This window comes from Convolutriloba macropyga, chromosome 6, assembly GCF_964194025.1.
Source record: "Convolutriloba macropyga chromosome 6, txConMacr16.3, whole genome shotgun sequence".
Taxonomy (NCBI): domain Eukaryota; kingdom Metazoa; phylum Xenacoelomorpha; order Acoela; family Convolutidae; genus Convolutriloba; species Convolutriloba macropyga.
In genome coordinates, this window is record NC_134473.1 from 68,008,908 (window position 1) to 68,252,700 (window position 243,793).

Here is a 243,793-nt window from a genome sequence, read left to right on the forward strand (position 1 = left end):
ACTTGTTGGTCAAGACGCAGTACCAGTTGTACTGTGCGGTTAACAGTTTAACATAAATGTCAATCACAATCATCAATCTATGTACAATGCGTTGTCACCAATTGGTGAGGTGTTAACATGTAGAGAAGTAAGTACGACAACAAATGAGTTTGTTCTCCGGATGGAGATTATACTATAAGATAAATATGTATATAGTTTAAGAGTATTTATATTAATACTTGGTATACTTGGTTGCGTTTTGTGGATTCCTCCACCACAAAATTAATGTTTGATTAGCAAGATCTCAACTTACTGCTTTTTTACATTTAATAAAAAGACTTTGACAGCGTTTGTATACAAATCAAAGGACTATTACTGCGTATTTATACAAAAGGTAATAAACAACCTATATTTTCACCTATCACACAGATGATCTCTATTTAATTGTTGTTTATATATATATATATATATATATATATATATATATATATATATACATAATTTTGTACATAAAATATTATATATATATATATATATATATATATATTTGTAATATAAAAATGCATGTATGTATACAATAAAAAAGTGGGTCCTGAAAAAAAATGGGCCACTAAATCTCAAAAAACTTTCTGAGTCAACCACATGTGTTCTCAAAAAAAATTGATACTGTAATTTTAACAATTTTGTTAACAAATTGAAAACAAAATTAAGCTTTTTTCTTTTTTTGAGCTCTGCGCAATTAAAATGCCCAAGATTCTGGAAGCAATTGTCAAAGCACCAGTCTTTTCAGAACTTCATTTGATTATTACTATCCCAGCTTAATTGATTCTTTTTTAAATTTAATAAAAGGAAAATGCTTTAGTTGGACAAGGAGCTGGGAGGACCCGAACCCGCCACTATTAATCAGGAAATGTGTGGTAAACGTACTCTCCAATGCCACCTGTTCTACTCTATATTGCACCAAGAGAAGAGCAGCTTCCACTATTTTTTAAAAATGAAAGTGATGAATTTGTTAATGAGTCGTCGATCCACTTGGCCACATAATAACATACAATTAACTATATTAATCAGAAAATGTTTGCCTATTTTTGCACATGAATTCAATAAAAATGTGGTTCAACATATACCACCTTTAGTGTAGTTCTCGGTCTGGCTTGCTTCACCATTTTGCTTGGACTGTCACCTTATTCTTTTAAATTTTGTTTAATTATTTACGAGACTTCCATTGTTGGCCAGACCGATTAAAAACGTTCAAATTAGTGTGGGAAGTGACCGTTTTTGATCGGTAATTTTAGGAAATGATTGTTTTTTATTGTTTTCGATCGCTTTTGATCGGTAAGTTAAGGAAATGAATGTTTTTGATTGTTTTCCATCGTTTTTGATCAGTAATTTTTGGAAATGATTGTTTTTGATGGTTTTCGATCGTTTTTGGTCAGTAATTTTAGGAAATTATTGTTTTTGATGGTTTTCGATCGTTTTTGGTCAGTAATTTAGGAAATGATTGTTTTTGATGGTTTTCGATCGTTTTTGGTCAGTAATTTAGGAAATTATTGTTTTTGATTGCTCTCGATCGTTCTTGATCGGTAGTTTTGAGAAATGATTGTTTCTCAAAACTATGGTGGTTGATGGTTTTCGATCGTTTTCGATCGGTAAATCCAGGAAAAGATTTTTTGTCCGTTTGTTTAGGATATTGATATTATGGTTTCTGATAGTTTGCTAAAGAAAATACCGTTTTTGACTGATTTTATGATTGATATCAATGCACGCAAAAGTGCGCGTACAAAATCACCACTAGGGATTATGTAACCCTAGTTAATGTGGGTCAATCAAGGTTAACCCGATTCTTTGTTTAATTGATCTGAAACGAAGTTTGTAGCAATTATATAAGTCCTTTGGTCTTTTCTTTATTAATCAATTTTTCGCTTAACTAATTTTGCGTCTAATTTTGCGACCGCTTTAAATACCGCTTAAGAACGATCACTTCCTTTGTCGAGAAAACGATCAAAACCGTTCAAGACGTACAAGAAACCATAAAAGTTTTGAACGTTTTTCCCTAATAATACCGATCAAAAACTATCATTTCTTGTGTTTTTGGGCTAAATTTCAACAAGAGTCAAGACACTTACATTGATATACATTATTGTGGTTGAAAAAAAATAAAATAGATCGCAATGAAAATTACGAATTAAAGATACCGAGTATTTGTAGTTTTTCGTTTTGGACAATCAAGTGCGTTTCAAGAGGACCTATTATCTAAGGAAATCAGTATGCAATTATTCCAATTCTGTTTGCTTTTCGAGCAGAATATTTATTTTCCCTTTTCCCATTAATGTTTTCACTAGTTTTTTCCTCGACTGAGGTAAAAAAACATTCAATCAACTATTTTCAACAACAGCTTTGTCAGCAAGATTTTTAAAAATAGGCCCTTGACAACCACTAGATTAACAAATTGACAACTAAAGTGTATATTTTTGCTACAAGCCAAGCAGATTTTATCTTTTTCTTCTTGTATTGGACTGGATGAGATAGATTAACAAACACCAGTAGCTCCCACTTCTAGATTCAAGTAAAAATTAAGTCTATGAGATTTTGTGCTCGATGTAGCTCGCAAGAATTTCATTTAAAAATGGAGTTAACACAATTTATGGGTGAATCTCAATATTGTTTTGAATTGTTAGTTATTCCTGCGCATGTATTTTTATTAGTTGTAACCTTGTCTTTTCTGCAGGCAAAGATTTGCTCTCACAGGCTAAATCTACTACAGCTTTAAAAAAAACGACAAAAAACTGATATCAAAACAAGAGTAATGTGCTGTTGAGAGTCCTAATTTTATCTGATAACTCTTCGCCAAAATTTTTACAGAAATTTTCTGCTAGCTAATTTTTTAATAGGATACTGAAAAATGTATTGGGAAATAGGATGTTGATGGCATAGCAAAAAAACAAATAATATTATCTCCAGCACAAATTTTGATAGGATAATGACGATGCAATGGCACTACAAATTGCTTCAAGGGAGTAAAAATTCAAATCAATTTGAGAACAAGACATACATATTGCTCGCAAGATGGATGCCTAAGAGAAGACAAAATAAGCTGATCTATTAGCATAGTATTGCGGTTCAATCTGAAAATTTTTCAATGCAGCGATTAACTTCATGATTAGTACACATAACTCTCTTGGAGATAAAATTTCTTGTGAGAGATCAACTACTAAGATTTTCTTGAAAGAGGGGTTTCAGCTTGTTGAGACCTATGAATTGAAAATGGTTGCTCTACAATTTGTAGTTCTTAGAGATATTCGGCAAGTTTTTTTCGTCAATTCTTTTGAGAGGAGTCAATGGCAAATTTACAAGAAAACAAAACTTACAAGAGCCAATGGCCATAAAAAAGTTAGGAAAAGATTCTGAGCTCATTAGGAAACCTGACTGCATAAGATGACAAGAGGTTAGCGTCCTCAAGGACGGAGGTAAAATGGTAATTTTTGATAAAACTCTTTATCGCAACGCACACACACACACACACACACACACACACACAAACACACAAACACACACACACACAAACACACAAACACACACACACATGCACACACACACACAAACACACAAGCACACACACACACACACACACATGCACACACACACACACAGAGAGAGAGAGAGAGAGAGAGAGAGAGAGAGAGAGAGAGAAGAGAGAGAGAGAGAGAGAGAGAGGCAGAGAGATAAGCGCATTTCAGCTAGTGTGATGCATGATTACTCCTAGAAGGGCATAATTTTAGGCTCAAATGGGAACTAATCATAAACCACAGGATCTCAAACCACAGGATCTCATTAAAATTTTAAATAAAACAGATGATTTGAGTTTACAAACACGTGAAAATTGGTTGCATCATGTTAGCTGATAAGTGCTAGAAAAACCACATTTTGCGACACAGTTTTTTGTTCTAATTAATTCAACTGCAATGGAGCAGTGAGCAGGAAGACGAAAATTGCAAGAAGAAAGAAGGAAACTGCATGAAGTTACGCGGGGAGCAAAAAATAACTAGGAAAAAGTCTATCTTATTTCAGTAGCGTTTTACAAATCAATTTAGTACAAAACGCGGTTGAAAAGAACACAAAAAGATGACGCAAACGATTGATAAACTTTATGCGGACAAATTTTGAAACCTAGCAAATAGGCACTAGTCAGGGCAGAGCTGGAATTATTGACCTTTTTGGGGCAATCAGGACTCAATGTAGGTACGCTCAGGATGCTGACATCAGTAGAAGAAATATTTCTCCCAAAAGATTTCACGAAGTACTCTTTAGACGCGAGTAATCTACTCCATGTGATCATACACGGGCCATAAAAAAATGAGTGAGCTAGGAGAGCTTGAAAAGAAGGCTGCTGTTGTTTGTACATTGACTCGGGAACCCAACGGGCCTTTGTGGTCTTGAAGGTAGCAAATTTAATTCATGCAGAGAAATCTAATAAACTGGTTGTGAGACGTTTTCAAGAATAATGATTAATAGAGTGATAATCGGGTGCTTGGAATTATTAAAATAAGGAGAAAAATTGTCGTTTTTGCTTGTGCAGTCATAGTGAAGACCATCACAGACGTCAACAAAATTGAGATTGAAGCACTTCAAGGAAACATTTACTGTTAAACTACTGGTTACAGTCGGAATCTGTTGTACATCGTAAGCTCACAAAAGATGATAGCCGTGCGGTATAAAATGCACTTTACCTTCGTTTAATATTTGACAAGATACAGATGCTCGGCAAAAGGAAGAAAGTCATCGTATCTCACAAAAAAAAACATTTAAATGAGAGGACCCCTGCAGCTAGACAACCCCAAATATTTTTTCGTTCAGAAAAAGCACGTCTCTACATAGCATCTTAATAGTTTTTCTATTACTGAAGTCTTTTTTCGATTCAAAGTGAATTATGATCATCAGCATTTCACCAGACATGTCAAGATAATCAAAACATAGGTGAGAACTTTAGTCTGGACAATGGTGGGGAATGAGTCTGAGCAGAGGTCACTCCGGTCTCGGACTGTTTGGCCAGAGGCGGGTTCCAGCACGCACAAGTCTTATCCCACGCAGATTCGGGTGTACACTAGTCTGATGAGAAGTGGTTTCCAACGTAGGTTAGCCAGAAAGGAGGACGTTTCGTACAACCATAGTTTGACTAGAAGCTGAGTTTTAAGATCAGTTAGCGTGATCAGAAATGGTCTCGAACGCAATATAAACTGATCGGAAGACGTTTTGAACGCACCATGGTCTGATCAAAGTTGTTTTTTGAGCCAAAGATTATGAATAATAATAGCTAAAACAGGGTTGGAATAATTCCATAATTGAACTATTGTGCAATTTTTCGAGCTTTTAAATTATGCTTTAACGGTGCTCCCCTTCTGCTGCTATTTTCCCATCTGAGGTGGGGATTGAAAAGATCTGATTTAAATTATCAGAGGAGTAATAGCGTGAGATAACGGTGAAACCGCACCCTATAACTTGCCCCAAACACAGTCAAAGCCGATACGTAATCAAAAATCAATTGTAAACCGTACAATCAATTAAAAACACAATAAAAAATTAAGAAAAAAACAAAACTGCAGAGTTAAATAAAAAAGTAAGAAACATCTCTAATTATTCATTTCGTAAACCCAGGCAACTATTGATAACTAGATTGTAAATCATCAAGAAGTGTGATTATAGCCGATTAGGAAAAATGTGTGTCTCATGTTCTTTATCTTTGCTTATTTCATTTGCAAAAACAAAGGATTTTCATCATTCAAAAATTTTTGATAATTGAACCGTTTTTTTACCCCAAACTACCACTAGTAACTTGAATATAAAATATAAATAAGTATAGCTTTATTGGGAAAAAGTTGGTTCTTCTCCTGTTTCAATCTTGCTTTTGGTCATTGTAATTACAAAGAAAAGAGAAATATTATCAACAATGGATTGCTCAATATACACATTTGTTGCTGTTATACCCTTGCAACTTGTATTTCATTATTTTGCAATCTATCAACAACTTTTAAGTAAATTACCCGGGCCGAGGATTTTCCCCAAAAATAACGGGGAAAAGAGTGTAAAGAGTGTAAAAAAATATTTTTACACCGTTACTGCTACCCTTAATAAGGGTGGAAAAAATGTTAATTAAGAGTGTAAAAAAAGATTTAACGGTGGAATAAAAGTGTAATTTCTTCCAGTTACACTCTTTTTAATTACACCATTAACTTATTTTTACACCCTTATTTACACCATTAAATCTTTTTATTACACTCTTCACTTTTTTTCTTATAATTACACTCTTGCATTACACTTTTTCCACCCTTATTAAGGGTAGCACTAACGGTGTAAAAATATTTTTTTACACTCTTTACACTCTTTTTCCCCCGTTATTTTTCGTTAAAATGCTCGGCCTGTAAACCGTCTCGAAAGCACGCGGTAATCTGATCAGATGCACTAAATGAGTCTATAAATATATTTAGCTACAGTAGTGTCGGAAATATCTCAATTTGATTTAAGAAAATCAACTCTTGAGATTTTTCCATTATGATTTGGGTGTGTTTCCCTCCTCCTTATCTCATCCGGGCTGGGGACCGGCTACAGCGGAGTTATGAACATTCAATTATAGGAGATTTTTGTGCAAAGCACTGGCCGAAAAACCAGGTCTAAACTCTATCTCCAAAACAAAATAAAAGCAAACAATAAAATTAGAATTTTACTGTTTGCTTGTAAGACCAATGCTAAAATTAGAATGTTTTTGTCTGAATGGCAGTCGTGAGTCAACTTTGTTATAGTAAGCTGAAGACAAAAATCATACTTGATGTAGTTTAAATGGATGTCTCGCTAAATCCCATGTTCTGGAAAGAGATTCGTTCCGATGCAAGAAGCTTATTAGGTTAGGCTGCTTATATCAAAACTTTTTTCTCTTCCAAACTTTTTATTCTTCGAGACAAAGTTGTGAATTGTTGTCTGCTACCAGATTGTTTGTAAATTTGTAGATGCAAGTAAGAGTCTGCAAACTGAAGTCAGCTCTGCTTCAAAACAACATAAATTTCTCTTCTATGGAGAAGTTGAGCAGATGATATTATTTTTTTGCTCAGATCTCAAAATAGAGTCAACAGGAAAACATTAATGATGAAATATGCAAACAACAATACTGAAAAACGAAAAAATACCAAAATAGAAATGATAATGTGTTTCACTAAGTTGACTATAAAATTCTGCCACATTTTAGACTTGTAGAAGTGACTAAGGTTTGCTCTAAAAAATACTTGCTGTGCTGGTTTCGATTATTTTGGGAGATTTGACAAATAATAGATCGCCATATGACAAAAATCGTTACCATCTAATATTTGAAATATTTGAAAAAACCATATTTTCATTGATTGTCAGTTAGTTTTTCTGTGCAGTAAAAGAAATCTTTCTCTACCTGAAAAAGTACACGGACTGAATGTCATTTGCCTATATGGCATAATGAAGCGCTTGAGCCAAAATTTCAAAAAAAATCTTGTTATAAAACTCGAATTATTAAATCTCAAAGGTTTCAATTTTCCTAGAGAGTTTTTGATTATAAGTTCAATCGACTGGTTTCAAAATGTCAGCAAAAACATTACGGCTGACCGCTTTTTAAATTGCCAAGGGCTCTCATGCAAAAAAAAACACAATCAATATATTAAGAAAACCTAATATAAATTGCAAGTCGGGAACTACAATTTATTTGAAGTACTTAGAGGGATTTGTAAAATTTTTTTTGAGTACTAAATTCAAAAAATTGTAAATTTTTCTGATAAACGTTGGGGGTAAATGTTGTTCCATTAAAACTGATTTTACGAGGACGCATGATTTAGTTGATTAATTAAGCAGAAGATAATTATTTTTTGTGTTTCAATTTAAAATATGAAGTTGGTTATGTTAAAGACCAGTGGTAAACATTGTCAGAATAAATTGTTCGTTCTTTTCAAATGTTTTTCTGCTGACATTATTGTAAAAATGTCACCAAAAGGCGTTTTTTCTGTGCGCTATATTTTGATAGAATAAAAAATATTTTTAATTCGACAATGTGGGAAAAAATGCTGAATTGGAGCTAATAAAAAGTCTAATTGATCCAAAAAGTCAAACTTTTGCAGCAAATGTCAGAAAAATATTTCTGCATCCCTATGCTATTTGAACCCCGACACCAATTACCCAATGAATCTAAACTCGTGAAAATTTTTCTAGCAGGATTTAAGGCAATTTGAACTTTGAGGTACACAAATGAAGTTAAAGAAAATTGGTTTCCAGTAGAAATTAAACCTCCTTTACTTCTAGGAAAAGAGGCAGTTAAATTATTCTACAGATGAAGAGTTTTATAATGGTTCCAGCCACCTTTTCTACATGAAAAATACCATTCTGTTAAAATTGACTGAACGATAAAAAATTTGAGCGTACTATACCCCAGTAGTTTGATTGTGAAACGCGAATTAGGTTAATTGTAAAAAGACTGGTGTGGAGTACGTCAAAAAATTTTCAAGGTTCCACTGTGTTTAGGGTAAAATGTGTACTCATAAATTTTGGGAATCAGTTTATTTATTGAATTTCAACCACAATATTAAACACTTGAACAATCTTGGAGTGGTTTGAGTGCTGAACAAAATTGCAGCGTGGAGCATAAAGATAGTAGTTTTTGTTCATACCATTTGGAAGGAGCGAAAATGAGCACTAAATATTTCTTGTGAGCGAGCAAAGTTTTTATTTTACGTTCTGTTTTTTCAAGCAATTGTTTTCGGATTTAGCTATTGTTTGCTGCCTTGAAGTTTTTTGTAGACTATTAGACTATCGTGATAATTGTAGGGTTGCTTTAACCATTTTTTGAAGTTATTTGGAGTTATCAGCAAATTTATAATTTTTTCAACTATTTTAGAAACTTTTAGTTTTTTAGCAATTTTTTCGGTCCGTTTTGTGCTATCTGTTGAGAACTGAATAGACACTTTTTGCTTGCAGTCAATTCCATTTACCAGCTGATTAGAGTTTTGCGGTTATAAATCAATTTTTTCCGAGAAAGATTTGTATGCTTTCTTAGTCGTCATGCAATGATAACAAAAATTAAACTTACTCCCAAAATTATTTAATTGTTATGCCTAAAGTTACTGATATCAAATAAAACAGTTCTCGAGCTATTTTTTCAATATCAATTTTTCGGCTATCAAATCTTTTATTAATGAAATCCAATTGTTATGGTTATGTAAGTTTTTAATTTTTTCATCGAAGTTCGGATTTTTGATAAGTCCGTGACTCATAAAATTATAAAACACACGTTAAGCTATTCAATAAACTTTATTTTAAACTGCATGACAAGAAACATTCTTGAAATCTTATTAAAAGGTAGAACAAAAACAGAGGCTACAAATGATTGAACAGAGAATACATAAAAACTATTCACTCAGAAAGCAGTCTCGAAAAGTAACAATAAAATGAAAGCTTCAGAATTGAATAAAGGCTCTTGATTAACTGTTCAGTCATTTTAGCCGCAGGCCAGTTGTCCAAAAAGACAATAAAGACAGCAATTACTTACTGTGTTGTGTACGTGCTTCTCATTGTGTTTAACAGAAGGTACTCTTGAACCCGTAATTTGGTAACACAAAAAATTGATCGTTACCATTTACCTATTCGTTGGAGAAAAATATTGTTCGTGTTCCAGAACTCACTAAATTGCACTTGTTTATCATTGTAAAATGGAATTTGTTAATTCTTGCAAAGTTTCATTTTTACTATAAGTTTTTTAGAAGCTAAAAACAGTATTTTGGAGACATTGCATTTCACAGGGACTCTTTGAAGATAAACAATTTGCAAGAATCTTGTACGATCTTACAACATCACGGTTGGTTACTTGGTTACATAATTGTTATAATATATAAGCTTTGTTATTAAAAAAATAGTTTTGCAAATTATAAATAACGTAAAAAACGTCATCAGAACTTTTTCAGTTTGGTGAATTTGAGCACTGTTTTATGTAAGTCGGAGAAAACAACTGCATTGAAGTCTCGACTCATTGGGTTCGACAACATTGAAAAATCTTTACTATTAATAGAATTGTCTGTCATTACTACAGTTTAATAAACAATGGAAGCATTGGGACGTGAGATAACTGTAATCCAAAGGGAGGTTGCAACATTCAAGAAACAGGCAAGATATCTTATCATTACGGGTCACCAACCCTACCTGATAAAGTTGACCATTTGCTCCATTTTAACTACTTAATTCCACAAAACGTACCTTAATACATGCAAGATTTTGCAAACTAAATGACATGTCTCCCTGGGTAATCAATGGTCTAGTTTTTTGATACAGCGCTTGTTTGCATTTTCAACTGCCTGTCAAAGTTCTACTTCAAATTTTGCTTCAAGAGCCTTTTAATTTGTGTTAGATGCAATTCATTTCTAACTTGTTCAGCTTGAACTCCAAATAAAATGCGGAATCAAATTTTGTCTTCTGTCCTCTTGTTTGCCTTCGTAATATGGAAAGAGTTTTAACAACCTATGTAGTAGTGGCTTGTATCTTTCATTGTATCTTTCTAAACTGGTTTACTTCTATTTATTTTAATTTGCAGTACCCTATGAAAATGTTTTTTTCTTCAAGAAGTTTTTTTTCTTCAAGAAACTAAAGGTTAGTTTTTTATACAAATTCGACTGTGAAAGCTGAAAAACCTGTTACAATCTATATCTGTGAAGGAGGCTAACGAACGCTTTAGGAAAATAAGGTTATAAATACCATATGATATCATGTCTAAAGCAGAGCAGCTACTGCTAAGATTAAATCTGTTCTGATTCCATTGTAGTTGCACCCCATTGTAGAGGTGGTAGAAATATGACTCGACAAAACGTCGTCTGGGGGTGTCATTCCGGGTCGTTAAATACACGATCCCCGATGAAGTTAATGACCCGCTAATTCGAATCAAAAATCTGGTATTTCGGAACAATGACCCGGACTTTCGATTCATAAATATGGTATTTCGGAACAATGACACGGTCTTTCGAGTCATAATCCTACCGTTTCGAATCATAAATCACCGTAATTCGATTCATGCGGCCCGTACTTCGAATTATAAATACACATAATTCGAGTCATGCATCTCGTATTTCGAATCATAAATCTGGTATTTCGGAACAATGACCCGGTCTTTCGAGTCATAATCCTACAGTTTTGAATCTTAAATCACCGTAATTCGATTCATGCGGACCTTACTTCGAATCATAAATCCACTTAAGTCGAGTCATGCATCTCGTATTTGGCATCCTGACAATACCAGATTTTTGAATCGAATTACCCGCGTTGAGAATTTCGTCGGAATCAAACATAGGCATTTTCCGGTTTTAATTGTCAGAAAAAAATCTACAGTTGAATTAACGAACAACTCTTTGAGATTTTCCAGTATGTTTTAGGTGTCTTCCCCTCCTCCTTCTCAAAACCTTCGTACGTCGTTTTCGTGGGTATATCTCAACGCGGGGAGACAACATAAACAATTCTGTTATTTTATGGTCTATTGACTCATCGTCGCACAATTTCGCGTTGTCTGGTTTGTCGAATCACTGTCGAACAATTTCTGGTTCATCGCGCTATTTCGAACAAATTCGCACAGTTTCGCACAATTTCCCTGAATTTCGATTCATACTCCAATTATTGTCTGGAGTGTCGAGTCATGGGTGTTTTGCGTCTGGATCTTCTGGTTCATACTTCAACGACCTCAACCCGGGACCATTCGAGCGCCCTTTATTGATTCCGACTTAACTTTGATCGCAATTTAAATGTTTTTCTTGGTGGAGCTAATTGTAACCTTCAAGAGTGTGGGGTGATCACTAAAAATTGGATTCTATAAATGTCTTATACTTGTCTTATGTGATAAATGTTCTGGTGTCTTTGTTCATAGAATACGAACATACCTTTTAGGAATACGAAAATTGTTTTAATTGTCAGATAAAAGCTGGCGGAGCTCCAAAAAGATCTAGCTATAAAAAATTGGTTGACTGAAAAAAATGACAACAAAGCTAACGGTAAAACAGCCTATTGCTGTAGCAGTAGAAATACTGGATGTACACCTCCATACAATCAGATACTGAGAAGACTCTATTCCCTTTTATATAGTGTGAACTCTAGTAACTATATTCAGTCTATTAGTTATATGCACCATGTGTATACTCTTGACTACAGTGATGTACTTTATTACCACCGTAATAATAAAAGTTTATCTTCAGCGTTTAACAGAGTCGGTTAGTCTGAGAGATGTAGGTAAGCCTACTTCTCGCGCAGAAATAAGTAGCCCTAGCTCTTTATACTTTAAGGCTGTAAAAAGAGCCCACCTTGGGTCTGCCTTAACTGGTGTGACCAGCAAGTTAACAAACTCTAACCGTAAAAAGAACTCGCACAAAACACACTATTCTCTTTTGAGAAAAAACTTAGAAGTAGTTTATATAGTCTGGTAGTTTTCCTCCATTTAAAACACAGAAAAAAAGGAACGCAACGTCAACAAAAACAAAGTTCAAACTAGGAGGATGAACCATTATACTGGTCAGACTTCTTTTAATACAAACACACACTCGGATGAAATACAATCAGCTGTTCCTACACAACAGAACACGCGCCTCTAACGTGATATTTTACAATTTGAAGCAAAACACTATCAATACCAAGATGAGTTAAATCTACTTCTCAATGTAGCAAAACAACTCAAATACCACCATTATTTTCAGCAGAGCAACAGCCTCTCCTCTATTTACCAGACAAAGCATCACAAGTCTCACGTACTGCTGTTTTCTCTTACCTAATTGAAATTTATGGATCTCAACTCAAAAAGGGTTCTATTCTTTTTGTTTTTGATCTTCTCACAGACACATAAGTTTATCTTATATATGACACACTTTTTAATCCACTATCAGACACACTCCTTGAATTCCTTAATGGAGTATGATCAGAAATACAACCCTTATTTAGAACCGGAGTATTTCGAAAATCTTCTTTTGAATTTCCTAAACGTCTCGCTTCCACACTTAATATTAACGCTCAAAAATCAGAAAAAGAAAGCGTACACAATATCGCTCGACAAGAAATAGAAGGTTTCACTCATCTTCTTGAAACGTTTATAAGTTTTGTAGAAGACGCAGACTTACCAGAAGAAGATATTAGAAATAGAAATAGAAGGCTTCACTCATCTTCTTAAAACATTTATAAGTTCTGTAGAAGACGCAGACTTACCAGAAGAAGATATTCCCGATTCTCTTACGCTTCTATCTTGGTATATACACACATTCTGGAAACATCTTGTTAGACACATTTTTCCAGCTACAAAATTAATAACTGAGACCTATCCACAGTTAATATCTAAACTACCAGAAACTCTAAATTACATTTATGATCCAAACTGGTTCCGACAAATTTTTGTAAACAGCACAGAAGTACCATCGGAAATCATACAAAAATTATCCTTTAACCTTAAAACTATTGAATTTAAAAACTATAATGCAGAGAATCAACCGTTTACATGTACAAACCCTCCAGAAAATACTCAAATACTTCTGTCGAAGCATCACCAATATAAAATTTGGATACAATAATCAACTCAAAACCTACGGACACTTGTACTAACGGAACTGCGAAAACGGATTTTAATTCTACATTGCTATATGATGGAACACTTTTTTCATCACAAACAGTAAACACACTAATTGACCTTGACAATAATGGCCCAAATAACAACCACGGTAGTAATAACAATAACGTCACACGAGACCACTAACAACACAAATATCTATCAGAATCACCAACACAGACAACCTGTGAATTCGAATAAATTGGCACATAATTCAGATCCACTAAATTCAACCCCACCTACGTTACCTAATACAAACACACCTTTACCACATCGACAAAGACAAAAATTGGTACAATTTAACACTGAACATGTTTTATTAAATAATTCAACACAATCAACACCAACAACTGGCCATAATATCCAAATTACTCCAAAAAAATTAGTCAATTTAGTTAGACAACTTAACTCACAAAACAATCAACAATCAACAAAAGCTCACACTCCTTATTATCTACAGGCGGCGTCTACAAAAACACTGTCACCAGTAGTCCGCCGAAATACACAATTAATGTATCCTTATTTAGGAGGCTCAGTACCCATTCAACACTCCTTGAGACCGTGTGATGGAACTGATCCCACTTACACGACAGAGGATTTCTTAAATGCTATCACAGCAAACATGGTAATGACTGCAGGACCAGAGCAGACCGATTCACCATATCATGAAGCTTGGATTTTGAAACGAATTGCCATGATTCAAACGGCTCTAATCGGCACAACAATGGTAATCACACCTTCCACTCGCGATAAAAAAAGAACTGGCAAGCGTTTTGCCGCGAATTTCAAAAAACGTTTGAAAACCAACAATCGCAAACACAAGCAAAACTATTATTAGAAAGCATAACACTCGGGTGAACAAATTAAAACATTAGCCCTTAGAATCGAGCAGATGACTCGAAAAGTATTGTTAACAACGCTCCAGATATGCGAAGTGCACAAATGAATGATGCGTTTGTCTACAGTTAGCATGCACGCGTAGATGTAGATGCGCTTGATCTACAATTAGCCAGAATAGCACTCAAAAAGATTGAAAATCACAAATCAACTCCACTCGAATCACAATTTTCATTTGCACAATGGTAGAAAAAATACACCAAGAAAATATCACAAGAACACACATAGATAGACACAACTTCTACTCTTTCCTCCTCAATTAAAAACCTTTCCTATGACATTGATCATTTCACAGCCGATGATATCCATGCAATGGAACAAGATATTGCACATGGGATCAACGTAGTACGTCACAAGTACTCAAATGATCCACATTTTAAAGGAAAACTAGTATTTCTAAAGTTTTGCAAAAAATTCTAATGCTCAGGACACAGCATTTCCTTTTGCCCTCATAAAATATATACGAAACCACTTGATAAACATAATTTCCAGAAATAAACTTTTAATCAAGCATTGAAAGGAAACCAAAACCTCCCAAATATACAAATTAAATCAAACAATATGTCTGGTAAACAGTTACCATTTTCCTATCGATCTCAAAGCAATAGTAGAGATCGCCGCGATAATTCAAGACGCAGAAGACCAAATAAATCCACACTTAAACTAAAAATCTTACTATGGCAGTAGTAATTTTAAACCAACGAGTAGAAACGGTTCACCAGACCCAAGATTTTCAAATAATCAATACATGCCTAATTATAACACAAATTAAGCATACTCAAATAACTCTAGACCACAATCATTTTCTTATAATAGAGATGGAAATCGTTCACGAAAACCGTTCTCGCGTAATTGACTCCGCATCGTACGAAACTACACTAATTCATTTTTAGAGCAAGAACAAACAAACGACACAACGTCTAACACAGACAATGCGGAAACAAAAAATGTTTCGGAGGAAAAACTTTAGAACAACAATTCAATGACTTACCCTTAGATGTAAAGCAAGATACCCAAGATGATTATTTTAACCGTCTAGAAGAATGTAACCCACTCAGAGAAGAATACATTATCTCTATATCAAGTAAAATAATATCTGGGTACTAGCACTCACCATTAATACACAACAAACACTTGATTATAAGAAAACAGTTTCCCCACCACATTTAGAAATTGATTTTCTTCTAGATTCAGGCGCTACGCTGAGTGTACGAAATAATGATAATTGGAATGAAATTAACGAATAGCACAAATTACAACTAAAAGCATCAACATTTGTTCTCTCAGCAGCAAATAACTCTAAATTACAATCTAATGGTACAGTAAAATTTACTCTCTATCCAGATGTAACAGAAAATAGAACCCTTTGGAATACTTCTTTCATACTTACTTTTCACGTATCAAACATAAAATTCAACATGATATAAACACAATCGACATAAAATATGTCGATTCAATTAAATGTTCATCTCATACACTAGAGCTTAAAAACCCTCAATGGTTTACGACTCCTCAACAAAATCACCCCCATACAATTCACGACTATTTCCTGTCATTGGTGATCAACCACTCTATTTCCAACCATTCGAACTCAGAAATCTCACTTAATCCTTGACCGCATATAAATGTGAAAAAAAGTTCGCAACAGGCACTATTCTTTTTGCATCTGATTTCTTATTTATACCACTCCGTAAAAAAATTTTCTTCTCTATAATGGATATTAACAATCTCGAATACCCTTATCGTTCGTTTATCCAAATATTAATACAAAATCCTTTAAATCATCCACTAACATTAGTGAGAGGACTAATTGTATATGCACAACAAGATATTTCACTAAATGACTTACAAACAACAAAATAGCGCATTAATGAGCTCACAGAAATCATGGATGCTTCTAATTCCAATTATCTTACTCATGGCACATCGGACACACTGGAAAAACTTTATTGCCTAAATCTCACAAGACTAAACAACGAGAACGTGAATATAAATCACAACAAAAAGGTTTCACATACAATTTGACGTTTCAAAACTCACAGAATCGAATCGAGATTTTATTACAATGTTCAATTTTGAACACACGAAATTAACACAAGCACAGTTCAAAAAATTAGCACAACTTCTCGCACAATTTAAACAATGTTATGCTACATCTACTTTCGATGTAATGTAAAATCAAAGTAGAATTAAATCTACCTATGAAAGCAACAGCGTTACTTAAAAAACAAAGAGCAACACACATCCCTCTACAACTGCATGATTGAGTATAACATTTACTTGATATCCTAACTAAGTTTGGTATCATAACACAAATAAAAACAGACTCACTAACTACAAGAAACTACTTTATTAATCCCGTCATAATACTCAAAAAAGGAGAATCATTGAATATCGTTTTAGATAATCGTCAATTAAAAACAATGATTGATGAAACAAAATGTAGTTGGCCTAACGAACCAATCCAAATAATACTAACACGTATTAAAGGACCAATTTTTTCTATGGCAGATATGAATAGCGCATACAATCAGATGCCACTGGACAAAACGTCACAAAGACTCACAAATTTTGTTATAGCAGGACAACAATACTGCGTTCAACACTTATTTTTTAGCTTTTCAATTAGCCCAGCAGCCTTTTTATCTTTTATGAGTAGTGTTTTCAAACCACTGGTCCGAGAAAACAGAGTAAACAGGTATCTCGATCATGTTTTTATGCAAGATACTGCAACAGACACAATGTTACAAACATTTAATCAATATCACAAAATCCTCAAAAAAGAAAACCTCAAAGCCGCTCCCGTCAAATCTTTCTTAGACTCAGTTAAATTTTTAGGACATCAAACTCAAAACAATCACATAAATCAACTAAAATCTAAAATTGATAGATTTTTAAAATTACAACCAACCAAAAATAAAAAAGAAATACAAAATTATGCTGGATTTCTCATTTTATTTCAAAATATATCTAGAATTTACAAGTCAACCTAAGACCTTTTATCTGCAACTCGGGGATACAACAGACTTTAAATGTGCCCCCGAACTACAACAAACATTTGACAGAGTAAAAAGGGAACTTATAGATGCAACACTCCGTCTAGCAATTCCTAACTCCAAAAATACTTTTTTATTTTATGTGATGCCCCTAACTATGGCATTGGAGTTGCACTCATTCAAATAATTCAATTTTGGTAATTGGAGCTAGTGTCAGCAAACTCGCGTTTATTTTCCACCACTGAACTCAGACTCTCAACCAATCTTCGAGAATGCTCAGCAAAAATTTATGCACTCTCAGAATATGAATTTTTTGTTCAAAGGTCACAACACCATATTATTCTCTATACTGATCACAAACAATTTTTTTTGTTTATACAAAGAAAAGAACAAACCAAATCACCGAGTGTATAAGTTTAAATTAATTCTAATGAAGTTCCCGATCTTACAAATAGTTTGGACAGAAGGGAAAAACCTTTCACTTCCCGCTCTACTAAGTCACTTGCTAACGACAATAAAACAAGACGAACACCGTCTTAGAGCTTTTGAAATTCCTGATTCTACTAAAATCTTTATGACACATAACTAAAATACTCAACCCATACAGTGTCACTATGCTGTATCAAAAGAATATATTGACACACTTACTACCAACACTACTGTAGAATCACCACTTTTCCAATATACTTACAGACTAAAGATGACTATTTTAAAGGATAATTTGAAAATGATATTTATCTTCCCGTATTGTATCACAAATTTAAAACCAAAACACAACCTTTAGAACAATTACAACAAAACAAAACACTACAACTTAAACAAAAACGCTCATTTTTTAAACTTATCCTATTGTGCAACACACGGATGTCACCTTAAATACAAATAAAACAGAACCATTTACACAATTCAATCAAAATGCAAATATTGCAGATTTAACAAATTGTAGAAAATTTTCACTTCCAGCATTAGATGATCTTGTATCTAAATTTTTAATTACTTCTACAAGGAACAGACAGGAGTAAATGATACAATTCTATTCGAAGCCCAACAAAAGGATCCGGTTTTAAGACAACTGCTCACTCGAAAAAACAAATACCATCCCCCATACCCTCATTAACGATCCGAGCAAATAAAGGATTATTACACAACTATCGACGTTTCTAAGACCTAAGTATAAATGAAACAAGTCCTCTTCTATATTTTATACAAACAACTACCTCGCCGAAAATCTGATCACCACTCTCTGTCTCTCTCTCTCTCTTTAACAGCATTTTATATAGCACACGCTCACGTTCTTTAAGTTCATCCTGGTCGTGAAAAAACCTATGGCACAATAACAGAAACTTGTTATTTCCCAGACATTGAAACATGGATAGCAATACCTACACAGGATTGCTTAAATTGTTAGACAAACAAATCAACGCCAAACTTCATGGCTCCATAACAGCCATTTTTAGAAGTTTCACCATTCTTTAATCACCGAATATCAATGGACACAAAAGGCCCCATCTCTCCTTCATCGGATGGAAATTCTATGTCTATGTTATCGTAGACGCCTCCACACACTATGTGTTTCTTCCCTCTTCTCCCAAAAACTATGCAAGAAATGCACTCATTGTAATATTTGATCACTGGATTGTTAAATTTCAAATACCTGATATTTTGGTAATAGATAATTGAAATGAATATATTAATGGAGAATTCAAACGTTTTTGCCGTACATACAATGTACATTTTAAACCACGAACGCCATACGCACAATGGTCAAATGGATTAGTAATAGTCAAATAAATACATTTCTCCGCTCAGATTTAGACCCACAATACAATACATGATCACAAAATCATTTCCTTTTGCATTCAATTCACAAGTTAGAACCAATATGAATTCATCACAATATGAACTTGTATTTGTCAAAAAACCAAACAGTCAATAATGTTCAATCTATCTTCCACTACAGACAACTTTGGAAAATGTAAACCCTCACCAGCTTCACACTGTAATTCTTTCCCCAAACATACACACACACTGATCATCTTGGTCATCATCCTCAAATTAAAAGATTACAGAAAGGAATCTTTGCACATTGGTTTCTGAATTGTGAAAGGATACACTCAGAAGTTTGTAATAAAATTCACATTTATTTAATCCACTGTAAACCTTTACGTGCATTTGTAAATCGCCGTTTGGAACGGCACAGCCACTTTAAATTAATAATTATGTCTTTATCGTAAATAAAACCACATAATTAGGAATATCAGAAAAGAACCAAAACCAAAAAAATCGGACCATATAAAATAATTGATACCCCCACACTGGTTACTTATTAACTAGAAGATTTCTCGGGTAAACAAATAACTCGTCACAGAAGTGATATTGTATCATATTATCCGAAAAAAAAACTTCGTTCAAATACAAATGGAGAAACATTTTTTGGACAATTCCTTGTTACGACTCAATTCAAAAAACCGACTATCATCGAGTCAAGATCTGTCTCGTTTAGTCCAGACAACCCAGACATACTATCCGACAACGAACTTCCCCCTTCCACCTTGTACTTTGTCTGAAATACCCGAACGTCACTCGGATAACTACAACACAAGAGACACTCGCCCTCGACGAATACCGATAAAAGATTATAGGGTATTCAAACCACAATAAAAAAAATTGGCCTCACGAATGACGCAACTTTAGCATATATTTTAACCACTCTTCTTAGATTAACACAAAAATCTCGCATTAACTAGCACACACTTTCTCGCATTAACTAGCCGAACACAACTTAGCATAACACACTAAATACCTAGTAAAAACAAATCAAACAAAAATACAATTGCCTCATTCTCCTAGACGAGAGGGATAATTCAGATAGTTCCTTCACCATTTCCCCCTTAATTCAATTACTTTACGGGGAAGTTTAATCAAAACGCTTCTGTACAGTAAACAAAGAACACGGACTATCTTTCCGCCTGCTACCCTAGCAGAACCACAAAAACCACTGCATCAGGAATTGAAAAAAAGGGATTACAGGCCATTCCCCTCGAAAAAAATAAAAAGGAAATAAACTAAAACCTTAGTTAACAGCCGACCCATAGCTCGGTCTAGGAAGAATTCCCTAATCTTATTTATTTGCCAAGATATGATTCAGTAACTTTTTCCCCCGAACAAAAAGTCGTGGTCGGGCTAGTTCATATCGTCTTATATCACTTCTCAGTCCGCCGCTCTCTAAACCCAGTGGCTTATCTCACTTCAAATTTATTTCAATATTTCTCTTTAATACTTAATAAAAAACTCTCTCTTCACTCTCTCCTACACTCTCTTCAAATTTAAACAGTTTTCGAAGCTTTTTCTCTATTCATACACTTTTCTTTTTCTAAGCTTCTTTTTTCAATCTCCACCTCTTCTCTTTAATTTCAACAAAAACTGTCACACAGTAGACTTCTTTCTCAACAATTGTCACTCAACGAAAAACCTTTGCTTCAAGCAGCACTTCAACTGAAACAGAAACACCATATCCGCTTCAATGCTCCCCTTTTCAGTGTCACAGCAATGAAAGCAAATCTATCGTCTAAACTAAACAGGTGTGCACATTACTTCACAGCACAGACTGGAAGTATTATTTAAAAGAACACCATTCAAAGATACTTTTGGTTATATTCAGAATTTCAAACCTGAACAAATTCGTTTTCAAGATGTTTTTTTTTACAATTTAGACTCTATATTATACTCACACACTTATTGTGAATGGGTTTTTTATACAAGAGACTTCAACAACGAACACATAGCTCTTTTCTATCTATCAATTTTCCCACCACAAGCAACACCGAAACTCTCTGGATTTCTTTATTCGGACCTTGAATACACGGTTAATCTTGACGCTATTCCAGCGTCGTTTTATATAAAAAATTTTAAAAAACTTTTCAGGTGGGAAGAACAATATCAACAACTTGCAAAAAAACGACAGTAACAACTCTCAAAGTGAAACTACATATCCACATACTATCTTTTCGTTTGAATGAAAAGACTATACGATTGCCGAATTGTTAACAGTTTTCTCTGCTGATTTTTGAGATCTCATCTATCTGCATGTTGTTATCCTACCAGAGTCACCCTTCGCAGCAATCAGAGTTATTGCCACTAATTTAAATCTTTTAATAATTGTTATTCGCACCTCTACTGACTATAAAATCTATTATTGCGATAATTGCCCCACTCTCGGCTAGAGATTAATGTCACAATTGTGACCTCTAATCAACAATCCAACACTTACCCAAGTGCTCCCCAGTCTCACCTCACCTACTCCGTCACAAAATGCGAGGAACCCCTTTAATCCGCCACAAGGACCAATCTCTAATATTGAGCGCTTATTCTCACAAGTACACTAGAATCACTCTTTTAATATAGTCAGCCCCACTCATTTTAGGAGTGAAAACAAATCCATCACCCTTTATCTGCCGAAAAAATTCACTATAAAATTGAGAGTATACAAAGAACACAGCAGGATATTTTGTTTTCTACAACCCACACTCTGGACTCTCTTACACATGTCCATTACAAATTTAATTCTCGTATTGCTTAACTTATTCCTTTCAGACCCACTCCCAATTAAACAACCAATTAAACTAGATCAACTTAACATTTCCACACCTAATTCAGGCGTACTAGACCTTATAGTCACACTTTATGATTGATCCCCAAAGCATATCACCAATATGCAGTTTGATAATCTCAATAAAATTGGCGAATGTAAAATCAAACCAGCAGATTTTCAAATAGTCCTCGCCCAAGTGCAAATATTTTCACAAATCCAAACAATCCAAGTACGAGTTTATGCCATACACGCTAAACTTAGTGACAAAGAAAGCTTTTGCCACAAAAATCGCTTTTAAAAAAGGCTTCAGGTTTGATCACGATAATTGCTATGTTAGCAATATGGAGAGATCTTTCTTCCCCACAGAAATGGAAGCTCGTGGAGAACTTGATAGCGTTGGTCTAATAATTAAACACCACTATCACCCATAAATAATACAATTCGATGTACTCGATGACCCACGCTGGCAAGTGAATTTAGAAGCCAAACAAGGCCGTTTTCAACTTGATCGCTAACGACCCTTCGCATTCCAACACGGAAGCATGGTCTAAAACTTATGGGACCATGAATGGATCCCGAACGCCACTGATAACCCCTGGGCTAATTGTCCAGGTAAAAATCCTGAACACGAATATCATTTCATCCACACACTAGGTTGGTCACTTCAGTTAACAAACATCACACTCACTTTTGATGTAAAATCAGAAAGCATTTACTATGGTAAAATTCGTATTGGATGTGATCTTGAAAGAAACTACTGCCCCCCAACCACGCTATTAAAGCCACAGTCATCTGGGAACCCAAAAATCACTGCCGTATTTTTGATTTTGGAAGATTTTATGCACGAATGATCAAATTTCAAAAACGCTACTATTAGTAGTTTTTGTTGAAACAATAAGTAGTTTTATTATTATTGAAACACTCGAAAAAAAATAAAACTACTTTTGGTCACAAACACAATGCACACATGTACTCTAGCCGTTTTCAAAAGCACCTTCATTATGAATCTGCACTTTCCCGTTTTGAAGGTCTCACAAAACCACTCTATAAATGCAATGAAGATCGCCCGTATTATGCAACACAATACCAAGACAATTTTGTTCAATATAAAGAAGGCTTTAACCTCATAACAGGTAAGGCATCAATTAAAGCCGAATATAAAGACAAACACAAAACTGTTCCTAAAAAAGCACCCTCTATCACGCCATACACCAAAGCAGATATTTGCAATGAGTACGTTATTCCACAAGAATCACCTAATTATTGTAAATCTTAAAAATATGAACTTTTTAGAAAACAAAACTGGTTTGGATCTGTACATCCAAACGTACAGATTGACGCAAAACTCGACTATACGGTTAGCCTGGTTTTATTAGAAATGGACCACACGATTCTTTATATTTATAAAAAACATTGCGTTCTCGACTCGTAGGATATTTTATCACAGGACAGCGTCACACACTCACTGCACTGAAAAATTTAACGTAACTTTACTCTTCCAATGTAAAAATGTTGTAGAGTAAATGTTGAAGGAGTATGAGGATGAAGTGGAAGATGGAACTAGGGAAAGGGTGTGTAATTCAGATGAAGATGACTACGTTCTCAGACCTAAAGGTCTACGAAGTAGCTTTGCTAATAATACTAAGGATATTAATAAAACTAAAACTGAAATTGAAACTAAAGCTAAAACTAAAGCTAAAACTAAAACAAATTTTGATGATAATATCTACACCAGAATTAAGTTTGAATGTAAAGAATGTCATGAAGAATTTAGGAATAAAACAGCTCTAACTACTAACTCATATAGTCACAATCGCATGTATTTAGAAATTACAGAAGACTTTGATATAAACTCCAGTCAGAACATGAGAGAATTTTATATTACTGATAAAGGTGGGAATTACATTGAAGACATAGACGAAGCAACTAATTACTCTTTAGAAGAAATTAAAAACTGTTACCAGTTCAGAAAAGTTAAGACTTTTAAAAAAGAACCAAAGAAGAAGCTAAAACTACTACAATATTTTTCAATACTGACTATATTAATGATAACGCAATATATGAAAATATTGTCTCAATTGCGTCCTCTAATCAACAACCCAACACTAACCCAAGTGCTCTCCAGTCTCAGAATCACCTAGTTGCTAATACAGTGAAGCAACTAAGCAATCCATCCCCAAAAAGTCATCATTTAAACTCTTTAATAAAAAATCACAAGCACAAGAAACAGAGGAACGCCCATCCTCAGTCATTAATAATGTCAAATCTGCAGATAGGCCTCGTCCTACTGGACACTCCCCCATTTTATTCCGTAATCAGTAATCCCGTATCCCCCATCAAAGTCAAACGCAAACACACCAAACGCAAACACAACAACCCCACCAAATAAATCCACAAACTTTGCTACCATATGCCGGTTTTTTATCTAATACAAGACTTCAACCGCCCACAACTATACCAGCTCCACCACGAGCACCACAACCTGAATTAATAACTTATTCAATTACTCAACAATTTTCCACTCAACCTATAAATTTTGCAAACACCGATGAAACTCAGCTTTGCAAACACCGATGAAACTCAGCTGATATCAGCTTTTTTTCCGATACTTCTATATCGGACCCACTTAGTTGTCAGTTTTCGTCACCTACTCCGTCAAAAAATGCGATTAACCCCTTTAATCCGCCACAAGGACCAATCTCTAATATTGAGCGCTTACTCTCACAAGTACACTAGAATCACTCTTTTAATATAGTCAGCCCCACCCATTTCAGGAGTAAAAACAAATCCATCACCCTTTATCTGCCGAAAAAATTCACTATTAAATTGAGAGTATACAAAGGACACAGCAGGATATTTTGTTTTCTACAACCCACACTCTGGACTCTCTTACACATGTCCATTACAAATTTAATTCTCGTATTGCTTAACTTATTCCTTTCACACCCACTCCCAATAAAACAACCAATTAAACTAGATCAACTTAACATTTCCACACTTAATTCAGGCGTACTAGACCTTATAGTCACACTTTATGATTGTTCCCCAAAGCATATCACAAATATGCAGTTTTATAATCTCAATACAATTGGCGAATGTAAAATCAAACCAGCAGATTTTCAAATAGTCCTCGCCCAAGTGCAAATATTTTCACAAATCCAAACAATCCAAGTACGAGTTTATGCCATACACGCTAAACTTAGTGACAAAGAAAGCTTTTGCCACAAAAATCGCACTTAAAAAAAGCTTCAGGTTTGATCACGATAATTGCTATGTTAGCAATATGGAGAAACCTTTCCTCCCCACAGAAATGGAAGCTCGTAGAAAACTTGATAGCGTTGGTCTAATACATAAACACCACTATCACCCATAAATAATACAATTCGATGTACTCGATGACCCACGCTGGCAAGTGAATTTAGAAGCCAAACAAGGCCTTTTTCAAATTGATCGCTAACGCCCTTCGCATTCCAACACGGAAGCATGGTCTAAATCTCATGGGACCATGAATGGACTATCGACTATACGGTTAGCCTAGTTTTATTAGAAATGGACCACACTAGTCTTTATATTTATAAAAAACATTGCGTTCTCGACCGTGATCTTAAACAGACCGCTTTTAGCTTATTAACACAAAAATTTCGACTCGTGGGATATTTTATCACAGGACAGCCACACACCCACTGCACTGAACAATATAACGTAATTTCACTCTTCCAATGTAAAAATGTTTCATCACCCTTGTATGTATTAGAGAACCAATGTTTTGAACGTTTTCCTATCTACTACCAAAATAAACTACAACTCGTCGATCAAGTCACTTGTTTCACTTGGTCTATTAAAGCACCATGTAAATCTGATAATTTTGATCAACAAGTTTCACTAGACTCAAACGGCGATGACACATATTGCTTAACAACCTATCCAATTAAAGCGCGAGATCCCGTTAGAACATTCACGCCTGACGAGATCGACAACCGCTTCAACCACGCAGATTTTTCCGCAAAACAACTGGCATTTACAGTCAACATGACTGGACTAAATCTATAGAAAGGATGAAATTTATCCAATTAGTTGATGACCCGGCCGAATAATACGAAGTAGCACAAGCTCTAATTATTGCATATCTTTCAAAAAAGCACAATTAAAAGCACAATTCTCACAATTACAAAAAGAATATAATAATTAATTCAACAAATTCTTTATTAACGGAAAAGAATTCATCCTCCGCCGTCTTGACTGGCGTGATTTAATTAATGGCAACTATTTAAAAGAATCCCTCATAAGAATCTTTGGATACCCTTGGTACGTATTAAAAGAAATAGACATAATAAGGACTGTTTTTAATCTTTTACAGTGCCTACTTGGCCTATTTCGTAGTGCATTTAACACATAAAATCTTAAACAATTCATAGGTCCCAAAATCACATTGGCTAAAAATATTACCTCTGGATTCTTCGGAGTATTCGTACAAACAATATTCCATGTATTAAAAACTGATTCTAAACAATATATACCACCATCACCTAAGAAACGTCGACTTTCTATCGACAGTTGCACTCCACACTCTCTTAATGAATTGAATCTGTTACGCAAAAAAAAATTGAAAAACTCTATAGGAAATTTTCTTCTCCAGTACACAATAAATCAAACACCCCACTTCTAAGCTATCATTTTCTATTTACCAATGCTATGAAGTACCAATGGATTCACATAAGAAACTTGATTTTCAGTTCCTACAATAACACAATTTTCACCTCAACAAACGTAAACGTTCACATGGTATCTCACTCTCTAGAGACTCTCTTGATGATAATCCTGATTACCAGGAAATTCCTGAAGAGCTCAATCTAAATCTACCTAGGGTCCGTTTTTAACGATTTTTGTTTTAGCAACTCTCCAACATAGGAAGGAACTTCCCCAGTTCCCCCAAATGTTGACCCAACGACGTACAACCTCATCATGCTGGAGGTTGAGGACATTCTCCCTCACCCCTCACCCCGTTGGTGCTGCCACCTCCAGTACCCGAGCCAGTTTGCGAAATGCAAACACCAGCCTTCTTCGCGATGGCGCAGTCTTCCCTACAGCCACAGTCTGTAGACACAGCTAATTATGTGCGGGTAAACCCATTGCCTTCACCCGCTACCTCCTCCTCTAGCTCATGTGAACCGCACCTGTATATTGACAATGACGCGAGCTCACCCTCATTTCCTTTAGGACCGCAAAGCTCGTCACAAAGCTGCTCCTCCAGGGAGACAACCAGGTGCCACAGCCACCACCACTCTTCTCTACTGCCCACACAGCAGTCTATACATCACAACCACCACTCCAGCATACGAGTATTCCCTCTTGGGCTGATGAAGTGGCCACAGCGGAGCAGTTTGGCCGCTCCACAACAGAGACCGTCGTCCGCAATGGGGCTCATTCTGGACGAATCCGTGGATCACGACCACGATCGCCGCCACTGGTTTATCCACCTCCAGTGATGCCAACACCCCACACACAGCGTCCACCAGTACCCTCATCGCAGTACGGCCCGGCAATACCGCCTCTCAGGCCACAACCGTCCTTCCCGCAACCTCTCACTTTTGATCGACCAACATTGACGGACACTTATCCTTGTACCGACCCCTCACCAAGGCGGCGACAACGAATGACTGCACATGAGATATATCCAGCCCACTCTTCCCCGATACAGGCTTAACAGTTGCCTGCTTGTCATACTGCGAGCCCTTCACGAGGCCCAAAGCCCTCATGCTCTCGTGGCAGAGGAAATCTCTTTGCCCTACACAAGGGATCATCTACCGGTCACAAGGATCAAACCTCCATTTCCACGAATTCACCAATCACCTCGGTATTAATAGCCTTCGAGGAATTCACATGCTGGAGCGAATCAGCTATACCTCCACTCCACCTCAGCACACATTAAAACCCACAGCAAGTTCTTGTTCTCTTGGACAATTAGAAAATGAGTACGTTCAAGAGGGACGGGACAGGGACCTCCCACTGGAATGCCTCCACTTCCCTATTAACCAACGTTTCACAGAACGATTTTGGCATCAGTCAAAAAATTTCTTGGCTCTTGTAGATCGCCTGATTGACTATCTCAATAATTTCTTCACTCGAAACACCGCCCCCTACCAAATCTACCAAAAGTGCGGTCCATTTTACGTAAAATTTGCCTTCCTACATCTCACCTAGATGTATATCGACAACACCACACATAAATTCAATCGAGTGAAGAGGCTCCACACAGTGCACAATTATCTATTTGAGCAACACCATTTCCACAGAACCAACCCAATTATTCACATGAATTCGCGTCTACAGTACGCAAGCACCAAATTGACTTCGCTCTACTATATGAATTATAATTACATAATTCAGCCCAATTATTGTGCGGGCACCCTGCAAAACTTTGACCCCATCAAGAATTACTTTATAGTTTTCACCTTTATGCGCCAAGACAAATCGCCCCATCCTCGTCCCAATCAAATACCTGCAATGTGTAGAAGGAGGAGCCTCGAAGTGTATGCATGGACACATTTTTAACCTCCTCTACAATGACTGGATGGTGGATAAACTCGACAATCGTGAGCCCTCACAAGAAGAGACCTAGATGTTCAACAATCTTCTCGCGTTGCAGCCCCACAGCAACGTCGACCTCTACCCCGGTGCTCTCGCTGCTTCTTTGGCGCGTGATGCAGAATTGCATTCTTCCGCGATCCAGACAATCGAGCTCCGGACGTTGAGTTCGAGTACCGGACGTAGGCCACAGCCCTACACCACACATCGGGCTCACAGACCCTTTAATCCAAGACCCCTGTTCGTGAAAAACTCACTGAAAACCTTTATTTTTTTCTTTTTCTTTTTATATATCTTTTTTAAATATATTAATCACTTATTTTTTTCTCTATAAATACCGTTCTCTTTTTCATAGATGAAGATTAAGATAAGTTCTTTCTTCTTCTTCACTGTCGGGGCTTACTAAAAGAGGCATTAAATTTGACTAATAAATTTACTAAGAAAAGTAGCTCTCACAGTGGTTAAATGATGGATTTCCACCAGAAGGTAAGCTGGTATTTCCCACTGGTTCAAACCTTGTAACGGATTGAGAAAAACAGAAATCTCCTTGTACAAACCAGACAGAGACTACGACTACAAGAGATCCTCCAACTGGGAATAAATCCTCGCCACATGGCAGTGTGAGCTGTTGATTACTCGGACAGGAATGACGTTACTGGTCAGCACACCCTGTAATTGGCAACCTCACTGGTTCTACAATCAGACGAACCCTTCACTGACGACACTAGTCACTACTTCACTGACAGGAATTCCATACGAAAGCACAAGTCACAACCCCACTTCGAAGAGAACAGAACTCCTCACTCCATCACTCAACGAGGATGGCACATCCAACGTATTTCTGCTACAGTTCACAAATTCGGATCTAAAACTCTAAACTCCGGATGGATGTAGCAGTAGAAATACTGGATGTACGCCTCCATCCAATCAGAGACTGAGAAGACTCTATTCTCTTTTATATAAAGTGAACTCTAGTAACTATATTCAGTCTATTAGTTAGATACACCATGTGTATACTCTTGACTCCGTTGCTGTACTTTATTACCACCGTAATAATAGAAGTTTATCTTCAGTGTTTAACAGAGTCGGTTAGTCTGAGAGATGTAGGTAAGCCTACTTCGCGCGCAGAAATAAGTACCCCTAGCTCTTTATGCTTTAAGGCTGTAAAAGGAGCCCACCTTGGGTCTGCCTTAATACTATCGTGTTTGCATATGGAACATGTTTCATTTCGGATAAGGACAACACTGACTATATGATTATTGTTTCCTGGCCCTAATTGCACAAAAAATGAATGAAATTTGGGTAAAGCTACAGCAGAGTTTTTTGAGGCAACGATTAAAGTTCCAAAGCATTTTTTTTCTAGTCCGATTGTCAGACGGCCAGATAGTATGTTTTATTTGGGGAGAAACTCAACAATAACTAAAAATTTCTAGCGTTTTAGCGTTTTTGAAAAGTTTTGCAGCTTTTAAAGATTTTAGGCAAATTATTTGAACTGGGTGTCTAGACTATTCCAAACGGAAAAGTACAATCATCAGTAAGACTGATCAGACATGGATCGTCAATGGCCAGACTGAACAGACCCAGACCCTGAGTCAGACCAAATAGGCCAATATCAAGTATGGGCCAGACAGAATGCGCGACCGAGACTTTTTCAGACAATGAGCCTGGTTTGCACAAACCAAGTCCGCCTAGCTCATTTTCCTGCCTTGTGCAGCAGACCTCATCCTGAGCGCGCTATATTAGCATGAATTTAAAAGAACGAGGTTTCCTAAATGAAACAGCGTTTGCTTTGAGTAGTGGATAAAACAAGGAAACCAACCACCAGTAAAATTTGACCCTTTCTCCAAACGCTAATCGCGCATGTCGAATCGGGCCAAACTTTACTGCTTGTTGGTTTCCTTGTTTTATCCACTACTACATATTCACTCTAAGTCTAACATTAAATTAAGAAATGGCTTAATTCTGGAAAAAAATAATAAGCTCGTTTGCAAATTCACCACTTTTTCGTTTTTTCACACTTATGTTAAATCTTTCAGCATATTCCTCGAATCTATCTTTGGTATGAGTATATCTATATCTATGTAAATAAATACAATCTACACTTAAAATTTTTGAATCTAAATCCGCTGATGTGTTTCATAACACATAATACAAGTTATATATAGACTAGGATCATTATAATGTATATTCATATGATTAATATAATCTCTATTCTTAAAGTAACCCTTACAGATATAGCATTCAAATAAACTATCTAAACATTTATCACAACATTTTCTCCATGATTTATCTTTACAACCTCCATATTTTACTGATGTAGACATTTTTAATTTGTATGTATTCAAAAATGAATTTTTTGTCTATAAAAATCAAAATGTTTGAAGTAGAAAACGTAAACTGTTTTTATATTTGTGATTTGGCCTTTGAAACAAGGAAACAATTTGTCAAACACAATTTAAGTGATGAACACTTAAACAGGGCGAGAAAGGAGTATGAGGATGAAGTGGAAGATAAAACTAGGGAAAGGGTGTGTAATTCAGATGAAGATGACTACGTTCTCAGACCTAAAGATCTACGAAGTAGCTTTGCTAATAATACTACGGACAATAATAAAACTAAAACTGAAACTGAAACTAAAGCTGAAACTAAAACAGATACTGATGATAATATCTACACCAGAATTAAGTTTGAATGTAAAGAATGTCATGAAGAATTTAGGAAAAAAATAGCTCTAACTACTCACTCATATAGTCACAATCGCATGTATTTAAAAACAAAGAAGACTTTGATATAAACTCCAGTCAGAATATGAGAGAATTTTATGTTACTGATGAAGCTGGAAATTACATCGAAGACATAGACGAAGCCATTAATAAAAATAAAATCACAGCTGAGAGTGAGTATAAAAAGAGAACCAAAGATGAAGTTAAAACTACTAAAATATTTTTCAATACTGACTATATTAATAATAACGCAATATATGAAAATGGAGACTTCACACAATGGTTAAACTTTCAAAAAGGAAATATGAGGGTTATGGCTATGACTTTGAGTTTCTCGGATTAAGAAGTATTCAGATAAATATTGAACCAACTAAAGCATCTATTGGTAGTTATATAGATTTACCTCCCGATCTCGAAAACTCTAAATCAATATTGAATATACGTAGTTATAAATACCACTGCTTCCAACTGAATATTACTGCTTGGCTATATCCTGCCAGGCACCACGCAACACGTGAAAGTAAATACCAGAATAAACTAATTGAACTAAGACAACAACATGAAGATGACTTCGGATATATATTAAGAATACAGAAATTGTACAATATTAAAATTTGGGTATATACATCTTGTGGTGGGGGTAAAGTAGAATTGTTTAAACCAGTGAATGATTTTGATAAAAATAGAAAAGAAGTCAGAATAATGTTTTGGGGAGATGGTACTACAGAACACTGTGCTCTAATTAAAAACATAGAAACCTTGTTAGATCGACCAAGTAAAAATAACATTAAATATTATTATTGTGATAGATGTTCATATTGGTTTGATTCACAAATTAAATACGACAAACATGAATGCAGCCACTCTTTCAAACCCGAGGTTGTTTGTCCTAAGAAGAATAAATTATTTTTATAAATGAACACAAACGTCAGAATATAAAAAATATTATAACTGCTGATATAAAATGTTGTGTCACCAACGTCTCGACCTCAACTAGAAAATATGTAATAGCTGAGCACATACCAATAAGTGTGGGTTACATCTGGCAGGGTAATTTCAAATACTACTTCGGTCTTGATTGTATCCAAAGATTTGCTAGTGATCTTTTAGAAATAGAAACTGAGAATAACTTCAAGCGCAACAAACAAATGATATTTAATGAAGAAGAAGATCAATTATATCAAGAAACTAATAACACTTGTCGTATCTGCAGTAAAACTTGTATTAATAAAGTAAGAGATCATTGTCATGAAACTGGTAAATATAGAGGACCAGCATGTAGAATATGTAATCTGAGGTACAAACAACAAAACTTCATTCCTGTAATATTCCGCAATGGCTCTGGCTTTGACTTCAACCTACTATACAGTGAACTCTTTAAGCAGAATAATGATAAAAGAAAAGTAGATAACATACCACTAGCTGCCTGTAAGTCTAAGATGTTTAGCATTGGTTGTCTGAATTTCTTAGGTAGTTATAACTTCTTAGCTACGCCTCTAGATCAAATGGCAAAGATATACGGGTGTAAAACTAAAACATTATATCCATCTGAATACTTTGGTTTAGACACCTATGACAGCGAAGCTGCAAGTGGTAGCAAAGCTACCAACCAAGAAGTTATAGGTAAACTAAAAATAGAAGACTTCAAATCCTCTCTCTCGAAAAAATTACCAACACAAGAAGAAGTAGATATCTTTAATAAAGACAACAGTCTTAAAACTGGTAAAGATCTAACTATAGAGTATTTACAAAATGATGAGAAGATATTAGACTACTGCATGAATGAATATGTTAAACTAAGTATGAGAGAATTCAAGCTCAATCCCCTACACTATGTATGTCTGCCAGGCTATAGTTTTGATTGTTGGTTAATGTCAAGCGGTGTAACATTAGATACATTACAAGATAAACAAACGCTGGATGATTTTGTGAAGCAAAGAAAGTGGGCATATGCGGTATAATGGGAGATAGAATAGTCAACAATGGTGAAACAAGTATAGATAGAACAGAGCAATTAGCATTAATGCCCGATAAGAGAAAAATAAATGGTAATGAACTGGGATACCGAGAAAGAGAGAAAGGCAAAACAAAAACAGAGAAATTAATCTTTGACCAAATTAACAAAACAGAATACATGGTTCTTTATAGGATGTTAAAGTTCTATGTTAAGATGGGTGTAAAAGTAAATAAAATACATAGAGTAATTAAATTTAAACAAGACTATATATGTAGAGAGTATAAACAAAACAATACAATTAAAAGAGCAACAGTTAAAACTGAAGCAGAAAAGGATGTAAGGAAATTAATGAACAATTCACTATATGGAAGAATGTGCATTAATCCCCTACACTTCCTTCAAAGTAACTTTTCACATGATGAGGAAAAAATAATGAAAAGTATAAGTAAACCAACTTTTAAGAATATAATTAGATATAAGGATTATAGCCAAATTGAATATTTTTAAAAAATAGAATATGATTCTCCAGTATATGTAGGTGTTACTATCTTAGAATTAGGTAAATTACACATGTATGTTGTAATCTATAACATTCTTTAGCCATCTCTCAAAGATCTACAACTCCATTATATGGATACTGATAGTTTTGTATTAAGTTTTAGCGAGGGTAATGTCGACATTGAACAAATGGACCTATCCAATCTCGAACCTCCAATTAAAACTAATAATAAAGATCCAGGCAAATTCAAACATGAAATAGAATAATAGAAAGTAGAATAATAGGAAGTAGAATAATAGAAGAGTTTGTGGCACTAACACCAAAGACATATAGCTTTAAAGATTACCCCAATAAAACTAAAGAGAAAGGAATAAAGAATTTTAACAATGCTAAACATGAAGAATATTATAATGCACTAATTTATAACACACAGAGAAGTGTAGATGAATGTAGAATACAAAAAATTGGTGATAACATGACAACAACAAAAACAAGTAAGTTTAGTCTAAACACATTTGATGATAAAAGATTTTATGTAAATAATATTAAAAGCTATCATCATCATGAGAATCTATATCTATTCAAAAGAGATCTAGTAAAAAAAAAATCTGAGAGGCAGGTTGGAGAAGGGCAAGCCTTGTTACACCAACCAAGGCGAAAGGGCCTTCCCTGATTAAGAATGCATCCGTGAAACTGCTTCGCAGATCATTAGATGGTAACAAAGACCTATTGGTTAATAATATTCTAGAACTAACCATTAATGATGATAGAAAGTTAATTGAAGCTGCTATTACACTATATAATGATTTACTATAACCATACAAAATGACTAAACTAGAAACACTTATAAAATTAAACAATCTAGAAAAACAAAACAGAACAAATAGATTAGAAGATAAATTAAAATACAAAGAATATTATGGTGAGATAAAAGAGCTATTTGATCCAGTAACTAAAACTTTAAATGTAAACAATGAAGCAATGCAGGCTTTTCAAAACTAAACATTAGCAGCACTCGAGGACAATACTAATACTTTAGAGAATGTGGAGCACCAAAGACAAAGACAAAGTAGCTTTCTTGATGATAGAGCTACTCTTATATCACCCTCATCTATTTCACTTGTAAAATTAAAAGATGATAGAGGTAAAACATTTACTGTAGACAATGATATGATTGCTGTTTTGATAGAAATGGGTAAACAAACAACTAAACAATTCGAATTAGTATCAGTTGATCCAAATTCAAACAAATTTAAAATAAATGGTGTAGATGTATTCCTAGTCTCTGATGGTATAAAAATGAAAGGTAAAGTCTACGATTTTTCTAAGGGTTTTGCTTTATTTTTTACTAATAAAGATGTAAACGAAAGAGATGTAAAAGATGATGAAAACAGAATAAAACAATTTCTAAGGGATATCGGTTATAAACAAAGAGAAGATACTAAAAGTAATAGATCGAAAGTTATAAGAAGAATGCTTGCTAATATAGGCAAAGCCACTTCTCTTGTTATATCAATACCAACCTCCAGTGAAGATGAAATATATCGACGTGATACTAATGATTATGAACAAGGATAGTAGTAGAAGAGGAAGAAACTGATTATGAGACTGATAAACAAACAGAAGCTAGTGGTCTTACCAAAACCGACCCAAATAACTTAATAGAAAGATTAGAATTATTAATACTGGAAAAAAACGCTGGTCATGATGTATTATATGATGAAATGCTAGATATATCTAAGCAACTATTATTTATGAATATTATTAATCATTATTACATACTAACTGTTATAGATTTATTCGCAAAATATGCATGGGCTATTTCAAGCATGAATCTGGTTAATTTATAACTAATGGTTTTAAAACAACCCTATCAGAAGGTCCACAGGGTGGTTATGAAAGTCGAAAACCAGAAAAGTTATGGGTAGATAGAGGTAGTGATTTTTACAATAAAACATTTAAATCTTTTCTTAAGAATATGAAACAAAACTATATTCTATTTATATAGTGATTTAAAGGCTGTGTTTATAGAGAGATTTAATAGAACATTATTACACATAATTAATAAACCAATGTTCATCAATGGTGATGGTAATTGGGTAAATATATTAAATGATGCGGTCATAACATGTAACAATAACATTCATTCAACAATTAATATGACACCAGTTGATGCTTCTAATAATCCTGATAAAGTTAAATACTATGTTAAATCTAACAAAGCGACACCAAAATTTAAAGTTGGTGATTATGTTAGAAATGCATATAAACGTAATATCTTTTCTAAAGGTTACACTTCTAATTGGAACAGAGAGCTATTTAAAATTAATGAAGTTTTGAACACAAAACCACCAACATATAAAATAGAAGAAAATAATGGTGAGATAATAGAAGGTAAATATTAAGAGCACGAATTTTTAAAGTCCGAGCTTGACTTGGAATCTAATAATAAAATTTTAGAATCCTTAGACATATTTCTTACTGTAAACAAATACAATGATGACAAGAAATAGATTTAACCAAGCAAAACATCAATCGGAGAACCCCTTTCTCGGATAAACATCAGCCAACAACTTAACACTAACCAAGGCTCGTGGGTTATACCTAGAAGATAATGATAACATTGATATGAAGGATACCTATAAAATTACAAATGTACATCCTCCGATAGATGAAAAAGATGTTGTTAATAAAGAGTATTGTGACAATAGCTTATTATCTTCTTATAATAAAATAGACATTTTACGTAAAAACTTAACTGAGCTAAGAAAAGGTGAATTTGATAAAGTCACAACTAAAACATTACAACTAAGTGAAACACGAGTTAATGATGAACTAATTAAAGAGTTTATTGAATCAGCTAATGAAGTCACAAATACTGTTAAGTTTTGTAACAAAGTTGCTGCTGATACTATCTCTAAATATAATCAATTAAAACAAAAATTTGATAAAAATAAGTTTAATCAAAATATTACTAACATATATTTAGATGATATGTTTACTAACGGTCTAAGAGAAATGAAAGAATACAATAAATATACTTAGAAATGTTATAGTACAATATATAATTGCTTTACTTTTACAAAGTACGTTAGTTGATAATGAAGAGAAAGCAAGACTTGAGATGCATTATGGTTTTAAACAAGAAGATATAATGAAAGAAATAGAAAGAATTTTTGCTAATGAAAATAAGCAAAGCTAGGACGGAGTCCATGACCAGTCCAACAGCACCGAGTGAGAGATTACCATATCCAGATTTGTCATCAGTATCAGAACGAAAAATAAACGAAAAGATGCAAGCTAATAATAAATTTAATAATAATATTAACATTATAAAAGGTATTAGAAATTATTATGAAACTGAAACTAATAACTGTAATAAGAAGTTAACTAGATATAAAAATTGTATTAACGTAGCTGAGATAACAGAAATACTATTATCATCAATAGCAACAACGGCAACAACAACATCATTTGCATAAACAGGTATGAGTTACCTTATTCTATACCAACAGCTTTGCTACAGCAACTGTTTGTGGTTCATTATCAAAAACAGTTAATACTAAAACCAGAAATAAAATTATATTTCACAAATGTATATTTTAAGTAAACAGTTTAGCGACAAGTTTAATAAACTATATACTAAATCAATGAAAGATAATAAAATTGATAATGATGAATATAATGAATTAGTCAAGGTATATGAAGAATATAAGAAGAACAAGAAAAATAAGTTAAGTGTTTTTTTTAAATTAAAGATATTAGTGCTTAGTAATAACAATGTTCTTAGTAAAAATAATATTAGTATTAATATTTATCCGCCAAGCGGTTACACCAATCAGGGAAACTGCGTCACAGATCGGTAAGATTAAAGCTATAAATGAAACTATAGTCTTAATCTTAACCTTAGCCTTAGCCATAACTAAATTATCTTTTCTTTGTACCTAAGTTTAACCCTCTTCCTTTTTGTACTACCTTTATACCTTCATCAGTAGTTGCAAATTTAATTAAATCAGGTGTGGCTGATAAAGCAGCTCTAGGGTTTCTAGATGCAGCTGCACTTCCTAATTTACTTGCTATTTCTAATGCTCTTACTGGATTATTAGCAACTGTAGCTTTACCAACACTTTTTGCGAAGTTAACTGTAGCTTTACTAACACTTTTAAAGAAATCTTTTAATCCCTCAGCTTCTATTGTTGCATCAGATACTGTCATTGATATATTCCTTCTACATTTAGTGCAGGATCTTCTTAAGATTTTATTACCTTTTGAAGTAAAAGCCCCACTTATATTATTAGTACCACTATAATGTCTGCCACCAACACAATAAGAATTAGTTTGATCATTTTTAAAAGACTCATTTCTTTATATGAAAAATAATGGAAGTTAAAAAGTATAATCCTTTTGTTGTTATTAAATCTAAGCCTAAGGCCAAACGATTACCTAAGACTAAGATTAAGCCAAAGCCTAAAACTGAACTTGAAGCTAAGGAATTGACTCTAGATAATAAAAAAAACTGGATACTAGTTATGCTAAAGGTTTTGTTAAGACTAGTAGGAAATTATTTGATTATCTTTGATTTAGTCATTGATTTAGTCCTTTATTTGGTCATTGATTTAGTCATTGATTCAGTCATTGATTAAGTCATTAACTATAATTATAATTACGATACAATATCAACCATCTTTTTACCATCACTATTAACACTAATAACCTTTCTAGCCAATACTAATGCATGACATATAACATCTGCATCTGCAGCGCTAAATTTAAAACTAAGTTGTATTGGTTATGGACCTATATGATTACTTTGATATCTAGTACCGAATACATATATTCTATAACTGCTTTTGAATGTTCTATGATTCATATATGGTTTTATATTATGTGGTACCCCATTAAATCTAGTATTAGCATCATTCGCAAATACACCACCAGCATCACCTGATACAACAAACTCTATCTCTAGATACGAATCATGCAAATTTAAATGATTCTCTTCACTATTGAGAATGATATTAATATTAATATTAACCGTATTCATTGTTGATAGATTATTAGGTTTATATTTTATAATCTTACTTTTGTGTATATCATTATTATAACCATAAGTTGTATCCAAATTAAACTTCACTTTTATAATCCAAAAATTTAACTTTAACTATAACTATAACTATAATTATAACTATATCTATGACTATAACCAAAGCTATAATTATAACTATGGGGCTTCGCCATAGTTATAATCTAATATATGAATTTAAAAAATGACTGACAACTTAATTCTATATGAACTACAAAAGATTCAGGAAACTCTCTCTAAAACTAAAGAAGAGCATACACTTAACTTTAGAATGATAAAGCCAACAGAAAAGTTTAACTTTAGTGAACATATACTTAACTCATCAAAATTAGGTTTAATTATCTGTTTATAGTTCGGTGTTTAATGTGAATAGAAGGAACAATCAATTCTTATATGATACCCAAGGTGAAACATGGTCAGATACCCGTATTTTAGCTGTTATAACAGGTGCATATGAATTAACCGAAATAGCAGAATTAATAAAAGAAGAAACTAATGGTAATGTTATAATAGAACGTGATAAAAATACAATGAAAAGTTTAATGAAAATAAAACAAGGTGCAATTAACTTTGACATACAAAATTCTATAGCCTCATTACTAGGATTTAGAAAATAGTTTATAAAAAGGTAAATATACATCTCAGAAAATTGTTGATATTATGGGTTTTAGTACTATTAACATTCATTGTAATGTGATATCTGGTGTTAAAGATAATGGGAATAACACAGATATAATATATACTTTTACTCTAACAGAACCACCAGGTTAATTGATAAATAATATACCAACTAATATCTTGTATCAAAGTGTAACTAAAGATGGAATAGAATATATAGAGTTTCATAATAAAGATGAGCATGGAAGACCTATAGATTTTAATGATGATGTATTAAGTTTTACTTTACATCTGTGTTAACACAGCAACTTCGTTGATCTGATGTAGTCAGCTGGGCGAAGACCCATCTATGTTATCACAGCTGGTCGAAGACCCATCAGTGAAGCTGCTTAAACTCAAACTTAAACTCAGACTAAACTACAAAACTCTCCGATCCCAATTAATTATTAGTTTACCATTAATATTTTTATTTTTAGTTATATCAATGACAATATAATTATAAGGCTCTTTCCAAACCTTATTACATATATTAGCAAAATCACAAATAACTAAGTTCAACAATATTAAAGAAATCTTGATATATAGATATGAGGACTTTACCTGTTTGTTCAAATAAAATAATAAGATTACATTTCTCTCTAACACTCTGTCTATCTTTTGTGAATAGATTTTGATTAAGATATATCATATTACAATTATTATGTCTACCCCTACAAAAGTATTCATTAATAACTGATTGTTTGGCTCTAACATCATCGAATATCATTAGTTTCTTTCAGTCTTTTGTTAGTTGATCGGTAGAGGGTAAATCATTTTATCTTTAACAATCTCAACATCTGCTTTATTGTCAACAGAGTTGCGACTTCGTCGATTATAACTCTCTACACCTTCATTTTGGTCACCAATAGGACCCATGACGTATAGCTTATCAAACTATATTCTAGCCAAAACTAGTTTTTTTAAAAAGAATGTCTTCACTAGGACCAGATTCACCAGAACCGCATTTACTAGGACCAGATATTATACATCTAAAGTTCTCTGGGTGTATAGCTTCTGTAATTATATTATCTAGATCTATATTATCTAAGTATATAGATCTTCATTTATGTTTACAGAGATATTGTTACTAAGACATTCTTTGGTGTTAGGTTTACCCTTTTGATGTTTTTCTTCAAATAGATATATAAAATTATCATTAACATTATCATTAACATTATCATTATCATTAACATTATTAGCAAAGCTACTTCGTAGATCATTGTCATTATCATCATCATTATTAGCAAAGTTACTTCGTATATCATTATCATTATCATTAACATTATTAGCAAAGCTACTTCGTAGATCATTAGCATTATCATTATCATTAACATTATCATTATCATTATTATTATTAGTAAAGCAACTACTTCGTAGATCATTATCTTTATCTTTAGCACTATCATTATCTTTTTCATTATCATTATCATAAACATTATCATTAACATCATCATTAACATTAACATTATCATTAACATTATCATTATTAGCAAAGCTACTTCGTAGATCTTTCCTGCAACCTAAACAAAAACACTCATTATATGTTCCTGGATATTTATATTGATTAACTAGAATATTCAAAGCATTAATAATTCTAAATCCTCTATCAATAAGAAAGATCAAATATAAACATTAAGCCCCACAATAAGATTCATCATATTGCGGCATTCTTTCATTGGAGCCTAGATCAACATATTCTTCCAAAAATATTGGTCGGGTCTCAACACCAAAACTACCAAAGTAATACACAAGACCACCTTCTCTTCTTATAACTAAAACCCAATGTGTACCATCAGTTGGATGTAGATTCACAATAATGTTGACGTTAGGTTCACTTGTGTTAACTGTAGTTCGATCTCTCATTGCAATTTCAATCGGTGTTAGACTTGTATCTTTTCCTATATCTTTTATTCTGATATCACTCATAGCATTACTATCCATATTAAATTTATTATTTAATTCCTCAAAAGTTAGGATAAGCGTTTTTAATTGGTATAAAAATAGATAGGTAGCGCAGTTATAATTTTTATTTTCTTAATTGGAACTTTTTATATAATATATGACTCAATACCAAGTAAATATACAAAACTAGAAGAAAGCTTTGGTGGATTTATGAATAGGAGCCTAGTTAGATTTGAATATGAAAAGTCTTTATTACATACAATTGTTTATGGTAGAACTGGTACAGGCAAAACATATTTTTATTAGATAATACTTAAAGTTATACTTAAATCCAAACCAAAACCAAAACCAAGACCAAAACCAAAAAACCAAGACCAAGATCAGGGAAGTAATTTGGTAAACCACGAACAAAGTTCATTCACTGATCTGCGAAGCAGTCTCACCGATCAAGCTTAAAATATAATCATAGAATGTAAAGATGATAGAGATTGGATAGATCCTGAGACTGGTGAGTTTTCTATTGGATTTAATACATGTGATATAAATATGATCACATCAAAAAATAAGTCTAAATTCAAAGATAGTGTAATAGTACTTCATGATATGGGTGATAAGTTAAATAAGGATATAGCTTATTATTTCACGGAAAGCAGACATTATAATATTCAATTGATTGTAATGTGTCATAAACCAACTCAAATAAATATTACAGCAAGAATGAGTTGTGATACTATTTATTTAACAACTTATAATGGAGCTGATCTATTTAAAAGTTTAATGAAATATATAAATGTGAACATAACTTCAATAAAATAATTAGTGAGTTAAATAGTATCTATTATAATTGTACAGATGGAATGTCAGATGAACTTCGTTATGGTATAATTAAATATAATAGGAAAGAGAATACTTTTATTATTATTGATAAGAATAAAACTATGATATATGACTTGAGAGTTGGTTTCCTTGATTTAAAAGCTCTTAGTTTAAAAGATAAATTAGAAAGTGAAGATAAAAATAAACTTATAGCATATATGAAACCACTCATGATAAATGCTACAGATAGAAATACTATTAATCATGATAATTATCAGTTCTACTTTAATAAACTTCTTACATTAGAAGGTATTAAAAAACAGAATGATGTTTTAACACTAGAAAAAATTAAAGCAGATGGTTTTAGATTAATATGAACTATATTAGGAAATATAAGTCCGGTTTTTATGATATATAATTATATATATCCTGATACAACAGTAAAAAGTGCTGGAGTTGTAGCAATGGGTGCAAGTAGTATTTTAAATAGAGCAAGTACATTAGTTAATTATGGTTACGGAGAAGATCTGCAAAGCATGTCGGAGAACCATGAGCAAATACAATAGAAAAACTACAAGAAGAATATATAGATGAAGAGATGGGAACTTTAAAAAGAAGGATTTCACTCTTAATTTGAAATTTTATAAATTTTTTGTTTTTGGAAAAAAATTAATTTTTTAAAATGAAAAAAAATATGTAAAATTAGCTTTCTTTCATATCTAGCAACCACTTATAGTACATGAAGTCAGATTATAACTGAAATGTGAATTAGTTAGACTATAACTCAAATATGTTGCAAATTATGCACAAAAAATTAACTGAAAGAAATTTGTGAGAAATGCTTAAAATAGCTTTAGTTTTTCTCCAAGAATCTGGTGAATAATCAAAGGGGGATATTCGAGTTCACCATTCAGTCATTTATGTTAATGACCATAACGCTGGAGTCGTAGAACTTCTATTTGAAGGTTTATTTGGAAGAGAAGATAACATTCGTTAATAAATTTTGTTGCAATCTGAACTTTAAATCTCATTACCTCGAAAAGTATCCGTCCGATTTAGTTCCCTCCTCTTGCATGTCTTATAATATAGACCTGTGGTAGTCACTGCCAAGTTTGCTCAATTTTGGTCCAACAGTTTTGGAGCTTTTTACATTTGAAAATTCCCCCCCCCCATATTAAGATTGGTTATAAAATTAAAAAGGTAGCCCCACTCCACCTCTTTGGCGTACAGACCTCATTCTCATACAGAGTGTGTATCCGCCTAATAGTTATCCATTCACAAAGTTTGAATTTGATACCTTTTTAGTTCTCGAGATATTGCTAAAAATCTGTATATTTTATGTCCAAGTTTTGCTATTTAGTTCGTATGCCTTAATGATGCTTGTTTAATAAATGTTTTTGTTCAAAAGAGCTATATTTCGTGTAGCCAGGCAAAAACCATGGTGAATGGCCAAAAAGTGCCGTGGAGAATAAAGGTCCCCAAATGGAGAATTATTCTAGAACATTTTTTGTCAAGTATTTTGTTACGTGTTACTGACTAGCCAATCAGAGTGAAGATTAGTTACTGGAGTTACAAGCTAGTGGTTGTTTCTATGCTTTATTTTTGTTACGAGCTATTGGTTGTTACAAGCTACTGGTTGTTACCATGCTACTGGTTGTTACAAGTTACAGGTTGTTACAAGCTACTGGCTGTTACAAGCATAGTTTGCTCGATTCTAAGTGAGACAGAAAAGGATAGATTTTGAGTGAATATGTATCGGCGAATTTACAAACGAGCTTATTATTATTTTCCAGAATTAAGCCATTTCTTAATTTAATGTTAGACTTAGAGTGAATATGTAGTAGTGGATAAAACAAGGAAACCAACAAGCAGTAAAGGTTGGCCCGATTCGACATGCTTGATTAGCGTTTGGAGAAAGGGTCAAATTTTACTGGTGGTTGGTTTCCTTGTTTTAACCACTACTGCTTTGATCTTCAATTTTTGATTTCTAATGGTCAAAATGTGTATTCTATATATCCCATTTTGGGACTATGGATGGGCCTTTTCAAGTAAATTTTTAACGAGCACATGAGCCCATTGAAACTGTGAACGAGCCAAAGTGTGGTTCATAGTGAAATTTGGTCTGCCTAGGGTATTTTTAAATGCAAAAATGGCATGGATTTGTCTTTTCATAAGTTATTTTGAACGAGGACCTTAAACTGGGCTTTTTATAGACTCTAGCAACATGTGAACAAGTGATGGATGATTTTGCCAAAATGGGAAGTGAGAGAATAGAAGATGTGGGGGACTTTCAGAGGCATTGGGACACTCTAGTTAATCTACTAAGAGAGCATGAACAAAGGTACTGGCTCATTTTATTCGAAACTTTGATAAAAAATATTCCTAAAACGTCATTTCTCAATGACCTTTGACTGACATTGACCCAACAAATACTTGGAGGTGCAATTAGTTTTGCCCCAACTTTTGAAGCTGTTACTCTGTGAAATGCAGTACAAATTTTGATTTTTCAAAAATTCTCCACAATATTCTACCTACAAAACATATTTCTTGAGACTAAGAAAACATTTTTTAAGAAAATTATAATGGATTTTTCTTGATAATATTGGACAACAATTAATAACCAATCGCATGGCTCCTATTTTCTTATTCGTTTTCCCCGTAACGAATTTTTACCCCCAAAAAGATGTAAGATCAGGGGGGTAATCGGGGCAATTCTTAGGAAATTCCCCTAAAAACTCATATTGGGGTGGGTATTGGGGGTAATTCGATGCAAGAGTGAGGTATGATGGGGGTAATTTTGTGGTGCAGGAGGGAAAACTGGTGTAACAGCAAGGGGCAAATTGTGGTAAAACGACTTAAGTGTAGAAGTTAATGTGGGGTAAAAAGACGCAGAAATAGGGGGTAATGGGGGGGGGGTAAAACGACGCGAGAGTAGGGGTTAATGGGTAGCAAAAGGATGCGAGAGTAGGTAAGTAAGGTCTCCATTACCCCCTCACTCTTACATCATGTTACCATCCACTGGCAGCCCCACTCTTACATCGTTTTACTTCCACAGTCGCACATTGACAGCCTTGAACCCACAAACACTGTCCCTTGAGCCAGTTCTATTATCTATATTTCTAACAAACCCACTCTCATTTTCATCATCAGTACTAGTTATTAACTTATACATCAATAGACTAGGATGACAATGATCTATATATTCAATAGTCCTACCACCACTAGTTTCAAGCTTAACTGAACTAAACAATGCCATAATACCATAATTAATAAATCTAGTATTAGCATCATTCGCAAATACACCACCAGCATCATCTGATACAACAAACTCTATCTCTAGATACGAATCATGCAAATTTAAATGATTCTCTTCACTATTGAGAATGATATTAATATTAATATTAACCGTATTCATTGTTGATAGATTATTAGGTTTATATTTTATAATCTTACTTTTGTGTATATCATTATTATAACCATAAGTTGTATCCAAATTAAACTTCATTTTTATAATCCAAAAATTTAACTTTAACTATAACTATAACTATAATTATAACTATATCTATGACTATAACCAAAGCTATAATTATAACTATGGGGCTTCGCCATAGTTATAATCTAATATATGAATTTAAAAAATGACTGACAACTTAATTCTATATGAACTACAAAAGATTCAGGAAACTCTCTCTAAAACTAAAGAAGAGCATACACTTAACTTTAGAATGATAAAGCCAACAGAAAAGTTTAACTTTAGTGAACATATACTTAACTCATCAAAATTAGGTTTAATTATATTATCTGTTTATAGTTCGGTGTTTAATGTGAATAGAAGGAACAATCAATTCTTATATGATACCCAAGGTGAAACATGGTCAGATACCCGTATTTTAGCTGTTATAACAGGTGCATGTGAATTAACCGAAATAGCAGAATTAATAAAAGAAGAAACTAATGGTAATGTTATAATAGAACGTGATAAAAATACAATGAAAAGTTTAATGAAAATAAAACAAGGTGCAATTAACTTTGACATAGAAAATTCTATAGCCTCATTACTAGGATTTAGAAAATAGTTTTTAAAAAGGTAAATATACATCTCAGAAAATTGTTGATAATATGGGTTTTAGTACTATTAACATTCATTGTAATGTGATATCTGGTGCTAAAGATAATGGGAATAACACAGATATAATATATACTTTTACTCTAACAGAACCACCAGGTTACTTGATAAATAATATACCAACTAATATCTTGTATCAAAGTGTAACTAAAGATGGAATAGAATATATAGAGTTTCATAATAAAGATGAGCATGGAAGACCTATTGATTTTAATGATGATGTATTAAGTTTTACTTTACATCTGTGTTAACACAGCAACTTCGTTGATCTGATGTAGTCAGCTGGGCGAAGATCCATCTATGTTATCACAGCTGGTCGAAGACCCATCAGTGAAGCTGCTTCACAGATCTGGTGTAACCAGCAACTTCGTTGATCTAGTCTGGATATAAACTTAAACTTAAACTCAGACTAAACTACAAAACTCTCCGATCCCAATTAATTATTAGTTTACCATTTATATTTTTATTTTTAGTTATATCAATGACAATATAATTATAAGGCTCTTTCCAAACCTTATTACATATATTAGCAAAATCACAAATAACTAAGTTCAACATTATTAAACAAATCTTGATATATAGATATGAGGACTTTACCTGTTTGTTCAAATAAAATAATAAGATTACATTTCTCTCTAACACTCTGTCTATCTTTTGTGAATAGATTTTGATTAAGATATATCATATTACAATTATTATGTCTACCCCTACAAACGTATTCATTAATAACTGATTGTTTGGCTCTAACATCATCGAATATCATTAGTTTCTTTCAGTCTTTTGTTAGTTGATCGGTAGAGGGTAAATCATTATATCTTTAACAATCTCAACATCTGCTTTATTGTCAACAGAGTTGCGACTTCGTCGATTATTACTCTCTACACCTTCATTTTGGTCACCAATAGGACCCATGACGTATAGCTTATCAAACTATATTCTAGCCAAAACTAGTTTTTTTTAATAAGAATGTCTTCACTAGGACCAGATTCACTAGAACCGCATTTACTAGGACCAGATATTATACATCTAAAGTTCTCTGGGTGTATAGCTTCTGTAATTATATTATCTAGATCTATTTTATCTAATTATATAGATCTTCATTTATGTTTACAGAGATATTGTTACTAAGACATTCTTTGGTGTTAGGTTTACCCTTTTGATGTTTTTCTTCAAATAGATATATAAAATTATCATTAACATTATCATTAACATTATCATTATCATTAACATTATTAGCAAAGCTACTTCGTAGATCATTTTCATTATCATCATCATTATTAGCAAAGTTACTTCGTATATCATTATCATTATCATTAACATTATTAGCAAAGCTACTTCGTAGATCATTAGCATTATCATTATCATTAACATTATCATTATCATTATCATTATTAGTAAAGCAACTACTTCGTAGATCATTATCTTTATCTTTAGCACTATCATTATCTTTTTCATTATCATTATCATAAATTTTATCATTAACATCATCATTAACATTAACATTATCATTAACATTATCATTATTAGCAAAGCTACTTCGTAGATCTTTCCTGCAACATAAACAAAAACACTCATTATATGTTCCTGGATATTTATATTGATTAACTAGAATATTCAAAGCATTAATAAGTCTAAATCCTCTATCAATAAGAAAGATCAAATATAAACATTAAGCCCCACAATAAGATTCATCATATTGCTGCATTCTTTCATTAGAGCCTAGATCAACATACTCTTCCAAAAATATTGGTCGGGTCTCAACACCAAAACTATCAAAGTAATACACAGGACCACCTTCTCTTCTTATAACTAAAACCCAATGTGTACCATCAGTTGGATGTAGATTCACAATAATGTTGACGTTAGGTTCACTTGTGTTAACTGTAGTTCGATCTCTCATTACAATTTCAATTGGTGTTAGACTTATATCTTTTCCTATATCTTTTATTCTGATATCACTCATAGCATTACTATCCATATTAAATTTATTATTTAATTCCTCAAAAGTTAGGATAATCATTTTTAATTGGTATAAAAATGGAGATAGGTAGCGCAGTTATAATTTTTATTTTCTTAATTGGAACTTTTTATATAATATATGACCCAATACCAAGTAAATATACAAAACTAGAAGAAAGCTTTGGTGGATTTATGAATAGGAGCCTAGTTAGATTTGAATATGAAAAGTCTTCATTACATACAATTGTTTATGGTAGAACTGGTACAGGCAAAACATATTTTTATTAGATAATACTAAAAGTTATACTTAAATCTAAACCAAAACCAAAACCAAGACCAAAACCAAATACCAAGACCAAGATCAGGGAAGTAATTTGGTAAACCACGAAAAAAGTTCATTCACTGATCTGCGAAGCAGTTTCACCGATCAAGCTTAAAATATAATCATAGTATGTAAAGATGATAGAGATTGGATAGATCCTGAGACTGGTGAGTTTTCTATTGGATTTAATACATGTGATATAAATATGATCACATCAAAAAATAAGTCTAAATTCAAAGATAGTGTAATAGTACTTCATGATATGAGTGATAAGTTAAATAAGGATATAGCTTATTATTTCACGGAAAGCAGACATTATAATATTCAATTGATTGTAATGTGTCATAAACCAACTCAAATAAATATTACAGCAAGAATGAGTTGTGATACTATTTATTTAACAACTTATAATGGAGCTGATCTATTTAAAAGTTTAATGAAATATATAAATGTGAACATAACTTCAATAAAATAATTAGTGAGTTAAATAGTATCTATTATAATTGTACAGATGGAATGTCAGATGAACTTCGTCATGGTATAATTAAATATAATAGGAAAGAGAATACTTTTATTATTATTGATAAGAATAAAACTATGATATATGACTTGAGAGTTGGTTTCCTTGATTTAAAAGCTCTTAGTTTAAAAGATAAATTAGAAAGTGAAGATAGAAATAAACTTATAGCATATATGAAACCACTCATGATAAATGCTACAGATAGAAATACTATTAATCATGATAATTATCAGTTCTACTTTAATAAACTTCTTACATTAGAAGTTATTAAAAAACAGAATGATGTTTTAACACTAGAAAAAATTAAAGCAGATGGTTTTAGGTTAATATGAACTATTTTAGGAATTATAAGTCCGGTTTTTATGATATATAATTATATATATCCTGATACAACAGTAAAAAGTGCTGGAGTTGTAGCAATGGGTGCAAGTAGTATATTAAATAGAGCAAGTACATTAGTTAATTATGGTTACGGAGAAGATCTGCAAAGCATGTCGGAGAACCATCAGCAAATACAATAGAAAAACTACAAGAAGAATATATAGATGAAGAGATGGGAACTTTAAAAAGAAGGATTTCACTTTTAATTTGAAATTTTATAAATTTTTTGTTTTTGGAAAAAAATTAATTTTTTAAAATGAAAAAAATATGTAAAATTAGCTTTCTTTCATATCTAGCAACCACTTATAGTACATGAAGTCAGATTATAACTGAAAGGTGAATTAGTTAGACTATAACTCAAATATGTTGCAAATTATGCACAAAAAATTAACTGAAAGAAATTTGTGAGAAATGCTTAAAATAGCTTTAGTTTTTCTCCTAGAATCTGGTGAATAATCAAAGGGGGATATTCGAGTTCACCATTCAGGCATTTATGTTAATGACCATAACGCTGGAGTCGTAGAACTTCTATTTGAAGATTTATTTGGAAGAGAAGATAACATTCGTTAATAAATTTTGTTGCAATCTGAACTTTAAATCTCATTACCTCGAAAAGTATCCGTCCGATTTAGTTCTCTCCTCTTGCATGTCTTATAATATAGACCTGTGGTAGTCACTGCCAAGTTTGCTCAATTTTGGTCCAACAGTTTTGGAGCTTTTTACATTTGAAAATCCCCCCGCCCCATATTAAGATTGGTTATAGAATTAAAAAGGTAGCCCCACTCCACCACTTTGGCGTACAGACCTCATTCTCATACAGAGTGTGTATCCACCTAATAGTTATCCATTCACAAAGTTTGAATTTGATACCTTTTTAGTTCTCGAGATATTGCTAAAAATCTGTATATTTTATGTCCAAGTTTTGCTATTTAAATCGTATGCCTTAATGATGCTTGTTTAATAAATGTTTTTGTTCAAAAGAGCTATATTTCGTGTAGCCAGGCAAAAACCATGGTGAATGGCCAAAAAGTGCCGTGGAGAATAAAGGTCCCCAAATGGAGAATTATTCTAGAACATTTTTTGTGAAGTATTTTGTTACGTGTTACTGACTAGCCAATCAGAATGAAGATTAGTTACTGGAGTTACAAGCTAGTGGTTGTTTCAATGCTTTATTTTTGTTACGAGCTATTGGTTGTTACAAGCTACTGGTTGTTACCATGCTACTGGTTGTTACAAGTTACAGGTTGTTACAAGCTACTGGCTGTTACAAGCATAGTTTGCTCGATTCTAAGTGAGACAGAAAAGGATAGATTTTGAGTGAATATGTATCGGCGAATTTACAAACGAGCTTATTATTATTTTCCAGAATTAAGCCATTTCTTAATTTAATGTTAGACTTAGAGTGAATATGTAGTAGTGGATAAAACAAGGAAACCAACAAGCAGTAAAGTTTGGCCCGATTCGACATGCTTGATTAGCGTTTGGAGAAAGGGTCAAATTTTACTGGTGGTTGTTTTCCTTGTTTTAACCACTACTGCTTTGATCTTCAATTTTTGATTTCTAATGGTCAAAATGTGTACTCTATATATCCCATTTTGGGACTATGGATGGGCCTTTTCAAGTAAATTTTTAACGAGCACATGAGCCCATTGAAACTGTGAACGAGCCAAAGTGTGGTTCATAGTGAAATTTGGTCTGCCTAGGGTATTTTTAAATGCAAAAATGGCATGGATTTGTCTTTTCATAAGTTATTTTGAACGAGGACCTTAAACTGGGCTTTTTATAGACTCTAGCAACATGTGAACAAGTGATGGATGATTTTGCCAAAATGGGAAGTGAGAGAATAGAAGATGTGGGGGACTTTCAGAGGCATTGGGACACTCTAGTTAATCTACTAAGAGAGCATGAACAAAGGTACTGGCTCATTTTATTCGAAACTTTGATAAAAAATATTCCTAAAACGTCATTTCTCAATGACCTTTGACTGACATTGACCCAACAAATACTTGGAGGTGCAATTAGTTTTGCCCCAACTTTTGAAGCTGTTACTCTGTGAAATGCAGTACAAATTTTGATTTTTCAAAAATTCTCCACAATATTCTACCTACAAAACATATTTCTTGAGACTAAGAAAACATTTTTTAAGAAAATTATAATGGATTTTTCTTGATAATATTGGACAACAATTAATAACCAATCGCATGGCTCCTATTTTCTTATTCGTTTTCCCCGTAACGAATTTTACCCCCAAAAAGATGTAAGATCAGGGGGGTAATCGGGGCAATTCTTAGGAAATTCCCCTAAAAACTCATATTGGGGGGGGGGGGGTATTGGGGGTAATTCGATGCAAGAGTGAGGTATGATGGGGGTAATTTTGTGGTGCAGGAGGGAAAACTGGTGTAACAGCAAGGGGCAAATTGTGGTAAAACGACTTAAGTGTAGAAGTTAATGTGGGGTAAAAAGACGCAGAAATAGGGGGTAATGGGGGGGGGGTAAAACGACGCGAGAGTAGGGGTTAATGGGTAGCAAAAGGATGCGAGAGTAGGTAAGTAAGGTCTCCATTACCCCCTCACTCTTACATCATGTTACCATCCACTGGCAGCCCCACTCTTACATCGTTTTACCTCCACAGTCGCACATTGACAGCCTTGAACCCACAAACACTGTCCCTTGAGCCAGTTCGCCTTAGCCCTCAGACCACCGATGCTTGCCTAATACTAGCCATCCCAGGTACATGAATTAACCATTTTACGCCCTCCCTTTTACATCAGTGTACCCCTCTAAAATTACCCTCTAAACTTATACCTTTGAAAAGGGGATAATTCTTGGGGATACAGTCTAAAAACTCCCCCTTACTCCCCATTACCCCGTAATATTATATCGTTTTACCCCCATCGACATTTACCCCATACTCTTACGTCAGTTTATGGTTAGGTAGTCACGGGGTAATTTCGACACGGTTCATTCTACTATAGTTCTTTAACTCCCCTTTCCTCTGGCGAGTTTTAAGCTAAATAATTTTGCGAAGCAGTCCTGTTTTCTTAGGCGACAAATATTCAGGAGTTTTTATATTTCTACCAAAAATATAGTCTATCATTAGTGTCTGATCTCCTTTTTAATCAGTGAACCAAAAAAGCAAACTCCAAAAAATTTGACATTTCTTTCCAAATCTTTTGCATTGTTATTTTTGCAAATGATGATACAATAACAAAAAAACCGAAATTCATCTTTAACGTTTAAGGAGGATATATTTTCTACTGGTGACCAGACAATAGATTGGAAACCGAAAAATTGGGACATTCGATCGAAAAATATGCTGTATTCTCATTGGTTAAAATAAAATGTTTTTTGCCAGCTAGGGCAAAGTTACCACATCTGGCCTTGCCTCGCGGTCCATGGCCGCGCTTTAGTGGTCCGTGCTGCTTGATATGGATACAAAACAACCGAACAAAATATCACAACCAATCATGTTATGTGTTGTATAATAATTGAGCGCTTAAATCTGATTGGCGAATGTATAACTTGAATAGTTTTTTTTCAATCTACTGTCCCGATTTTATTTTTCGATCTGTTGTCTTTCAATTTAATGTCATAGCAACGCATTTACTGTTCATTTATCTTTTTTTTTAAAAAAAAAACAGAGTAAAGAGCGCCGTTCCCCAGTAAATTAGGCCGTTCCCCTTTGTGAGTTTATTTTTTGTGTATGCACTTGAAATCTTACGTATTAATACATATGAATAAGCCTTTAAAAAATACTAATAGAGCGGAGGTTGTAAGTTATTTTTGTTTAGCCATACATTTTTGCATATAACGTAAATAATAACCAAACCAGAGACTGGTACATATTACATTTTTAGGCATAACGTTTTTTATGAAAAGGTCAACCACAATGATTTCCTTGAAAAATGGGGCACAAATGGTAGACTTATTATACTTTATTAGACCAGGCACATAATTGTGAAATAAATTCACCTTTTCAGAAGAGAGCAAAACATTAATATTTGGGGGGTACCTAAATTTCGATTATATGGGACTGAAGGGATCGCTAACGGAAAAAATCCGGTTCTCTGTCAGATTGAAGATAACGTTTTTTAGGATAACGTCTTTCTCCAGTTCAAGATGAAGTTTCATATTTTCTCAGCTGCATGTTGTAAGATTCGTTTTTGGTTAACTGTTAACAAGACTGTGAGCACTATACGTACGTTTAGTAAGTTTTTAATATTTATGGCTGCTAAATTCAACTAATTACAATCGATTTGTTTTATTTTAGGATTGCTTTCAGTAAAAGAACTTTCTACTTTTTTGAGCTTTCTGAGATCAGTTTTCGACTGCAGTACAAGCTAATTTTTGACATTTTAAATCTCAATAGGACAGTCAGATTATGTTACTTCACAAACTCAATAATTTATCAATTCGAACTGCACTCAGCTTATATACAAAGACCATTGACTGAAACTATGCACCAAAAATCTCAAACACGCATTATCAGCTATTGTTAACATAACTCTCGAATACTTTTGATAACTAATTACATATTACTAGTTATTCTGCACGTTTTTACTAGTTAATCTCTTAATATTTGCACTTTTTACCAGCTACGAAGACGCGTGTTGTGCGAACAGAAAACTCTCGGGGAGAATGGAGAATTTAGATATAGAGTTGAGATGGTATAAAGAGAAATGTCGCACCTTAGAATTGGACATTGAGAGATGTCTGTACATGGTACAAGAAGAAATCTACAGACGCGACCAACTTCAAAAGGTCAGCAAATCTCTGAAAAATGTTACTGTTCTTTCCTTCCTAGCGGAATATGACGCAATTAATGATATTTCTACACCTTAATTTTAAAAAGACTTTAATCATTTTCTTTGACTGCGTACTATTACCATTGAAAGACGGTCACAAGATTTCGAAAAACGGTCAAAAACGAACTTATTTTTTGAAAGGTAAATCGTTGATGAAACAAAAAAAGATTCGACTTTTTCATTTCGTGTTCTCTTTTTTTTGTTTTATCCAACTGCTATTATTGATTTTTTAGTTTTTCATGAGCACAAATTGATCACACGAGAAAAACTGTGAGATCACATGAGAGAGTTATAGAGTGTTGATAATTAATTGTTTCGTTTGCAATGAATTGTAACACCTCTCACCAATTTGGCTAAACAAATTATTAATCTGTAATGCCTCCTCTCCCCTCCAGCTTAGTCAGATTTAGATAAATATCTCCCAAGAATGCTGTTTTTTACATGGTAGCGTTCTATATACACAACTGTGTAACCTGTGTGCTATTGGGAACGGGGTAATGGGGGAGGGGCAGAATAGCCAAACCATCATCAATGAAAACATAAAACAAGTAATACTTCGTCGTTCACCCAGTTATGCCAAAAAATTAAATGGAACAATGATTTGCTCTGATTTATCATTCAGTTCTGTGCAAATTTTTGTTATCAACTGCTGCTCGATATTCTTACTGATGGTGCTGCTGTACAGTTAGGCAGCCAGTTAAATTGATAAATCACGCATTTCTGTGGTGTGGCAACTTTCAATCGTCGAAGTTTTCAAAATATACCAAGAAATTGTAACTTTACAACCCGAAAAGATAATTTTCAAGAAACTGTTGCAAAACCTATGAACTTGCCTCTTGGCAGTTATCAAGGAAGCGTAAACTTTCCAAATTAATACAATTCTATATTCCGTAATTTTATTTTAAGCTAAATAGTGAAAAGTTTCAGAACAGCGAGCCTCTTTGGAACGGGCCAAAGTTTTGCGAAGTTTTTGACTCCTGAGCTCAATTTGAAGTGTTCAGATGAGAGCGTTATCAATTTGATCTATCTCTGTTTCAGCACATTTCGGAGTGGGGTTCGTCACATGAGACTACAAAGTTCAAACTCTTCGAAAACTTCAAACATGTTCAGACTGCATTTCAACAACTCAAAATAACAACTGAAAGGTTTGTATCAATACTCTATTAGCTTAGCTGTCACTTTTTAGTTATGATGACGTGGTCTTTCGTAGCCCCGTAGATTTCCAGAGACGTTTCTTTTCAAGTAAAATTATTGACATTCATTAGTCAATTTGGAACTTTTCCGTTTGTGCCCCCCCCCCCCCCCAAGTACGTTGTGTAAAAACATGACACGTGCGTCGGGGGCGGGGGGGGGGGGGTGCAAATAATATGCAACCACTAAGCTGGGGTGGCACAAACGGAAAAGATTCGTCAATTTTGCCTGTCATCAGCTAGTACAAGATTAATGTCTCCACAATAAGAAATAATAAGTCCCCCCTCCCCACAAAGAAATGACAGAGAAAAAATATATAGTCACGGCACGAGGAATTTCCGAAATTGAAAAAAATGCACTGAAGCTCAGCTAAAAAATTCAGCTCAAAAACTTTCGTAATTTCAGCACGTGTACTTCTTTCGCAGAAATGGGATGAAACGTCTCTGAAACCTCGAAGGGTAAATATAAGATGGTGACTAGGGCCTATAATAGGAAAGACCCAAGCTATTAATTAAACCAAAAACAGTTTGATTTAATCACCAGTCAGATGCAAATGTAGCAATTTTTATTAAACAAATTTGTGACTCAAAATAGACAAAGTCCTCAATAAATCATGATTCGCAAACTGTATTTCAAGAAAATTTCCAGTCATGCCAAGACAGATATAGTTAGTTTTATATTGTTTTAGAGAGCTGACCAATCAAAAAAGCGATTTGAAGTATCTCAATTTTAAAATAGCAGATGCGATAGAGAAGTACGCGACCAATTTGGATAGAGAGAAGAAAGAACTGCAGGGCAAGTTAGACTCAGTGACTGAAGAAAAAGAGCAGTTAGAGCGGGAACTGAAAAAGACACGTGATCAGTTGGCTGAAATGAAATCTAGGGAGTATGAAATTAAAGAGACAGTGATAGCTAAAGAGGAAACTTCAAGAGAAAAGTACGTTTTTTTGGGTTTTCGTCATTATAGCCCATCGCATCACATGTTGGACATATATCTTATAGCCCCAAAAGTTGCCTTAAATATAACATAATGATGAGGCTGTACCATAATTACGAGAGGGTTGCACTTGCGGGTTAGAATCAAAATGGCAATTTTTCGCCTTCAGATTTTTTAAATTTCTATATCAATGTACAAAAGCCAATATTTTTAAAAAGTTTTTTCCATCGTTGTTTGCTCTAACTTCTAGACCATAAAAATGCGTACACAAAGTTTAAACTCATAAATGTTAATTCTTATGAATCGATCAAATCACATAGTATCATTTGTAAATTACAATTATAAGATAATTCACATTTGGCTGTACTTTTGTTCGTAAAGATAGGAGGACAATTTTCTCAACTTTCAGTTGAATGCAATTTTTTCATGATGTATTTCTAAAAAAAACTGTTAATCAATATTTGCAACTTATTAACACGGTGGTTTTTCGATTTCCACGATAGCAAAAAAAGGTTGCCATGTTTTATTTGTATGCTCGACAAAATTTGTTGTTTCCTTTTTTGTTCCGTCTGATTTGCAAGAGTTTAATAAATGCTTTAAATGCATTTAATGCTCCACAGTGCATCAAATATACGTTAAATAAACATTGAAATGATTATTTCAGCTGCTTAATTGTCAACTTTGAGCAAAAGATCTTACCAGTGGACAGATTTTTTCGCACAGCAAATCTCTGTACTCAAATTGATTTTTTCTTTACTCGCTGTATGTGTTTAGCTGACAATTTGCGAAAAAACCACTGAAGAAAGATAGGGGAAAGCGATCTGTTTTTTTACGGCTGAATGTCTAATTTTAAAATTGTTTCGTAATGAAAACCGAAGTCAAATTACCATCACATAAAACCTCAGGTAAACAAAATCACTCGTGCTTAACCAGAAAGCAGATGTAACTTGTCCTTGATAAGACTTAAAAACAAGTTGACAAAAACAAAAAAAAAATGAACTCCAAAAATCCATCGAATTTTCCGAAAACAAAATCTTTCGAAAGTAAAAAAGAATCATTTGCTTTACGCTTACAAATTCCTGATAGAATTGATATAACACCTTAAGAAAACAATGACACCCATACGTGGTGAGACTAGGTCATGGGGCAAGACTACCAAAATAACTGAGGAAACAGAAATACTCAAAAAATTACAATTAACTTATTGTTGAAAGCACTAAGTATTGAATCTATGAAAATCTTAGGAATCATTTGAAAATTATATATAATTAACTCAAATGTTTAATATGTTTCATTTCAGTTAGTATACATTTGGCTATTATTTATGTTTCATTTCGGCTAATATGAAACTGAAGATTCAATGGGACTTTTTCAGGGTATGCGTTAGAAGACAAATAAAAAATATATATTTTGAGCATCCACCACATCAAATTTCGGTTAAAACTTAAAAGCCACAGAGAGTTTACTGAAACTTGTCATCAATTCGAATACTACTTATGACCAAAACAAGAACTACATGTACCGTGAAAAACTTGAAACTCAGATAAAAAAGATAAAATTATCGAAGTCATTCAAACAAATTTAAAAAAAAATGGATATCATCTATTGAGCCTCGTTTCAAAACCTCAAAACCAATTGCATATGTCTTTATTGTGGTAATATGACAAGACTTCCAAAAGAATCAAAATTATGAGGAAATATCAACTTTTCTAAGAGAACTCGTTGTGTTAAAGCCATTAAAACTATCAATTTTCAAAAAATGAGCATATACGATCATTTATAGCACAACAGAATGCTATTGAGTATTTTGAATAATCAGATTAAACTCTGTGACCTGATAAAAAACAACAGACAAACAAAAACATTAAAAAAATAGATGTCAGAAGATAGTGTCGAAGACATTAAACCCATATGTTAATGGCTGAAATCTTTGTATCTGCTTAATTAAACGTTCTTTTTTTAGTGCTGTGATAATGTTGAACGACTTCACAGAAAACCAAAGCTTTAAGCAAACAGCGAAAAATCAAAAAAAAATTATGAGAACTCTTAGCATCAACGTCATAAAGATAATACAAAACAGCATAAAGAAAACATAAAACTAAAAGAACAGATTGCTACCAGTTTGGCAAAGATATGGGAGCTGTATATAGCGGGACTGACTATTAAAATCATAAAAATAAGTTTAAAAACGTAGTAATTTTCAAAATCTCTTACATATTTTTCAAAAAAATATATTAATAGTCATAACAACCATTAGTTATCCAGTCGAAGCATTAGATTTACCAATTTATTTCTTTGGATACCAACAGCGCTTTCAATTAGTGAGATTCAGTCAAAGTTATGCAGAAAGCGCAAAAAAGCAGGTAAATCTGTCGAAGCCGTAAAGCCATAGGCTATTCTCTGAAAACAAAATACTGTTCATTGGATCTCATCTGAATGTAATTGAGATTCAGTAATTGAAACGTGATCTAAAAATTGACTGTCTGTAACTAACATAAAAAAGTAATAACTGTGATACAATTTTTTAAAAATGCAATTTGAGCACTTTTGGTTGAAAACAAAAAAAAATAATTTTACCACTGATCATCTGTTAAGAACACGTAATTGTCCGATGTGTTAGCGAAAAAATAATTTTGAAAAAAGTCATTTGAAGCAAAATTATACCAAATCTATACAAAAATTTGAGCACAATGATGCTATAAGTGCACAAAATCACGTAAAACATCATATGTTCACAAAAATTTTGAGCCTCCACAACTCGAAAAAAAAAACGAAATTGAGAAAAAATCTTTATAATTCCCAATTCTACGCTTAAAGGGCTTGCTTATGATACCACACATAATTCTCTACTATGAATATATCGATCAACGAAAATTGACTGAGTGGGATCGGAACAATAATATGCAATGTTGGTTTTTTTATACCTGTGAACAGTCTGCACAAAACTTATATAATCAACTCTCGTTGTGTAACAGCAGTTAAATAACTTACCGATTAAATAACTTGCTAGCTCCCAATGACTACGAAAGATATCTGAAACACGGGCTTTGGCATAACACTACTTTTTTCGGCGCTCTTTTTTTGCCATTGTTGCTACGTGAACAATTGTATTAAATAATCTAATCGTCTATACAGTGATATGAGTTAAGCAACTTTTTTTAAATCCCAACGAGAGTTGATGAAAAACAGTAACACACGGCTGTTATCATTCTTTTGAAGTTACTCAACAATTGGCCTTGAAATCGGGTTGGCCTTGGAGTTTGATAACCTGGTGATGGCCTCAACAACCGTGTAGTAATGTTAGTTCCATTTTTCTAGAGTCCTTCTTTCGACTGAAAAAACATCGGACAGTATGCAAGATAGCGTGCATGCAAAGATGTTAGCAAAGAGCAACAGAACCATACGACAGATAGCCAGTATAATCTCGTCTAAAACGAGCACTCCAATTGGGCTACCAAGTCCGGAATCAACCAATCAGAGTGCAGAGAATAGTTTTCACGATGCAGTAGTTGATGCAGTTGATAAATTGGCGTGCGAGAAGAACAGTTCTGCTCAGGTAAGCACTATCGAGATTTTATATGGAAATAGTCAAAGTTGCATATGGTTCTAAATTAGCTCCCCAAATTAGGGACAATTCCTCAAAAAAGTTCACTTCTCAATATTTATCAACGATTTATACTTAGAATTATGAAAAGTTGAAACACATTGAGAAGCAAATTTAGCTTTTGAGGAAATTTACTAATTGTTTTGCAGAAATGTCATCTAAGAAAAAGGCGCATTTCATTGAATGTTTACGAAAAGCAACCATTTTCTTGAAATGGATGTAAATAGCAGGGAAGGTGAACTTTTCTTTCCTAGTTTGAAAACTTCGTTGTTTGTTGAATTGCTAATTAAAATTGGAAATTTAATCGGTTTTTTTGTGGACCATTTTTTGGCTTTTGTCAGCATAGCCACCACTCGGATAAATCTCAATAATAATCAAGCTGGCTCGGAGAACTTTTCAAGCTGGAATAATATAAGAACTTTTTCAACTTTTTACCTAATTTAAAATCATCCAATATACAAGCCTCGATACGAGGAATCATGACTCAATGAAAGTGCAGGTACATTGGACTTGGCTAGAAAGTATCTTTATCATTACAGTTCTTCGAATCGAGCATCAAAGACTTAGAGACAAAAGTGGATCACCTGGACGCGGAATTGACCCGAGAATTGAAATCAAAACAGTCGATAGAGAGCGATGTTCACCTTCTTAAGAACAGCTCAGAAAAAGCCAAGCAGAGCAGTGAACAACTGTCACAGGAATTGAACAAACTGAAGAAACAGTTGAACAAACTTAACACGTAAGAAATAAAGGTCGCAATTGACATCTTTCTGGCAATAATAGCAAAGTGAAATCGGAAACGAAAATTCGAAAATTATCAAAACACGGGTCACAAACCACCCCCCCCCCCCCCCACTACCCAAAAACTAAACAATGCGTATTTTAAAATATAGTTTAATAAAATTTATAATTAGTGTTTGATTAAAGGTTTCTGTTTTAGTGAAAATCAAATCATCTTGGACAAAAACGCAAAGCTGACAGCCAAAGAGAAAAGGCTAGAGTCTGAAACTGCTCAACTCAAATCAAAACTTCACGATGTCACAACGGAGAACAACTTGCTTGAGAATAACAACGCGAGCTTGACGCAAGAAACTGACATACTGAAGAAAAATCTTCAAATGACGTTAGTTTGGACTACTTTTAAACAGTTTTAACTAAAGGAAAAACCGATATATCAAGTTACAGCGTCTAAAATCCTAGTGGTTCAATTTCATTCTAGTAATCATCTCTACTGATAGCTCAAGCACAATTTAGTTTAACTTTGACCGTGAAAGTTTAGTAAGAATCAACCCTAAACTCATAAATCAGTGTGGTGAAAAAAAGATACGTTAACAGCAGATTGGTGTTAAAATTTTAAAAATATAAAAAATCAAACATCTATCTTGAATGAAACCGTTGACAAAAACAACCTCTGCTAAAATAGGCTTTGAGATAGCCTACTAAAATTTTGTGCACACCAATTAGCATGAATGAAAACCTTGAAAAAACTTTTAAAAAAACCTTGAAAACCGCGTAGAAAATTTTTAGAATGAACAAAACTGTAGTTTGGCAAATTTTGTTCACAATTCATCCACAAGAGTAAAGACTACAGGGTTCAAATAAAGTTTACAGTATTCATTTTTAAATCTTCGCAGTTGCAATCTTGAAGCTATAACGATCAGAAAATAGTTAAGATGGAGGACTGCTGGTCGCAAGTCATAACGAGAGATTAATGATTGACGCAAATGGGCTATTATGTACATGGATTACAAGATATAGACCACAGTTGGTTACAATATAACTTGCTCCTCTAGATTGTTATATCAGCTTGAAAGAACTTAACATGTGGGGCAGTGATGGAGAATTGTGCCACGTTGTCTAGAATTTGTATACTGAGGTTTGGCTACTCAGTATTAAGTTCATTTGTCCAAAGGAGTTCTTTGAATTTGACTGGTGGAAGTTCCTTTGCACCGATAGATTAATCACAAAACTTGAATTATATGAGATGCACGCACCCTGATTATTCATTATACTGAATGAAATACCCCTAAATTTACATGCAGTCGATGTTCCCATCTTTTTTAAATTAATTTCTCTGTTGATTTTTTTTAATTATTAAAATAATTGGTCAGCAAAATAAAATTTGGTTAACCGATAAGTTGAAATCAGATTGTATTTTTTCAGCAATCCCTCCACCCCTTCGATACCTAGTGGAGAATCTCCCCACTTCTTTGCTATACTACACCATAGTATTATTTGGCCTCCAGTTTAGATAGTCGAAAATTGAAGTGCAATTGCGGACCGCTGTTCACGGCGCTGCCTATCATGCACTCTGGCTTGTAATCCCAAAGTCGCTTGTCAGTTACAGCGGCAAAGCCTCGACACACCCACCACCCCGCTAAATGCAATTTATTTTCGCTTTGTATTCCAATTCGGCTAATTGCCATAGCATGGCGTATTTTATTCTATTCAGTGTAACATAGTAAGCTCATACGCCGAAAGTTATTAGACGTCTCTGGTTGGTCAATCAATTGGTCGCCTAAATTCTACTTAAAGATAGCCTTCCCTTTTGCAAAAGGTGGGGCAATTTTTGAAAAGATTCATCAGAACAACTGATTTCGTTTTAATTTCATTGCATTCGAGTTCAGATATTCATTGCTGAAGATCCGCCAAGATTGGCCATACCAAGTTTGCTTAAGTTTTGACATTTTATAAAAAATCCCGAAATTTGAATGAAAACTACTTTTATGTAAGCAAGTGAGACTAAAGCCTCATTTTATTTTAGACTCCAGTTCTGTCCTTTCACGCCATCTGTCCTGTCATCGTTCCTAATTTGATCATAAGATAGTTAAGTACTGCTTAGATAAGCTTACATCTCTTCGAGTGCATTGGGTATATTGGTGCATTTTGTATTTCGGCCTGGGTATTTTGTCATGTAAATAACTAGCCGCTTGTTGTAGAGATTCTTTTTCCATTTTTATCTAGAGTTATCAAAGAACTAATTACTTACCACATAAAGCTGTAAATTGGGTGTAAATAAGAAGAACCGTATTTACCTGGAATACTTTATCATAAAAAGAGATGCTAGGAGTAGATGAGTCAAACAGGCGCAGAGCCGTATCAGAAAAAATGAGAATCAGATTCATTACTTAAATTTGATCGGCCAAATGATCTGATTGGTTTAAATTAAAGTACAACAAATGTAAGTACACAGCTTTATTATCATTGTGTGCGGGTGGGTTGCATTGCACTGGCTTATCCGTGGCCGCAACTCCTCTGACGGGGGAGGGGGTCCGATTACGGACAAACCTTCGTTATGCTTTTTTGCAAGTATTCTTTTAGAAAAAAATGTCTCTAAATTAATGAGTTTGAGACCAACCAATCAAAGCACTGGAAATATCCGGCTTTAAATCTCACTTTATGGCATTTGCTCAGCGCCCGTTCGGCTCTACCGGCGTCCCTACAAATAGAATACCCAAGATTGTATTTGTAAAAGTGGTGTGATTTTTATTTACTGCTGCAGGGAAGAAAAGCTGGAACTGCAATTGGATGAGATCAGCCGACTGAAGAGCCAATCAGCGTTGAGAGACGTGACCATATTCAACTACGAGCACAAAGCAGAAAAAACAGACCTGTTCAGGAATGAAAAGACGTTGAAACAGAAACAGAGACTAGGCTGTGTAGATCCTGAACTCCCCTTAGATGTTCAATTGCTGTTCTACAAATAGAAAACATTTATCAAATGTCATTTAATGTCCTAATTTGTACCTAGTAAATGAATTTAATTAAATAATCTTTCTAGTTTGGAAAGTTTTCTTTGCACGGTTCGAGGCAGGGAATAATTTTGTAAGGAATCTGCTGACTGAGTGGGTTGAGAAATGTGCTGATTGAATTGGTTGGATGTTTACTACTTTGCAGCTCCTTCTGGATCTACCCCCCCCCCCCCCCCAGCTTAATGGGCATATAACTTTTACGCACCCAGGTGCACTTGCTGTCTTTTTTAGCTGTCTCATAGTAGCGTTCTATATAACTTAACAACCCGGGCTGAGGTGCCAGACACTAGGTAGATATGTCCAGACATATCTACCTCGTGTGTGTTCTTCGTGCGTTTCTTCGTGCATTTATTCGTGCGGACCACCCCAGACCAAAAGCTTATATTTCCAGACTTTTGTACGTTCTTATCAAGACCATCGTGCGCTCCAAAAAAATCTTGCGTTTCAACACAAAAGTTTTATTGTGTTCATGACCAGACTTTCCTGTGTTCACCAGACTGAAATCTATTAATTTTTAGCTCTTGTTGTGCAGTTATGATCCTCAAAGACGGAGAAGCCAGAAGGTTTCATAAAAATATTTATTTTCATCGGGTCAAGGAATTTTTTAAATCAAACCAAACAAGGCACAGGGCATCCCTAGTAACGTAATTTGTAAGGGAAATTATAAAAAAAGCCCTCGGATGCCGCAACTGAATAGACCCAGCGTTCCTATTAAATTCCAGTGATACGAACCTCATCTGGCTGTTTCAGCTTAATTTTTACAAAAAGTCTGAAACTAATTTTAAAAACAAAAATTTATTTCCCAGAAGAATTTTGTAGATTATTAGTTCGAGCGGTTACTATTAACGATGATTTTTAGCAAGGAGTGAATTTTTATTGCTCTAAAGACTAAATGTACGTTTTCAAAAAGTTATGTAAGAGGTGACGGTTTTGCAAAACATGACGGAAGTTTCTTTAATCGTCGGATGACGATTAAAAATTTTCCTGTACAGTAGAAGGAGACGTTGTAAAAACTATACAAAATTTTTCAATATGTTTTCAGGCTGCGTTCAAGTTGTACATCTTGTACCCGAGTTTGAAAGCATAGAATTATTTTAGTTAAAATTAAAATTTTTTAGTTATAATGTATGTGTGCGTTCCTCTCGAAAATTTTTAATAAACCATAAGTTCCATCGTAACATACAAGCATAAATAGCAACATTTTGCAGGTGTCTCAAAAACTTTGCGATGACCAAATTTACTTGATGTAAAAAGGTATCCGAAAAAAAACTGCACACTTGAAAAAAATATAGATTACGATTTAAGTTTGGAAGCCAGTTTATGACTTCATTTTTGGTTTTCCTATGACTTTTTTGTACCTATTTATACCTATTTATACCTATTTTTATATTTATTATTTTTTTTCACTGAACAAATTATTAAGAATAGAAAAATTAATTCGAAACGTTAAAAAAGTTCATAGTTCTACTGAGTTTGTATTTATAATCAACCATCAGTGATAATTAGGGCAGCAATTGTCAAATAAAGTAATGTAAATTTCTGAAAATGGGAACATAATAGTATCAATACATCTACGGTTAAATCGACCATTATACCTTCAGTATTAAAAATAGCAATTGAGTGCTCTCACTATTAAACCTCTTGACAAAAATCAACAGAAAATAGTTACCCTTTGAAAACCGATAATACCCTTCAATCACACTTCTGTGCGAATCAATTGTAAAATAAAACAGCAACTTTAAATAGCAGTGAATTTTGGCAGAAAAGCATAAAAGAAATTTGCTATGAACGAAAAACTTTGCTCTATCATTTGACTGAAAAAAATCAACAATTTTATTCATTTTAATTAACTGTCTAACTTGCCCACAAACTTTGCGTGTAATTCTATTTTCCACTGGTTAGTGGCTTTCCAATTGCGCAAAATGTGAAGCAAACAATAAACAGCTAACAAACGATAGGACACAAATGTTTGAAAAAATTAAAAAGTTTATGCTTATCAATATTAGAAATTTCGCAGAATCACGTTACATTTTCCTACTTTTTCGTTTCATAAAACCATCGTTTTTCATTTTGTTTCAAAAGTTAATTTTCAATTGATTTAAAACTTACAAGTACAGATATATATCAACGCCAATGTTGGAATAACTATTAGTTGTTTTTGGTTAAAAAAATTTAGATTTCATTTTGTGACTGTAACATGACAAAGATAACTTGTCTCGTAGAATTTTGCCATCTTTGTTAGTTAACAGTTAATTTATGAAACCCTGCAATTCAGTGTAGACATTTTGCGACATGTTTTGTGACGTGATTTACAAAACCATTTAAAACCCTCGTAATTCGTACGTTTGGCTAGTAAAAAAGTACTGAACAACGTAATTGTTCTTTAAAACTTCTATTTCAATTCTCAGATTTCTTCTTCTGTATTTAATTAAAAAGACACCATAAAGGTGTCTCCAATGCAGTTGAGTTTTAAAGCAACACATATAAGTCAGAAGTGATTTCTTATAGATCAATATTATAGCATTTTCTTTTAACGACTAATTACCAGGCGGCCGCACATCGGGCCCAATAATTTTTAAGTTTAAAACTGATGCTCCGCAATGTTCGTTTACACATAAGTTCCCGTTGCCCGCTCATCCGCGTTTATTACTTAGAGGTCCCTCAAATAAGGAAGAGATAGGAATTTTTCAAACATTCGAATATTGTTCAACAAACCGTTAAATGAATAAAATAAAGCTGCATTAGAGAATTGACGCTACCCGCCAATAACGAGGCTAGGAGATCTAATAAACCTAAACGTCAAGTAAGAAAAAAAAACAATTACAGTCAAAACCCGATGTCCATCTTCAGAAAAAAAACACAATAACAAAATTAAAATATCATCAGATAACACTTAAACTGAACAGATTGACATGTACATTACAAGAAAACTAGAAGACCTGTCCTCAACGAGACTCCTAAAAAATTGTAAAAAGACTCAAGAAGGGGAAAGCTTAAAAATAAATTTCCATTTTTGAAAACTATTATTTCTTAAGTGATTAAAACCATTAGGTATCTACCGAAATCGCATAGAAGGTTCAGTTGTATCCCTTGATGTATCATAGGAAAAGCAATTGAAAACTGTCAAAAAACTCTTAAGAAACCAACTAAGACCTATCATTATCCAGATTATGTCACTCGAATACATAATGAAAGACACGACGAATTCTTTAAAAAATCAAATAATTTATTAGCAAAACGGCATCACAACCATAAAATCACTGGGAACAGTATATAGGTTCAATCTTTGAACAACAAAGTGACCTCTCATTGAAGTGTTGTTCTGGCAAGCAAAAAGAGATTAACCTCAATTACTTTGCTTTGCAGATGTCCAACTTTGCATTTTCGAGTAGCATAAAAGCCAACAAAAATCAGTTGAAACACAACACCCACTCTAAAGAGGGTACGGACTGTGTTTTTAGATATTACGGTACATATTCACAGAAATCCATTGATCTGTTTTAAAAAAAGTAATTTCAAAAGCCAAAAAAACCAAAATCTTTCTACCCTAAACAAAAATCATAATTCTTTGAAAATCCAATTGGCGTGGTATTAGTGATACTAAGTAATAAGACTGCAAGAAACTCTAAACAGAGACAGATTTTAAAATTTATTAGAAAATTTGACGCTTGAGTGAATGAATGATCTATTTCAACACCAGTATTGATGTCACTAGTTGATTTTATTTAAACAATTAACTTCAAAAGCCAAAAAAAGTAAGCTTCCTACACAAAACAAAGTATCATAATTGTATTGAAATTAAATTGCGTTTTGTTTTAGCGATATTTAGTCACAAGACTACAGGAAACACTAAACAGGGACAAAACTCAATTTTTAACAAATTTTTTGACAATTGATTGCTTGATGGATTGATTTCAGCAACAGTATTGACGCCACAAAAACTATGAGTTTTTAAAAAGCATTAAAACTGAATTAACAACTGGAAGTATTATATTTCGTCACTTGGTTATGTCAATTGAGTCCTCGTTGTAAAGGGTCTATTAGCAAAAAAAAAACAAAAAAACGATATACTTGATCAGTATAGAAAACTTTAAAAAATTCTTATGAAAACAAATTGTCTAAGCCAAAAAGACGTTAATCAAAATGTATAACCAAAAACAAGGCATTTGTTTCAGCAAAATAGTTGATGTTACCTATCGGTAATGAGACTCAGTCAGATGACGTCAAAATCAAGCACAGAAAAAGGGAAAACTCAAAAATCTTGTTTTTTGAATTTTTTTTCTGTAATCCATTAAAACCATTAACTAAAAATTGAAATTTCAAAAATTAGTTCATATATGCAACCAGAGGAAGCTCTAGGTATGTTCATGATCTAAAATTTTTCACCGACTGCAAAAAAGAACAACAAACACAGGTAAAAGATAAAATTTCGATTAGGTTTTGCAAGAGAACGGTTTCGCAGCCGTCAAAATCATAAGAAGATCGCCAAAAACGTCGAAAAATAATGAACAGCCCTTTAGATGTCAATCGAACCTGTGGTTAACGTGATGAATTGTCAAGCAAACAAAACTGGCTCTCAAATATGGGCAAATATGCAAAAATCACAACCTTTTTCTAAGAAACTCAAATTACCAAACAAATAAAATTTGTTAAAATTAAAACCATCAAAGAAAGAAATAATTGTTTTCACATGGAAGAGCGGTTGAGCTGTCTTTACTAAGATTAAGCTACAAATCGACGGAAGTATTATATAAGAGATTCATATTTCAAAAGTTCACTAAAATTTTGTTTAAAAAAATGTTTTCAAATTCATTCCACCCATTGGATATCAACCAAAAACACATTATAGCGTTCTTTGTGCCAATGAAAAAAAGAAGTTAGATTTTTTGATTTGTCAAACAGAAACAAGAAACGACAAAAAGAACAAAAACTGCTGGCAAAACACAAGAATTCATTTTAGTTTTTTATGAATAATACTATCAAAGCCTTGAAAACCATGAGCTTATTCTTAAAACCTAATATGTAAACTTCGATGGAAGTCAACTTCATGTAAGCATGTCTTGTATTGAATGAGCAATTGATTTCAAATCGTTTTTGACAGTAATTGTCCAGAAATAAAAAAGGCAAAAAAGGCAAAAAGGCAACAATATTTGATTATCACAGTCCAGGACATTGAGAAAACTACCCTATTATGGCTGCGCGTCAAACTAAATACCTTAATGTTCCAAATATTTAACAAATAGGAATTTTGACAAATGAAAAACCTCAATCTAACAAAAAGAAATCATGAATTTTTAATACAAATAGAGCCAAATTATCAAAATACTGGGAAAATTTTATTTCAAGAAGACCCTTTTGGAAGCGGAAACTGAGAAAGCCCTCCTTCTGAGTTTGAAAAGATTGTTTTAGCAATTTTCATGTCTCTGTTTCCGGCGACCTGTAACAAATTGTGCTAAAAAATTTTTTTGGCACCAATTTGGATGAGAAAGTCTGAAGTTGCAACTATTTCAGCACAAAACTCAGATCAAACTCTTCAGCAACCTTCTTCTTTCTTAAGGATTAAAATACTAACACTTTAGTATGCAATTTTTAAAATTTTAGCCAATTAAACAAAAATTTGAGCTAAAAGTACGGAAAAGGTAAACAAATAAACTTCAAACCATAAAGCAAAAGGTTGAAATGTTTGCAATAACTATGGTAATGAATCTCTCAGTTCATTTGCGTTCATTCCATGATGTAGAATGAACAGTGAAAAAAGCTTGAAGTCAAGAATTTTGCCAGACAAATATTTAAAAAAGCAAAAGGTAACTTTCCACTAGTTTTGATTTGATTGGTTATACAGCAATCCCCTATTTCTTTTCAAGGAAAATTAGCCCTCAACTTAATCTTAACATACACTATAGTACAGCTACGTACAGCTACGTAAGCTACGTACAGCATGATTTCTGCTTTTAAAGCATGATTCGAGTTCCATCAGCATGATTTGCGCTAAGGCGTGAAAAAATGTGTGAAATTTAGAAGTTTTAAGAGAAATTTCATTTTCGCTTTCTCCGCTTAAACAGAAAAGATGGTTAAACCGCTTGGCTCATTTGCCATTTGCCAAGTTGTTACGCTACGAGATGTCAGATTTTCATAGTCTAAAATACGAAAACAACTCAACTTGAAATCAAGATCCACTGCATAGTGTGCATACAAACGTTACCTGAAAAACAACAGTTTTCGGGCCCATAAATCGAGTGGAAGACATCACAAATTGTCAAAAAAAATCAGAAAAAATGTTAGTTACCGATGTTTTGAAAGATCCCAAAACCTCACTGGAGCATATTCGAGTGCCTCATAACGCTTTCTCTTGCAACGATACAATTTCCAGAGGTACAGTTAGACGAATTCTTCAAAAATATGGCGTTTCAAGAAATGCAGCAAAAAGTCAGTTTGAAGAAGAAAAGCAAGTGTTTTCGTTCAAAATGGTGTTTCAATATGCTCAACAAGCCGTTCTCGTTCGGGCAGAATGTTGTTTTTACTGATGAAACAAGGGTGCGCATCTCCAGCGACGGAATTGTTAGAGTTTTTCGAAGAAATGGAACGAGATTTCTTGAAAAAGTACAAAAAATTTGAGTTCGGGCAAACGATCACTTATGCTTGGGGTGCAATACGATCAGATGGTCGGAAATTGCTTGTTAAGTGTCCAAACAGGCTAAACGCTGGGGGTTATTTGGAAATTTTGAAAATTTACGAAGACAAAAATCCATTTGCTGGACATTATTTTTCAACAAGATAATCCTCCTGTGCATAAATCGAAGATTATCGGCATTTTTCCCGAGGAAAACGAGTGTACGGTACTAGAATGGCCAGCATACAGTCCAAATCTGAGTCTTACTGAAAATTTATGGGCGATTTTGAAGCAACGATTACGAAAACATACAGTTTTTTGGCAAAATTTAGAAGAAAAAGTATGAAATTTGGAATGAAATTGACGCAGACGTCGTGAGAAACCTGTATGAAAATTATACAAACCGTCTACTAGACTTTAAAAAGCTAAAGGTGTACTGACGCGTTATTAGAGAACAAATTTGAACTCAAAATGTTATATTATTTGATATTTGTATTGCTTTTTAAAAAATCTTTAGGTGTACGTAGCTTTTTGGTACCATAGTGTAGTTGACATTATAATGAGCTCAGCCAAAATACCTGTTCATTTTCATATTACCGCTCCTTTTGAAATATTGAATTTTTCCTAGTCTTTAATCGATATTTTTCAGACCCATCACTTTCGCAGCCCTCAACCGGCTGCATAATTAATGCCTAGGTTCCGGAATTCATTTAGCTTGCACTACTCCCGACAAAAAAACCACAAAATTACACAATTTTCAAAAGAAATAGAGTTCGCCTAGCCAAATAAATATCTAACTTCGTCGAGCAAAAAATGCGCAATAAGCAAGCAACAACTAAAAGAAAGCTCTCTAATTTTAAGAATCTTTCAGGAACAACGTTTTTAGGGTCAAGGTGTTTTTGGGATCCCTTCAATAGATAAGAGATATATAGAACAATTCAAATTCCTTTTGCTTGCTAAGAAATAGATTGCATTTGACCGCCTCCTCACATCACCTGGCTGTCCATGGAGAACGGAGACTTGATTTGGTGATTTGGGCAATCTTTTAGTGTGATTACTATTTCTAAAATGAAAGGTCAGAATCATTGAAAAAAAGAACTCAGCCATTATCTGAATATCTCAGTACCTGTGTCGACGGGCAAACGTGGCATGAACACACAAAACGTCACTCAAAATGGACACATCACAGTTCATTGGATCGTTCCGACACAAATGGAAGCATCCATAAGACGTCGAATTATTTCACTTCTGACAGATTTATTTTCATAACCAAAATTAATTGACCTTTTCTTTCAAAAACCAAACAATTATCATAAAAAGTATTTTAGATGATCAATATTGGGCAATAATTTGTGGTTTCCTAATTGAAAATAAGCTTGATAATGAATTACAATGGGAAGAGCTTCGAGAATTTGTTGCAACAAGAACAGCTTTGTGCGTGGCGCTTGAAAATAACTGTTATAAAACAACAGTAGATATCTTTTTTTACAACTGCAACCAACAATTTGCCATGCGGACGCGTGGAGCTTTCAAAGTCGGTGTCGTGGAGCAATTGTCAATCGAAATTCAATTAACAATCGATAACTGCTACAATTGGATATGAAATTGCCATCAAACACATTGAAATGATTGCGCGTCAAAAATTAATTTTGGGACCGCAACAAAAGTTTGCTAGGGTATCCGCTAGAATACTCCCAGCCGAAAAAAAAATAAATTTAAGTTTACAAATGCAAATACTTATCATACAGTTTAAACAGCCAATGATAAATGGATAAATAAGTTAATTTTCAGAAAAAATTATCATAAATTGATTGATTCAAAATATTAGTATGTAATATATAAGTAAACAAGGATTCTCGTTAATGTGCGTTCGCACATGATGTTCCGACCCAGGTTCATCTACATTTTTGACTCAATTGTCAACCTAATGATGAGATAATTAAAAATAGATTTTGAGTTTAAAAAAATCTTTATAAAACCGAACTACTAATTGAATTGCACGATACCATGCCTCATTACAGCGTTCACATGATCTGCCATTAGAAAGACTGCGAGAAAAAACAAACAGCAAAATAAGCGAAAACAAAAATTTTTCAGTGAAGAAGAGAAAAAGAAAAACAAATATTGACCTCTCACAAAACTTTTACGAAAATGCATATCGTCATCCAAACAAAAGATCAGTTACCACATTATAACAATGGAAAAATAGTTTTTGAATTACAGTGAATTGAACGGAACCTCTCAATGATGAGAATAAAATACAAATTTACGAAAAGAACAAAAACCGGAAAGTAAAAATAAAATTTTTGAGAACTAACAATATCGCAAACTTTATTACAATTCGCAAAAAACTGAGTGCATTGAGCAACATAAATCATTCAATACTCATCAAGAAGCTTATGGGACCAGAAAGCATTTTATGACTACATGAAGAATAGAAAAAGAAAGGCAAAAAAAGCTAATTAAAAAAATTTATTGAGAAAAGTGTCGAAGCCAATAAAATATATATATTTGGTATAACTTTCTCGAATCTCATAAAATTTTTTAACAGCAATGGAGTTCTTCTTTTTTTTAACAATATGATTTCAGATAATCAACAAGTATGAACAAATATAATTAAACTACGAAATTTTTGAGGAAACCCGTTATATCAATGCCGTTAAATTCAATAGCGTTCAACGGAACACAAACAATACGCCAAACTATGAAACAATGAGAGGGAAGAATGTTTGTTAGTCATAGAACACCAGCAGGACAAAACAATAAGTCTTATGATTATGAAAACAACAACAAATACAGGCAAAAACCAAAAATTCACCAGAAAAGTTCGAGAAGAAAGTGTCGAAGCCATTTAAACCATAAGCATTTCTCTGAAAACTTTATATGCGATCCATTGTACGCCTTCTATAATCCAATTGGAGCAATCAATATTAAGATAATGAGACAACATTTCAAAATGAACCAAAAATACAGAAAAAAAGAACAATTTTTTTTTAGAATTTTGAAAACTCGTGGCATCGAAGTCATAAAACCAATAGATAGCCGGTAAAATTGCATGCCAGATTAATTTGGTTACAGAAAATTAAACAAGAAGAGACTGACTTTCATTAATGAGACTGACTTACAACTCATAAGTATAAGTTTTTTAATGCTTAGTGTCCAAAAAAGTTTTTTTTAAAGTCTTAGCAGCCACAAAATTCAATATTTCTCAATGGAAGTCATTAAATACGGTAACTTTTGCCTAGATAAGGAAATAAAAATGTTATTCATCGTATAGTTATCAATAAGGTATCACAATAAGTCTTATGGTTATGAAAACAAGCACAAAAGCAGGCAAAAAACAAAAATTTTAGTAGAAAAGTGCAATAAAGTGTCGAAGCCATTTCAACTACAAACTTTTTGAATACTTTATCTATGATCCATTGAATTCCGTTTCTAATTCTCTGAGCAACTGAGAACTATCAATATTAAGGTAATGTGATAAAATTTCAAAGGGAACTAAAGTTTTTAAAAAAATCAAAAATCAAAAAAAATTGTGAAAACTCGTGGCATCGAAGTCATGAAACCAATAGCTAGATGATCAAACTGCTAGCCAGATTCATTTTAGTTGCAGTAGAATAGGAAGAGGTCCTGTCATTTTTGAGACTGACTTACAGTTCACGAAAACAAGTTTAAGAATGGTTAATGTCCGAAAAAAACTGGAGAAAAAACTATTTTCAAAGTATTAGCAGCCATTAAACTCAAGATCTTTCAACGGAAATCAAAAAATACACTACGTTATGCCCGACAACGATGTTTTTCATCAAAATACTACCAATAGGACATCACAATAAAACCTATGATTATGAAAACAATGACAAATACTGGCAAAAACCAAAAAAAACTCAGTTGAAAAGTGCGAGAAGAAAGTGTCCAAGCCATTTAAACCATGAGCATTTCTCTCAAAACTTTATCTATGTGTCATTGAACGTTTTCGGTTCGCCAATCAGAACTATCAATATTTGGATAAAGAGATAAGACTTCAAAGGAACCAAATTAAAAAAACATCCAAAAATCTTCTTAAAAAATTATGGAAACTCGTGGCATGGAAGTCATAAACCCAATAGTTAGAAGATAAAACCGCTTACCAAATTAGTTTTGGTTGCATTTAAAAGAAAGGGCTCCTGTCATTACTGAGATTGACTTACTTTTTATCAAAATAAATTTAATATCGTTTAATGTTAAAAAAGTTTCGAAAAATTATTTTTTAAAGTATTGACTGCCAATAGCTGTCCACTCAAAGCACTAAATTGTTTTACTTAATGCACATTGGGAAACGAATTGCACTTTAAATTATCGAGTTTATGCGATAGGACCCACAAAATTTAAAATCCTTGAAAATCTCGAAAACTCATGAGCCGAAGACAAAAAAACATGAGCGATTCATTGAAAAAGAAATTTTTGTTCAATGAGTATCATAAGATTGCAAACGAGGTTTGTTATTAGCTGAACCTCGATATGAAAATAACTAGTCTCTAAGTCATTAAAAAACAAAATTATTTTAAAAAAAGTTTTCTAAAAAACAGTCCTCAAAATGAATTCGAGTTTTTTTCGTAGTAAACTTTCTCACGAGACCAGAACTAACGCTTTTATCGAGCTATTGGTAGAACAAAATTCTTTAATTTTGTAGCCTGAAAAAAATTTTTGAAATAATATTGTTATAGAAAAGCCTTAATTTGAACAAAAATTACGATAAAAGTGAACAAAATCATGTAATTATCACTTGTTCACACAAAATTTAAACCTCGATATTTCCTCGAAATACACGAAATTCAAAAAAATCTTTTCAATTTTGAATTCTAGGCTGGACGAGCTGTTTAATGATACCACTCACATTTCTCTATAATGAATATATCGACCGGCCAAAATTGACTGAACAAAAAAAACCCATTTGAGTATATAGCTCCTCCCCCCAGAAGTGGGGTCGGAACAAAAAGACAACAGTAATAATAAAATTTGCTCTGCAGGTTCCAGATTTGAGGCAATTTGGCAGAGTCAGTCGGAAACACAATACGGTCCTGTCTGGTGATCTCAGGAGGCCCCTGAAAAATAATTTATATTAACTTTACTGAATTTAGAGTTCTGAACTGTGTGAAAGCGTCGTTTAGATGCATCCTAAATAATGAACTGGATTTTTTTTTAAAAAAGAAAAAACTTTGCAAAAAGAGTGCTCCGCTTTTATGCGCTCTCTTTTTTGAAATCGCAATAGTTGGTAACAACAAAAAACTCAGATGCGCGGAGTCCACTCATCAAATTAGACTTTTCAGAAACCATTGACCCAGCTGTGTTTAAAAAACACGCAGAAAAAGTGAGTATTTGAATGACAGTATTTCTTCTGTGCACAAAAAGAAATGTGAACATTGCAAACGATTTTCGATGATTGGTTTTGCAAATTGAAAAAAGTAATGACACATAATGTGATACCAAGATCATTTCATGAAATTTTGCATCAGGGTGCCAAAAAGGAACTCGATGACGAGAGATTCAACTACATAGAAACAATGTAGAACCAAAAAAGAGGCCAAAATCACAAAGAAAAGCTACCACAACTCATTTATCAACGTTTTTCTCGCTTATTGTCATAAGTGGTAAACGAGATCACACTCTAAAGTTTCAAAAGACTTATTTAACAACGGATACCAATTCACAAAGATTTAAAAGTGTTCCACTTCTGATGCGGCAAAATCTGAAAAAATGCTTATTTTCACTGCTTTTTATACAATAATTGATATAAAATGCATATCGAGTAATTTATTTTTTGCAGAACAATAAGACATTGCGAATTTAATTTAATAGCCGGGCGACTAAAACGAACAGAATTAGAACTGTTTTTTGTGATTTTTGACATTCTGATTGTCTTTCTGAAGAGCACCGTATTATACTTTAGTTTGACAGCAAACTAAGTTTTTCTTTATAGATTATTATTTCACCGCCAGCGTATGTATACTTAAATCGCCGATCGAGATCAAAATCAGTATATAGAATTAAAAAACTTCACAAAGATATGCTTGAAAAGTTACAACCTCTGAAGATCCTTTTCTTGCACTTAAAAGTAAAATCGCCAATGCACGTACATATTGAGCAAAAACTGTAAAATTGGATCAAATTTGATGAGTCTAGATCAATTTGGGGTGCGTTTTTTGAGCAAGACACTTGAGATGGTTTGAAACCAACTTCATTTTTGTTGCAAATCTTGTATAATTTTTGGTAGATAATTCGCCAAATTGATTAAATGCATCACTAGCAGAAAAAAAACAACATCAGATGAGAACCAGTCAGTTCATAGCAAAAAAGAATCACTGCCTTGCAATTTTTACAAGCAGACAATCCAGATCGAACATGAAATCTGAGTGATATCAACAATTGAACAACGAAAAGACTACTTAAGGGATTGAATCATGATGATGCCTCCCCGTGAACAATCAATGATAGTACTGGAAGCAAAAAAAGCGTTGCCAAACACAAAAAATATTCCTGCTAATATACGATTGAAAAAAATTTACGGTTTACTTGTTAATTCTAATTGACTGAAACTATTAATGATAAAAAGTTTCACTTCTTTTTGTTGGCTAATCATTTTTCCTTCATTTAATCAGAATAAAGTTCACATTAAATTTTGATTTCAATGTTATTTAACATCTTAACGGTTCTCTCAAATTGTCTTTAACGTTAATATGGCCAACTTATACTCTAATTGTCAATATAAATTTCAATTGTCGATATCTCGGGTTATTATTTGATAAAATTGAAGACTTAGCCTGTTTTCCGTTGATATGAGAAGTCTAAATACTCATTGTGTTTTCGTAGGTTTGCATCCATCACTTGGATAAAATTTCTGAGAAAGTTTATTCTAACCATCATTCTAAGATCACTAAAAGATCTCAACAAGCTTTTAATGCAAGTTTCATACAAAGACCCATGATAAATGGAGGAAAAAGTAATTCGGTAAATTGTTTTTTGTGTTTCTTTGTGTGCAAAATCCTGACCTATTCTAAATTTAAAACTTATCTGCTTGCAAAAATTCTGGTAGAATGATTGTTTTTTTTACATTTGCTTAAGAAATTCATTGAGATCCTCAATAATCTCTTCATCACTTCTCAATTCAATTACAATAGTTGAAATAATTTTTTGTCACCTCTTTACTGGCCAGCACTTTACCAATTAGACAACGAAGCCTTGCCAATTTTTTCTTGCAACTTTTCCCATAGCAACAAAAAACAGTAGGGGCTGATACAAAAAGATTTCCGATACCAAATTAGGGATTGCTACTGCTTCTGATAATCCATAGTATTCATCGGGTACTAAAAAATACTTTGATATTATTTCGATGCAGCTGTTGTTTAATAAAAATAAAAGTTGATTGCGAAAGTTTACGACCAAGTTTTTATCACTATGAAAAAGATTAAAAGAGAAACAGGGTTACTGAATAATTTTGAGTTGCCAATAACAACTGCTGCGATTATAACAACTGTCGCTGCGATTACAACTTTTGCATAATTTACGCCACTTTTCACTTGATTATACGACCTTTTCCGCCACTATTTTTCAACTTTTCAGTTGAAAAAGAGGTGCGAAATTTTGTCCAAAAGGAAAGCAGATTTTCGCCACTGCTCCAGATTTTGGCAAAATTAACGGTCAGCTAATATGTTACTGCGCAAGTTGTGCAAACGTTGATTTCGCGACAAGAATTGATTATTGACAAAAAGCACACGGTTGTTATCATCGAGAAGTTATCAGACTCCAAAGTGACTCCACTTTAGAGAAGGCGGTAAAAGGGGTCTAGGAAAAAACCCCTCTTGGAAAAAAATACGTAATTTTAGATAGGAAGTAAACACCCAGAGAAATAAACCCCAACGGAAATAAACCCCCATTTTAAATTTGAATTTCAGTCGTGATAATTTCTTAAGTAGTGATACTTTCATATCAAGTCCCACGTGCAGCTAAGGCATGGCCATGGCACGCGAGGCATGACCAAATGCGCTAATGCGCAACTCGTTGAAACTTAGGTGGGTTTTTTTCCTTGGGGGCTTATTTCCTGTTTAAATTTAATTGTTTTTTGCGGGGGGTTTTTTCCTAAAAAGGACAAGAGTTGTGTGGTTTTGTTTTTTTAATATTACAATTAGCTGAAAAGTGGGCGAAACTCTGCTCTAGCATTAGAATATTTCTTTCTGGCACTCTTTTGTTGCTGCTGCTGGTATATGAAGAGTTGCTGAAAAAAGTCTGATGAGATCCCGATGTCATTAACAACAGCATGATATTATCCATCAAGTATTTTGATTGAAATCTGTAATCATTAAAATTTGATGACGCCTTTAATGTTCAGACCCCTTTCAGTTACAGTAAAAGCTATTTATCTAGCCTTTTTCATACATTATGCAGCGTTACTTTAAAACGTGCGCTTTTTGCCATCAATCTGCAAATATGTACAAAAAATACAGAACAAAAAACGAAGCGCATGCCGTGATTAAAACATTCCTGCAGTTTTCAAAAGAATAGCTAATTGAATTTTGGATTGTTATTGTTTGAAGTTTTTGAAGTTCGAAAGATTGTTTCACAAAAAAAGTGGCTTTTTGAAGTTTAATTGGCATGAAAATCACTGTTATAATTTGTGACACGTATAACTATAGTACATGGTACTAAACTGTGTTATATATCAATAGCTTTTTGCATTATTTATCAAAAAGTGAGGAGCTATAATTGTTTATGTTTAATAATTCAATACTTTTACAGCTCATATGGTTACTCGATACTCTGAATTATGTAGTCAAAATTTTGTTTATTTTTCAGCTTTTGTTTGTCTGATCAAATAATGTGTTCATTCCCCTTTTCACCTGTCTCGACTTAAACCAATTGTGGCCATGTTTTCAACATATTCACTTTTGTTGTTTTTGTTTATTTTGTATTCGTCCATAAAGGAGGAAAAGCCAAAATCGAATCAAACCAAACCGCAAAAATTACTGGCGAACCATTTTTCTTTCCAACATACATACCACTGGAAAAATGTTATATACAGCTTTGGTTATGAGCACAAAATATTATAACAAACATATGAAAAATTTATACAGACTGTTTAGTCGCCCTATCAAAGAAATAATAGCTATTCAGTAATGACACTTAGGAATTTTTAATCCCAATTTTTGCGTCTTGTAGGCTCATTTTAATGCATAATTTTATTCAAGTTTTGACTGCAGTATCCTAATGTTTGATAGTAATTCGACGTTATTTTGACAAAATTGCAGATAAATGAAATTTATTCTGAATTCTTTCAATAACTGGTCAATTTTTTGCTAACTCACTGTTAACCATTTATTATAACTACAGGTTCCACACTTCTGTTATTACTTTTACGTTAAACAATTTTATTCTGAGCGTTTTGATTGAACAATATTTAACCTGGAAGGAAATTTTTAAAGGTGCTCGAATATTATCAGAACAAATTCGAAACTAAAAACTGCCAAAAATGGACATTTTGACTAAACTCTGATGGTCGAAACCGTTTCAAACACAACTTTTTCGCCAAATCCAGAGCCAACAACAACAACCTTCCCTCATTCGGCCATCATATCTAACCAATCATCTTTGATGTCAGCTCGGCCGCTCTCAGCAGCCAATCAAAATCGAGTATCGTTAACAGCAAACGGACACTCGGAAAATGCAGATGCCGAAAACAACGAAGAGCCGAGGACTTTAGACGACATTTTTGGGTCGGCTTTTGGGCAAGACTGGCAAATGCAAAGACCGCATAGTAGTCTGGAGCAGAGAATGAGTTTGGACCAGAAAAAGAGTTATGTTCATTATCTACTAGGTAGGGGCGAAAAGGGGGCGGTGTACCATCAATTATGGTTCCCAGGAACATCACTGTCGTTCAGTTTGGATCCCTGCGAACCTCAGCCCCCGCGTAGTTCCTCGACACTGGTCGGATACTCCACATCGGACGACCATCAATCTTTTAACAAAAATGATTTTGATTATGATAATGATGGCCGAGCAACACCTCATGCGTATATTAAGAGATCGATTTCGTCAATTAAATCATCACTTTGGGATCAGGATGATATCAGACGAACCGATCCAAGATCTGAAATTGAGGAAAATAACAATCAGGAAATGAAGGTACGTGAGATGCTTATTTTTGAGAGTGGGTTCGTTTTCCCCGATACAATACTATAGCACCTAAAATTGACAAGTTTACGCTTTATAATGGCATATATTAATTTTTGTGGGTAGTTTTACTCTTATTAGGCTTATTGGGTACCATTATCATCGCAAAAATAACCATCAAGGCTCCTGAGAAAAGATTTTGACGTAAGTTCAGTTTATATTGCAAGAATATTAAGCAAGGGTCAACAAAGCTATATTTATGTTTGTTTATCATAATCAAGCACCCGGGTACATATTTTGGTATTGCAATTGCAGGTACTCGAGAGCGAAAAAGGATTGACTCCCTTCATATTACTAAATATGTGTTTGGATGGCTGATAAACAAGCTGAGTTGATGTAAAATTTATGTACAGTTTTATTTGTCACCATTTATATATGACATTTTCCAGGCGACACTACCTATATGTTTATCGGATTTAGGAGTTCAGCAGTATCTGGACCAATTTAAACTTGCCTTTGTTAGCTCAATAATGTTACTTGACGAGCTCGTGTCATGGATCACTAGTCAGAGTCCAAAAAGGAAGATTACACCTTCCGGGAGAACTATGATAGTTTCAATTCCGTGGACTTAGCGGCCTTCTCTCAGAAGAAAATTCAAGAAAATTTCGATAACAAAAAATTTGAAGCACTAATTTAAATGCATCTTTCCTGTCGTTTACGAGAGAAAAATCGAGAATCCAATCTTTATCTCTCTGTTATTTGGGTGCATGGCTATCAGCACCACTAAAACTAGCTCTCGACCCTCATGTGACTGCAAATGAATTTTAAGTAAGCACAAAGTACAGATTGAGAGTACCTGTTCATAATACGTAGAGGAAATGTCCGTACTGCAAAACTGGGATAGTGCACATTCATGTTTACCATGCTATTTCATCTCACGGGTCTGGCAATGGACAGAAGGCTTGATAGAAATCGCGATAGAGTTGTATGATCTTGCCCCGCGGCAAAATTGGCCCCATTAGTGGAAACTAAGAGCCTTATACAAGACACCAACTGACTACAAGGCGAAATCTATTTTCCTTCTTGGCAAACCTTTAGGCCGGCTGCCTTTGATGTGACTATGACTTTTTTGCTGCAAACCAACTCAATTGCAAATGCAGCATTGAAGGCTGGCCATGCTCTTGAATCAACTGAAAAGCGGATGTAAGGCGCACATGAAAACAATTGATCAGACAGAGAAATTCTCTTTGTTCCCCTTGCAATTGAAGCATTAGGGGGTTTCTCCTAGACATTCAAGAAAACGCTGAAGAGTGGCAGTTTTGATGACAAGAGAAGCCTAATTTCTGAGGGTGTGTCAATTACCCTTAATTTATTACCTTAGTCAAAAGCCCTAATTGCCATACGAGGAAACGGATTAAAGATAATTGCTATAGCCCCCTGTCAGCCGTAATTGTGCTGATAAAAAATCACCTAAAGAGAGAGGAGTGTCAGTTCTAACTTAAACAAAAAGCAATGAGCAGTTTAGTTATCTTGTGGGCTGGGCTCTCCAAATGTGCGGAGAGAAAGAAATAACTACCAAACTACACAACCCGGCTGGTCGTGAGGCTCATTCCGCAAAATTGAAAATCTCGATTTTGTGGGACACAAGTACAAGCTGTCTTCAAAATTCGAACTGATGAGAAATAAATTAACTAAGTAACCAAGAATTCATAAAGTGATGTGTAGCAAAGGGGCTAGTTGAATTGTCCTCATGTCCTCATATATATATATATATATATATATATATATATAAATATTTATGTATATATATATATATATATATATATATATATATATATAAAAATGTGTGTTACACCAAAAAACATTAATTACATGCACAAACCTTTTCTACTTATTTAGAAAAAGAATACTTAATAACAGATTCAAAAAGCGTCAATTAAACAGCTTTTTTTCATACCTCTATAATAAGACCTTGAGACTTGTTATTATCTCGAATTTGTCATATATCTACAAACACAATCAACAAATAAAGACGAAAATCAAAAGTTTTGCGAGAAGTTTTTGTCGAATTCGTTAAAAACATAATCTGTTCTGTAAAAAAAGTATAATCATATGCGCCTTCTTTGGTCATCAAATGTAATATGTGACCTCGGGATAGTGAGGTCTGCGAATGATGAGCGATTAATTTCAAGAGAAAAACATTAGCTATCTACCAAATCCACTAAAAGTGGTCCTTTCATTTCTCCAAAGAAAGCTATTTAGATATGTCAGTGTTCAAAATATGTCAATATGTCATTATGTCTACAAACAGAACGACAAATACAAACGAAAATCAAAAATCAATTTAAACTTTTTGCCGAAAACTGGTGGCAAAGCCGTTAAAAACATTAGATATTTTTGCAACTGTGACTGTATTCAACAGCAGTAATGTGATATGCGACGTGTAATTCATACCTTTAAACTCCTTAGGAAGCCAATTGGACCTGTAAATAGTATGCCCTGATTTGAAGTGTCTTTAGTATGCATTAGTTTGATCTGTAATTGTTAAGAAAGAAAAATAATCAACTTATTTTTGAGGGGACAGTGACTGATTACAATCGGAACAGACTTTGGACTGGCAAAAAACGATTAGAACAAAACTCGCCTTGTTATTGTTGTTCCTCCATTTAGAATACACATTTTTCCAAACAAAAAACGTGGAATTAAATAATAAGTGATTCAAAAATATGTGATGCATTTTGGGAGAAAATTGGGTTAAGTAAGAACAAACCGGCAACATTTTATTTCAAGAACACTCTTAAAGAAAGATAAAATTAACCCTATTTGGAGCTGCAAAGATTTGGTCAGAAATTCAGAAAAATCTTTCAATTTTTATAATCTAGGCTGGACGAGCTTTCTAATGATGCTACTCAGAACTCCCTCCGATGAATAATTCCATCGGCCAAAACTGACTGAACAAGAAAACCTGTTTGAGTATTCGGTTCCGCCCCCGGCCCACTAAAATGGGTATGACTAAATATGAGGAAGGAATAATCTGTAGATGAAAATTTTTAATTGACTTAAGACTTGTCGTGTCTTCAGGTTTGATTCAAGACGTGCGAAGTCTTAAAGGTGACACGATGAAAGCTATGATAGGAGACTGATCTTAGATTGCAATTTGAATGATTCAGTGCTGACTAAGACTTGACGTTCAGGACGGGTTATAAAAAACGTCTACTTTTTTCAGAGAAAACATCTGTTGAAATAGTTTTGTCTTGTTCACTTATTGAAATGATCACGAGAAGTGGAAACGCTTATCAACAACCAGCAAATTCATTATTGAAAATAAACTCTCAGCAAATGAACTGCACCGCTTCTACGAAATGTTATGCGTCAAAAAGCCAATTCAGACAAATATATCATTTAATTGTTTGCTATTTTTATTGCTCGAAAAAAGTCCAACCGATAGAGATATAGCTTCCAAAATTTTATTCTCCGTTGTCTATACTCAATTTTGAAGCTATGGCTTTAGGAAATCTGTTTCGGCAAAAAATACAACTTTTCAGTAAACTTTTTTTGCAGTCTAAGGCTCAAAGATTTACAGTTTTTTTGTTTGCTTCCTAAATATGAACATGATCTAGAAATACATCTAGAAATGCAACTGCTCCACCGCCCGTCTTTAATTTCTCTAAACAAAATTTTTATCAAAAAAATCAACTAGTAGGAAATTTTGCTAAGTTTGAAAATTGACGGAAGCTCTGGTGAATTTTCAATTCTAAAATTTCGTTTTTTTGTCCTCTATCATAAAAAAGATTAAAAAATTTATATACTCGTAGTTCTGTTGATAAACATAATTGGAGCAAGTTTTGATTTTAACAAAAACCATCATATTGTTAATGAAGGCCGCGTTCAAATTTCTCTTGTGGCCCTCAAGAAACATTTTTCGACATTTTTGGCTAGTTTTAGTAGATTCCAAAGAAATTTAAAAAAGTAATTTTCTAAATCCGTAAATGCCTGAGAAATCAGAGATATATTACGGTTTTCATAAATGGAGTTTATGGGTACCAAGTTCATCTGGAATAAAATTTCTTTTACGAAATAGGCCAAATAGGCTTCAGAACTGATTGTTCAGTTCTTCATTCACATAAGGAATTTTGAGTTGTTTGATTTGAAAAATCTGCGTTGAGTTAAAAAATCTGCGTTGAGTTCTTCTTCACTTACAATGAGATTTATTTATTGGGTTTCTCTATAAAAAAAGTTAACGTTATTAATTAATGAAACTGACACCTAGAGACTTTAATGTAAATATTTAAGCGAGGTTTTCATAAAATTGAAGGCTTATTTACACCCACACTGAGAGCGTATGGCTGTGGTCTTTAGCCATTTTTTAACCCGTGTCGAGGTGTGAGCGGTGCTAAAAATTGCTCAAAAATATAGGGATTGCGATTAATGCGGTGAAAAGATGTGAGGTTTGCGGTTTTTAGCGTTGAATGCGGTTAATGCGGTGGAAAAACATACAACGCTAAAAATCGCAAATCCTACATAAATTCACCGCTAAAAAACTAAATGTTTTGACTTCAGAACAATTTGCAAAAAAGATGTAAGAATAGCGGCGAATCTGGTGAATGCGGTGAAAAAAAATATTCATAGCTAAAAATCGCAAAGCTTGCAAAAATTTACCGCAAAAATCACCAAATAACTTCACCTCAGAAAAACTTGCCAAAAAGTTGTAAGAATAGCGGTGAATGCGGGATTGCAGTGAAAAAAAACATTTACCGCTAAATATCCCAATTCTTACACATTCATTGCTAAATTCTCCAAATTATCTTCACCTTGGCAAAATTTTCAAAAAAGATAATGTAAGAATAGCTGTTTAAGTGGTTGGAATAAAATTGACCGCTCGAAATCTTAATTCATGCAAAAATTCACCGCTAAATTATTCAAACATTTTTACCTCAGAAAACTTGAAGATGAATGCAGTTTCCTTGTCTTTTTGTTGCATATAATCAAATAACAAATTTCTCTGTGTTGTTAGCAGTTTTCAGTGGTAAATTTTTGTATTTTAGGCGCTTCCTGTTATTAGCGGTGAAGTGTTTATTTACCGCTTAAGCGGTGAAAAAAATTCACGCTAAAAATCGCTAATGTTACAAAAATTCAACGCATATGTTTTACATAGGGTATAGTGACTCTGATTTAAACTCAAAAAGAAAATACTAGAAGTAATAGTGACGTTGCGCAGTGGATGAAGAAGTGGCTGACATGGACGAGGTCAGAGGTTCGAACCCGCGTATGGGAAGTGTTATGGTACGAATTGCGGTGAATGCGGTAAAAAAATTCACCTCTAAATTCACCGCAAATCTTACAAAATTTCACCGCATTCATCGCTAAAAGATGCGGGCGCTTTGCAATGCAAAATTTGTTCACGGCTATTCACCGCAATTCTTACATTATTTTTCTGTCGAAACCTCGACCCGGGAAAGAGTTAATTATCTTGTTATTTAATAATAATTTTCCAATACTTAATTTTCCTAATTATCTAAAAATTTTGTTGACACTTCAATAAACAAAGAGATGACTTTGGGAAACACATAAAACATTTTATTTTGTCGTTCAAGTCTTTCTTTTCCTATGGCTTTGAGTGGAGAGTTTTCTTTGTTCAAATTTCACTTCCGTAAATGGAGTATTTAAAAATTTTATTTTAAAATTAAACTAAAAATTTAAAAACTTTTAATTTAATTCATTTGAATAAAATTAAACGAAGTAGAATAGATACTAAGTGTTTCAACGTGACTACTGCATTATAGGCGATAGAATATCCTTCTCAATCTGAAACCCGCCGACAAATGCGCCCTGTCTCTGCCAAAACCCACCGAGAAATCAAAACAGTGGCTTTGAATGCTAACTCAATGATACCACCTACTACGCACAATCAAGTATTCGACCCTAGAAAAATCCCAAAAACACCACGCCCACTGTCAAACGCTGTTGCCAGGAAACGATCCAAAAAATTATCCCACCGTCTATCTGCTAATAAGATTCCGGTTGCTTCTCAAAATTTACCAGCGCAGGAAGGTTTAGAGGTCACGGGAGCTCCAACCCAATTTAGCGAACATCATTCAGCTTCGGGAACCCTTCTAGAAAGTTCTAGAAAAACGCCGACAAGTGTAAGTTTTATCAAAGTTGTTCCGCCTTCCGAGGATCGTGGGGACGAAGATTTGACAAAACGGGAACCAAATGATAACCAGTCACTACTTGCTATTGAATTCAATCCTCACCCAAGCGAACCAATCAAAGATCAGGATCAGGATATAGTTTTATTCGAGCCTGGTAATTTCGACAATCAAATTTCTGTTCCGTTAAGTCAAAGCAGCCCGAGAAATTTGACTCCCGATTATGAAATAACATTAGACCAATCAATAAATAATGATAAAAGTTTTGAAAAAAGTGAACGAAGTCAATCTCGATCTGGCAGCCGTATGGCTAATGGTCCTAGAGGTCAAAACGCTCACGCTGGTTTTAGAGGTCAAAATGTGGACGACAGTTTGAATAACAGTAAATTGTCATCAAGGTCATCAGACAAAGAGCCTGCTGACGTCATTAATATTAGCATTGGAAACGCTGAAGTTTATTTGATGAAAGTTTTGGATGTCAGTGTTAACGTTCAAGAAGGGTTTAAACGAAGTTTTGATCATCATCATCATCATCATCATCATCATCAAAAGGACGGAAAAGCTTCAAATGACCAAAATGATGAAGTTAATACAACTTTCGGCTCTGACACATCTTGTGTTCAACCATCGGCAAATATGTCGTACACGATTCCCGAATACAAGGTCGAAAAGTATAAATTAGGCGAAAATTTGCCTCTGCAGGATAAGTTGGTAGCAAAATCTCAAAGTGACTCTGTACCTAAGTTTAAACTGCCCAAAGAGGAAAAACAAAGATATGATATAATAAGTGACGAACCTTGGGGATTTGATCTATACTACGAACCTCTCTTTCCCAAACATTTGCAGAAACTTGATTTGGAAAATTTGGCCAACTTGAATCGAGATTGGAGGGCGTACGTCGGAGAACTTTTGCCTAGCGAAGACGAATCCGCAATTCTAGACCGAATGCTTGAAATGGCGAAACATCAAAGCAGTACCGTCCGATTAGAAGATGAGCTGAAAAAGCCTCGATATATGCGACCACGATCATCTCAGCTTAGCACGAACTCAATAGTGAACGCTGCCGCTGCAACTGTCAACGAAACTCCGACAGTAACGAGAAACAACTCATCAAACGGGACTAGAGCCAGATCAGCTCTCGCTTCTATATCCTCCCGATTTTGCCCGGAATGCAAGCATACACCTTGCAGTGATAGTTGCAGGTACCAACTGCAACCACCCCCAGCACCCTCGAGTCACAAAGTTGCGCCTGTTTTCAAAAGGTGCTACTTATGTCGACAAATGAACTGTCCTGGAGGCCAAAGTTGTACAAATCAACGAAAATTGAAGCAAATTCATAGTGCTAAGCACGAAACAAAACGGCCGTCAACGAGTCTGAAATCTACGGTCGTAGGGTCAAATCAAAACAACGAAAGTCAAAATAATAACAATAACCGACTTCTAGCTATAGAATATCATTCCGATCGTAATGGTTACACTTCGTCGCTGACCAATCAGAAACGGCTGATAAAGCTGGCGACCAAACACAACCGAAGTTCGTCCCGTCCAAAATCAGCTGGATCTTTGACAACCCGAAGAGCACAACTTCGAGAAGCTATAACTTACAAAAACGACAACATCGAGTTAGACTCAGGGTCTAAATGTTCTCTCAATCAAGTCAATTTGTCCTCAAGTTTAGCCGACAATCTGGAATCGGACAGTAGTTACCGGCCAGTAACTTGTACGTACCTGCCCAAACCCCCTCCTGCCGGTCGGGATATCCTTTCCTTAGAACAACGTCTGGCTGTTTTGTCAATGCCAGTTTCAAAATTAGCCAGATCCAAAAGTAGCATCAATCCAGACCATCAAAACTTCCAGCAAGATGGAAACGTCCAGACATACCGGACCAGGAAATCTAGAACCCCTCGAAGTATTGACGAGGTTGTGCGACATTCAAAACAGGGTTCAAAAAGTGAGAACGGAGGCAACGGGTCGTCAATTGTAGAGCTTTTAGTGCCAAGAATAGCTCTTCCAAGTCAGCCGGAACCCCCCTCGGTCTATGTTAGCGTGTACAGATCACACAATTTGTCAGCTTATACTGGAAGGTTCCGGGGGACAAAAAGACTCGGTGGAAGATTAACTGCTTTTACCTAATCACAAATCTGTTTTTCAATTCTATATATTCTAAATAGAAATACATTTAATTTTCACTATTTTTAAAATAAAAGCTGTGTACTAAATAATCCATAGCAGCAGCCGACTTAATTATATGAGATCAGATTTTTGTTCAGACCGTAATTAGTTGTAGGTGGGGGGGGGAGACTTTGCACTAAAAGGATATTTTTATTTCACCCATTTTGGACCAATTAGTAAATTTCACAGAGGAATATTTGAGTTTTCAATAACCCGTCCATTGTAGTATAATATATTTTGTGGGTTTTAAGAAATTTATCGTTTTGGAGGGGCTGATAGGGTGAAGTTTTGGTAAGCTTTGGTTGCCAAAACTGCGTTAACTTGGTTCACTTTGTGCTTCAGTAGCAAACTTAGATTTCAAGTTATGTCAAAATCAAGCAGCTTGTTGCGGTGCCACATTTATTTCTGTTGATTAGACCCGTTTAAAACGCTCTAAAGATTTAAATGATTCCTTCTCTTACGATCTAATGAAATTCCTTCTCTTACATTTGCTACAATTGTTTGCCAATGGAATGATAACCGAGCTTCAATTGTTTGCGCAAATTAAGTCTGCACGCCTTCGTAAATTTAATGGGGCTGCATTTAACAACTGTAGGTTCAATTTCGAAAGAAAATACGTTTGTACATGTTTGAGTACTTTAAAATTTGGCACTGTTAGGATTTGGCAAAATCGCATGATTCGACTTTACTTCACGACGACTTAATAACAAATTCAGCAAAAATATATTACTGGATTTGAGCTCAGACAGCACGACCTTTCTCCAATGGAAACTCCAAAAAAAGCAACCAATCTTTGCTGAAAACCGTGTTTGCAAAATTTTGGAGTATACCAGCCAACGGAACCACGTTGCAACTAAGGATAATCCAGCTGACGCTGGCACAGGTGGAATGTCCGCTGAAGTTTTGCAACTAAGCAGTTGTGCCAAAGTTCCGCAATTCAACTTATTCGCGTTTCCGTTCGTACCGAACAAAGACGTCATAAATAACATCAAACTTGGCGTCAACCAAGCAGTCACTACAGAAGACACTGTATCTTTGGCTACCTCTGTTAAAAAACAGACAATACCCGTTCGTTCGTTATTCCCATTTGATAAGTTTAGTTCTTATCAAAAGTACTTGGGTATTGTTGCATACGTTCTCCTACTTTTACCCAAATATGCCAGCTACTGTAACCTCGACGGTAGCATCACGGACACTACTGAGCTTGACGAAGCCGAGCGTCATCTCCAGTAGTTGGTGCAAGGAGAATCCTTTGAAACCGAAAGAAAAGATCTCCTTGAATGAATTTCTGTTAAACGAAGTAGCCGAATTGCTCCACATTCGTCATTCCTTAGTTCAAATGGACTAATCCGCTCCTTTGGTCACATAAAGCGGATAATTGAAGTTGGGTTTAACGTAAAGAACCCAATAATCTTAGATGCACGTCACCCGTTTGTAAAATTGTTCCTTGAGCACATTCATGTCAAGCATTATCAGCACAGCGTTGAGTACTTACGATCAATTGTGCCGAACATTATACAGTACTGAAATAAAGATCATTTTTGCGTTCCATCAGAGCACACTGCCTGAGATGCCGAGAACTCCAAGCTGTAACTATGCAACCAATCATGTCTGATTTACCGAAGGAGAGACTTGCTTACCGGCGCTGACTACTTTGGGCCATTCTATGTTACTGTCCGCCGTACTACTGAGAAAAGGTGGGGATTCCACTTCACCTGTCTTACTACTCGCGCCGTCCATGTTGAGATGATTACATCAATGAACACCAGTTCTTGTATTATGGGAGTTGAGCAGTTTGTGGCACGTAGGGGTACACCTGCCATGATTTGGACGGCCAATGGCACTAAATTTATTGGAGCGGAGAAATATGCGAGTGTCGAAATGTGGAATATTGTCAATATTGCAGCTGAGCTTGCTCACAAAGGTATAAAGGGGAGGTTCAATCCACCCAGTGCACCACATCAGGATGGTATCTGGGTGAGGTTGGTACGCATTTTTAAGAGCGTGTTGTATACTGTTCTTGCCACGCGTCGCCTCACGTATGAGGTGCTACATACTACCTTTGTCTCGTCGAGCTTGCTCTCAATTCGCTTCCCTTAACAGCCGTAAGCGCTGATCCGTGCGATTTGAACGCTTTACGTAACGCCCAACCACTTTCTTTTAGGAGAATTCTCTACCGGTATCCCGTTACTTGTCGGCAATAATGATTTGACTATAGTAAACGTTAAGCACGTGGGCAGTCGTACGCTAATGCGATCTGGTCCCACTGGACCAGAGAGTACGTACCGACGCTCTAAATGGCAGACGCCTGCCAAGCCACAACTTAAAACTGGTGACTTAGTTTGGATAGTTGATGAAACCAACCCTAGGGATTACTACCCTACAGCTCTGATCGTGGAACTCCGTTACGGTTCTTATGGCGTCGCGCGCTCCGCCGCTTTACGTACGTCGACTGGTTCACTCGTCCTCCCGCTCGTAAAGCTTGTACCAGTTTTCGCAACACATTCTTCCTGGCCGGAGTATGTTACGTAGTAAAAGCAAGAATTTTAGCCAATCAGAATCGAGTATCTCTAATCTTTAAAATAAGAATTAGATACGTTCTAATATAGGTAGAAAGTTTCGAAAAATATCATTTAACCTAATTTTAAGTTTAAAAAAACAAGATTTTTAAGGATTAAGTCGGCTTTCGACTTATAATTTTCAGGCTTTCTAGACAATTGTTGACTGAATACGTTTTTATTTGACCTCAATGACATCAAACGAGAAAACCTGTTAAATGAACATCAAAAAAACTTGCCGTCTAGGTTTCACTTGTTGTATTGATCGTACTAGTGCTTAAACGCTGCTTTATTAGAATAACACGTTGCTTTAAGTTGATTTGAATCGTCCGAACAACAGAGTTTTTACAGAGTTAACCGCCAAGTTACAACTAATCTGTGTTATGAATTCGTTATGGATATGTTTTGCTTCATTTCTTGAGTGCTTTTTTTATGCCCCAGTGATATTAAAACTAATGGTAGCTGATACTGACAAAAAGAAGGTTTGGCAATGGGGGCTTTCCTAGCAGTTAGCTCGGCCAATACTTAGATGAAAACTTTCGAATATTTTTTTAGTGCAGAGAGCGAGATGAGTTTTGGAGAAACAAAATCTGCAGAAAAAAGATGCCCTGTCAAAAACGTTGCTTGAAAACGCAATGCCGTTAAATGCGAAAAATGAGATAACTGGTATAACCAAGGGTCAAGAATTAAAGGGGGAGCAAAACGACAAAATGGGTGATAATGCTTGAAATTTTATTGAATGTAGAAATACACCAACTTAACACAAAACTTAGACAAAAAACTTTGAAAAATTTGTAGTCGACAGTAAAATTTTTAGCACAGTAAAAAAAGATTATCCAATATTTGCTTCAACTCTGAAACAATTTTCATAAAAATTTGGAGTTCACAAAAAAATGAAGATTGGAGTTCACAATGGAACAACGTGAACTAGCTCTCCTCAATATGGCAGTGTACGTTGACGAACAGAGACGAACCTGTTGTATATGGTACCAAATGCCAACAGAAACAGGAACAGTTTTAAATTTCGGTAGAAAAGCTCCAGCATTGAAAACATAGGGGGGAAAAGCAATATCCGGAAAGTAGGTCATTAAGTACTGTAAATCAGACATATGGACAGATTTTAAGTGACTCTAGAAAACCCCAAAATCTCAGCAGAAAGCAAGTTAAGCTAAGTCGGAATAAGGTGCCCACACATTTTCTACATTATAGAGGCCAAATCAGCACTAGACAAAGAAAAACTGCAAGAAAATAAAAGATATTTGAGTGATCTACACAACAAGGAAACTCAAAACCTGCTCAGATTCATTAAAGTCTACTTAAAATCAACATATAAAGTCGCACGTGGTATACGCAAAAATTTGTAGTGGATGCAATTCCAAATATGTTGGCAAACTTGCAGACATAAAACCACGCGAATGGCAGAGCATTAAAAACAGACTTGCCTATGGTTCAACATATAAGCCAATGTTGTGGCACTTTTACGCACGTTTGATCGGCGTAGAAATGTTCAGTGCAAAATGCCACAAAATCTCATGAATTTTAAATAAATATTTACTGCACAACGGAAGCAATTGCTGAGCACGCGAAACGGGTCCCCAAGCCAGGATCTTACTAAAAAAAATTAGTTAACAGTAGTGATGTTGCTTTTTTCTAAACCTAAATTTCAGCCAATTAGAGCATTGAAATAATCCAAAGCCTTAGCGAAGCGGTAGTAAATCATTTTTTAAACGATAAAGAACAAGATCATTAATTCAAATTTAAAATTAAATTATAACGCAAAGTGGGAGAATTTCGTTTAAAATAATTTTCTGAATTTAGTGTTTTGTTAAGTGATTGAAATTCGTTACTTGTAAATAAAATGGCTTCAAGTTGTATTTTAATTAATGCTAGAAATAGCGAAAACGAAGTATCAATTGACTAGCGTAACACAAAAAGCAAAAAAAAGTTTTAATTGACTTGTGTTCAACAAATATGGACAAGCGCAGAATTGACTAGCGTAAAATAATTGACTATCGTATAATAAGAATACCATAAAAACTTTTAGTTGTGAGTAGGGGTACAAACTGCGCTATCATTAATTCGCGCACGCAGCGCGTGGTCCTAAGTCTTGTCTCGAAAGTCTTTCACCCCATTGGTCTTGTAGCACCGTTTACTGTTGGTGCTCGACTGCTCTTAAGACATTTGGCGTATCACGGGATAACATTGGGATGATGAGCTCCCGCAAGACAAAATTCAAGGATTTTTGACATGGGGAGCGGATTACCAGAACTCGAAAACATAAAAGTTCCTCAAAGTTATTTTACTGAACCCTTTGATAATGTAGAATTGCATTTATTCGGTGAGAGTTCCCGGGATATTTTCAGTGCCGGCTCATTCCTTCGAGCCCAAGTTACAACCCCTACGGGCGCGGTAAAAAGAGAGCTTGCGTTTGTTTTGGGGAAAGCGCGCGTGGTGCCAATGAAAGTGATGACTGTCCCAAAACTCAAAATACAAGCAGCTCTACTTGCCGCTCGACGGAAAAGAGAAAATACACAAGCACTTACTGTAACCGAGTATTCATGTGGACAGACAGCACGACCGTTCTCCAATGGAATAACTCCAAAGAAAAGCAACCAATCTTTGCTGCAAACCGTGTTTGCAAAATTCTGGTGTATACCAGCCAATGGAACCACGTTGCAACTAAGGATAATCCAGCTGACGCTGGCACAGATGGAATGACAACTGAAGCTTTGCAATTATGCAGTTGGGTCAAAGTTCCGCAATTCTCAACTTTTTCGCGTTTCCCGTTCGTACCGAACAAAGACGTCATAATTAACATCAAACTTGGCGTCAACCAAGCAGTCACTACAGAAGACACTGTATCTCTGGCTACCTCTGTTAAAAAACAGACAACTCCCGTTCGTTCGTTATTCTCATTTGATAAGTTTAGTTCTTATCAAAAGTACTTGCGTACTGTTGCATACGTTTTTCTACTTTTACCCAAATATGCCAGCTACCGTGACCTCGACGGTAGCATCACTGACACTACTGAGCTTGACGAAGCCGAGCGTCATCTCCAGTAGTTGGTGCAAGGACAATCCTTAGAAACTGAAAGAAAAGATCTCTTTGAATGAACTTCTGTTAAACGGAGTTGCCGAATTGCTCCACATTTGTCATTTCTTAGTTCAAATGGACTAATCCGCTCCTCTGGTCGCATCAAGCGGCTAATTGAAGTTGGGCTTAACGTAAAAAACCCAATCATTTTAGATGCACGTCACCCGTTTGTAAAATTGTTCCTTGAGCATACTCATGTCAAACATTATCATCAAGGCGTTGAGTACTTACGATCAATTGTGCCGAACATTATACAGTACTGAAATTAAGATCAACTTTGCGTTCCATCAGAGCACACTGCCTGAAATGCCGAGATTTCCAAGCGGTAATTATGCAACCAGTCATGTCTGATTTAACGAAGGAGAGACTCGCTTACCATTTTCCTCCCTTCACGAACACCAGCGTTGACTACTTTGGGCCGTTCTATGTTACTGTCCTCCGTACTACTGAGAAAAGGTGGGGATTCCACTTCACCTGTCTTACTACTCGCTCCGTCCATGTTGAGATGTTTACATCAATGAACAATAGTTCTTGTATTATGGGAGTTGAGCGGTTTGTGTCACGTAGGGGTACACCTGCCATGATTTGGTCGGACAATGGCACTAAATTTATTGGAGCAGAGAGAAGTGCGAGTGTCGAAATGTGGAATATTGTCAATATTGCAGCTGAGCTCGCTCACAAAGGTATAAAGTGGAGGTTCAATCCACCCAGTGCCCCACATCAGGATGGGATCTGGGAGAGTTTGGTACGCAGCTTTAAGAGCGTGTTGTATACTGTTCTTGGCAAGGGTTGCCTCACGGATGAGGTGCTACATACTACCTTTGTCTCGTCGAGCTTGCTCTCAATTCGCGTCCTTTAAAACCCGTAAGCGCTGATCCGTGCGATTTGAAAGCTTTAACGCCCAACCACTTTCATTTTTGAGAATTCTCCACCGGTATCCCGTCTCTTGTCGGCAATAATGAATTTGACCATCGTAAACGTTAAGCACGTGCGCAGTCGTACGCTAATGCGATCTGGTCCTGATGGACCAGAGAGTACGTACCGACGCTGAACCGACGCTCTAAATAGCAGGCGCCTGCCAAGCAACACCTTACGGCTGGTGACTTAGTTTGGATAGTTGATGAAACCAACCCTAGGGGTTATTACACTACCGCTCGGATCGTGGAACTCCGTTACGGTTCCGATGGCGTCGCGCGCTCCTAATTTTAATCTAATTTTAAGTTTAAAAAAACAAGATATATAAGGATTAAGTTGGTTTTTGGCTTATAATTTTCAAGCTTTCTATACAATTGTTGAATACGAATCCATTTGACGTCAATGACATCAGACGAAAAAACCTGTTAAATGAACATCAAAAAATCTTGCCGTCTAAGTTTCACTTGTTGTATTGATCGTACTAGTGCTTAAACGCTGCTTTATTAGAATAACACGTTGCTTTAAATTGATTTGAATCGTCCGAGCTACAGAGTATTTACTGAGTTAACCGCCATCTTACGACTAATCTGTGTTATGAACTCGTTATGGATATATTTTGCTTCTTTTCCTGGGTGCTTTTTTTCATGCCCCAGTTATTTTAAAACTAATGGTAACTGATACTGACAAAAAGAAGGTTTGGCAATGGGAGCTTTCCTAGCAGTTAGCTCGGCCAATACTTAGATGAAAACTTTCGAAATTAAATAAGTACAGAGAGCGAGATGAGTTTTGTTAACAGAATCTGCAGAAAAAACATGCCCTGTCAAAAACGTTGTTTGAAAAAGCAAGGCCGTTAAATGCAAAAAATGAGAAAACTGGTTTAACAAAACGTCAAGATTTAAGGGGGGAGCAAAACGACAAAATGGGTGATAATGCTTGGAAATGTTTTTGAATGTAGAAATAAAACTAAATACAAAACTTAGACAAGAAAACTTTGAAAAATATGTAGTCGCCGGTGAAATTAATAGCACAGTAAAAGACTATACAAAATTTGCTTCAACTCGGAAACAATTTTCAACTCGGAAAAAATTTGGAGTTCACAACGGAAAAATGAAGAATTGAGTTCACAATGGAAGAACATGAACTAGCTCTCCTCAATATGGCAGTTTACGTTGACGAACAGAGAAAACCTGTTGTATATGGTACTAAAAGCCAGCTGAAACCTGAACAGTTTTAAATTTCCGTAGAAAAACTCCAGCATTGAAAACATAGGGGGAAAAAGCAATATCCGGAAAGTTGGTCATTAGGCATTGTAAATCAGACAAATGGACAAATTTTATGTGACTCTAGAAAACCCCAAAATCTCAGCGGAAAGCAAGTTAAGCTAAGTCGGAAAATGGTGCCCACACATTCTCTACAATATAGAGGCCAACTCAGCACTAAACTAAGAAAAGATGTCCAAAAAACAGATATTAGAGTGATCTACACAACAAGGAAACTCAAAACCTGCTCAGATTCATTTAAGTCTACGTTATATCAACATCTATAAATGCAAGTGTTATACGCAATAATTTGTAGTGGATGGAATTCCAAATATATTGGGCCAACTTGCAGGCATAAAACCACGCGAATGGCAGAGCATTAAAAAACAGACTTGCCTATGGTTCAACAAATAAACGAATGTTGTGGCACCTCACGCACGTTTGATTGGCGTAGAACTGTTCAGTGCAAGGTGCCACAAAATCTCTTGATTCTCAAAAAAAATACTTACTGCACAACGGAAGCAATTGCTGAACACGCGAAACGAGTCCCCAAGCCAGGGTCTTACAATAAAGTATTAGTTTACAGTAGTGATGTTGCTTTGTTCGAAATCTAAATTTTAGCCAATTAGAGCCTTGATATGTTCCAAAGCCTTAAAATCAAATTATAGCGAAGTGAGAATTTCGTCTAAAACGATTTTCTGAATTTAGCGTTTTATTAAGTCAATTGAAATTTTTCAATTGTAAATAAAATGGCTTTAGGTTGTATTCTAATTGATGCTAGAAATAGCGAAAACGAAGTATCAATTGAATAGCGTAACAAAAAAAGCGTAAAAAATTTTAATTGACTTGTGTTTAACAAATATGGACAAACGCAAAAATGACTAGCGTAAAACAATTGACTATCGTAAAGTAAGAATGGCATAAAAACTTTTAGTTGTGAGTAGGGGTACAAACTGTGCTATCATTAAGTCGCTCACGTAGCGAGTGATCCTAAGTCTTGTCTCGAAAGTCTTTCACCCCATTGGTCTTGTAGCACCGTTTACTGTTGGTGTTCGACTGCTCTTAAAAGACATTTGGCGTATCACGGGACAACATTGGGATGATGAGCTCCCGCAAGACAAGGTTCAAAGATTTTTGGCTTTGAGTGCGGACTTACCAAAGCTCAAACATCAAAATTCCTCGAATTTTTGTTTTTTTTTTACCGGACACTTTGATAATGTAGAATTGGATTTATTCGATGAGAGTTCCAGGGAAACTTTCAGTGCCGTCGCATTCCTTCGAGCCCAAGTTACAACCCCTACGGGCGCGGTAAAAACAGAGCTTGCGTTTGTTTTGGGGGAAGCGCGCGTGGTGCCAATAAAAGTGATGACTCTTCCAAAACTCAAAATACAAGCAGCTCTACTTGCCGCTCGACCGAAAAGAGAAAATACACAAGCACTTACTGTAACCAAGTATTCAAGTGGACAGACAGCACGACCGTTCGCCAATGGAATAACTCCGAAGAAAAGCAATCTTTGCTGCAAACCTTGTTTGCAAAATTTTGGAGTACACCAGCCAATGGAACCACGTTGCAACTAAGGATAAACCAGCTGACATTTGCAAAGGTGGAATGTCCGCTGAAGCTTTGCAACTAGCCAGTTGGGTCAAAGTTCCGCATTTCTTAACTTATTCGCGTTTCCCGTTCGTACCGAACAAAGACGTCAAAAATAACATCAAACTTGGCATCAACCAAGCAGTCACTATAGAAGATACTGTATCTTTGGCTACCTCTGTTAACAGACAACTCCTGTTCGTCCGTTATTCCCATTTGATAAGTTTAGTTCTTATCAAAACTACTTGCGATTGTTGCATATGTTCTCCTACTTTTACCCAAATATGCCAGCTTCCGTAACCTCGACGGTAGCATCACGGACACTAATGAGCTTGACGAAGCTGAGCGTCATCTCCAGTAGTTGGTGCAAGAAGAATCCTTTGAAACCGAAAGAAAAGATCTCCTTGAATGAATTTCTCTTAAACGGAGTAGCCGAATAGCTCCACATTTGTCATTCCTTAGTTCAAATCGACTAATCCGCTCCTCTGGGCGCATCAAGCGGTTAATTGAAGTTGGGTTTAACGTAAAACCCAATCTTAGATGCACGTCACCCGTTTGCAAAAATCGTTCCATGAGCACACTCAAGTCAAGCATTTTCATCAAGGCGTTGAGTATTTACGATCAATTGTGCAGGAACATTATACAGTACTGAAATTAAGATCAATTTTGCGTTCCATCAAAGCACACTGCCTGAGTTGCCGAGAATTCCAAGCTGTAACTATGCAACCAGTCATGTCTGATTTACCGATGGAGAGACTTGCTTACCATTAATACTGAATTTGACCATCGTAAACGTTAAGCACGTGCGCAGTCGTACGCTAATCCGATCTGGTCCCGCTGGATCAGAGAGTACGTACCGACATTCTAAATGGCAGACGCCTGCCAAGCAACACCTTAAGACTGGTGATTTAGTTTGCATAGTTGATGGGGTTACTACCCTACCGCTCGGATCGTGGAACTCCGTTACGGTTCCGATGGCGTCGCGCGCTCCGCCGCTTTACGTCCGTCGACTGGTTCACTCGTCCTCCCATTCGTAAAGCTTGTACCAGTTTTCCCAAAACCTTCTTCCGGGCCCAGAGTGTTACGTAGTAAAAGCATGAATTTTACCCAATCAGAATTGAGTATCTCTAATCTTTAAAATAAGAATTAAATACGTTCTAATATAGGTAGAAAGTTTCCAAAAAGTTCGTTTAACCTAATTCTAAGTTAAAAAACAAGATTTAAAAGGATTAAGTTGGTTTTTGGCTTATAATTTTCAAACCTTCGAGACAATTGTTGACTGAACACGAATCCATTTGACGTCAATGACATCAGACGAAAAAATCTGTTAAATGAACATCAAAAAATCTTGCCGTCTAAATTTCCTTTGTTGTATTGATCGTACTAGTGCTTAAACGCTGCTTTATTAGAATAACACGTTGCTTTAAATTGATTTGAATCGTCTGAACTACAGTGTATTTACGGAGTTAACCGCCACCTTACAACTGATCTGTGTTATGAACTCGTTATGGATATATTCTGTTTCATTTCCTGAGTGCTTTTTTTATGCCCCAGTGAATTTAAAACTAATGGTAGCTGATACTGACAAAAAAGAAGGTTTGGCAATGGGAGCTTTCCTAGCAGTTAGCTCGGCCAATACTTAGATGAAAACTTTCGAAGATTAAATAAGTGCAGAGAGCGAGATGAGTTTTGGAGAAACAATTTCTGCAGAAAAAAAGGTGCCCTGTCAAAAACGTTGTTTGAAAAAGCAAGGCTGCTAAATGCGAAAAATGAGAAAACTGGTATAGCAAAACGTCAAAATGTAAGGGGGGAGCAAAATGACAGAATGGTTGATATTGTTTGGAAATGTTTTTGAATGTAGAAATACAACTAAATACAAAACTAAGACAAGAAAACTTTGAAAAATATGTAGTCGACAGTGAAATTAATAGCAAAATTTGCTTCAACTTGGAAACAATTTTCATAAAAATTTGGAGTTCACAACGGAAAAATGAAGAATGGAGTTCACAATGGAAGAACATGAACTAGCTCTCCTCAATATGGCAGTCTACGTTGACGATAAGAGAAAACCTGTTGTATATGCTACTAAAAGCCAGCTGAAACTTGAACAGTTTTATATTTCCGTAGAAAAACTCCAGCATTGAAAACATATGGGGAAAAAGCAATATCCGGAAAGTCGGTCATTAGGCATTGTAAATGAGACAAATGGACAAGTTTTAAGTGACTCTAGACAACCCCAAAATCTCAGCGGAAAGCAAGTTAAGCTAAGTCGGAAGGAGGTGCCCACACATTTCCTACAATATAGAGGCTAACTCAGCACTAGCTGCAAAAAATAACAGATATTAGAGTGATCTACACAACAAGGAAGCTCAAAAGCTGCTCAGATTCATTAAATTCTACTTTAAATCAACATCTATAATTGCACGTGGTATACGCAATAATTTGTATTGGATGCGATTCGAAATATGTTGGGCCAACTCGCAGACACAAAACCACGCGAATGGCAGAGCATAAAAAAACAGACTTGCCCAGGGTTCAAGATATAAGCGAATGTTGCGGCACCTCACGCACGTTTGATTGGAAATGAATTGTTCTGTGCAAAGTGCCTCAAAATCTCATGAATCTCAAATAAAACTTACTGCACAACGGAAGCAATTGCCGAACACGCGAAACGATTCCCCAAGCGAGGATCTTACAATTAAGTATTAGTTAACAGTAGTGATGTTGCTTTTTTCGAAATCTACATTTTAGCCAATTAGAGCATTGAAATGTTCCAAAGCCTTAGCGAAGCGATAGAAAGTCATTTTTTAACAATAGAGAACAAGATCATTAATCCAAAATTGAAATTAAATTATATCGCAAAGTGAGAGAACTTCGTTTAAAGCAATGTTCTGAATTAAGTGTTTTGCTAAATGAATTGAAACTCTTTAATTGTAAATAAAATGGCTTTAAGTTGTATTTTAATTGATGCTAGAAAAAGCGAAAACAAAGTATCAATTGACTAGCGTAACATAAAAAGCGTAAAAAAGTTTTTATTGACTTGTGTTCAACAAATATAGCCTAATTGTTGTGATAAACTTATAAAATAATTTCATGTTTTGAATGATGACTACTGATGATGTGAGCAACCGAGTGGCCTCAAGAGTGAACTCAACTTCTGGATACTATCCAAGCGTGGAAGAACTACTTGTTGCATTGAACAATGATGTTGACTACAAGGCTCTCACTGGGAAGCTCACAAAGGACTGGCTACATTGCTTGCTGAAAGACACTCTACTGCATTTTAAAGAAGCTAAGTCAAATTCAAAAACACTGAATCTTGTTGATAGTAGAATGAACACTTTGAATGAAATTTTTGATGAACAAAAAATGGTTACCGAGGAAATAAAACAAAAGTTAACGGAGTTTAATATCAAATCAATGGAAACATACAAGACAAATGAGAGACAAATTGTTAGGCCAGCCATAAACGATAACAAATTTTTACGACAACTGAAAGTTATTGGTATACCTGAAAACAACAAAAAGTTTTCTAATGAACGTTTGTTGAAGGACAAACAATCAATACAAAATCTACCTGAAGAAATGGGCGTTCAGTTAGCTATTGAAGATTGCTTTCGATTACGAAAGTATGATTCTACGAAGCAACATCCACTTTTGGTGACGTGTCCGTCTCTTTGGGATGCTAGGTTATGCTCAAGTAAAGCCATTGAAAGCAAGTTACATGGACGTAAAAAGATTTTAGTCATACCGTAGTTGTCCGCCGCTGATAAAGAAAAAGAGAAAAAGATGCTCTAATATGATTTGAATCGTCAGAACTACAGTGTATTTACGGAGTTAACCGCCACCTTACAACTGATCTGTGTTGTGAACTCGTTATGGATATATTCTGTTTCATTTCCTGACTGCTTTTTTATGCCCCAGTGAATTTAAAACTAATGTTAGCTGATACTGACAAAAAGAAGGTTTGGCAATGGGAGCTTTCCTAGCAGTTAGCTCGGCCAATACTTAGATGAAAACTTTCGAAGATTAAATAAGTGCAGAGAGCGAGATGAGTTTTGGAGAAACAATTTCTGCAGAAAAAAAGATGCCCTGTCAAAAACGTTGTTTGAAAAAGCAAGGCTGCTAAATGCGAAAAATGAGAAAACTGGTATAGCAAAACGTCAAGATGTAAGGGGGGAGCAAAATGACAGAATGGTTGATATTGCTTGGAAATGTTTTTGAATGTAGAAATACAACTAAATACAAAACTAAGACAAGAAAACTTTGAAAAATATGTAGTCGACAGTGAAATTAATAGCAAAATTTGCTTCAACTTGGAAACAATTTTCATAAAAATTTGGAGTTCACAACGGAAAAATGAAGAATGGAGTTCACAATGGAAGAACATGAACTAGCTCTCCTCAATATGGCAGTCTACGTTGACGATAAGAGAAAACCTGTTGTATATGCTACTAAAAGCCAGCTGAAACTTGAACAGTTTTATATTTCCGTAGAAAAACTCCAGCATTGAAAACATATGGGGAAAAAGCAATATCCGGAAAGTCGGTCATTAGGCATTGTAAATGAGAAAAATGGACAAGTTTTAAGTGACTCTAGACAACCCCAAAATCTCAGCGGAAAGCAAGTTAAGCTAAGTCGGAAGGAGGTGCCCACACATTTCCTACAATATAGAGGCTAACTCAGCACTAGCTGCAAAAAATAACAGATATTAGAGTGATCTACACAACAAGGAAGCTCAAAAGCTGCTCAGATTCATTAAATTCTACTTTAAATCAACATCTATAATTGCACGTGGTATACGCAATAATTTGTATTGGATGCGATTCGAAATATGTTGGGCCAACTCGCAGACACAAAACCACGCGAATGGCAGAGCATAAAAAAACAGACTTGCCCAGGGTTCAAGATATAAGCGAATGTTGCGGCACCTCACGCACGTTTGATTGGAAATGAATTGTTCTGTGCAAAGTGCCTCAAAATCTCATGAATCTCAAATAAAACTTACTGCACAACGGAAGCAATTGCCGAACACGCGAAACGATTCCCCAAGCGAGGATCTTACAATTAAGTATTAGTTAACAGTAGTGATGTTGCTTTTTTCGAAATCTACATTTTAGCCAATTAGAGCATTGAAATGTTCCAAAGCCTTAGCGAAGCGATAGAAAGTCATTTTTTAACAATAGAGAACAAGATCATTAATCCAAAATTGAAATTAAATTATATCGCAAAGTGAGAGAACTTCGTTTAAAGCAATGTTCTGAATTAAGTGTTTTGCTAAATGAATTGAAACTCTTTTATTGTAAATAAAATGGCTTTACGTTGTATTTTAATTGATGCTAGAAAAAGCGAAAACAAAGTATCAATTGACTAGCGTAACATAAAAAGCGTAAAAAAGTTTTTGTTGACTTGTGTTCAACAAATATAGCCTAATTGTTGTGATAAACTTATAAAATAATTTCATGTTTTGAATGATGACTACTGATGATGCGAGCAACCGAGTGGCCTCAAGAGTGAACTCAACTTCTGGATACTATCCAAGTGTGGAAGAACTACTTGTTGCATTGAACAATGATGTTGACTACAAGGCTCTCACTGGGAAGCTCACAAAGGACTGGCTACATTGCTTGCTGAAAGACACTCTACTGCATTTTAAAGAAGCCAAGTCAAATTCAAAAACACTGAATCTTGTTGATAGTAGAATGAACACTTTGAGTGGAATTTTTGATGAACAAAAAAATGGTTACCGAGGAAATAAACAAAAGTTAACGGAGTTTAATATCAAATCAATGGAAACATACAAGACAAATGAGAGACAAATTGTTAGGCCAGCCATAAACGATAACAAATTTTTACGACAACTGAAAGTTATTGTTATACCTGAAAACAACAAAAAGTTTTCTAATGAACGTTTGTTGAAGGACAAACAATCAATACAAAATCTATCTGGAGAAATGGGCGTTCAGTTAGCTATTGAAGATTGCTTTCGATTAGGAAAGTATGATTCTACGAAGCAACATCCACTTTTGGTGACGTGTCCGTCTCTTTGGGATGCTAGGTTATGCTCAAGTAAAGCCATTGAAAGCAAGTTACATGGACGTAAGAAGATTTTAGTCATACCGTAGTTGTCTGCCGCTGATAAAGAAAAAGAGAAGAAAAGATTCGAAATGATACAAAGTGGTTGCATCAAAAATAAGTTCAAGATACACAAGTTAAAGCTATTTTACTACAACCAAGAGGTAGCTCTTGGTTGACTACAATTCTTATTTATTACGATCAACGTTCGGGGCATTGCTTCTGCTAAGAAACAAATACAATTGACTAATTTTTTATCTAAACATTGTCCGCAGATTGTTTGCCTCACATAAACTTGACTTGATTCTGATTTTGACTCGAAGTTGACCTTCGATACTAACTACACTGTAGCAGCCACGGCTAACAGAGGGAGAAGTGCTCATAGTGGTGTTGCCATTCTTCAAAGCAATAATGTAATTAGCAATGTCAAAAATTGCTTCTCTGATAATTTTATTTGTGCTGTTGAAGTAAAGACCGCTACTTGTCCCGTTCTTGTAATATGTTTGTATATTCCTCCTAAAACAAGCGATTATCGTCAACCATGGAAACAAATATCTGAATCACTTGGAAGGTTGTTGCAACAATTCAATGGTAGAACAATTATTACTGGCGATTTAAATGAGCCAACTGTTGACTGGGTCTCTTTCACATCAACATCTCATGATGATATTCGACCTTTTAATAAAAAATAATTTTCAACAGATAGTTCAGGATGGCATAAACGAGGGTGGACATATGCTGGACTTAGTTTTCGCTATCTTTGACTACCTTTATCTACCTTTAAACTACATTATAAAACTGATTTTAGTGACCATTTTGGCGTTAAAACTTGCATTGACCTGCAAGAGCTTAATTCTCAGAAGTACTCTAGCTTTGAATGTTTTTCTCGTGACTGCTATTCTTCTATCAGTCATATTCTGTCTTTTAGTTTGTTCTCCTTAGCATTAGATACAAAATCGCTGCATTTTGTGCCCTTCTTTTTGAAATATCTGGATGATCTTCTTGGCAGTTATACAACTATGAAACAATCGAAAAGGAATAACTTACCATGGTTCTATTCTTCCCACACTATTCATGCTTTGAATAAACGCAACAACGTTGTTAAAAATCATTGGAAGTTTCCTTCTGCGGTGGTGCAAGAATTTAGCAGAGATGTAGAAGTGTCAATAATACTTGACACTGCAGTTTATCTTGATCGGTTTGCCTCAAATAATACTGGCTCATTAGTTTGTTTTCGTCTTGTTAAGAGACTCAAGAGTGAGCTCTTACCTACTGAAATGAGATATGAAGATACAATACATAAAGGGTATCCGTCCATTGCGAATGCTTTTAATGCGTATTTTATGACAGTCTATCAGCCTGCCGTTGGTTTTTTTGATGGCTTTGAACAACGGACCTTAAACGAGCTATGCTTTACGATAGATGATATTCGAGCCACCTTATCTCAAACTTCCCTCGGAAAAAGTTTTGACAAAATTCCAGGTGACTTTCTTCGGATGGCTACAGAAAGTTCAACTTATCATTTCATGAAACTCTTTCAAAGCATTGCTGAAACGTCGACATATCCAAAATTATGGAAGAAAGCCATGATCATACCAACTTTTAAAACGGGCTCCAAATTCTGTACCGCCCAATTAGTAACTTAAGTAAATTATCCCTAGTGTTTGAACGAATAATTTTTAACGCTCTATATGCTTTTGTCAGAAAAAGAATATCTCCTCGTCAGTTTGGATTTATGAAAGGACGCTCAACAATAACTCAAATTATATTGTATCTTTATGAAATTTACAAAACTCATGACAAGGATGATGATGTATTTTGCCTATATCTAGATTTCAGCAAAGTTTTGATTGTGTTCAACACTCAATACTTTTAAACAAATTGAGAAGCTTTGGAATTGGTGGAAATTTATTACGTTTGCTAGTTTCCTTTTTAACGAACAGAGAACATTGTGTCAAGGTTGAAAGGTGTTTATCTTCATGGGCTTCCGTTCCACAGGGTTCAATTTTGGTACCATTGTTCTTTCTGGTATTCATTAATGACCTACCTTCTGCTGGTGTGTCAAGTTTTTACTCCTTGCTGACGATGAGAAAGCACTGAATAATGATTTGCAGGCTTTTCAAAACGACGTGCAGTCCTAATTGAATTGGGCCACGAGAAACTCAATGCTGTTTAATGTTTCCAAAACTCAGTCTTTATCGGTTGGAAAGACCAAGGACCACTGCTCTTTATATATTGGGGATGAAGTAGTTCACTCCGTGAATACAGTCAAAGATTTAGGTGTTTATGTTTCTGAAAATCCTAAATGGAACGTCCATATATTGAGAAGACTTGGCTTATGTTTCTCTCTTCTGACAGCACTCAAAAGAAATCCACGTTTTGACTTTACCTCTTCAAACCAAGTTAACAATGTACAAGTCATTCCTTTTGTCAACTCTCTTTTACGGATCTGAAATTTGGTCTCCCTCCTGTGCTGAACTAACAAAATTAGAGAGTTTTCAAATTAAAAGTACTAAGTGGATTTGCTCAGCAAGCTCGTATCGAGACAGACTTTTGAAGTATAAATTACTGCCGATTTGCTGCATGCTGCAGTTCAACGATCTTACGATGCTTAATAGAATCTTGACGGGCAAATATGATTTAATCGCGATGCAACTCATTCAATTTCAATACAATCAACGCTTGCGAAGCTCGTCCAAACCAATTTTGATTTTGAATAGAACAAAGAAATCCATATGTGAAAAGAACTTTCTGTTTAGTGCTGTGAAACTGGGAAATTCAGTTCAAACTTTCACGAGTCTCAATGTTTTTTTAGATTCCTGTCTTTTTAAAAGTAAACTTAAAACTCTTTTACTCGCTTTTGTTAATTAAAATTTTGATAATTATCATTTTAGGTGTTTATTCTGATTTCATTTGATATATAATGCCTCATGAAGCAATTAGGTCTTATACTACTACTACTACTACTACTACTACTAGTACTACTACTACTACTACTACTACTACTACTACTACTACTACTACTACTACTACTACTACTACTACTACTACTACTACTACTACTACTACTACTACTACTACTTACTACTACTACTATTGGCTAGTTATTTTAAGTATAACGATATATTAACTGCCTAAAAATGCAAAACAATTAGAAACACGCAATTGCTTAGCAACCACAAAAACATTAAATCGGCAGCCACAAGAAAATTTTCCTCAATTTTTTTTCGGTAAAATTTTGAGTTATGGCATCGAAAACTGTCATGCTTAAAAATTTTTTATGCTAAAAGTTTTTATAGCATTCTTATTTTACGATAGTCAATTATTTTACGCTAGTCATTTCAGCGCTTGTCCATATTTGTTGAAGACAAGTCAATTAAAACTTTTTTACGCTTTTTTTGTAACGCTATTCAATTGATACTTCGTTTTCGCTATTTCTAGCATCAATTAAAATACAACTTAAAGCCATTTTATTTACAATTAAAGAGTTTCAATTCATTTAGCAAAACACTTAAATCAGAAAATTGTTTTAAACGAAGTTCTCTCACTTTGCGTTATAATTTAATTTTAATTTTGGATTAATCATCTTTTTCTTTATTGTTAAAAAAATGACTTTCTTCCGCTTCGCTAAGGCTTTGGAACATTTCAATGCTCTAATTGGCTGAAATTTAGATTTAGAAAAAAGCAACATCACTACTGTTAACTAATACTTTATTGTAAGATCCTACTTGGGGACCCGTTTCGTATGTTTAATAATTGCTTCCGTTGTGCAGTAAGTGTTTTTTTTGAGATTCATGAGATTTTGTGGCACTTTGCAGTGAACAATTCTACGCCAATCAAACGTGCGTGAGGTGCCACAACATTCGGTTATATGTTGAACCATGGGCAAGTCTGTTTTTTTATGCACTGCCATTCGCGTGGTTTTGTGTCTGCAAGTTTGCGCAACATATTTGGAATTGCATCCACCACAAATTATCGCCTATACCACGTGCAATTTTAGATGTTGATTTAAAGTAGACTTTAATGAATCTGAGCAGGTTTCCCTGTTGGGTAGATCACTCTAATATCTGTTATTTTTTTGCAGCTAGTGCTGAGTTAGCCTCTATATTGTAAAAAATGTGTTGGCACCTTATTCCGACTTAGCTTAACTTGCTTTCTGCTGAAATTTTGGGGTTTTGTAGAGTCATTTAAAATCTGTCCATATGTCTGATTTACAATACCTAATGACCAACTTTCCGGATATTGCTTTTTCCCCCTATGTTTTCAATGCTGGAGCTTTTCTAAGGAAATTTAAAACTTTTCCTGTTTCTGTTGGCATTTTGTACCATATACAACAGGTTTTCTCTGTTCGTCAACGTAGACTGCCATATTAAGGAGAGCTAGTTCACGTTCTTCCATTGTGAACTCCAACCTTCATTTTTCCATTGTGAACTCCAAATTTTTATGCAAATTTTTTCAAAATTGAAGCAAATTTTGGATAATCATTTACTATGCTAACAATTTTACTGTCGACCTCATATTATTTAAAGTTTTCTTGTCTAAGTTTTGTATTTAGTTGTATTTCTACATTCAAAAACATTTCCAAGCTTTATCACCCATTTTGTCGTTTTGCTCCCCCCTTAAATCTTGACGTTTTGATATACCAGTTTTCTCATTTTCGCATTTAACAGCCTTGCTTTTTCAAACAAAATTTTTGACAGGGCATCTGTTTTCTGCAGATTTTGTTTCTTCAAAACTCATCTCGCTCTCTGCGTTTAATTAATTTCGAAAGTTTTCATCTAAGTATTGGCCGAGCTAACTGCTAGGGAAACCCCTATTACCAAATTTCTTACCTATTACCCAGTATCAGTATTAACCTATTACCCAGTATCAGCTACCATTAGTTTAAAAATCACTGAGGCATGAAAAAAAGTACTCAGGAAATGAAGCAAAATATATCCATAACGAGTTCAAAACACAGATCAGTTTTAAGTTGGCGGTTAACTTAGTAAATACACTGTAGTTCGGATGATTCAAATCATCTTAAAGCAACGTGTTATTCTAATAACGCATCGTTTAAGCACTAGTACGATCAATACAACAAGTGAAAATTAGGCGGCAAGATTTTTTGATGTTCATTTAACAGGTTTTCTCGTTTGATGTCATTGAGGTCAAATGGATTCGTATTCAGTCAACAATTGTCTAGAAAGCCTGAAAATTCTAAGCCGAAAACCAACTTAATCCTTTTAAATCTTGTTTTTTATTAACTTAAAAATAGGTTAAACGAACTTTTTCGAAACTTTCTACCTATATTAGAACGTATTTAATTCTTATTTTAAAGATTAGAGATACTCGATTCTGATTGGCTAAAATTCGTGCTTTTACTACGTAACATCCTCCGGCCCGAAAGAAGGTTTTGGGAAAATTGGTACAAGCTTTACGAGCGGGAGGACGAGTGAACCAGTCGACGTACGTAAAGCGGCGGAGCGCGCGACGCCATAAGAACCGTAACGGAGTTCCACGATCAGAGCTGTAGGGTAGTAATCCCTAGGTTTGGTTTCATCAACTATCCAACTAAGTCACCAGTCTTAAGTTGTGGCTTGGCAGGCGTCTGCCATTTATAGCGTCGGTACGTACTCTCTGATCCAGCGGGACCAGATCGTATTAGCGTACGAATGCGCATGTGCTTAACGTTTACGATGGTCAAATTCATTATTGCCGACAAGAGAAGAGAGACCGGTAAAGAATTCTCCTAAAAGAAAGTGGTTGGGCGTTAAAGCGATCAAATCGCACGGATCAGCGCTTACGGGCGTTAAAGGACGCGAATTGAGAACAAGCTCGACGAGACAAGGGTAGTATGTAGCGTCTCATCTGTGAGGCGACGCGTGCCAAGAACAGTATACAACACGCTTTTAAAGCTGCGTACCAAACTCTCCAAGATACCATCCTGATGTTGTGCACTGGGTGGACTGAACCTCCACTTTATACCTTTAAGAGCGAACTCAGCTGCAATATTGACAATGTTTCACTTTTCGACACTCTTGCAATTTTCTCAGCTCCAGTAAATTTAGTGTCATTGTCCGACCAAATCATGGCAGAAGTACCCTTACGTGACACAAACCGCTCAACTCCCATAATACAAGAACTGGTGTTAATTGATGTAACCATCTCAATATGATGGACGGTGCAAATAGTAAGACAGGTGAAGTTGAATCACCACCTTTTCTCAGTATTACGGTGGACAGTAACATAGAACGGCCCAAAGTAGTCGACGCCGGTGTTCGTGAAGGGAGGAGAATCTTAAGCAAGTCTTTCATTCGGTAAATCAGACATGATTGGTTGCACAGTTATAGGTTGGAATTATCGGCATCTCAGGCAGTGTGCTTCGATGGAACGCAAAATTGATCATATATCCAGTACTGTATAATGTTCCTGCACAATTGATCGTAAAAACTCAATTGAACTAAAAACTCGTGTAATACGCCGCTCTGATAATGTTTGACATGAATGTGCTGAAGGAACATTTTTACAAACGGGTTACGTGCATTCTTTACGTTAAACCCAACTTCAATTATCCGCTTTATGCGACCAGAGGAATTGATTAGTCCATTTGAACTAAGGACTTACGATTGAGGAGCAATTCGGCTACCCCGTTTAACAGGAGTTCCTTCAAGGAGATCTTTTTTTTGTTTTCAAAGGATTCTCCTTGCACCAACTACTGGAGATGACGCTCGGCTTCGTCAAGCTCAGTAGTGTCAGTGATGCTACCTTCGAGGTTACGGTAGCTGGCATATTTGTGTAAAAGTAGGGGAACGTATGCAACAATACGCAAGTACTTTTGATAAGAACTAAACTTATCAAATGGGAATAACGAACGAACGGGAGTTGTCTGTTAACAGAGGTAGCTAAAGATACAGTGTCTTCTAGAGTGACTGCTTGGTTGATGCCAAATTTGATGTTATTTTTGACGTCTTTGTTCGGTACGAACGGGAAACGCGAATAAGTTAAGAAATGCGGAACTTTGACCCAACTGGTAAGTTGCAATGCTTCAGCGGACATTCCACCTGTGCCAATGTCAGCTGGATTATCCTTAGTTGCAACGTGGTTCCATTGGCTGGTATACTCCAAAATTTTGCAAACACGGTTTGCAGCAAAGATTGGTTGCTTTTCTTTGGAGTTATTCCATTGGAGAACGGTCGTGCTGTCTGTCCACATGAATACTTGGTTACAGTAATTGCTTGTGTATTTTCTCTTTTCAGTCGAGCGGCAAGTAGAGCTGCGTTTAATTTGAGTTTTGGGACAGTCATCACTTTCATTGGCACCACGCGCGTTTTCCCCAAAACAAACGCAAGCTCTATTTTTACCGCGCCCGTATGGGTTGTAACTTGGGCTCGAAGGAATGCGACGGCACTGAAAATATCCCGGGAACTCTCATCGAATAAATGCAATTCTACATTATCAAAGTGTCCAATAAAATAACTTCGAGGAATTTTGATGTTTGAGCTTTGTTAAGTCCGCACTCAAAGCCAAAATCTTTGAACCTTGTCTTGCGGAAGCTCATCATCCCAATGTTGTCCCGTGATACGCAAAATGTCTTTTAAGAGCAGTCGAGCACGCACAATAAGCGGTGCTACAAGACCAATGGGGTGAAAGACTTTCGAGACAAGACTTAGGATCACGCGCTGCGTGAGCGACTTATAGATAGCGCAGTTTGTATCCATACTCACAACTAAAAGTTTTTATGCCATTCTTAATTTACGATAGTCAATTATTTTACGCTAGTCATTTCTGCGCCTGTCCATATTTGTTGAGAACAAGTCAATTAAAATTTTTACGTTTTTTTTGTTACGCTATTCAATTGATACTTCGTTTTCGCTATTTCTAGCATCAATTAGAATACAACTTAAAGCCATTTTATTTACAATTGAAAAATTTTAATTCACTTAATAAAACGCTAAATTCAGAAAATCGTTTTAAACGAAATTCTCACTTTGCGCTATAATTTAATTTTAAGGAATTGGAACATATCAATGCTCTAATTTGCTCATTTCTCGTGTTCAGCAATTGCTTCCGTTGTGCAGTAAGTATTTTTTCGAGAATCTTGAGATTTTGTGGCACCTTGCGCTGAACAGTTCTACGCCAATCAAACGTGCGTGAGGTGCCACAACATTCGTTTATTTGTTGAAACATAGGCAAGTCTGTTTTTTAATGCTCTGCCATTCGCGTGGTTTTGTGTCTGCAAGTTGGCTCAACAAATTTCGAATCGCATCCACTACAAACTATTGCGTATCCCACGTGCAATTTTAGATGTTGATTTAAAGTAGAATTTAATGAATCTGAGCAGGTTTTGAGTTTCCTTGTTGTGTAGATTACTCTAATATCTGTTATTTTTTGCAGCTAGTGCTGAGTTAGCCTCTATATTGTAGGAAATGTGTGGGCACCTCCTTCCGACTTAGCCTAACTTGCTTTCCGCTGAGATTTTGGGGTTGTCTAGAGTCACTTAAAACTTGTCCATTTGTCTCATTTACAATGCCTAATGACCAACTTTCCGGATATTGCTTTTCCCCCCTATGTTTTCAATGCTGGAGCTTTTCTACGGAAATTTAAAACTGTTCCTGTTTCTGTTGGCATTTGGTACCATATACAACAGGTTCGTCTCTGTTCGTCAACGTACACTGCCATATTGAGGAGAGCTAGTTCACGTTGTTCCATTGTGAACTCCAATCTTCATTTTTTTGTGAACTCCAAATTTTTATGAAAATTGTTTCAGAGTTGAAGCAAATATTGGATAATCTTTTTTTACTGTGCTATTAATTTTACTGTTGACTACATATTTTTCAAAGTTTTCTTGTCTAAGTTTTGTATTTATTTGTATTTCTACATTCAAAAACATTTCCATGCATTATCACCCATTTTGTTTTTTTGATCCCCTTTAAATCTTGACATTTTTTAATACCCTTGTTATACTCTTGAAGCTGCGTACCAAACTCTCCCAGATATCATCCTGATGTGGTGCACTGGGTGGATTGAACCTCAACTTTATACATTTGTGAGCGAGCTCAGCTGCATTATTGACAATATTCCACATTTCGACACTCGCTTTTTTCTCCGCTCCAATAAATTTAGTGTCATTATCCGACCATATCATGGCAGGTGTACCCCTACGTGACACAAACCGCTCAAATCCCATAATACAAGAACTGCTGTTCATTGATGTAACCATCTCAACATGGACGGCGCGAGTTGTAAGACAGGTGAAGTGGAACCCCACCTTTTCTCAGTAGTACGGCGGACAGTAACATAGAACGGCCCAAAGTCGTCAACGCCGGTGTTCGTGAAAAAAGGTAAATGGTAAGCAAGTCTCTCCTTCGGTAAATCAGACATGATTGGTTGCCTTGTTACAGCTTGGAATTCTCAGCATCTCAGGCAGTGTGCTTTGATGGAACGCAAAGTTGATCTTAATTTCAGTCCTGTATAATGTTCCTGCACAATTGATCGTTGGTACTCAACGCCTTGATGATAATGCTTGACATGAGTATGCTCAAGGAACAATTTTACAAACGGGTGACGTGCATCTAAGATGATTGGGTTTTTTACGTTAAACCCAACTTCAATTAGCCGCTTGATGCGACTAGAGGAGCGGATTAGTCCATTTGAATTATGGAATGACAAATGTGGAGCAATTCGGCTACTCCGTTTAACAGAAATAATTCAAGGAGATCTTTTCTTTCACTTTCAAAGGATTCTCCTTGCACCAACTACTGGAGATGACGCTCGGCTTCGTCAAGCTCAGTAGTGTCAGTGATGCTACCGTCGAGATTACGGTAGCCGGCATATTTGCGTAAAAGTAGAACAACGTATGCAACAATACGCAAGTACTTTTGATAAGAACTAAATTAATCAAATGGGAATAACGAACGAACGGAGTTGTCTTTTTTTTAACAGAGGTAGACGAAGATACAGTGTCTTCTGTAGTGACTGCTTGGTTGACGCCAAGTTTGATGTTATTTATGACGTCTTTGTTCGGTACGAACGGGAAACGCGAATAATTTAAGAAATGCGGAACTTTGACCCAACTGCTTAGTTGCAATGCTTCAGCTGACATTCCACCTGTGCCAGAGTCAGCTGGATTATCCTCAATTGCAACGTGGTTCCATTGGCTGGTATACTCCAAAATTTTGCAAATACGGTTTGCAGCAAAGATTTGTTGCTTTTCTTTGGAGTTATTCCATTGGAGAACGGTCGCGCTGTCTGTCCACATGATTACTTCGTTACAGTAAGTGCTTGTGTATTTTCTCTTTTCAGTGGAGCGGCAAGTAGAGCTGCGTGTAATTTGAGTTTTGGGACAGTCATCACTTTCATTGGCACCACGCGCGTTTTCCCCAAAACAAACGCAAGCTCTGTTTTTACCGCGCCCGTAGGGGTTGTAACATGGGCTTGAAGGAATGCGACGGCACTGAAAATATCCCGGGAACTCTCACCGAATAAATGCAATACTACATTATCAAAGGATCCAGTAAAAGAATTTCGAGGAATTTTTATGTTTTCAAGCTTTGGTAATCCTCACTCCAATCCAAAAATCTTTGAACCTTGTCTTGCGGGAGCTCATCATGCCAATGTTGTCCCGTAATACGCCAAATGTCATTTAAGAGCAGTCGAATACCAACAGTAAACGGTGCTACAAGACCAATGGAGTGAGAGACTTTTGGGACAAGACTAAGGATCACGCGCTGCGTGAGCGACTTAATGATAGCGCAGTTTGTACCCCTACTCACAACTAAAATTTTTATGCCATTCTCGTTTCACGATAGTCAATTTTTTTACGCTAGTCATTTCTGCGCTTGTCCATATTTGTTGAACACAAGTCAATTAAAACTTTTTTACGCTTTTTTGTGTTACGCTAGTCAATTGATACTTTGTTTTTGCTATTTCTAGCATCAATTAAAATACAACTTGAAGCCATTTTATTTACAATTAAAGAATTGCAATGACTTAACAAAACACTGAATTCAGAAAATTGTTTTGAACAAAATTCTCTCACTTTGCGTTATAATTTAATTTTAAATTTGGATTATTGATCTTGTTCTTTATCGTTAAAAAATGACGCTCTACCGCTTCGCTAAGGCTTTGGAACATTTCAATGCTCTTATTGGCTGAAATTTAGATTTAGAAAAAAGCAACATCACTACTGTTAACTAATACTTTATTGTAAGATCCTGGCTTGGGGACCCGTTTCGCATGTTCAACAATTGCTTCCGTTGTGCAGTAAGTGTTTTTTTTGAGATTCATGAGATTTTGTGGCACTTTGCAGTGAACAATTCTACGCCAATCAAACGTTCGTGAATTGCCACAACATTCGCTTATATGTTGAACCATAGGCAAGTCTGTTTTTAATGCTCTGCCATTCGCGTGGTTTTATGTCTGCAAGTTTGCCCAACATATTTGGAATTGCATCCACTACAAATTATTGCGTATACCACGTGCGATTTTATATGTTCATTTTAAGTAGACTTTAATGAATCTGAGAAGGTTTTGAGTTTCCTTGTTGTGTAGATCACTCAAATATCTGTTACTTTTTTGCAGCTTTTCTTAGTCTAGCGCTGAGTTGGCCTCTATATTTTAGAAAATGTGTGGGCACCTTATTCCGACTTAGCTTAACTTGCTTTCTGCTGAGATTTTGGGGTTTTCTAGAGTCACTTAAAATTTGTCCATATGTCTGATTTACAACACCTAATGACCAAGTTTCAGCATATTGCTTTTTCCCCCTATGTTTTCAATGCTGGAGCTTTTCTACGGAAACTTAAAACTATTCCTATTTCTGTTGGAATTTGGTACCATATACAACAGGTTTTCTCTCTTCGTCAACGTACACTGCCATATTGAGGAGAGCTAGTTCACGTTCTTCCATTGTGAACTCCAATCTTCATTTTTCCTTTGTGAGCTCCAAATTTTTATGAAAATTGTTTCAGAGTTGAAGCAAATATTGGATAGTCTTTTACTGTGCTAATAATTTTACTGTCGACTACATATTTTTCAAAGTTTTTTGTCTAAGTTTTGTGTTAAGTTGGTGTATTTCTACATTCAATAAAATTTCAAGCATTATCACCCATTTTATCGTTTTGCTCCCCCTTTAAATCTTGACGTTTTGTTAAACCAGTTTTCTCATTTTTCGCATTTAACGGCCTTGCTTTTTCAAACAACGTTTTTGACAGGGCATCTCTTTTCTGCAGATTTTGTTTCTCCAAAACTCATCTCGCTCTCTGCACTTAATTAATTTCGAAAGTTTTCATCTAAGTATTGGCCGAGCTAACTGCTAGATAGGCCCCCATTTCCAAACCTTCTTTTTGTCAGTATCGGCTACCATTAGTTTTAAAATCACTGGGGCATGAAAAAAGCAGTCAGGAAATGAAGCAAAATATATCCATAACGAGTTCATAAAACAGATCAGTTTTAAGTTGGCGGTTAACTTAGTAAATACACTGTAGTTCGGACGATTCAAATCATCTTAAAGCAACGTGTTATTCTAATAAAGCATCGTTTAAGCACTAGTACGATCAATACAACAAGTGAAACTTAGACGGCAAGATTTTTTGATGTTCATTTAACAGGTTTTCTCGTCTGATGTCATTGACGTCAAATGGATTCTTATTCAGTCAATAATTGTCTAGAAAACCTGAGAATTATAAGCCGAAAGCCGAATTAATCCTTATAAATCTTGTTTTTTTAAACATAAAATTAGGTTAAACGAACTTCTTCGAAACTTTCTACCTATATTAGAACGTATCTAACTCTTATTTTAAAGATTAGAGATACTCGATTCTGATTGGCTAAAATTCTTGCTTTTACTACGTAACATCCTCCGGCCCGGATGAAGGTGTTGGGAAAACTGGTACAAGCTTTACGAGCGGGAGGACGAGTGAACCAGTCGACGTAGGTATAACGGCGGAGCGCGCGACGCCATCGGAACCGTAACGGATTTCCACGATCCGAGCGGTAGGGTAGTAACCCCATCAACTATTCAAACTAAGTCACCAGTCTTAAGGTGTTGCTTGGCAGGCGTCTGCCATTTAGAGCGTCGGTACGTACTCTCTGATCCAGCGGGACCAGATCGCATTAGCGTACAACTGCGCACGTGCTTAACGTTTACGATGGTCAAATTCATTATTAATGGTAAGCAAGTCTCTCCATCGGTAAATCAGACATGACTGGTTGCATAGTTACCGCTTGGATTTCTCGGCATTTCAGGCAGTGTGCTCTGATAGAACGCAAAGTTGATCTTAATTTCAGTACTGTATAACGTTCGGCACAATTGATCGTAAGTACTCAACGCCGCGCTGATTATGCTTGACATGAATGTGCTCGAGGAACAATTTTACAAACGAGTTACGTGCATCTAAGATTATTGGGTTCTTTACGTTAAACCCAACTTCAATTATCCGCTTTATGCGACCAGAAGAACGGATTAGTCCATTTGAACTAAGGAATGCCGATTGTGGAGCAATTCCGCTACTCCGTTTAACAGAAAATCGTTCAAGGAGATCTTTTTTTGGTTTCAAAGGATTCTCCTTGCACCAACTACTGGAGATGACGCTCGGCTTCGTCAAGCTCAGTAGTGTCAGTGATGCTACCGTCGAGGTTACGGTAGCTGGCATATTTAGGTAAAAAAAGGAGAACGTATGCAACAATACGCAAGTACTTTTGATAAGAACTAAACTTATCAAATGGGAATAACGAACGAACGGGAGTTGTCTGTTTTTTAACAGAGGTAGCCAAAGATACAGTGTCTTCTGTAGTGACTGCTTGGTTGACGCCAAGTTTGATGTTATTTATTACGTCTCTGTTCGGTACGAACGGTAACGCGAATCAGTTGAATTGCGGAACTTTGACCCAAATGCTTAGTTGCAAAGCTTCAGCGGACATTCCACCTGTGCCAGCGTCAGCTGGATTATCTTTAGTTGCAACGTGGTTCCATTGGCTGGTATACTCCAAAATTTTGCAAACACGGTTTGCAGCAAAGATTGGTTGCTTTTCTTTGGAGTTATTCCATTGGAGAACGGTCGTGCTGTCTGTCCACATTAATAATTGGTTACAGTAAGTGCTTCTGTATTTTCTCTTTTCAGTCGAGCGGCAAGTAGAGCTGCTTGTTATTTGAGTTTTGGGACAGTCATCACTTTCATTGGCACCACGCGCGCTTTCCCCAAAACAAACGCAAGCTCTGTTTTTACCGCGCCCGTAGGGGTTGTAACTTGGGCTCGAAGGAATGCGACGGCACTGAAAATATCCCGGGAACTCTCACCGAATAAATGCATTTCTACATTATCAAAGGGTTCAAAAAAATAACTTCGAGGAATTTTTATGTTTTTGAGCTTTGGGAATCCGCTCTCCAAGTCAAAAACCTTTGAACCTTGTCTTGTGGGAGCTCATCATCCCAATGTTGTCCCGTGATACGCCAAATGTCTTAAGAGCAGTCGAGCATCAGCAGTGAACGGTGCTACAAAACCAATGGGATGAAAGATTTTCGAGACAAAACTTAGGACCACAAGCTGCATGAGCGACTTAATGATAGCGCAGTTTGTACCCTTACACACAATTAAAGTGTCATTAGTGTGATCCCATTTTAGCCCAAGCACTTGAGATGAATCATCCTGGCATGAAACAATAACTCTGGTTTCAGTATATTGAGGAGAAGCATCAATTCGATCAGCCGGATTTCGCACATTGCTTACAAACTTTGTAAGCTTGAACCCACCGAGATGGAGATGTGCCAATTCCTGAGATATATTGATGGCTTTCTCACGAGTCTTCACTGAGTCAAGATAATCGTTTATGTAAAAATTATCAAGAACGGCTTGCGTTTTCTCTCGCAGTGCGTTGTAATGCGTAGTTGGCGCAGGTGGGCGAGTCTCTAACCCCGAAATTATGGCGCGTTTATTGATACTACATCGTTAGTTGTGGGATCCTCCCGCCACAAAAGGCGAAGTGAGGGTTGATCTGATGTAAATACATCAACCTGTAAAACATGCCCTCGATGTCGGCAGACACAGCATATGGCTGCTGTCGGAAGTGGAGAAGTACATAATTAAAGTTTTGGAGCAGATCAGAGCCAGTGAGCAATGACTTATTCGGCGAGGCACCAATGTTAACTCAGTTATGTTAACACCAATGTTAACTTGACGGCACCATTGTTAACTCAGTAAAAACACTGTAGTTTGGACAATTCAATTCAACTTATAGCAACGTGTTTTTATACATCTTTTTTCTGCAGATTTGGTTTCTCCAAAACTCATCGAGCTCTCTGCACTTGTTTAATCTTCGAAAGTTTTCATCTAAGTATTGGCCGAGCTAACTGCTAGGAAAGCCCCTATTACCAAACTTTTTACCTTTTACCCAGTATCAGTATTAACCTATTACCCAGTATCAGCTACCATTAGTTTAAAAATCACTGGGGCATGAAAAAAAGCACTCAGGAAATGAAGCAAAATATATCCATAACGAGTTCATAAAAGAGATCAGTTGTAAGTTGGCGGTTAACTTAGTAAAAACACTGTAGTTCGGACGATTCAAATCATCTTACAGCAACGTGTTGTTCTAATAAACATTGTTTAAGCACTAGTACGATCAATTTAACAAGTGAAAATTAGGCGGCAAGATTTTTTGATGTTCATTTAACAGGTTTTTTCGTCTGATGTCATGGACGTTAAAGCAATTCGTATTTCGTCAACAATTGTCTAGAAAACCTAACAATATTAAGCCGAAAACCACCTTTTTTGATAAAAATCGTGGTTATATTTAATTGAAATTAGGTTAAACGAACTTTTTCGGAACTTCCTACCTATGTTAGAATTTTTTTTCTAACCCAGGAGTTTTTATTAATGGGGCTAACTTACAGGTGATCTGAGTGTTATGAACTCGTTATGGATCTATTTTGTTTCATTCCCCCGTGAAGGAATAGTAATTCTGGCTTTCGGGTCTTCCCATGGTTGCTTCGAGACGCCCTCTTTTTCGTATGCAGTTTCTAAATGATTTCGTTAGTAGGTTGCTTAGCCCACCTTTATATCAAATTCTCCATGTGCATTTGTCGTTAAAGTCGTGTTTGGAGTGTTTGTTGGAAATATCTCCAGTAGATTTCATACACAATTTTTTTTAGAGTTGTCTCATTTTGGAAGGAACTTTGGAAAATGTTTTGTAAAGTAGTTGGTTCTGTGCCTGAAGCTGTTGTTATTTTTATACTTTCTATTGGACTTTGTCCGGTATATTCGATGTCTTGAAATTCGAAGCTTCATTTGACGTCAAATTTATTGTTTGTAATGACAATAAATGTGGTCGTGTTTTTCGATATTCAGGCTTAGGGGCAACAGTTTTAGGGCTATCAGTGTTTCTTTGTTACCATTTTGTATCCATGAAGTGGCTCTTTTCTGGCTTTTCGCGTTTTCCATCTGTCTGTTTGGGAGCCATAAAAGAGTACAGTTTGATAGTATGGGTACGACATAGCCAGTGTAGGCATTCAATTTATTTTTTGATGAGGTGCTGTCGACCATGATTCTTTTCATTAGGTAGAATGCTTTTGTGGCTTTCAAAATTGGGTGATTATAGTTACTGCTCCAGTTAAGATTTTTGGAAACATTAAGACCCATATCCCGCTAACTATCAACCTCTCCTAGCTCCTGATGTGCGGCTTTTTTCGTTTTTGAGAGTTGATGCATTTAGTGTCATGTTTTTTCGATCGAAGCAGTTTTCGATTCCTTACAAGTTCTTTTTTAAGGCTTTCTGATTTATGCTAATCAGTTTTAAATCTGCGAAGCCAAGATTTTCAGTGAGATAAGTTTCTGATGGAAGGTCATTTATGAAGATAAGGAATAGCAGAGGACCTAAGATTGACCATTGAAAGATTATTTTCATTATCTAAAACAACGTACAAAGGAACAAGAATTGACAAGAAAAAGGACAGTTGAACGGTGTGATGGTGAAACAAACATCGTTGTTATAAAAGCAAAAAAGGCAAAATCTGTACCAGATATGGCAGAAATTGAAATCGATACGTTAGACTAATTTACGTGTATGATGTGTAGGAATGGCAGAACCAAAAATCGGTGATTATTGCTATTATCTACCCGAGTTGTTCGAAGTGAGGTCAATAGTCAGGCAACAAGTGTATCGGATTGTTGGTGTAACCTCAAACAAAAGGTACGTGGTGCCACTGACGCAGCTGCAACCACCCAATATAGTGGATAGAGCCGCAATTAGCGTTGATGAGTTCAATGAGATGCAACACAGAATCGAGGAACAACAAAAGAAGATTGACAACAGCGAAATGCTGGGAACAGCCGGGGCTCGGCTCGAAGAGGAGCTCCGGCAGTTAAAACTTGAAAATCAAAGATTAGGTGATCAATTGCTGGAGACCCAACGGCAACTTGAATACGCTGGGAATCAGCGGGAGTCCTGCAGAAGGCAGGTGGAAACATTGAAGAAAGAGTTGGAGGAGGTTACAAATGTAGCCGAAAAAAAACAAGGGAATGTATCGCTCTGGTAGACGAGCGGCTTAGCTCGGGAGTTGGAGAATGCCGAGATAGACAATAGAAAGCTGAGGGGTAGAGTAAAAACAGAGCAAACCTCAAAGAAGGTCATACAGAGGAGGCTGGAGGCGATCAATGCGCAGAGCCCGTTCAGTCGACCTCCAAACTTTTATGAACTTCTATTCCTGCCACAGGGGGCCACAACCAGTACTATCCAGAAACATTTCAAAACGTTAGCAATGCTTTGTCATCCGGACAAGGGTGGTCGTGAGGACATGTTCAAAATCATTCTTCAAGCAAACAAAATTATGGAAGACGAGGAGGCCCGTAATATCTATGACAAGTACGGCATTGAAAAAGCACAAGAATATATGAAATCGAAAATTGACATTTGAAACTCTTGCTGCGTGAGTGAGTGGAACACTCACATTTTTCTAAGAGGGAGGCAGTATTGTGAACCATAATGTATGACATGCTCATAAATTACATATTAAGCGCATAATTCGAAATTTTCATAAACAAAAAGGAGAACAAAAAGAGATGGTTACTAATAGTAAACCGGATTTTAACAATACAGAGAAAGCATCATAAATAATGATGGGAATTATCATAGAATTTAATCTTGACGGGACACGTCAAGGAATGTTTGTTCATGACGGGATTCGTCAAAGCAGGTAAACCTGTTATCTGTTAGTTTAACTAACAGGGACCCATGCGGTAGAAAATAACTATGAGAAAATCCCACGGAGATTAACGAAAATGGGTAAAAATAACCTAAGATTAATTAACCATTGATAGGACTGAAACCAAAGAACATATTCAAACCTAAACCTTACACAATCGAGCTGCCTCTCTTTAATTGCTTTACATCTCTCATCTTCACAAATCTTCTAATTTTTACAAGCAATTGATCTAATTTTGTATTAAACTGATTGAACTTTTACATTTGCTCCATTAAATTCAAGTCTGAAACTTGGAAAATTTTCCTCAGTAACTCCGAGGTTTAAAGTGCTTAGGAATAACATCCAACCCAAACCGTAACAGTAGAAGTGCACGGATATTACACTGGCGACAGAGTATTAAACTGATTGAACTTTTACATTTGCTCCATTAAATTCAAGTCTGAAACTTGGAAAATTTTCCTCAGTAACTCCGGGGTTTAAAGTGCTTAGGAATAACATCCAACCCAAACCGTAACAGTAGAAGTGCACGGATATTACACTAGTTATTTCCAGTTTTTCGGACAATGCTTTATTAATCTTGAGGCACTGTTTTCTTTTGTTTAGGTAGCTTTCAGTCAACCTTAAAAGATTTTTTGGGTCTTTCCCATTATAGCCCCCCCCCCAAAAAAAATAAAGTTATAGCATACAATTAAATTCATCATTTATGCTTACAATTGTTGGATACAAGTTTTTGTTTTGTTCCAGTACAATGTCTTGTTTTTGTTTTGTTTTGTTTTGGTTTCTACAATTTTCATTAAGTTCATAGGAGCCATTTCGTATTATCTCTGTAGCAGCTGAAATGCGGTTATGAGAAGTCAACTAAAATCAATTATAATGGGCAAGCCCATGTCATCATCCGGCGGCTCGGCTACAATGATTTCTGATTTTGTGTTAAAGAAGTGGTTATTAATTTCAGTGGCTCGCCTACATCGATGTCCGATTTTGTGTTAAAGAGGTGGTTATGAATTTTCATCTGGGGGGGCTATAGGTTACATGACCACTAAGCTGGGGGGGGGGGGGGCTATAATGGGAAAGACCCGATTTTTTTCCAATATCGAATGGCTGTATTTTTTCAGTTATTTTGTTGTGGGTGACTTTGTCAAAGGCCTAGGAAAAGTCTTAAGTAGAGAACTGACTACTGTTCTCTTGTCTGTGAAACCAAACGACCAGTGTTTTGTTATAGCACGTTACTCTAAAAAAAAGAGTTGCGCCGGGGTCGTAAAACGGCACGACTAATAAGCTGGGGAGGTGGGCGAAACAATAGATCCTTCGTTATTTCGTAATTGATTCGTTAAGTTTTCGAATATTTTCTGCCTCGTTTCTCGAGTCCTCATCTGCCGTATATGACCCCTAATCGAGATTTCTGTTTTCCATCAGTTATTTCGATTAATTTAGAGTCACCAATCATTTTTTGCAATCAATGAATTGACAATTATTGCAATTCAATTCGTTTTTCCAGACCTGTGCGCATTGGAGCAACTGTATTGGAGCTGTAAATCTTCTACCCCCAAGCAAGTATAGTATAGAATACGTGCTATTAGATAGTAAATGATTGGTTTGATATAACTCATGCGTATGAGGGGGTGATGGACAACATAAAATATCCAAAATGTTTATGATTGTCCATAATTTAACCATAACTTTTGATGTATTCTTTGAAACTTTTATTAGTCCTAAGTTTTATTTCAGATATTTTGTAGAAATTGCCGGTTGGCTGTTCACAATTATGATATCGCAATAAATGGTACGAAAGCAAACAGTAGAGTTACCCGATAAAGAAACATGTATCCAAAATGAATTGGATAGTACCGATTTCAATAATCTTGAAACCGAACGATCAAAGGAAAACAGTGACCAAGATTTGAGTGTGTCGAAATGCCAAGTTGGTTCCGCTGTTGACATTAACCCTAACATAAACACTGAACGCAAACTCTTACAAGACATACTTGGTCAAAACCAAACTACTAATCTTACTAAACCAAATGAAGGTTCTGTAACCGAATACAAAATTGAGAAGACTACTGCTATCGAGCATAGATCTCGCTATTCTACTGAACATCAAAACCCGCCCATGGCAGCTCATGCGACGGGTGTTGGCCAAAATTTGATTTCTTCAAATCCTTTGGTCAATGATGATGAAAGCGAGGAGGAAGAAGAAGACGGAGGGGCAGAAGAAATTCTAGAAGAATCGCCTTGTGGTCGTTACCACAAACGTAAAGAGCGTGTTACTCAAAGAGATGTTCCTGGAATTGACGCTGCCTTCCTGGCTATGGATACAGACTACGCAGTTCAGGTAATACAAATTCATATTTGTGCAATTGTTCAATTTCATGTTAAAGTTAACTCGTATAATTGACGCCAATCGTGAAAGATCAAGCATTGAAGTGATTTGTATGTAAACGCAGAATATAACGCGTCTAATTGCCAAAAAATCAACATTTTCAATCACATATGCTGACTGTCGATCACTTTGTAAGCTAGACATGTTGAAAGGGACGGACCGGCAACAGATAAAAGATTGACTTGAGTTGCCAAGTTCAAAAGTTAAAATGAGTACATTAAGTCTAGTGATAAGTTTTTAAGCCTTGGAAGGCAGTGGTTTACAACACGGGCAATTGAACGGAAGATTTTTGAGTCAATTTTATGCAAAAATCAAGATTTTTTCCGTTTGTGCCACCCAGCTTAGTCGGTGCATATTATTTATTATTTGACACCCCCCCCCCCCCAGACGCACTTGCCATATGATCTAATATGTAATGGTTCGTGCTCTGTAATTGGGGGGATGTATAGCGACGTACTGGGCGGCACAATAGAAAAAAGATCCAAACTCCTTTTGCAGTTTTCTGTAGCGCAATTTACGTTTCAATAGGGATTCCGAGAAACAAAATCAATTAAATTTTGCGAGAAAACGGTGTTGAAGCCATTAAAACCATAATTTTTCCGTTAAAAAAATAAGATATAATCAATTACGCCTTCTTTGAACATCAATAATGTGATGTTTGACCTATGAATAGTGAGATAAGGTAACAAGTAGACGAAAAAGAGCAAAGCTACAAAAATACATTTATGGTTTTCGAAAACAATAATTTCGAAGTCATTAAAACATAAGCCAAAAATAGTTTATAATATTTTGAGAAATTTTCTGTAGCGCATACGCAATTGATTTTTGGGATATTTTCCGTTTTGTGCCCGCAGTACGTTATGCGCCTCAGTTACAAAGCGCGTGCCATTACATTTAAAATCATTATGGCACAAAATTGCACGTGCGTCTTAGAGGTGCAAACAGTATGCGCCCACTTATATGGGGGCCACAAACCGAAAAGATCCGATTTTTGCACTATTCTACGAAACTTTTATAAGGTTTTCTAATAAAAAGGCTAATAAACCCTTATAAGGTTTTCTAATAAAAAGGATTCCCGATTGTGAGACACAATGAAATACGTGATCTCTTCGCTAATTTGGTGAAGAAAGTTGGCCACGAAATCGAACCACCTCTGCAGCCTCTCCACAACGAGACCTTTCAAACTCTACTGCACTGAAGATGAGGCAAGACTCGACATGAACACCAAAGGAATCTGGGGCAGTCGTTTTGAGCACTCCTTTATGATGTAAAGATCTACAACCCCTATGCTCCCACAAACAGAATTAAAGACACCAAAGATGCATATTTACTAAATAAAATTTAAAACGCCTTAAATGCCAAGACAGAATTGTGGACATTGGACATGGATGCTTTTCACTGTTGATATTTGCCAACACACGTGGAGTGAGCCCCATCACACACAAACTGAGCAGACGCACTGCTTCCCTCATAGCCCAAAAATTAAATGAACCATACCCAGAAGTCATTAATTTTATCCGTACCCGTGTCAGCTTTAGTCTTTTAAAGAGCACTATTTAATGCATTCTTTGATGTAGAGGTCAAAAGTCCAGAACGCCAGACGACATCAGCATAGAAACTTTCAAAATAGAAGGCATATCCTAATTATCTCAAATTCTTAATTTATTGGAACCATATGACCGCTATTGACAGACAGTCTTCGCATTCAATGCCAAAACGACCTCTAAATGACCTCATGTTGACCTCCAAAAACTGAAGCCAAGCTGCATGTCCCAAAACCATATCATAGATAACTTATTCTTCTCATAGCTGGTGCTGCTGTGCGGACATTAAAATTCTGTCCATTCGCTTTCGCCCTTTGCCTCAACCGTCTCGCATCCATTGCCATTCAGTTTGCCCTTTTTAATTTCTTTCATGTTATTTTGAAATTTGTTAGGCTTTACGACATTTATAATTCAAATCTTTTCCACATCCGATAAAAAGGCTTGCATCATTCTTGCCACGCACCGAGTGTTCCCACATTGTTTCGTAGCCATATGCTTGTTTATGTCATTGAATTATTGTATCGTTTTTGATTGATTTTGTTTGGATCTTTTCCGTTTTACCCCCCCCCCCCCCCCACCCCCAGCTTAGTGGCTGCATATTATTTTCAACCCCCAGACGCATGTGAAATTTTTATACAATGATATACTATGTAATAACACTTGTTCTATAACTGGGGATTGCATGACGTACTTGGGGAAAAGATCCGAGTGATGTGTTCAATAAATGGGCAGAAAATGGAACTGCACGTGGACAGTGCGCTCATGATAACTGAGGAAAACAAAATTATTATTACCTCTGATAAACAGTGTTTCAGTAGAGCATCTGAGAAATGTTTTTGAGCTCGGAAACAAATCCCAGCAAATCATGACATGAGCGTTTTTCAAATGTTTCAGGACTTCGCATAAAAAATCTGTGTTCTTTGGCGGAATTATTTTGGTTCCAGTTTCAACGTTTGGCCGTCAGTGGGCTGAATCCTCGAAAAGGCTTGAATTTTAAGTCTTCGTCAAATGATGCGATTCTTTCTCATTACGAACAATATTTTTTGATGAAAAAGATGAAAATCAGTTTTTATCATTACACCAAGCGACAAATTAAAAAGTTGCTGCAATTGTTTCGAGGACCGTTCACGGGATCTTATGATTTGAAATTGACAAAGTTTTTGTGTTCTGATTTGAAAAAAAAAGATGATGCCAATTTAGGGAGGCGTTCTCGGCGATGCCTTCTTATCCAATAAAATCAATGTTAAGATAAAGCAGAAAAAAATCAAGTGCTTTATGAGTGATTCCATAGCAAACTTTTGCTGATTGCTTTTTGTGAAAAGGTTTTTTATGATAAAGAAATACAGTTTATGTTTAACAGTAGAAAAATGTGCAAAAACAGTTCTGACCAGATCGAATTTTCCTCCCTACAATTCTAATCATTACACCGACAAAAAAATTAGGTTCAAACTGTCGACTAAAATATGCCAAATATAGGTCAGTTGTTTCATGAGTGATTTCATCAAGGTTTCCATAGCAAAACGTTTGCTGAGTGTGTTGAAGTATTCCTATTTTGAAAAAATAGTTTGTTTTACAATAGAAAATAGTACAGAAACAGTTCTGGGCAGATCGAGAATTTCTCCCTACGATTCTAATCTTGTTATCGACAAAATAAGGTTCAAACTGTCGACTAAATTATGCCTAAAAAGAAATCTGTTCGAAAGGAATAAACTAATTGATGAACAATAAACAGGAACTAATATGAACGCAGACACAGAAATTTCGAAAAATTTGATTGAATATCTGAGAGACAACTCTATGTTGATTTAAAATTAGATGGCCATGAGCGACTTAAAAATAGAACGAGACTAAGGAGGCTTGGGAATGTGCGTTTGCACATAATATTGCGACCTCGCTCATCCACATTTTTGGCGTAGTTGTCCAAATGAGGAAGAGATAGGAAACTTTCAAAAGCTCAATTCTCTAAGTAAAGTTAACAATGCCACGTTAGAAGGCCAATGAGACCTGCCATTGTTCAGACAAAACAATAGAAATAACAAAATCAAATAACCATAGCAAACCTTCTTCATATCAAAACTCACTGCCTTTTTGGAAGAAATACTTAATAACAAAGTCCAAATAGCGTTTAAATAGGACGTAAAATAAACAAAATGGTTTGTACTTCACTAGAAAAACTTGGCACCAGAGTCTTTTTCGAGACTCGGTAAGATTGAGACCAGTAACAGAAACGGCAAAGTTTACATTTTTCAAAAATATTTTCAATTAATGACAACAAATATCAACTGAAGTCTTCTTTGAATAAGTTGATATTCATTCGTACATCCATGTGAAGACATTGAAACCTGTCATTTCCCAAGAAACGTACATTTACAAAAACAAATAAAGACGAAAAACAAATTCAATTAAAATATTCGAGAAAACGGCGTCAGAGCCGTTAAAACCATAATTTTTTCCGTAAAAAATATGATAATCATCTGCGCCTTCTTTGAACACCAATGATGTGACGTATGACCTATGAGCAATAAGATAAGGTAACAGGCAGGAAAAAACGAAGAAATGGAACAAAGTTAAAAAAAATACATTTGCGGTTTTCGAAAACAATTAATTTCAAAGCCATCAGCTAAAAATAGCTTTTAATATTTCAAGAAATGTCCTGTTGTGCATACTCTTATAATTTTTGGGATCTTTACCATTGGTGCCCCGCAGTATGTTATGCGCCCAGTTACAAAGCGCTTGCCATTATAAAGTAAATCGTTATGTGAAAACATTGCACGTGCGTCTACGGGGTGCAAACAGTATGCGCCTACTAATCTGGGGGATCCCATTTTTGCACTACTCTACAAAACTTTTATAAGATTTTCTAATGAAAAGGCTTGCATCATTCTGTCCATTGCACCGAGGGTTCCCACAGTGTTTCGTAGCCATTGAATTATTGAATAGTTTTTGATAGGTTTTTGGTATGTTCTCCATTTGTGCCCACAACTGTACGTTATGCGCTTCCCAGTTACAAAGCGCGTGCCATTGCATAGTAAATCATTATCTATTTCGCCTTCTTTTTAAACGCCAATGTGATATTTAACCTGTCAATATTGTGATAAGACCAGAAAAAGAACCTCGAAGATGAGAAATTGTCCAAAATAGAAAAGTTTTCCAAGGTATCAATGCCGCAAAACCATTACGTAAAGCATTAAACCGCTACAAGCACTAAATTGTTATCCTTTAGAAAGACGATACAGCCTGTCTTTGCTGACCTTAAGCTACATGTTAACGAAAAAAGAGAATAGTGGCAGAGCTGAATAAGCTATTATTTTGAAAACAAGTACTTTTAAACGTCAAAACGAGCTTAAGCTTTCGACTAAAAGGCTAGAAAGGTTTCTTTAAAACTCCGCAGGAATCCATTTGAATCTGTAAGTTGTAAGCCTTGATTTCAATTTGTCTGTTCTGTATTTATTAAAAAAGAGAAAAAAATGCAAGAATATATTTTTAAAAAGACACTGATTACAATCCAAATCATTTTTGGACTCTAAAGACAACGATTAGACCAAAACTAACCTTGCTATTGCTGTTTGTCCATTAGCGGCGCCTAATTTTTCCAAAACCCAACGGTATGGATAATTTGAGAAAAAAATCAATAAATATAAATATAAATAAATGGATAATCATCGAGTTAAATTAGCAAAGTTCCGGCAAAACTTAAAATAAAGAAAACTGTCGAAGGAAGTGCAATTAAAACTAGCCCTCTTTGCAGTTAACAGAAATTGTGTGCGCAGTTTGTAGGTGTGTTAATCCGGGAGCTTAAACGATGTAAACTAAGGAAGCTTATTTGGTGCCATTTTTGATGAGAAAACGGCTGAATTTTGAAAAATCTATGTTTTAGCCAAAAAATTTGTATCAATTAGTTCAACAGTAATTTTCTGTCTTCAGAGGTAAAACCAAGAACTCTATCGTTTTAACATATTTCAGCAAAATTGGCAAAACAAATTGCGTAAAATTACGGAAAATGTGAACAGAAACAACGAAAATCAGGCAAATGGTTACAAATTTTAAACCTCGATAACTCACAGAAAAACCAAATTCTAAAAAATCTTTTCAATTATATATTCCACGCTAGATGGGCTTTCTAATGATAGCACTCACACCCCTCTACGATTAATATATCGATCGACCAAAATTGACTTTACAAAAAAAGCCATTTGGGTATATAGTTCCTCCCCCCAGTAAACTGGTGGGTCGGAACAATTAGCGAAAACTACTGAAACGTAGTCAAGATTATCAGGAGCCTTTTATTGTGGGTTAAAAACTATACGAAGCTGTCTTTTCAGCCACCTTCCAATAAATCAGACCTAAAAAAAGATTGAAATGCGGCCAAAATAGTAAAGTTGACTTTTGAATCAAAAAGTTCCCGTTCTTGAGAGGTCTTTTGAATGTGAGCTCTTAGAAGGTTAGCTGTATTTCGAACTAAGTGGTTGAGTGATTTCTGGCGTTTCGATAAATTGGGGGGGGGGTTTCAAATACCCAATTCAATTTTGATTTTTTTGCCAAATTTTTGACAGTCCCCCCTTCTTGCTATCTAAATGTAGAGGTTGAGGTTCATACCCCGCCAGTTTAGAGTACTAACTAATCAATTTGGTCTTATAGGTAGTGTGGAACGAGGTGGTTTTCTCTCAGAGGAAGAGTGCCTTCAAACCACAAGCTGCTAGCATCAAACAGGTGTTCGACAACCTCATGCTTATCGATCATCCTAACATTATAAAAGTTCACAAATACTGGACCACTGAAAACAAGGACGAAAAACCAAGACTAATATTCATCACTGAATATATGCCTTCCAGAAACATGAAACAGTTTTTAAAAACGACCCGGTCTCAGACCCAGAAGCAAATGGGTTTCAAAGTTTGGAAGCGATGGTGTATTCAGATGCTGTCTGCGCTTAGTTACTTGCACTCGGTTGAGCCTCCGATTATTCATGGCAATCTTAACTGTGAAACATTGTTCATTCAGCACAATGGATTGCTGAAAATTGGCTCAATTGCTCCAGATGCGATCCACACTCATGTTAAAACATGCAAAGAGCAACAGAAACATTTCCATTTTATTGCGCCCGAATATGCCGGGTCTGGTGACCAACCCATAAATGAAGCTGTAGATATTTACGCTTTCGGCATGTGTGCTTTGGAAATGGCTATTCATGGCTTGACAGGAAACGGTGAGAACTTTTCAATCACAGACGAAGTGATAGAGAAAACCCTGAATTCTTTGAATCCAGAGCAAGCTGAGTTCATCCGATCGTGTATCGCTGAGAATCCAAAAAATCGGCCGTCTGCTCGCGAACTGTTATTTCGACCGCTGATATTCGAAGTTCACCAATTGAAACTCCTCTCAGCTCATGTTGTGTCAAACCACGATTTGCAATTACAAGACAACGTTTTGTATAAGAATAAGCGGTCACCTAATGAGGTGTTTGCGGCTGTCAAATGCATTCCTGCTGATGGAAGTTCCATGTCGTACCCTTACGGGAAATTGCCACAGAACGACTTGGAAAAGCTCTTGGAGGATGTGTCCCAGGGACTTTTCCCTCTGACAAATTATGCAGTCAAGAAACGCCTGGAAAAACTTTCCAGAGTGTCTAGTCCAGAAGAAAACGACAATACTGCAGCTGGCGATAGTTCTGGCGAAGCTCCGGATCCTGAGAGCAGAATGATTGTGTCTATGAGTTGCGACGTGCAGTTTTCAAAACCCGAGAACCCCGAATCGGGTGGTGCTTCGACTGCGAGTGAAGATACGAGTATTGGTGCTAGTGACAATTCCAGCAATCAGTCCTTTGACATAAGCCTCAAATTGAAATTGGACGATAATACGACCCGTTTTCTAAACTCACAGTTTATGGCGGCCGAGTTGGCGATTCTTTCACAGGAATTGGTAGATTTGGGTTTCATAAACGAGCAAGACAGAGAACGAGTTCATGAGGGCATTAAAAAGGCGCATGCCAAAGTAATGACAACTGCTTCACTCAATGTAATGTGATTTGGGATCTTTTCCGTACCGCACTACCCTCAACACGTTATGTGCACCCAATTATGGAGCACGTGTCATTACATAGTAAATCATTAGAGCGCTGCGTTTGCAGGGCGCAAATGGTATGCACCCCCACTAAGCGGGGGGGGGGGGGTGAAATGGAAAAGATCCGTGATTTGATTCACTCTTTTATTGCTTTGGTGATAATGACCTGCTTAATTTGTAGACGTTAACAGTTAAACTGCCTTGTACGTTAAAAATTATATTATTTTCAGAGCTTCAAACACGTTAACAAGATTTGACGGAACTGCCGCTCCTCCTCCTCCCGGTGAACAAAATTGTTGACCTAATTGACACTGTTGTTTATAAATGAACAGACTAATGCGTGTTTGCACTGAAATGTTTTGTATAGGCTAATAAGAGATGAGGCTATGCGTAACAACTAATACATGCTATTAAGGTGTAAAATTTTCAATTATAGATGGGCATTTGCAACCGGGGGGGGGGGGGGAGTTCCGAGTTATTAGTTGCGTTTTGTTGGGCTGAGAGCTGACTGGGTGTATTTTTCAGGTTTATTCATGGCAGCAGTACATGTAGATTTAGAAGAAGAGTGATGGTGCTGGTAGATTACGGTTAGTAATTTTGAGTGCTTCTTTAATAATAGACTATTAAGGTAAATTTTCAAAAACACAATATGCAAAGGCTTTGTTTATGGGTTAGCTAAGAATTGATGAGCTTTAAAAAATTTTTAGAATTTATTTTTATTATTTCTAATATTATTTCTAATATTATTTCTAAATTATTTCTTATATTCTGATATAATTTCTTGCCTGCTTTGGTTTCATTTCGGGCACTTTTGCGGTTACATTAAAAAAAATGGAGCTAAAATTTGAATTTAACATAAAGTAACCCTGTTGTTTCATCGTTTTAATCTGCATGACCTAAATGACTACCACTTGAAATTTTATCTGAATTCAGTACACAAGTTAACTAGACGGTGAGAATTTTTGGTTACTATCATATGTGTACTGCCTAATTTATTTTCGTTACTCAATTCAATTAATCAGCCAATAGTGAAATTTCTATAAATCTAGTTGCTTTGACCGCACAGGGAGACAATGAGTTATACTCAAGTTTCGATCTATTAGGTGGGCCCATAGAATAAAATGGAGTTTAACTCGTTATTTTTGTTTTAAAATTTGGGTTCACGGGCTATTGAATTTTTGAAAACATGTTTCACAATTTTTCAGTCATATCTCCTCAAATGTCAGTTATTTAGGACTGGTTTTTTTTAAATTATCCTTTTCTGGGGACAGCATTTTTGTTTTAATTCCCACTTTCTACGTATGAATTGTACTGGAATCAGTTTATGCGTCAACAATTGAGTTTAGAATTCGAGTAAAAATTTTCAGCTGCGTAAATGTCTTGATCAGAGCAGAGATACGCAGTTCATTGGCCTGGAATTAAAGAGTTGAATTTAGCTGAGTCGTCCAATCTAGTCAATCGTTACTTGAATTAAAGAAAAATTGGAACCTTATTAAGGAAGGCTATCAATTTCGTTTATTATTAATTGCTCTCAAATGAAGTTTGTAGCAATTATATTAGTCCAGTCGGTCTTTTTAATGCGGTTTATCGCTTGACCGATTTTTCGTCTGACACATTTGACTTTTCGTCCTCAAAAACGGGATAAACAGGTAGCGCCCAGCGGATATTGAGTTCTCTTAGAGCATTTCAGCTCACTAGTCTCCCAAGTATGCGATTCACAGTATGCGATTCGCGTTTTGGAGATGTATATTTCACCAATCTCCCACATCAGCGCTCCCCCCCCCCCCCGCCACCACCACCAATCACTTCACCCAATCCCATCCTCACCCCTGCACATCGTTCTGGTCGTAAGGACATGGCCCCGTGCGGCCAAAGACCCCCACTGCTTTCGCTCACCTCACGTCCTCTCAATTAATCAATTAAGCTAAAGCTAGCCTCACTAAGCCAGCTATTTGAAGCCAGCTGGTCGTTTGAGAGCAATTCGCCCGTCGTTAGTCGGTTATGTTTAAAGTGTTTGTCCTGACATAAAATAATGGTTTCTGCTGTTAAGTTAGAAAATTAACTTGTTTTCAGTTACCAGGTTCATTAACGACAAGTTTGTGGCTCATTTTTAAAATTTCCTCTGAGTTCCCTTTGTGGCTTATTTTGCTTGGTTTATTGTTTCGCAATAAAGACTCTAAGAGGAATGGTTGCACCTACAGTTTGAGAGCACCGAACTCTGGCTGCTTTGATTACTATCAGCGTTATTTTCATTACATTATCAGCAAAGTTATGATAACTTGGGGAAAACTTGAATAACGTTTTAATTTTATTATTTCTACTTTTCTTCCTCGTTTTTACTCCTCCGGCAGCTGCTCTTTGATAATTAAATGGCTGATATGGTAAAGGAACTGAAAGCTTTGTAGCCATAAATCATTGTTGATTAATTGCTCTCAAACGAAGTTTTCGATTTATCAAAAGACCGATTTTTCGTCTGACGCTTTTGACTTTTCGTCCTCAAAAACGGGATAAACAGGTAGCTTTTTTCTTCAAGTTTTTTTGAAATTTTTTGTAGTTTTTTAGCATTTATCAGCCTCAAGAGCCAAGAAACCTCCTCTAGGGTTTGAAAATAGGTTACTGAATAATTTCTTGACTAAATGGAATGTCTTGCAAGATTTTAACGTCACGAATTTTGGCATATTTTCGATATGTTTTGCCATTTTTTTTCAATTTTTTGACATTTATAGTCATTATTCAGATTTTTTGAGCCTCAAGGGTCAGAAAACCTCCGATAGGGTTTGATTATAAGTTACTGGAAAATTTTCGTTGGCCATGGATTAATTTTCAACTTTTTAATATCACAAGTTTTGACAATTTTTTTAAACAAAGCTTGCAATTTTTTGTCTTTTGTTAGGTTTCAAGAGACACGGAATTTCCTCTAGGGTTTGATAATATTTTATTGCATAGTTTATAGATGTAATGGAATGTTCTTCAAGATTTTAAAATCAGTAATTTATAATTTAATTTTTATTTTAATATATTAATCCCGTTTGTCCTTTATGCAATTTTTCGCTTGGCCGATTTTTTGTCTGACCCATTTGACTTTGTCTTAAGAAACGGGATAAAGAGGTAGTGCCCTGAGGTCACTAAACCGTGGCTAGCTGTTGACGAAGCCAACCGCTCGCCGGTCGTTTGAGAGCAATTCGCCCGACGTTAGTCGGTTATGTTTAATTTTGTCATGCGTTGCGACTAATTTTTATTGGTGTCGAGATTCAACTCCTCAAATTACCTACATTCCAAATTGCCTACATTCCATGTGATAGTTTACATTTTCCAAATGATTGGAGTTTTGTTGTCTTTTTTTTTTCCTAATTGATTAGTTCTTTTCGCAGTAGTTTTTTTCCGAAAGCGCTGAGAGTTTAAGCAGCCATTTTTTGATTTTAAGTTTATTCTTTTCAACTACCCCGTATTAATTGCTCTCAAACGGAAAGATTGTTTCAATTATATTGGTCCTGCTGGTCTTTTCTAATGCGATTTTGCGTACTTTCGACTTTTTGTCTGACAGTTTTCTGTGTCTGATCATATGCTCCCGGGATAAGCAGGCTAAGCGTAAATCTCTTTTTAGCCTTATGACTTAATCTCTAATTATGCGATCCACCGAAACTGTTGACACAAATTATATTTGACCCCTCCTTGCACACTCCTCAACCCCCCCCCCCCCCCCGCACAAACCACTGCTCTCACCGCGCTTCAAACCACCCTCCCCACATTAAGCTTGAGCTAACCTCCCGAAGCCACAGCTTGCTGATGGCGAAGCCAACCGCTCGCCAGTCGTTTGAGAGCAAGTCGCTCGAGGTTAGTTGAATGTTTGAAGTAAATTCCGAATTTCAATTTTCCACTGGAATTGTGCGTTTTGTTTATCTGCCGAGATTTTGCTTCATTGAGGTGCGTTCACAATTCCAACAAGAAGAATTTAAGTTTGCTTTTCGAAGTAGGCAAGATCTAAGCCAATTTAACTTTGAGAAGTTTCCTGAGAGATTATCTGGCTATTTATTTCTATGAAGCTGCACTTTTTTTAAAAGATAAAGAACTTTACCGACAGCAGATGTTCTTAAGCGTAGATTGAAGCCATTTTTAATTGCGTTCTTCATTTCAGTGGATGACTTCGCAGCCGTTTCAATTACAGATGAGCTAGCCTTACTCTCTCGGGGTACTTATTCCTGCATTCAATACTTTTGTGCTCTGCATTTTCTTTATAATGGCTAAACTTGATTAGAGTGGCACCCTTAGTAATTTAAAAATACCGCAGAAATGAATTACCGTAATGATCGCAAAGAAAAATCATTTTAAAAGTCTTCCTTGGCGGGTGAGGGTGTCCAAAACTGATCGTGCATAGCGTTAATATGCAAAAAGTGATTGATACGCCAAGGTCGAATGCCGCGACTCGAGTATTGATAATGCAATGTGGCTCCTTAAAGCCCGATGCCGTCTTTTAATTGGTTCTAACTAACAAAAATATGAATGGTTACGCAAGTCCAGTCTAAAGTACAAAATGTTTTTGCTCGCATGACATTTACTTATTTTTTTACAGAGTTGGTAAAGTGGTGGGCTGTATGAAAAGCAACTATAGAGCTATCGAAGGCGCCTATATTGAAGCACTTTACTTGATAAGCTGTGTTTATTTTGTTGAATGGAAAGAGCTTAGTTACATTCGAAGTGACATAATTTGCCATTTGTATGCGCTCTATTGCATTCTCTCAAAGTACTGTGTCTTTTCAAAATTGATTTTTGTCCACATTTTTGAGAGCAGTAGCAGCCTGAGATATTTTAACAACGAATAAAAATGGCCTTTAAAAAATGGAGAAAGCTGTAGCGAGGTTTAATTAAACGTGGGCTTTATTTTTGATTACTTCCACTGTTTTCTGTTGGTAGCAATAGGGTTATTTTTGTTTAACTCCATCTTGCTCGCTCTTCTGCATTTTGGGAACGGATATAAGATGCTACCTTCTAGCTAAATTTGTTCATTAAGTTGTCATTAATTTATCGCGCCATTTCCACCTCTTCTTCCCCTGCCTGCTCGCTCGCTCTTTCTCTTATCTCTTGTTTATTATGTTGCTTCCTATCAACTACAAATTGCATTTCCCCTATCTCCTCCATTTTCCCAACTTTCCATCTTGCTAATTTAGATAGATCAATTATGTGATCTGCATATTAGATTGGAAGTCGTAAATTCACTCGACTGCAGCCCGGCTGGCTTACTTTGTAAACTTAATTTGAAGTTAACACCCGTCGTCTCTTCTGAATTTAAAGGTTGGTCTAAAATTGATACCCTAAAATGTGTCGTTTGCTAGTAATAGTGGTAGTATAAAAAGCGGACAGGTGTTTCATTTTTTCTACCCAACCACAACGGTTGAGACATTTTTGGTGCGGACATTTTTTTTTCAACGCGTTCGAAAAGGCAATTGTCCCACCCCGTTGTAGATCCTCAAACGTTAGAGACCCCTGTCGCCTATAAATTCTATTATTATTAGTTTCGTGATAATTCGAAGTAAATATCACTAGCAAGTTTAATGTTATTGTTTTCTTTATTCAGCAGGTTACTTAATTCTAACAATGATATCTTCAAAATATCCAAAATATTACAATGCTAGCCGATACTTTTGGCGATTTTGGCAATTTTTTTAAAACCGTGTTTTTCTGAAAGTTCTGAATTTTAACAGGTCGTCAATCTATAAAACCACGTTTAGTTCTTTTGCATAATTATCAAAATCACACCTCTTCGGCCTTCGCAATTAAAATTTTGGTCTGTTCTGTTTGAGCCCCCAGTTGTTTTTACGCCACCCAGTTACAAATTATATGTTATATAGCACGTTGCTGTGTTAAAAATATCACGTGCGCCGGCAGATATAATCCCACTAAGCTCTACCGGCTCTGTTTTTTATAGCTGAAGCGAGTTTGTTATTCACCTGAATTTGGACTTTTGTTTTGAACTTTAGCGTTGACTTCTGTTTGCGATCATTGGACTTCAAAAGTAGCCTTGTTACTACTGCATAATAACTAGGCGCTGCTGGTAAAGTTCAAGGTCTACAGGTCATTTCGAGAGGTTTTGTTCCTATAACAGTCCCTCCTACTTATTCAAATTGCTACAAACATTACCCCCATTTATATACCCCCGCCCACATACTGCCATTCTTATTGCATACGCCCACCTACCAAACCCCCTGCGCACACCCCCCCCCCCCCCCAGATGCCTCCCCCTCCTCCCCCCTCCCACATACATCCCCTCGTCGACACCTTGTCCCCTTCACCTACCAAACCCCCCACCCACCAACCGTAATCTTAAAATTGCATATGGTTTTTGTTCAAAAACACTTAAGCTCTGTTAGCGATTTAATTTGTCATTTCTTTCGATTTAATATCTCCGTTATAGGTCCGATGCCGACTCTTTTTCTTTGATATTTTTGGTTCATGGATTATACTGAACGACTCTTCGAGTCGTTTCCGGTATTCAGCCGGCTATGTTTTTTTATAGCTGAAGCAAGTTCATTACTTAAATTTTGATTTATTTGACCATTTACCTCGGTTTTTGAACTTTGACTTCTGTTTTCGAAGTAATTAGGAACTGATCGTTATATTCAAGGTGAAGAGGTCATTTTAATAAATTTTGGTACTATATATATAATTCCTTACCTACACCACCCGAGGCCAGGTACCAACCTCTGGCGACCTTCCGCCAACTTAGCACGCCGAACCTGTTACCTACATACCCCACCTACCTCCCCCAAATACCTAGCCCCCCCCCCACTCCTACATTAATATTAATAAATTCGGGGTCTAATTGAGTTTTCGACTGCTTGATTGCTTCTATTTGTTCTTAATGTTTCTGAAACATATTAGAGTTTATATTGCATGACTCTTAATCGTTTCCGGTATTCTACCGGCTATGTTTTTTATGCCAAATTTTCGTCGATCGCTTTGACTTTTTGGGTGACTTTAGCGCCTTAAACTTTTTTCGTTTGGCGTGATCTAAATTTCTCTCTTCACCAATGTCAACAGATGAACTCAAGTGGCGGCAGTTCAAGACTCAAAGTCAAATGGAAAATTCGCCAAAATTAATGTAATTTTTTGCACTCTAAATTTTATTAGTGGGTAGTGGTATATAATAATCTCATTTGAAACCCCTCTCAGTCAACTTTCTCTAAATCCCCCGCGGCAAGAAGGCTGCAATGGATTTGAGCTACCGCAAATCGTTTGAGAGCAGATCTTCGACGTTGTTCGGTTATTTTTTAATTAGTTGTTCAGTGAAACTTTGTTGTGTAGTATTTCGCTTTTGTGATCCGCAGAATTTTGTTCTGATTTCGAAATTTCCAACAATAACTTTTTATGAAGATTGCAAAACATTCTTCTGTGCATTGATGAGGGCAGACTAATTATTAAAGCTTGTTCAAAATAAAGTTTTATCTTTTTGTATATCTTTTCGTATTTAAGCTTGTTCAAAATAAAGTTTTATCTTTTATGCATGCATGCATGCATGCATGCATCTTTTTGTAATAGAAAATATAGCGAAAACTTTCTCGTGCCTGAGTAGAGCGTGCTTTGAGAGATGGGAACAAGGCCGCTCGTGCGAGACTTGCGTAGCACAGAATGGTCCAACAACATACGTCTCAATTTTGTCAAAATCTTCTCTTTGTTTTGAAACGATGGTTATTTTGACTATCAGTTTTTCGAAGCTCATATTGAAGCATTTATCAGCTTTGCAACCCTGAATATGACGTTTTGATATGAAAAATACAGAACCCTCATTTTATAATAAATAGCAATCAGTCGTAGCAAATCTTTTGAAGAAAAAGACGCAGCCATTTGTAAACACAAATTGATGAGATCAATTTACAAACTAAACAAAGCAAACAAATGAGCGAATCGATATGATCTCAATAATTAGCTCAAAGCGGAAAAAGAAATTCAAAAACTGCAATGACATTTATAAATAAAATTTTCACTTTTTGAACTTTTTTTGTTAAAACTGGAGTTGAATTCTTTCGCAATCATAGTTAGTAAAAATGCAGCTGTAAGTATTTGGATAAAATAAAGAAATATAAAAAGAGTCGAAAATTATATCTCGTTTCGTTTTGTGAGAAAAGTTAAATTTAAATGGATTTTCTATCGTTTTTTATCCACAAACTATTGAGTTCTGTAGAGTTTAAAGAAAGTGAAACGCAGGTTTTTTTTTATTTATTCATGCTTACGTTACAAATTTATTAAAAATATAAAGTTTTATCCATATTGCTTAGCCGCAAAAGTGACCTAGATTCATTTTTATTAGCTTAAATCAAGCTGGTGGTTTCTGGTGTATCTGGTTTCCTTACTCAATCAATTGTGTTCTGATACTTTTATATGTGACCAGTTCAGTTAACAGACAAAATGGAGCTCTTAAATGACTGGGGGACACAGTTCTTGCGGGTAAAATGCAAAAATGGATTTGTAAAATCAAGGAAAAAATTTTTTTTCTACTTGACTAAAATATTCAACTGTCTCTTTATTTGAAGTGAAATTATTCCCATATAATTAACGTTAATTCGAATTGTTAGTCAATATGCGATCAACTGCACAGTTCAAGCATCAACATCAAATTGAATGTCTCTCATTTCAAAAAAGGTGAACAAAAGATTTTTCGTTCATTCCTCGAGTATTGTGAAATTTTGACCAGTAAAAATAACCTATTCAACCTACTAAGAACTAAGAGACAAATTTGCCAGGTATACTGTGAATTTGCACAGATCTTTACAAGAGAAGTGTGATCTGCTTTTCCATTTTTTTCTGATTGGAGGTCTTTATTCCTCATAGGATGCTAAAAGAAATTTTTGTCTTCTTCACATTTTATGTTGACGAAAATAGCCATTCAATTGAGAACCAGTAGGGAAATAAAAAGGCAAATTAGTTGAAGCGTCAAGAAGGATCAACAAAAAAATAGAATAAACCAAAATCTTTATTTTCACAAAAATGCATGAAAGCAAAAATATGCATAATGGAGATGGTGTTTTTGGTGCTTCAGTTCTTATGATATTAATTGGGAGCAAAAGTTGTTTATTTGTAAGTTCGCAGTTTTAACCAATGCACTAACTGGTCGTAACTCTCAAAGTTTTTTTGAGCCAGCAGAGCTTTTTGGAAGCTATTTCTAATTGTCTTATCAAATGCATAATTTAAATTTGATTTTGTTACATACTTATTGCATGGAATTATTTCAAACCATATTCGAGTTTTTGAATATTGAAACATCTGTTGTGTGGTGAATGCCCCTCTCACTCTTTTTGATGTAACTGCTTTCACAGATGCTGAATAAAATAATATGTCTGCTTTACATGTATGGTGTTAGTCTGAGAAAATCTATTTTAATTTAAATGCGAATCAAACATACTGGCAACAAATGGTACCAAAGAACATCAAAAATTTGTCGCTGTGAGAAGTGATTGGGGTGTAGGAGTAAAAATAGGAACAGACAATAGCAGATGGTTTGATAGGTCGGCGTCAATTGGCTGCGAACTGTATAACGTGAAAATCGAGGCAGAATTTATTTGAAATGCTTTTGTCAAAATTTGTCTCGGCTTTGAAGTGTCTTTATTTGAGATATGGAGATTGATAGGGAGAGAGTGTACATGTATTTTGTCTTCTCAAAAGCGATATCAGCCTGAAATCATGTGAGATTGGGCTAGGCTAGGCGACGTCTGATTGTCTGGGGGTGAGGGCTGTGATTGGAGGGAAAGAAAGTAAGGAGAGAGAGAGTGGCAGGGTTGGGCCTGAGAATGAGAGGGGAGGGGGAGGGGTGGAGGTTTGAACAGAATTTGAAGTTATTTGGTTTGGTGTGTTTGGGCTCTTTGCTGTCTTTACAATGCCCGCATGTGTTGTGTCAGTGTTTGTGTTAGGAGTCTTATTTGGGTGCAATATGTCTAACATATGTTTACCCTCTCATATACTCTCCCTGTCCTGTTCTGTTCTGTTCTCTCTCTCTCTCTCTCTCTCTCTCTCTCTCTCTCTCTCTCTCTCTCTCTCTAACTTTACTCTTCTTCAGTGGTTCTTTCTCGTTGCACAGCAGTTGGTGAAAACTGTAAGGCTTTGTCTAGCTTGTATCTCTTCTTGTTATTTGTCTGTAATTCACTGCAAGTCTTGTCTCTCTTATAATTTGATTTTGTTACCAAGTCACTTTGTTTTATAAACTTTTATCTCCGTGTAAACACAAGGCCTGACTGACAGGCACAGCAAAACTTTTCTCTCTTTCTCTCCCTCTGTTTAGTAGTTATTCTCTCCAGTATTCTCTCTTTTAGTCGTTTATGTCATAACCAGCTGCTGATTTAGCAGAGGACAGCAGCCAAGCAGATCTCTATTTACTCTTTTTTGTCACTCGAAATAATCACTCGAATCCTTCAAGTGTAAAGTTAGTCCATATTGTGGGTTTGTTGTGCCCTCGTTATGCACAACAGCTGTTTGAGTTTTAATTACAGTAGCAAAATGTAAATCTGATGGTATCAATATAACGATATTAAATCCGACATTTATGATTCAGAACTTGATATTTTGAGCTGTATTTTTATATAAAATTATACATACATGTATATGGTATGTTATGGTTTTTATTGCTTGATGCTTGCATTCTTAATCAGTAATTGGGTTAATGTTACGACCCATTTTCCATTGATTTTCCTATATCTTCGTAGGTACTGAGTATTATTACTAAGCGTATTAAAATCAGTGGCAATAGTTGTTGAATATTTTGTTAAGTTGGTGACGTTGTCAATTAACAATTAAGTACACTTGTATAGCTCAATCTTTTTGTCTGGGGTGGTGTCTATTGTTACATGAATATATACCCAGAACAGATGTACTATTAATGGGCCCTTAAAACCAGCTTACCCTTGTCTATCCGCCCTGTCTACCATTATCCTTATTCTCAGTCTTGTTTGTGGTACGACCAGTTAACTCGACAGTATTTTCCTTCTTTTCCCATTTTTAGTGCTACATATAGGAGATACTTGCTCCTTTTCGCCTACCTCCCTCCCTCTCTCTCTCCCTCTTTCCTTACTCGCATGATATCATTTATGCTAACTGTAGGTTGTGTGTGTGCAGCCTGGTCATTTTTTTCTCTCATTCCCTTTCCCCCGTTTGTATCCCAACCACAATTCTAAATATCCAACTCTGATTTCGCCGCTCCCTTTCCCTCTTCATCTGTCTACGTCAGGAAGCCATAGAATAACGCACATGTCGCTTATTACGTCACAACTATGTTGTTGTTGTTGTCGCGTTCCTCCTCCCGTAAGGGGACGCTGCTTGTTCAAACTACTTTAACTACCAGCCAATACACAATTACAGTTACAAACTACAATTACTTCTTCTTTCTTGTTGACCTTTTTCCCGCGTCTGCAGGTCCCTTCTCCACATCTCATAATAAATGTAGGTGTTTTCCAAATTAACCCCACCCCTCCCGCTCCCCACACCTAGGCCAGTGTCGGTCCCAACCCCCCATCCATTGTCTTTTGAACCGCCCCGGCTAGCCGAGGTGCTCAGCATGTCTTGAGATGTTAATGCCTCGTAAATTTCGATCGATAATTTAAATCTGTTTTGTAGTTTTGGATTTGGAAATTATCTTTCAATGCATGTATCAATTGTAGACGCGCCGGCCCAACTACAAATCGCCGCATGTAGTCAAGCTTACGTTGATTGCGCTCCTTTGAAAGGGGCTTTGTCGGCTAGATCACCCCCTGCAATCACAGCAATGAAATGAAGGAAGTGTAATTTCCGGAATGCATTACTCCTTTGATGCATTATGTCTGTCTATTAATAATTCTTCAAAGGTTAAACTTAACGTTTTCTCTAAAACAGACTATAATTCAATGCCGCTGGTTCTTTCAGACTTTATGCCTGAGTTATTCTGTTTTGTAAGTTGATTTTTGATGCTAAACGTCGCTAAATGAATTCTGTGGCCTTTTCTCTCATGTTTTTTATCAGGCTGCAAAAATAATTGCAACGGTTTTTCGTCCTTTCAGCTTTGATTTTTTCAACCTAACATTTACTGTAAGGGTCGAGGAAGGAATTTGAGCGAAGCAAATATTGTCAAAGAATATCTTTTAAAGAGCCGCACAGCGATAGCTGGGGCTATTATTGGACTTCCCTTGGTTTTTCATTACAATTCAAAGAATTTGAATTGTATTGGGGAGCTGTCGTTTTTTTTAAGATCTGTTCACACATTTTTGATTTTTGAAGTCAGATTGGAGTAGTGATTTTGGTCACGCCGAAACAAGAAGTGGAGCGAAAAAGTGAGTGGTTTTTGCGCCGTGAATTTTTTTCCCTCTAAATTCAAAGTAGAGTGAGAAAACGGTGTTTGAACAAAAATTCGCTTTCTCGCTGGTGGTTTTTTTGTTCACATATGGCAATTTCTCTCTGATTTTTACTGTTTTGTTTTTGATTTTTTGGATCGGGTTTTTTTCTAAAGCGTTTTCCCAATCCTTTCCTAGTTCATTTTATGCCTAGTTTTTTTGTTTGAACCAAATTTCCATTTCTCGCTAGTGGTTTTTTGTTCACGTGCGGCATTTTGACATTGATTTTAATTTTTTTAAAATTTTTTTGATCTGTTTTTTTAAGAAATAGTTTTCTCAATTCACTCATAGTCCGTTCTATGTATAGTTTTTTGTTTAGTCAATGGAAATTCTTTGAATTGTACGTCAGGACTTGTCCTGCTATGTTTTTTTATTTCGTCGCCATGATTTTTGTTACGACCATATGACGTCACGGCCACTTTTTGTTCATTCGTTCATGCAATTTCAACTGAAGTGCGTGTGTGACGTCATTTTTCGCTCTTAGTGGAACGAGTTTTTTTTGTTCATTCGCGTGAATAAATTTTTGGTCACACTTGACTTACCTCACTCTCAAAAATGACTTCCTCACTTTGAAATTGACTTTTATTTACTTTAATTCAAAGAGATAAGGTCAAATGGCTATGTGTCACTCTAAATGAAGGTTATTTAGGAGCAGCTAATAGAGGCAGCAAAAACTAAGAGGCGGCAAAAACGATTTTTTTTGGTCTGTCTTGTTCTGTTGTTTTGAGACTGCAAATCTACGAATCTATTGCGGCTGTTTTCTGGCAACCTGCCAGCTATGTTAAAAGTTTTTACAAAATCCTAAAACAAACTTTTAGAGATTAACAACTTCCCTAAATATTACACCAAATCATATATATATATATATATATATATATATATATATATATATATGTATATATATATATATATATATATATATATATATATATATATATATTTATATATAACTGTATCCAATAAATAAACAATTTCCAAAGAAAGAATTAAAAATGGTTATCTGTTATAAAAACTACAGAAAATCGGAACAATTTTAGCCAAATTTTTTAGTTTTCGCTTTTTTGAACTCGGAAACCGTTAAAAGCGAGTTTTGAACACTGAGAACTTGCAAGGGCGTTGAAATGTTTATCATCTCTGTATATATAAGACAGTTGAATCACAGTGTTCAAAAATTGGTGTTAACCGTTTCCGTATTGGAAAATTGCGAAAATTAAAATTTTAAGTTTTCGCTATTTCCGATTTTCTGTAGTTTTCTGTCATCATATAACCATTTTTCGTATTCATTGTGTATAGTTGTTCTTATTGTTAAGCTAACCGTTTAAAAATTGTGCAGCCTCTTTGCCAGGGTAAAAAGCAAAAAACATGCTATTCACATTTTTATAAAGACTTTCATTTTTTAATTAATTAAGCCATTCCATCCAACAGGTGCGAGAGATGCTCTCATCTCTGCAATTATCGCAGTATCTAATTTGTGCATTAAAAATTCAATAGTTAAATCGGGTGATCTTTTCAGTGGCCCGTTTTGGTTTCATTCAGCGATGTTTTTTCAGAAGTTCAGATTTTTTTTAAGTTTAGTATAATTATGCTTGAGAAACGAATTACACGTTATTTTGTTAACGCAAAATGTCCCTGCATCTCAATTTCCCTTGAAAGTTGTGTTCAAGTTGTAATTTCTTTTCTACAACTAACTCTGGAACCAACAATCGAGGGGGAATATTATTTGGTAATACGTCTGTGAAAAAAATAGGGCCTTACTGAAATGTTAAAAGGCAAAAACTGTCAATTTCTGATAACTAGGTGCTGTATTAAAATTTTAACAAAAGAAAGGGATCTGATCACAGTTAAAACCAATTGGTCTCAATTAGTGGCCTAAAATGTGGAAAATGTTTTTAATAGCCGCACAGCGATAGCTGGGGCTATTATTGGCCTTCTCTTGGTTTTTTTTATTTCGTCGTCATGATTTTTGTTACGACCATATGACGTCACAGCCACTTTTTGTTCATGCAAATGCAACTGAATTGCATGTGTGACGTCATTTTTCGCTCTTAGTGGAGCGAGTTTTTTTTGTTCATGCGCGTGATTAAATTTTTGGTCACACTTGACTTACCTCACTCTCAAAAATGACTTCCTCACTTTGAAATTGTCTTATTTACTTTAATTCAAAGAGATAAGGTCAAATGGGTGTGTGTCACTCTAAATGAAGGTTATTTGAGATCAGCTAATAGAGGCAGCAATAACTTATACAGATTTTTAATCAAAATTTAACAGATCAGCCCTCAATGAAAAGACCAATTTTTTTGGCTTGTCTTTTTTACTGTTTTTTTTAGACTGCCGATCTACGAATCTATTGCGGCTATTGTCTGGCAATCTGCCAGCTATATTCATTATATTGTTCGAACTTCAGTATTGAAAGGCTGGCACTTCTTCATCCGTCATATCATATACAATTGACATAGAAATATAGAGCAGCAAGAGGATATCTGGATTTCTGGATATCTTAAAATCAAACCGTGTGAAAGCGCATTTATTTTCTTGGTGCAAGCATATTTTGAAATTCATTTTCCTAGGTCCAAATGTTCTAACTGACAAATAAAATTTATTCAAACGTTTTTAAAACTTCATGCGGTCTAATCCATCTGATCTTCATAAATTTATATAAAAGCAGTGCTAAGTTTTTTTCAATGCAAGCTAGATTAATTAAAATAGCAAACTTTACATTAAATAAATTATAAACGGCAATCTGAGATTAGATAAGGTAGCAGTACCTGTTGAATTCTTTTTGAGGACAAAATTGCTAAATGTAATTTTTTGCGCGCACATTTCTTACTGCGTATTGTAGACCAATAGTTGTTTTAGCAAAAAAATTATAGGTCTAACATTTTGGTCTTAACCTAATTGTATGAGAAGAAGTAAAAATGACAAAATTCGCATCAGCTTTCCAAACATTTTTCCCTTTGTTATCAGTTTTATAATTTGCCTACAGATTGGAGATAACAGCTTGTTTTTTTTCTTTCTTTCTACATTGATTGCTGGTGTTGTTGTTATAGCTGTCGCACAGGGCTGCAATTTTGGCGGGATGCAGACGCTTTTTGCCGTGTTTTACTGGTACCCTACTTGCATTTGTATCATAATAAAAATAGATATATTGGTAGTAGAGTGACTGCCATTGATTGCTGGCGTAAAAAGGCTCACTGAAAGTGTCTTCAATCCTTGGTTGTGATAAGTTGAAGTTATGCAACTTTGGAACATTTGTTGCAACTTTATAGGTTGGAAAGAAATTTGGTTGGATCGTATCTTGACTCGATTCAGCTCAATTGAAATTCTAAGAAATTATTCAATTTTTGCACCGGTCGACAAACCAGAAGTGGTTCACAACTAGAAATCAAATTTTGCTCAAAAATTTATTTCATTAATTTTCAGTAACGCTTTTAAGACTCATTACTAATAAGTTATATTTAAAATTATATTAATTATATTTAAAAAAAACAATTTAGGTAAAATTCGAAGAACAAAGTAAGATTTTGGCAATCAACATTACGGCCTTTTTTAAAGTTGACTTTCGAGTGAGCCAATTACATTTTTGTTATTGGCTGACTCGAAAGTGCGTTCATTGCTTTCAGTCATTTGGCTAGTATTGAACAATACGTTGTATTGTAGGTATCAGTGCGTTGATATTGAGGAAAAGCTTGATTTTGGGGGTGCAGAAATATGAACTCTAAGGCTGGGGGGGGGGGGTAACAGAAAAGATCAGAGCTTTTAAATATTATTATACTCTATAATCTGAAAACACAACTTAAAAAGTGAAGCTGGTTTCTCATATACTGTGGTGGGAACAATTCCGCATTTTAAAAATAAAGGCTGTGAAAATTTGCCTTTGATTTATCAAACCGCCTTAATAATGTGAAATTGGAACGAAAACTATTTATATTTTCCTTTTGATAAATTGACAATAAGTTTTAGCTTTCTACCGGTTCTCACTTTGATGAAAGAGTTTATGACGGCTGTTGTAGTATTCACTATTGCCTAGTTTTCCGCCTTCACTTCACATGACGTTTCGGCACGCAAAAACTGATTTGTATTATTTGATGGCCAATTGAGCTATTAAATAAGGTATTGAAAAGTGTCCAAAATTGTTGAAAGTTTGTTTTTGTCCGTGAGGACTTTTGTATTCCGAAAACGCATTTGAACAACTTATATTTTTGTTGCATGGATGTTTTTTTTCAATTTAATGGCAGGTAAGGAGAATGCTATTCGTTTATATACTCATTTCTACAAGTTGTAAAGTGTTTAATTATTCCAACGTCAAAGTAGTAGGGAGGAGGAACTATGTGCTCAACTGTTTTTTTTTCAATCAATTTTGGCCGATCGATATATTTGTCATAGAGATTTGTGAATGGATCATTAGAAAGCTCGTACAGCGTAAAATCTATAGTCCAAGCTGTTTGAAGTTTTGAAGAGGTTTGAAGTCTTGTGAACATTAGAATGATTTCCGTAGTTTGTGTTCACATTTGTGCTCAAATTGTTGCGAGTTTTGCTAAAAAAATTGTTATTGATAGTGTTATTGGTTTGAAGTTTAAAGGTAGAGCAGAGTTGAGCTGTTTGATCCGTCTTTTATAGCTCAATTTTTCACTATTTTTAAAATTTCCTATTTTATTTAAAACACCAAATAAGCTTCTTTACCCCACCTTGTTTAAATTTACTGAAAGAACAGACGTAAAAATTGCTGACACACTCGTGAATGAACTCAGAAGAAGCCTAGTCTTACTTCTGCTCACTATGAAAGTTTTTGAATTAAAATTATTGCGGTTTTTGGGCTAATTTAAATCGATAATTGTCAATAATGCGTCATCTGTTGTTGTTTTTTATGCCAAGTTATTAATTAATCTCGAACGAAGTTTGAAGCAATTTTTTCCAACATGTATGTCTATTATCATGCTCAATTTTCCCTTGAACGATTTGACTTTTCGAGTGACTTTTGCGCCCTTGACTTTTCGTTTTGCGTGATCTAAAGCTTTCGGTCATCCACAATTTTAAGCAACTGAAGTCTAAAGCTTTCTGTCATCCACAATTTTAAGCAACTGAAGCGGCGGCAGTTCACCACTAAAAGTCAGTTGAAAAATGCTGCCATTTGGTGGCAAATCACTTTCCTTTTTTTCACTATGAATTTTATTTGTGGTTTATAATGATCTCTGGTGATGTCATTTGAAGCCCCTAAGGAATTTTAATCCCCCCGCGCGACTGAAGCAGGCTACATTAGATTATAGCTCTCACAAGGCCTTTGAGAGTATTTCTTCCGACGTTAGTCGGTTATGCTCTTTGGTTAATATTTGCAACGAATAATTGTGTTTAATGTACTCGCAGCAATATCAAGGATAATTTCTGTCTTAAAAAGTTTCTTGTTTCTTTTTTTTAGTTTCAGGTGCTTCCTACGGAGTTATGAATGAGCACCCATTTAGTGATTTCAATTGATAGTTAAAGGTTTTAATGACTTTGCATTTAATTGTTGTCAAAACTTGAACATATTTTTGAATTTTGCTCTTTTTGTGTCGACTTGCCACCCAGTCTTAAGGTCTGGTCACAACTTTCAGGTGATGTACAAGTTGTTTAGTTTGTTTTATCTGATAGTTTTTTGATTTTGTTTATTGTTTGTGAAAAATGGACGCTGAGTTTTGGTTGTAATTGATTTTTGTTTTATTCGATTTTGTTGTTTGTCTTGTTTCTTAGTCTCATTAATGGCAGCTCTCATCAGCCCTCTGATGCGGCATTACTTAATAGATTTAGTGATTTGCTTTTCTAAACGGTTTTGTTACTCATACACCAATATATATGAACAGTACATGAACCTAATCTCGTTCTCATTTGCACAATTTAGTCAAAAATACGAATGAGTGGGGTCGGAAAATTATGTGCAAACGCACATTACCGAGCCTCCTTGTTTACACTGTCAAGTTTGTGATGACAAGAATATAGGGTTGAATGAGATTTTGTGGACGTAAGCGTTTTTTTAATTTATTGAGCCTGAGACTTGAAACTTGTTCGTTTGCTTTTTCAACTAACTGCTTGCTGAATTTGTGATTCCTGAATACACTAATTCGTGATGAAGTTGAAAACTTGAAGCGTTTGAAGTAATCTTTATACTTGGCAGATAGGCAAGCTTCCTGTCAAGCATCTTACCATGTTGATCTGACATTGAAATGGGTGACATGACAATTAACCCAATTCCATTTTACCCAATGACCTTTGGTATTTTTGTTCAATAATCCGATTACAAATTAGCAGTCGTTATTACAAGGATATTTTAACATACTCAAGGAGACAATTTAATCCCATTTTCGCCTGTGATAGTTTTATATCAAGTCCCACGGGCACTTTTATTATATAGTCGGCTAATTGGTACGGCATTGGGTGAATTGTCCTGTGCTATTAAAATGTATGCAATATCAATATACCCATTGTGTAATTTTAACCAATTTCCAAAAGACCCTAGTATTAATACAGAATTTTTTCGAGTATTCGTTATAAATTCATAGATTTCAATGCTAATGAGCTTTAATTTGTTCGTTATTTAGGTGTTGTAATTATGCTTTCACAAATAAAGGCTCCCGTTTTTAACATTTGATCAGTAATTCTTTTCTGCTTTTATTCGGTTTATGTGTAAGCGAGGCCTGTAAGGAAATATAAAAGATTTGGGTAAGCAAGTTTTTTGTTCGACATGAGGTTAATTTATGCGGCTTGATTTTTAAACAACCCTCGCGGGATGGCTTGCCTTCCTTTCCACCCTGTTTGTTGTTATGTTTGTCAACCCCTTTTTTGGATTAATGTTATATTGTGTGCAAATGATGCGGTAATTAGGACAGGTTCAGTAACCCTCCAAGCCCCCCCCCCCTGGGTAACCGGTTATAATTAGAAAGAGGACATGGTGTGGGTGACTCCCCTTTCATACCTGCTGCCACGTGATGCCCCGTTACCCCTCTTATTCCATTTTTGGCATTCTGAACAAGGAAACAATGAGTGGTGTTGAAATAGATGGGAATTAGAGTGGGGGAGGTGCCCTGATAAAGGGGCAATTGTATTATAAATGAGAGTACGGTATATGGTCACAGGTACCATTAATGCGCTCTTTTGCGCAACCACTAAGATTGCTAATTTCAAAGCTATTTATTATTTATCAAAGGTATTAGTAGGATTAGAGTTGTAGGTGTTGGTCATTATTAAAGGTACTAAGCTGTTATGTTTCGGGTGAGGGGCCTATAATGGTGATGGTAATTCTGGTCACCTTATTATCATAGTTCGTTCATCCGTCGCATAGTAAGTTTTCTCCCTTTTTGTGAAATGACGTAGGCGTGCGAAAAGCTAAGTGTGTATGCGCGTGTGTGGAGTTTGGAAAAAGGGAATAAAGATTGAATGAATCGGCCATGACTGTGTGCTTTTACTGCCTTGGTAGTGCTAACATATTTATTAATATTTTAACAGCCGCCACCGCACGTGTGATAAGTAACTTTTCGCCTACTAGATACCTCTCAATAGATGAAACTTATTCGCGAGAAAAAAGTTGATGCCAAGTAAGCATAGCTTGTTTATATGTATGGATAAAGCCACGTATATAAGTATCATATACGTTTTTTGTATATATTTTAATGCGTGTATGTATGTTGTTTGTGATGCGTGTTGGTTGAGTATTGTATACTTGTTGTGTACCCCCTGTTGGTAATAATGCTGCTACTACTTGTACTTTTTGTCATTGTTTTAGGTGCTGCTTATGCGCTGCAATATTTTCAATTCGCTCCTCTTTTTCGCCCCCTTTTTCTCTCCCCTCTTAACGTATACATTATTTTTTACGTCTGTATTTTCCATTTATTCGGTACATCATCCATTTTTTCCTCACCAAACTGCTTCAGCTTCGCTGTTTTTTATTCTATTCGTCTAACTAGCTAGCAAGCGAGAGAATGGCTGGTGATAAATATTTAAGCTAAAACTGCGAGACATTTGTGGAATTATAGAATAGATAGATAGCTTGATGATACTACAGTGTACAGTAATGAAAGAAAGCTATATAGCTATTGCACAGTTGTCTAGTGTAGCTATCTATATCTTTGTTAATAGAGAGCGAGATATATAGATACATTGATACATATAGAATGCTTTATGCGTAATACATTTTACGATTTTTTTGCTTATTCCTTGGTGCGATGCGTGTTATGTTGTAATGGAAAGTATCGCTAAAGTGATTGCTGTTTTGGGAATGCGGCTCGCTCTTGTTAAAAATAAAAAAAGTAAGGAAATAAAATAGGAGATTTATAGTTTGTGTAAGAAGATTGTTGCCGTGCTTTATAATGTCGCCTTCCAGTTAAGAGTGAAACAGAAAGAGGGGACTAACTAACCAGCTAACAAATTTCGTTTTTTTCTTACTTCAGTTCAGTTCCCTTTTCTCCATTTTCACTTCTTAGTTGGTTGGTTGGTTAGTTGTTTGTTTCCTTTTTAATTTGCTCTAAAAACTACTTTGCTTCCTTCATTTTCCTTTTTATTATCGACTTTTATTGCTATTTTTGTGTTTCTGCGTGTACTTTTTTCTATACTTGCTACCCTTGCGTATGCAAATGTTTTTGTATGTGACTTGGTGTCTTTAGGCCAAATAACAAACTGCGCATGTTGCTCACTTTATTTCTTACTCTTCATATATATCTATCTCTACATTCCTGAATCTCAATTCGTGTTATTAATAAACGCACTCACCTTTATAAACTAATTCTTTTATATCTTTCACACGCACACAGTCGCCCCACCTTTCCCCTAGTATGATTAACCATATTAGAAAAGTGATATCTTAAAGTTCACTAGTCTGTAAAGTTGCTCTTTTCACTCCTCGTCCCTATTTACCTCCCCTCCTACGCAGCTACCTATTTCTTTTTATTCGATGCACTCTTTAACCTCCCATTTCGCCTTAACTTTCATGTGGAGATACCAAAATTAGAAGCCTGTACTTGGAGCAGATGTAGAAATCCTAACTTCTTCCCGTTCTTGAAAACGGTGTGTTTTAGTTATGTAGTTTATTTAGTTTATGCTATCGTTTTTCAATACTTTAGTGAGTAGAAGTATCTTCATCAACTGTTATTCCTCGAAAATGGCATCTTTTGAGATTTCTGTTTTCCTATTTTTTTCTAGGTACAATGCATGAAATTACGCACGTTGTTCTGAAAAAGTGATAAGTTACGAGATTGAAACTGTCTGTTTGAACTGGTGCAGCCTTTTGGTCCCTTACACGCTATATTAGCTGTTGTAATTTTTGACACCCAAATTCTATTCATTGCAATCTTCATATTTTAAACTGCCCCCCCCTTTTTTTTCTTAGTTCTCAAAAGAACAAAAAGTGAATTTTGTGACATCGATGGTTGTTTCTGCCAACTTAGCTTCTATGAGCAGTGCGTATTGATCCTAGGAGCGGTTGCTAGGCGTGTAGAGTCGCCCAGTTTTGATAACCTGCTTTGATAATTATTTGCTTAAAATGATTATGGGAGTCAATGCAGTTTATTTTGTAAAACGTTGACGGCGTGGTTATTTCAGGTTATCTGGCAATATTCTAGCAAAAAATTTTTTGAGCAGTTGTACGCCTTTCTAACATTTTTTTTATTCTGCAAAGGTCTCTAGACTTTTTTATGGTCCATGTTTTCAGCAATCTTCAAAAGTGAAAAATCATTAAAAATTTGGGATCTTTTCCTTTTATTCCTCCCAGCTTAGTGTGTTTTTATTTACAACACCAGACACACGTGTCATATTTTTGTGCGATGATTTTTTGTGTTGTGGCACCTTCTCTGTAACTGAGGGTGCATAACGTACTGGGGGGCATAAACGGAAAAGATCCAGAAGCTTTAATGGGCATTGAGTTGGCATGAATGTACGTAATTTGAATGAAGTATAAACATTTTTTTAAAGGTCACGTGCATCAAAATGGGATAAATTTAGTAAGACACGAGACCATTTGGCTGACCATCTGCTGGTATTTACACAAGGTTGCTCTGATTTGAGTCGATTTAGAGGACAAAATTGATAGAAAAACAAGTGTCTTTTTATACAGCTGTCTGCATTCAATAGAGAAAAGATATTGTAAGTAGGTGCCAAAATATATACCCACCCATTATCGCTCGTCGGATCTTACCCCCTCCCACATTCTAATTATACCCCCCCCCCCCCCCCCCAACAGAAATATACCCCCTTATGTTATAATTACCATGATTGGGCGGTTATAGGTTATATGACCACCGGGCTGGGGGGGGGGGGGTATAATGGGAAAGCCCCCGCACGAACACACTATATGATTGACTATATAATGGAGGAAATTTTGCAACCGGTGCTACATAACATACATACCGGAGGGGGCCATAATTGAAAATTTGGAATCCACAAACTCAATGTGAACACTTAAGAAGTGCAAAAACGAGGTTGTAACTGAAAGTGACTCTGTTTTAGTGTGACGTCGACTGAGACAGTTAGTGGTCTCGCCTGAGAGTCGTTCTTGACCAATTAGCGGGCGGAGGAAGAAACTGAATCATTTTGATCACGAAGAGAGTGTTTGATTGTTTCTGGGACTATTAGAGGGTTCTCTACCTGCCAAGTTAATCACGCAGGAACGTCAATTGATTAATTGACCCAGTTCCGATATCTTATTCACACCTGGACTGGACACAGAATTTATCATTAATTGTGAGGGCTTTACCACTAATTTATTCAACAATCGCTGTTTGTAGAATTAGTGAAAAGTAGTTACCGAAAGAATTAGTAGAAATTACAATTTAAAATTGTGCAATGATCAAAATTTGTAACTTATTTACTTAATTGATTTTGCTTACTTTTGTATGCTTTGCCTGTACTTTTGAAGAAACCTGAACTCTATTTGATTATTATACTCGTATTCTGTCGCTGGGCAATACACTGAGTTTCCGAAAGCTCATTTTATTATTTGCTGCTGAAGTGTAAATACCCGCTGCAGTTTCAAAGGTTACCACTCTGTGACGTCAAAGAGCAAGTTCGCATCTGTTTCCTTTTCCTACGTCAACAAGTTTTTGTTGTCACACGCCTCGAAAACTAAGGGATATAATCTGTTTTAAGCCAAGTGGGTTTTTCCCATTGCAGCCCCCATCCTCCCAGTACGTTATCCCCCCCCCCCCCCCCAGTTGCAGTACACGCGCCATTACATTGTAAATCATTATGTACAAATATGGCACGTGCTATAATGTGCAACCATTGAGCTGGATGGGGGGGGGCACAAATGAAGGAGATCGAAATTCTGTTTTAACCGAAGTGTTTTTATGGGTGTTTATCGTTAGAGCTCCCATCCCCTCCAGCTTAGTGGACAGATTGTCTATAACCCTCTCCTCCCAATCTTGGTAAACATACCATAATGGGGGGGGGGCTATAATTTAGTGGGGTGGCTATAATGGGAAAGAACTGTTATTATGATCCCCTGTTACAAATTTATGACCCCAGCATGTTATGTTACTTTGTAAAAAAAACGGATCTATTTTGTTTCGGCCCCCCAGTGTTTTTTATGACCCCCAATTACAAATTCTATGTTGTTATATAGCACGTTACTATGTAAGAAAATAGCACGTGCGCCTGGGGGTCATAAAAAATCTATGCTCACTAAGCTGGGGTGGCCGAAACAGTATAGATCCAAAAAACAGACACAAGCGTAGGGGGCGTAAAAGAATATGCCTACTAAATGGGGTGGGTGGGTGGGGTTGGGGAGAAAGGCACCGAAATAAGTGTGTTTCTGCATTATTAATTTTTGGTATTACCAAAAAAGCGTCAAGTATAGCATTTTAATTTAATGAATCTTTTCCGTTATTGACGCCCCAAAATGTTATACCCCCGTTATGGGACAAGTGCCATAGTAAATCTTAGTGGGGGAATATAGCGCGTTTTCTTGGGGTTGCAAATAATATGCACGCTTTAAACACAAGTGTCTTTACCCCCCCCCCCCCCCCCATTATAACCAACTCGTTGTGGTGTTTACGTTTATTAGGGGGAGGGTCTGTTAACGTTACATAACCTTTAAGCTTGGGAGTGGAGAGGGTATAACGATAAACAACAGATTTTTCCAAAAGAAACCCTTTCAAAAGCTATGAAACATGATGCTGTTGTGGTAAAGATTGATATTCTAGTGAGGAAAAGGCAACATATCATGAACTTGGATTAGATCTGAACAGCATGCCGTATTTGAATGTGGGCAGAGATGGAGATGATGCTAGAGTGGTGGTGTCTGGCAATATGTCCTCTAAAATGAGATCGCCTCAACAGCTGCAGGAGGACAATGTCGAACATGAGCAGGGCAGTGAACAGCACCAACACGATATGTCGGCCGAGATAGTCACAACCCCGACAGCCACTACCATGAATAACAACAGTAACACTAACTCAAGTAACCAAAAAGATAACAATAGTAGCAATATAAATGACAACAGAGACCACCGAGACAACCATTATCAGAACAGTTCCACCCCACTCAATTCCTCGCTATCATCCAACAATTCAGATCCAGTTGACGATTCAGATCCAGCATCATCATCCTTGTCAATCGAGGCCATCACCACAACCAGCAGTATCAGCTCCACCAGCCACAACCGACCGATCATTCCTAAAAACCAGCACCACAACAGCAGCAGCAGCAACCATGATCAGCCCACTCTCGAACAGAGCCACCAACCAGAAGGGGCCACTGTTGACAGTGGAAGCAACCGGTTAGTAAGAACTGGAGAACACACCTATCGCATTCCAGACGGAGAAAAATGTACAGTCAAAGTTGGAGACAAAATTCGCATTATTCACGGCCCAGCAATTCTCAACTTTGCGTCATCCGATGGACTAATGACAAGTGTCATGGGAGATGTGCCCAAAATATCCGCTTCTTCCGACAACATTCCGAAAACAACGTACGAGAAACTTCCATCACTCGGTTCTTCTCCGTCGAAAAGTGACCACGGCGAAGACGAGGACAGCTCTTTTGCAGATTACGGAGACAGTTCTGATAAAAGGGAAGCTACTGAGCGCAGGTCATCTGATGTTGCAGAGCGTTCACTCGATGAGCCACATGGGGGAATGGGAGACTTTAGCAATCCATGGAAAAGAGGTCAGTTCTTTTTGTCATTGGTCACTCTACCAACCAACATTTACCCATATAGTTATAGAGGTTTTTACCACAATGTCAACTATGTATTTAGTATTGTAACTGTTTCCGAGTCATTTGATTAAAGTTCATTCAGATTTTCTTACTTCGTAAGTTTTTTTGTTATTATGGCTTGTACCGACTTTAGCAACAATTCGCATTGATTAAGCAACAATTTAGCAACAATTATTTCCGCATTTGATCCATTTCTTTTTACTATGTGCCGGGAAAATCTGTTTACTTGTGCTAAAGAAAATGCTGGATTTATTTTCACGAAATTATTTAAGAGCAATAATATGTCCGTTATTTTTTGGGGTCTGTCCTATTACAGCCCCCCACAAAAATATAGCCAGCCCATGATGGGGGTCGGGATAGGTAATATGGCCACTAAACAGGGTGGGAGGGCTGTAATATGAAAGAACCATTTTTGTTTGGTTTTTAAGAGGACTCCTTAAATGCTGGTCCTCGGTCAGCAATCTCAGTTGTGGCCGCTGATATTGCTGCGGTGTTAGACAAATGAGTTTGTTTATGTAGTTGCGGTTTTCGCCAACTCTAGGTAACGTTTTCGTCAAATTCGCTCGGAAAAGCTCTATGAATTTGGCTGTGACGCGTTGCTTGAGGCCCGTAAAACTGTGATGATCTACTGATTTATTGAGGATAATAAATAAATAGCCACATCGGAACCAAAAATTTTCATGTTTTCCGCAGTCTGGTTTTGGGAATAGTAAAATCATTTGCAGTGGCATTTGTCAGCGTCATACATCTTCTAATTAATCTGACAGAAGAGCAACTACGAATGCAGTTCAACGTATAGTGAAAGATTGTTCAAATTATTCAGATAGTGAGGTAAATTGTTTAAAAGATATTTTGTATCTGGTATTTTGAATCATGGAGTCTCATTGCATTTTCACTGCACAAAAGCCACATATTTTCTACATTTTGTGTAAAGATAAGAGGGTCATTGCATTAAATTTTTCAGTACCAAGAATGAGCCCTGAGGTACGCCACTGACTACTTTTAGTGGCTCAGATTTAATTTTACAATCTGATGCGTTGTATATCTATTGTTTATAGAGTCAAACTGAGTCAAACGAAGTAGTAGTAAATGCACCAAACAAAGAAGTAGATGTCGAATGGTATTCGGGTGTCAATAAGTTGCGATTGAACGAAGTTTGTAGTATTCGGTTTTGTTGTGTTCATCTTTAATTGCTCTTGAACGAAGTTTAAAGTAATTTTTGTAATTTATTTTTGTCCCTTTTCATGCAAATTTTTTGCTTGGCAGTTATTAATTGCTCTTGAACGCAGTTCATAGCAATTATTGTAAACGTGTGTGTCTTTTTTATGCAAATTTTTAGCTTGACAATTTTGCGCTTTTCTTCTAGAACATTTTTTGACTTCTCAAGTGACTTTGTCACGCTTTCGTTCATCATTTTTGAGTGATCTCCAGTGCTCCGAAGTAAAGCTTGTTGCTAATATAAACTCGGTTGCAGCATAGCAAAATTAAGTGACTCGAAGCGCAGTAGTTAGTGTAGGTGGCCATGGATCAGGTTCGAATCCCAGTGGGGTCGAGGTTTTTTGCACCCATAAAGAAAAATTGATCTATACTAAAGACCATCAATTAAATTGCCTCGCCTGTCGTTCAAGAGCAATTCTTCCGACATTTGTCGGTTTATGTTTGCTCTTTTGTTCTCAATTATTTTTTTGCTCTTGAGTGACTTTGTTATTGCTTACCTTTTTTTTATTTTGGCGGGATCTAAATTCCTCTGATGGAAAAATCAACATGTTGCTATTTTAATGGCTATTGTAAGTGATGGAATGCAAAGCCGATATAGCATGGCTAAGGTCTGACTACCACCCGGGAGGTCGGGGATTCGAACCGCTCGTGTTTGTATTGATTTATGTCGATTTACGTTTGGTTATTTTTGTCAGGAGAGACGAGTTCCATTAGAGCCTTAACTGGTCTCTGAGTATGTGATTCCTTACGAAACTGCTAAGGAAACATCAAATCCTTGTGTTAAGTCTCACATTTGGCAAAAATAGAGTTTGTATCCCTAGCAATTTCTATTAGTCGAAACATAAAAATTGTTTTAAAGCTATTACGTCTCTTGACATTTTTTAAAATTGCTTTGAATGTTGAAGCAATTATTGTGAACGTGTTTATTTATGCTAAATCTTTGCTTTACCGTTTTTGCGCTTTTGTTCTAGAGTTTTGTGAGTGATATAAATTGCTTTCATTCTGATTGTTGCTAATATAAAAGCGTTTGCGGGTGAAAGAGAATCAAAGACATTGTAGCTGAGGGGTTTAAAAGTCATGCAGACGTCTTGGAGGCCTTTGGTTTGAACCCAGATGGGGTCGTTTTTTGCTCCCATAAATGATTTCTAAGCTACGACCTCTGTGAATTAAATTACCCTGCCTGTCGTTCGAGAGAAATTCATCCGACTTTAGTCGGTTTTGGTCTTGGTATTCTTTTTCACCGTTATTTCTGGTAATTCCCAACGTTAATGATTAATAGCTACTTCGCGGGTTAAGTGTTCAAATTGTTTTTAGCCAAACCAAAAAACCTGTTTCCACGCGAGCCCGACAATAGAGATCAACATAATCAAACCAATTCGGAGGAAGAAGTTCTGTTTGACGATAGTGGAAATTTTGAAAAGAGTTGCATATCTGAAAGTCCCAACGAGGAGTCATCAAACGGAGGAATATCGGCTGGATCTTCTCGAGGGAAAGAGTTGGGAATTCTACACGTGGACATCAGTACTGCGGAAACAAACGAGAGCCACCGTCATCATTGTTCGAATTCAAGTCGAGACTTCGCTACAACGTGCAAAGCAGATCTGGTTGGGAGAGTGTCTTCCACGTCGCCTCATATCCATCAACAGAAACTAGGTATTCATCTCAGATCATTGACCTTTGCGAAAAATTAAGCAGCGGAACAATTGACTGAAATTTAAATTATCTGCAAATTTCCAAGTCTTTTTGATGGTTGCATAAATATTCGTCACTGTGGACATTTCACACCGACGTATAATCTACAATTTTTGCCTACACGGTACGGTTTTCATCTAGTCATTCAACATTGCAAATCTTATAACATTGGTAAAAGATTATTATCTGTAGTTCAGCTAATAAGATCTCGTAAGCTTGAGCATGTCTCATAAGACACGGTCAAATTTATAAGATATAAGATCAGTTTTGTAAGATCTTATAAGATTGTGTCTAGTGTTCAAAGGTCATCACACCTCTAAACAATATAATCGATGATGTACGCATATAATCGTCCAAAATTAAATAGTTTTATACTTTCTGCACGTCTTTTTAGATTTTGTTTCCTTACATTGCGCTCCCCTCTTTTTGGATTAGGCAATGCGCAATCTGAGTTGTGTTGGAATTGTGTGCTATTTGAATGCATGCTCAGTGTTAAATTTATCAAGCAGAATTTGCAAATGTGCGTTTCTACTGATCTCAAAACAAGTAGCGTTTGTGTGTTGTAGCGATCTTGAGATCTCTTCCTTTTGTCCCTCCCAGTACGATATGCACCCCCAGTTACGGAGCACGTGCCATTTTACATGGTAAATTTTTCTCAAAATATGGCACGTGCGTCTGAGGGGTGCAAATAATATGCACCCACTAAGCTGATACAAACGGAAGAGATCCTGATCTTGTGCGATAGTTTGTCGCTCATCGATATTTCAGTTCGATATAGCCTTAGTGTAGGTTTTGTGTACTTATTTTAGTCTTGTTAATTGCTCTCGAACGAAGTTTGTAGCAATTATGTTAGTCCTCTTTTTATGCGATTTTTCGCTTGACCGGTTTTTTTGTGACCCATATGACTTCGTTTTCAAAAACGGGATAAACAGGTAGCTTCCAGTGGGCATTAAGTTTTCTTAGAGCCTTTCAGCTCACTCTTCTCCAAGTATGCGTTTGACAGAAACTGTTTTGGAGACTACTTATGGTGTGAAGGGCTGTTTCTAGTGGTTGACCGCCTTCCCGCGCAACAACCACCTCACTTCCCCCAACCCCTGAACATCTTTCAAGCCGCAAGGGCCCCATGCAGTCAAAGACCCCCTACCACCGTTAACCCCACCACCCAGCCATGCGATTTTTTGTGCTACCAATTTTCCCAATTGTTCTACCTTTTGTCATCTGACTTGACCAATGTTCGTGACTTTTTGTCTTGAGAACTACTATATCCCGAGAGCAATAAGCCGCTGAATACACTCATATGGAGTGAATGTTGTTAGACGCCCGCCACCTCAAGCTATTTTCATTTCCAAACTGATTTCCGCACCATTGATTTTCTATACACTCCAGATAAACTATAGAAGTAGAGCAATCGAGCACAACTAAATGAGAACCTGAATTTGTCTTGCGTGCTTCAAAATTTTTTAGGTTGTAATTAAAACAATACAAAGTCAAATATGAAACTTTAGTTTTACGTCAATTTTTAAACATTTCTTTTAATCGTAGGTGTTTGGTTACTTTGATATGCTATTATTTTTTGCATACTTTTTCGTGAAGAAGGTTCTGGTTTTCTTTTTTTTGTATTTGTATTTTGTTTTTGATATTTGTATTTTATGTAATGTAATTAGATTTCGAGCACGTCAGATTACACCACATCGAGCAAAGTTTCCACCTTTTGGCCTTTTTCAACGCTTAATTGCTTTTTTGCGGTTAGACTGATTCATCTTCTGGGCACATACTGTTGATTTTCTAGGGCACTAAGTCGCTTTGCAATTCTGTCAGAGTTTTGCTGATGTCTAGGTACTCTCTTCGCCGAAACGGATACAAATTTGTGGTGATATGACAAGTCTATGAGGGCTCGAAACCGACCAATTTTTATCTCTTCCCACTTAGTTTATTTAGGGACTGATATCGCCAGCTCATTACAAGTTGGGTAGGAACTGAAGATGGAATGAAGAGGCAGGCTATTTCTCATTGCATCAGTTTACATCTTTCTGTAATTGAATTCTGCGATTTATTTTGATAATACACGGCAAAGGCAGATCTGGAATAACTTTGGCTCATTTTGCCCGCGTGGATTTTGGTTACATCAAATTGCAGAATTTCACAATAATAAAATCCACAATGTGTGACTAAATTTCAGTTTCCTATCTAAATTAGATTGAAAGGAATTGCTTCACGTTCAAAAACTGAGTTCAGTGTATAGGATTCGAAGCCTGGATTATGCAATTCTTTTCTAATTTTGCAGATTTGGGTTTCTATTTTCACTTCAATATGGCCTAGTGTTGGAGTGTAACTCAATTCCGCCAATGACCCCTTCCCACTGTTGCCCCACCACGCACCCATGCGGTTTTTTGTTCCACCATTTTTCCCAATTGTTCTTACCTTTCATTTGACTGGCCAATGTTTGTGAGTTTTTGTCTTGAGAACTGCTAAATCCCGAGAGCATTAAGCCGCTGAGCCGTTCTAGTAGAGCCTTAATCATTTCGTAGTAAGTCCGATTAACCACTGAGAAGATATACACTCATTTGGAGTGAATGTTTTAGACGCCCGCCACCTCAAGCTATTTTCATTTCCAAACTGATTTCCGCACCAATTATTTTCTATACACTCTAGATAAATTAAAGAATAGAGCAATCGAGCACAACTGAATGAGAACCTGAAGTTATACTTAATTTGTCTTGCGTTCTTCAAAGATGCTTTAGATTGTAATTAATACAATGCAAAGTCAAGCATGAAACTTTAGGTGTACGTCAATTTTTTAACTTCTGATTGGATCAGTTTTCATCTTTCTGCAATTGGATTCTGTTATTAATTTGATAGTTTACGACAAAGGCATATCTGAAATCAATTAGGCTGATTTTGCCCTCATGGAATTCGGTCACATCAAATTGCATACTTCTACCTTATTAAAATCCACAATTTGTGGCTAAATTTCTTTTTTAAAATGTTGTGTGACTAAATTGCACTTTTTGCATTTTTTCGAATTTCGTGGATTTTGGTTTCTAGTTTCATTTCAGTATGGCCTAGCGTTTGAGTGTAACCCATTTCCGCAGAGTTGATGTAAATACCATGTATTAAATAGCAAAACGGCATTAAATTACATTCTCGGTCAAATTTTACCGCGGTAATTTAGGTCTGCCTTTGTGGTATAATGCAGATTTTTAAGTGCTGAGAGCTAGCTCATGATAATTTTTTTGCCTTCTTCTTTAAAAAAATTTTTTGCAGGAACTTAGCGATATTCACATAAACAGTTTTTTTGCATTTTTTGTTTCTGTTTGAGATGCTGGTCTTTTCTTGCTATTTTCTCTGATCATTATTCACGAGAAGCAGGGTAAAGACCGGGGGCAATAAGTTGAACTCTTTCGGTGTAGGTCAATTTTTGAAATTTTGCTGCTTTTTGATTTTTCGGCAGATTTTTTTTGATCTGCTAAAATTGAAATAGTTGTAATAATTGTGCTTTAATATTGTGGTAAATTTGGCTGATTGAGCAGTCTTTCGATCTTTAAAAGAAATCACGAAAAGTATTTTCGTTTCTGGAAAGTACTTTCCTTTTTAGATTTTTGGTCTTTCTTGTATCATGGTCAGTTAGTTTTGTAATTTTAAGCTAGTTGCTGCTGTTATTGTAGACATCCATTAATGCTGAAGCTTGTTATTTATTAAGTGCTAATCCTAAAGTTTGCTTTTTTGTCGCTTGGGAATTTATTTATGATCGGTTATATTTTAGTTGTGTCAGAGATTTCTGGTGAATGAGATTTCGGTATTTAAAAATTGTTGCCTAGGGAACGTGCACAATGCACGGTCTTCAATTTTATTTTTACTTTAGCTGAAAATCCCTGATTTTCAGTGCTTGCATTGCAAGAAAAGCTCAGCTGCTACGCGATTGTTTCAATACTTGGTTTCTATGATGTTTTTGATTGGTTGAATTTGTGCATTGGAATCCTTGCCTTTTTGTTAGGTGGAAGCAGGCATGCGTCTCCTGGAAGTGAGAAATCCCAAGATTCCTCCTACAGCAGTGGAAGCTTTGATTGCAAAAGTCCACCAGCCCAGTCATCTCCAACATCAGTTCAAACAGCATCCACTGACCACCACAACCATGGAGTGGTCACATCTCCTAATGCATTATCATCTTCAGATACAAACTGTGTCAATATAGGGACTGTCAGCAATACTGTTCTTGCGCCCAGTGCCAGCAGCAATGCGTCTCGTAGAACAAAGAGGAAGGTCAAATTAGTCCCATATCAAGACACAACAGGTAATTATTGTTTTCAACTTTCGCGTGATGGAGCCAACCCAAAAGCTCGTATGCTGGTAACGGCGATCGCATAGAGTTCTGTTATTGCATCAATAGCATAACGCACCAAGAGCTATTATAATCCACCTGAGACGGGTTTCACACACCTGTTCAAAATTTAAGGAATTCATGCTCATTAATTGCTCTCAAGCGATGTTCGTAGCAATTATATTAGTCCCCTGCGGTCTTTACGACTCGAAGGGGAGTACTGGTATTCTACAGGTTAATTTTTAGCTGAAGCAAGTTTTGTTCATAACTTGAACTTTGACTTCCCGAAACCCCCGACTCCGTTCACCCCCCTCCTCCCCCCCCCCCCCCCTAATGCTAGCAGTTGCAGTTGGCTACTACCGAAGCCAACCGGTCGTTTGAGAGCTATTCGGCCGACTTCAGTCGGTTATGTTGAGTAACTCCGGGACTGTTTTAGCAGATCTTTCCGACGATCGTTTAGCATCGGATAAATGTAAGGACAGTGTTGTACTCTTCCGCTATTCAAGTTCTATACTATCTTTATCCTTTTGAAAATTTCCCAAAAGGCTGAGGTTTTTCGGGATTCATTTTATATCGACCCCCTCCGTACTTTCCATAAATTTTTTTTTGTTTACGCCCCTGTTTTTTTTAAACATAGCGCGCTGTATAACAGAGTGGGGATCTATTTTGTTTCGACCCCCCCCCCCCGCTCAGTGGGCTTCTAAATTTTTTGACCCAAAAGTGCATATTAACATTTTGTACATACTAACATGCTATATACAACATAATTTTTAAGTGGGGATCATAAAAACAATGGGGAAGAACAGTACAGATCACAGATTAAGTTCCAATTTTTGGTGGTTTCATATTATTACAATTAGAAAATTGTTTAGCTCCAGAGTATGTGGAGAAAGTAAAGAATGCTCTGAACAGTGTTGGAATGCCTCGCGTGCTGGAGGTTGAGGCCACAGGAGCCAAAGTTATCTGGGACTCATGCAGACCAACAGCATTCCCTCAACCACATCACCAATCTTCAGCATCATCATCATCATCGTCCCTCGTGGACAGAGTGTGCTATGTCCTTTGCTGGTCAGAGGCACCTCCCGCCACCCCACCAACATCATCAAATGGCAATAACTCTTCTATGGAATCTCCTAAGACACAAGTTACATGGTACTTGCAAATGAAATGACCAACATGTACGCCGATAATTCTGTAAAATAACCGTAAATATTTTTACCAGTTAAGTGGGCTGATCACATAACCGAATTGATCACATGTTTAATGTATAGGTTCACTTGATAGTGATTTTCCTCTGCTTGGAATTGCATTGCTAGGTTTAACATGAAATTTTTTGGGATAATCTGCTGTACGTGAAAATATTGGTACTGAACGTCAAAAGTAACTGTTCACCTTGTAGTTTTTCTCCAAGAAAAAATTCAATCTATGACGTGATATGGAGCCAACTTGTGTCCATTGTTTGTGAATTTTTACACTATTTGGTCCCCTACACTAGTCTTGTTTACCTGTCATTATGGAATTATAGGCAATGACTTTGCGTTTATTAATAGCCGCCCTCATCTTCTCAGCCGGCTATTATAGCGCTCCTATTTTTTTTTACAATTCAAAGAATTTGAATTGTATTGGGGCGCTGTCTTTTTTTTTTTAAGATCTGTTCACACATTTTCATGATTTTTGAAGTCAAATTGGAGTAGTGATTTTGGTCACGCCGAAACAGGAAATGGAGCGAAAAAGCGAGTGGTTTTGCAGCGTGAATTTTTTTCTCTCTAATTTTAAAGTAGAGTGAGGAAACGGTGTTTGAACAAAAATTCGGTTTCTCGGTAGTGGTTTTTTGTTCACATGCGGCAATTTCACTCTGACTTTTACTGTTTTTTCGATTTTTTGGATAGGATTTTTTTCCAAATGGTTTTTGCAATCAATTCACAGCTCATTCTAGGCCTAGTTTTTTGTTTGAATTCAGTTTTCATTTCTCGCTAGTGGTTTTTTTGTTCACATGCGGCATTTTGACATTGATTTTCTGTTTATTTCTTATTTTTTTGTTCTGATTTTTTAAAAATAGTTTTCTCAATTCTTTCATAGTCCAATCTAGGTCTAGTTTTTCTGTTTAGTCAATGAAAATTCTTTGAATTGTACGTCAGGACTTGTCCTGCTATGTTTTTTTACTTCGTCGAATAAAAAAATGTTTCGCTTTACCTCATTTTGCCGCCTTTTCAACATTTTGCGTGAAATCTTTTTGACTTCTCTAGGCTAGTTTCTCTCTTCTCTCATCCTGCTAAAAGTGAATTTGAACATCAGTTGCTAAGCAAAGCAATTCAAAATGAACAGAGTCGGTATAAAAAATTGAAGTCAGAAATAGAAACGGGATAAACCCATAAATCCCAATTTTAGATGCCCGCTATTTGAACGTCGTTCCTATGTCTTAGTTACCACCTCTAATGCTTATTGGTGTTGATAGTAGCCCCTGTCGCCTCTCTCTAAGAAACAGAAGTATGTTCAACTACGAAATGCCATCAAAATAAATCGGACTTAAAAAAATGTTTTTGTACAAAAATTTTTTTTTTTCAATATCTTCTGTTATTTCAATCCCAGTCATGCTTATTGGAATCAACGGCGGCTATTTTCCGGCAATCTGCCGGGTATGTTTTCAATTTCATAAGTAAACAAAACCACTAGCGTAGAAGATTAATGGTGTGAACATGGTTCAGAAAATTGATCCCAATTGATTGAATTTTTTACTTTGGAAAAACGAATGGGCGTAAACTTACTTTTGCCGTTCAGTACTTATTTTCAAAAAGTATAGAAAAACGAGACAGAATAGAGTTTTTGATTGCTCTAGAACGAATTTTGAAGCTATTTTTGTAAACGTGTTAATCGTTTTTGTGCAACGTTTGTGCTTGACCGTTTTGACTCCTCGAGTGACTTGAGGCCCTTGACATTATAGTTCTGCGTGATCTAAATTTCTCATTCGCATATAATGACGTAATTTGACGTACCCTTCGAATTGAATTACTCCCCCGACTGAAGCAACAGATTCGGGCTCGCATTGGTTGTTCGGGAGCAATTCCACTGATGTTTGTCGTTTATACTTATCATTTTATATTCATTACGGTCTGGAGAGAATTTTGGTTACAGACAGATTTTATGATAGCTTTGGTAGATTTTGGATTCAGAAATGTTTTAATAGCAGCGAAGCGATAGCGGCTATTATCGGGGACACCGTATTGTGGTTTTTACAATTCAAAGTATTTTAATTGTATTTTTTAAGATCTGTTCACACATTTTCATGATTTTTGATGTCCAAATTGGTGTAGTGATTTTGGTCACGCCGAAACAGGAAATGGAGCGAAAAAGCGATTTGTTTTGCGGCGTGAAATTTTTTCGTTCTATTTTTAAAGTAGAGTGAGAAAACGGTATTCGAACAAAAATTCTCGCTTTCTCGCTGTCAGTTTTTTGTTCAGATGCGCAATTTCACTTTGTTTTTACTTGTTTTTTCGATTTTTTGGATTGGATTTTTTTTCTAAACGGTTTTCGCAATCCATTCATCGTTCAATCTAGGCCTAGTTTTTTGTTTGAACCAAATTTCAATTTATCGCTATTGCTTTTTTGTGTACATGCGGCATTTTGATATTTATTTTCTGATTTTTTAATTTTTTGATCTGTTTTTTATTAGAAATGGTTTTCCCAAATCACTCGTAGTCCGTTCTAGGTCTCATTTTTTGTGTAGTCAATGAAAATTATTTGGATTGTACGTCAGGACTTGTCCTGCTATGAATTTTTAATTAGTCGTCTCCATCGATGATTCTTGCGACCTGACTTCTTGGAATTGATTTTTTCCAATTTCCGTGATTTCTACTGCGTTGCAGTTGAAAATCGTGTGCGTGACGTCATTTGTTGCGCTTTTAGGTCAATTGTGTGACTTAATTCACTCAAAAAATGATTTTTCAACTCGCGTTATGAACTTAAAATTTTATGAACCTTTACTAGTTAAAGGTCAATAGTGTGCATCTAAGTAGTGTCAAACGTATATGCCCTATTTCTTGAGTATTAGTCCTGAGTTTTGATTTCGAATTTTAATTTTGAAAAAGCTCCATTACGGCTTTTTCCTTATAGAGCGTATGTGTCTCATAAAAATGACAGTCTGAATCTAAACCAAAAAGTCTATTGGTCGTTTGAAGGACTGATGGGCAATCTGTCTATCTTATTTCTTTAGTTGTTTATCGCGGCTATTTTCCGGCAATCTGCGGTTATGTTTTTGTCAATGATGTTAAATTGGCAATTAAATTCGATCATCTCGGCCATTTGTTGTTTTTAATAACCGCCGTCAGCCTCTCAACGGCTATTATTTAGGCGCACTCCTTTTTTAAATTTGCTTTACGTTTTGATGACGTTTTTGGTTTTACATATGCCACGATTTTCACGCGTGACATCTGACTTACTTCACTCACGGTTTCAACTGAATGGATTTTAATTTCTTTCAGGCATTGAATTATGCAATGTATTGAATAAGGTCAAGCTCAAAGATAAAAGAAACAGGATAAGCATATAAAGCCCGGTCATTAAGTCATAGTGCATTAGATCACTATGCGATTGCTAGCTGGCATTAGTATTTTGCATAATAGCGTTCGGTTTAAAAGCTGAATTGAGTGTAATTTTAGAATGTAACCGAATATGCAGAATTTGCACACCAAATATCTTTTTTCTGTTTCAATCCCAATGTGCGTCGAGTGGGTCAACTGCGGCGATTTTGAATTTTTCAATTGCTCTCGAATTTTCCTTCTAGAACATTCTCACGATTTTACTTCTCGAGTGACTTTCAAGCTTGACTCTTTGATTTTTCGAGTAATTTTTATTGCGTGCATTCAGAAATTAAGTTCATTGCTAAAATGAAAGCAATTGTGAGCGAAAATTGTACATAGCCCGTTTTGCGGAAGGGCCACTGTCACGGAATCTCGGCAAAGAGGTCTCGGATTCGATCCCCTCAGTAGCCAGAAGTTCTTGCACCACAATAAGTTTCTCTAGACTCGCCAGTCGTTCGAGAGCAATTCGTCCAAAGTTAGTTAGTTTAGCCTCTGATTTTTCCCAGTTTCTGTTCTTTTTAAAATAAGTATGCTCAGTCTACTTCTATTGTGAACTAGTATTTGTTTACGGTTTTAATGAGGAGGCTCTTGATTGTTTGATATGCAGGTGTTTCTAATAAATGAGGTGCTCTTATAATTTTCTATTGTTTTCGTATTTCTTTTGCTTTTTCAATTGTTGTTCAATGTGTTTTGTTATGGTATCAATGGTAGCACATTTTAGTATTTCAAGGTCTCTGGAGAACAATCGATTGGAGGTCGAATCTTGTCCAGTATTAAAAATGATAAGGGGTTTTGATGATTTGGTTCGTGCTTTCTCTTTCCTCGTTTTCTTGGTGGGTATCTTTTAAATGATTCCTCTACTTTATGATATATTTTATTTGAAAGGGAAAACCTGGTCAAACAGTCTGTGTATAATTGTTTTGAATTCGCAACATGTAAAAATTATTTAAGAAATTTTTTTCTGCTGCTTCTTGATTTTTCTCCGTTTTTGATTTAAAAGTTTATAGAACTGTGAACTGAGTTTTATGTTAATAATTAATGTTTGAGTTCTTGTTTTTTACGTATTAAATTTCTCTGATTTGAAGCCGCTGATTTTAAGCGTTGTTTGTTTCATTTCAGTTAAAAGTTTGTCTAGCTATATTTTTTTAATTGCTCTCAAACGAAGTTTGTAGCAATTATATTAGTCCTGTCGGTCTTTTTTTATGCGATTTTTCGCTTGACCGATTTTTCGTCTGACGCTTGTGACTTTTCGACCTCAAAAACGGGATAAACAGTTAGCGCCAAGCGGGCATTAAGTGCTCTTAGAGCCTTTCAGCTCTGTTTCAGCTCAAAGTGTTTAGGAGACTTATACTTATACTTATGGTGTGAAGGGCGATTCTTAGAGGTTGAAGACACCCCAACTGTTGATCCCCCTATTACCCCCCACCGCGCTGTTGCCCCCCCCCCCACTTTATTCAGGTCTTTTCAGACCCAGGGGCCAGCAAACATCCTAAGGGGGTGTATTACTGAAAATTTTTGAATTTTTTTTAGTTTTTTTATTTTCTGAGCCTCAAGAGCCAAGGAACCTCCTCTAGGGTTTGAAAATACGTTACTGAATATTTTTAGATTGAATGGAAAGTCTTGCAAGATTTTAATAACATCACGAATTTCAGCATATTTTTGATATTTTTAGCCATTTTTTTCCAATTTTTGACATTTATGATCATTATTCAGATTTTTTGAAACCTTGAAGGTCAGAAAGCCTCCGTTAGGGTTTGATAATAAGTTACTGGAAAATTTCTGTTGGTCAAGGATTAATTTTCATCTTTTTAATATCACAAGTTACAGCAATTTATTTTTTATAAAACTTGCAATTTTTTTTTAAGTTTTTTTAAAATTTTTGTCATTTCCAAGGTTTCTCTAGGCTCAATGGCCGCGGAAATTCCTCTAGGGTTTAGTAATATATTACTGCATAGTTTAGAGATGTAATGGAATGTTCTTCAAGATTTTAAAATCATGAATTTAAGCAATTTTTAAAAATATGCAGTTTTTCATGTTATTGATTTTTTTCCGGCAAGGAGGCCCTCGAACCTCCTCCAAGGTTTGATAATAAGCTGATGCATAGTTTCTAGAGTTAACGGAATGGTAATCATTTTTTATGACTCCAGTTTTAGTAATTTTTGGATAAAATTAACAATTTTTTCAAATTTTTGGAAAATTTTTATCGTGTTTGAAGTGTATGGATCTTTATGAGCCTGTAAAAGAATTTCTGGCTTGAAACAGGGATACCGGATAGTCTCTTGAGACAATGAATTGGTTCTTAAGATATTAATGTCTTTCGTAATGTCATCATCTTCTTTGCGTAATGTCATCATCTCTGATCCCTATTATCAAGAGTTATAGTTGAAATGTTTTTTATCATAACTGATCTAACAAACACTTTTTAGGAAACCATTGTTAATTGCTCTCAAAAGCAATTTGTAGCAAATTTATCAACCCTGTTTGTTTTTATGCAATTTTTCGCTCGGCCGATTTTTCGTCCGACCCATTTGACTTTCATCTTCAGAAACGGGATAAAGATGTAGTGCTCTGAGGTCACTAAACCGTGGCTAGCTGTTGACAAAGCCAACCGCTCCCCGGTCGTTTGAGAGCAGTTCGCCCGACGTTAGTCGGTTATGTTTCACCTTCCGCTTCACCTTTTAATCTGGGTTTTCTACTGACTTATCATACTATTTTAACTGAATGGATTTTTGAATTCATTTAAAATTTTTACATTCGGTAAGGTATATTTTTAAGGTAAAAAACGGCAGAGTTGGGACATTGAGAATAAATGCAGTTAAAGAACGAAAGTTAAAAAAATTTATAGTAAATGCTAGCCTAATATCAAGCTTATTGTCCTTTGTCTAGGCTAAATTAACCATATTTATCGGGTTTTTGAAATAACTCCATTTACTTCATAATGTTGATCGCAATTGGGGTACCAATTTTTTCTGTTGTCAAGAAACGGCTTGAGAAAAATTTCGGCTTAGGAAACGTTTGATGATTTAGTAAGTTGGCCCATCTGAAAATAGTGAGCTAGTTGTTCATGGTTTTTCGAAAACGTAGACACTTTGAACGGAAACATTGATTGCGTTTCATGATCTTGTTAAAACTGAATCTCTGAAAAAAAGTTGATATAAAAGTTTTTCTGAACTCTTTTGATTACTTATTTGAAGTTTACAGGTTACTTTGTACCCTTAACAATTAGCTGTAAGCATTCAATATGAGTACTCTCGCCATTGTGAATAAGGACTGAAAGGAATGGAGAGGAAACTTGCTATAAAAGCACTTTGTTTTTGAGAAAATGGGAGCTTATACCTTGTACGTGGTAAGTTAAAGAAGAAATATCTAATTCAAGAGAAATTGCATTATTACTTTGGCCTTACCTAGGCCTTACTATACTCTAAGAATGCGATTCACAAAAACTGTTCTGAAAAGACAATTTTATGGTGTGAAGGGCGGATCCTAATCTTAAAATTACTTCCTCAGTCACCCCTCCTCCATTATCAGCGCCCCTTCTCCCTCATGACCCCCCACCACCACCACTCAACACTCCCATTGTCCACCCTTCTCCAGCTGTCTGGACCCCCTCCCATCTAGCCTTCGCAACCCTAACGCCATCGCTTGACCCCATTCCTTCCAAAGCTTGCCCCCCACCACACACACAGACACACAAACACACACGTCACCTTCATGCTAGCATCCCTAAGCCCCAGCTGGCTACTACCGAAGACAACCGCTCAACGGGCGTTTGAGAGCGATTCGCCCGACGTAAGTCGGCTACGTAAGCTATCTTAGCTTATTGATCAGGTTTTTCGTTTTACAAAAGTCACTTTTTTCTTGTTTGACTCGTGACTTTCTTCATTTACTGTTTCAACTGAATGGATTTTAAATTTCTTCGTTCATTGAATTACTCTATGTAGTGAATACTGTCAATGTCAAAAGAGCAAAATCAAAAGAAACTGGATAAACCGATAAAGCCCGGTCATTAAATCATATTGCGTTAGATTATTATAGTTCTTTAGAGCGATTACTAGCGGGCACTAGCATTACGCTTAAATGCTATTCGTTTAGAAACTGAATTTTTTATTCTCAGAATAAATGTGAGAATTGTTTCAGAATCTAACTAAAACTGTACACCAAATTACAACATTTTGACGCTTAGAAAAAAAATACGGTCAATTTCTATTTCTGTTTTTCCTTTTCTGTTTCAATCCCGATTTGCGTGCTATTTGACGGCTGTTTGTTGGAAAATTATGGATACGTTTCACAAATTATTTCGAGGCAGTCTAAACCCATCGCCCATTTTCGTATTTCAAGGCCATCTTTGCAACTTTTACCACTCGTAGAATTTGAACTCCGGTAATAGACTTTTGTGCACAATTGTAATGATATATTGACTCAGATTTCATTAGAAAATTGTCTGAAAACTTCACAAACTGTTTACCATATATTAGAAAAAGTAAAAGCGTAACTTCTCGTTACTAGAGAACTGATTTGAACTCAACTGAACATGTCTTATTTGACATTTTGTGCCGCTTTTTAAAAATTCTCTTGTTGTTCGTAGCTGTTTGGTAACTTTTGGTAGCTTTTTAACTGTAATACCTTGTTGGTAGCTTTTTAACTGTAATACCTTGTTGGTAGCTTTTTAACTGGAATAGCTTGTCCTACCTCTTGTCGGAATGTAATCTGTTCAAAATACTCAGTTTGTTCACACAGGTTTATTGCCAACAGGTTCATTATCAGACAGGTTTTGCTCACGGGGAACAAGGAAACGGTTCAGCCATCTTTTTGTATATATGCACTTCAAGGCAGTTTGTTTGCGCAGATTTTTTCGTTCATGTTTTGGCCTTTGTTCATGTTCATTAGGAATTCTTCATGATAATGTGATTCGAGCTATCTTTTCAGCTAGTTCAAATGTTGCTTCATTTTAGTGGGAGTTTGTGTAAGTACCTAATGGAATCCTTGATCCCATCAAGGACGTACGAAGTGTGCGTGTATGCGACGCTAGATGACATCAAGGGTATGCAGAGTGCTGTAGTTCCCTTCACAACCAAGGGTCTCCCACCCGACCGACCATCCCCTCCAGTTCTCAAGTCCGCTTCTAGGAACTCGTTGCTGGTGTCTTGGCAACCACCTAACAACGACAATGGTGCAAAAGTCACAGCTTACAAACTGTTCGCTGTTGAGGCGAGTAACTAGATTCAAATGAAACTTATCATTATGTCCAAAAAACATAGCTTAATTTTACCAATTCCTGGCAGTATTCCCAAAATGGAAATGAGAGTTCATGTTAGCCTATTGTGGATCTATTCTGTTTCGGTCCCCCAGTGTTTTTTCTGACCCCCAGTTACAAATTGTGTTGTTATATAGCACGTTACTATGTAAAAATAATGCACGTGCGCCTGGGAGTGATAAAAAACATATTCCCACTAAGCTGGTGGGGGGGGGACAGAATAGATCCCCTATTGTTTGATCGCTGCTTTAGTTTTTGTTCATAGGGTTGAAGCACCCTTTTTGTTGCGGATTGAACACGAAATATGCTAAAACTTATTAATAGCCGCGAAGCGATAGCTGAGGCTATTATTGCCCTTCTCGTGGTTGTTTTAAATAGCCGCCCTCAGCTTCTAAGCCCGCTATTATAGCGCTCCTATTTTTTTACAATTCAAAGAATTTGAATTGTATTGGGGCGCTGTCTTTTTTTAAGATCTGTTCACACATTTTCATGTTTTTTGAAATCAAATTGGAGTGTTGATTCTGGTCACACCGAAACAGGAATTGGAGCAAAAATGCGAGTGGCTTTGCGGCGTGAATTGTTTTTGCTCTAATTTTAAAGTAGAGTGAGAAAACGGTGTTTGAACAAAAATTCGCCTTCTCGCTAGTGATTTTTTTGTTCACATGCGGCAATTTCACTTCGTTTTTTTTTTACTATTTTTCAGTTTTCTTTTGGATCGGATTTTTTTCTAAATGGTTTTCCCAATCTATTCATAGCTCATTCTAGGACTAGTTTTTTTTTTTTGAACCAAATTTCCATTTCTTGCTAGTGGTTTTTTGTTCACATGCGGCATTTTGACATTGATTTTCTAGTTTTATCTGTTTTTATAATGGTTTTCCCAGTTCACTCTTAGTCCGTTCTAGGTCTAGTTTTTTGTTCAGTCAGTGAAAAGTCTTTTTGATTTGTACGTCAGGACTTGTCCTGCTATGTTTTTTTTTGTCGTCAATATTTTTGTTACGTCACAATTACTTCAAATCTGCTTTTTGTTCATTCGTTCATGCAATTTCAATTGAATTTCATGCGTGACGTCATTCATTTTTAACTCTCAGTGGAGCAATTTTTTTGTTCATTCGCGTGATTAAGTTTTTGTTCACACGTGACTTACCTCACTCAAAAATGACTTCCTCACTTTGAAATTGACTTTTGTTGACTTTTATTTAAAGAGACAAGGTCAAGTAATTGTGTTTCACTCCAAATCAAGGTTATTTGAGAGCAGCTAATAGAAGCAGCAATAATTTATTCCGATTGTTATTCAAAATATAACATCTCAGCTCTTAGTGATAAGAATAAATTTCTTTTTTGGTCTGTCTTTTACTTTTTCGAGTCTGCAGATCTACAAAGCTATTGCGGTTGTTTTCTGACAATCTGCCAACTATGTTTCAGAAAATTTTGTTCTGACAAAGGCACTGACCAAACAAAGATTTCAAGCTTTTTGAACTTTGTTTAATTGACCTTGATCGAAGTTTGAAGCAATTTTTGTAAACCTTTTGGTCTTTTGCGCCCTTTCCTTTTTGCGTTTAGAGCGATCTAAATTTCTCTCATTCAATATTTCAAGCTGCTGAACTCAATTGGTGACAGTTGACTACTAAACGTCAAATGAAAGAGCCGAAATTGGTGTCATGTTTAGTGTTTATAGTGGTATATAATCTCTAATGACGTCGTTATTTGAAAAGTCTACCTTAATGAATTTAGTTACCTTGGAGTTTTATTTTACCTATTGTCTAACGCTCCGCATTTGGTAATGTTCTTTGTGAGAGCCGAGTAATGGAATTTGACGGTAAAATGACTTGATTTCTCAATTTTATTAACTTTTTTTAAATTCTTTGAGTGCCCTTTTTTAATCAGTGTATATGGTAACCGTTTTTGAAAAACCAAGCGTTGCCTTTTTCAGTTTTTAACGCGAAGTGTTTTAAAGTGTAAATTTATACTTACGCGCTTTTTCCAATTTTTCTTGCTTTTTGCTTTATTTCGATTTCATTGAATAGAATGAGCCTGTTTGTACATGGTCACAGCTTTAATTTTTGTTTTTATCAGAAGCATTTTTTTCGTTAAGTTTGAATTTCAATGAACAAGAAATATTACATCTTTGTCAAATTATTTCGACTTTTTTTTAGTCTTTGAATTGTTCTCATTTTTGTTAATTCGAAAGGAAGATAGCTTTATATAAGATAACTTACTAAACAAACTATGTCTAATATTGAGATCTATTTATTTTTTCTACTTCTACTTTCATTTGATTAATTTTTTTTAAAAAAAACTATGAAGATGCCTTCCTCTTTTTTGAAATAATGTGTATGACAATCTATTTTTTGGCTGCATTATTTTTCTATCAATTATCTTGATGAGGTTATGCCATAGTATTTAATTTTGAAATTGTTTGCTATTCGAAAATTTTCTGATTTAAGCCTTTTTCTGGATTTCTTTTACAATTTCGAAAGGTCTGTGGAATTACTTATATTATCAAGAAGAATTTCTCATTCTTGTCTTAGGAGAGCAAAAACCTGGACTTGAGTTCTGTCGATATAATTAGTGTCACCATGGGAGCAAATAGCAAAGGGAGTAAACAGAACTTCAATGGCAAAAGCAATAATTTGGTTGTGGACGAAAGACTCAAATACGAGGGCTGTCAGCGTAGTGCAAAAGTTGACCATTTGGTTCCCAACACGGAATACAGGCTACGACTTGTTGCATGCAACATTCACGGAGCAAGGTTACAATTTTCTACTGATCTTACAATAAAGATTTTTTCAGTTAAGTAGTTTGATTGTTCCGCCGCCAGGTAATTTCGCAGTTATTAAACATGTTTGTTAACGAATGTTATGGTTGATCGGGTGATGGGGTTTCCTTTTTTAATTGCTCTCAGACGAAGTTTGTAGCAATTATATTAGTCCTGTCGGTCTTTTTTATGCAGTTTTTCGCTTGACCGATTTTTCGTCTGACGCTTTTGCCTTTTCGTCCTCAAAAACGGGATAAACAGGTAGCGCCCAGCGGGCATTTAGTGCTCTTAGAGCCTTTGGGCTCTGTTTCAGCTCAAACTGTTTTGGAGACTTATACTTATGGTGTGAAGGGCGGTTCTTAGAGGTTGAGACACCCCCCCCCCCCCAACCCTACTATTGCCTCCACCCCCACCGCGCTGTTGCCCCCCAACCCAGTGTTGCCCCCCATCAGCCCCCGGTGCACCCCCCCCCCCCCCCCGTGGCTAGCTACTGACGAAGCCAACCGCTCGCCGATCGTTTGAGAGCAATTCGCCCGACCTTAGTCGGTTATGTTCGAATGTTAATTTTGCTGACCTCCAATTTTTCGCCAATTTCTTTGAGTTAGGCACTGAGTGTATTGTTGTCAAGGTTAATGCTAAGATGTCGATTCGATTGAGATATATATTATATAACAAAAAGATATTATAATCAAATCTTGAAAATTTAAAATCGGCGTTCGGTCAAATTTTTAAAAAGAAATTAAACTTTTTGTTTAATTTTAGTGGGAGAGGAACTATATGATCAATTTGTTTTTTTGTTCAGTCATTTTTTGTTGATTCATATTTTTTGTGCCAGAGTTTTGAGTGGTATCATTAGAAAGCTTGTCAAGGGTAGAATATCAGAAAGAATTTTTTGATTTTTGCTTTTTCCGTGGAGTTACGGGGGTTTAAAGTTTTGTAAACGCTAGACTCACTTCCATTTTGTTCATTTTTGTCGTAATTATTTTTTTTGCTGAAAATAGAATTGTTAACGATAGTCTTGTTGGTGTAACGTTTAAAGATGACAGAGTGTTGCTGAATTGTTTCAACCGACTCTATCAGCTAAAACTTTGGTTAAGTTTTTGAAAATTCTTTGCCATTGGTGCCAAAAGTCATTGGCGCCAAAATAGCTTCCTTAGCCCACTTTGTCCAATTTGACCGGTAGTGCAGAAATATAAAAATAAAAAGCAAATGTAGCACTTTTTTAAAAGCCGTTTCAATTGGTTAGTTTTCGAGTAGCGCTCTATATCTATCCTTTGCATCGTTGTAAGTCGGCAAGCGCCACTTAATACTCCTTTTTTGTCAGTTTCAAAAAAAACGGTTGTTTCCTGTAATGATACTTTTGCTGCCGATAAAATTGTAATTTTACTGTTAGAAATGTTGCCTGTTTTTGCCCTTAATTTACCTTTATTTTTTACCTTAATTTTTTAAGTGTCTCAGCGATAAAACTACTCGCAGCAACATGTTTTTGCAGACTGCTGTCTTTGTTTTTGGAAGTAAAAAAATTTGACCGTTTTTGTGCTCTTGAACGAAGTTTGAAGCCATTATTGTAAACCTGTTGGTCTTTTTAAGCAATATTTTTTCTTGACCGTTTGAACTTTTCGAGTTTTGACTTTCACGCTCTTGACCCTTTCATTTTGCGTGATCTATGAATTTCGGCAGCTGAACGGAAGTGGAGGAAGTTAACTGCTATTTTTCAAATTAAAAAAGTGCCAAAATTGGAGTAATTTTTTTCACGCTTAATTTTATAAATGGTTAGTGGTATATAATAACCTCTAATGACAGCATTTGAAGCCCCCCTTAGTGAGTGATTCTTGCCCCCCTCCCTTCCCGACTGAAGCAGGCCGCTCTAGATTAGAGCTGCCACAATGTGTTCGAGAGCAATTCTTCAGACGTTCAGGTGGTTATGTTTTATTGACGAGTCTGTACAATTGCTTGAAGTTTTTTTTTTTTTTTTTTTGGGGGGGGGGGGGGGTTGAGGGTAATTCGCTCGACGTTAGTTGTTTTTTTTAATAGTTCTTTCATATTCTGTGTCAGTTACTCATATTAAAATATAGGTTTCTCTGAAATACTTTTTTGATAAATATGATTTGGATTTTCGGTAGACAACTCTGAAATTACAATCTAAACTGTACAACTAAAATTGTTTTAAAAATGTTGGAGAATTTTTGTTGTCTCACGTTTTGTGTTTGTTTTTATAAGACCAAATTGGGAGATTCTTTTTCTTGGATAAGAGAGAAGTGTTTTGATGGCATGTTTCTACTTTCAGTTAAACTTCGTTAAACTTTTTCAGTCTTCCCAGCTCCGAGGTGATTTTGCGTACTCTGCCACTGCAGCCTCCTCAACCAGACCCACCCAATCTAGTGTACAGAGACACACACGTGATCAGACTGAGCTGGAGTAGTTATCTGGCCAAACACCTTAAAGCCCTCTCCAGGCAACACCTGGACTTCACTCTCCAGATGGAAGACCAGCAGAACCCAAAGCACGGATTCATCACCCAGTACTTCGGACCAGACTCGTGTTTCACACTCACCAATCTACCCAGAAGCTCCAAGTTCGCATTCAAGGTCAATTCCATAAATTAATTTTTGCTTCCTAAATTTTATGCTTCCATAAGCACACCTACACAAACGAGAGCATTAAAAACTGAAAAGTTGGCCCTTACTGGATATACACTACGCTGATTTTAGTAGTCTGTCAAAAGCATTTGTTGCGGACGTTGCTAGCAAGTCCTATTCAATGTGAAAGTCATTTTTTGAAGTTTTTGAGCCCAAATTGGTGCTTTTAAAAATATATATTGTCAAAAGTTCAGGTTTGATATCAGTTCAGTTTTTTCCTCGGTGTTGAGCTTGTGTCTGTTCAGTGGAAACCTTTTTACGTGTATTTCTCGACCTGCATTTATTGCTAATGTCGACTTTGCATAAAAATTCGTCAAATTTGCAAATTTTTTGGTAGTTTTTGGATATTTGAATTTTACGAGCACATAGAAGTTTTTTGTAGTTTAATTGTTTTGTTGAATAGACTTCATCAAGAATGCATTAGCCTCAAGAAACTCAGAAAAGCAAATTTAGAAAAAATGCTAATTCTGTCAAGTATTAAGACCGGTTTTGTAATTTTTAGCATATATTTGTCTGGCACATGTCCATCAAGATTTCTGCTGGCCCGACTTGTTTTGATATAAGTGTAACAAATTTGGTTTTCAGTCTCGTGTTGTTTTTAAACTAGAAGGTACCGAAAAATCTTTAATCTTGCATCTGGGATCCTGCGTAGGTTTCTAAAACACAAAATTGCTTTTCGTGACTTTAACACCATCGGAGAATTTGTCTTATATATTTTTTAATAGCCGCACAGCGATAGCTGGGGCTATTATTGGCCTTCTCTTGGGTTTTTTTACAATTCAAAGAATTTGAATTGTATTTTGGGGTGCTGTCTTTTTTTAAGATATGTTCACACATTTTCATGATTTTTGAAGTCAAATTGGAGTAGTGATTTTGGTCACGCCGAAACAGGAGGTGGAGCGAAAAAGCAAGTGGTTTTGCGGTGTGAATTTTTTTGCTCTAAATTTAAAGTATAGTGAGAAAACCGTGTTTGAACAAAAATTCGCTTTCTCGCTAGTGGATTTTGTTCACATGCGGCAATTTCACTTTGATTTTTACAGTTTTTTCGATTTTTTGGATCGGATTTTTTCTAAATGGTTTTCCCAATCCATTCATAGTCCGTTCTTGGTCTAGTTTTCTGTTTAGTCAATGAAAATTCTTTGAATTGTACGTCAGGACTTGTCCTTGTCCTGCTATGTTTTTTTATTTCGTCGTCATGATTTTTGTTACGACCATATGACGTCACAGCCACTTTTTGTCCATTCGTTCAATACAATTTCAACTGAATTGCATGTGTGACGTCATTTTTCGCTCTTAGTGGAGCGAGTTTTTTTGTTCATGCGCGTGATTAAATGTTTGGTCACACTTGATTGTGATGGTCACGCAATCTATGTTATTGGTTTTTTTACTGTTTAATTGCGCTTGAACGATGTTCATAGCAATTATTGTAAACGTGTGCGTCTTTTTACGACTCGAAGAGGAGTATTGTTATTCTACAGGTTTTTTAGCAGAAAGCAAGTTTGTTCATAAATTGAATTTTGACTTCTTTCTATTCGAGCTTTTACCTCCGTTTTTGATTGTTGACTTCTGTTTTGGAACATTGGATTTTAACAATAGCTTAGTTTGTAATGTATAGGAAATGGTAACAGTCTGTAATTTAAGGTGAAGAGGTCAATTTGAGAAAATTTGATCCCATGTAACTACCTACCCCGCCCTCCCCCCCCCCAAAAAAATACTACCCCCCCCCTCAATGTACCTACCCCCCAACCGCAACGTACACCCCCCCGTACCTTCGTACCTGCCTACCCCCCGTAACGTACCTACCCCCGACCCACCTACCTACACCCCCCACCACCACCTACCAACCCCCTCACCAGCACCTACCCACACCCCTGAACTCTGAAAAAATTTGAACGCTTTTTATGTTATATTGGTCTACTATTCTTATTTCTAGTGTTTTTTCGATATTGTGATTTTGTTCAAGTTAGGGTAGAGATTGTTTTGCACGACGATTCGAGTCGTTTCTGGTATTTTACAGGCTATGTTTTTTTTATTGTAAACGTGTTTGTCTTTTCTTATGCAAATCTTTCGCTTGACATTTTTACTTTTCGAGTGACTTTTTCGCCCTTGACTTTTTGCGTTTCGCTTGATCTAAAATTCTCTCTCAATCACAATTTCAAGCAGCTGAACTCAATTGGCGGCAATTTAATACTAATAGTCAAATGAAAGGTGCGCCGAATTTTGGTGTCATTTTTTACTTTAAATCTTAGTAGTCGTATATGTTAACCTCTAATGTGGTTATTTGAAGCCCACTATTTAACTTCTTAGTCCCATTTAGGCTCCCTCTCCCCCCGACTGAAGAAGGCTGCAATTGATGAGAGCTCCCACTAGTCGTTCAAGAGCAATTCTTCCGACGTTTAGTCGGTTATGTTCTTTTTGTTAGCTTCTGCTAATCTTTGTGTCCAGCTATATTTTCGTTGGATGTCAAGTTCTCTTCTCGCTTTCTTAATATCAAGTATTGGCTTCCAATACCTTAACGTCAAAATATAGTCATTTTAAATGTTTTGAAAAGCCTCAAAGCGACAACTGGGGCTATTATTTGTCTCATTTTGTTCGCCAAGATTTTTGTCACGACTGATTGTCAAGATCCACTTCAAATGTGCTTTGTTTATTCACTCTTTGCATTGAATTGCGTGCGTGATGTCGCTATTTCTCCGTTTTGGTCTCTTTTTTATTATCTTTTCGAGACTTCCGCTCTACGAAGCTATCGTGGTTATTTTCTGACAATTTGTCCGCTATGTTTCATGTTTTACAAAATTGTTGATGTGCTTGGCTCGGAATGGTCAATTGTTTTGTTGTTGCAGTCAGCGATTTTCATGTTTCTATTCAATTATGTGGATTTTCATTCAGGAATTATCCTGCTAGGTTTTTTTACAAATGAAAGAATTTGAGTTTGAGTTGAAAGTATTACAATTGAAAAAAAACAAGATCTGTTTAAACATTTGTGTGATTTGTCCATTTGGAGAAGTGATTTTGGTCACGCCGAAACGAGAAGTCGAGCGAAAAAACGAGTGGTTTTGCGACGAGAATTTCACTAATTTTAAAGAGTGAGAAAACGGTGTTTGAGCAAAAATTCCATCTCTCGGATTTTTCTTTACGTTTAGCACTTTGCCTTTGATTTACTGGTTTTTCGATTTTCTTTATTGTATTTTGAAAATTGTTTTCTAAATCTAATCCTAATTATTTCTAGGTCTAGATTGCTTGTTATATTTTAGTTCCTCTTCCCTTTTTTGTGACGACAATTTGATCACGCTCCGGTATTTAGTTGTACTCCTTAGCCAATGAAATATGAATCTGCGTTTAATTATCTGAATTCAGCATAAATATTTAATCTGTAAATCTGCTCAAATTTTTGATAAGACCTTGTCTGATTTAGGTTTTCATTTTTTGTTGTGATTTGGTCGAGATCAAAATGCTATTATCTTTTGACATGAGTAACTTGTTTAATCCGTTTTGCCTTGTGAAACAGTTTGTTAAACTGATTAGCTCCAGTTCAGTTGTTACTGTGAAAATCACTTCAAAATGTTTTGCGAAAAGATGTTTGCGGCTATTTTCTTGCAATCTGCTTTCTGTGTTAGCTCTTTTCTTTACATCGGTGGTCATTATGAATTATACGGAGCTATTTTTGTTTTTAATTTGTCTAAGAGGAATATGCAAAAAATGGTTGTTGAGCGTTGCCGCATGTTATGACCGAATACTCGGTCATATTCTCGTTTAACACTTGCATGGTTAACTTTATTCTGCTCAGTATACAACAGTCTGTGTGGAGATTTAATTGCAATAGGCTTTGAAATTGATGGCTCAGAATGAATACAGTAAGTACTTTTGGGGCACTTTTTCTTTTCACGTTTTCTTCCTTTGTGACCAAAATAGTTCAACTGTCTGCACAGGAAAGAAATAAGATTTTGTTTCATTATTTTGAAATACATCAACAATACGCGAGGACCGATAACTAGATCGCCCGCATCTAATATTTCAATCAGCCCCGAGGAAGTGTTTATTCTTTTTTTGCAACAAGTAAATTAAAATTATAACCATACGGTTAAATATACCTAAAATAAAAAATATTTCAAATCATTCAAACAATAATAATATAATAAACATCAACAAATTTCTTAAAGAATCACATTTTAAAATTTTCGTTTGATTGTTTTCTTCCTAAAAATAATAACTTTTAAAAGCTCCTACGTTACTATTCAAAGGAATTTTTTCATGTTGTAAGAGCAAGAAATCATTCAATGTTTTCTTAAAAATGTTTTCATTTTTTGCCAACCGAAGCCAATGTGGTAATTTATTCCATTTTTGTACGCATTGACGAATAATCGAATTCATTCCAAAGCTGGTTTTGGCGTTTTGTCTAATTTTGAATTGTTTTGTTCGAGTATTTTGATGAAAACTCAGATACCCGTGAAAGTTTTCAGAATTTTCTGGCCTATCGATATCATAACGAAATTTGATTAGCGAAATTTTTGCTATTATTAGCTCAGCTGGTAGGGTCTTTGTCTGGATTAGCAGATCTCTTGCTATGTCATACTTTTTGCGTAGAAAGCACACCTTTATACCCCAGTTAATCTGTCGGTTAAGGCGTTTTAGGTTTTTTGCAGATAAATTTTGAAAAAAGATTGACGAAAATGATAAGTGTGAAAGCAAACGTGATTTTAGAAGAAGAATTCGCGCGTTCAGGGGAACTTGATGTCTTATAAGGTAAATTGATCTTATAGCATGAGCCATCTTTTTCAAGGTTTTATTCAGCTGCTCTTCGAAACTAAGATTCCTGTCAATTTGAATACCAAGATATCTGCAACTTTTTTGTGTCGTGAGAACTTCGTTTTTGTAAAAAATAGATCCGAAATCTGAATTATCGCGCGAGAAAAAGATTAATTCTGTTTTGTTTGTATTCAAAGTTGGTTTGTTCATCTCTACATATTCTTCTGTTTTTTGTAAAATTTCCGTGACTTTTCTATGTAAGCTGCCTTTCTGTCCACAACAGACAATACTTGTGTCATCTGCGAATTGAATTACCTTTTCCGTTGTGCTTATATTAGATGAGAAATCGTTCACATATAAAAGAAAAATGAGTGGTCCTAAAACAGTTCCTTGTGGCACACCGTGATTCAAAATTTCACAATCAGAGAATATGCCATTAACTTCTACCTTTTGTCTGCGGTTGGCAAGAAATGAAAACAGTAATTCTTTCGCTTCCTGGGAAAAACCATACATTTCAATTTTTTTAAGGAAAATGTTATGCGAAATGGAATTAAACTCTTTTGCAAGGTCTAGAAAAATAGCAACAGCTTCTTTGCTTTGATCTAAATTAGCCGAAACTGTTTGAACCAGTTCTAGAATTGCATCAGTTGCAGACTTTTTTTTCTGAAATCCGAATTGCTCTTTGTCTTATTCAGTGTTGTTCACTAAACAACAAACTTATTTATGGTCTGTAAAATTATGGGATCTAACCCGCTGATAATTTAACTTTTCATTAGCTCATGTGAACAAAACAAGGCTCGTTTGTGCACTGGTAAAGCCGCTGATAGTCTAAAAGAGGCAGGATTAGTTTTACTTAAGGGGTTGGATAATTTTACACTGGGGGAGAAAGAGGTTATAACTTCTTGATCTCTGCTGCCCTAAAAGTAACTTATTTTTGTCTTTGAGTTTTGAAATTAGTTGGAAAGAGAATCGAAAGCTGCCAATTTGGTCAGACTTGATTTTCAGACTTGATTTTCAGACTTGATTTCAGAGCAATTGTTTTATTCCCCTGGTAGAACACTGCCGTATAGAGTTTTTCTTTTGACATTTCTGCGAAATGTTAATGCGAATGAAACCTTTTTATGGATCCACTCAAACCTTGTGAAAGCAAAACGGTCTCAGGACAAAATACCCAATTCCAATATAAGCAAATGCACAATATGGCATTGGGTATATTATGTAACCATGCAAAACACATGTGAATTTGATCAAAGCTGATTAAAGAAATAAGGGTTTGTTCACGGGAAGAGAAGCAAATCTATTGGCACTATTGGTTGATTAACTGATTAATTGCTCTTGATCGAAGTTCATAGCAATTATTGTAAACGTGTTTGTCTTTTTTAATGCAAATTTTTTGCTTGACAATTTTGCGCTTTTCTGCTAGAACATTCTTTGACTTCTCAACTGACTTGAGAGTCACTTTACGCTTTCGTTCATCATTTTTAAGTGATATCTATTGCTCTCACTCCGAAGTAAAGCTTTTTGCTAATATATATAATCGGTTGTAGTTTGGGGAAAGAAGTGAATCATAGCGCAGTGGTTAGTCATGGTTCAAAGGATCGGGAGGTCAAAGGTTGGAATCCCGCTTGGGGCAAGGTTTTTTGTACGCATAAAGAAAAATTGATTTAGGCTTCAGACCCTGAATTAAATTGCCTCGCCTGTCGTTCAAGAGCAATTCTTCCGACATTCGTCGGTTTGTTTAATAATTTGTTGTTGTAGCTGTTTGCGGAGACATCGCATTCGAGGAGTGTATCGAGTGAAGCGGTTGTGTTCTCTACTTTGAACAGTGTGCCCAGACCACCCACTGGACTCAAGTGCACTGACGTCACATCCAACAGATGCACCCTCAGATGGGGTCAGTACTTTCCAAATCCATTACAATCCGGTGAACCGAGATCATAATTTTGACTGGTCGGTACATCTAATTGGCCAATAAAACATTGGTTTGTCGGACCATTACTATTAGTTTGCGGTTGGGTGCTTATCACTTGGTCACTTTGGTTACGCTAATTGACTAAATTGTCAGGTAAATTTCTCCTCTTAAGAAAAAGCTTTTTAAGCTAAGCCTATCATATCATAGCTCAAGAAAAAGTTCAACTATTTCTGTTGGGATGATTTAACGCTCCCACACTCCCCCCCCCCCATGATCGATCCACACTGTTCACCTTTAAGGGCCTTTATTTGGACTGATTTTGGCAAAACGTCGGGAACCATTCCTAGTACGACAATCTTTTTTGTCAACAAAGACGTGTGTTAAATCAAATTGAAACGCCTTAGTTGTTAAAAAACCTCTTTGAATAGTTCCACAAAATAAATATCAAAGACAGTGTATATATTCTCTGAATGGTTAGAGGGTGATCTGAAAAGAGGAACTTGATGCCCCCGTTGATCATCCTTGCTTTATATTTTTTAATATGAAAAAGCTAAGTAAATCGATCTATCTATCTATCTATGAATGTAAAAAAGCGGATACATTATTATCATGATTGCTGCAAAAATTGTCCTAGCCAAGAGTTTTGAGCTAAAAAAGTTTTTTTCAGATTAGCTTTTGACGTGGCACAGTAAATAATTGAAGCTTATCGTATCGTTGTTTCAAAATTAGTTACATAATTTTTTAAACATTTTTTGTCTAAAATGACCGACTAAGATAAACTAATCCTCAAAAGAGACAAACTTTTGAATTGATGCAGCTAGAAGGGAGATCATTAATCAATAACAATACCAATAGAGGACCCAGCACCGGTCCCTGAGTGACATCACATTGAATGTTATAAAAATTTGATGATCCTAAGTGGTTTGAAACGTACTGTTTCCGGTTAAACAAAAATTTTTAAACCAAGATAGGATGTTACCGCCGATCCCACAATGATCCAATTTCGTTAATACAATATCATGACTCAGTATCGAAGGCTTTTCGAAGATCAACTAAACACGCTAAGCCACGTAACAAAGAACAGCTGCGGTGCAAGAATAAGTGGTCGAAAGCCATGCTGTTCATAACTTATGCGGTTATATTTGTTTATTTGTTGCATAAGTTGAGAAGTCGTTGATGCATTAATTGTTTAATAGCCGCCCTCATCTTCTCAGCCGGCTATTATAGCGCTCCTATTTTTTTTTTTTTACGACTCGAAGAGGAGTATTGGTTTTCTCTCGGTCTTTTTTTTTTTTACAGGAAGTACTATTTGTTCAGGCGGCGTTTTGACCTAATAGTGAAAGCGAGTAAAATTGCGGTGTGAACTAATTTTTTCTGAGCGAGAGAAGTTTTTTCTTCATGCGCTGCGTTCAGTGAATGACTTTTTGACTTTGAAAAGAGTTTTTGAGAGATCGACGCATAAAGATGACAGTTTTTAGCCGTATTTTTCGTCCATTTGGCCTACTTTTTGAAATTGTAACTTGATTTTTTGTAGAAGTAAATTTTGTTCGATAACGCATAAAAATCCAACCATCTGAAATCGATGCCACAATGTTTTTGAGAGCTTGATAATGCGTTTCAAGTGGAAAATTGGCCCATTTTTCAATTTTTTTTTACCATTTTTGGTTTTTTTTCGTTAATTGCTTCATTTTTGGCTTTTTATGCGGTTTTTATTTTACCAAATTAGTACATATGTCAATCTTTTTTTGATAATTCCTGAATTGGATGCCGCTTTGTGACGTGAGGTGTTTTTGTTTTATACAATTGTACACATACTAATCCAATTTTGGCGGTTTTTGTCAAAGTTTTCAAGTTTTTGTTTGTATTTTGAATTTATTTACCATTAAAAGTCTTTTGGTGCACCATCGTTGGTTTTGGTTTCGTTTTGTTGCTAATTTATTTGTTTTTGGCAACAACTCTTTAAAATTCAGTGAAAATTTTTATCCCATAATTTGAACATTTTTTTTGCAAATTGTTCTACTGTTTCGCAATTGCGCTCTTTTCACTTCTTACTGAGACAGGAGGATGGTTATGTAATGTTGTTAAACCTCGATTGCTTATTAACAAACAAAACCATGTTTTCATTTTTTCATTTTGAATAATAATTAGATCTTCCGATTTTCTTTTGATTTTTCAGAAATTGCGAATTATTTTTTTTCCATCTGTTTCATAATATCTGTATTCTCCCTATTCTAGCATGTTTATTTTTACCATTTTCCTATGAATTATAGTTTTATTTGCCCTGCCTGCTTTTATTTTTTTAAAAAAATAATTGATTTGAACTAATATTTTTTGTAATTTTCCTTCGAATTTTTTGTTTGATTTGAACTAATATTTTTTGTCATTCTCTTTTGAAGTTTTTTTCTAACTGATTTTGTTTAACATAAGGTACTGAGGTTTTGCTACCTTCACTTTAACAATTTTTGAGCAACTCGTTTTTGCTAATTTTCTTAGGGCTTAGTTTTGGTAAAAATACGAATTTTTGCGTCTGAATATTGTTCTGTCTCTTTATTCTTTTTCATTATTAATTTCGATTTGATTAATTTTTTGTTCATTGTTTAGTTTTATTGCGTTCATTGTGATTTAAAGCGACAACTATTGTTTACAGTTAAAGCGACAAAGTTTATTCAGTTACCAATTGATTTCTGTTTTAAATTTTAAATTTGTTTCGATTGAGAGTTTACGGAAATTTATAAACTTTGTAACAACTTTCGGCCATTTCTTGCACTATTCAACTTTTTCTTACAAACTAACATTTTGGGAGCCTAACATGTCTCAGGTATCTGAGCAGATTTTTGCTGCTCGGGTACTTTGACGTTTTCAATTGCGTAGAAACAATTGGATTGTTTTATATACAGGAATAAAATTTTCAGTTTAGTTGGTTTTATGTGCTATCTTCATTTTTTTGACGGAATTTTTTCTGTTGTTAGTAGTCACATTATTAGACAACAGTTGATTTGAAAGTTAATTCTCTCATGAAGACGACTCTTCGAGGCGTTTCAGGAATTCTTCCGGCTATGTTTTTTACTTCGTCGAATAAAAAAATGTTTCGCTTTACCTCATTTTGCCGCCTTTTCAACATTTTGCGTGAAATCTTTTTGACTTCTCTAGGCTAGTTTCTCTCTTCTCTCATTCTGCTAAAAGTGATTTTGAACATCAGTTGCTCAGCAAAGCAATTCAAAATGAACAGAGTTAGTACAAAAATGGATGTCAGAAATAGAAACGGGATAAACCCATAAAGCCCAATTTTAGATGCCCGCTATTTGAACGTCGTTCCTATAAGTCTTATTTACAATCTCTAATGCTTGTTGTTATTGATAGGAGCCCCTGTAGCCTCTCTCTAAGAAACAGAAGTATGTTCAACTAAGAAATGCCATCAAAATAAATCGGAATTAAAAAAAATGTTTTTGTACAAAAATCTTTTTTTTTCAATATCTTCTGTTATTTCAATCCCAATCATGCTTATTGGAATCAACGGCGGCTATTTTCCGGCAATCTGCCGGGTATGTTTAAAAATTTTGCTTAGTGCAGATAAACTGATCGGACGAAAATTGTTACAGTCGTCTTCAGCTCCTTTTTTGAATAGGGAAAACTTTTGCAATTTTTAAAATTCCAGGAAAAATGCCTGCTTGCTCACTTTCGTTGAAACGAATTCACGATCCCTGGAGATTTAGCTATTTGACTAATGTTTAACTGCTCTCAAACGTTTTTTTTTACAATTGCACAGTTCCTATTGGAGTTTAGTGTAATGTTTAATTGCTCTCAAACATATTTTTGCAAATCCAGTATTCCTAATGGGTTTAGTGTAATTTTTAATTGCTCTCAAACAACTTTTTTCGCAATTGTATTGTTCCTATTGGGTTTAGGTGATTTCGCTTGAATGATTTTTCGTCTGACCAAATTGACTTTTCATTTTCAAAAACTTGATTAAATGGTGTAGCCCTAAATGGTGGCGCATTAAGTGCTTGTAAAAAGTTGTAGAGGTCAACCCCCTGTCATCCCCCAGCCCATTTCTCCATCACTCAGTGAAGCTAACCGCCATAAGCTTAAGCTAGCCAACGCCAAGTTTTATCAGCCGTTTGAGTAATTCGTGTGACGTTAGTCGGTATGGCGTGTATGTTCAATATTTACTTTTAACAGCCATCTTGAGGCTTATGTTGTTTTAAGCTGTCTGTACTTGTTTTAACAGGATTTTCGATTTTTTGTCATAACTTTTTATGTTGCTATTAGTTGTTGCGTGAAAACCAGGATTTCAACGGCCAAATAGTGTGATTCGATGTGACTTAGAGGTCCTCCCAATATCATCATTGTTATTAATAACCGCCGCCAGCCTCTCAACGGCTATTATTTAGGCGCTCTCCTCTTTTTTTTCGACTCGAAGAGGAGTATTGGTTTTCTTAAGATTTTTTAAAGGAAGTACTATTTGTTCAAACGGCGTTTTGACTTAAAAGCGAAAGTGAGTAAAATTGCGGGGTGAACTAATTTTTTCTGAGCGAGAGAAATTATTTTGAGCATGGGCGGCGTTGAGTGAATGACTTTTCGGCTTTGAAAAGTGTTTTTAATAGCCGCCCTCATCTTCTCAGCCGGCTATTATAGCGCTCCTATTTTTTTTTTTTTTACTTCGTCGAATAAAAAAATGTTTCGCTTTACCTCATTTTGCCGCCTTTTCAACATTTTGCGTGAAATCTTTTTGACTTCTCTAGGCTAGTTTCTCTCTTCTCTCATTCTACTAAAAGTGATTTTGAACATCAGTTGCTCAGCAAAGCAATTCAAAATGAACAGAGTCAGTATAAAAAATTGAAGTCAGAAATAGAAACGGGATAAACCCATAAAGCCCAATTTTAGATGCCCGCTATTTGAACGTCGTTCCTATAAGTATTAGTTACCTCTCTCTAATGCTTATTGTTATTGATAGTAGCCCCTGTAGCCTCTCTCTAAGAAACAGAAGTATGTTCAACTACGAAATGCCATCAAAATAAATCGGACTTAAAAAAATGTTTTTGTACAAAAATCTTTTTTTTTTCAATATCTTCTGTTATTTCAATCCCAATCATGCTTATTGGAATCAACGGCGGCTATTTTCCGGCAATCTGCCGGGTATGTTTTTTTTGTGAGAATGTGGCATATAGATATCAGTTTTTTGCCGTGTTTTCATCTATTTGGCCCAATGTTTTTATGGTAAATTGGTTTTTTTTTGTAGAAATAAGTTTTTTTTTGCTCTCAAACGAAGTTAGTAGCAATTATATTAGTCTTGTTGGTCTTTTTTTAATGCAATTTTTTGCTTGACCGATTTTTCGTCTGACTCATTTGACTTTTCGTCCTCAAAAGCGGGATAAACAGGGAGCGGCCAGCGGGCATTAAGTTCTCTTAGGGCTTTTCGGCTGACTAGTAATCGCTGCGATTCACACTACTAATCTATGCGATTCACAGAAAGTGTTTTGGAGACTTATACTTATGGCGTGAAAAGCGGTCCTTACAGGTTGACCCTGGTGCACCCCCTTCAAGCTGAAGCTAGCCTCACTAAACCGTGGCTAGGCACTGGCGCGGCCAACCGCTCGCCAGTCGTTTGAGAGCATTTTGCCCGATGTTAGTCGGTTATGTTCATTGCTTCATGGATACCACCAAATTTTGCGCGCCCAATAATGTGTTGCAAGCGCAAAATTGGCACATTTCTCAATTTTTAGTCAATTTTTGGGTTTTTCCATTAGTTTCTTCATTTTTGGCGCTTTAAGTGGAATTTTTTCTATTCAGTAACTGTGGCAGCGTCTTTGTGATAATTCATGAATTCAATGCCTTTTTTTACCTGAGACTTTCTATTTTTTAGTAAAATTGTACTCAAACTAATCCAATTTTGAGGGTTTTTGTCCAAGTTTCTAAGTTTTTTGTTTGTATTTCGTTTTTAATTACTATTAAAACTCTTTGAAATTTTTTCATGTGCACCGTTGGCGATTTCATTTTTGTGTTATTATTAATTGAAGTGATTTTTGTTAATAAGACTTTGAAATTGAGTGAAAAATTTGACCATTTATTGACCATATTCTTCTTCAAATTGTTTGTTTCGAAATTTAACCTTTTTTTGCGTTTTACCGAGGCAGTAAAATAGGAATGTTTTTTGAGCCTCTTATTCGTAAAAATGAAAAATCCATGTTTTTCTGTTTCAATTGTTTTCAATTTGATTTTTAATTAGAATTTCAAGTTGATGTTTAATTTTACTTTTCAAAAGTTACGAATTAGTTTTCTTAGCCTTTTAAAAGGTATGTGTTCTCAACCTTTTATCATTTGTCTTTTATCAATCTCCTAAGATTTATAGTTTTATTGGCCCTGGTTTTATTAGTTTGAAAATTATTTATTTGAACTTTTAATTTTAGTCTTGATTTTTCTTGCCATTTTTTGTTTGCAGTTTGTTTTTCAATACATAGAACTGAGTTTTTGCTAGATTCTCTGTTAGAAATTTTGAATGACACTTTTCTTCTGTGATTATCTATAGGGCTAGTTTTTGGTAATATACGATTTTTTATTTTTGAATATTGATCTTTCTCCTAAGTGTTTTTCATGATTAATTTTTCACTTGATTTATTGGCCATTGTTTAGTTTTATCGCGTTCATTGGGATTTAAAACGACAACTACTGCGCAAAGTTTATTTAGTAATTAATGATTACAGTTTTTATGCTGGAAAGTGATTTCATAGAGAAAAAATTCAGAATCTGATAAATTTTGAAACAATTTCTTGTATCATTTAAGTTTTTGTTCGAAAATGGAAAATTTTGACAGCCTAATATAGCTTGCACTGTTAGCTGGTTTGCTGGTTCACCAGGTTGATGTTTCCAATTGTGTAGTACTTTTTGCTGGTAAAGGAGTAATTTACACTTCGAGTCGTTTCCGGAATTCTCCCAGCTAGGTTTTTTAATTCGCTTTACCACGTTTTACCGCGCATGTCTTGGTTTTCAGACGTGACTTTTGACTTGCCTCTGCCACTGAATGGACTTTGAATTTTTTCACGCATCGAATTTTTCAATGTAGTGAATACAGTAAAAATCAAAAAAGCAGAATCAAAAGCAACGAGATAAACGTATAAAGCCCTGTCAATAAGTCATAATGCATTAGGTTATCAACGTTCATTAGAGTGTTTGCTAGCTGACATTGGTAGTAAGCTTAGTTTAGAAGTTGAATTAAGTATAGTTTTTGAAGCTAACTGCGCGCCAGATTAGAACACTTTATGACACTGAAAAAAAAACAGAAAAAAATTTGGTCAATTTGTCTCTTATTTTTTTCTGTTTCAATCCCAATGTGCGTCAAGGTGGTCGACGGTGGTTATTTTTCTGCAATTGGCTGGTTATGTTATTAATAGCTATCGAGCGAAGTTTGAACCAATTATTGTAAACGTGCTGGTGTTTTTACGACTCGAAGAGGAGCATTGGTATTCCACAGGTTTTTTAGCCAATGCAAGTTTGTTCATGACTTGAATATTGACTGCGTTCTATTCGACGATTTACCTGCGATTTAATAAACGCCCTCAGCAACTATTTTTTAGATGAGCTCCTTCTTTTTTAATTCGCATTACCTTTTGATCACGTTTTACGTCAGGCTTTTAACGTTCGACTCGTGACTTACCTCAATCACTTTCAATTGAATGGGTTTTAAATTCTTTCAAGCATTGAATTACTTAATGTAATGAATACAGTCAAAGTCAAAAGTGCAAAATCCCAAGAAATGGGATATATAATTCTCGGTCAGTAAGTCATAATGCATTACGTTATCAAAGTTCATTAGAACGATTGCTAGATGACATCAGTATTAAGCTTAACACCTTTAGTTTAGAAGCTGAATTAAGTATAGTTTAGAATCTAACTGAAATTGCATACCAAATTTGGTTTGCATACCATGCTTTTTTTGAAGCTTAGAAAAAAAATTGTGCTATTTTATCTCTTTTTGCTTTTTCTGTTTTCGCCCCGATGTGCGTCAACGGCGGCTATTTTCCGACAATTTGATGGCTATGTTTTATAATACTGAAAAGATTTTATCCTGTACGAATAGTCCCTTTTTACAAATGGATGGATTAAATGTGCATTGATTGTACAGAGCCAAAGTTTGTTCAATTTCTTATAGCCTTTTCAGCAAATTGGGAAGTCGTATAACTGTGTAGTTGTCACCTCGACACTTTTGCGTATTTGATTGCTGAAAAACTGCTTTTCAGTTTCAAAATTTGTTTTTTTCGAGAGTTTGTGTTTGATGGTTTTCTGTTTGAGGCAGCTCTGTTTGAGCCCTTGTTGAGGAAGTGTCATTAATGCTTCTAATAATCGTCTAGCTCTTCCTCTAATAGTTTCCTTAGCATAGTTACTTCGTGGTATTACACTTTTTCGGGGGCGGTTAAGGGCAGAGTACGGAATGATAATTTCAAGAAGTGGAGATGCACTTTAGCTTGGGGATTAGTTAAGTTGTTCATATTGCTTAGCAATCGAATGAAATTTAAAAAAAAAATGATATAGAAATTCCAAAACAGATTGATATACCCAGAGCGGGCCGCTTAAAATTTGACTGAGGTTTTGTTTTTAAGAAACGTTTTAGCCCTTTAAAGCAGGGGAAACTGCCTAGGTATTAGAATCCCGGTTTCTCATTAGATGGACTCTTTAACGATTTGTTTTTTATTCTTGTTTTTTGCATTTGCAATCATTTACACTTTTCGCGTCAGAAACGCTCATAACCAATTGTAAAACAGTAAGCTGAACAATATCCGTAGGTAGGCTGAGAAGATAGAAAAACGCTTAATTTGCTTGGAGAAAACACTAGAACAATTGTGAAAAAAAAATCAAGCAAAATGTCTTTAGTTTTAGTTATTAATTGCTCTTGAACGAATTTCATAGCAATTGTTGTAAACGTGTTGGTCTTTTATATGCAATTTTTTTGCTTGACCATTTCGCGCTTTTCTTCTAGAACATTCTTTGACTTCTCATGTGACTTTTTCACGCTTTCGTTCATCATTTTTGACTGATCTCTAGTGCTCCGAAGTAAAGCTTGTTACTAATACAAAATCGGTTGCAGCTTAGGAAATTTAAGTGACTCGTAGCGCAGTGGTTAGTGGGTATGGATCGGGAGGTCAGTGGTTCGAATCCCGCTGGGGTCGAGGATTTTTGCACCCATAAAGAAAAATTGATCTATACTAAAGACCATGAATTAAATTGCCTCGCCTGTCGTTCAAGAGCAATTCTTCCTACATTTGTCGGTTTTTGTTTGTAAAATGCCACGAAGGCAATTTTTGCTGCTTTGAGTTTGATAGTCAATTGAGTGATAATTTTTATGTTTTAGATTTATTTTTTTAGATACATTTCATAGATGGTTATTTTGACCAATTTTTGTCTTGAATCTTTCTTGATGCTAGATGCTTGTTATGATCCGAAAGACTATAATCTGCACACTTATGGGAGCTAGTTAATCAAGCAAAATGTCTTTAGTTTTAGTTATTAATTGCTCTTGAACGAATTTCATAGCAATTGTTGTAAACGTGTTGGTCTTTTATATGCAATTTTTTTGCTTGACCATTTCGCGCTTTTCTTCTAGATAATTCTTTGACTTCTCATGTGCCTTTCACGCTTTCGTTCTTCTTTTTTGAGTGATCTCTATTGCTCTCTCTAAAGTTTGTTGCTAAATTAAAATCCATTGCAGTATAGCAAAAAGAAGGGCCTGATAGCCGAGTGGGAATGCTTTTGGTGAGGGATCGGGAGGGCCATTGTTGGAATCCCGGTGTGGTCAACTGTTTTTGCACCCATACTGAAAAATTGAGCTAGACTACAGCCCCTGAATTCAATTGCCTCGCCTGTCGTTCAAGAGCAGTTCTCCCGACATTAGTCGGTTTGTTTGAATTTTCGTTGTATGATGTATCTGCACTAAAAATGTAATGTGTGCTTTATCATTTCAATTTTCAAAATCGAATGCTATTAATAGCCGCCCAGATCTTCTTGGCGGGCTATTATTGCGGAGCTAGTTTATTTGTTTTTACTTGTCAATCAAAACATTTGCATGAAACCTTTCAGACTTCTCTAGTTTCATTTTTCACTAATTCTACTCAGTGCTTTTAAACAACAGTTGCTCAGTAAATAATCTGAAATGAACAGAGCCAATATCGAGGAAAAAATCAAACATAGATACGGGATATAACCGTGAAGACCGGTTTTGACGACCGCTGTTTGAACTTTGTACTGCTGCGAGTGTTTCTGCGGTGCTCTTTTTTAAGGAGTTTTAATTGTATTGGATCGCTGTCTTTTTTTTCAATGAGCTAATAACACATTTTCATTATTTTTGAAGTCAAATTTGAGTTGTGACTTCGTTTTTCCAATTTTTAATTTGCTTTGGTAAGCCATGTCAGGCTTGTGAAGTAATATATTGTGTTTTTTCAGAAAGGTTTCCGTGGCGGGGTCTGCCAATTTTCCAAAGATTTTTGTTTTGCTGAAAGTTTAATCTATCTTGTTTATTGAGGTCAGAACTTGAATAATTTTTGGTGTTCTAGTCTAGTACGGTAACTTTCTATTTTGTTTGCTCAAAGAACAAATTTTGGGCTGTGATTTGACGTGCTATTCAGGAAAGCTATTAACCATTGGTGATATTTTTTCTGTCTAGCTTGTGCCTTTTATACCAATTTGGAGACTTTTTGAAGAGTTTTAATCGTATTGGATTGCTGTCTTTTTTTTCAGTGAGCTAATAACACATTTTTCATTGCTCTCAAATGAAGTTCGTAGCAATTATATTAGTCCTGTCGGTCTTTTTTATGCGATTTTTCGCTTGACCGATTTTTCGTCTGACGCTTTTGACTTTTCGTCCTCAAAAATGGGATAAACAGGTAGCGCCGAGTGGGCATTAAGTGCTCTTAGAGCCTTCCAGCTATATTTCAGCTCAAACTTTTGGAAACTTATACTTATGGTGTGAAGGGCGGTTCTTAGAGGTTGAAGACCCCTCCACTGTTGACCCCCCCCCCCCACTATTACCCCACCCCCGCCCGCGCTGTTGCCCCCTACCCCACTGTTGCTGCCCGTCAGCCCTCGTGCAACCCCCTCCCGTTTCTAGCTGCCCGTTTAACTGGCGAACAACCGCTCGCTAAAAACACGCAAATTTATAATTTTTGCTCAATTTTTTTCAAGCTTTTTGAAATTTTTTGACATTTTTTGATTTTTATAAGCCCTAGGTTTCAAGTAACCTCATTTAGGTTTTCATAATACGTTACTGCATGGTTTCCAGTGGTAATGGAATGGTTTTAACATCACGAATTTTAGCATTTCACTAAACGTGCAACTTTTTTTCAAAGTTTTTGACATTGTTTTCCTTATTCAGGTCTTTCCAGATCCACTGGCCAGAAAACCTCCTACGAGGTTTGATAATAAGTTATTGACAAATTATTATTGGCCATGGAATAGTTTTTCAACTTTTTATTGTCACAAGTTTTAGCAATTTTTCGATAAAACTTGCTTTTTAATTTTTTTTTTTTGCAAATTTTCATCGTTTTTGTTTTCTTCAGGCTCAAGGGCCACGGAACTTCCTCTAGGGTTTATAAAATGTTACTGCGTAGCTAATATATGTAATGGAATGTTTTTTAAGTTTTTAATATCACGAATTTAAGCAATTTTTTAAAATATTTGCAATTATTTCATGTTTTTGAATTTTGTCCGGCACCAGGGGCCCTTGAACCTCCTCCAATACTTCATAAAAGGCTGCTACATAGTTTGGAATGCTTTGGAGAGCTTTTGGAATGCTGATATATATTTTTTCATAGCTCCAGTTAGTAATGTTCGGATAAATTTTAGAGTTTTTTCAAATTTTCGGAAGATTTTTTTTATCATTTTCTAGGTGTATGGATCTTTATGACCAGTGAAACTATTTCAGGCTTGAAACAGAGATACTGGATAGTCTCTTGAGGGAATGAATTGGTTCTTAAGATATTAGTATATTGATTTTTAGCAAGGTTTTTTTTTAAAATTTGCAGTTTCCAAAATTTCTCAATATTTTTTGTACTTTTCTGAGTTTAACGACCATTACAGGCCAACGAAACATAAGTCTTGGAGGTAAGTTACATGACAGAACTTTTGGGGCAAAAAATGGTTTTCAACTTTTTTTACTGCAATTTAAAAGCTTTCGTTTTTAGTTTTGCCTTTTTCAGTTTTTTCTATATGATTTATTTACTAACAAGGCTATAAAACTAGAAGGTGCAGAGTCGAATCCCATCATGGAAAATATTTCTATCTCTCTTTCTCTCTCTGTCGGTTAGTACTTGTTTTCTTTTTTCTCGTTCACGTTTCGTCTCTCTCTCTCTCTCTCTGTGTGTGTGTGTGTGTGCGTGTGTGTGTGTGTGTGTGTGTGTGTGTGTGCTCATGCCGCACTTCAACTGCGTTTGTGTGGCGTGATCTCTGATCATCATTAACAATGAGCTTTAGTAGAAATGTTTTTATCTTAAGAGTTAACAGGCAGGTTTTGAGAAATTAATGTTAATTTCTCTCAAAAGCAATTTGTAGCAAATATATTAATCCTGTTTCTTTTTATGCAATTTTTCGCTTTGCCGATTTTTCGTCTGACCCATTTGGCTTTTCTCTTTCGAAAAGGGATAAAGAGGTAGCGCCCAGTTTGCATAAAGTTCTCTTAGAGCCGCTCAGCGCGCTGGTCTTCAAGTATGCGATTAACAAAAACTGTTTTGTCGACTTTTACTTATGGTGTAAAGGGCAGTTCTTAGAAATTGATCCCACACCCCCACCCACCCACCGCACCCACATCAGTCCCCCCAATCCACTTTTGCACCCCCGCTACGATGCACTAGCGCTGCGCTCGCCTTGCGCCCCTTCAATTAATCTAAAGCTAGCCTCACTAAGCCGTGGCTAGCTACTGACGAAGCCAACCGGTCGTTTGAGAGCAATTCGCCCAACGTTAGTGGGTTATGTTCATTATTTTTGAAGTCAAATTTTGAGATGCGACTGTTTTTCATTTTTTAAATTGATTTGGTAAGCCTTGTTAGTCTTGTGAAGTAATGTATTGTGTTGTTTTGGGCAGTGCTTTGACGTGCTATTCAGGAAAGCTGTTAACCATTAGTGATATTTTATCTGTCTTCCTTGTGCCTTGTATACCAATCGGGAGATCTAAAAAATTCTTTGGAATAGTTTTTTACTGCCTTCATTGACCGTCTCCAGCTAGTCTAAGGCTCGATAAAAAAAACTGCTATTAAAGCCTTGGATTGTTTTCGTTGCAAAATTTTATTTCTTTTGTATTTTTAGCGCTCGACTCATTCAAGAAATCAGAGGGGCTAATATTTTGAGGGGCTAAGATTGCAAAAACTGTCAGTTTTCAATTTCTGGCTTCTACGTGGGCTCATTAATTTTAGTTTTCTGAAAATATCTTTACATTGAGGGAAACAATTTTGGTTCACCCGTAATTGTGTTTTGATATATTTGTAAAAAAAACCGTTTTGTACGCAATTTAGGGGATAGTTGCTAAAAGTCTTGCAAATTTGGGGGAATCCGACAGTTATTAATTGCTCTCGAGAGAAGTTTCAGCGAATTTTTGCGGGACCATTTTTGATTTTGTTCTAGAGCGTTCTGTGGCTTCTCAAGTGAATATTTCAAGCTTCGCTTCTTCATTTTGAGTGATTAATAACCGCTTTAGCTTCTCAGCCGGCTATTATAGCGCGCCTAATTTCTTCGAATAAAAATTTTTCGCTTTACCTTTGTTCGCACCTTGTTCAACATTTTGCGTGAAATCTTTTTGACTTCTTTAGGCTAGTTTCACTGTTCTCTCATTCTGCTAAAAGTCTTTTTAGACAGCAGTTGCTTAGCAAAGCAATTCAAAACGAACAGAGTCAGTATCAAAAACGAAACCAGAAATAGAAACGGGATAAACCCATAAAGCCCGATTTTAGATGCCCTGTACTCATAACTTTGTTCTTAGTTACCATCTCTAATGCTTATTGGTATTGATACTAGCCCCTGTGTGGTCTCACTACGAATCAGGAGTATGTTCAGCTCCAAAATGACATCAAAATATTTTATACTTTGAAATCGTAATCATTTTTTCACTAATTTTATTCTCTTCTTTCAATCCCAGTCTTGGTTATGGGAATCAACGGCGGCTAATTTCCGGCAATCTGCCGGGTATGTTTTTAATTGCTCTCATTCTGAAATGAAGTGTTTTGCTAATATAAAAGTGATTAATAGCGGTTTAGCATAGCAACACTTGGGTTGTAACAAGTGGGTAGTACGATATCAGATTGCTGTCATGGAGGTCGCGGGTTCAAACCCCTAGCAGGATTTAAGCTTCACCAATTTCTAAACTACACTCCTAAGTTCAAGTGCACCCGCCTGTCGGTCGAGATCAATTCATCCGACGTTAGTCGGTTTATTTATGTTTTATTTCTTGTCCATTATCCAATGACTTGACATAAAGTTTGGGCCTCTTGGTTGCAGTTTTTTATCTAGCTTTTGAAACTCGCCCAATATCAAATTTCACAAACAGATTTAAAGACACGAAAAAAGCAATTGAAGTACATCAAAAACTCTAAAAATGCACTAAAAACATGCGATATTGTGATTTGTTGATTTTTTCAATTTTCTGAAACTTATGGAAGTTTGATGTCAGTTTATTATGTACTTGTTTGCTTTTTTCGTGTTTATTCGTGAAATCTGATCTTGGGCTTGAATTTTGGGCGAGTTCGTATTTTAACAATTTTGTTGAACCACTCTATCTGCATCAACTCAGCACATACCTTTTTTGAAGGCTAAGTTGTTCGATTACTCTTCTAGTCCTGCTGGTCTTTTTAGTGCAGCGGCAGTTGACTGCCGAAAACTTAATATAATTTGTGAAGAATATGGTTCCAATCTTGCAGTTTGTTGTAATGTCATTTGAAGCTCTCGGTTTAAGTGACAGATAGACCGTACTCGCAACCATATGAGTGATGCAATTCATAGACTAAAATTATAAATAACGGATTCTGTATTCGTGCCTCAACTAATCTAACTAAATAAATTCGCCATGCATGGAATGTTGTTAAAAGTGGTCGTCAGTTATTGGACCGGACATGATTTTTAGATGCATTTGAAGAAGATCAACCGGGTCTGTTGATGTGTTCAATCTCTATCCCGCACTTACCACTTTCTATCTGTTGCAATTTAAAAGGCTAACATCTGTTTGCATCCTGCCCTTTTGGTTAAACTGTTACTATCAAATGTTGCCTCAACTGAACTGTGTGGTACTTGGACTTGTAATATTTAAAAAAATAGTATTGTTAGTCTGAGAAGATATTAATATCGTTACTGTTCTAATTTTAACTTTTTTTCGTGCATTCGAATGTCTTTTTCAAACCCAATTTCATTGACAACTGAGTAACAAGAAATCTGTCCAGGTAGTCTAACATTAATGCGGAAAAGGAAAAGGGCGATGATCGAAACGAAGGATATAGATGTACTGATGCATGATTGTGGCAAGTAAACTACTAGGAGGGGGGGGGGGGGGGGTGTCGCAAACACGCAAACAGAAAAGAACTGTAGGCTGCTGGATCGATTGATTGATTGTTAATGTAAGGTTGTGGTTGCAGGCTGATTCCATTCTGACTAGATGGTCCTTAGGCATCGGAGGAAATGGGAATATTGCCTCATATCCGCCTCATGTGGCGCATGCGTCAGTTGTTGCTACAAATGGAGCCAGTTGTATAGTTTCTTTTCCATTATCGTACTAAGAGAACATTCGAGTTAATTGATTGAAAGAATTTAGATGATTTTATATTGAGCTCGACATGAACTTCATGAAATATTAAATCTGGCCGGATACTTTTTGTACCACAGTTTCTTGTGGTTGTTTGAATTAATTGGATATATAGTGACGATAAAGAGAATCACAATGAAAAGCGAAGAAAAGGTTAACATAATATTGAACAATCATGAAGGTTTGCAATAATCTGCTGAAGAAGATATTGAAATTTTTGCGCTGCAGATACTTAAAAAAACTGTTGATCATTGTTTCCTAATAAGTGTCCTGAATTTTTTTAGTCTAAACGTCTGAGGTATTCTAGTGTCTTTTCTAGCCGTTAATTTTTAATCTCGGCAATAAAAAGTTTGTTCGTTTTAGTTGTTGCGACATTTTGCTTGAATTCGTTTGTTTTTTTCTAGGCTAGTTTGTCTTTTATAGTTTTCGAGGCTAGTTTCAGTATTATCTCTTCTGCTCAATTCCATTTAAAGAGCTGGTCCTCAACAGTGCAATAAAAAAGAAAAATAAAGGCCAAAAATCACAAAATATACGCCATGAAATGCTCATTAATTGCTCTTCAGCGGAGTTTGAAGCAATTATTATACTATTGTCGCCTTCTATGCAAAAGTTTTGCTCGACCGTTCTGACTTTGCGATCGAATTCTGCGTCCTTGAGGTGGCAGTAAACTATAATAGTCAAACAAAAAATGCGTTCTCAAAAGAAGTTTGCAGTCATTAATAGCCGCCATCAGCCTCTCAAACGGCTATTATTTAGGCGGTCTCCTTTTTTGCAATTCAAAGAATTTGAATTGTATTGGGGCGCTGTGTTTTTCTTAATTCACTCATAGTCCGCTGTAATAGCTGCCATCAGGCTCTCAACGGCTACTATTTAGGCGCTCTCCTTTTTAAAAATTTGTTTTACCTTTTGCTCACGTTTTTCGTTTCACATGTCAGTATTTTTACGTTTGACTTCTGACTTACCTCACTCACTGCTTCAACTGAATGGATTTTAAATTCTTTCATGCATTCAATTACGTGATGTGGTGAATACTTTCAAAGTCAAAAGATCGAAATCAAAAGAGACGGGATGAATCCATAAAGCCCAGTCATAAAGTCAGAGAATTAGGTTATCAAAATTCATTAGTGTGTTTGCTAGCTGTCATTGGTATTAAGTTTATTAGCTTTCAGTTTAGACGCTGAATTAAGTATAGTTTTAGAATTCAACTGAAACCGCACGCCGAATTAACTCTTTTTGGCACAGAAAAAAATGTCAATTTGTCTTTTTTTTCTTTCTGTTTCAATCCAGATGTGCATCAAGCGCGTCAACGGCGGCTCTTTTCCGGCAATCTGCCGGCTATGTTAGAAATGTTGCCTGTTTCTTTGCCCTATAGTTTTGTTTTTTGTTTGGTTCACATAAAATTGCTAGATATCAAAGTTCCCACGTTTTGCGATTACGTAGCGTAAGAAGCGAACGGATTTATCTTTGTTTAGATCACAGATTGAATTTCATAGAATTGTATTTTCTCAGCAAAAGTGTTTTGCTTTGTTTAACATTTTTGAAAATAATCTCCTGCGCTTTGGCGTTCAAACTACATTGGGAAATTTTTCTTTAGGGTTCTTTGGTGAACAAACTTTCCATGTTTAGAATATTGTTGATATTCAATTGATTTTTTTAAATAGCCTCCGTAGGCCTCTCAACGGCTATTATTTACGTGCTCTCTTTTTTACAATTCAAAGTATTTGAATTGTGTTGAGGCGCTGTCTTTTTTTAAGATCTGTTCACACATTTTCATGATTTTTGAAGTCAAATTGGAGAAGTGATTTTGGTCACGCCTAAACAGGAAGTGGAGCGAGAAGCGAGCGGTTCTGCGGCGTTAAATTTTTCGCTCTAATTTTAAACAGAGTGAGAAAACGGTGTTTGAATAAAAATTCGTTTTCTCTCTAGAGGTTTTTTGTTCACATGCGGCAATTTCACTTTGAATTTTACTGTTTTTTCGATTTTTTGGATGGGATTTGCTGCTCAGGTTTTCCCAATCCAATCATAATTCATAATAGGCCAAGTTTTTTGTTTGAACCAAGTTTCATTTCTCGCAAGTGGTTTTTTGTTCACATGCGGCTTTTTGACATTGGTTTTTAAAATTTTTTATCTGATTTTTTAGAATTGGTTTTCCCAATTCACTCATAGTCAGTTCTAGGTCTAGTTTTTGTTTATTCAATGAACGTTCCTTGAATTGTACATCTGGACTTGTCCTGCTATTTTTTTTAAAATCCGCTTTACCTTTTTACCACGTTTTTGTTTTACATAGGTCACGATTTTCACGTTTGAGCTCTTGAGTTACCTCACTAACTGTTTTAACTGAATAGATTCTACGTTCTTTCACGCATTGAATTACGCAATTTAGTCAATGCGGTCAGTGTCAAAAGAGCAAAATAAAAATCAGTAGAAACGGGATAAACCGATAAAGCCTGGTCATTAAGTCAGACAATATTAGTTTACCAAAGTTCATTAGGCTATTGCTAGCTGATATTAGTATTAAGCTGAATATTTTTGAGTTTAGAAGCTGAAATAAGTATAGGTTTAGAACCTAACCTAAACTGCACACTGAATTAGAACGATTTTTGAAACTTAGGAAAAATTTTTGTCATTTTCGATCTCTTCTTTTTTTCTGTTTCAATCCTGATGTCCGTCTAGCGCGTATATGGCGGCTATTTTCCGGTAATCTGCCGGCTATGTTTATGTTAGTCATGTTTATCTTTTTCTTATGGGATTTTTCGTTTTTTTAATGGAAAAACTAATGCATTCATTTTTCTTCTGCCTTACTTCGCCCTCGTTTGAGAAATTAGCCTGACGTTAATCTGTTTGCTTAACGCCTAAACGTTTATTAATGTTGCAATTATGTCCCAACAGGAGGAGCAACAAACGTTTGTATCTCATTAATTGCTCTCTAGAAATCTGCTTGTCTCTAACGAGGAAAATTGAACTTTTTGATGAACTAGCATAACATTTGAAGTTTGAAGTATTTGGAACATTTGTTTATAGCCGCCCTCATCTTCTCAGCCGGCTCTTATAGCCCTCCTATTTTTTTACAATTCAAAGAATTTGAATTGTATTGGGGCGCTGTCTTTTTTTAAGATCTGTTCAAACATTTTCATGATTTTTGAAGTCAAATTGGAGTAGTGATTTTGGTCACGCCGACTAGTGGTTTTGCGGCGTGAAATTTTTTTTGCTCTAAATTTAAAGTAGTGAGAAAACGGTGTTTGAACAGAAATTCGCTTTCTCGCTAGTTGTTTAATAGCCGCCCTCATCTTCTCAGCCGGCTATTATAGCGCTCCTATTTTTTTTTTACTTCGTCGAATAAAAAAAATGTTTTGCTTTACCTCATTTTGCCGCTTTTTCAACATTTTGCGTGATATCTTTTTGACTTCTGTAGGCTAATTTCTCTCTTCTCTCATTCTGCTAAAAGTGATTTTGAACATCAGTTGCTCAGCAAAGCAATTCAAAATGAACAGAGTCAGTATAAAAAATTAAAGTCAGAAGTAGAAACGGGATAAACCCATGAAGCCCAATTTTAGATGCCCGCTATTTGAACGTCGTTCCTATAAGTCTTAGTTACCATCTCTAATGCTTATTGGTATTGATAGTAGCCCCTGTAGCCTCTGTCTAAGAAACAGAAGTACGTTATGTTCAACTACGAAATGCCATCAAAATAAATCGAACTTAAAAAATGTTTTTGTACAAAAATCTTTTTTTTCAATATCTTCTATTCTTTCAATCCAAATCATGCTTATTGGAATCAACGGCGGCTATTTTCCGGCAATCTGCCGGGTATGTTTTATTGTTCACATGCGACAAGTTCACTTTCATTTTTTTTGTTTTATTGAATTTTTGGATCGGATTTTTTTCTAAATGGTTTTCCCAATCCATTCTGAGTCCGTTCTAGGTCTAGTATTCTGTTTAGTCAATGAAAATTCTTTGAGTTGTACATCAGGACTTGTCCTGCTATGTTTTTTTACTTCGTCGAACTTTTTTCGCTTTACCCATTTTGCCGCTTTTTCCACATTTTGCGTGAAATCTTTTTGACTTCTCTGGTCTAGTTTCACTCTTCTGTCATTCTGCTCAAAGTCTTTTTAAACAGCAGCTGCTCAGCAAAGCAATTCAAAATGAAGAGAGTCAGTATAAAAAATTGAAGTCAGAAATAGAAACGAGATAAACCCATAAAGCCCATTTTTAGATGCCCGGTACTTGAACTTTGTTCTCATAAGTTTTAGTAACTATCTATAATGGTTATTGGCATTGATACTAGACCCTGTAGCCTCTCACTGAGAGACAGGAGTATTTTCAATTACGAAATGACATCAAAATAAATCGCGCTTAAAAATGTTTTTATGCAAAAATCAATTGTTGTTGATATTTTCTTTTCTTTCAATCCCCATAGAGTTATGGGAATCAACGGCGGCTATGTTCCGGCAATCTGCCGGGTATGTTTGTGGATTGTGATTGTGATATTTTTTTGTTTCAGAGAAGCCAGGGGATGATGGTGGGAGTGAGGTGGTGGAGTACATAGTGGAGAGGAGTATCTCGGGTGGACTCTTCCAGGAGATCTACCACGGGGACGATGTCTCCCTCCCCATTTCATCACTCTTCCCAGGCATGCAGTACCACTTCAGAGTAGCTGCCGTCAATTCGGTCGGAAAAGGAAAGGTCTGTACGTCGTCATCACTGTTTTGTCTCAGCAGGTCCTTTAAATCTGTTGTGTAATTTGTACACAGGGATGTAGCAAAGCTTTTTTCGCGGAGATGGGTTATAAAATGTTGTAAGTTGAGCATATAACCCCTCATGAATAAAATTGTGCCATGTTTTAATAAGCCTGTGTGGCACAAACTGGTCCGTGATAATGTCCATGACAATTAACATAGACTATAATGATTTTCTTGCGCGGTGGAAAGGAACAGTTCAGGATAATCACTGCTCGTCTGTTTAGTTTTCCGTCTCATGCCAGTGCATCACACTGCCAGTAGTTCCCACTCAGTGTGCTGCCCCTGCAGTTAGTGGGAGGGTGAAACCTCAAAGTGTCCAGCTGACCTGGTCACCCCCAGACTACGACGGAGGCAGTCCCATTGAGGAATATGCTGTCAAGCAGATCACGAATCTAGACAGTTCAGAAGAGAGTGGAGATGAGATCAGTCGCGACTACAGGTGTGACCTAATCGTGTTCGAATTGCAACCCGGAACTGTGTACGGCTTCAGTGTCTGTGCAATCAACTCTGTCGGGGTTAGAACACACTTCTCATTTCATTCATTAAATGTAAAGATAAATGCTTTTGGAAATATCGAGTTATGGATTGTTTATAAACCAAGTCCAGTAGCCGTAAAACCATTGACAACGGGCTTTCAAAAGCAATAATCTAATGTGATCAATTTAAACCTGTGCGGGTCATAATACAAAGCTATCCGGCCCGGGAATTCCATGATAGTCCCCCTCCCTAGCTTAGTAGTCAGATAAGCTATACCCCCATTAACCGTAAATAAATATACCGTAAATGGGTGGCTGGCTATACAGCAGAAATAATTTGAGGCTTTAAGAAATTAAAATGAAAAACATTTCGAATGGAAGCTATCTACATTCGGACACAAATTAAATTTCCATTCAGTTGTTTTCTTCTCTTGCACTAGGTCAAGTGTCAAAATTTAATTCTAGCGCTTACGTATCTACGTCGGCAAAGATAGTCACACTAATAGCTGAAAATTGGTTTAATTTAGCCCGGCCCATGGTCCCCACCTTTGAAGATCAGAACAGCTTCAGACAAACCCTCTCCACCTGATGCTCCGCGGGTTGTCTTCAAGTCCGCAACCCACGCCAAAATTTCCTGGAGTGTGCCAAAATGCTCTAACGGATCCAAAGTTGTCGAGTACAAGTTGGAGTGCTGCGAGATAAGGCGACCAAATCCATTTGTCAAATTTGATGGTAAGACTTTTAGCTAATCCCTATGCTGCAGTTGAAACATTTCTGTGGGAAATAGTGAGTTACACTTAATTTTTGTTCCGACCACTCTTGAGTTCGGGTTTGTTTGGTTTTTTTGTTCGGACAATTTTGACCGATATCGATATATTCAAAGGAGAGAGTGTGAGAGCTCATCCAACGTAGAATATGGAATTAAAAAGATTTTTTATTTTCGTTTTTTTACTGGGAGTTATCGAGGTTTTTATTCACATTCTTTGGAATTTTTGCCAATTTTCGTCGATTTTGCTAAAATATGTGAAAATTGTTAACAATAACACTGTTGATTTTATTTTTAGAGACAAAAAAGTCTTGTTGATTATATTGATATGATTTTTTGGCTAAAATTTTTGCTAAATATTTCAAAATTCAGCCTTTTTCATCAAAAATGGCCCGAAATAAGCTTCTTTAGTCCACTTTGATTAAATTTACCGGAAGTACACTCAGAAACAAGTAAAATAATTTTTGTACACTACAGAGGGAACTAGCTCTACTTTCAAGTCCATTAAGATTAGTCTGGAATTAAATTTTGCCGTTTTTGCTAATTTTACTCAATGATTATCAATATCACAGCATTTATTTTTGATCTTTTAACTAACAAATTATCTAGATCTAAAACATTCGAAACAATTGAGTGTTTGTAATGGACGAACAGCAATAGCAAGGCTGGTGTTGATTCAATCTTGGACTGTTACAAACCAAAATTAATTCAGATTTTATTCATTCGGTCTTTTTTCTAAAAAATCGATTTTTTTTAATTAAAGAACAGAACAACTCAAATCAAATCTCAATGTTGATAGGTCCAATTAGCTTCCTATACAGTTCCAAATTATTATCTCTAGTTTCTTTTACTTTTCTCGAAAGATTATGGTCGTTTTGGCTTCTAAATTGTTTGATTTTTAAATAAAATTGTCTTATTGAACCTTGCCACTATATTTTTGAGTTCGGAAAACTTTTAGCTTAGTGTCAGCAAAGAAAACTTCTTCGTTCTCTTTCTTCTTAATTAAAATTTATTTTTTTCTGCGGTTTAACGCGTTAAGTTTTGGATTTCTGGCTTTGATACTACTAGATTTCACAATTTCTGATTTTTAGGCATTGGCCCATTTTTCACGTGTTTTTCTCGTTTTTTTTTTAATTATCACATTATTGACTTTTCACACATTGGCGTTCACCGTAAGACAAAATTGAACATAAAAAAGTCTTTAAAGGTATAGATTATGGATATAACGGCTTCGACACCCCCTTTTCTCGAAGAATTTAATTGAATTTAACTTTTTTTTAACTGTAGTTTTTACTTTGTTTTTATCTATTGAAATTTTCTGAATAATGACAGGTCTTATTGCTTTTTTATGGAGGATTAATTGAGCCAATTATCTGCTTTGAATTGATGGCTGATGGCTTTCATGACTTTGAAAACAATTGTTTTTTTAAAAAAATGCTTTTTAACTTCGCATTCGTTCTTTTTGTCTCTGTTTCCTAGTCTTGTTAATTATCGGTCACATTTGACATAAGTGTCGTCAAGTGAAGGTGCAAGTGTACAAATTCTATTGTTTTGACAGATTTCGTTATGAATTTATTGTCTTCCACACGAATTTTTTCGCAAAAAAGTAAACTAATTTTTGATTTTTGTCTATTTGATGTTTTTTGTAGACGTAAGACATATTCTGAGTAAGTAGATGTCTCAAGCGCTTCCTTTTGAGCAACAAACGAGCCTATTTATTTTGTTCTTTTTTTGTAGCTAATGGCTTTCATGACTTTAATAATAATGTTAATTTTGCTGTTCTCTTTTTGTCTACTTCCATACCACATTAGTGCCTTAGGTTGTCCGAATTCATCAGTGATTGCTAGATGATGGCATTACTATTAAGCTTTATAGCCGTTAATTTAGAAGCTGAATTAGGGTAGGTCTGTAATCATATAACTGAACTGCGTCAAGTGGTCAATGACAGGCTATGTTTGAAAGGAACTGTTTTTTTGTCTAGATTATAAATGTTATCATGGGTGTAATACTTCATACTTCTTAATTGACGTAATGAAAGTGTTTGTAACAGCGGAAAGATCATTAAAAAACGAGTAAGGAAATTTGTCAGGCAATTTAATATACGAAAAATAATCACAATTACCTGTCCGTTCTCACAAACATCTTTGAAAATTTAGAAAATCATTTTGAAAATATATTGTTGGTTTTTTTTTGACGTAAATTAACAAGCTTAACCGTTAGGTTAATACATCTTCAATAATATCAAATGAGCCATTATCATGAGTTATTAATTGCTCTAGATTTATTGTAAACTTGTGTTTCATTTTCAATGCAAAATTTTGACCGTTTTTATATAGAACCTTTCAATTTCTTTTCGAGTGACTTTTTTGCGCTTCACTTCTTGATTTTTTGCTTGAACTAAATTGCTCTTGTTGAGAAATGAAGTCGGCGTTGCCATTGTAAGCAGGGAGAGGATGAGACTGATAGTCCAGTGGAGAGTGCTTCAGTTTAGAACGCCGGAGGCGTTGAGTTCGAATCTTTCTCTCGTCGGAAGTTTTGCACCCATAAAGACAAATTTCGTTCCTGCAGCCCCCTCTGAATTTATTATTTATTGTTTTCAAAAATAACAAATGTTACTTAATTTTGCTGTATTTTGCTGTTCTTCTCTTTTTGTCTACTTGCTTCCTTGTTGACTTGAGAGGTCGCATACCACATTATTGGCTTTCGAGGAAGGCTCAATTGTACATTTTTTGCGGGCAAAATCGGGCTTTACGGCTTCGACAGCGTTTTCTGGCAAGTTTTAATTGAATTTTTGTTGTCTCTAATTGTTGTTTGATTTATGTTGTTCGTCTTGACTTGCTTTCTTAATCTCATCAATCTAATGCGGCATTCTTTTTACTCCACTGAGTTGTTTGCGTTGTAGGTGATCTTTTTGCTCATACACATTTCTTATTGAAAATTGCTGTTCCTCACAAAATCCAAAAATGTGGATGAGCGGGGTCGGAACTTATGTCCGAACGCACATTACCGAGCCTCCTTGTTTTCAATGTAAAGTGAAACTTGGGTGATGAAATGGTGTTTGAACAGCAATTCGCTTTCTCGACAGTGGTCTTTTGTTCACATGCGGGATTTTCATTGATTTTTACTATTTTTTTCTTTATCGGATTATTTGCTAAATGGTTTTCGAGCCCATTCCTAGTAATTTCTAGGTCTAGGTTTTTGTTTAGGTCGAAAGTTCATTTGGTCTCTTGCTTACCTCACTCACGGTTTCTAATGAATGAAATTAAATCCATTCACTGAGTGAATAACGCAATATAGTGAAGACGGTCTTGGTCAAGTGGGAAAAATCAAAAGAAACTGGATAAATAGTTGCTTCATATAAGTTATTTAATAGTTATTTCATAGTACCTTAAGGATAATAGTTATTTCATAGTGCCTTAGGTTGTCCGAATTCATCAGGGATTGCTATATGATGGCATTACTATTAAGCTTAATAGCCGTTAATTTAGAAGCTGAATTAGGGTAGGTGTGTAATGATATAACTGAACTGCGTCAAGGGGTCAATGACAGGCTATGTTTGAAAAGGAACTATTGTTGTCTAAGTTTGAAATGTTATCGTGGTTGTAATACTTTATACACGACGTACACGACATTCTTAATTAACGTGATGAAAGTGTAATTTTTTCCTGTAACTGGGGAAAGATCTCTAAAAAAACGAGTAAGGAATTTCGTCAGGCAATTTAATATAATAAAAATTTGATCACAATTACCTGTCCGTTCTCACAAACGTTTTTGCCTGTTCTGCTTTGAAAATCTATTGTTAATTATTTTTGACAAATTAACAAGCTTAACCGGTAGGTTAAATATATGTTCAATAATATCAAATGAGCAATTATCATGAGTTATTAATTGCTCTAGATTTATTGTAAACTTGTGTTGCTTTTTCAATACAAAGTTTTGACCGTCTTTATGTAGAACCTTTCAATTTCATTTCGAGTGACTTTTTCGCGCTTCACTTCTCGCTTTTTTGCTTGAATTAAATTGCTCTTGTTGAGAAATGAAATTGGCGTTGCCATTGTAAGCAGGGAGAGGATAAGAGACTGATAGTCGAGTGGAGAGTGTTTCAGTTTAGAACGCCGGAGGCGTTGAGTTCGAATCTTTCCCTCGTCGGAAGTTCTGCACCCATAAAGAAAAATTTCGTTCCTGCAGCCACCTCTGAATTTATTATTTATTAATTGTTTTCAAAAAATACAAATGTTACTTAATTTTGCTGTTCTTCTCTTTTTGTCTACTTGCTTCCTTGTCGACTTGAGAGGTCGCATACCACATTATTGGCTTTCGAGGAAGGCTCAATTGTACATTTTTTGCGGGCAAAATCGGGCTTTACGGCTTCGACAGCGTTTTGTGGCAAGTTTTAATTGAATTTTCAGTGTCTCTAATTGTTCTTCGTCTTTTAACCGCATAAAAAATTGAATATTAACAGGTCTTAGTGCCCTCCCGTATATGATGATAAACACGTTGGAAGTTTTCAATTGCTATCAAATGGTTTTCATTACTTTGAATTGATTTGTTTTGAAATTATAAGCCAATTATTTATTGCTGTTTTTTTGTTCTTTTTGTCTCTACGGAGCCTTATTATGGAGTGGTCTCATATCTTTTCTAGTGAAGTACAAGTTATTTTATTTAGTTTCAATTTTATATGAGGCTATTTTGACTTGTTAATAAGTTGTTTTTTAAATGGACATTAAATTTTGGATGTAATTAGTGATTGTTGTTATTGTTGTTTGATTTATGTTGTTCGTCTTGACTTGCTTTCTTAATCTCATCAATCTAATGCGGCATTCCTTTTACTCCACTGAGTTGTTTGCGTTGGAGGTGATCTTTTTGCTCATACACATTTCTTTTTGAAAATTGATGTTCCTCACAAAATCCAAAAATGTGGATGAGCGGGGTCGGAACTTATGTCCGAACGCACATTACCGAGCCTCCTTGTTTTCAATGTAAAGTGAAACTTGGGTGATGAAATGGTGTTTGAACAGCAATTCGCTTTCTCGACAGTGGTCTTTTGTTCACATGCGGCATTTTCACTGATTTTTACTATTTTTTTTCTTTATCGGATTGTTTGCTAAATGGTTTTCCGAGCCCATTCCAAGTAATTTCTAGGTCTAGGTTTTTGTTTAGGTCGAAAGTTCATTTGGTCTCTTGCTTACCTCACTCACGGTTTCTAATGAATGAAATTAAATCCATTCACTGAGTGAATAACGCAATATAGTGAAGACGGTCTTGGTCAAGTGGGAAAAATCAAAAGAAACTGGATAAATAGTTGCTTCATATAAGTTATTTAATAGTTATTTCATAGTACCTTAAGGATAATAGTTATTTCATAGTGCCTTAGGTTGTCCGAATTCATCAGGGATTGCTAAATGATGGCATTACTATTAAGCTTAATAGCCGTTAATTTAGAAGCTGAATTAGGGTAGGTGTGTAATCATATAACTGAACTGCGTCAAGGGGTCAATGACAGGCTATATTTGAAAAGGAACTATTGTTGTCTAGGTTTGAAATTTTATCATGGTTGTAATGCTTTATACACGACGTACACGACATTTTTAATTGACGTAATGAAAGTGTTTGTAATTTTTTCCTGTAACTGTGGAAAGATCTTTAAAAAAACGAGTAAGGAATTTCGTCAATCAATTTAATAATAAAAATATGATCACAATTACCTGTCCGTTCTCACAAACATTTTTGCCTGTTCTGGTTTGAAAATCTATTGTTGGTTATTTTTGACAAATTAACAAGCTTAACCGTTAGGTTAAATATATGTTCAATAATATCAAATGAGCAATTATCATGAGTTATTAATTGCTCTAGATTTATTGTAAACTTGTGTTGCTTTTTCAATGCAAAGTTTTGACCGTCTTTATGTAGAACCTTTCAATTTCATTTCGAGTGACTTTTTCGCGCTTCACTTCTCGCTTTTTTGCTTGAATTAAATTGCTCTTTTTGAGAAATGAAATTGGCGTTGCCATTGTAAGCAGGGAGAGGATAAGAGACTGATAGTCGATTGGAGAGTGTTTCCGTTTAGAATGCCGGAGGCGTTGAGTTCGAATCTTTCCCTCGTCGGAAGGTTTGCACCCATAAAGACAAATTTCGTTGCTGCAGCCCCCTCTGAATTTATTAGACCCACCTGTTGTTTGAAAGCAGTGATTTTTTCCGATGCTAGAAGTTTTTTGTTGTTAATTGTTCTCGAATGAGGTTTGAACCAATTATTGCAAACGTGTTGGTCTTTTTTTGACTCGAAGAGGAGCATTAGATTGGTATTCTACAAGATTTTTTAGCTCTCATGACTTGATTTTTGGCTTCATTCTATTCGACCATTTGCCTCCGTTTTCAATAGCCACCGCCAGCCTCTCAGTGGCTATTATTTAGGCGTGCTCGTTCTTTTTGAATTTCGCTTTATCGTTCGGTCACGTTTTTCGTTCTACATAAGTCAAAGAGCAAAATCAAAAGAAACGGTATAAACCGACTTAGCCCAGTCATTTAGTCATAGTGCATTATGTTATGGATGTTCAATAGAGCGATTGCTAGCTGACATTAGTATTAAGCTGAGTAGCTTTCAGTTTAGAAACTGAATTAAGTATAGTTTTAGAATGTATTTGAAACTGCATACTGTGAATTAGACACATTGAAATTTTTTTGTCAATTTCTATCTCCTTTTTCCTGTTTCAATCCAGATGTGCGTCAAACGCGTCAACGGCTGCCATTTTTCGGCAAAATGGTGGCTGTCTGAATTTTTACTTCTGTTCTCAAAAATTGAACTTTAACAGTAACATAGTTTGTAGTGTTTTTGTAATTAGTAACTGTCGGTAATATTTAAAGGGAAGAGATCTTTTTGAGAAGTTTTGGTCCCATATAAGTCTCTCCCCTTGTTTAAACAACAGGACCCCACCTGCCTACCAAACCCTCTCATCTACCCCTACATCTATCCCTGTCTACCTACCCCCTCCTACCTACCTGCCCCTCCCTCCCCCAATTACCTTACCACCGCGCGGCTAACCAATTACCTTACCACCGCGCTTACCACCTCCCACGGCTAACTACCCCTGACCCAAACCTACGTAACCCCCCGTACCTACCCACATTAGTAACTAAAAATTGTGTCTAATGTTTCAAGTTTGATTTTTTGATTTTCTGAATAATGTGACGTCAGAGTTTATATTGCATGACTCTTTGAGTCGTTTCCGGTATTCTACCGGAAGTTTTTTTCTGCAAATTTTTTGCTTAACCATTTTGAGTTTTCTGGTGACTGTTGCGGCCTTGACTTTTTGGGTTTGCCTGATCGAAATTTCTCTCTCATTCACAAGTGTAAGCAGCTGAACTCGAATAATGTGAAGTTATGTTTTGTGGGGAAACTCAAAATTAAATATTTATTTTTGAATGCCTCAGGAAAATCCATTGCTAATCCGCGTTTGTGCTTATTTGTTTCAGTCTGTAATGCCATTGTGGGCTCAAAACTAGTGGACGATGAGGGCGCCTCGCATCATGACTTGTTGTCCTCTGCCGCCTGTTACTACGGCTCGAGACCACTCAGCACCTCGTCAGTGGTGTCGGGAGGAGGTGTTGCAACTAGTACCGGTACCAGTAGCCACTCGTCCTCCAAGAGATCCTTAAACAGCACCTCGTCCATCAAGAGTGGTGGAGATGCTTCGTATTCGAATAGTCAACCAACTTCCAGGTTAGACCGCGATCCTATAGTTGAAACACGTATGTGTGGGTTATAAAATGCCATCTCTGCAGTGCCAGATTCTAGAATGCTTAATGTTCCTATATAGTGTCGGACTTTAAAACTGCCCTCATTTTCAAACTTGTCGAGTGCATTTTTCAAGCAAGGGTACGAATGCCAATTTTTGTCAGTTGCTTAATCAGATTCAAGTAAACTATACTTAATAAATGATCACCTGCATGTTTTCCGCGGCTAATCTTTTTCGTCTATTACTTAAGTTCCAGTTTCTGCTAATGTTGTTTCTGCATGTGAACAGAGGGTGCAGCTTGTGCCGGTATCAACAGAATAGTCCAAAAAGTCTTCTGTATTTGCATAAACAGAGAGCAATTTTATAGTTAATTGCCAATTGCAATGTTAACTAACGTCAACAAAGAAAGCTCATGCACTTAAGATTCGATTCGAGAATAAACGTGAATATTTGCTGGAAATCTGTGGTCTATGAATGTATGGTTCTTTCTGTGTTTTAGATATGGGTCAAATTTCGCGACGTACAACAGTAGCAGTGGTTCCAGTAGTCAAGCTAGTGCAGCTGGGGACAAGCCTCGTGCAGGTCGAGGAGCTCCGCAGAAGAGTTCAACAGCCACGAATAAAATGAGCAGTTGCAACTCCACTCAAACTGTCTCTTTCTTCCAGCTTTACACAGGAGCTAAGTTATCATTCGATTACAACAATATGAAACCGGCAACTGATTACGTGTTCCGGGTTCAGGCAGTGAATGAAATTGGGCCAAGTCAGTTCAGTGCCGAAACAGCTATATCATCACCCTGTAGCAACCCGGAGAGGGTGGGCAATATCAGTGTGGACCAAGGCGCTGAGTGGATATCTTTGAAGTGGTCTGAGCCAGAGTGCAATGGTGCTGCCATCTTATCCTACAACATTGAATGTGCCAGGCTCCACAGATGTGCAATTCCAGTTGTCATTGGAGTGAACAGCTCACTTGAGTTTCCAGACGAGAAGAATGCGCATATAGTAAGCTACATTTGTGAGGATAATGCGTTCACGATAAGCAATATCAAGTCAGATAATGATTACATGGTGAGGGTGCAAGCGACAAACGAGAATGGCAATGGTGCATTTTCGTCACCAGTTAGAGCACATACGTTAAGCCTGCCACCTGAACCACCACAACTAGAATGTGTGAATGCAACCAGCAGCAGTTTGAAACTGAGGTGGACTGAATTGTCATGCAGTAAAGACCTCAAATATCACCTTCAAATGGAGGACAAGTCTTCGAGGTCGGTTGATTTCAATTTCAAATGATAGTTGAGTGGAGCTATTATTGGCCTTCTCTTGGTTTTCGTCAAAAAATTCGTTACTTCAATTACTTTTCTATAGCTGCCAAGAGTTGCATTTGTTTCCTTCTGGTTTTTTTTTGTTTACCAGAAGTACCATATGTTCAGGCGGTGGTTGGACCTAAAGCTAAACTGTGTAAAATTGCTGTGTGAACTACTTTTATGTTCATACACGTTTTATGTTCATACGCGGCGTTTTATGTTCATACGCGGCGTCTTTGAATGACTTTTTAACTTTTGCTTTTAGTTAAGTTTTTAACAAAATATTTTTTGATCAAGTTACTGTAAAATTTAGCCCTCCGTAAAACTGTTACTGTAAAATTGTTCACATTTCACGAGTTTTTAGTCAATTTTACTTTCTAATTTTTGATCTTTGAACGAACTTTCTTCTAATCATAGTAACGGCCTTTTATTAAATCAGGAATTCCGTTTTAACATTCCGCAGTGAGGCGTTTCTCTTCTTTATATAACTGTGAAGCTTAAAGCTGAGCGTAGCTATATTGTGGTGTTCCCTGTTTTTTTTGTTTAGTCTTCTGACGCTCTTTTTTCGTTTTACATTTGTTTACACAACAAAGCTGGAAGTCAAATTTTCTGATTGACTTCTTGCTCTCACTAACTGCATTTGCGCGCCCAACGTTATTTCTCACTCTTTCTAGCAAACGTTTTAAGGTCACTTGCATGATAGGTTTTTGATCATACGTGACTTTCCTCACTCAATAAAATGACTTTTGCTCTTTAAAACTTAACCTTAACTAGAATTAGTTTAAGTAACTCATGTTTAATAAAGGTCCTTAATAAAAGGGCGGTTGCTTTTACAAAGCATGTTATTACATCGCTTTTTTAGTAAGTTTTCCAATTTAAATCTGTATGTTTTTTATATGTATTGTACGCCACTCAAGTCTATTTTGCAGCTATTCCGGCAATGCTCATTCTTTACAGATCAAAACCCGATTTTGGTGGTTTCTATCCCATTTTTGTTAATTTTGTACCTTTGGTAATTGATTGTTCATTTATTTTTGGCGTTAAGCGTTTGAAATTCAATAAAATGAGATTCGTAATGCAACTTTGAACAAAGTTTTGATCATTTTTGCAAAATAACTGCACGTTCGAATTATTTTTAATTTTCACTGCTTCTTTTTCTGACGGGAACATGACGAAATAAATTAACCGGCAAAATCTCGTTCTCCTTTTTCCTTTCTTTTTTGCAATCTTCAAAATTATGAAAACGCCTGTATTTTGTCAAACAATGTGTTTGTAGTATTCTTGTATTTGGCTGATATTTTTTGGCAAATATCCATGATGCCATAATCTTCAGTTTTATCGGCTCTACCTTTTAACTTCTCTAAAAACTTCTTTCTTTCCTTGATTTGTTTTTGCTTTTTAATTGGATTTGATTTGTATGTTGTACTGCAATTTTGAGTTTTGTGGTGATAACTTGAGATCCTTAAGATTGCTCTTCATGACGAGAAACACTGATTTTCTGTGAAATTTATTAGGTATAGATTCTCGTAATCAATGCGACATAGATTTAACTTGTCATCAACCTTTTTCCTTTTTGTTAAATTTAGTGAGGCAAAGAATAAATGTTTAAAGACAATGAGTGGTCATTTGCGCTGCATTGACGTGCTTATTGTTGGAGAATGTGGGACGGTTCGTTGTGGTACTGGTTATGTTTAGTTGTCTGACTTCATTTTTTGTTTTAAATTTATGACGGCGCAAGCCTCAAAAGATCAATTTTGTTAATATTTTCATGCTGTTTTTTGGATTTTTGACCGTTGTTGTATTTGGTTCCGTTGCTCTATAGCTTAGTCATTAATGATAGGTCGCATGTGCTCCAATTAGACATAATGCATTTGATATAAAAGTTTAAGTTTAATGCTGATAATTATTTTTATTTCGACAACGTTAGTTTTCCGAACTTTTTATTGTTGCCTGCATTTGCTGCTTCTTTTGTTATGTGGCTCCTAAATCTTTTCAATAAAAATGATATATGCTTTCTTCCTATGAATAGTGAGATATTTGTTTAAAATTTCATTATTGATTTGTGCGTTTTGATTACTTTGATGCCCCTTGTTTTCATTGATTTCGTAAAAACAGGTTTTTGCCAATTGTTGTTCTCCTTTCAATTTGTTCTCAAAGTTTTTTTTTGGTTAATTTCCCGGACGTCTTGGTTTTTAAATTGTTTAATTGATCTGGAACGAAGTATAAAGCAGTTATTATAAACGTTTAGGCCTTCTTTTTATGCAAATTTTTTGCTTGACCTTTTTTGCGCTTTTGTTCTAGAAATATTTTTGACTTCTTGAGTAACTTTTTAACGCTTGAGTTTTTCATTTTTGAGTCATCTTATTGGCTCTCATTCTGAATTAAAGTTTGTTGCTAATATGAAAGCCAATTTAGCTGAGTGGTTAAGATGTCAGACTGAAATCGTGGAAGTCCAGGATTTGAATCCCCGTGGGGTCGATTTTTTTCAGATTTCTACGCTACGACGCTTCTGAATTAAATTGCGCCGGCTGTCCGTCGAGTTCAATTCATCCGATGGTATTCGGTTTGTTTGTTTTTTTTATCGTAGACTGTTTTTTTAATGAGGTTGACAGTTTCATCTTCAGTTTGTTCAATTCTTTGAATTGTAATTCATGATTTTTTTTTTATTTCGCGTGAATTCGACAATTTGACGTCACTGTTAAAACGACTTTTTTTACTTTAATTCAAGGAGATAAGGTCAACTGATTGTATGTTAATCATATTGAAGGTCAATTGAAAGCAGCTAATCGGAGCAGCAATAAGTTTTACGAATTCTTACTCAAAATATAACATCTCAGAAGAGAATTTTCTATTTTCGGTCTATTTTGTCTATCGTTTTGAGACTGCAGATCTACAAAGCTATCGCAGCTATTTTCTGGCCTTCTGTCAGCTATGTTTTAATTGTTCAAATTTTATGCCTAGTCTCAATTTTCACAAAAAAATCATACCCCTTTGATCATATACTCTCGGAAGTGATCAAATATGCTTTTTGTAAACCAGGATTGTTTTCCAGGTTTGTGACAACGTATTCTGGGGCAGCAGTGTCCTACAAGGTGATCAAGCTGCAAGAACTGACGTCATACACATTCAGAATAAACGCATCTAATGATGCAGGATCAGGCACCTTTTCTCCATTGTACTCCTTCACAACTACCAAGAGTGCACCACCCCCGATGAAAGGTATATATAACATTGTGGTTAACTCCTCATCTTAGGATTGAAATACCGAAGATCGAAAGCAAAAGTTGGGACAATAGGTCGAAAATGAAATTATTCAAGTTGTCTATTGCCCAATCATATACAAGCAATGTCACATAACAGCGCATAACGTTTTCGGTCGTAGAGTCATATCAAGTCACACAGGTCGCTGAGCTATGGCCATATTTCATCTGATGTATATGCTTGCATATAGCGCTTACTTTTGCTTAGTGTAATTTTTGTTCTACTGTCCCACTTTTACTGTTTTCAATCTATTGTCATTCCGGTCTATTGTCCAGTTACCATATATTACTCTAATGCAATATTATGAAGACCCAGGAAGCGTAGCTTAAAAGTGAATGTTTTATTTTCAAAAACTGATGAGCTCAACTGCCTTTTCAGTTTTTGCGATTTACGTTTTTCGGCTTCAAGAATGATGCATCTTATAAGCGAAACTGAACTGCAGCTTCGTTTCAAGAAATAAACCCTGTTATTTTAGCTCCTAAGATGAGGATCTGTCGAGACACTGGCTGTGCTGAGATTAGTTGGACGCCTGTGCCCGGTTATCAAGAGGACAAAGTGCTCTACCAATTGATGGTCGCTTTTGCCCCTGCATCTGGTGACTTCTTACAAGTAAGATAAATACACGATAGATCGTCTGATCAATGTAAAGTTTTGAGGATTTAAATTTAGTTTTTGTTAATTAACTAACTACATAGCTGACTATGGTAAACTATCTGTAGTATATCCCAAACTTAGTATATCTTTCAGTAGTGATTTTATATCCCTGTTCTTAATTTTTAAGTTTATAGGTTTTAAGAGAGTTGCGCATTCTGATTAAATGCGATTTTACCAGTTTCAAGAATAGTTTTTTCGAGATCTTCTCTAATTTAGAAAAATGGCTGCGAAGTTACATAACATCAGTTTTATCAACAGTTCTTTCTATCAATAGTAATTTTGTCAGAACTCTTTATTCTCGATACTTCTTATTAATATGAAGTTAATAAGAGTCTATTTACACAATGTTGAAATTTTCAGGTTTACAAAGGAGAAGAGACGTTTGTGGATGTAGAGCAAATCGTGATGCTTGCCACGTCTAGATTTAATTCTGTTGGACTTGATGTAGATAACAACGTTCTGGACATGAAGTTAAAGGTGTGTGCCATGAGGCTGTGTCTGGACGACGATCAACTGATCAGTGGTCAGTACAGCCCCATATCCAGTTTCCTCTATTCGCTCGAATCGCACAACTCGGCTGCCTCTTCTTCTTCTGTGTCGTCTACTGGTGGTCTCTGCGGTCGGGGAAGATCAGGAAGGGCAACCTCTGCGGCATCTGGAAACAGAAGTTATGCTCTCATAGGTAGCTACTCCTCTGGATCCTTTTCTGCTTCTTCTTCCTCCATCTCTGCTTCTTACTGGTCTGGAAATGCCAACTGTCAATTATCTTCTTCTGCATCCGGTGGTGCAATTGGTGAGCCATCGTTTATTTGCTCTCCACATTCTTTATCGGTTATTAATAGCTCTTGAACGAAGTTCATAGCAATTATTGTAAGTGTTGGTCTTTTTTATGCAAATTTTTTGCTTGACAATTTTTGCGCTTTTCTTCTAGAATATTCTTTGACTTCTCAAGTGACTTTTTCACGCTTACGTTCTTCATTTTTGAGTGAACTCTATTGCTATCACTCCGAAGTGAAGCTTGTTCCTAATATAAAATCGGTTGCAGCATAGCCACAAGAAGTGCCTGATAGCCGAGTGGGCAGTGTATGTGGTTATGGATAGGTAGGTCAATGGTTCGAACCGCGTTGGCCTGTCGTTCGAGTGCAATTCTTCCGCCATTAGTGGGTTTATGTTTTCATTCCTCTTTGGCGTGCGATCTTGTAACCTTTGTCTGGCTGTTTTTATCTAAAAGATATGGCCTCTCGTCGAGAAATATAAAATAAATGGGTAAAACTAGAGGGCGTTAAGTTAAGTTTTCTTACAACTTCACAAGTCTGTAAGTGTGAGATTCACGGAAACGGCTGAGGAGACAAAATTTCGTCAATGGAAATTGTGGTAATATGCGAATTTGCTTTGTGGGAGTTTAAGCTAGCTAGATACTGTCATAGCGAACCACTAATCGATTTGTCAGGGACACTGTGACTTCTCGATAACAAAATCCCGGCATCATAACAATCATCATCATCAAACTGGACGGAAGTAGCTGACTTCCATACAAACTGTAGCAACAAAATCAAGCGAAACAAAACAAAACTGAATTGCATTATTAATCAAAACCGTTCCAAAATCATAAGATCTAATTAACCCCCTCCTACCCTAATTCAATACCCTTTTGGTCGCCCAACGGAAGTAACTGACTTCCAAACAAACTGTAGCAACAAAATCAAGCGAAACAAAACAAAACTGAATGATCAAAACCGCTCCGAAGATCTAATTAACCCCCTCCTACCCTAATTAAATAACACGATTGCTTGAAATCAATTCGTCCAAAGTTAGTAGGGTATGTTTTGTTAAATTCGTCTTTGCTTGAGGCTGTACGGGTATTATTGCTGTAATTGCTCATGAAATTTGAGATAACTATTGCGTCTTTTCTACGGCTCAACGAGACCTGTGTAATTGCTCTCAAACGAAGTTTGTAGCAATTATATCAGTCCTGTTGTCTTTTTATGCAATTTTTCGTCGGCTCCTTAATAGTTTTTCGACTTCAAAACGTACTAAACAGGTAAAGCCCAAAGGGGTTAAATGGCAGAGCAGCTCTCTTAGGGCCGTACGAGTTACTAGTCTCTAAGTATGCAAGTCAATGACAGTGTCTTGAGAAATTTTTATAGCGTGAAGGGCTGTTCGTAGTCTGAAAAGTTTGAACCCCCCCCCCCCCCCATTTGGAACCCACTCTCGTCCGCAGCCCTCCCTAACACTTAAAATCGCTTGGACCCCCATTACTTGACCCACTCCGCCCCTAATGATAGCATCCCTAACCCCCAACTGACCACTACCGAAGCCGACAGCTCGCTGGTCGTTTGAAAGCAATTCGCCCGACGTTAGTTGGTCATGCTTGGAATTCTGAAGTTTTTTTCGCGACTTGACCTTGATGTCATTGTCTGATTTTTAACCGAACATTTACTTGTTTTGGAAGCGTAACACTAGTCATTCTTACCATCCTACCAATATAAACATTGAAATCTTGATGTTTGCTTGACGTCATTTGCTCAATTGGTAATTGAGAAAATTTCATTAATAGCGGCCCTCATCTTCTCAGCCTGCTATTATTGCGCTCCTGTTTGCATTACAATTCAAACAATTTGAATTGTACTGGGGCGCTGTCTTTAAGATCTGTTCGCACAATTTCACAATTTTTAAAATAAATTGAAGTGATTATTTAGGTCACTCCGAAACAGGAAGTGGAGCGAAAAAGCGAGTGATTTTGCGGCGTGAAATTTTTTCATTCTATTTTTTAAATAAGTGAGAAAACGGTGTTCTCGATTGTGGTTTAGGCTAGTTTTTTTTTCTTGGCTCATTCTTCTAAAAGTGCTTTTAAACAGCAGTTGCTCAGCAAAGTAATCTAAAATGGACAGGATCTGAAATCAGGATCGAGAAACGAAATCAAAATAAAAACGGGATAAACCCATAAAGCACAGTTTTAGACGCTGCTTGAACTTTGTTCTTATTAGTTTTAGTTTAATTCCCTACTTCGTTTTTCCATTAATACTAGCCTCTCTGTGCTCTTATTAAGAAACAGGAGTATGTCGCACTTACAATTTTGGTACAGCAACCATTTTTTTCCAATGGTCTTTCTGATCCTTTCATCCCATTCAGTGTTATGGGAATCAATAGCGGCAATCTGGCGGGTATGTTCATGTGATGGTGAGGGCATTTGCATAGTTAGCATGTTGAGGACATTTGCCCAGTTACAGAGCATGTGTCATTACCTGGCAAATCATTATGTTAAAATATTGTACGTGCGTCTGGGGGTGCAAATAATATGCACCAAAAAGCGGGGGGGGCACAAACGGAAAAGATCCGGTTTTTTTAACTGAAGCACGCTTATGCATGACTGGAATTTTGACTTCTTTCCGAACATTTACCTGTTTTTGACGGTTGACTTCTGTTTTCGATCATTGGACTTAAACAGTAGCTTAGTTTGTAATGTATAGTAATCAGGAACTGCCAATAATATTTAAGGTGAAAGGACATTTTAATTGCTTTCAAACAAAGTTTGTAGCAATTATTTCAGTCTTGTAGTTTTTTACGCGATTTTTCGCTTCACTGATTTTCGTCTCACCCATTTGACTTTTCGTCCTCAAAAACGGGGTAAACAGGTAGCGCTCGGAGGGCGTTAAGTGGTCGAGCATATGTGACTGACTGAAACTGTTATGGTGTGAGACAAATTTTATGGTGTGAAGGGAAATCTTTAAAGTGTCCCCTCTCCCATTAACTCGCCCCCCCCCCCCTCCACTGTCCCCAACATTCCTGCCGTCCGTCCTCCAGCTGGTGATTTGAGCTTTGTGTACTGCTCCAGCTTTGGCACCCCCCCCCCCCCCCCTCGTCCAGTGGTCCCAACCCTATCCTCACCCCCATTGCTTATCCGCCCCCTCAACGCTTGACCCCCATTCCACCCCATACCACCCCCTAATGTTAGCATCCTTCATCTTTACGCCCCAGCTGGCTACTACCAAAGCCTACCGCGTGCTGGTTGTTTGAGTGCAATTGTCCCGACGTATGTCGGGTATGTTAAAATTTTTTATTCCCATGTAAGTCCTTCTTACCTGTCTAAACTACAGAACAAACACTTGCCTACCCTCTCCTTGACCTACCAACCACCCACCCCACCTACCTTCTATGCCTATCCGTCCTACCTACCTCCACTCCAACCCCGTCCCTGCGCCTAACTAACCCCCCTCTCACATCTACCTACCTACCCCCTGTGCACCTATCTACCCCATGTCTACACTCCCACCTACCTTACCCCCATCCCCTACATACCTATCGCTTGCCTTCACCAACCTACCCCCTACTCACACCTACCCACATTCCTGACTAAAAATGTTTTTTTAACTATATATTGTTCTTCGTTTTTATTTCTTTTGTGATGCTTCTAAAATAGGTAGGGTTAGTTAGGAGTATCTATTGTACGACTCTTTGAGGTATTCTACCGGCTATGTTTTTTAGCTGAAGCAAGTTTGTGTTCATGATCTGTCATTTGACTTTTTGTTTTCGAACATTGGATTGTTTTTGAACGCTAATTTCTGTTTCCGGACACTGGACTTTAGAAGTAGCTTAGTTTCTAATAAATAGCAATTAATAGCCACTGCAGCTTCTCAGTCGGCTATTATAACGCTCCTATTTATTTTACTTCGTCGTACTAAATTTTTCGCTTTACCTTAGTTCAGAGCTTGTTCAACATTTTTATGAAATATTTTTGGCTTCTTTAGGCTAGTTTCACTCTTCTCTCATTCTGCTAAAAATTGTTTTTAGACAGCAGTGGCTCAGAAAAGCAATTCAAAATGAACAGAGTCAGTATCAAAAAACAAATCAGAATCAGAAACGGGATAAGCCCATGAAGCCCAATTTTAGATGCCTGTTACGCAAACTTTGTTCTTAGTTACCATCTCTAATGCTTATTGGTTTTGATACTATTCCCTGTGTTGTCTCACTACGAAACAGGAGTATGTTTAAATCTAAAATGGAAATAGTTTACGCTTTAAAATTGTTCGTGTACAAGAATATTTTTTCATAAGTATCTTCTCTTCTTTCAATCCCAATCTTGGTTATGAATCAACGGCAGATATCTTCCGGCAATCTACCGGTTATGTTTAGGAACTGATGGTAATATTCGAGGTCGACATTTTATTGAGAAATTTTGTTCCCATAAAAGTCCCTCCCCAATATCCAAACAGCATACACCTCCCCCCCCCCCCACCTACGCCCTCTCACTACGCCCCGGTCCCCCCAGCCACTACATTCAGCAGGCTACAAGTGGATTAAATCTTTTTTAAAAAAACACTCGGTTTATTAAAACCTCTATTGACGTCATTTGAAGAACCTCAGTGAAATGCTGAGGCCCTTCTTGCTGTAGGCTACCTCTTTATCCCCACTCTTGAGTGAAGCAGGCTGCAATGGATTAGAGCTCTTAAGTTCTTCGGGAGCAATTTTTCCGACGTTAGTTGGTTATTTCTAATTAGTTTTCTGACAATCTTTTGTTGTTTCGTCGTCTGACACTTATTATTTTTCATTTTACTTTTTGCAGAAAGGCTGAAAAAGTCAAATTGCTTCATTTCAAAACAGTTTTTACGCGCCTTTCTTGCTCTCTATCTCGCTCGCTCTCCTTTCTCTCTCTCGCTCTGATCTCTCTCTCTCTCTCTCTCTCTCTCTCTCTCTCTATCTATCTATCTATCCCTCGCTCTCATCTCTCTCCTTTCTCTCTCTCTCTCTCTATCTCTCTCTCTCTCTATCTATCTATCTCTCCTCTCTCTCTCTCTCTATTTTCCTGCTCCTCTCTATCTCTCTCCTCACTTCCTCACTCTCTTCAGGAAGTTTTTTTGGTCATTTTCAAGACTAGATTTTGATTAGCTCTCAACAGAAGTTAATTGTATTAATTGTTTTAGTCTGACGGTTTTTTTCGTTGCTAGTTTCCTTATTGGTTTTTCGCCTGAGCGTCTAAATTTTGTGGATTATAGTCGCGAGAAGCAGAATGAACTGGTGAAGAATGATTGCATTAATTTGCTTAGAAGCTCGCTTAGAGCCTTACTTACTATTCTCTTTGTTTGTGAACATCATTTTAAAAACATTAAAACTAAAGTTATAATCACCTAAGGTTTGTTCGTTTTTTGATGGTACTGAACAATAAGTCCCTCTTAGTTTTTTAGTTGCTCTCAAACGAAGTTTGTAGAAATTAGTCGTCTTTATGCGATTTTTCTGCTTGGCCGACTTTTCGTCTGAGCCTCTTAAATTTTTGTCCTGAAAAACGGGATAAACAGGTAACGCTCGACGGCATTATGGCTCTTCGAGCCTTTCGGTTTACTAGACGCTAAGTATGCAATTCACCGAAATAGTTTTTGGAGCATAAATTTATGGTGTGAAAGGCGGTACTTACAGATTGACCCCCTCACCCACTTGACCCCCCCCCCCCTCACGCCCCCCCCCCCCCCCACATCCCCCCGCTTTTACTGCCCACAATCCGCACCACTGCTTATCATTCCACCCCCGTAACCCAACCCGCCCCATTCGTTATGTTTCCACCTTACGATTTTCTCCCTTTTGCCTTTTTGCGTTAAGTAGATCTGCGTCGTCAACGTTAGTTTCATTCTTCGCTTATTCTGCTCCCTACTCGCCAAAGAACAGTTGTTCACTAAAATGTAAATAAAATCAAGGTTTAAAAAATGAATACTACTTAGATATGAACCCATAAGGCCCGTTTTAGATGCCCATTACTTAACTATGTTGTAATTTACTTGCAATAACGCGTACTTTATAATTTTTGGGGTGGTTTTTGTCTCAGAGATAAACATCGATTCCTTATTTTTCAGTTCTGTCATTGTTTCAAATCCAATCGAGATTATTGGAATTCAGTTCCGATCGTTTCCGGCATTCTGCTGTCTATGCTTATTAAATGCCATCTTTTGAGTGTTTTTGTCAACGTAATTCTGGAAGCTGCTATGCTTACTGTTTCATTGCTCTCTTACGAAGTTTGAAGCAATTATTTTAATCAACACCTGTTGCGATAATAGCAGTTGAATAAACTGCCAGTGTAATAAATTTTAATGCCCTATCGACACTGGAAAAACACTTCAGCATTAGACTACGAGTTTATCACACTCTTTAATCGCCACTGTTAATAAGTAAACAGTGGTGATAAAAGAGTGGTGATAAACTCGTAGTCTAATGATGGAAACAGGTTGATAAACTTGTAGTCTAAAAAAACGGATCTATTCTGTTTTGCCCCCCCCCCCCCAGCTTAGTGGGCTTATATTTTTTACGCCCCCAGATGCACGCGCTATTTTTTAACATAGTAACGTGCTATATAACAACATATAAATTGTAACTGGGGGGCGTAAAAAACACTGGGGATCGAAACAGAATAGATCCAAAAAATTGTGTGGTGTGTGTTGTGGATGGTGCGTGTGTGTGTGGTTTGTGTGCGTGTGTGGGTGTGTGAATGTGTGTGTGTTGGTGTGTGAATGTGTGTGTGTGTTGGTGTGTGTAAGTGTGCGCGCGTGTGTGTGTGTGTGCGTGTGTGTTTGTGGGTGTGTGTGTGTGTGTGTTTGTGGGTGTGTGTGTGTGTGTGTGTGTGTGTGTGTGCGTGTGTGTGTGCGTGTGTGTGTGTGTGTGTGCGTGTGTGTGTGTGTTTTTAGCTCTGTGAATTTAGCCCCCCCCCCCCCCCCCTAAACCCTAAAGCAGGCTGCAATAGAATCGAGCTCCCACTAGTATTTTAAGAGAAGTTCTTCCGATAAGTTAAATAGGAGAGGAACATTGCCCAGCTTCTCCGAAAACATTCCTTTCTTAAGATTCAAAACCCAGAGGTTTTCAACAACCTTTTTCTGTTTGTTTCGATATCGAAACTATACTATAGTTTCCGTCCGCGTTGCGCTTTTTTGTCACTTCATTTACTGCTTAGAGGTGAGCATATAATTTCTGAAGACCTCTTCCTCTGATGTTTTTATTCGCTTTACCTTTCGTGCATATTTTTCTTTTGCCCGGATCACACTCTGCACTTTTGATTTCTGACTTACAGTCCTAGTTTTAAGGAATTTAATTAAGAATTCATGGTAAAAATTACGCTATATGTAAATGCTGTCAAAGTCAAAGCGATGGTGACTTTTTGGGATTGATTTTTGGATTTTTGTGCGTTATATTCCATTTTCATTCAGTTTTGAGCAGCTTGGCTCCATATACTTAGCAAGGATTTGAGACCCCAGAGTAGTATAAAAAGCAGACTAAGGACGACGGGGGGGGGGGGGGGGGGACGGACACTTTTGGCAACGCGATTTTAAGGTCATTGTCCCACCCGTGGTGTAAACTTACAAAAAAAATCGCGTTGCCAAGTGTCCGTCCCCCCCCCCCCCCCCCGTTGTGTCAGCTTTTTATACTACTCCCCAGCTGTCGTGTAAAAAAAATTCGAACACTAGTTTAAATAATGTTCGATGGGTGTCGATTTTTTTCAGGCGGTGGTAGTGGTAGCAGTCACAATCAGGGCCGGAATGTATCAAGTTGTGGTGCCAACTGGATTGAGCTGGACCAAAGCGAATCTTGCATCGCCAATGCTGTGGCCACTTTGCAAAACAAACCTGGTGGCGACAAAAGCGGCGTCTCTTCCTATCTCTCCTCTTCCTCCTCGAAGGACGGCAGTTCACCTGTCTCGTACTCAGTTGTGACGTCACTGTGTAGCAATCTGCGCAGTATGAAAAAGGCTGTTACAGATTATCAACCGAGTGACCGGCAGATCGCAGGCATGTTTCTGACTGCGTTTGTGGTTCTACTCGCAGTACTGGCCATTTACGTTCAGCAGTGGTTCGCTTAAAGTGGACGCACAAACAGCTGCGTGGTTCCCAGAGCTACAATCAAAACTAAAACAAAACTAATAACTGCAGTTAAACATTCAAGCAATATTTTGAAAAATTTGTCTCTACGAAACTCTTCGAGTCAACTTTAAGCAGTATTGAGAAAAATAATTTGTGCTACTCTAAAACTCACATCAGTTAATCTAAAATTGGCTCTTGTCTAAAAAAAATTATTGTCAACGTTTCCTAAAATTTTTACCTGATCAATATGATTTCCCAGGTTGCATGCAAGAATTAGAAATCTTTTTTCAGGTTTCAATCGGTGATCCTAGCAGGAAATACGTTATGGGTTTGGACAAATCAATAATGTGAACCTGGGGAATTTGAGCTAGATTTTGGGCTCATTGAATTTCTCTGTGCTACAGTTTCTACTTTACATTAATGTTGTTGTTGTTGGTGATAGATCCAATGGATAACTTTGTGTGATTATAGCCTATCTATATCTGAAATGTCGATGTCTATCTTAGTATTATTATCTCTCTTCGCTGTATGTAACTTACAGTGGCTGCTAGTATTGCTGTCCCCCGCCCCAGTTGCAACAGCATTCATTAGTCATTATTCATTTATCGCGCATAGGAAATTAGCACCCCCCAAGAGGTTAAATTTAACAACTTTTATCAAGGGTTGTGGAGCTGAAAAATGCAATTTCAGAAATTTGTAACAGAGAACAAGGAAGAGAACCCTGTTTCAACGAGCACAGGATTATTATGCTTAGCAATTTAGAATTTTTCATCGGGTATGATTAGATAAGATATCAAAACTCACAAAATTTATGAAGTTTAAAATTCTACCATGTTTTGTTGAGGTCTATTAGACATTGTTCCCCTAAATTGTCGGATCAAATTCCTCTAATTATTAGGGAAGGATTATGTTAAAATTCATAGCCAACAAGGCTGAAAACCTTTTGTCCACCGAACCTTGCGGTCGATGTGTAAGCATAATGCGCGATTCCTATTGGTTGTTGTCTCATCCAATCAAAGGTCTAGCTTTGTCTTCACATTGATACATATAATAGTCTTAAAATAGTCTACTCTATATTAGGACAAAAAACTTTTGTATATTGCTTACTCGATGCTGCTCTTAGTGAGTTGATGTTGTTGTCTAGTTCAGAGGGTTAGCTAATCAAATTAACTAATAACTAGTAGTAATAATTAACCGATAGAGTTAAGGTGCTGGTAAATAAATATATTTTGTGCTTCTTTATTTTTTCGTATGTATTCTCCCTACATTCGCTACATTTCGCATCACCCCCCCCCCCCCTCCATTGAAAAATTTCTAGAAATTGACAGAACATTATACAGTGAAATATGGAAATTTGAGAATGAGGTGGTAGTAGTTGGTATTGATTGATAGCGAATGTGTTGCTTGTTGTTTACGTGAATGTATGTTTGTATGTTAATTGTGTAATAGTGAGGTATAGTAAATACTACTGGCATTAAAGTAACATTCCTTTAATAAATTAGTCGTGTTAGTAGATTTAGATTGAAATTTAATGGTGTCTTCTAGTGTACTTTACCTTCATTCATTTCGCTAATTCGGTCTTCATAAACGGGCAATAAAAATAGAAAAAAATATTTGTGATAGTTGATAATGCACTTTTGGAGTTGTGGTGATGGATCTGCTGAGAAAACTAATTGGGTGCTAGGAATATTGGCCGACTGGGGGTTTAGCCGACAACGAAAAATCTGAAATTTTGCCAACGCTTAATTCTGGTTGGTCGATAAATCATATTGATCAAAATATCACTACTTAGCCCAATATCACTACTATATTTGGAGTGTGGTCGGCTTAAATTCCAATATTTGGTTGTCGGCTAAACCCCGGGCAAATCGGCGATCGCCAACTAATTGTGTTGTCAATGTTATTTTAAAGCAATAATTGAAATAAAGCTGTCTGATATATGTACGTGAGTCTTTTGTGTGTTCTATGTCGAATGTACATATGTACAATTTTTAAAAAATCCTACTGCAATACTCATTAATGATGGATGATAATTTAATGAGCAATTTGATCACTAAATTTCTAATTGAATAATCTCCAAATTGATCTTAATTGACCACATTGCAGTATTAGTTGTGAGTTGAATTATTATTAATAAATGGTGCAGTGTAAAATCAATCAATCAATCAAAATATTGGTCTTCTATAAATTATATATTTTCGAATACACCTCAATGTGGATAAACAACTTGCTGTTGGTTTTGTGACAATTTTTAGGTGCTTACAACACACCAACACCATCATCATTACATCACTACCCCAAGCAAGAAAGCGCAACTTAATGTGTACTAAATGTGTCTTCTATTTATGTGTGTGTTTGTGTTTATTGTTAGTTGTTTATTCGAGTTGACAACAGAGCATATCGCTAACTCACGAACAGTTACTGTGGCTGCTCTAGATGGATATAGATGGATAACTTATGTATTTTTCCTTTCTTTTTCAGAATCAGAGCAGCTGCAGAAAGCAGTGAAAAGAGCAGTATTGACTTAGTATAGTAGTGATAGTAGTAGTATCTCAATATTACAATTAGTACTAAAGTATGTATGCGTCTATGTCGAATAATTCAAACTCGATCTGCATATTTTTGTTATAGTAGCTACACAGTACTAACCACGAAGGGGACTCCACCAAACTTTCATGCTGGCTGTCGGCCAGGGCCATCTAACGGCAACATAATACTCGCTGCAAAAAGCGAGTAGTTATTCGTCCGACTATAGTTATAGTCAGTAATAGCCGCCGTCAGCCTCTCAAATGGCTATTTAGGCGCCCTCTTTTTATATTGGGGCGTTGTCTTTTTACAATTGAAAGAATTTGAATTGTATTGGGGCGCTGTCTTTTTTTAAGATCTGTTCACACATTTTCATGATTTTTGCAGTCAAATTGGAGTAGTGATTTTGATCACGCCGAAACAGGAAGTTGAACGAAAAAGCGGCGTGAATTTTTGCTCTACTTTTAAACTACAGTGAGAGAACGGTTTTTGAACAAAAATTCGCATCGCTAGTGGTTTTTTGTTCACATGCGGCAATTTCACTTTAATTTTCACCGTTTTTTTGAATTTTTTGCGTTAGATTTTTTCTAAAGGGGTTTTGCAAGCCATTCATAGTTCAGTTAATTTTTTTGATCTGATTTTTTATATAAATGGTTTTCCTAATTCACTCATGGTCCGTTCTAGGTCTAATTTTTTCTTTAGTCAATGAAAATTCTTTGAATTTTACGTCAGGACTTGTCCTGCTATGTTTTTATAATTCACTTTACCTTTTGATCACGTTTTTTGTTTTACGTAAGTCACGATTTTAACGTTTGACTTCTGACTTACTTCACTCACTGTTTCAACTGAATGGATTTTAAATTTTTTCAAGCATTGAGTTAGGTAATTTAGTGAATACGGTCGATGTCAACAGAGCAAAGTCTACAGAAATGTGATAAACCGATAAAGCCCGGTCATTAGAGCGATTGCTAGCTGATGTTTGTATTAAGCTTAATACCCTTCATTTAAGAAGCTGAAGTACGTATAGGTTTAGAATCTAACAAACTGTACAGTGAATTGGAACAATTTTTGAAACTTAGGAAAAAAATTTAGTCAATTTCTATCTCTTCTTTCTGTTTCAATCCCGATGTACATCTAGCGCGCCAAGGGCGGCTATTTTCGGACAATTTGCGGGCTATGTTTAACATTTTTTGTCAACAATCAATGAATTGCGCACAAAATGACATCAGCCCGTGTAAACTCGATCAAATGATGTACCAACTATGGGTTCAAGATTCAAACGGTATGCAATCATACACCCCCTCCCCCTCAAGAGCACGTGCTATTATATCACGCAGAATTTTACAATGTACTGGCACGTTTTCTATAACGAGAGTCAAAGTACTAGGGGGGTGGGGGGGGGCTCAAACGGAAGAGCCATTCTTTTTAGGACCAAATTTTATGGGCTTGAATTTGAATGATCTAAATGAATCGAATTTTAAAATTAATGTTTCTTTAACGGAACGAAGGAACATGGTCACCGAAGGAAAACATTGTTGTTATATAGCACGCTACTATGTAAGAAAATAACACGTGCGACTGGGGGTCATAAAAGATTTATGCTCACTGAGCTGGGGGGGGGGGGGGGGTCAGAATAGATCCAAAAATTCTTTGAATTGTACGTCAGGATTTGTCCTGCTATGTTTTTTACTTCGACGAATGAAAATTTTTTTGCTTTACCTTAGTGCACAGCTTGTTCAACATTGCGTGAAATCCTTTTGGCTTCTCTTGGCTAGTTTCACTCTTCTCTCATTCTGCTATAAGTGTTTCCGGACAGCAGTTGCTCAGCAACGCAATTCAAAATGCGCAGAGTCTGTACAAAAAACGAAATCAGAAAGAGAAACGGTATAAACCCATAAAGCACGATTTTAGATGCCCGTTACTCGAACTGAATTCTTAGTTACCATCTCTAATGATTACTGGTATTGATACTAGCCCCCTGTGTGGTCTCACTACGAAACAGGAGTATGTTTAGCTCCAAATTTCTGCAAGGTGAGCTCTTTTTCTTCCGTTTTACATTCGCTCATCTTCAGTATTTGAAATCTTTTTTAGACAGCAGCAGAACTACACTGAATTAGCATCTGACAATAACTCAAGAAGCTTTATTGTCTCTACGAAATCATATAAATTGTATCAATTTAATTATGCAACGCCGTAAGCTGAGCGATTGTGGTATATTTCGGTTTCAAAGTTGAAAAATACGAACTGTAAAGTGCTGCTTTTTTAGACCTATTAACAGATATTTTTTTCCAATTTACCTTAAAAGTAGAGTGAAAAGGTGTTATTTGAACAAAATGTCGCTTTTTCATTCTGCTTTTTGTTCATGTGCGGCAATTCTTACATGTTTACATTTTTCGAATTATATTTCCAAGGTTTTTCGGATCTATTCTGTTTCGCCCACCCCCAGTGTTTTTTATGACCCCCAGTTACGAATTATATGTTATATAGCATATTACAAAGTAAGAAAACAGCACGTGCGCCTGGGGGTCATAAAAAATTTATGCTAACTACTCTGAGGGGGGGGGGGGGAGAAACAGAATAGATCCCGTTTTTCAATAACCATTTTCAGTCAAATCGAAGTTTTGTTGAAAAAAAATATAATTTGTACATCGAGACGTAAGTTTATTGCGTAGGTTTCAATTTTTAGCTAGTGTTTTTTGTGACTATCTGAGGTGAATTTGATTTGAAGCAATTTTAATAATTTTATAAAGCTTGGCGATTAAATGACTTTAATGACCGAAACAAGTACTGTATAAATATAGTAATAGATACAGCCTCGAGAAATAGCAATGGTTGTGCTTTATATAGATATTTTTGTACAAAAATATATGAAAAAGTTACATATTCAGGATAAAAAAATGAAAAGTTTTCATTATTTTCGTTGCTCTCTTTGGTTGTTATTTACAGCTTCATTTATGTAGAAAAGGTCTAGAGTAACCATAAGTGTTTGTTAATTAAGAGAGTGAGGAGAGTTATTCATAATAAAAATAGCATGCAATTGAGCCTAAAACTTACTTGCATTTATATTAGGTGACGACATTGCGCACATCAAATCGGCAAAGGAGTGGTTAATGAGCGGTATGTTTATGTGAACAAACTTAATTCGACGTGCATTTGGTGAAACAAACAAATATCGGGACAGGTCATGAACAAAAATAACGAAATTTTTAGGAAGAACTAAATTTCACTAACTTATTTTTGAGCAAATGCTGCAACGAAGACATTACATGGAATCAGATACCAAAATTAAACATTCAATTTTCGTCCATTGAAAACAAGCGAGATCAGTTTTTACTGTGACTAATTGAAAGACAATTGATGTGAAAAACAATTGACGTCATATTCAAGAAATCTTTAATAGATTTGAACGAACGAAACAATTCAAAGATTTCTAAAACATGACGTCAATTGTTTTTCACATCAATTGTCTTTCAATTAGTCACAGTAAAAACTGATCTCGCTTGTTTTCAATGGACGAAAATTGAATGTTTAATTTTGGTATCTGATTGCATGTAATGTCTTCGTTGCAGCATTTGCTCAAAAATAAGATAGTGAAATTTAGTTCTGCCTAAAAATTTCGTTACTTTTGTTCATGACCTGTCCCGATATTTGTTTTTTTTCCACCAAATCCACGTCGAATCAGGTTTGTTCACATAAACATACCGCTCATTAACCACTCCTGTGATACCTGATGGTTTATTTATTCATTTTATTTAATCATTGCAGTAAAATTTATTTGATGCCCTAAATTAGTTCAATTACTTTCACCTTCACTAACTTTATTCAATTTGTTTACCTTAAGATTTCATTCCGTTGTCTGATAGTTTCCCGCTTCGTGATCAGACATGTCTGATCACGTATTCACGTTGTGCCCAAGTGGCTCCAATCAGTTTAATTCATTCCTCTTAATTTATGCAACTCAATTCAGTTTGCAAAACTGTCTCTTGTTCTCCCGCTCCGCAAGTAAGCGAAACAAAAGTTAAAGTAGATCTCGCTCCGCGAATCACTCATAAACATTCTGTCTGCATACTCGCAACGCGAATCACCACAGCAAAATAATAAAGTACGACATGGCGCAGCCAGCAACGAAAAGAACACCTCTTGGAATCGACCCTTTCTGGGACAAACCAACACCGGACCCACCACTTCGCTGGGAGAAGTGGAGAGTTCAATACAAATTAGCGCTCTTAGCCAAAGAGAATATCATCTTGGACACGCTACTCGGCCCGAAGCCTGAAATGGTGGAGCTACCCTTGGAACCCATCTATGAAGAGACTATTGTGGGTGCATCTGCACAATCAGAGAGGGAAAGGAACGCGCGCAACGCGCAACAAAAGATGAATTGGCAAAACAAATGCCAAAGACTCATCGAGATAGGCATAATGTGTGGTGACAAACCTTGGTCGTTGGCGGACCGAAAATCAGTATCTCTTCTCTACTTGAGTATTGGAATAGAGGGACGCCGTATCTTAAATTGTAAGAACCCGCATATTATGATAGATACTCTATCAACTATTAATTTCTGGAAAATCGTAGAAGAAGCATTCATCCGCCCGCGTAACATAACATTTGATAGACACGTCTTTCTGATCACAAAACAACTCAGGGGGGAAACTGTTGAACATTTCTACGGCAAACTAAAAGAACTGGCGGAAAACTGCGACTTTGAGAACAAAGAAGAAAATCTGATACGCGATGTGTTCATCAGAAACCTGATCGACCCTGAGATCCAAAAAGAGCTACTAAAACAAACTGTGGAACCGCGTCAAGCATTGGATTTGGCAATCAACATGGAACTCGGAATGCGAAATCAACACCAAATTCAACAACATAACAAAATTGTTGTCCCGGCGAACGTAAATGCCGTACAGTTCAATAACAATCCACGAAGACCGTATTGGCAGAACAACAATAACAATGCTGCAAGACAGAATAATAGATCAACACTCAACTGTTCCAACTGTGGTGGAGTTTGGCTCCCAAATCATCGCGAAAAATGCATCGCAAAAGGAAAGACGTGCAACAATTGCGGATTATTAAACCACTTTGCGAAAGTCTGCCGCAAACAACAAAAGACCATCAACTCAAAATCACAAGATCCCAAGAAAAAGATGGTTCGGGTGGTGGAAGAAGATCCACATCCAGAGGACTCAGTAAACTTTGTTCAACCGCCAAAACTCTATGAATCTGATTACAGCAGCGGCGAAGAGGACAACACAGTTGCCATGATTGATTCCGCAGTAGAGAAAGTTGAACCCCTCAATATGCCACTCAAGATTGGGAACGTTCATACAACTCTACTCGTGGACTCCGGGAGTGCATGCAGTATATTGCATCATTCACTCGCGTCGCAAGTAGTTCAGAACAGCCCCCGCGCTTTCTGGATCCACGAATCGTCACCAGCACAACTACGAAATTTCTCTAACGAGCCAATACAGGTACTGGGAAAAATCCAAGCTCCGATCACAAGCAAAGGATGGGTATGCAACACAGCAACCTTCACCGTTGTTGCTGACGGCTTAAAGTCCTTAATTGGTCGTGATTTGTTCGACCAACTTGGACTTGCAGTAACGCAATCAACACTTCAAAAAAGTAATTATGTCAATAACATTGCATCCTCGGAATTTAAAGAGCAAATAGCAACAAAATTTCCTGGTTTGGTATCACGCATCGGACGATCAAAAAGTCATGTAGCAAAAACTAAATTTCACAAGAATTTCCAAGCTAGACACCAAAAAGGTAGACGAATTCCTATCAATCTCCAAGACAAAATTAATACAGAACTTCGAAAATTATTAGCCGAAAAACACATTATAAAACTGTCGAGCTGCCCAGATAATTATTTCATTTCACCTATTGTGGTGACTGTTAAAAAAGACCAATTGATAAAGCTTGCATTGGATTCAAAAGTTTTGAATAAAGCTATCCACAAAAACAAATATCAAATGCCGAATATTGATACGCTCATTGAATCAATTTCTCAACAAATAAGCGCTCCCGCCTCGCAAAACACAACTTACTTTTCTACGATCGATCTGAAAAACGCTTACAGTCAATTGAATTTAGATGTTAATACAGCTAATCATTGCAACTTTAATATAATTAGTGGTGATATGACTGGCACGTATAGATTTCAAACAGGATTTTACGGACTTACAGATATGCCAGCAGAATTTCAAAAAGCTATGGATTATACTTTAATTGGATTGGAAACTACATATTGCTTTCTGGATGATATTTTAATTGTTAGCAAAGGGTCTTTGAATAATCACAAAAATTACGTCATGAAGTGCCTACAACGTTTAGATGATGAAAACCTTAGGATAAATTTACCTAAATGTCACTTTGGAAAACTAGAAATTGACTGGCATGGGTATCATATATCACAAGAGGGTATCTCGCCTCTCGAATCTAAGACTGCGGCAATTTTGGCTCTTGATGCACCGAAAACATTAAAGAAACTCCGTTCATTTTTGGGATCCGTCCATTATATTGGGAAATTCATCCCAAATTTAGCCCAAATAAGCCATCCCCTTCGTCCACTACTGAGAAAGTCTTCAAAATTCATTCGGACGACTGAACATGAAAATTGTTTCCAAGAAATAAAAACCCGCATAGCGAACGCTACTGCTAATAGTCACTACAACCCGCAACTCGAAACACGCGTGAAATGCGACGCATCTCGGTCAGGTCTTGGTGCGGCACTCGAACAACTAACTGCAGATGGGTGGAAACCAATTGCGTTCGCGTCTAGATTTTTAAACTCATGCGAGGAGCGCTATAGCGTAAACGAACTTGAACTTTTGGGTGTAGTCTGGTCCACAGAATATTTCAAAAATTATCTGTATGGAAAACAATTTAAAGTAATTATTTATCACAGAGCACTTCTCTCTATTATGAAAGAACACCGATCTAATAAATCCTACAACAGTAGATTAACCCGATGGGTAGATCGTCTTCTCCCTTTTCAATTTGATATTGAACACCTTCCTGGGGCAAAAATGGGTTTGGTAGATTATATTTCTCGCAATCCATCTCAAAAAGCTAAAAAGGTCTCCACATATGATGAAGAATTTATAGTCGCAAAATTGAAACTAATCTCGAAATCAATTAACACATTAGAATTAAAAACTGAACACCCCACATCACGTTTACACCAGTTACTAACAAATCATACACTCGACCTGCAAAACACACCTAAAATTGAGACACATAACTCCGCACACAAATTCACACCTAAAATTGAGTCCCTTAATAACTCAATAAATTCAATTAGCACACGCGCTATGCAAGTATGCGAACATGTATTTAGTCATTCACTCGCTCCGCGAAATCATACCTCAAATAGTAGTTACCAATTAAACAATTTAAAATATGCGCCACTTGCGTCTCAAAATTCACTAGCAATCCTCTCGCCCTGCAAAACACCAGTAATAACAAACAATTAATCCAAAATAGGAATAAAGTGGCATACGCGCAGCACAAGCATCAAATTACTCAATTACAAATCCCGCCAATCGAATCACATTCCGAAAATAACTCCAGAAGTCACCACCCAGAATTCAAATCAGTGCTTTTTGCCCCTTGTCGATCTAGAATTCAGTTGCATTCTTCTAATTTCAACAACTCAACTAAAACATCATCCATAATTAAAGATATCAATTTAATAGCTAACAGTATGCCGTCAAAGAAAAGAATAACCAGAGTGCGATTCAATGATACATCCCGCGCAGCGGATCAACCCTCAACCAGTGAAAACGTCACGCGCACCGCGAGTACGCGATCTAATTCAACATCTACACCCCGCACAGCAAATCAACGCCCGCAAAACATTAGTATTCCGCCGACAACAAGCATGGCACACAACATAACCCCAACATCCCCTACCCATTCTTCAAATGCTAGTACCCCGTTAACGCCGAGCCCGCACGTCCCCACGTTTGATTATATAGTATCAAAGATATTCAGTAAAACACTCATCGCTTCTCTAACTAGCAAAGATGCCGTCTTAAAAGAAGTCAGGGATTGCATACTGACAAATAACGAAGCCCGATTAAAAGCCATCTACCCGTACATACATTCGTACTGGAGGGATCTTCACGTGCGCTCCGGGTGCGTATGCATAGACGAGAAGGTAGCTATCCCCAACGTGCTTCGCGAAGCACTCACAGATGATATTCATGCCAGCCATCCAGGTACATGGGGCATGATTTGTATGGCAACACATTGCTGGTGGCCTTACATGCATCGGGAGCTAATAGTCAAGGCCACTGAGTGCAAACCGTGCACAGTAATTGACGAAGAAACAGTGATGCCGGAGGAAATATTGCCTGACGACAAATGGATAAGTGGATACCGAAGCGACATTGAAGTCGAAAAGGGCATGACACGCGCCACAACGGAAGCGAGCGCAAGAGAGAGGGCGAGCACGGATTGCGAATCCAGATTCCTAAAAACAACAGCAATCTGCCCCATTCCCCTAAAAGAACGATCGGTAGAGCTAAATTTGGCTCGCAAAATTCACGGCAAAAGACGATCCAAGAAGAAACTTGAAGGCCTTTATGAAGTTCTCGCTCCAGGATCGCACATCCTAAAAGTAAGCCCGACTACATCGACCATCAAGGAGCCGGGCAAACAAATTGTTACCGTCCGCAATAGCGATATTGCCAAATTCGGCACCCATCAGGAGAGACAGACTCCATTAAAAGTATATGCTGACAGACGCGGGGCACGTGCTGGGGAGAAAGTCGTTGAAGAGCTGATCCACAGCCACATTAAAGAGTTCAACCGAAAGCAAAAGGGTGATAAAAAGATGAAACATAGGAAGAGAGAGCCGGGCAGCGGAGTCTCTTCACAGCGCTCAAACATTTCTTGCGCGATGCGGGGGCGAGTTCAAAAAATTGCCAAACTTCGCCGCAATCCGAAACGCACAAGCTCCACTCGAGATCAGCGAACCGACTACAAATGCGTCTACTGATCCACCCGCAACAGCATCTTCAAAACGATCTTCTGACCGTAATAGGCGAAGCCCGTCATATTATGGTTTCGAAACGTCATCTCCAGGATCAGACATCCTACCACCGCCTAAACGACCTCGACGAGCGGGTGATGTCGAAAATTTTGCACCACCTGTCACCGATGTCGAATCGGTGCAACAAATCTTGGAAATCCAACCCGAAGAGCAAAACGTGTTCCCTCAGATTGGTTCTGTCTCGCCTCCCGCGGTACGAAATGTACCTTTGCTAGAGACGGACACCCCGACATTGGATAGATTTATGACTGCTCTTGATGCAGAGGAACAAGATTATGAAAATGAAGATTGGACCTTGTAAAACTCGAAAACTGAAAAGACATTTTATATTGTATTAATCATCGTATTTTTAGTTATGATAACCAGCAAATATATTGATATTATCTATTTAACCGGGGACCTTGTATTAATTTGTAAATATTGTTATTATTAATTATATCTGAAAAATTGTATATTACAATTTTTCTTCTTGCTGTGAAGGGTATGTGATACCTGATTGTATATTTATTCATTTTATTTAATCATTGCAGTAAAATTTATTTGATGCCTTAAATTAGTTCAATTACTTTCACCTTCACTAACTTTGTTCAATTTGTTTACCTTAAGATTTCATTCCGTTGTCTGATAGTTTCCCGCTTCGTGATCAGACATGTCTGATCACGTATTCAAGTTGTGCCCAAGTGGCTCCAATCTGTTTAATTCATTCCTCTTAATTTATGCAACTCAATTCAGTTTGCAAAACTGTCTCTTGTTCTCCCGCTCCGCAGGTAAGCGAAACAAAATTTAAAGTAGATCTCGCTCCGCGAATCACTCATAAACATTCTGTCTGCATACTCGCAACGCGAATCACCACAGCAAAATAATAAAGTACGACAACTCCAATACAATTCGGATGCACTGAACTTTAAGAAAACGGTAGTACGACAAGTTCTGGAATTTAATTGAAAAGTTGAGTTGTCTGATAAAATTTTCCATCAAGACTGACAGAAGAAACATCGCTCGATAATCATCAACAAAGGATATGTCTTTCCGTACTTTAAACAACCCCCCCTAAAAGTAAGTCAAGACAAGACTCAATCAAAAGCAGCTTCTGAATTACTTGTCCACGCTGCCTGTTCTTGCAAAGCGTTCTTCAGAAAATGTATTTAATGCTAGAATCCTTTACTAACTCAACTAAGCAAGAATGATAAAATGTGGACGAGCGTAGATGAACTACATAAAATAGGAAATTAAGAAAAAAACAAAACAATCCAAAAATTATGCTCGGAATACCTTGCAAGGTCTAAACGAAATACCTTGCAAAACGAAATAAAGAAATAAAAAACAAAGTAGGAAAACATTGTTAACTTGAAGGCAGATCAAGATATGTCATACTCTTTTGCAAAACGTCTTATAAAAAAATCAAAAAACGGTGG

At 36.0% G+C, this 243,793-nt stretch overlaps 4 protein-coding genes across 15 annotated transcripts; all 4 read left to right on the forward strand.

Moving 5' to 3' along the window:
• The first annotated feature begins 51,382 nt into the window (after positions 1-51,382).
• On the forward strand, positions 51,383-63,937 carry LOC142341155 (uncharacterized). Its single transcript, XM_075392049.1, has 8 exons — positions 51,383-51,525; positions 54,207-54,372; positions 55,455-55,561; positions 56,296-56,544; positions 59,863-60,100; positions 60,688-60,887; positions 61,089-61,271; positions 63,651-63,937. Exons 1-8 carry the CDS (start codon positions 51,422-51,424, stop codon positions 63,853-63,855), a joined length of 1,452 nt encoding a protein of 483 aa, XP_075248164.1. The 5' UTR covers positions 51,383-51,421; the 3' UTR covers positions 63,856-63,937.
• A 15,221-nt stretch (positions 63,938-79,158) lies between these two features.
• On the forward strand, positions 79,159-88,986 carry LOC142340549 (uncharacterized). Its single transcript, XM_075391191.1, has 2 exons — positions 79,159-80,662; positions 86,434-88,986. Exons 1-2 carry the CDS (start codon positions 80,033-80,035, stop codon positions 88,930-88,932), a joined length of 3,129 nt encoding a protein of 1,042 aa, XP_075247306.1. The 5' UTR covers positions 79,159-80,032; the 3' UTR covers positions 88,933-88,986.
• Positions 88,987-124,345: 35,359 nt separating this feature from the next.
• LOC142340546 (nuclear receptor-binding protein-like) lies at positions 124,346-132,853 on the forward strand. Its single transcript, XM_075391171.1, has 2 exons — positions 124,346-124,969; positions 131,200-132,853. The coding sequence occupies exons 1-2, from the start codon at positions 124,418-124,420 to the stop codon at positions 132,583-132,585; spliced, it is 1,938 nt and encodes a 645-aa protein (XP_075247286.1). The 5' UTR covers positions 124,346-124,417; the 3' UTR covers positions 132,586-132,853.
• A 291-nt stretch (positions 132,854-133,144) lies between these two features.
• Positions 133,145-231,926, forward strand: LOC142340547 (uncharacterized). 12 transcript variants are annotated; one of them, XM_075391180.1, is made up of 21 exons: positions 133,145-133,208; positions 155,430-155,985; positions 157,111-158,088; positions 160,672-161,010; positions 165,044-165,340; positions 165,804-165,839; positions 166,240-166,519; positions 174,897-175,152; positions 177,727-177,947; positions 180,265-180,541; positions 187,097-187,232; positions 202,342-202,365; positions 207,515-207,696; positions 207,977-208,267; positions 208,756-208,960; positions 216,465-216,711; positions 217,227-217,994; positions 221,086-221,252; positions 221,770-221,903; positions 222,309-222,741; positions 230,426-231,926. In XM_075391180.1, exons 3-21 carry the CDS (start codon positions 157,170-157,172, stop codon positions 230,779-230,781), a joined length of 5,568 nt encoding a protein of 1,855 aa, XP_075247295.1. In that variant the 5' UTR covers positions 133,145-133,208; positions 155,430-155,985; positions 157,111-157,169; the 3' UTR covers positions 230,782-231,926. The 12 variants fall into 12 exon arrangements, with proteins under 12 accessions (XP_075247295.1, XP_075247294.1, XP_075247287.1 ...); XM_075391179.1 differs by having other exon boundaries at positions 157,124-158,088; XM_075391172.1 differs by having other exon boundaries at positions 157,159-158,088.
• The last annotated feature ends 11,867 nt before the right edge of the window (positions 231,927-243,793 follow it).

Excerpts from the sequence above, each read along its gene's own strand:
- LOC142340546 (XM_075391171.1), top strand. The coding sequence starts at position 124,418 with ATGGTACGAAAGCAAACAGTAGAGTTACCCGATAAAGAAACATGTATC. Across the intron at positions 124,970-131,199 it reads ATACAGACTACGCAGTTCAG|GTAGTGTGGAACGAGGTGGT; the intron begins GTAATACAAATT and ends TTGGTCTTATAG.
- LOC142341155 (XM_075392049.1), top strand. The coding sequence starts at position 51,422 with ATGGATGATTTTGCCAAAATGGGAAGTGAGAGAATAGAAGATGTGGGG. Across the intron at positions 51,526-54,206 it reads CTAAGAGAGCATGAACAAAG|CTACGAAGACGCGTGTTGTG; the intron begins GTACTGGCTCAT and ends ACTTTTTACCAG. Across the intron at positions 55,562-56,295 it reads CTCAAAATAACAACTGAAAG|AGAGCTGACCAATCAAAAAA; the intron begins GTTTGTATCAAT and ends ATATTGTTTTAG.
- LOC142340549 (XM_075391191.1), top strand. The coding sequence starts at position 80,033 with ATGGTCGAAACCGTTTCAAACACAACTTTTTCGCCAAATCCAGAGCCA. Across the intron at positions 80,663-86,433 it reads ATAACAATCAGGAAATGAAG|GCGATAGAATATCCTTCTCA; the intron begins GTACGTGAGATG and ends ACTGCATTATAG.
- LOC142340547 (XM_075391180.1), top strand. The coding sequence starts at position 157,170 with ATGCCGTATTTGAATGTGGGCAGAGATGGAGATGATGCTAGAGTGGTG. Across the intron at positions 180,542-187,096 it reads GCTCCAAGTTCGCATTCAAG|CTGTTTGCGGAGACATCGCA; the intron begins GTCAATTCCATA and ends TTGTTGTTGTAG. Across the intron at positions 187,233-202,341 it reads CAGATGCACCCTCAGATGGG|ATGCATTTGAAGAAGATCAA; the intron begins GTCAGTACTTTC and ends CATGATTTTTAG.